Source organism: Anolis carolinensis, chromosome 2, assembly GCF_035594765.1.
Source record: "Anolis carolinensis isolate JA03-04 chromosome 2, rAnoCar3.1.pri, whole genome shotgun sequence".
NCBI classification, from domain to species: domain Eukaryota; kingdom Metazoa; phylum Chordata; class Lepidosauria; order Squamata; family Dactyloidae; genus Anolis; species Anolis carolinensis.
In genome coordinates, this window is record NC_085842.1 from 260,097,377 (window position 1) to 260,336,888 (window position 239,512).

The 239,512-nt window shown below is 40.0% G+C and overlaps 2 protein-coding genes across 3 annotated transcripts; one reads left to right on the forward strand and one right to left on the reverse strand.

Annotated features, from left to right (window-relative positions):
- Window positions 1–7,264: 7,264 nt before the first annotated feature.
- marchf3 (membrane associated ring-CH-type finger 3) lies at window positions 7,265–170,837 on the forward strand. 2 transcript variants are annotated; one of them, XM_062972135.1, is made up of 7 exons: window positions 7,265–7,431; window positions 17,351–17,501; window positions 32,172–32,249; window positions 126,743–126,992; window positions 134,584–134,788; window positions 156,759–156,968; window positions 170,385–170,837. In XM_062972135.1, exons 4-7 carry the CDS (start codon window positions 126,799–126,801, stop codon window positions 170,541–170,543), a joined length of 768 nt encoding a protein of 255 aa, XP_062828205.1. In that variant the 5' UTR covers window positions 7,265–7,431; window positions 17,351–17,501; window positions 32,172–32,249; window positions 126,743–126,798; the 3' UTR covers window positions 170,544–170,837. The 2 variants fall into 2 exon arrangements, with proteins under 2 accessions (XP_062828205.1, XP_003216454.1); XM_003216406.4 differs by lacking the exon at window positions 17,351–17,501.
- Window positions 170,838–186,328: 15,491 nt separating this feature from the next.
- lmnb1 (lamin B1) lies at window positions 186,329–213,412 on the reverse strand. The gene is made up of 11 exons (XM_003216405.3): window positions 212,334–213,412; window positions 199,091–199,247; window positions 198,359–198,484; window positions 197,137–197,307; window positions 194,596–194,721; window positions 192,584–192,804; window positions 191,290–191,515; window positions 189,456–189,560; window positions 188,855–188,974; window positions 188,518–188,634; window positions 186,329–187,008 (listed from the first exon to the last, which is right to left on the reverse strand). The coding sequence occupies exons 1-11, from the start codon at window positions 212,696–212,698 to the stop codon at window positions 186,967–186,969; spliced, it is 1,776 nt and encodes a 591-aa protein (XP_003216453.3). The 5' UTR covers window positions 212,699–213,412; the 3' UTR covers window positions 186,329–186,966.
- Window positions 213,413–239,512: the final 26,100 nt, after the last annotated feature.

Consider the following 239,512-nt stretch of genomic DNA (forward strand, 5'->3'; position numbering starts at 1 on the left):
TTTCTTCACCACAGTCTCTAATTTGATTAACGAGTAAGCCAAGATATAGAAATTCATCATCTACGGTTGTCCCTCCACATTTCCGGATATGATTATTCATGGATTTGATTAAAATGTTATCTCTAGCAATCTCTAGGGACCTCTAGGACCTCCAATCATCATCATCATCATCATCATCATCATCATCCCCCCATTGGGTGCCGCCTTGTCGTTGGCGGGGGGCTTAACTGCTTCTAGGATGTTGAGAGGTGTGCTGGCAGTAGTGTAAACTACCAGCAGGTTCAACCAAGCCAGAGTGGTCTCAACTGAGAAGTAGAACTAAGTGCATCCAACCCATTTAAATATGGTGAAACAAACTCTAAAGAATTCTATACTGGCTCGGTCATCACCCAGGATAATAAGGACCATGGCGAGTGCTACTCCTGGGCACCCATCGACAAGTGGGCTACAGGAACCAGGACCCATTGCTGAGCAACCAGGGCATGGGCCTGTAGGGCAACTGGAAGCAAAACAACTACAGAAGCGGCAGAAATTCTCAATGCCACAGAACCGAACTGTCATGAATTGCTATTATAGATCAGAACCACAAAAACGTGGATACCAAATTGGAGCACAATACTCCTGACCTCACGATCGTGTTAAAAAATAAAGTATGGATTGTCAATGTTGCAATCCCAGGGGACAGCAGGCTTGAAGAAAAACAACTGGAAAAGCTGACACGGTGTCACACCTCAGGTTAGCTTCACCTTGCTAAAGACACCAGGCTGCACACAGATCATAGTCTTTTGTAGTTTATTAGGAAATAGGGAAATTATAGTTCATAAAAGGTAAAAGTTCAGTTCCAAAAGATAGTTACAAAAACAAGGCTGAAAGAACAAATCCATGGAAACATTAGGCATGAAACAAGGTCCTTAAATCGAAGCCAAAGTCCCAAAAACGAGGATACATCCAGGCTACAAGATAATACCGGAAAGCAGACTTGGTTCTTGATTCAAGCGAGGAAATTGCTTTGACGAAGATTTCCCTCTCAGCAGACTGTTTTAATAGCATAACATGAAGGCATTTCTTTACCCTTTGACCTCCCTCTTATTTGCTATTCAGAGACTTCTGCACAACCCCCGAAATTCCAAAGGACTAGCCCAATCTAGAGAAGCGGCCTCATCGCTTTCAAGGCCACAGGGTTAATTAGTGTTATCAGGCTGAGACTGGGAGCTACTCTCCATTTCTGCTTCTTGCACCTGAAAACCATCATCAGTAACAACATCATTTCTTCCCGTGGGAAAGCCTCCCTGCTCCTCATCTCTTACAGAAGGAACACTCTGCACCTGAATCCCATAATTCCCATCAGAGTCATCTTGAAACTCATCCTGAACCTGAATCCCATCATCTCGAAACTGCATCCCAGAATCCTCATCAGAGTCACACAAAGGCTTAAAGATCAAATTGCAAAGACTCTGGGACATGCCAGTCAAGGTGGTCCCAGTGGTGATCGGCACACTGGGTGCAGTGCCTAAAGACCTAGGCCTGCACTTAAACACAATCGGCGCTGACAAAATTACCACCTGCCAGCTGCAGAAGGCCACCTTACTGGGATCTGCACGCATTATTCGCCAATTTCAAATAACAACAACAACAACAATAATAATAATAATAATAATAATAATAATAATAATAATAATAATAATAATAATTTTATTAATATAATAATAACAAAACTTTATTTATATACCGTTCTATCTCCCCAAAAGGACTCAGGAAAATGAATATGACTTTATGGCCAGCTTTGAGCAGAGGTCAAACATAGGGTCATGCTGGAAGACCTAGAAATTTGCAGAAAGGGGTTTTCTCAGGTTGGAAAACAGCAATGTCTTTTATTCACAGTTTTCCATGGGTGTCCTATGTCCCTGAACCCAATGAATGTGGAGGATTGAGTGTATTTATGTGTCTTCATCACCCAATTTAGGGCCCTTGGTGGCGCAGTGTGTTAAAGCGCTGAGCTCCTGAACTTGTGGACCAAAAGGTTGCAGGTTCGAATCCGGGGAGCGGAATGAGCGCCTGCTGTTAGCCCCAGCTTCTGCCAACCTAGCAGTTCGAAAACATATAAATGTGAGTAGATCAATAGCTACTGCTCTGGCAGGAAGGTAACGGCGCTCCATGCAGTCATGCCAGTCACATTACTTTGGAGGTATCTACAGACAACGTTGGCTCTTCGGCTAAGAAATGGAGATGAGCACCAACCCCCAGACTCGGACACAATTGGACTTAATGTCAGGGGAAACCTGTACCTTTACTATTACCCACTTTAAAGTTATGTAAATCATCTGTGGTCATTATTTTGGTTTGTTGCGACAATTCTGTGCCACAGAGGAAATACTAAAGGAAGTTATGAGTCATGTTGACTCCATTAGCATCCTGTAAAGTAACCGTCCCTTCCTGCCTATAGTTAATGTAGTATTTGAGAGAAAAGATACTGGGGAGCCCACTGAGTGGTGGAGTTTACCTAAGTGGGGCAGTGAATCTGCTCTAATTTTAGTTCTAACTTTAAATAACTTCAAAGCCATGAAAGGTGCCAAATCTATTTGGGGCATAGGTTTAAACACCTGGAAATGTCAGACTGAAATGTGGAATAGACTCTTCTCACTGAAATGGAAGCTACTTGGAGCCATTACATAAATGGGCCATGTGGTTCTGACAATCCAGTGTCAGGGGAGATGAGCCCCCTTGGAAAGCCAGAGGGGCTTCAAATCTCCTCTGATATTTGTGTTTTGTTTCTCTCAAGCAGTGGGCAGCCAAGTTGCTGTGAAAATGTATTAACCTAAGGCAAAAACCAGGCTAAGAAATGTGTACACTGATGTTTCAGAAAACACCATTAAAAAGTAATCAAAGTCAAAATCTTTTCCTCAGATCAAACTCAGGCTGGATCTGCACTATCATATGATGCAGTTTCAGAATGCAGATCAGCTGTGTTAAACAGAAGTACAATATATGAGTCTCCATTGCTATATAATCCAGTTCAATGCATTCTGAAACTGCATTATAAAACAATGCAGATCATTGCAGAACATTCTCCTCTCACCATAACCCTTTCAGTTTTTTCCCCTTTCACCTTTAAAATGAAAACTTCAAATTTCCTGCAGGAGAAGAATCCCATTATCTTTCTTCTGTCAATTTTTTAATTATTCCCTTCTAGTTCTGATGCAAAGAACCTCTCTTATCCCTGAGTCAAGACATCCAGTTCTAATTCAAAGCAGTTCATTTATTTAAAACTATTTATGGCACACATTTCTCCGGCATGTAGATTGTCCATTAAAGACCTTGGAAAACTTACCATTTTGGACTGTAACTCTCAGAACCTTTCCAGCAGTATGGGCCTTACCATGCTGGTTGGAGGGATTCTGGGAGCTGTAAGTGCCCCCCCCCCCCCACGCCTCCCAAATAAAGAGAAAATTGAACGTCTCTTTGTCTGTCTGGACAGATAGAGACGTCTGTATAAACAGATGTGCAGAAGCAGAACATTTAGGCACTATACTCCCCATACTCCTAAGGGAAAAAGCCAAAACTTCATTAAGCATGAAAGACAGGGAAGTTACAGTAATTTAAAATTGCATTAATTCTACAGTGTAGATGCACTCTGAGGCTGACATACTCTGGGCACTAACACTTTGTAAGGTAGAAGGCAGGAGGAAAAGAGGAAGGCCACATTCCATATAGACAGATTCAATGCTGAGCAGGATGTTGATGACAGAATGAGTGTCAATGTTTTCTGACTATGCTCTTCCTACATGGCAGGAGGTTGGACTAGATGGCCAATATGGTCTCTTCCAACTCTATGAGTTTACAAATCTAACACCCAGTATTAAATAGCTGTTAAAGTGCTGTCAAACTGCTTTCATTCTACAACATAGATCAGCTGTTCCCAAACACGAATCCTCCAGTTGTTATTTTTCATGGATGTCAACTCCCAGTAGCCTCGGATACTAATTACACTATGTTACAAAAAAATCATGTTCCTGGTTTGAAAGTGTCATTTCCTGTTTAAATGTGAGGCATTTATTTTGAAAGTAGTTTTTATATGGGGAAGTGATAGGGAGGAGGGAGAAAGCTTGTTTTCTGCTTCCCTGGAGACTAGGATGTAGAATAATGGCTTCAAATTACAGGAAAGGAGATTCCACCTGAACGTTAGGAAGAACTTCCTCAATGTAAGAGCTTTCAGCAGTGGAACTCTCTGCCCCGGAGTGTGGTGGAGGCTCCTTCTTTGGAGGCTTCTAAGCAGAGGCTGGATGGCCATCTGTCGGGGATGCTTTGAATGTGATTTCCTGCTTCTTGGCAGCTGGTTGGACTGGATGGCCCATGATTCTACTCTAGAAGCTTTGTGTTTTGTGGCCATAACAAACTATTAATTGATTGAGGCTCTATGAGATGTTGATTGAAAAAACTACAGCAAAATGTGCTGTATTGTTGACTGTATGTTGAAGGTAAGTCAAAAAAGAGGTATAATTAAAGCCCTGACCGTGCAAAAAGAATCTGAATTCCAAGGTGAACTAAACCACCTAAACTGGGCTCTACGGGCCAATGGATGCTCCACCACAGACATCAGAAGAGCTGCAAGGCCAAGAACAAGCCAGGAGAGTCATGACAAAGATCGACCCTGAAGAAAAGTGTTCTTACGATACATCAAGGGAACCAAGCTTTGAAGCTGCAAAGCCATTAAATGCTAATCAAGGTGATCAATTGCAACATTCACACTTGCCTCAAACAGACAAGAGTTCCTTCTCCAAACCTGGACTTTCCACAGATACAGTAGAGTCTCACTTATCCAAGCTAAATGGGCTGGCAGAACCTTGGATAAGCAAATATCTTGGATAATAAGGAGGGATTAAGGAAAAGCCTATTAAACATCAAATTAGGTTATGATTTTACAAATTAAGCACCAAAAAACATCATGTTATACAACAAATTTGACAGAAAAGGTAGTTCAATACGCAGTAATGTATGTAGTACTTACTGTATTTACGAATTTAGCACCAAAATATCACGATATATTGAAAACATTGACAACAAAAATGCATTGGATAATCCAGAACCTTGGATAAGCGAGTCTTGGATAAGTGAGACTCTATTGTATATAAACCCCACTTGCCTAGTTTCCAACAGACCTCACAACTGTCATGGTTTGCAAAGGCACTGTGCTGTGCGTGTTAACTGGAAAATGAAGTGCATGAAGCCAATTGGCTGAGCCTACGAAAGACCTCGGATTGATTTGATACTGTTTCTGTTCTGATACTCCGGAACCAGTTTGGACAAGTTTTCAGTGCTGACAGTACTGCTGGTGAAAGGAGCAGTGTACTCAGAGAGAGACCTTGCTATTTTTGAGGCCTGTTTGCTGCTGACAAAAGAGGGAGAAGAACCAGGACTGTATTCTTCTCTGAAGCAGACTTGTGGACTGAGAAAGGACTATTTATGACTGTGGACTTCTGTAAGTGATCAGAGGGACCACTGTAAATACTCCTGTTTTTGAACTCTTGGAATCAGTAAAGTTCCTGTATTTTTGTTCTGCAAACCTGAGTGGCATGTTATTGTTCTGCGGGTGACGCTGGATCGCGGGCACATGTAAGAGCTTCCATTTATCACCATCAATCCACCAACCGCAACCTCTGAGGATGCCTGCCATAGATGTGGGTGAAACGTCAGGAGGGAATTTATATATTTATTTACAGCATTTTTACCCTGCCTTTCTCACTCGAGGTGACTCAAGGCGGCTTACATAAATTGGCAAAATTCAATGCCCAAAAACAGTGCACTAAAACAGCTTATACAGATCGAAATAACAATACAAAATAAAAACATATAATACAAAATTCAAAAACATGTATATATTTGAGTCCATTCATCCGAGATCCTCGTGCGTAAATCTTAGTCCAGACCATGTCAGTCATTATGAAGGAGCAAAGATGTAAAAGATGTAAAAAAAAAAAAATACTCCTTTTAATCCAAAGTCAAAAGCAGGAGGCCCCTTTTCTGTGGAGAGGGCGAGGAAAGACACCACAAGAAGTTGGATCTTCAAACTGCAAAAGAACTATTTATTGCGTGGCCATAGCAATGTGACAAATACATGCATACATGCAATCAAAGGATTTGTCCGAATTTTCAAAATGGTTGCAAGGGTTTTTATCACCTCCACAGAAATTAGCAAGCATATCCTTATTGGCTTACAAAGATCATTTACCCCATTTGTCTAATGTTGGCTACGTCACAAGCATCTTAACCACCATGCAATCCCATTGGTTTTCTATGCTGTAACAACATGGGACTCCTTAGACAATGGTGCTTTCATGTTATTGACCCTGATCTCAGTACCTCCTTATTTATTTATTTATTTATTTATTTACAGCATTTATATTCCGCCCTTCTCACCCCGAAGGGGACTCAGGGCGGATCACATTACACATATAGGCAAACATTCAATGCCTTTTAACATAGAACAAAGACAAGACAAACATAGGCTCCGAGCGGGCCTCGAACTCATGACCTCCTGGTCAGAGTGATTCGTTGCAGCTGGTTGCAGCTGGCTTGCTCTCCCGCCTGCGCCACAGCAAGTTACAAGTATAAGCTCGAGATCGCATGGGAACCGGTTCTGACTTGATGTATTGTTATTATCTGAAAGTAGCTTCTTTTCTCTGGAACAACTCTTTTCCCAAACATCAGCATTTTCTCCCAAGCACAGGCTTTCCTCAAACATAGGCCTTTTGCAACTTAGGTCAATCAAAACATATGGGACTTGTAGTATCTTTGAAAATTCTCTTTTTAAACCCACGTCCCTCTCAATTATACTTATTCATTCAATGCTTGCGCACTTAACCGTGTCTTTAAGGTTTTCCTAAAGCCCAGGAGAGTTGGGGCCTGTCGAATGTTGCCGAGGAGCCACCACTGCTTCTGAAACATGGCCATACAGCCCGGAAGACTCACAGCAACACAGCCTACCTGCTGTTAGGAATTGTGGGAGTTGAAGTCCAAAACACCTGGAGGGCCAAAGTTTGCCCATGCCTGGTGGAAACTCATGGCTCTCCACTTGGAGAACAACACATCGCCACCTTGTGCTAGTCGGATGCGCCTCCGCCCTCTCTCCAGCAGGGGCCGCCCTTTCCCCCGGCCGCTATTTGTCCCTTTGGCCGCCCTTTCGCCGCTGGCTCCGCCTCTTGTGCATTCCTGCAGGGCTGCCTCCATCCGCGGCTGTTGCGGAGCGCAAGAGGGCACTGGGCTGCTGCCTGTCATTAGGAGGCGGGCGGGCGGGCGGGCGGCGCGGCTGTGTGTTAGTAGCGGCTCTCGCTCGGGCAACTATGTCTGCGCTGCTGCTGCTCTGGCTGCCCTTCTCCTTTGCGCCTGGGGAAGCTGCGCCTTGAATCGCGAGGGATCCCAGGGGCACAGAGGAAGGTGAGTCCCTCTCTTTTCCCGCTCTGTTGTCTTCCTTTAGCTTGCCAAGAAGACCTTGCCCTTGCTGCCCGCCTTTCCTCCCAACTCTCTCCTTCCAACTCTTCCCAAACAACAGCAGCATCAGCAGCACCCATTCTGATGCCAGCGGGCCATTTGAAACAAAGTCTTTGCGAACTTCTTCCCGGCTTTTCCACCTCTGTGCAAGGACATGTTTATTTGTATTGCATGGTTTTGGTGACTATCTTTTCACCCAAACACTTTAAGACCAATTTTGGGGTTTTTTTGGCTCGGATTTTGGGATACAGTAGAGTCTCACTTATCCAAGCCTCACTTATCCAAGCTTCTGGATTATCCAAGCCATTTTTGTAGTCAATGTTTTCAATATATCGTGATATTTTGGTGCTAAATTCATAAATACAGTAATTACAACATAACATTACTGCATATTGAACTACTTTTTCTGTCAATTTTGTTGTATAACATGATGTTTTGGTGCTTAATTTGTAAAATCATAGCCTAATTTGATGTTTAATAGGCTTTTCCATAATGCCTCCTTATTATCCAACATATTCGCTTATCCAAGCTTCTGCCGCCCCGTTTAGCTTGGATAAGTGAGACTCTACTGTACTTGCAGACATACATCATGAGATCTCTTGGAGATGGGACTCAAGTCTGAACATTGTAATGTTTCACTTGAGCCTTATACAAGTTGGCTCCCCTTTCTCCAAAATGCTTGGGAACAGAAGTACAGTAGAGTTTCACTTATCCAAGACTCGCTTATCCAACGTTCTGGATTATCCAATGCATTTTTGTAGTCAATGTTTTCAATACATCATGATATTTTGGTGCTAAATTCATAAATACAGTAATTACTACATAGCATTACTGCGTATTGAACTAATTTTTCTGTCGAATTTGTTGTTAAACATGTTTTGGTGCTTAATTTGTAAAATCATAACCTAATTTGATGTGTAATAGGCTTTGCCTTAATCCTTCCTTATTATCCAACATATTCCCTTATCCAACGTTCTGCCGGCTGTTTATGTTGGATAAGTGAGACTCTGCTGTATTTAGGATTGTTGTCTCTCCAGATTTGGGGATACTTGCATATACATCAGGCATGGGCAAACTTGGGCCCTCCAAGTGTTTTGGACTTCAACTCCCAGAATCCCACAATTTGGACTTCAACTCCCACAATGCAGTGAATTTTCCAGGCTGTCTGGCCATGTTCCAGGAGCATTCTCTTCTGACATTTCGCAGGCATCATCAGAGGTTGTGAGGTCTGTTGGAAACTAGGCAATTGGGATTTATATATCTGTGGAAAGTCCAGGGTGGGAGAAAGAACTTTTGTCTGTTTGAGATAAGTGTGAATGTTGCAATTGGCCACCTTGATTAGCATTAAATGGCCTTGCAGCATCAAAGTCTGGCTGTTTCCTGCATGGGGAAATCCATTGTTTGGAAGTGTTAGCTGGCCCTGATTGATTCATGTCTGGAATTCCTCTGTTTATTGAGTATTGTTCTTTCTTTACTGTCCTGATTTTAGAGTTTTTAAAATACTGATAGCCAGATTTTGTTCCTTTTCATGGTTTCCTCCATTCTGATGAAATTGTCCACATGCTTGTGGATTTCAGTGGCTTCTTTATGTAGTCTGACATGGTGGGGTTGTGAGAGTGGTCCAGCATTTCTGTGTTCTCAAATAATATGCTGTGGACTTTCCACAGATATATAAACTTCAATTCCCTGGTTTCCAATATATTTCACAATCTCTGAGGACGCCTGCCATAGATGTGGGCGAGACGTCAGGAGAGAATGCTTCTGGAACATGGCCCCATATAGCCCAGAAAACTCACAGCAACCCAGTGATTCTGACCATGAAAGCCTTCGACAACACTTATACAGGTTGATGACTATCTCATTCCCAATGCTTGGGACCAGAAATGTTTAGGACTTAGGATTTTTCTTGGATTTTGGAATACTTGCATATATACTTAATGAGATATCTTAGAGATGAGACCCAGGTCTAAACATATTTATGTTTTATATAAACCATATACAAGTTGACTGTCTCTTCTAAAAATGCTTGGGATCAGAAGGGTTTATGATTTAGGATTTTTTCTTGGAGTTTTGAATATTTGCATACGTACATAATGAGATCTCTTCAAGATACGACCCAAGTCTAAATATCGCATGTCTTGATGCATCATATTAGCCATATAGGAGCCACGGTGGCACCATGGTTTAAACCCTTGTGCTGGTTGGACTGCTGACCTGAAGGTTTGGTTGCTGACCTGAAGGTTGCTGATTTGAATCCTCGAGATTGGATGAGCTCCCGTCTGTCAGCTATAGCTTGGGGGGACATGAGCAAAGCCTCCCAGCAGGATGGTAACACATCTGGGCGTCCCCTGGGCAATGTCTCTGTAGATGGCCAATTTTCTCACACCAGAAGCGACTTGCAGTATGTTCTCAAGTTGCTTTTGACACAATCAAAAAGAATTAACCATATACAGGTTGACTATCCCTTTTCCAAAATGATTGGGACTGGAAGTGTTTAGGATTTTTGTCCCAAATTTTGGAGTACTTGCATACATACATAATGAGATCTCTTGGTGTTCCTATAAATAAGAAAGGTGATGTTTCCTATCAGCCTTATGCACATAGCCTGAAGGTAACATTATACACAATATTTTAAATAATTTTGGATATGGAACAAAGTTAGTGTACTATCAGGAAGCAAAGGAGTGACTGTCTCAATAACCCATGCAGACAATTTTTGGATTTTGGTATTCGTGACCTGTATTTCACCTATTCCTATTTGTCTAGCTGTCAGATTATGTGGTTTTTTTTCAGTAAAAATACTGCTGATAGTTTATTTATCCTGGCTTTTAGGATACTGGTTATAATTAAAATTGGTGAGAAGTGTGTAGAATCGAGGTCTTCCAACTTTTGGTCTTTAAAGAAGGTGTCATGCATGCCAATACTGTTCATAAGCCACATTTTCCTCCTGTGGCTGAAAGGGTATTATCAGAAGGAAGCTTTACACACTGCGAAACTATCATAGACTAATTATCCAGTGTAAACATGAAATAAAGTCATTTGGTGAACACGCAGAATGCTCACCAAACCGGGCAGATGTGTAATGCGGATCCCATGCTCGAAATAAACATGGGTGCCAACCCATCTATCATCCAGGATGCAGTTGCTATATCTTACAAGTATGTGCCTGTGTGCATATACAAATATAACACATATCATGGCAACAATTTGGTGGTCAACAAACACAAACTAACCAAAGCTGGATCTAAAATACCAAGCCATCTTGGTCTCTGTTTCCTTCTTGTTCCAAAACAGGGAGAGCTAAGAATAGCCTTTCGTATGAAAAATAGATAACCTGGAGCAATTTTTGCATTTCTTTCCATAGCCTGTTGTGACTCCCTTGGAAAATAATGCTTGCGTGTCATGGCATATCTGTGTGGTTTTTATTTCTTTTTTTAAAAACCAAACCATATCATAATTATTGTTGTCAGATATATAAATACCATGTGTCTCTTCTTGCTGCTTGTTTCCACACATGTTCATTTTTTGAAGGATATGGTTTTGTGTTTTGTCTTGTTTCCTTTTCCCTTCCTTTGTTTTTTTTTTCCCAGATGAGGAGGGGCTGTAATGTGTGTGTGAAGAATGTCATTCCGAATGCCAAGTCTTGAACTTCCCCCTGGATGTCTGGGGGATGGGGCGGCAGAGACTGATGTGTGCTCTGTGTTGTTTTTGTTCCTCCTCCTCCTCCTCCCCTCTGTGCGATAGCATACAAGTCTGAGTCTGCCTGTGTCCGTGAACTTTACGAGCATCCAGTGCAATATCACTTGGTGCAGATTCCACACGGCTTGCTGGTTTATAGCCCCCACAGTCTGCCACCGACCCATCTGTTAAAACATGCTCCAGCCAAAGCTGAGGAATCCAGGCATGGGGAGCAAGGGAGAGCTTTTCTCCCTCCAAGCCTAAATGTAGATAGCTGGAACTCACACAAAGGCACATCACCAAATCATTTCTGTGTTTTTCCACCCGAGGAACTTGCTTCCCAGTAAGTGAGCTTCAGAGTCAGGCTTGGAAACCGATGGATTTAAAGCACTGGGATTGAGCTGAAAACATCCTGGCGAATCAAGACTTTTTGGGCTCTTGCCAAATTGATTTTAATGATGGGCTTCTGCAAGCGGTTGGTTTGTTTAGGCTATTTTGAGGCTCAGAGGCAATTAGGAGTTATCTAATTAATGGGAGTCTTACACGTCAGCTTCTCTACCAAATCGGGGCTGATTAATGAAATGCTGCTCAGAGTTTTCCCTGATCAAACCATTAAATCTGAATCTGTGCGGCTAAGCGGCGTCTACATCAGGAAGGATTCATATGGTGCATCTACACTGTAGAATGAATGCAGTTTGACACCACTTTAACTGCCGTGGTCCAGTGCTATGGAATCCTGGGGTTTGTAGTTTGGTGGGGCACCAACTCTCTTTCACAGAGGAGGTGAAAGGTCTTGTAAAAGCACAGCTCCCATGATTCCATAGCACTGAACCCTGGCAGTTAAAGTGGAATCAAACTGCATTCCTTATACAGTGTATGCACCCAAAGTTTTTGTTGTTTTGTTCAGTCGCTTCCAACTCTTTGTGACCTTATGGACCAGCCCACGCCAGAGCTCCCTGTCGGCCGTCGCCACCCTCAGCTCCTTCAAGGTCAAGCCAGTCACTTCAAGGATACCGTCCATCCATCTTGCCCTTGGTCGGCCCCTCTTCCGTTTTCTTCAATTTTCCCCAGCATCATTGTCTTCTCCAAGCTATCCTGTCTTCTCATGATGTGGCCAGTGTCCTTCATCTTTGCTTCTAATATCCTTCCCTCCAGTGAGCAGTTGGGCATTATTTCCTGCAGAATGGACTGGTTGGATCTTCTTGCGGTCCAAGGCACTCTCAGAATTTTCCTCCAACCCAAAGTTAGGAGAATTAAAAACATGGAGGCCTTGCCTTATTTACCAAAATTCAGTACTGTGGTGCTAAAGCAACAAGACTCCCCCCCCATCCCTCAGGTTGAGAATGAAGATATTACTGTGTGCATTTGGTAGTCCATATACTTCCACTAGTCACAAAAGCCACATCCTTATATTCATGTAGATCATGAGCAACTGTGGAAGGGATGGAGGCCATTTTTCATCCCTGCAGTCCCCATACTGGCCATATGGGTGTTTCTGATCCTGGTGCAATGCTACTTCTGGTTTTGTTTTTGTCCAATTTCCTTCTATTTATTTATTTTCTGCCTTCAGTGCAGATTATGAAGAATAAAATCAATGCAACCACATACAAAAATCATACTCTCCCAATGTTAAAAATATTGTTAAGCTTCCAGTAGAATTGAAAACAATTAAAAGTGTGTTTTTTGACCGTGTTGGGATTTCATGCATTGTGGGGGGTATGAGGAGGGGGAAGTGACCCCCCATATGAAGTGAAGCTGTGCCATTCCTTTGTACAACAGATAATTGGTCTTATCGATCATCGGGGGAAGCCCTTCACTCGCTCCCACCACCATCACAATGTGTAATGTTAAATGTCGATGATGTCTGTTTTATTGTGAATGTAATTTTACTTTGCTCATTGTGGAATTTGGGCTTGGCCCCATGTTAGCCACCCCGAGTCCCTGTGGGGAGATGGAGGCGAGGTATAAAAATAAAGTTGTTGTTGTTGTTATTATGTCCCACTTTCCTCCCAATATGAGACCCATAGTAGGTTACACTGTAGGCTAAAACAAAATTGCTGACCTAATCCATAGTATTGTTGACTTTGTTAACCAGCAACCACGGGGATTTGTAGGTGCTGGATAAATGTAGTTTCTGGTTGCTTGAGATTAAAAATAACCCAACCAGTACTGTGCCATACCATTAATTTTGTATTGACCTGGCATTATTATTGAAGTACAATGATTTAAAATAAAATAAGGACCAGTTTAACTTCATGTAACACAGTTTTATTGTATTATACAAACATGTGAATGCACTATTATTTCTTCAGGGTTTTTGCCGGTTGCTTGTGAGCACCTGTTGCTTCTGTTTCTGTTAACTGAGGCCCCTTCCACACAGCTGTATAAAATCCACATTGACCTGAATTATATGGCAGATGTAGTGGATTATCTGCCTTGATATTCTGGGTTATATGGCTATGTGGAAGGGCACTGGGGCCCTTTCCACACATCTTAATAAAATCTGCTTTGAACTTGAATATATGGCAATGTAGACTCAAAAAACTCAGATCAAAGCAGAAATTGTGGGATTTTCTGCCTTGATAGTCTGGGTTATACTGTATGGCTGTGTGGAAGGGCCCTGGGAGTCTTCTGAACTTTAAAAAAGGTCGTAATACCAATCAGATTAAAATATAAATTTAAAACTGTTGAAACGTATATGAAAATATTTTTTCCGATTGAAACTTCCGAGTGATCTATGGTTTAAAAAATGGATGTAGTTGATCACTCTTCTACATGTTTCTTTTCTTTAAAACGCAGCTAGCCTTATAGATGCAGTAATTCCATTTATTGAAAGACTTGCAAACCTAAACTACCTAAATACAGAACAAAACTTAAAGTTAACAAGACAAAGCAGGAAAATCCATGCCTTCCTGAAAGACCTGATTCTAATGGGCTATGGGTCCTGTGGGTCCTGGGACTGCTTCCGCAATCCCAGTAGTCTGTCCACACAGCCCAATTCACTTCTTGAAGCCTCCTCTAGTAATGTGTTAGTCTATGATTCTGTTTGCTTACTGTTTTGTATGTATATTCTGTTATGCAGCTTATTTTGCTCTATGTTTTTGAGAGTTTGTGGGAGGGGCTGCAGACCACATGGTCTGATCTGAGACTGCTCAGACCTCAGACTCCGTTTTAATTTCTTCTTAAGACTTTTGACTGCTAAGACTAACACATGCTTGCTTGAGGTTTGTAAGAAAGATGCTCTGTGCCATCTGCACAGATATTATCCCAAACATATCTGAAACTGGACTGATAAGCTATGTACTTACATTATACTGAACACATGAAGGTTGTGAGTAAACCAAATATGTTATTTTACCAAAGCCTACTTTATTTTTGTCTCTTGAGTGCATGACATAAAACAAGTGGTTTTATGGGAGAGTAGATATATTTTTGGGTAACTGAAAAAAACTTCTGAAACTCTGCTGTTTTTATGCACCAGCAAATCTCTGTTTTCCTAACAGGTCAGAGACAATAGGTTCAGTCTAACAACTGAAGACATTTCCTTGCATATTACATTTGGTTGGATACCATATGAGAAGATTATACTCAAACAGGTTTTGGCTCTTCTCTGAAAGATCAAACTTTTCCAAAAGGTTATGATTTCCAAGTGGTTATGAATGCAATTTCCCAAAAGGCACACCCCCCCCCCCCCAATGTCTTAAAATACAGAGAAATACCCCCCCCCCCACACACACACACACTTCCTGGCATGTCATCAAAAAAATTGGGATGGCATGTGGACAGCCAATGAGCAAAGCCTGTTTTTTCCTGGCTGTGCAGATTTAAATCAGCTCTGTAGTGGTTTTAATGTATGTCTGGAAGGAGGCATCCTTGTTCTTCTGTAACCTTAGGCAAATCCTGTTTATATTGTTCCAATTTGTCTTTTGGATTTTCTTATTAATAAACATAGGATTAAAACAAACAAAACTTTCTGCATTTTCTCATTATCAATACTGTATATATTCTCCTGTAATTTCAGTATTATTTTCTTTTCATTGCAGTTTGTAGTCTAGGGGTTTTTGTAACTTATTTGCAAATCCACAATTCTTTGATTTTGAATATCTTAACTTTTGCTCAATTTCGTCCACCAATAACATTGATAATAGCCTTTGTAACAATTTAGTCTGTCCATCAACTAAAATCTTCAAAGGATACCTTTCAGTACTCATTCTTCTTTATCTTATACAAAATCAGTTGAATCTTTCCTCTTTCTTCTAAAGTCGCTACTACATTGAATAAAACATCCTCTCATGAATGCTGTACTTGCATCTCAGAACATTATAAAATAAGTTCCTTTTTCCAAAGAATGTTTGAAGAATTTTCTTTTTTTTTCTTCCACTTCTCCACAGTGCTTTCATTTTATAAACTCTTCGTACTCAATCTCCATCTAAAGTTTCCCATTGTTCTTTTAAGAACTAACAACACCGGTTTGTGGTTTGAAAAAGGTTTTCGTAATATCTCAATCTCTTTTGCCCCAGTAACTAAAGATTTTGAGATCCAAATCATATTTATTCTTGAAAGGGACCTATGTCTTTCAGAAAAATAAGTATGGACCTTTATCTCCATTTTTATATTTCCATGAACCAGCTATTTCCATATTGTCCTTTAAATCAAACCATATCTCTGATAATGCACCTTGAAAAATCTTAATCTTTTCATCTGAAGTCCTGCTTTTTTTCAGAAGATATCACCGCATTAAAGTCTTCCAGGACACCAAATGGCATATCCAACAGTTTATTCCTAAGGTTAATTTAAAAAGTTACGCTGTCTTCACTCGGTCCTTTGCGAATCTGGTCTGAATTCCCTGCATAGTGAACTTTCTCATTGGACAAAACCAATCTTGGGTCCAGATTTACAATACTACACCTTTTTCTGTCCTGCAGAGATAAAATCTTGTCCTATTTTTTAATGCTTCAAATGTTTTATACCCTTCTTTCTAATATGTGACCTTTTAAGCAAATTACATCTCTATTAAGTTTCCTCAAATAATGAATCATTTTTTTCTTATGAAGTGTTAGCACTAGTGGCAGCACTGTCACCAAATCCTTTTCACTATACAATCTTTTTGGTACGATCTTTGGTCCCCCTCATCTGATGAAGTCTGTTCCTTTTGATCTTTTCTCTGTCTCTGTTCTTTAAGTGTAATCTATTCCTTTTTGTCGTCTTCTTTGCCTCTTTCTACATACTTTCTATAGTTTCTTACAAAATCCCTTGTTTTCTAGACCAATCTCTTGCGTTCTGAACCAAGTCCAATCTTTGATATCTAAAAGCTCGGCCCTTCCAGATTTTCCTATGTAAACAATATCTCCTTTTGTTTCATTTTGTCTGCCAAAACATTCATAATTTTTTCTCTTACATTGATTTCTTAAAATCTCCTTGACTACTATTATCAAAGTGTTTCTGTAGGATTGAATTCCTCATAGTTTTCTTGAGGAAATGGACAATTATATCTCTTAGCGAATGTTCCGCCCTCACCAACATATTCAATAAAGACTGTCTATATCAAAATTGTCTTTCCTCTTCTATTTTGTCTAAAACCTTCCAAGGTGTTAATAAATTCTGTTATTACATTTTCTGAGTTTTAAACAATATTGTTTCTCACGCATCTCTGTTAGGGCCAAATTGTACAATTGTTGTTTTTTCTATCTGTCCATTTTTTCAGTCTTCAGTTTCACCACTTTCTCTTTTTCATCTTTACTTGTTGTCTTAATTGTCCAATTGAATCCTTAATCTTTCACTTCTCTCCTAATCACATATATCTCCTGTTTCAGTTCTTGATTGCTTTTCTTGTTTCTCAAATTGTTTCATCATATCTTTCCTGATCTGTCTTAATTCCTTTATCATTTGAGCCATTTCTGATCAAGTAGTCTTTTCACATGAAATATTCACTGATGATCACCAAATTTCAATTGTTCCCTTAGGGCCCTTCCACACAGCCATGTAACTCAGAATGTCGAAGCAGAAAATCCACAATATCTGCTTTGAATTGGGTTATCTGAGACCACACTGCCATATATCCCAGTTCAAATCAGATAATGTGGGATTTTATTCAGCTGTGTGGAAGGGGCCTTAGTCTTTATAGCTCTGGTAATCCTAGCAGTCACTTAAAATACTTTTAATCATTTAATATTTATTTGTCTACTAGGTCGTAGAATTTCCCAGAAAAAATCTTTTGGCTGCTGATATTCTGCTGAACTTCCGGACCAAAAGGGGCCAGGTTCAAATCCCGGGAGCGGAATGAGCGCCCGCTGTTAGCCCCAGCTCCTGCCAACCTAGCAGTTCGAAAACATGCAAATGTGAGTAGATCAATAGGTACCACTCCGGCGGGAAGGTAACGGTGCTCCATGCAGTCATGCCGGCCACATGACCTTGGAGGTCACGACTGGACTGATCGTCAGGGGAAACCTTTACCTATTCTTATATCACTTCACAAACTCAAGGTTCTCCCAGGATAGATTATGCTCTTGCCTTTTGCTACTCTACTCAGAGAAGGGGATACGGTCCTCACGTTGATCCTTAGAAGGTGACAGGGTTTTTGGTTGATTTTTGACAAAAAAAATTCTTACACATTCATGTGTATATAGGGTAATCCTTTGAACTTCAGCTCAACTGGTTTCTCGCAGTAAAAACATTTACTTATTTGTTTAACCTTCTGTTGAGTTAATTTCTCCTTCAACATATAAATATTTTTGTAAAGGCCTTTTTTATTTTAAACCACATATTTCTCTCCCTCTCCTTACTCTCTTCTCTGGTATGCTTCGCCTTGTTGAATAGAGACGGCACTTACTGAGGTTTCTTGTCACCCCACATAATAGATAAACCCTTTGGTTAATCCAAATTTATATAACAAAGAAATTTAAGGAAGTGAGATAGATGTACATATTGTCTGTTTAGAAAACAATGAATTGGATTCCGGTGATAGGGGGAACTGGGGTTTTTGGTGGCTGCTATGGTTAATCCCACATTCATCCTTTATTTGGAGCAAATTTTCTTCAAGTGGGGCTTCCCCCTCAGTTGGTGATTGGCACCAAATCTGTCGTTGGGAGACTGGTCACTCTCAGAAATCCCCCCAAATTATCTTTCTCTCTCAGCAGTCAGAGGGGGAAAAAATCATCTTTCAGAAATTGCATTTTTTAAGGATATGAGAAACAAGTGTATGGAAGTGCATTCTGAGATGTGAATCTCTTGGTTAATTCGGACTTGGCTATAAAACCCTCTGGGAAAATTCCAATATTCGAAAATTTTCTGCATGTTTAAAGGTGGTGTATGGCATGCCCATCACTCTACAAATCAAATTCCTGGCTTATTTCTGTGTACGTTCATATTTCTGTGTACGTTCGAAGCATTTGCACTAAGGTCAGGCTGAAAATACTTCCTTTGGCTTTGGAACTAGGAGCAGATGGAAGAGGATATTTGTTCCATGTATCTCCCAGTGGAAGCCCCTGAGATCCTGCTCAGCTTATTTAACCTCAGCTGTTGGCACTACCATAGGACAGTTGGGACTGGCCATTAATTTGGGGCATCACAAAAAGTTGTAATTTGTTAACTATTTAATTTGTTGCAGTTGTATTTTACTTCCAGAATGGGAGATTTGGATTTTCTGCCTCTTTTAACAATATATAACAATAAAGGCCTATATTTCATTGAAAATATACACCTGGGCATGGTACATTTGGAGTGCCATTTCTTATTCCACCTTAGGCGGAAAAATAGATTAAGCCGGTCTTGCTTATTTTAAGTGAAATGTGTTTACAATAGCAAATTGTGCATTACAGTAGATGGATTGCCAGGATGGATTGCCAGACTGGTTTTCAGAGTGGATTGCAAAATTGCCTTAAAATACAAACCATGCCTTCTCCTTGAAATCTTTTGGTGTGTGGACACATTTGGCAATCTAAAAAAGCCTATGGACCCTTTCTCATAATAATGTATCTATGTGCATAACATGCTAAGTTTCAGCTGGAGAGGCTAGTGAAAATAAAGTTTTTGCCATCCAGATTTACAGGACCCCTGAAATTGATCATGAAGTCCTTGGAGCCTGGGTTGAGAGCCCCTATTCTAAGAGATGTTTGGAAAGAAAAAAAATGCTGGGCCCATTTATTCTCTAATACTTTGAAAACGTGATATCTTGTTCCCACGTATCACATTTCATTGGGACTTATTTTGAAACAGTTATTGAAAAGAGCTGTTGCAAAACTTTCCACTATTGATTTTTAAACCTGAAAGTAATGGATTGCCAAAAACAAGGTTGACGTCAATTTAGCTTAATTTTAGCAATAATTCCTTTTTATCAACTGTCAGGGCATAAAGTATCAGAATGAACAAAATCCTCAAGATAGAAATTCTTTCAATAACTAAAGCTGATATATATATTGCAGCATTGTTTGGTTCTCTGCTGCTCCCTAAACACCTATTTATAAAGTGTCATAACGGTGGGTTATAATGCACTGCTGGCAAGACCTTCCTATGGCTTCATCTGAAGAAATGAGAGCTATGTCCTTCAGAAGCATGGATATGAATCCTTTGTTGAATTATAGGTGTTTAATTCTGGGTGACTTCTGACGGTTTTATGCTGCTGAGTGTCTCAATCTCACTTCTCATTTGAAAAGTGTGACTAATGGCCTCTCTTGATGAGCTAATACACAAAGAACAGCTTTCTCATGAGTTAGTGCAATGGTCCAGCTAGGATAGTCATCAGTCAGAGCTTGGAAACGTCATCTTGGCCTCGGGATTGAGAGAGTCATAGTCCTAAAAGTAATTTTCCAAGTTCTTGCCTCAGCTCTGGTAGCAACAACCTAGATATGGCAGTTCCATCCAAAGATGTATTGATCCGATAACTGCTGTGCCAAATCAGTGTACTGCTGGCTGGCTCGGTGGAAATGACCATTATATTTATGCACTGTTACATTAGTATATTGTTGTTTGTTTAATATATTGACATACTATTATAATGTAGTAATAATGCCTAAATAATGTGGAGATATGAGATGAATTACTTATTATAAGAATGCATGGTAAAAAGGTGTCCCTATTAACAGCATTTTATAACATAATTATGGATAAAGAAGTACCCTAGGATGGAGATAAGACAGGGATGGGAAGTCTCTGGCTCTCCATTTTGTTGAATTGCAGTTCCCATTGCTATGATTGTTATAATGATGGGAGTTGTAGGAAATAACACTTGGAGGTCCAGATGTTTACTGTTGGAAGGCTTACCTCTGGACAGGTAATGGTTCCTGAGACATTGGGGTGGCATGTCTCCAGAAAACAGAAAACATTGAAGCCAATGGGCATAAATATGGTGCCAGTCCCTGGCACACTGGGAAAAATCGCCAATTCTCTACTTCAGTTAATGTGGAAAGCACTATTTTGAATGACAGGTTACACTTTCAGAAATTGTCTGCCAGTCTTACCCGCTATTCTACATTTTCTGAAGGCAGCTCAGTTGGGTTTGACCAGGGAATGCTAGTGCTGTTATACTGCTTTTAGCAAAGAGAGCTGGGCCTTTAAAACAGAAATGCTGGCTGCTTGCTAGTTCTTCATGGGTGCTCTGGTGACAGCTGAGGCAGAAGCCATCCGCCTCATCTGTCATCTGACATAGAAATGATGAGGCTATAATGCCGACCTTGAATAATCTTATGCCAAGTGAAGCATGTAGAAGAGCGGGCACAGGACTGGATTCCCAAATTAATTCAGCGGAAGCCCATGGCTTTATCGCACTGCTGCAAAGAATGGGGTCTCTTCTAATCAACTTTGAATAGTTTCATCATCTTTAACAAATAGGTTTAAACTTGCACCTTGGCTAACACTGACCTGGTTTGGAAAACCGCAGCTTCAGCAACTAAAGTGCTAGAGCAGTGGTGCACACTGTAATTTTATGGCAGTGTTATCCCTGGAAATAAACAATCTCAAAAGAGTCCTCATCTGATATATGGTAGTATTCATTCAGAATTGGGATGAGTACAGACACGCACAAACAAAAATCAACAGTCCATATAATTATATATATATACAAGCCAGGGTTTATATATAAAAACCAGTAATTAATTCAGAATCTGACTAGTTCAGTGATTTTAGCACTTTAATCCCAGTCAAATATTTTTAAATATCAGAAGTACTAAACTCATAGCAGCTTGAGGCAAACATTTATGTGTATGCAACTTCATAGATATACCTTTGTCAGTATAGATGAGATGTGTATATGGTATGCAAGTTAACAACTTTAAAGCAATATTTTAGGTGTATGATTATATATATAAGTTATCACAATTCTGTCTTGACTTACCATGGATTAAAAACAAAAACATTGTTACTTGCATCTCACATTGAAAGCCAACAATGTGGTTTACTAAAATATGACTGGTTGGGTTGTGTGGACCTCCCTCTGCTAACAAACCATGATTTGTTATCTAACCATAAACAACAATACAATTTATTTCTTCTGTGCGGTCAATTTAAATCATGGCTTGTGACACTATTAACTGTAACAGAGGCTTGTCCCCTGGCTTGTTTCCCTAACTTCTCAACCTGGAACATGAACAGAGAAATGGGACAGTACAACAGAAAAACCATGGGCTAAAATAAAAGATTATGACATGTGAAAGCATCCATTGTGTTCCTTGTACTTGTACAATAAATTCCAGGGATGAAACCATAAATTCAGATAGCTTCAGGAATTTTTCTGTTGACATAGCTAGATTTTGTGATATATAGTAACTGGTTGAAGTGGTCTCAGACATATACTGCAGTGTCACCTCATCTTAATTTGTACAAATGCTTATATTAATTTTATAATTACTAAGTTGATGCAGTATTATCAAGAACGTGGTTGGTAATACCATTATTGGATGACGAAAATATCACAGTTGTGTTATATGTTTACTCGTTAGTTATTACTGGTTAATGAATGCCTTGAGTAATCCTCAAAAAGTATTGCTGATTTTGAAATCTGATTTGTCAAATTGACATTTCTGATGTTTATATCCTGACCATTCTCCTGTTCTGCATGGTATTTTGTCTCTATATTTAGCTCCTGGAAGGAATGGACTTTTCTAAAGCACAGGAAGGCCCATCCAATTTCACACTGGGACAAATAGGCTTCCTGCAGTGACTGATGTTGACTGTCTTTTTGTGAAATTTTCGAGAACCATATGGTCACAGCACAGGTCTTTTTACACCTTCAGCTCAACATATGAGATTCAAAACTACATTTTTTAACCTATTGATGGATGAACATTTTCATCGTGTGTTGTGTTTTGGATGCTTGTGGAGATATGGGAGAGATAAGTCTGTAATCCCATTGCATCCCTTGTCTCATATCGCAGGATAAACTCCAAAGATCAGAACAGGTCAATAACTTTGTTAGGCTATCTCAAGGTCAAACAAATATTGCACAAGCTGTGAAGTCTACAGAACTTTTAATCAGACAAGCAGTAAATGTGTGTTTGTGTATAGGGCTGAAAATTAGATTCATAGAGTTGGAAGGGACACCATGAGTCTGATTCCAACCTAACAATTCAGTGCAGGAATGCCAGCTAGAACATAGCCATCAGGTAGCTATATAGCCTCTTTATGAAGATCTTCAAAGAAAGAAACATCATCCATCATCTCTGTAAGTAATTGATTTAGGTGAGGTTCTAGGAGTAGAATCTGCATTTAAGATGATCGTTAGAATTGGGTTTCCAAACACCGAAAGCTAGGGACAGCCCTTGGCAATGTCATTAAGCATTATGCATTAAGCACCAGCCACAGTTGTTCAAAGCTAGTCATTCAAACACATACACAGAGATCACAATATACTATACTCTTTGAAAATTTAAAAAGAAATCAGCTAAAGGATTTATTTCCAGATCAAAGTGAATCAAAGGGATTATTTATTCTCACTTACTTAGGGAGATTGGATAAGGAACATTTGCACATGTTTACCTGTATTTACCCAGAAGGTGGATGCTGAAAAAAGTGCAGAGAGTGAGCCTGATACTACAGGGATTCAGAGGGAGAAAGCTAACTCAGTAAATAGGGAGACTATCTGGAGAGTCTATGCAGGTTGCAGCAAGTAAATAATTAAGCTTTTCAAATTGTAGCAAGCTGCTTCTTTAATAGCTGAGCTGGAGATTTGTTCTTTCTTCATGCCTGGACCTGAATCTCCCAAAAGTGGGGAATTTGCACACTTATTTCCCATCTGGATATAACCCACAAGAACTGGGGACTCAGAGTCAGGTTATAAGATCTAACAATCCAAGTTTGGGAACCTCCTAAATTATACTGAGTGTGATGGCATGCCCAAGCCTTTTGGAAAACTATAGTGTCTCGCTTTACTCGGGGCTATCTGTATACCTTCTATTAAGATCATGTGATGTCTCATGGGCCTTGTAGTCCCGTTCCTAGTACTATTGTGGCAGACGAAGAGGAAAACATGGGATTTACACCGTTTCAGCCAGAAACGGAGCCCTTGCACCTGGAGGATGTTTGCCCTCAAGAAGTCAGCCAAACAAGCCTTGGGCAGAATTCTCCCCCGTTTTCTCGTAAAAATAATTATAATAAAGATAGAGGCGCTAGGGAGGCGAATCGCCGAAGCGCCAGAATCGCAGCCAAACAATTAGCTGATTAGGTCTGCTTCCCTTGGGAAATTCTAAGGAGTTTTGCATCTGGACTAAGTTGAGTTTCACTTCTAGTTCTCCAGGGAAAGTGTTCTTCTGGCGGGAAACGAGACCCTATTTAGGTGTTTGCCGCAAAGGAAACTTTGCGGAGTCAATTCGTCAGCTGGAGGAGTGAGATCGTGTGTAGACTTCGTACTCCAGTTCCCTGTTTCCCGGATCAAGTTTCCAGCCTTGCCTTGTCCCGCGTTTTACCACGGACCTTGTTTTTGCTCTTGTTGCCTTGTTTCGAGTCTTGTTCTAGCCAAGTATCAAGTTTGCTTTCCAGCCTAATTGCCAAGTTTCTATGGACTTAAGGACCTTGTCTTCTCCCCACACTTTACTTGGCAAAGTGTGTGTTTCGGTTATTGGATTATAACTTTGGACTTTAATATCACATATTGGACATTATTTTCCTGGACTATATTTGACCTTTCCTGAAAGGTCTACTTCTGAACTATATTCTACACTTGTTTTATATTTCCTTAATAAAGATATTAGATAGATTCTGGTCTCTGCACATGGTTATTGGTGCTCTGCAGCCTGGGTCCTGACAGATCAAGACCCTTAATAATAATAATAATAATAATAATAATAATAATAATAATAATAATAATAAAACTTTATTTATACCCCACCACCATCTCCCCAGCGGGGACTCGGGGCGGCTTACATGGGGCCATGCCCAGAACAATACAATATAAACAGCATATAAAAGAACAACACATCACAACACAGTAAACAATACAATAAATAATAATATCCATTACAATGCAAATCAGGAAAACAGTAAAAACAAGGGCAGACCACATGAACATTAAGTTAAAACTCGGGGTGAGAAAGACATAAGAATAAAAAACCACAGCGACCAGGGTCATAAGAAAGTGGTGTAGTCCAGAGGATAGATATTAGAGGGAGCAACGGAAAAAATATATAAAGTAGTTACTCTCCAAAAGCACAACGGAAGAGCCATGTTTTCAAGTCCTTCCTGAAGGCTACCAATGTGGGGGCTTGCCTAATCTCAATGGGCAGTGAGTTCCAGAATCGGGGGGGCTACAGCAGAAAAGGCCCTCTCCCTTGTTCCCACAAGGCAGGTCTGGGATATCGGCAGTGGCGACAGGAGAGCTTCCCCTGAAGATCGAAGGGATGGGTAGGCTTATGATAGGAGATACGGTCACGGAGGTAGGTGGGTCCCAAACCGTTTAGGGCTTTATATGTGATGGTATACACCTTGAATTGGGACCGGAAAATAAACGGCAGCCAGTGGAGCTCCTTGAACAAGGGAGTAGATCTCTCCCTGTAACTTAACATACAGAGGCACTTTAGGCAAGGTGAAAATATAACCAAAAGGAGTTTACTGAAAACAAGATGAATAAAGGGTTAACTCCACCTGGGGCTATTATAAGATAACTTAGGACAATACATTACAAAAGGAGGTTTTGCTGGTTGCAGTCATCTCTTTGGAGTCTTTGAAAGTCTTCTGCCTCTGATGATAAGTAATGGTTTACAAGCTGGTGCTCATAAGCTGTGTCAATTTTCTTGCTTGTGAAGCTTAGGCTGGTCAAAAGCTTATGTTGTCTATGGGACTGGTGGTATATGAATACTGGCTGAATGCAGGTGCTAAGGATGCCTGTTTTGGATTGCTTGGGTTTAAGATTACCAGACAATGCCCACATTTCTGGTCACTGTAGCTCTGCTGCAGAAAAAGGAGGAGTCTAGCTCTGAGAGGAAAAGGCAGCCAAACTTCACACTGAGAAAAAGGAACAGACAAACAAGGAAAGACTTTTGGATAGCCAGATTTTTGAAAACAGAAAATCTGGCTATCCCTCAGAATTATCTCTATTCATAGACAAAGCATAACTTAAGCTTCATAAATATTCAGAACATTTGAAATTGAATGAGAACCTTATTTGATCACCCAGCTAAGTAATAAAAGCCCTTTCCAAAAGACATTTCAGAGTAGGTACTTCATTATGTCCTTCTGCTTACTTGCGTAGTAACCATGATATAAAATAAGCACTAATAGGCAATCTCCTTTGTAGCTATAGGAGGTAATAGTCCTTTACTAGGTTTACTTTTTGTCACTTGTTAACCATAAATGGCTTTCAAGTAATATTTGATAGCTAAAACCAACATCTTCAGGTAAATTACTCTAGCTCACAATTTGGACAGGCAAACTACTATAACTGCTATATCCTGTACTGTTAGGATACAACTAGATAATGCATGGGAAGCCCTTTGAACTCTTGAAAGCATTATATATTTCTACCCACTAGATGCCGGGAGAAATTAATCCATCATTTAGCAAAGTAAGGGTTATACTGGTACTGCTGTTAACATTGATATAATAGCCAAGTGTTGTTACGTGTTTCACAAACACAGTCTAGTTGTACTCCTTAGGATAATTCTGTATTGAATCTGTAATTACAAATTATTATTCTCTCCCCTACTAAGATACAAGAACCAAGGCAAAAAGGAGAGCATCTTGTTATCTCTCTCTCTCTCTCTCTCTCTCTCTCTCTCTCTCTCTCTCTCTCTCTCTTGTGGATTTATGGTATATTTACGGTTCATTCTTTCTGAACTCATTTGCTGATGCAACATTTCTGCTTTTAATACTTCTGTCTAGTGAAAGAAGGCAGGTACCCTTTGAACATGTTCAAAGTTTGCTTCCTCACACTACTAAGTAACTCACACACAGACATAACTCTGTGATCTGGTTTAAAGGTAGATTCCTGGCCAGAGAGTATGCATTCCAATTAGGATAAAACCTGGCGCTTTTTAATATTTCTAAGACATATCGTCAGTGTTGTGTAGTATTTAAGTGCTGGACTCAAGGTGCATCTACACTGTAGGATTAATGCACTTTAGTGAGGCACCAGCACTCTTTAGCAGAGAAGGCTAAAGGTCGTGTAAAAATGCACCTTTCGTAATTTCACAGCATTGAGCCATGCCAGTTAATCGATCTTAGAGGAAGACAATGGAAGAAATCTTGTTGGGAAAGACGTCTGATAGTATTTTCATTACTAAGAGTCAGTTTGAATGAACATACCAATAAGGGCTTGTATAAATGAACACAATGGTTTATGTGAACATTTATAGTAAAGGTGAAGAGAAAGTAAAGTAAAGTATTATAGTAAAGGTGACCATCATGAGAAGGTCAAGGAAGAAGTGATGAAAAAAACAGTGTTCTCTCTTGGGGAACAAGATATAAAATCCCCCCCCCCCCACACACACACACACATATTTACGTCTACCATAATTACAAGTCCTGCCAAATTATGGGGCATTAAAAAGGACAGTTTGAAAGGAAAATGAATATTCTCTTGAAAAGCCAATTATATGTCTTAAACTACATTAGCTGTCCTGTACCAGTTTTCAGACATGGACTTTCATATAAATCTTATGTTTACTGGTTCTTGAAATTTTTCCCTCCTCTTGCTACTCAAATCTCACCTTGGGAGTACTGCTGTTTGCTATTTTATATGGCAACCATAACAGGAGATACTGAGCAATAAACAAATCATTTTTATTTTATTTTAAGGCTCGACAGCCGTTAGTCCAAGCAGGGTTGTGTTTATCTCATAGTAAAGCAGGTCTTTCTCCTATTATAATCTTATGAAATCCCACCCCATGGATACCTGAAAGACCAACGTGTCCTGCATATCTGGAGTTGTCTTATTTTATAAGACAATTGCCTTTTTCCCACAGTAGTTTGACTTATCAGTAAACCCACTGCGGATATTTTATTTTGCATCCCCATGTCAAAAGGACTTAGATTCTGCATCCTCCTATTTACATATGCTGCTTTAGATATGGGAATTATTTCAATTTATGGCAACCCCAAGGAAAGCCATTCTTGGCAAGGTTTGTTCAGAGTTCCTTTATCTTCCTCTGAGGACAAGAGAATGTGACTAATTGGGTTTCTATTGCTCCAGAGTTGTAGTCCAAGTCGCACCTTGCTGGCTCCAGACATGCAAATATTTAACGTGAATTCTATTCTAACTTTCATTGATGGTGGCATATACACAAGAGGTTTTTGCTAGCCAATGCCATCTTGTTGGGTGTTACTTAAATCTATTTGAATTTAGAAAAGAAGTTTTATTTGGAAGCTGGAACCAAAGATCACTGTAGTTATTCAAGATAAGCAATCTGTTGTATAAATGTCCTGTACTTTCGTAATCTTAACAAAGGAGCCTGTTACATTACAACAGCTTCCTTCCCATTTCTTAACCCACAGTCAAGAAAGATTACTAAAAAAATGGTGTGGTCAATCTACTCTTGGGTGACTGTTAGTAAAGGAAACACAACTACAATAAAATGTTAGTAGGAAGAGAAACAAGAGGTTGCTTCATAGGCATAGCTTATTAAGTCAAACTTATCCGTGGATACCACACTTATAGTCCTTCACATAATCCTGCCCCCCAACTATAGTGTGCCTGACCAGGAAACTGTTGCCCTTTGCTCTGTCCATTGCAGTATTCATGTAAATTCTTCTTATCAACTTCAGAAAGGGTAAACCTATGCTTCCCTTTGTGCCTTTACACCTGTCTCTGAAAAAATGGTATTGCTTATATGACAATGTCATTTGCAAGTTGGACTTATATGTTCACAGTGTGGTTATTGACTCAGAGTATTGTCTGGATTCTAAATTCTATACTAGAGCCATTGCATTTTTTTTGTCTTTTTAGATAAGGTCTGCTTATGAGATATGTGTGTGATATAAAGTGTGTTCCAGAATTTTACAAAATTGCAGGCAATGCCTCAAGGGAGATAATGGTATTATTGAAAGAGCAGCTCAGTAAGTCTTCTTTATTTGGGACTAAAGTCTTGACCAGTGACCCCTTCAACTCAGGATAAGTGATGTCCAGAACTACAGTCGGGACTGAAGAAGCAATTTGTTTTCCTTCGCATGGTTTCTCTTGATCCAAATTCTATCTACTACATAGATAGCATCCATGAAAAGCCAGGTCTCCCATAATTTGGACATGAATAGCGAGGGAATGTAGAGGAGAGGAAAATGGATATCACAGTTGAAATATATATCCTTTGACCTCAATAAAAACTCTAGCTAGATGAACCTTGTTGAATGTAAGTGCATAGATGTAGCTAACCCAGGGTGTTGGACTGGATGGTCCTTATGATCTTTTCCAATTCTATGATTCATGTCTCGTATATATCATACATGTGATCTGGTCTGATTAGTTTTTATCCATGCAATTTTTCCACTGACTATTCCCAGGGTGAATGAATTGTATTCATATGTGGTCATATTTAGAGAGAGCTCATTGAAATTGATAGGAATTGAATTGTCTTAACTTACTTGTTCCCAATAGTTTTAGTGTATCTTCTTTAGGTCCTACTCAAAATAACCTTGACTATGTTATGGCATTTTTCAATTCACAAATAACCAGGAGGTAAAGGCCTCTTGCATATCATTATCTGTTTAGAATTTGCATATAATATCTGTTGGAGAAAGAAGATAATGTTCCCAAAACAAAATAAAACACACGTACACAATTACCCATTTACTGTTAGATCTAAGTTTGTTGTCAAACAAATGTACTCTACTAGATGTTAGACTAGTAGTATTTGATAATGTGTGTTATCAACTACAAGTAAACCATTTTTGTATCATCAATCAGTCTTATCTTCTGAATTATGATTGTTGGATAGTGAGAATTTGAAGTTATTGGATGAATCTTAAATTGGAGATACCATAGCTTGGAATAGTTCCTTTTTTCGACTGTAACTTCCAGAAACCCTCTGGAAACACTGCATATATTAACTCCCAGTGATTCTGGGAGATTAAGTAATTTTGTCCAAGGTCTATGAAAAACAAAACTAAAAGTTCAATTCGTGCAAAGGCATTGCTATCAAAAGTATTGCCAGCATGGTATAGCTATTTGTGTGTTGGATTGGGATGTTGGGAGTCCAGGGTTCAAACCCCTGCTCAGCCATAGAAACCACTCTATGACTGTGGGCAAGTCAAGGCAATAGGAAATTTCATCTGAATAAATTTGGCCAAGAAAAACTATGATTGATGGCCATAGTTCGGAGTCGATATACAGCCACAGCAACCAGGATTACTGGGCTAATATCACTTTGTTACTCCTTTGTAAAAAATAATGAGAATCTCTGTTTAACCAGTTAAACCTGTGCTGAATTCAGTAGAAATAACAACAACAACAACAGCAACAGCAACAGCAACAACAACAACTACTACTACTACTACTACTACTACAACTTTATTCTTGTATCTCGCCACTATCTCCCTGAAGGGGCTCGGGGAGGCTTACACAAGGCACAAAGTGCCTAAAAACAGGACATGAAATAAAACACAATATAAAATACAATTGAATAAAACACATAAGCATGTAACAACAGCATAAAACTCAAAATAAAACAGCGCTCATCCATCAATAGTGATAGCTAATGTACGCATGGCCAGGCTGTAAACGATAGGGCCAGGGAATGGGAATAAGTACAGAGCTGTAACCACGGGACGAGGACATGGGATAAAGTGCAAGGCTGCATAATAAATTCATAGATTAACTAGGGACTAGGCGTTCTCAAAAGCTTGTTTGAATAGTCAGGTCTTCAGGCCCCTACGGAAGGAGGACAGTGTAAGGGCTTGTCTAATCTCCCTGAGGAGGGCATTCCAAAGCTGGGGTGGGGGGCACCACTGAGAAGCCCATTCTCTCATCCCCACCAATCGTTGGTGGGGAGATGTTGACAGAACCAAAAGGAGGACCTCCCCAGCTGATCTTAGAGCCTTGCCAGTTCATGGAGGGGGGGGGAGGTGCGATTACAAAAATAGCCAGGACCCGAACCGTTTCGGGCTTTGTAGGTAATAACCTGCACTTTGAATTGGGACCGGAAACTTATCGGGAACGAATGGAGCTGATTTTAAAATTCTACTGCAAATATTCCCACACAAAAAAAACAGTTGATCGTAAATCAAGTTTATTGTGGGGACACTTGTTTGTGCTCTGCTTAACTCTGAATGCTTTGAGAAAGAAAAATTTTACCCTGTTTCCCCTAAAATAAGACATCCTCAGAAAATAAGACCTAGTAGAGGTTTTGCTGAATTGCTAAATATAAGGCCTCCCCTGAAAGTAAGACCTAGCAAAGGTTTTATTTGGAAGCATGCCCACCAAACAGAACACCAGAGCATGCAGGATTGGTAAATGTACATACCATAGAGTGTTGTACATGGAAATAATGGTAGTAACAAGAAATTCTTGATAGGATTCACAGTTTGTCTGGCTATGCTGGTTTGTGATGACAACTACTGTACAGTATATAATAAATGTTCTTTCTTTTTTTGTTCAACAATAAATGTGAATTCTTCTTCATGGAAAAATAAGACATCCCCTGAAAATAAGACCTACAGCATCTTTGGGAGCAAAAATTAATATAAGACACTGTCTTATTTTCAGGGAAACACGGTAGTTCTCCAGCATTGAAGCAGTTTCATTAAAAAGCTATAGAATGAAACGCAGAACCTTATCTTTGTTGGACCCCACTGCTGTCTATATATGTTCCATTGGAAAACTTAACTGTATTGTATAAAATGAATAAAACTACAACGGAGGGAGGGAGGGAGGGAGGGAGGGAGGGAGGGAGGGAGGTTGCTTGCTAGTAAAGTACAGATTTAAGTGGCATGTGCATTAAGCTTCACTTGCTAATTTCTCTGGATGGTGAAAGAGCATGAGTTCATGGATAATGTATAGCAGAAGCCTTACTTTTAAAAGAGTCTGGAATGGGCACACATACATGCATAGCTGGAATATTTCTCAAGTAATCTGAGCAACTCTCCTTCAGTAAAACCAGAGACGGGCATGTGCCCCCCCCCCCTTGCACACATGTGCACACTGTACTTTGAAACTTTCTTCTGATTCACAAAAACAGCTGCCTTGGAGTTGAAATTGCACCAGTATTTTTAAAAGCCATTTTAACTAGGTGAGCACCAGACCACTTCCATCTGTGTTTGTCCATTTGGTAACAATGAGTGTTGGAAATGGTGTTCAGTCACTATTTTCAAAATACAAGCAAGCTTCAGTAGAATGTTTAGGGTTGCACCTGGCTGTATTTAAATAGGCCTATTCATTGTACTGTAGCTTTTAGTACCATTAATAAAAAGGGGAAAATATTTATTTTAAAACACACTTATAATGAGGATTAAGAAATTCCTAATTACAGTGTAGTGTGGGAGGCTAAAAGTACATTTTAAAAATCCTGGTGATTTAAAGTAGAAAAGCTCTTAGCTTTGCTTTCTTTTCTAAACTTAATAAACATCCTTACACCTTCTGTTTCCTCATTATGTTTCAGGTCTTGGTTCACTCCTGACATACTCACCATTGCTGCTGATCAAAAACCAAGGAGCAGCTATGTCAAAATACTTCAGAGGTATGTGTTTTCCAACATATATTATGTAGACCTTTTCTTGAGGCCAAGTAAAAACTCCTGTGTGTATGTGGTGTGTGGCTGCCTCTCTAGGTTCCCTAATTGCGGAAATGCTTTGGTAAAAAATACAGAAAATTGCACTCTAGATCCTTAGATGTTCCATTTCATGGCTATTTTGGTGGGACTGATTTTTGGGACCTTGAAATAGCCTCACCACCAGAACTGGAAGTAACCATGAAGACCGTTGATCACTCCCCGGTGAAAATTGGGATGCACACAGTCCATGGACCTTCCATAGTTGCCCACTTTGACTTTTTTTGTATTCATCTGGTTGCTGAGTTTGAATGAGCATGTTTACTCAAATGGTGGATGATGTGAGTTTTCCTTCCTTGTTCACAGAAGAGGAATTTGGTGCCCCTATCTGTAGTACCAAGTTGGGGGTGACTGCCCCTTGTCATCAGAAATTGCTACAATATGGGTGTCCCCAGTTTTCATCTGTACATCTGTACATTGGGAGACATAGTTAATACATGTAGGCAAAGTCTATGCTACCTACATATTGGTAAAATGAATGTTCTGTTCAGGTTTCCTATAAACAATCACTTGTACATGAAGGCTGTTAGCACTGGGACATTAAGTGCATTCTTGGAGTACCAAATTCCATATTTAGTGTTTATTTGATACTAATTTTTATTTTACTTCAGCTAAGTACAGTGAAAGAAAAATCTTCCATTTCTGAATAGCCATGTTTAAATATTTGTGAGAATGTTATATCAAAAATGGAGTCAACTTGTTTGATCCTCCAGAGACTAGGGGTACATCTACAGCAGTGGTTCTCAACCTGTGGGTCCCCAGATGTTTTGGCCTTCAACTCCCAGAAATCCTAACAACTGGTAAACTGGCTGGGATTTCTGGTAGTTGTAGGCCAAAACACCAGAGGACCCACAGGTTAGGAACCACTGATCTACAGTGTAGAACTAATGCAGTTTGACACCACTTTGACTGCTATGGCTCATTGCTACGGGATCATGGATGTTGCAGTTTTACAAGATCTTTAGCCTTCTCTGCCTCAAAGTGCTGGTTCCTCACCAAAGTCCCATGTCTCCATAGCATTACTTCATGACAGTTAAAGCATCAAACTACATCCGTTCTATAGTGTACATGCATCTTAGGTCAAGTTCGACATATCTATCAAAATATTAGGAAGAACTTTAGATGGTAAGAGCCGTTTGGCAGTGGAATATGTTACCTTGGAATATATAATGATGAAGTAGATTTATAGTACTTTAATTGTGTAGTGTGAAAAAGTCCCAGGCATAATATTAATAATGGTTTAGCATTATGTGAGAGAAGCTGTGGCATATTCATTAGAAGATTAGTAGAATATTTTCCTTCTGTTTTCAGATGATGGTTTCATGGTGCATTGAAATCTTAATTATATGAAAATCTTAAACAGTGGCTTAACTTAACTCTTAATTTATTGCAACACCTAAAATTCATAAGCCATGGTTTGAACTTGGATTGTTTCAATAAATCATAAATATTTAAATTTGTCTCAGTTCGAGTGCATAGCTGAACTGCACTAAGTTGAAAATAGATGGAAAAGAGCCGACCTCCTCTTTGCAACTGTGGTGAGTGAGATGGAAGCTGACAACCTCAAGACTAATTTACTTAATGCCAAACCAGAGTTAAATATTGTGTTAGTATGCAACTATTTTCTTTGGTTGCATAACAGCCATAAGTAATCTGATGCCCTCCAGATGTGCTGAATTGGGGTAGCCAACATTGTAGTATATTCATCTTAACAGACTGTTGTTTTAGAGGTGGATCTCATGCTCATCTTAAACAAAGTCTCACTGGCCTCGAATGACTTTTTTTAGTTAGTTGCAGCTGATCCCTTGAGCATGATAAGTTACTCAGTTCTTTGGTGATGCTGGTTTTTTTTTTGGACTTGCTTCATTCTGGCTGACTAAATTATTAGCTACAGAAAAGTTACAAAGGGGTGCATGTCTACCTATATTCCTGGACTTCGTTTTTGCACTCAATACAACAGCCATAGTAGACTTCTGGATCAACTAAATTTGCTAAATTTGCCAAGTGGCAGGGGAAGCCATATCATATATTATCTGTGCATTCATGATGGTTCACATTGCTGCTAGCTGTACTATTTTGCTCTTTTGTGTTGTTGTTTTTTAAATAGTATTTTATATAACCCCATCCTGTGGCTATCTTTTGATGAAAGGAAGGCATGCAAAGTTGACTGTCATCCACAAAAGGTTGTGTTCATCTTTAAAAGTAGCACAGTTCTCCCTTTGCAAACCGTGCCTTAGGGCTTATTATATAAACTTAAGATTTTAGCATTCATTTAGAGAAACCTTTTTCATCCTGCTGCATGGCCATACAGCCCGAAAGACTCACAGCAACCCACAGCTCCGTAGGTGTGTTAGATTACAGCATTTGCCATTTTCCTGCCAATGTGGTTAGCCAGGATGATAGAGGTTGTTGGCAGGTAGTTTGGTTTGAGCATGGATTATTGTTTACTATTACATCTTGTGTAATATTGAGGATTGAATAGGTAAGGAATGGAAAAGGTTGTTTTAGGTATTTGTGAGCATTTATTTTGGTCTTGTAAATATACATCCAGTTGGTTTATATGGCATTTCACAATGTAATGTTTAGTAAAAAGAGAGATTCTTTATCCTAAGGAGCATGTAGACTGTTTTGTACATTTTGATAGAGGACATGGAAAAATGGATTAGTAGATAACTAAGAAATTCAGTTTTGAAAGACAGTATATTAAATGCTTATATTTCAGGGCATGGATTTATAAACAAAATATATGTATTTGTGGCACTTATATTATTATGTCATGATCTAAATGCTTTGTTATTGTAATTAACTTTATACCCTGCCTTTACCCATAAATTGGGACAATCTCATTGCTAAATCAGCTGTTTGTATAAAGTTGATAGTCTAAGGGTGCATCTATGCTGTAAAAATAATGCAGTTTGACACTGCTTTAATTGTCATGGTTCAGTGCTATGGAATCCTGGTATTTGTAGCTTGGTGAAGCATCACAACTCTTTGATGGAGAAGGCTGAAGACCTTGTAAAACTACAGCTGATACAATTCCATAGCACTAAGTCATGGCAGTCAAAGTGGTGTCAAACTGCATCAATTATGCAGTTGCATCCTGAGATGCATGCTCCCACAAAATTATTGCTAGCTATACCCATAGTGCTAGGAAATATTTTGCATATGTAGCAAAATATAATTTAATCCATGAAGTCTTGGGCCGTAGTAAATGTGTTAGTTTGCAACCAAAATAGCAGTGTCATACCCGTCCCATCTCCCCCCACCTTCGTCCTTTGAACAAACAAAAATGGCACCTATAATGGGGGCAATGTTCTCCTGTGCCTGTGGCAAACAAGTATAAAATAAAGACCTCATATTTCAGATTTGGGACTATAAAGCCCTGGTAATTTTAGAAAACCGAACAAGGAAGCTACTCAAATAGAACATGAGACAGGAAATGTCATGCTTAAGATTAAATGCTGAACTGATGCATTTTCACCCAGCCCAGTGCTCTGTTTGTACATTGAGAGAGAAATATCTGCATTCATACCAGTCAGGGAGAATTAGCAGAACCCCTCTCCTCCCAATTCAGATAATACCCTTATTCAGAAATGGTGACTGGGTTCTTTGGGCTTGTTTACTGCTGTGATCTTAAAAGTGTACATGACATTAATATCTCTGTGCTGTAATAAGCAAGTGGAATGGAAATGAAATAAGCTAGGAGCCAGTGTGATGGGGGTGGAGAAAAAAGGCTGAAAATACAGAGAACAGTGATCTCCCTGTTTATGGACTTAGAACTACAAAGGGAAAAATGAGAAAGGACATTGAATAACATAATGTTGAAGCCAGCTCCATAACATTCAACTCTAGTATTGGAGTTGCCACCGCACCCCAAAATAGATTTCCCAATAACAGTTTCAATGTGCTTCTGAATGTACCAGATGTTCTTGCCTGGCTCATGTGCTATTTACCCCTTTGGGTATTGCCTATATATATTAATGAGCAATTAATTTAAACGGCATAAAATGGCTATTTGCCCACGGCTGACTGGGTGGAGCTAGAATGGTGTGTCTTTGAAGATGTATTTACTGTATTTTAGTTCTGTTTTTACCACGCTGTTACTATTTAATTGGGGTTTTTTTAGTTTTGTGTTGCTCTTTTAAAACTCGTCTAGTGTTGATTGTTAGCTGCCTTGAGTCCCCATGGGGAGAAAGGTGGGGTAAAAATAAAAAGGATGATGATGATCATCATAATAATGATATAGATTGTACTGAATGTATTGGGTTATGAAATCCATTGTGTGACCTTGAGGAAGTCACTGTCTGTCATCCTGACCTACAGGATTGTTGTGGGGATTGATGGCCCCTCTACCCTGACCACATATGGCAGAGCTGATCCGGAGTGAAGTACTCCAGATCAGCACTGAGCTTTCAATGGGTGAAAAACTCGGGGCTATGTCTGTTTTTATTGTTGCTTTTATTGTTGTTTTTATTATTTTTATTGTTATTTTAAAGCTAAGTGTATTGTTTTAATCTATTTCTGTAAACTGCTCCGAGCCAAACTGGGAGTAGCAGTATACAAGTCAAATAAATAAATAAATAAATAAATATTCATTGAGTGGTACTGAGCCAGTCAGGTGGTGAAAAAGAGTCTGCACGGTCAGTCAGTTACTCAGTTTGACACCACTGGACAGCCACTCTTATTATCCCCACTACACCACATCATCACATGGGGTAGTTTCGGCAGCATTGGCTGGTTCCTCAATAGTTTTATGACGGAGCCCACCGGCTCCCATCCGACGACATAAAACTACTTCCAGCGGGGCTCAGTCAAAAAACAACTAAGGAACCAGAGCATGCTGCTGCAGTGGCAACACAGGGAGCTTCCTGGCTTCAATAGGCGTCAACGGGGGGGGGGGGGGTTGACAGACAGCCGATTCTTCCTCCCATGGGATGAAATAGGGGAGAAGGTGGGTGATGCAGGGCGTGAGGCAATGGGTTCCCCCTACCGGGCACCACCGAATTCGCCATGATGAATGGTGATTCCAGTGGCAAATCTGATGTAATCGGTTATGTCCTCAACTTAGTGATGATCACCAAGTACGATATTGCTGGTAGTTGTTGCTTGTTGCATGTTCTGACACTGGCCAGAGGGCCACAACAATGCAAGAGAGGGGAGGGGAGAAAGGAGAAATCGCCCATCCTCCCCAATTGCTCTGGCACTTTCGCTAGCATCAGAATATGTGACGAGCAATTAATGGCATCAATTTCATAACCATCAACTTAGGTAATCACTAAGTTGAAGAAATATAGTAGATTGTAAGTGCAATTTCCAGTCCTTGGGCGGCCCGAGCCTGGGGAAAGCAGGATGGCTGTGTATAGCTGCATTCTGTTCCAAATCAGAACTGCTTACACATGCCCAAAGTTCAGATGAGGTTTGGACCTTCGAGGATGCTTCAGGGCCTTCCCTGACTTTGTTTTATATTGAACAATGCCTCATTAGGTGCATAAGTTTCAAGTGTCATGTGGACTCCATGGAGTCCATTCACCCCCGCCCCGTTTCATTTGGCCTGTGTAGATGAACCCAAAGTACAAAAAAAGAGAGACTTTGATACCACTCTCGAGTTTATGGAAAAAAATGTTTTATTCTGTACATGTACATTATGTGTAGGAAGGAATCAGTGTTGTATTTACTGGCTACGTATATGTAATTGTGAACGTTTGGATCATAGACAATTGGATGAAAGCTCTTGTATCCAGATATAAGAGCTTCCAAATCAGTTTCTACTTGCTCAAATCATCAAGCACAGCATGGATTTATTTTACAAGTATGAGCATTTGTGGTTTAAATTGTTTTCCAGCTTTTGCTGTGGCCTTGTAAATGACAAAGTTCTTCAAGAAGAGCTCAGTGTTTTCTCATTTCAGAATACTATAGCTGCTCGGTATGTACAGTTTTTATAACAGTGATCTTCATTGTGCAAAATACAGTCTTAAACCTTCATTGCCAAAGTACATAGAAATGAATTTGCAAAACAACATTTATTTCATTGTAAAGTTTCTCTATAAGTTCTTGGCAAACATAATACCTCATGATGCAGGCTGTGGCAGTCTAATATAATGAGGCATCTAAATTATTTTTAAGTATAATGATATCATTACTAGTGTATGTTTCTAAGAATTGAGATGCTGGAAGTAGGGCTTAACATTCATGCAGCATTTCAGTATATGTAGAGTGAATATAAGTTTTATTTTTTATTTTCATTCTGAAAACAAAGCCACGAGGCATGTCTTAAGGTTGTCATTAATTATAATTTGTATTTAAATGGAAATTAAAGCTGCGAGAGAGTGATATCACTCACAGCCACCTCTTCTGGTGACTCAGTGATTGAATTTGGATTGGGTGGGCAGGGTGAAGATGTTGCCCTCTCCAAATAAGAATTCTGCTCCTTCATTACAATCCCCATATTTTTAACACTGTTTTTCAACCTATCAATCATTTCATCCAAAGAAAGGGGGCAGGCAAAATTACTGATGGAATACAAACAAGAATTCTAAATATGAGTGATTTTCAGGGTCTTTTTCTGCAATGGTTAGTAATTTGAAGATAAGTGGAAAAGGAGGATAAAGGAGGGATGTCTGAATTTTTTTCAGGAGAAGAGTTTCAAATATATCCTGATTTTTCTCCCCCAAAGTCCAGGAACAAGTCAAACAGTTCTGTGTTTTTATAAAACACATGCTATGCAAAGCTAAATGAAATGCTTTGCCTAAAAGTAGCAGAATGTTCATGAACCCCTTGGAACGGTAATGCTCCAAAGTGATTCCAGGAACATATCCTATAATTATGTAGGATTTTTTTTGGTCCTGTTGTGGCCCACCAACATTCTCTCCAAGAGCCAAGAATCTCTTTCATGCTGAGAACTAGATTCCATTTCAGAACGGTTCTCCAGCATGTGTGTGTGTGTGTGTGTAGAGGAAACAACTACAGCATATTTTAGTTTAAAGGTCTTACTATCAGTAACTAAGCCTAAGGAGAACCTTTTAGAATAAAGAAGCAACTGTAGAAAAGTCTTAATTTAAAGTGAAATGAAGCAATCACAAAATGATATTCTCATTCCGAGGAGTAGGAGATTACCACCCCCTAATTGTCAGGATTTGTCTCCCCAAAAGGACAGGGAGCATATGGAAGAGATCTCCTTTTCGTCACTGAGGTTCCTCATTTCCCCGTGATTTTGGGAATTCCCTGGCTAACACTCCATGACCCAAACATTTCTTGGTCCAGTAGAGAACTCCAGTTTGCTTCAAAATACTGCCAGAACCACTGCCTAGTAGCCAAGGTCTGCCATGCCACAGATACAGAGCCCATCATCACCTTGCCTAAGAAATATTCGGACTTCTGGGATGTATTCAATGAGAAGGAAGCCGAAAAACTACCCCCGCATAGACCCTATGATTGCACCATTGACCTGGTTGAGGGGGCCCCAATTCCTTGAGGACACCTCTACTCCCTGACCGAACCAGAGCAAGAAGCTCTCAGGGAGTTCTTAGAGACAAACCTCCGTAAGGGGTTCATCAGACCCTCTCAATCCCCAGCTGCTTCACCTGTGCTGTTTGTGAAAAAGAAGTCAGGGGACCTACGCCTTTGTGTGGACTATCGGGCTCTGAACAACATCACAAAGCCGAACCGTTACCCATTGCCATTGATCTCGGACTTATTAGACCGACTCCGAGGAGCAAAAGTTTACACCAAACTGGATCTTCGTGGGGCATATAATTTGATTCGTGTGAGGGAAGGGGACGAATGGAAAACCGCTTTTCAGACCAAATTCGGATTATTCGAGTCCTTAGTTATGAATTTCCGTTTGTCCAACGCCCCCGCCACATTTCAACATTTTGTCAATGATATCTTCCAGGATTATCTAGACCGGTTCTTGGTTATATATTTAGACGATTTTTTGGTGTTCTCGAAATCGCAAACAGAACATGACCAGCACGTCAGACAGGTGCTACAACGATTGCGGGACCATGGACTATATGCTAAGCTGGAAAAATGCGCTTTCGATTTGCAAGAAGTAGACTTCCTGGGGTACCGCGTCTCGCCACTGGGGCTATCCATGGACCCGGCAAAAGTATCAGCCGTACTAGAATGGCGAGCGCCAACCAACAAAAAGGAAGTACAACGCTTCTTGGGGTTTGTGAACTACTATCGCAAGTTCATTCCAGATTTTGCCTGCTGGACTGATCCAATCACCAGCTGCATCTGGGGAAAACAACCTTTCTGCTGGACTGAGCAAGCTGAGAAAGGATTCCAAAAACTGAAACAGTTATTCACGACCCAGTCAATCCTGCCACATCCTGACCCCAAGACCCCCTTTGTAGTCCAGGCGGATGCCTCGGACGTGGCGGTGGGAGCTGTACTAATGCAACCAGTGGGAGAACATCTCCATCCATGTGCTTATTATTGACGTCAGCTAACAGCTCCGGAGAGAAATTATACCATCTGGGAAAAGGAACTCTTAGCCATAAAGACAGCCTTCGAAACTTGGAGGCATTGGCTAGAAGGAGCTAACTTCCCTATAGAGGTTCATGCCGACCATCGAAATCTGGAGCACTTAAGGACCGCACGGAAGTTAAACCAAAGGCAACAGCGCTGGGCTTTGTTCTTTGAGCGTTTTGATTTCCGGATCCACTATGTGACTCCTGCCCAGACCAAACAAGCAGACGCCCTATCACGGAAGCCAGAGTATGCAGCAGGGCGTAAAGACATCTCAGAGACCCATTTGTTACAACCGGAAAACTTTGCCACACTCACGGTGGGAAATATCAAATCTACTCCAGTTGAGCCAGCTTCACCTATTCCGGAATCCACAACCACAGACTCTCTTTTTACCCAGGAAATCAGGGCCAGTCAGCAGGCAGATGCTTGGGCCCAAGAACAGATTCGACAGGGACTACGTTTCCCATTTTCGCTAAAAAATGGGTTATTGTGTTACAGGAATCATGTTTATATTCCTCCGGGGCCTGAGAGGGGAAAGCTCTCAAGTTGTGTCACGACAGCAAGCCTGCTGGACATTTCGGACTGTTTAAAACTATACATTTGATCTTGCGAGATTTCTGGTGGCCCAGAATTCGTAAAAATGTGGAGAACTATGTCGCCACCTGTCCTACATGTCAGCGTTCCAAGACACGCAGGGAAAAGCCGACAGGACTTTTGTACCCCCTTCCCACACCATCTCGCTCGTGGGAGATAATCTCCGCAGATTTCATCACGGACCTGCCGCCGTCTCTTGGATTTACCACGATCCTAGTAGTGGTGGACCTGTTCACCAAGATGGCCCATTTTATCCCCTGTGAGGGGCTTCCTACAGCCAAGGAGACCGCAGACCTATTCCTTCAGCATGTATTCCGATTACATGGCCTGCCCAAGAGTTTGGTCACTGACCGGGGAACTCAATTCACCTCTCGCTTTTGGAAAGCTCTTCAAAAACTATTGGGCATTGACTCACGTTTATCCTCAGCTCACCACCCTCAAACGGATGGACAGACTGAGCGCACCAATGCCACTCTAGAACAATATCTTCGCTGTTATGTCAACTACCAACAGGACAATTGGGCGGCCCTGTTACCTCTTTCGGAGTTTGCTTTTAACAATGGTGTCCAGAATTCAACCAAGGAAGCCCCATTCTTTGCAAACTACGGTTTCCACCCCCGTTTCTTTCCTCCCGTCGTAGAGACTTCGGAAGTTCCTGCAGCGGAGAATTGGCTCCAGGAACTCACAGTGGTGCAGGAGCTATTACACCAGCAACTCGATCAAGCCAAAAAGGACTACAAACGTCATGCTGACAGCCATTGCCAGCTTGGCCCTGAGATCAAGGTAGGAGAACGGGTATGGTTGTCCACTCGCTTTCTGCCCTCCCAACGTCCCTGCCGGAAGTTAGATGCCCGTTTCATTGGTCCCTACCCAGTAGTGGCTCAACTTAACCCCGTGACTTTCAAACTCCAACTTCCGCGTTCCATGCACATTCATCCGGTGTTCCATCGTTCCCTCCTCCTTCCGGCGGATGGTGTTCGTCCAGATGTGGGCCGGCCACCTCCGGCCCCTGCTTTGGTAGACGGAGAGGAGGAATTCGAGGTCCAGGACATTTTGGATTCTCGCCTACATCGCCGCCGTCTCCAATATTTGATTGATTGGGTGGGCTACGGCCCTGAAGAACGCTCCTGGGAAGATGCTTCCACAGTCCATGCCCCTGACTTAGTCCGTCGCTTTCACCGGACTTACCCTTCCAAGCCGCGTCCCCGCGGATCTCGAGGGGGGGCCCTGGATGAGGGGGGCCTTGGGAGGAGGGATAGTGTGATGTCCCATGGGCCTTGGAGTTCTGATCCCAGCGCCATCGTGGTTGATGATGATGAAAACATGGGGTTTTTGCCGGTTCAGCAAGAGACGGAATTTTTCCAGATGCCTGTTGTTGATGATTCTACCCAAGAGCCCATTATAAAAGACCTTGAGCAGGCCTTTCCTAGTGCCTCCCCCCCTTTTGCTAGGAAACAGTCCTATGCTGCGAGTCGGGGAGAAAAAGAGCAGTTTCGGAGAAGCTTGAGATTAGCAGCTAAACAAGACGTTAATTAGCTATGTTCCCCTGGGAAATTCTAGGGAGGAACGCATCTGGAGGGAGATGTGTTTCGCTTCTCTTTCCCTTGGGAAAGGAAGCTCTAGACACCTGCTTTGCAGGAAGATGAGACTTAGTTAAAAGTGCCCGAGTCAACAGATCAGCTTCAGGAGTGATTTCGTGTTCCCAGCCAAGTGTAGACTTCGTAAAGTCTGCAACTCCAGTTCCCTTGCCTTGCCTCACCTAGCCAAGTATTCAAGAACTATCTTGCCGTGTTTCCAGCCTTGGACCTTGTTTCTAGTATCAAGCCTTGTTCCCTGTTCTTGCCGTGGACTTACTTTAAACTTTGGAAAGATCGTTGGACGCTTCCCCACTCTATTGTTTGTAAATATTGTTTGTTTCGGTGTGGATTTATAACTTTGGACTCTAATATAAAATATTGGACAATATAGATTTGGACTATAATTGACCTTCCCTGAAAGGTCTTTCACTGGACTACATTTCCTACTTGTTTTTATTATTCTTATATATTTCCTTAATAAAGATATTAGATAGTTTTTGGCCTCCGTGTGTCGGTTCTTAGTGCTCCGTTGCCTTGGGCGTGACAAATAAGTTGTTGCTTCCTCCCTTGATGCTCATGAGCAGCTGAAATGAACCCAGGTACTCCTCTGCAGCCAATACGCGGTAAGAAAAATGAACTGCTCCCGGCAACCCCAGGATGTTGTTGTGCCCCAGGATGGGGCCTATAAGTAGGAGGTACTAGATAATCTTGCACCATGACACCCTCCAAAGTGTGTGCGCAAATGTTACTCCAATCATGCCCAAATACATTGCCATCTGGACACCAGCCTGAGTCTGTCTTCTTTTCCCAAAAAAGTGCAGCTTCTAATGTAGTGGACCAACAAATTCTGGCCATAGCTTAAGCTTCCCAAAGTGGCTGACATCTCCTACTGAGTTATTAAAAAAAATAATACAATTTTCAGTACCTCATTATGGATTAGTGAAAAACTCTAATTATTTGGATGAAATGATTCTTTTGTTTCAGGGTGTTCTTGAGAAAGAACATCTGTCTTCTTGGGATACTTCCCATGCTCTTGTTTGCCCAGTGAACCCCTCTCATGGGAAGCTGCCATGTGGCTATGCTGGGAGTAATCATATGCCATTTTTAAAACAAATTAAAAGGATGTGAGTTTTTGACAGTATGAACACTGGTTGACAGGGTTTGAGTCCTCTTGGCTGCTACTGTGAACTACATAGCATACAACTGTGCTCTTGTTGAGTTTCCCACTCCCCTCTGCTGAAGGCTGCCATACACAGACAAAAGTGTTTGAGTAATTCACTGGGCCAATTCTAATTTCCTTGGATCTGAAGGATTGCATTTGGTAAGAAGAAATCTGTACAGCCATTTTAACCCCACTTTTTGGACTGGACCAGGGCGGGTGCGGGTGGGGAATAACAACTTGGAACATATGTGAGTCGAATGTAAGAGTAAGCTTTCACTGACTTGAGGTTTTGCAATAAACCAAAGAGAGGTTGGGGGATGGGGGAGCTCAAATCCAGTTAACTGTGCCTTGGTTGAAGTATTCCTAATTTAACTACTATTTTTAAATTTGGCCTAATTATCCAAAGAACATCCTGGAATCAAAGATAATGTGTGGTCCTGTTCAGTCTCTAGAGCTGTATTTGTTTGTGCCAGTATGAATCTTAGCTTTGGGTGCTGATAGAAGCCATTCTCCCCCTTCCCATTCCCCGCTAGATTAAGCAGTTGAATCTGTGCCTAAAATGCCTGAGGTTATTTGGATGCATTGATAGAGGCATGCAGTGATGATTGAATTTGAATCTGTTATGAGAGCAAGTATTCGTGCATTTGCCAAAGAGCAGAAATAACTTAAACCTTCTGAATGTGTGGTACTTTGCACACATGGTGATGGAGCTGTTGCTCTTAAAAGAGAAATTTCAAGTCTCCTGTTGTTTTTTTTCTTGCAAATGCAGTTGTATGGAACATGTGTGTTACCCTCAAACAGGCTTTGAAAAGCATTCTCTCTCTGTTTCTGCCCTGTCCACCTTCAAAGAAGATTTTAGGGCACATTAAACTTGAAGGAAAAGCATCCTAGGGCAAGTGACCTTTTTAGTTTAAATTTAAAATCCACAGTCTCACTCCAGACTGGTCAGATGACCTAGAATAGCCTGCTCTTTCTGAAAGCACTTTGGGAAATGGAAACGTATTGCTACAGAAAAAAGCAGGGCATCACACCTGTTCCACTGAAGGATGTCACAGGCCTCGTGTATAGGAACATCTTTCTTTAAATGAAAGAAGAACAGATTGACTTAGGAGTGATTGACCATGAGTGCTTTTCTCTTTGCCACCATGATAAAACCAAAGTACACATCTGTCTTGCTTTATTCTTTCTGGGAAACTATAGAGTTGAAGCCTGTTACGGGGTAACATTCAGATCCCCCTGGGAAAACGTCAATTTCGCAACCCTCTAGCTCTACTTTTTTTTTTCTAGATAATGTAGAGAGCAGCATCAGTGTAAGTTTTCTTATGGAATGATGTGAAGATAAAATTCAGTGACCTAATAAAATAGAAATAAAAAATCCATTGGAGTTTGAAACTGAAAAAAGAGAAAGAAAATAAAACTTGAGTTAGTTATCAAAAGCTCTTGGGAACTGGAAGTTAGAATCCCTTCTGATCCTGTTTTTGTTCTAATCTTGATCCAAGTGAACCAGTATCATTTTTCAACGTTAGACTAAGATTGGAGAGACCCAGATTCTGGTCCCCATCTGCACAGGATTCTGACTCATTGCCTTGAAACCACTTGGTATCTTTTAGCATAACAGTCTTTTGTGGCATGTTGTGACGATAGAAACGGAGAAGAGGGTTGTCTGTTGTCTTGAGCTCCTTGTAGGAAAAGTGGGATATTTATATAAGCGAATATATTTGCCATTGGAAAAATAAAATTAGTTGTATCAATTCTTCCATGACCTTTACTCATATAATGGAGTACTTTATGTTCTTGGGTTCTCTTTCTTTCACCTGGGCCCTTGAATGCCATTTTATAGACCTAAAGGATTTTTGATTATAGCTTGGTAAATGATGAAGAGGATTGGAAGAAGGAGGAGACCCAAGGTGACTATGTGTCCAACCTGATTGACAATAGCCCTTGGGGACTCTATTATTCAACTCTGATGTAAAGATAAAGAGTTTTAAGAAAGGGAGAGTAGAAGAGAATCTGAAGTTTTGTGTTGACATTAGTATCTTGGCACAGCCTAAAGACACCAGATCTCTTCTGATTTTGGAAGGTAAGCAGGTTCAGCTCTGGTTAGTACTTGGATGTGAAGAAACCAATAAATACTGGTTGCTATAGACTCTACTTTAGAGGAGAAAACTGGCAAAACCACCTCTGAGATTGTTTACCTAAGAAAATCTTATAAAATTCTTGAGATCACCATAAGTTGACAGTTTTACAGATTTACACATGCACACACACAACTGAACAACTGACTGAATAGCTACTCAAGTCAACTAGGCAGTATCTTTCCCTTCTTTGGAGAGTTGTATTGTATTTTCTGTTTAAATTATAGTGTCTATACATGTTAATCTTGATAAAAAATATCCAAATATCTCTCTTTTGTGCATCCTCTGTCTGTATTTGTTCACTTTTATGATGATATGTGAAAGGCTTTTCTTCATTTTTTGAAGCCTCTACTGGATCTTAATCCCCTTTGTCCATAGAAGATGTCCATGTAAGGACAGAAGTTACCTTTCATTCATGGAAGATAATCTTTTGGATACAACCCATTTTCCCTACTTTAGAATAGACATCTGAATTCTCCAGAATAGATTAGTAACATCCATGTATCTTTTTCATTCAAAACTAACAAACTGATAAAAAGTTTTGCTATCTCTTCTATGCAGTGGGAATATTGACTACTCTGTAAGGTGGGATAAAATTTGATTTAAAAAGTCTGCCCCCTTTCCTTGTGCTTTGGGAACAAGTTGGATTATGAATTGAAATAGATATTTTGCAGATAGACAAATGTACTTCCATACATGTAGCTGTTTATTTGCAGGGAAGAAAGTTTAATATTTTCATGATGATGACTGCAATAATATACTTTTTCCACTTGAAGTGTGAAAGAGAAATTATTGTTTTCAGAGTTGCAAATGACAGTAGCAGCTGGATTTATTGCTGCAGGTATGTCAAGATGATTACTTCATGAGTACACGTCTTCTAACCCAGACTTCTACATCGAGAAATGTCTCTGTAACCAATTAGTTGTTTTGACCTTTCCCGGGTTCTTGTATTGTCCTCGGTCATAAAAATAGACAGCTGCAGTCGTTGACTAGAGGCATGTATTGTTGAGGGGAAAACTCTGTGTCACAATAGATGAGGGTGACAAAGTAGGAAAAACTGTTCAATCAATTTAACAGGCTCTGCTCCCTTAGGGAAGGCAAAGGTTAGAAAGCTGGAAATGTCTGTGTCATTCATTTCAGATACAACTGTGGACAGCCTCTTACTTAATGATTTTATACTTGAGTATAGATTCACTAATATGAAGTACTTGGGGAAAGCAAAGGACTCTTTAACATGAAGAACTGTGCTTCCCTTGAAAATATATAGAGTTGACTGGGATTCTTTCTCAGTTACCACTTCTGGATATATTATTATCAAAAGTAAGATCATCACATGCACAGATTCTTTCTTCATCTGAATTCTTGAAAACAAAATGCAGATCTTTTTTGGGAAGGGAAATGTATTTCAATACATCCTTCAGAGTTGATGTAGATTGGGCCAAATACATTTGCACTGTTGTCTCTGCTGCATCAGTGTGGTGAAGTGGTTTGAATGTTGGACTACAGCTCTGGAGAACAGGTTTCAAATCTCCCCCTTCAGCCAGGGAAACGTAGTCAGTGACATTGGACAAGTCATATGCACTCAGGGGAACACAAATGCTAGTTCCCTATGAATAAATCTTACAAAGAAAACACTATGATAGGGTTGGAAATGTCTATGGAAATAATAACACTGAATTTTATATTGCACAATGGTCATATTCTCAGGAATGACAGAAAGGTATAGCTATATCATTGAGAGAATTGGGCAAGCAGAATTTGCAGCATGTTGCATAGCATGTTTTCATGCACATCTTCTCCCATTGCTCAATATGAGCCACTACTGCCCAATGACATCCCATAGTTACAAGAGGGCAACTTGTATGCTCACCAATTCTATAAAGTTCCTTGTAGGGTCACCAATAAATCAGAAAATACTTGAAAACATACAACAAGTAACTGTGACCATTACTTTGCCTCTCCATAAATTTTTAAATAATGGACAATGAGGAAATACTGGGTTGCGATCCTGGGATTACTTCTATTATGGTACCCCAGTCGGAATTACATCCCCAACAGAAACCTACTATTTGCAATGGTGAAAAGGTCCCATTGACATCAATGGGAAATTTCCTTCCATTGGGAATTGTAGGGTTAGAGTGAACCATTATGAAGGGGACCATGAGGCATGTTTAGGAAAGGCTTAAAGCTTCCCCTCATACTGCTGTCCTAATCCACCACAGTCCTATAAATATACAAATTATTTATTCCAAGTCAACTACAAAGGAAAAGCGACATGTCTAGTTTGGATCAGAGAGGCTAATTCCAGTGGGTCTCTCCTTCCTTCAGCTGTCATTTAGCAGCAGCCATTCCATCTGGCTACTGCTAAATGTCACCTCCAAATTACCTTTAAAATAACCTTCTGTTCTGGCCACTTCTGTTTTAACAGGGGATAGCTGATGCAGCTTGCAGTATATTGGAATGATGGAAATAAATCCCAGAGTAGTTTACAGAATGTTAATAACAAACAAGACAGGCTCTGCCCAGAATCATATAGCAGAAAAGACGCAATACAGAAGGAAAAATATATGCAGAGGAAAAGGGAGATAATGAGAAGTAGTAGCTGTTGTGCCCCATGTGTTGAAGAAGAGGAAGAGCTGAATTGAGCTAGTCTTTCGAAGAGTAACATTGCTATATTAGGCCCCTGGCAAAAAGACAGATGAGCCACCTGGAAGCTTCTGGAAGAATGGTTTTCCTTTTTTTTTGTCAGAAATAAGAAATAAGATACACATCAGCAGTTTTGTCTTCTTTTTTGCCCTTCAGTAAGAACTACCATATGATGCCAACCAGTTCACATATTATATTTCTACATACTGTCTCATAATTAGGCATGACCAGGAGAGACCTAAGAGAAAAACATAGAGGGCTCCTTTGATATATTCAATTTACCAAAGATTTATTCAATTAAAGAAAAATAATAAATATGGGGAAGAGAAGGAGGTGAAATCTCTAGAAGATTTCATTGAAGAATAATCTTAGATGAATTGTGGTGGTAAGTTTGGTTCTGGGACCATCAGGTTATCGGTATGGATACTGGAAGAAGAACACTAACCTTTCTATTGTATGGAATTCAGACATTTTCCGTTGTATGACAGCTGCCAGGTGCACATTGGCAATTCAGTGGCTGCAGACAGAGTGGAATTCAAGTTCCTGCATTTGTTATTTTTGTCACCCTATTGTCATGGGAAATTCCTTATGTAACTTGAAAAAGTTCTATTCACGGGGTCTTGAAATCTGAATAGTTGACAAATCAGGGAAGCTTTAAAAAAATGATATGCAGCCCTTGTACTAAGATAGCTTAAAATTAACTGGAGAACCTCCCTGGTTTTTTGTGTGTGCATGTGACATGAAGAATAATTGCTTTAATTATCCTAATACATAATCTATATACATTGAGTTATGACAACTGTCCGAGATGGCTCTGGTGATGATAAGGAGCTTAGGAAAAATAGCATTGGCTCTAAAAATAAAACGTTGCTGTACCATGTAAACAGTCATGATTGATTTCTGCTTCAGTCATTTCCTGCTCCGTGATGCCAAGAGGCTGGGACCACATGGCCAAATTTGCTTACTGTGATAAATCATAATTCAGAAGGAGGTCAGATAAATGTGTCCAGTTTTTTTTTTTTAAAAAAAATCTAAGTGCAATGGGTTTAAAAGTTTTCATTTTCAATTTGTTTACAATCAGCTCTCCACATTCACTGGGTTTAGGTGTGCAGGAGTCCTGCAAAAGTGGAAAAACTGAATTAGAAAACCTATGCTAAGACCTCTAGAAATATTTACGTTCTTTAGTGCAATTTTATGGTCAACTTCTGTTATAAATTGACCACATAATCTCATTGGAGAGCCTATGAATGCCTAGAGAAGTGTTCTATCTTGAATTCTCTAGATCCTCTATGGAACTCTATCTTGACATCCAACAGAAGTTGACCATATCAGGCATAGGGAAACTTCAGCCCTCAAGGTGTTTTCAACTTCAACCATTGGCAGTTAGGAATTGTGTGTGAAGTCCATAACATATGGATGGCCAAAGTTTGTCCATGCCTGATACAAATACACTAGACATTCCTACAGGGAACATTTTAATCAAATCTGCAAATAAAAAATCTGCAAAAATAAAACCTGCAAATGTGGATGGCTAACCTTATATAAAAATGAATGTTCCCTTTGTGACCAGAATTTTCAGGAGTCTCTGTGTCTTACGAATCCCAAACCTGATCTGTTTTGATCGCTGACTTATATGATGAGGTGGCCATATCCGTTCCAATGGTAGAAGCTGATTGGACAGGTCTGATAGCTGAATTTTACTTCAACAATGAGAATGGAACAACATCATGTATGATACCTGAGGTCATCAGGTGGTATGAAGACACACAGGCCAAACTATGTGGTACAAATACCCCCAAGAATTCCACTGCCCAGTAGCATTAGTCACATCTTCACCTGCTCCCAAAGTAGTCAATTCATTCATAGGGCTCAGTCCTAGTCCTATGACAACTGTTCATGACACTGGGAAAACTCATTAATGCGAGTGGAATTGCTCACTGTAGTGACCTCTGAAGTCATATTTCACAGAGCAGTAGCCTTAATGCGGATGAGGGCACTTCCACACAGCCATATAATCCAGAATATCAAGGCAGATAATGTGGGATTTTATAAAGCTGTGTGGAAGGGGCCTGTGTCTTCCTTTGTGAACAAGGGGCCGGGCTGTGGCGCAGCTGTTGAGCAGCTGCCTTAAATCACTCTGACCATGAGGTCATGAGTTCGAGGCCAGCCCGTGGCGGGGTGAGCACCCGTCAATTAAAAATAAAAAATAGCCCCTGCTTGTTGCTGACCTAGCAACCCGAAAGATAGTTGTATCTATCAAGTAGGAGATAAGGTACCACTTATAAGTGGGGAGGCAAGATTAACTAATTTACGACCAGGAATGAGGAAGTGCCGTCAGTGTGGATGATGAAGCAGCTGCTCCCCCCTGTGGCCAGAATCGAACATCCCCTCAGAAGAAGGTTAACTTGCCTCTGCGTGTGTCTCTCAGTCTCTGTTTGATGTGTTTATGGGCATTGAATGTTTGCCCTATGTGTGTTATAATGTGATCCGCCCTGAGTCCCCTTCGGGGTGAGAAGGGCGGAATAGAAATACTGTAAATAAATAAATAAATAAATAAGATCATGTTTTCTAGTCATGATTCTTGCTGAAGAAAAAGCATTTTGCATGAATAATTTTTCTCAATTTAAGTTTAAGATAGCACTTTCTAAGCTTTGTTGAGTATGGCGCTACTTAAACTTTGATAATAGTCCCACATTATGTGTCACCCTGCCTGTGCTCTACTCATCTTACCTATTGCTTACTGAATACCTTTAACAATGCAGTAAAAGGTGCAGCTGAAATATGCAAACAGCAGGAATTAATTTGCTGAATCTTTTAGTGCAGAGGTTGGCCTGCTGGAAATAGCTCTGCAGGCAAGGAAGTTGTGCTGCCCTAGTTCTGTTTTAGCAATTGATTCGATGAGCATGACAACACAGGGCTCTGCTGCCAGGTAGTCTTGTTGAAATGGAAGTACACTCCAATTAGCATTGTAGCTTTACACCTGCAGAAGGAGAATCATAGAAATGCTATACTCTCATAATACAGATCAATAATATTCCTGCACAGAGGCTTATTATATGTTGATTTCTCTTGGCATCGCAGGTGTGAAACGCATTGCACAGAAAGTCGACAATATGCACTGGCTCATTAAATAGTGGCTTGTGTTTTTATGTGATCCAGATGGCCTATAACAAGAATGGCTGTTCCCCCAGTCACTTTCCACTTCACCTCGACGCTCTCCCTTTATGGTTCAAGCAGATGCATAGAGAATATAGCGGTGGGGGAGGAGGTGGGAGAAACTTCCCTTGTGATAGCCTCTCATTTAAAGATACCATTAATTAATTTAAATGAATCAGAGAAAAATGCAGCCACTGCACCTGTCCACTGTCATCTTGATGATCTTTCAGTAGTGCTTCTGTTTCAGGGTGTCCCTATTTCCATAAATTAATTTTGTTTTTCTGAAGGGGTTTTCCCTTATGATGGACAGCCATGTTGAAACCGTTGTGTTTTTTTCCTGGGAGAAAGGTTTCTAACAGCAAGGCTTTTAGAAGGGAAGAAAAGCAAAGCTATTCCTCTCTGTCCATTATCATATGGATGCCATATCACACATTGAGCTGGCTTTGAGCTTTCCAAAGTACCCTGGGAGAGATAAAATGCAGGTGGGATGATAACCAGGCAGCTTTGTCTCATCATAACTGAATAGCCCTGTGCAGACATTTTTCCCATATAATTTTTATTGCAAAGTATATGAGAAGTTGGGAAGGGTACAAGAGTGGATATAGAACAGGGGCATTTTTAACATCTTACACCTTCATCTTCTTCCATTGTCATCCTATACAAAAATGTTTCTATGATATTAAAAAAAAAAGGGCGGGGGGGAGAAAACATTTTTTTTTCCTCATCTAAAACAGAAAGATTTTTTTGTGTGTGACAGGAGCAACTTAAGAAACTGCAAGTCTCTTCTGGTGTGAGAGAATTGGATGTTGCCCAGGGAACGCCCGGATGTTTAGATGTTTTACCATCCTTGTGGGAGGCTTCTCTCATGTCCCCACATGGAGTTGGAGCTGACAGAGGGAACTCATTTGCGCTCTCCCCGGGTTGGATTCGAACCGGCAACCTTCAGGTCAGCACCCCTACCTTCAAATCAGCAGTCTGCTGGCACAAGGGTTTAACCCATTGCACCACTGGGGATTCCGCAACAGAAAGATAGAAAAGTGGGTGCGGACTCACAGGTTGAAAACCACTGTATTAGTCCGTAGCATCATGTGAATTTAATCTTTGTCCACATCTCTTCCAATTTGTCCAGGTTGATATTATAGCCTACCTTCCTTGGCCATTGAATCATACAATCTTTGATTAGATATACTTCTGTGTCTAATTTTAATAACATTTTATAGGCTTTTGCAAGTTGTTTTTCCTTGGACTGGAAGAAAGTATTATCTATTTTATTGTCTTTCCAAGTGATGCCTATCTTTTTATTCATTCGGTGTCTTTCTTGTAGTTGTCTATATTGAAACCATGAAAATTCATGCCCTCTTGTTGTAGTTGGCTTGGATTTTTTAGATGAGCTTCATTTTTTTGTCCAATTAATACCTGTTTATTGGTGGGCCATTGGTCTCCCCCCATCTCTGTCCAATGAAAGGCTGTTTTAGTAGATGTCCACAAAGGTGTTTTTAAGTAGAGTCTTGATTTGCACTTTTTCCACTTTTAAAAAATACTTGTAGTAAATGTGGTTAATGGAGTGGATGAAAATGATTTAAAATTCAAACTGCTATACCGAGAAATGTGGGTATCAAATGTGGAATCTTCTTTTTGCACACATTTTCTCTGTTTCTCCTGACTTTCAGGGAAAAAAAACTTAAGATGTGACTTTGAGACCAAGCTTTTGACAAGTAATTGGAGCAGTGCAATAAGTAATCAAGAATCAAAGTGATTGACAAATGGAACGGCCCAGGATAATGATTTGGATGGTGTGATTTTAATTGTTGTTTTAATAATGTATGTTTTAATTGTTTGGTTTTAATTGTAACTGTTATTTTAATATATGTATGTATGATATCAAATTGCTGCCTTGTTGTAAGGCCACCTTGAGTCCCTTCTGGGGTGAGAAAGGTGGGATACAAATATGGCAAATAAATAATTAATGAATAAATTGGAACATTAAAAAATCTTATGTTTCACCTGTTTATGTCCACTAACACCAATGGAAAAAAAGTTTGCTTCTGTTCCAGAAAAGTAAAGATAGGATGATATGTCTAATAAATGTCATCTTGAATATTCAAGTGGCATCTAAAACAAATGCATGTAATGCATTCAATGTCTGGCAGGGTCCCAGCAAGCCAATCTCACTCTCCTGCCTACTATTTCATATTTTTGCTGTTGTCTACATATCACCTCACTGATCTGTGGTCTTGTTTGGGCTTAGTACTTGAGCTTGTTACTAGGAGGATTACTAAGCAGATCATGCACAATCTGGGTCACCAGGAAATCGCTGTAGAAAGAGATACAATAATTAAACTAATAAACTAAGCATTAATTGTGGGGTTGGCTCCAATCTTGGCATATTGACACTAGATGCTCTTCTTTTTGAATTTTTTTTCAAGTATTCAGTCACTAAAAAGTATAATACTTATGTATCTCAGATTTAAATAGCACATTTTGTAATGCCTATGAGTTAAGGAGGTTTAACTCATAGGTTTTCAAAAATATAACCCGTCTTAATTTTTCACCATGTTAGCTCAGTCATCACTCATGATTTTACTGGAATTGCCATGGAGGTTACATCCAAAATGTGCCAGATGAAGGAAAATCTTAGACAATGTGTTGTTGTTCTGCACACTTCATTCTTTGACAGGTCAGTTACTTCATTCTGCTCTTCTGCTTTCTTATTACTTTGTGCTGATTCAGTTGGCCAATTCATTTTCCAGTGTTTCTCCCTATCATAGATGTGTATGATCATATACTGGGCTTAGATGAAATAAGTTGAAGTTCTTAAACTGTTTTAGGTATATCTATATGCCTGTATCCCTGATATGTGAAGTCACATCATCTCTTTGTACTATATACAGGCTTTTTTCTCCATGTCATATAAATTATATTTCTTTCAAATAGGACAGGTTTCGACCATTTTCCTTCAAAATTGAGCTGCGTAAACTCACTTCCATCAGAGTGTTCTGATTAACATTTGACCCTTGGTTAGACTCTTCATTCCAGCAAAGTACAAAATCTAAAAGAATATTGAACACATGTAGTGTGATACCACAGCTCCCCTAATTATTAGAGGATTGTGAAGTCAGGCCAGGTAAGTCATAAATTGGCTCACCGTTCCTCCAATATTTCAAGCTTCTACCATCCCTTTAAGCTGCATAAGATGTAGCACAATGATGTACAAATCAGGGCACATCTAGAATTAATGCACTTTAACTGCTATGTCACAATGCTATGGAATCCTTGCACTTGTAGTATGGCAAGGCATGAGCAGAGAAGGTATTGTAAAACTACAACTCCCATGATTCCATAGCAGTGAGCCATGGAATTTAAAGTGCAGTTCTAGATTCCAGTTAAGTGTCAAACTGCATTAATTCTGCAGTGCAGATGCTCCTTTAGTTGTGTTGTTGTTGCACAGAATAGGAGTTGTGCAGTTTTAGAAGCACACGTATATTACTAAGTGTGCTGTGGCATTGCAGGGGATCTTATATCATCATCATTTGTACAAAAAGGGCCATAGTTTGGGGATAGCCAATACAGGTCTACATTAAATTGCTAGTCTGAATTAAATTAGCCCCGTTGGTGTGGTTTATATAGATGTTGATTTACTATTGAATGGTTTTGGTGCAATTGGAATTACTAATTGGATTTAGGTCCATATAATCTTGGTTCACTTCTTTAAAAAAAACAAAAATGGTGGTATTTCTGAGATAAACGCTAATGTTATTTTAAAATGTGTAAGTGATACCTAGAATGCTGCTGTGTATTTAATCTCTAGCTGCTGTGTTGGGTTGGAGATTCCGAGGCCCCATCTACATTGTCATATAATGCAGTTTCCTAATGCAGTTTAATTGCATTGAGCTGCATTATATGGCAGTATAAACTCATATAATGTAGTTCTATGCAGTTAAACTGCAATATGAAACTGCATAATATGGCAGTGTAGATGAGGCCTGGGAGTTACCATGATATCTTTTTTAAAGGAGGATTTTCAAGCTCTGTCTCAAACATGTAATGGTTAAGCTCCCATATCTATAAAGGTTGTTAGCTAGGAGTGGGTGAAAAATTACCACACTTTACAAAACAGCTCAGATGTAAGATAGAAACAAACTAAAGGTTATAAGAAATTGAATGTCCAAGAACCTAAGTGACAGGTCTGTCCGTTCAGTTCCAAAGTGTGAGGGAGCTTAATTTATCATCCAGGTTTTAATCCTCATGTATTCAAGCATGCTATTGCTGAATTAAGTGTCAGCTCTTTTTTTGGGTCTGTTTAGTATATTTAAAACCAACATGCCACATAGATAGAACCTCTCTAGGAGTTCTTTAGATCATCCAGTGGGACTGTATGTTAGCTGTCGGCAGTGGTTTCAGTAGGGTTCACAATTATCTACAGTTTCCTGTTTCCATGGTAAGTTCAGGAACATAACCTCTATGGATATGAGGGGTCACACTATATGCAAATGTACAATATGCCTTTCCAATATATGTGATCATTAATATCTACAAAGTATTATACTTTCTTATAAGGTAGGACAATATTATTATCCCTCATGCAGCAATTTCTCTTCCTTTATTTCTCTTGTAACTTAACATTGTCTACCATCACCCATGCCTTCTGCATGATTACTTTGGAGTGCCAGTACAGCATTTTTCATTAGCATGCTCAGGCCAGCATGCAACTATAAAATCAACTCCATGCTCCATAAATTATCTTAGATTACTATGACTGCAGCGTCCCAATATGTCATGCACCAGAAACTCTGACAATTCCTGCAACTCAGCTTGATGAATTATAAAGTTTTTATAGGCAAACCCCACTATGTTCAAATTCTGGCAGATAGACGAGAGCTCAAAGGTCATTTGGTCCAACCTTGTACTGATGCAGAAAATCCACTCAAGCTTCGTTATTCTTATACATTTGGAAAAGATTTGTAAAATGTCTAATAAAATGTAAATGTAAATAGGGGCCCCTGGTGGCACAGTGTGTTAAAGCGCTGAGCTGCTGAACTTGCAGACCGAAAGGTGCCAGGTTCAAATCCCAGGAGCGGAATGAGCGCCCGCTTTTAGCCCCAGCTCCTGCCAACCTAGCAGTTCGAAAACATGCAAATGTGAGTAGATCAATAGGTATGTACCGCTCCGGCGGGAAGGTAACGGCACTCCATGCAGTCATGCCGGCCACATAACCTTGGAGGCGTCTATGGACAATGCCAGCTCTTCGGCTTAGAAATGGAGATGAGCACCAACCCCCAGAGTTGGTCACGACTGGACTTACATCAGGGGAAACCTTTACCTTTTAATAAAATGTAAGCTTTGCAATGAAAATAATACAGCAGTGCCCTACGTTATATATATGAGTCTGGAGAACAAGCCCTATGAGGAGCGGCTTAAAGAGCTGGGCATGTTTAGCCTGCAGAAGAGAAGGCTGAGAGGAGACATGATAGCCATGTACAAATACGTGAAGGGAAGTCATAGGGAGGAGGGAGCAAGCTTGTTTTCTGTTGCCCTGCAGACTAGGACACGGAATAATGGCTTCAAACTACAGGAAAGGAGATTCCACCTGAACATCAGGAAGAACTTTCTCACTGTGAGGGCTGTTAGACAATGGAACTCTCTCCCCCGGGCTGTGGTGGAGGCTCCTTCTTTGGAGGCTTTTAAGCAGAGACTGGATGGCCATCTGTCGGGGGTGCTTTGAATGTGATTTCCTGCTTCTTAGCAGGGGGTTGGACTGGATGGCCCATGAGGTCTCTTCCAACTCTACTATTCTATGATTCTATGATTCTATGAGTTGATATGTTGAATAATTTTGAGTCAGGGCCACGTTTTCTTCTAACTGCAGTTATAGGATGTTTTAGCACTGATGTTTTCTAATTATATGAGTACATTAATATTACCTCTTGTGCCACATCCACAGTGGAGGACCTTCTTACAGCAACACCAGAGGCACTCAAAGTGGCCAGCTTCTGGTCAAAGGAAATTTAGTATAATACCAAGTTTTTAACTTTGTTTGTGGTTTTTCTGTACATTGTAATTGTATTCTCAATTTGCTTTTGACACGATAAATAAATAACCTCTTATTTTTGGTATCTGTATGAGCAATAGGAACAACCCAGGATGCTTCGTTGCCAATTAATGTGCGTAGTATCCAAGGTGGGTCAAATCATATTTGCATCTCAAACAGATAATCCCACAAGTGTATCTCACCTTCTCTGGAATTTAGATATGCATTTAATTAATTCATCTTTCTCCCAGTACAGGCACCAATGTGCCTTACAATAAAATAAATACAGCTGACACTCATTTGATACAAAGGTTAAACTCTATTAAATAAACAATTCTGGGGAAAAGAAAAAAAATTAAAGCATCAAAACATAGTAAAATATAGTAAAAATGATACAAGTATAAATGTTGTTTTTGTTATTGTATGCCCTCAAGTCATAGGGTCAATGAAAACTCTATGAAACAGTTTTCTTGGCAAAATTTTGTTCAGAAGAGGTTTGCCACAGCCTTCCTCTGAGGCTAAGAGAGGTTGACTTGCCCAGAATCACCCAGTGGGTTTTATGACCAAATGGAAATGTGACTCCTGGACTCCAGGGTCATAGTCCATCACTGAAACCATTACACCATACTGGCTTCTGAAAGTATAGTAGTAAAGGTAAAGGTTTCCCCTGACATTAAGTCCAGTCGTGTCCGACTCAGGGGGTTGGTGCTCATCTCCATTTCTAAGCCAAAGAGCCGGCGTTGTCCGTAGACACCTCCAAGGTCATGTGGCTGGCATGACTGCATGGAACGCCGTTACCTTCCCGCCGAAGTGGTACCTATTGATCTACTCACATTTGCATGTTTTCGAACTGCTAGGTTGGCAGAAGCTGGAGCTAACAGCGGGTGCTCACTCCGCTCCCCAGATTTGAACCTGGGACCTTTCGGTCTGCAAGTTCAGCAGCTCAGCGCTTTAACACACTTCACCACTGGAGACTCCATGAAAGTATAGTACATTTGACTTGTACTATGGCAGGAGTGTCTTTTATTGAGGTGAAAGTATAGTACACCTCACTAAAAGACACTCCTACCATAGTACGAGTCAAATGCTTGCCTAAATGAAAAAAGGTCTTTGCTTGCCAATAGAAAGAAAATTGATAGGGGGCTGAGCTGTCCCTGCTCCTATATAGGAGAAAATGTCAAAATCTGGGAGCAGTCACTTAGAAAACCCTTCCTTTTGTCCTCAGCAAATCCTCCTGTGTGGATAGAACCAAATGTTATTAATGAACAAATATTAACAAACAAATATCATTCCATGATTAACTTCCTAAAGTGTTGTCTAATGGTAGGCAGCATCCATAGTATGTTTTATTTTATGTCACAATTCATTATATTCCATTCTACATTTATCACAGACTTTGGGCTGGTTAATATGTCCGCTTTTAGAGATCACTTGTCTAGATAGAAAAGAGCAATTAAGAAATTATGTGTGCTTTTAAAGCAAAAATGTAGTAGCTTTTTTTCTTTCTGTCTCTACTGAAGGAAGACAGAGATATGAAGGTCACTGTCATCCACTACAGTACTGATTCAGGTTTTGAAGTACCATTCATTGCTACAAATACTAAAGAATAACTGTTGGCACTGGTGTGATAAATCAAATCTGGAGCCCGAATTGAGTCCTCAGATGGCTGCTTTTCTAGTTTAGTCTTCCATTTGTGACAATGGAAGAAAATATCCCCATGATAGATTCAGAGTTAAACTAGACTATAATGTTTTCTTTCTTCTCCCAAAAGTGATATTTGGAGTGCTATGACAGCATGATTTGTGGCATTACGAATGTAGGGTTTTGCATCTAGCTACCTTTCCCTTTCTGCAATTGCCCTGGTATCCAATAATATTTTCCTCTCTTTCTTCTCTCTCTTCCTTCCAGCTTTGCAGTCAAGTGAAATTGATTATAGGTAGCAGCCGGAGCTTTTTGTTGATTTCCATGTAGTCAATTTCACAAGTCCATTGACCTTTATGGGATTGTGGGAAGGCAGTGCAATTAGGAGTTATGAAAGGGAGAACATATTCTCTCTTGTCTTACCACCACTTCCCCCCAGCCTTATATTCCCCTCCCCTATTGCTTTTGTTCATTTATCAACCTGCTGATGCTGAATCTGGGTGAGTGCCATTGTCGAATTGCTCTTTTTGTTCTACATAATCATCTCTACAAGGCCAAAGGCATCATTTACTGGAGGAGGTGCAAATGGAAATAGAGGGGAATGCAAATAAGAACAGCAGTTTATAAATACCACAGAAAGTAAACTGAGAAGTTAGCTTGGAAACATGTCAAGGCAGGATAAAGAATGTGATCTTTTCCAAATGTAAAATACTATGCTACATTCATTTTCCAAAACGTTCTCTGCCTACCTACCCAAATGAGATCACACTGAGGTGTGCACTCTTTTTCAATCTGTCTCAGCTTTCTGTTATAGAAATTTATCTGATTGACTTAATATTAAAAAAAACAACACTAAAAGATCTTAGAACTAGATCTGTGAAACAAATAAAAAGTCATTCAGCATTAAAATGATAAATCTATTTTTTATTTGGAAGTTAAAGCAAGTACTGTATTACGGACTTAAAACCTGTCTGCACAGACTTTTAAAAACAGGCTTTCACCTTGTAGGCACTCTGATCCTGAGAAATGATGTCCATGATTATTTGTTTGTAATGTGTTTATTTGAGCTTAAATCTGTTTTTTTTTAATTAAAAAAAATCCCTTTTACTGTGAAATTGTACAGAAAATCCAGAAGAGGTTTTAGTGGTAGACGGAATTGCTTGGTAGGAAGTGAGCATTCCCATTGGGTTTTTTCCTGACTTCAATTTTAATGTGTCTTTTTAAGAATTGTGTGCACAGATACTCACATAACAGCATATTAGTATTAGTGCACCTCTGCTTAAATGAAAATGTGGTTATTTGCATGCCTGATGGAAAAACAAAGAAAAGTGGAGCATCCATAACCTTGTGGCCAAAAATAAGGTGAAGAATTGGTAATGATGACTGCTTCCTAAAAAATGAAATGAGTTCACGACGACTAAAAATATTTGGCTAGTTATGGCAATCTCACTACAGTGTGTGTGGCTTTAACAATGTCGTTGCAGATCAAAGTAGACTGGGAAAATGCGGGGCCAAACACATTTTCTTTTAATCTGTGTAAACAAACCCTTAGTCAGGTGCTTAGATGATGACACTGAGAATGGAGAATTCTCGTTAGGATGCCAACATAGAGCTGGAGAATCCCAGTCAGGATGCTAACATAGACTAGTCCCTCGCTTAACTTTGGAAGGCAGAGAACTTGAGGAAAAGCCTCCAAAACTACTTTAACTGTAAAGATAGCATATGTGGGGAAAGGTTCTACTTTACTGTCAGAACTTAAAATGCAATTGAAGACTCATCTCTTCCGTCAGGCCTACCCAGTCAATTTTCAATTATGCATTTTGATTTACATTCTATTGCTACTATATGTCAATTTTTTATCTATGTTTGGTGCAAGCTTTCTTTTATATTTTTGTATTTTTGTCTATGTAATTTATTGTATATATTTTATGTTCATGTATTTTTGACTTTGTTTTACCCTGCCTTGAGCCATATCTGCCATAGCTTCATTCACCATTCTCTTTTGAAGTTAAATTGTTGGATACAGTATATGCCTCCTACAGACCAAAGGCCTTCTTCTGACCTGAGGGAGAAATCTTGCTGATGAAATTGAGAAGGGGGGGGGGGGTATTTTGATAATTCCTCTCCATTCGCAAAGGGCCATGACACATAATCAAGAAATTACTGGTTTTAACAGATTTGAAAAAAAGGAATGGGAGTTTCTTGATAAGCATTTAAAAACTCCTTCCCATCTGAAACACATACTTTCCATCAGGTTATTAATGCCTGCAGAGCAAATATGTAATCATTATCTGAGATTCAGTGAAACTAATTTGGTGCAAAACATATTGTGTTCTGAAATGAAACTAATCAGTAAAAAAGAGCCAAAACACACTCTGGGCAGTCTGAACGCATGGCAAGGGTGGGATGGGGATCAAACAGAAATAATCCTTCCCAACACCATCTCGATTAGGGATGCGATTCAGGTGGATGAAAAGGAAGTTTAACCTTTTTCCCATGCTGTAATCTCCCTCCTCCCCATCTGATGTTTTCTGTTAGATGTGAGCTGCTGTGAGCATGTGTAAGGTTCTTTGAGGGCCCATCTACATGGCCATATAATCCATTTTCTGAATCCAGATTATCTGCTTTGAACAGGATTATATAGCAGTGTAGATACATATAATTCAGTTCAAAACAACTAATCTGTATTCAAAAACTGGATTATATGGCTGTGTAGATCCAGCCTGAATCTCAATTCTGGGAAGAAGGCAGAACACTAAAACTACTATTACTACAGTAGAGTCTCACTTATCCAAGCTAAACGGGCCAGCAGAAGCTTGGATAAGCGAATATCTTGAATAATAAGGAGGGATTAAGGAAACGCCTATTAAACATAAAATTAGGTTATGATTTTACAAATTAAGCACCAAAACATCATGTTATACAACAAATTTGACAGAAAAAGTAGTTCTATACGTAGTAATGTTATGTTGTAATTACTGTATTTACGAATTTAGCACCAAAAGATCACGATATATTGAAAACATTGACTACAAAAATGGCTTGGATAATCCAGAAACTTGGATAAGTGAGGCTTGGATAAGTGAGACTCTACTGTAATTATTTTCATCTATAAGGAAATTGTGGGGTGTGGGTTCCTGGTGTATCTATAGACTTGGGCCCTTCATTACTTCTCTATGCCTTTCTGTTTATGGAAAAGACTCAAGCCTACTGGAGCTTCCTGCTTGTGGAAGAAGAGGAAGATGCAATTTTTGCTATTGCCCTCTCTCTTTGCAACATCACTTCCATGTTGTTTTAGTATTCCTCAACATCCCACAGTAGACATTTAGAAGTTACAAGAGACTGGGGGACAGGAAACATCTGCAAAGTTCTCTTCATCTTTAGCTGGCGCTTCCTACGAACCAGGGATGGGAATAGCTGGTCCTCCAACAATTCTTGTGCATCAACTCCCCTCATTCTTTTTCATTGGCTTTCTGCAAAGGGCCACACATCCCCCTTGTCTCAGAAAAATGCTTTTAGATTCAAAGCATTTTACTTTATTTGCATGTAGTATAAGATATATGCAAATAAACATGATAATACTTGATTATATGTACTGTTTTTGTTTTATTATTATGTTTTTGGCATTAAATGTTGCCAACTGTTGTAAGCCGCCCTGAGTCCCCCCGGGTGAGAAGGGCGGGGTATAAATGCTGGAAATAAATAAATAAATAATACAAGAAAAGGAATGGCAGTCATAGAAGAGACTATCAGAACTGTTCTAGTTGCTGTTCAAAGCAAGCCATCTAATGCTAACACGTAATATGAAAAGCTTAACTGCCTGCACCGGGTAAATTTTGGAATTGCAGATAAAACCCTTGTACTCTTGCCAATGTGATTTACAGGCCAGTTCTATCACCTCCACCATCACCCTTTTCTGTTATGCTTTCTGGTTTCAGTTGCTTGATCAGTACTCTTGGTCTCCTGCCAGTCGTTTACACTGAAGCCAGAAGCCAAAGACAAGAGGACTTTCTGCCAAACCAAGGCTAATGCCGTGTTGGTTTATCCTGTTTTTACAATTTACAAGCTTTATCTGGCACTCATTTGTGGACATTTGACACATCTGCTCTATTACTTGATGTGCATTTTAAAATATATTTTCAAAGAACTATGGTAATGAAAATGTAGACATCTGGGTACCCATGTTTCTTATTCTAAAAGAAAAGCCACAACTTTGATCCAATCTGCTTATCTAGGACCCTAACTTACCTTCTGGTTAAGGAAGGGTAAGCATTAGTCAGTAGCTTTGTATCCTATTTGTATCCATCTTGGTTCTCAGCCAAGATAGTTGCAATTCCAGCTGTATGGTAGTAGGCTGCACTATGTGGTCATGTCAATCACAGGACAAAGATGTGTGCACAAGAGGGATTTCTAAATATCATCTCTCCACTCCCAACTCATGAAGCCCCAAGTCTCTCTTGAGCAGTGGTTCTCAACCTGTGGGCCCCCAGATGTTTTGGCCTTTAACTCCCAGAAATCCTAACAGCTGGAAAACTGGCTGGGATTTCTGGGAAATGAAGGCCAAAACACCTGGGGACCCACAGGTTGAGAACGATTGCTCTTAAGGATCAGAAGCGTTGGCAGATAAGACCTGGAGGAGGTTCCAGTAAGTGGCAAATGGGATGGAAATTTGCAAGGCTTGGAAATTTTACTTTTGGGACTACTACTTTCACGGTTATGATCCAAAAAAAGAAACATTTCCAAATTCCTGGAAATTGTGTAGAGGCATCTTGTTTAAGTGAATGTAAAAAGGGTGGTGACTGAAATCAAAGAAGCTTTGTTATATAAACTGTTGTATAACCAAGATTTAAAAAAAAGCTATAAAAGATAATCTCCACAAAGGACAATAAAGACTCAAAATATTGAGTAAAATAGCTGGAAGATTGAAAAAGGTGACAGTGAAACAAGATGGGACAGAAAGGCCAAGGCAGAAAATAAATAAACTCAAGCAGGCTGACACTAGCTGATTCGGATTTTATCCAGTGTTTTGATGCAGTGGCGAGAATATTGAAAACCAGAGTTCAAACTCCTTCTCAGACATTCAGCTTTCTGGAGCAGTTTTCAGCCATTATGCACTCTCTCATCCTCGCCCTGAAGTATCCCAAAAGGTTGTAAAGAAAAAGCAGGTTAACCAACCTCATTTGATGTTGTACTAAGCATAAAAAACATAATGGGATATGAATGTGAAATAAAGAAGACCTCACAATAGCGTGTTAAGTGTTATACAGATAATAAGTAAGCCAAAAGAACCACCATTAAAAGAACACCATTTGTTACATTTATGCCCTTTTTATGAGAAGGAAGGAACAAAAAGGAAACAGTTACCTTGAAATGTTTTGATAGCTGAGATATAACATGTAAACAGATATACCACACAGAAATGCAACTTGTAGAAAATCAAACACTAACAACTCACTTTAGCCTTTTACACTCTTTAGTCAGTAATTAAAAGGGCATCAATTAGGTCAGTTCTCTGCCCTCCTCTATACATTTGTGGCCCAAAATTAGACACAAGGTTGATCACAGTAATCAGAAAACCAAAAGAAAAAAATCAATATATAGAACATGGAAATGTTTCTTTCTTCAGTTGTCAGTGGTCTAGCTGGCTGTGAATTCTTCAAGTTGTAGATTTTAAGAGTAATGTTTCAAAACATGGACAATACAGCCCATGGAATAGCAATTAAAAGTATGGCAAATAGTGACAAATAATTGTATTTATCTAGGCCAGGGGTCCCCAAACTAAGGCCCGGGGGCCGGATGCGGCCCTCCAAGGTCATTTACCTGGCCCCCGCCCTCAGTTTTATAATATAATATTTTATATCATTTTAAATAATATAATATATTGTATATACATATAATATTGATAATAATATAATGTTATACAATATAATACTAATAATACCATATAATAATATTAATTATATGATATATATTACATATAATATTACAGTATAGTGGTATAGTTCAATATAGTAATATATAATGCTAATATTGTGCTATGCTAATAATATAATATATTGTATGTACATACAGCTGCTCTGAGTCCCCTTTGGGGTGAGAAGGGCGGGATATAAATGTAATAAATAAATGTAGTAAATGAATAAATAAATAAATAATTTTAGACTTAGGCTCGCCCAAAGTCTGAGATGACTTGAAGGCACACAACAACAACAATCCTAATTAACTTGACTATCTCATTGGCCAGAAGCAGGCCCACACTTCCCATTGAAATCCTGATAGGTTTAGGTTGGTTACAATTGTTTTCATTGTTGTTGTTGTTTTGTACTACAAATAAGACATGTGTAGTGTGCATAGGAATTTGTTCGTCTTTTTTCCTCCAAATGATAATTCGGCCCCTCCACAGTCTGAAGGATTGTGGACCGGCCCTCTGCTTTAAAAGTTTGAGGACCCCTGATCTAGGCCAATCCGATATTTGTTTCTGATCATGGCTCTTTAAAGACTCCTTCCATTCTGCTTTCTGAGAGTCTCAGTCTAAACCTGCTTAAGATACCAAACTCTTGCACTGGGATAAGACACATTTGGTCATCCTGACTTTCTTCTGAGTAGATGTGTTTTAGATCACATTTTGTCCAGCTAACTCTGAGTTAGGAGATTGTATTCAGTGTGTTTTTAAAGGTATTCTTCATTCTTGACTGCTTATTTTTTTAACAAAATCTTAAAATATTTTCATCAAAGAAACCTCTGCTGGCCTTTTGTGTTGGAAACACAGTTATTGGCCTTGGCTGATGAGCTTTTTGTTCCACAGCATGTCCTGGAAAAAGAGTTAGTCAAGAACATTAAGGGCAGCAATTGAAATCAAAGCAAGAAGGTGACACAAACAGTTGTATAACCAAGAATCAGCACGAACAAAGAAAGCAGAAAAAGGAGAGTAATGAAAATATATTTCTTTAAAACTTGAGTTTTCAAAAGGAATTCTAGGTTCTGATTCTAGGTATCCTTAATGTGACTTACTTCAGAGTAGACATGCAGAAGATTCTGCTAAAGCTATAGCTTTACAGTACATTCGGTTCTTCTAAACCAGTGGTTCTCAGCCTGTGGGTCCCCAGATGTTTTGGCCTTCAACTCCCAGAAATCCTAACAGCTGGTAAACTGACTGGGATTTCTGGGAGTTGTAGGCTAAACCACTGGGGACTCACCGGTTGAGAACCACTGCTCTAAACCATGAATTGCAAAATTAGCCTGCTGTCCTCTTAAGGTTGTTAGACTCCAGCTCCCATCATCTCCAGGTGTCATAACCCATAACTACAGATTATACAAATTGTCACTCAACAATATCTTGATATTCCCTGCCTATGTTTAATTTCTTCCAAAAAAAAACCCACACAAATTGCTCTACCTCTTTCATACTCCATCTGTTTAATTTATCACTTATGGAATATTGTAACTTCTTATAAATCCCATATTTATCCAGTGTGAGATACTAATATTTTTGCTATTGGCTTCAAAACTCCTTTGTTGCACACACAGTTCTGCAATAAATCTGCCAATTCTCCTCCTCCTCTTCCTCCTCTAGTTCATGATTTTCTATTTAACACAGAAATGGGGGAACTGTGGCCCACAAAGAAAGAAGGAAGGTCAGATGGGTGAACTAATTATGGATGGAATCCTGTGGCAAAGCTATGACTTGAAGGCATCCAATAGCAACAACAACTCAAAATTCTTGTTTAAAGATTGACAAGAGTAGCCTTCCAACCTGTTGTTGGACTCCAACACCACCTACCCCAGATACCCTGCCAATGATGAGTGTTGTCAGCTACCAATTAGAGGATCCCAGATCCCTTTCTCTCATGGTCACCATTGTATATCCTGGCTAGAGCTGCTGGAAAATTCAATTCAGTAACAACTGGATTCCTCCCTTTGTTCTGTAGGCATAGAAGAGCTCTGTCTTCTTTTGTCCATCCCTGGAAAAATTCCACTGTCTTTCTTTCATCCTAATTATATGTGAATACTTTGCAGAGGTAAAACAGCGAACAGCATCTGAACCCTGCTGACTGCTCAGGGCTTGGGGCAGCTTCCCTTTTGAAAATCCTTCCAGCTAGATCTGTCTGTCTTCATTATGCTCTTTGGGATCATTTGGGTGGTACTCATACTGAATCAGGTCAGTATAGCTTTGCTCTTCTGAAGATCTGTGGCTGGCAGAGGCTGAGGTTGTTCATAGGAAAAGTGACACCAATAAAGGGGAGCTGTGATGGATGAATATGGCAGATTTTCATGAGTTGCAAGATTGGAAAAATTGTTTTAGGTATGGTGAATGGATCCTGCAGATCTTCTGATGTTAATGTGAGCCCACTCACTCCTCTGGAAGAGTCTTGGGCCCTTTTGTGAGGCATTTAAGGATGAGCTTCTGCTCTTTTGCATATTGAAAGTCAATTTAGGTTAATTTGAGAACAGAAGGTCTGCGCAGACTAGGCACTTCGTTATCACAATGACATTTCAGGATCTTCTTGGGCAGTCACAATGGATTAGCTGAAATACCAGCTCAGCAGAGATCCATTCTGCTGCATGAGGATACACTTCAGAGCATGGCATTTGGGTCATGCAGCTGGATGTACTTCATAAAAGTCACTACCATATGTGCTGGCTCAGCGGCTAAAGTGTAAAAACTGTGAGCTTAAAAGGAAAGCAGGGAAATGGGAAAGAACCTGTACCTTCTGTCCAAAAGCTAATTCTAAAAGCAGTTTACCTGGCTAATAAAATGTATTAGTGCATGATGATGAAATAGGTAACCCAAAGTTGACTGTGTTAGTTGATATCACCTCTTACTAATTGTATGTACTCATAGACACCTTAGGTAAAGAATCAACTCAAAAAGACACGTGCATCCAATAACTCTTATAAAAAAGGAACTATCCCTTTCTTTGAGTACAGTGATGAAAGATGAGATCTTAGTTCATCCCATGAGAACCTTAAAGAAGCATTGGAGGCTTTCGTACCTCCCCTCATAGGAGCGTAGAGAGAGTAGATAGGGTTGAAACTTCTTTTAGGTTTTCCTGAGACAGACTAAGCTTTTGCATTTCGCCATCCAGAGAAGAGATTGGTTCCTTTACAAAATAATGCTGTACCTTATCTCTTATAGAAAAAGAACCACCTGCTTCTCTGAGTAGAGTGAGGAAAGGCCTTTCTGAAGCTGGGCCTTAAAGCGGGAGCTCACCCTGCCCCCGTATTCGAACCACCAACTTTTCGGTCAGCAAATTCAGCAGCTCAGTGGTTTAACCCTCTGTACCACCGGGGGATCAGACTTATCAGTAGGTCATATAAAAATCCATAATTTGACCCCAAAACCTGCCCTCAACTTATACATGGCATTGACTACAGTACTTATTGAATACACATTTAAATCCATTTAAATCTTTAATGCAAACCTACGTCATTTCACTACTATTTCTAATGAATACCAAGGGTCTGAAGCAAATGCTTTTGGACTCTCTTCTGATGTTAAGCATTCTAGTTGAGATAACAAGTCCAAGTCCTCCCTTTGCATGTTTGGAGCTACCTCCCTCCTATCTGCCCCAATCAGTGTGTGTGTGTGTGTGTGTGTCACATAGATTGGGGCAGATAGATAGATCGATCGATCAATATCATGTCAGCAGTAGTGAGAGGAGTACTCCAAACAGCTGGAGGATGTCAGTTCAGGAGCGGCAATAAATGTAATGCTGGCTTTTTTCTGCACTTATAGATTAACAAGTCATTCTAGACTTCTACATTCCAGAAGATGCTCTCCTATATTTCGCCAGGATAATCCAGAGAACATCCAGCTTTATGCCCTCTAACTACGTTAGCTCTGGAAAGTGTTCATTTCTCAAATTATGAATATTTATGACTCTGCCAACCAAGCACTGTGCACATTTGCTTTCCATCTAATTAAGAAAGAGTATTTTTCTCGCTAGATATGGAATATCTTAATAGCTGGATCCTATGCATGTTTATTCAGATTTAAGTCCCACTTTGTTCAGTAGTGCGCAGTTAGTGTGCACAAGACTGTTAGTTTAGCTTTAATATATGAACAGATATGTATAGGGAAAGCCAAAGAGGAAGATTTGGCTATGCAGATGTCATCCCGCAATGGAACCAAATCATTTGAAGGTTCTGTTGAGTTTTAAATTTGATTTGATTGTTACAGCAATGAAATTAGAATCTTTTTTTCTAAATTCCAGGGATGGTAGCAATTTTAAAATGGAAAATTTTGCAAATTGCTTGTATCGCCTTCAGTGAGCCTATGCCGTGGAGAGCAGTTCATTATATTGGGCTTTGAGAACCAGCTGCTTCATCAGTTATTTTGAAGAACTTGTAAAAATAGTTTCTTGGACTTCAGATCACAAAATGCTAGTAACCTAACCATATTGGCTGGGGAATTTTAGTTCAAAAGATAATATCTCCCATATTGCATTTTTATGTTATACACAGTTGCTTACAGCTTTCTCACAGTTTTAAATGCATAGAACACATTGATAGCAATGGAGGGAGGATGGAATATTGATTACCTCCAAGTCGTTTCTGACCAATGCATTTTCTTGTCAGTAATTGTTCAGTGTGGTTTCTTTTGCCTTCCTCTGAGGCTGAAAGTGTGTGAATTGCCCAGGGTAATGTAGCGGGTTTCTATGACTGAGGATTCAAACCCTGGTCTCTGGTCATAATCCAGCGCTCAAACCGCTATACCATAATAGCTCTTATAACAGAGATAGAAATTGCTTAATTCTTTCACCACTCTCATTGCCCTGCCCAAGCTGCTGTGTTGTTTGTCGTTGTCAGTATAGCCTCACCTTCTAAGGGTGATACTGAGCAGAAACCATGATAAAAATGGTGGTAAATCAATAAAACAGTAAAAGAAAATTTACCTTCTCCTTACTCTCTCCAATTTTGTAGGAAGCCTTTCCTAGTCATTATGAACTCAAGATACTTCCGACCACTGCACTGTTTTTTGGTTCCTACTTTTCAGCTCCTCCCTCTCTTCATTTGTTGCCAGTTTCTAATTTATTTCCCAACAATCTACCTTCCACCCTCCCCCCTTCTGCTGCTCTCCATCTGGCTTTTTGTGCCTTGCCAATAATTTTTATTCACACCCTAATCTTTTCTTTAATTTTGGAGTCTTTCAAAATAAAATCATTCATTTCCCAAGCTTTCCTTTCCCATCATCCCCCCATTTAGCTTTAACACTGGATAATGATCAGAGAACAAGCTCGGTAATATTACCACCTTTTCAGTATTTATAACCAGCCCTTTTGTTATGAAGATATAATCAATTCTGGATGAAGTCCCATATCTGTGCGAATAAATATGTACTCTCTTCTGTCTAAATTGCATAACTTCCAGATATCATAAAGCTCCCATTGTTGTAACTCTCCTTTCAGTGCCCCTGGAAGTGTCCCTTCTTTTATATCTTTGTTCTTTTTAGAGTTCCTATCCATTTTTGGGTCCCTTACCCCATTAAAATCTCCCAACCAGAAAACAACTTTTTTGACCCCATTTTCTTAAATGTCTTCCCCTTATGGAGAGTCAAAAAGACATTTATTTTCCCAAGCTCTGGGAAAGTGAGGTTAAACGGCCACATCTTGTTGCAGATTCCACTTCTAAAGTTCAGATCCTAAAATGGCTTGGCAATTTGCAAAGGGCGCTGGCTTGATTTTTTTTCAGGTGAGTTCTTTTCTTGCACAGCTTATCTCAGTGGCTGATAACATACTGTTGAGCAAATACACAAGTTCAGGCATTTGGGATTAAAGGAAGAGTCTCACAGAAGAAACTGTTAAAATGTTTGGATTCAAAGATCACCCTGATAGGATTACAAGGCAGCAACCCTGAAATTGATGCTGTGCCATGGCATTCTCTTTTGTGCCCTGTGCAGACCTGAGAGGTTCCTTGTTCCCTGTTTTCCCCCTCCCTTTCCGGCTCTTCCTTGCATCGATCTAATTTCTGCTTGCTTCATTGAGGTAGAATCCAGATGCGTATTCAAACAAATGGGATCTCTGGTGGGAGGAAATGGAAGGGAGAAATAAGAATGCCTCACCTCTCACTCCACTGGGGAACTTCTTGGAGTGATGGCTGCAATTTTGCAATGCTTCTACTGCTCAAGAAAGTGGCAGACACAGAAATCAGCACCAAGGAAGATGAAGAGCTATTGCTTTGCTTTGACACACTTGCTGACTAAGGAACTCCAAAGCAGAGCCCATCATGTTACTTTTTAAAAGTAAATAGTTACAGGAAGAGCTTGAGGTCCCAAAAGGAGTTAGTTGTTTTTTGAGGATTTTTTAAAGGACCACTTTTTGTTTACTAAAATAAATAAATCAAGATAACACAAAATGATGACCTAAAACACGCTAAACTACTGAAGTCACACATTCTTGGAGCTGTAAAATAGTTGCAAGGACACCAAAACAGAATGACGTTATCTTTTGTTAATTACAGTCATGCTGTGATTTAGTTGTGCTTTACTCATTGCAAAAAAGAATAAATTACAAATGGTGTTTCATATTTATTCTGTGTGATAGATTTGCTAATATATTGTCCATCCACTCATGTTTCCCCCATCCCCCTTCTCCTGTGACCCATGAATGCTGGTCATGGCATCTTCCTGTATTAATAATGCAAATTTTTGCTTCTTCTGGTCAGCCTGATGCTTAATCAGTCTTTGGTAGTAATTGGTGGTGGGAGTTATGTTGCAATGGAGGCATTAATTTTCTAGGGCTGTGAGAATCTTTCTCCTTTTACAGCTTCTTTGCCAGCTGTGCCATCAAGTAGTTCCTTTAATGGATGTTGCACATCTAACCCTTAACAGCTGGAAGAAAAATGGCTTTGTTAATGGCCAATGCAAGATTAGGCATTGCATTTGAAGTAGATCTGAAAAATTAAGTGGTGGATAAGGTGCCAGCTCTTTGCATGATATCAAGACTACAATACCAAGCCTACCACTCGCAAGTGGATCTTAAAGGTGGATTAAGATAGATGTTAACCTATGTTCCGTTAATCAAGATGTTTTCAAAAATTGGTAGCTAACAGGCATGAATTCCTTTTCCCCTCAAAAGGTGTTTGTATATTTTTCCTAAGGGAGCATATGCTTAAAGTTTAATAAAGGGAACCCTGTCATGCAGTGAGCCTGTGACATCCACTGGGGGTTGGTTCTGGAAATACTTGTGGATACCAAAATCCATGAATGCTGAAGTCCCATTATATGCAGTGACATAGTAAAACAGCACCCCTTTGATGAAATGGCAGACAAATGAGTGCTCGAGGATCTGTGAAATGGTGGAAGGTTACAGTACATGACAAAATAAAATTTAAATTTTTGAATTTTTTTCCAAATATTTTTTTAATTTAGTTGAATCTGTGGATGCCATATCCATGGATGTGGGGTGTATCTACACTGTAGAGTTAATGCTGTTTGACACCACTTTAACTGCCATGACTCAGTGCTATGGAATCCTGGAATTCGGTGCCTGGCAAGGCGAAAGATCTTGTAACACTGTAGTTCCCATGATTCCATGACACTGAGCCATGACAGTTAAAGTTATATCAGACTGCATTAATTCTACAGTATAGTTACGCCCATGGAGGGCCAAATGTATTCTTGCTAGTGTTTAACTTGCATATAATCCTTAAATTTCCCTTAAAACTATGGTGTTGGGAATAAATTCTGTCAGAGGGATGCTCTCCGTTACCTGGAAACTGACAATGAAAACCACACAGTTACAGAGAAAGGTTTTATCTTGCCTTCTCACCATATCGATATCACTGAATAAAAGTTAAATGCAGCTTCATCAAGGTTGAGTCAAGGGCATTGAAAGCTACTTCTGAGAGTAATTCATTTCTGTTATTTGTTAAAGTATCTGAAGAACAGCTCATTGTAATGTGACACTTCCTTTTAGAGACAGAGTGTCCAAACTGGGGGAGGGGGCTGGGCCAGTGGGAGGGTAAGTGGGCAGGCCAGTGGGCAAGTAAGCAGGGGGTAAACGAGCAGGAGGAGTGGGTGAACAAGCAAGGGTAGGCGAGCAAGTGGGGGCGGGCAGGGCCAGGCAAACAAACAGGGGCAAGCGAACAGGCAGGCGAATGGGGGAGTGAGCAAGGGAGACGAACAAGTAGGTAAGCAATTGGGAAGTGTGCGAGCAGGCAACCGGGCAGCAAGCCAGCGGTTGGGTGATGGGCGAGCAAGTGCGTGGAAAGTGGGAGGGCAGGGCGAAGCAAGCAAGCAAGCAGGGGGCAGGCAGGCAGCAAGTGAGCAAGGGGGCGGGCAAACAGGCACACAAGCAAATGGGTAAGTGGGGGCAGGATGGTGAGCAGGGGCGGGTGATGGTGCACGTGCCAGGAGAGAGCGCAATGTGCGCCCCTTCTGACACACATGACATAGGTTTGCCACCACTGACCTAAAGCAATCCTATTACTGGGTTTTCTTGGCACAATTTTTTTCAGAGTGGAGTTGTCCTTGCCTTTTTCTCCAAGAGAGTGACTTGAACAAGGTTATTCATCGGGTTTTCATGACCAAGCAAGGCTTCAAACCTTGCTGTCCCACAGTCGTAATCCAATGTTCAAAGCACTATACCATGCTGGCTCTTACACTTTGCTGGCTTGTACAATTTTTCTAAAACTCATTTTTTATTCCTTCTCATATTGTTTTTCACTTTCTTGCTAACTTTATATTATGGGGCCGGGGGGGGGGGGGGGGGTTGGGGATCACTTAGGAGTGATAATAAAGAGATAATATTTGACAGTCCCATTAGAAATGATTCTAAAATGGCCAAATATACTATAATAAATAACGAAAAAGCCTTCCTTTGTACATCAATACATTCTTTAGCTGTTACTTTTGGAACGTTACTTATTTTGAACCCATTACATAAAATTAACACCTTACAGTTTATAACTCATTTCCCAGTTCTGGTCTGATCTGAATGCAAAGTGTAGGCAAGAGTAAACTTCATATGAACATTTGCAGAATAGAAATCTGGGGAACCAAAATTTACCTTTTTAGGAATATTTTAATTAGTTGCTTCATTTTACACTTCTACAAGAGTATTGTGATCAGAATCCCCTCGCAAATCTACCCTTAATGGGAAAAAAACTTGCTGTGCAAACAGCTAAGTAACTCTGTGATGCAGTGGAGCAGTTCAAGAAGTAATTGGACACTTCCTTAAAAGATTCAGTTATTAGAAGAATAACCATAATTGCCTGTCATTAAATTCATTCCATTTCAAAAGGGTTATATGCAGTAAAATTTTATGAATACAATGAGCTCAAATATCCGATAGTTATGGAGATCAGGGAAGAAAAGAGCATAGTTGGCTCTCAACATGCAGTTGTGAGTTTTCCAGATTCTTTGTTTGTAAAAAGCATCAAACATAATTTTAGTTTGGTATATACACTTAGAAGAAAGTGTGTATATAAGAAAAATCATCTTCATGTTTCTGTAGGACACTAATAGAACAGGTTTCTGGTTTATTTGAGGAATAAGAGAAAGAACAAAACAAGGATGCAGTTTGCTTTTATTTTTTCAACAGGAAAACAGCAATGTAAAATTTTTGGATTATGCCACTAGAGAGAGAGAGGACTAGTCTTGATTTATTTTGAATGCCAATAATCTTCAAATTCATAGTATGACTGCAGGAATAGCAAACACAACCTCAGTAACCTGTTGTCTGTCCTAATGTGTTTTTGGTAACCAGAAACTGAAAAATAGAAAGAAAGATAATGCTATACTAACTTAAAGAGTGAAGCATATTTCTGTGACAAGTATGGCAAATGTGGGGGAATCACTCTCCACAAGAGCTTCAATGTGGAATTGCTGTGACTAGCTGAAAAAATATTCAAGCGAATTGATCTGAAAAATCATCTGCTATCCTAAATTATACAACAAAGTGAAACTTCAGAAGGGAAAAGTTGAATAACACTTTTTATATAGAACTGTTCCATTTCCAGGAGGGAAAAAACAGTGTCTGGAACTTGGTATTTTTCCTCCTTGAGGTTAGTGGACTATTACAAGTTTTAAGCTTTTCGAACCTCATTATTTAAGTATTCAATTTCATCAAGTGCTTAGTCAGTTAAGGAAAGTTGAAAGCAGATCAGATACATGTAATCTGTTGCTGATGAAGTGAAGTTTTTAAAATTCAGTTTAAATAACAGGGGTGGTCCTGGGAAGTACATTTGCTTTCCTAATTTTATACATTTTCTTGTGACTATGTAATCAAATTTTGGAAGCAGGAGATGTAAGGTTTTTCTCTAACCAGTTAAAAATACTCTTCATATCTCCTTCCTTTCCCAGTGCCATGAAATTAACTCCTTCCCCTGGAAAGACCCCTGCCCCACTAATATTGGTGCTGTTACTCTCTTCTTCTTTTTTTTTTTTTTTTACATTTTAGCAGGAACATTAATATTTGTAAAAGGGGATAGAATAGCATAATTTGGGGCAAGGAAGTAACAAGAAAAATAACAAGTAAATGTTACTTGTTACATGAAGAAATAAAGATGTTTTAATTCATTATGATATTTTGCAAACATATATATGCCTTCATTAGCCCAGAAATTAATGCATTAACCATAACCATTGCTACCAAACTCTAGCAAAGATTTCCCTTAAGTTTCTATTGAGTGCTGTGTACATTAAGTTCATATTGAGTGCTGTGAAATCTTCCAACATTATTTTCATCTATGACCAATTTCTCCCTTCCTCTTCTTAAGCCTTCCAATTTTTCCACATACCTCTGGCATTGTGAGGATTGGTCTTTTCACCACAGGGCTATGGGTTGAGTGTGACCATGCTTCAACTTCATTGCATTTTGAAGTTCCTTTCCTGCTGAGTTTGAAATTGGATCACTGTGTCTCTTTGGGAATGTTATATGGTTCCGAAGACTATTTGTTAATTTTGTTATATTTGTTATCCCATGTTTACAGAGCTCAAAAGAACTTGCATGGTTTTCTCTCCATCTCCTTTACCTTTACAACCAACAACTGTGAAAGGAAGACAAGGAGAGGGGGAGAATAAGAGAGAAAAACTGTGAGGCAGAAATGTGTCTAAAATCTATCCCAGACCAGCCCCAGATCTGGCATGTTTATGCCGAATTCAGGGCTGTTGTCCATCCTTTCCACTGGCCTTCAACTCCCAGAAATCCCAATAGCTGGTAAACTGGCTGGGATTTCTGGGAGTTGTAGGCCAAAAACATCTGGGGACCCCACGTTGAGAACCACTGCACTGGAGCAACCTGCATCTCATCTTTTCTGTGCTGCCAACTGCTTCTAGTTAGCCATGACTCTTTGCCCAAGCTCCTGATTGTCATGGGTACCTCTGCTGATGTTAGAATGGGGCACCCTTGCTGCCTGGAAGAAGGGGAGATTGCTCCTTCTTACTGTTTGTGCAGGCGCCCAGTGCCAGATTTACTATTGTGCTTAGGTGTGCTTAAGCGTAGGGCCCTGTTGGCCAGGGGAGCCCATCTTCCTGATAGAGTTGATAGACTATGGGAGTGTGCCACAAAGCAGGCAGAGTAGGCCTATTAGGCCTATCTCCATCAGGGTCCAAGTGAGGGGCCTCATTTGTCCTAAATCCAGCACTGCAGGTTCCCCATTCCAACATCAGTAGAATTCAAACGATCTTGACAGACTAGAGAAATGGGCCGAAACTAACAAAATGAAGTTCAACAGGGACAAATGCAAGATACTTCATTTCGGCAGAAAAAATGGAAATCAAAGATACAGAATGGGGGACGCCTGGCTTGACAGCAGTGTGCGAAAAAGACCTTGGAGTCCTCGTGGACAACAAGTTAAACATGAGCCAACAATGTGATGCAGCAGCTAAAAAAGCCAACGGGATTCTGGCCTGCATAAATAGGGGAATAGCGTCTAGATCCAGGGAAGTCATGCTCCCCCTCTATTCTGCCTTGGTCAGACCACACCTGGAATACTGCGTCCAATTCTGGGCACCACAGTTGAAGGGAGATGTTGACAAGCTGGAAAGCATCCAGAGGAGGGCGACTAAAATGATTAAGGGTCTGGAGAACAAGCCCTATGAGGAGCGGCTTAAAGAGCTTGGCATGTTTAGCCTGCAGAAGAGAAGGCTGAGAGGAGACATGATAGCCATGTACAAATACGTGAGGGGAAGTCATAGGGAGGAGGGAGCAAGCTTGTTTTCTGCTGCCTGCAGACTAGGACACGGAACAATGGCTTCAAACTACAGGAAAGGAGATTCCACCTGAACATCAGGAAGAACTTCCTCACTGTGAGGGCTGTTCGACAGTGGAACTCTCTCCCCCGGACTGTGGTGGAGGCTCCTTCCTTGGAGGCTTTTAAGCAGAGGCTGGATGGCCATCTGTCAGGGGTGCTTTGAATGCGATTTCCTGCTTCTTGGCAGGGGGTTGGACTGGATGGCCCATGAGGTCTCTTCCAACTCTACTATTCTATGATTCTATGATTCTAAGTGCCCACAATGGCTAGGATGGAGTTCCAAAGCCAATTAGAAGTGGCGGCAACAGCAGCAAAATCCATTTTCCTTCTCAGCAGATCTCTGCATTAATGAGCACAGGAAAAGGATGATAGTGCAGTGTCCAGTTTGAACAGTAGATCAGACCAAATTAAACCCGATCATCTTTTCCAGATTGTTCTGAAATCCAAGAATTTCCACCAACTTTGCTAAAAGACTATTTAAACTGTTAAGATACCATGATACTTACCGGAAGTAGCTGCTCATCAAGAAGTCAATCAATGATCCGTTCAGGGTTTGGGGCTTGTGTAGAAGCCTGGAGAATAACAGATTGACTGATTAACTTACCAAATATCCTAAAGCCCTATCTGCACTGACAACGAACACCAAGGAAAGCATGATTAAAAAATCCTGAATGCGCATTAGTGCTCTGTGGTTTGTGTAATCACTATCCAGGCCTCAAACTGTGCAGTGAAACCACTTTCTTCAACATTGGTTTGAGACTGCATTAGATGGTCAGTGTTGATGAGGGCCAAGTAAGTATCACAGTTCAATCAGTGTTTGAACCAGGATCTCCTTAGTCCACCAAGTCCAGCACTCTATTCACCGTACTGCACTGACTTTTCTTCTTCCATTCATCCTCGTTCTATGAGAGGATGCAGTATTTTCATTTGGGGAAGAGGGAGTACTTGAGGTTGCTCTCAATTGAATCTCATTTCCACAATTTTATTTACAGTTGAGCTGGGAATCATATGATCCAACAGATGTTATAGCTCTACCATAACCATACAAAACCATCACTTTCTGCATCCTTCACCACAGGCTTTGCTGGCTAGAGCTGCTGGAGCTTTCAGTCCAACACAACACCATCATTCCTATCCCTGCTTTATTGTACTGGTTATAGAAATAGATATATTTTTATCTAGTAGACATTGTGATTGAATGACACTCTGTTTCTCATGAGTAATCTGTCAAATGTGGGTTGTTCTTTCTTCCGTGTTTCTATCCTATTCATGCTTGTGTGTTATACATGTATAATACCAAAAGATAACAAAACGGGCAGGGAGCCAGCCTGTTTTTACATAAATATTGGATTTCTTTCAAAAGGGTCAATGTGATACCTACTATAAATGTTCCATTCATCTACACTTAATAGGTCACATTCATTTAAATCATTCAGCCCTGAGGCTAGTGGGTACTTCAGGGTTTTGGGAGGTGAGGGGAGCTTTTCTCCATCCATCTTTTTTCTGTGCTTCTCTTCAGAAATAGAGAAAAAGACACAAGTATTTGACAGGGTAGTTTAAAAATGTTCTATTTCATCAGGTAATGGAAAAGTTAGGGGAAGAAATAAAAATATACTGGTCCATAGAGTAATCTGGTACCAAGTTCCCAGGAGTGTTCCTTTGGTGTCAAACTGGATTAATCCTACAATGTAAACAAACCTTCAGCCTACTTAGTCTGGGAGCCCATTTACATGAGCACTTACTCTGGAATCAGTCCCTAGTGGCATTACTCTAGACCAGCCCTGGGGTTGGCTACACTGCCATAGCAGTTTAATTGATACCGAACTGCATTAATTCTACAGTGTAGATGCACCCCGTGTTGCCTTCTGAGATAATCACCTGTTTTCTTTCTGCCTCTACAACCAAACGATCTCTGAGAAGGGATATAATCCCATAGACCCAGTTCTAATTTGTTCTCTATTTGGACTGTAAATATAACATCTCAGTTGTTTATCAAGTTTAAATTTGAGTTGTCAAAGTGAATCATAATCATTTCCCCATTTCTGTCTCGCTTGGGGTAGGGTTTCTATTCATGCACTGTTAGCACTGTTTCAAATCTGTTTGAAATGTTCCTATCTGCAGCAGGTTCGAAATGTAAAGCCATCTCAGCTTACGTGGGTTTTCTTTTTTCTTTAAGAAATCTAAATTCCCCTTTTATCGTTATTTAAATTATAGAACTGTTGCAGTAATAAATGCTGACTTCCTGTCTGTTGGTGTGTTTTCTGGTATCTGGCTATGCGATAGCAGGTTGAAAGAATAAATTTGAAAGGAAAGGAAGTGCTGTTTCCACATCAACCCAACCATATCTATGTCGTTTGTTATTTGTTTCCTTCCCCCTCAAAGAAATGATTTGCAGTTTCTCTTTGCTCACATGGGGGAACAGAGCAAGCAAGAGTACATAAGTATATTTTTTAAAAACCTATAAAAATAAATACACGAGTTAATATGTGATTTTTCACTATTTTTCATGAACAAGCAAGTGTATTCCTAAGAAGAATCAAAGCATGCATCAACACCAGTGGTTCCCAACCTTCTTTGACCAGAGACTACTTGATCAGGGACCAGTCTCCAACATTAGTACGAAAAGGGTTACAAATCAGTTTTGGGTCAACTTTAGATTCAGTTTAGTTATGTTGGGGTGCTGATTCAGAAGATTGTATTGGATAGACCACATCAGCTCTAGTTTCTGATACAGAACATATGCCACCCAGTAGTCTCCATCTGCTCACCCACAGAAAACCATATTTAATAATCTAGAGCTGATGTGGTCTATCCATTGCAATGGTCATCTCTGTGGAAAGGAGCGGAAATAAAATTAATAAAATAAATAAATAAAGAGGAAGGAGGTCCGTGGACCAGATTTTCGTTCTTGTGACCCACTGCTGGGCTGTGGCCCACTGGTTAGGAACCACTGGTCTACACTAAGGATTAAATGAAGTTTGACTTTACTTTCACTGCTATGGCTCAATACTATGGAATCCTGGGATTTGTAGTTTGGAGAGGCACTAGCACTCTTTGGCAGAGATGGCTAAAAATACAACTGCTGTGAATTCATAGCATTGAGCCATGGCAGTTAAAGTGGTGTCTAGCTTCATTAATTCTACAGTTTAGGTCAGTCATGGGCAAACTTTGGCCTTCCAGATGTTTTGGACTTCAACCCCACAATTCTTAACAGCCTTCCTGCTATTAGGAATGGTGGGAGTTGAAGTGCAATACATCTGGAAGGTGGAAGTTTTCCCATGCCTGGTCTAGATGCACCTTTAGATAGCCTTCATTCTATATCATTGGTATCTTGGTTATAATTTTAAACCCACAATCTGAAGTGCCCAATGGAGCATTTTGAGTCCCTATATCAGGAGAAAGGTGGGATAAAAGTAAAGTAAGTCAATTGTGAATAATACATCTTCTCTGGAGCACTGTGGGTTTTTTTTAATAGTGGATGGATTCTAGACTCGCCTACCTGTCACTGTGAACTCAGGACCAGAATCGATAGTGAGCTTGGCCATGACATTTGAGCCCTAGCAAAAATTTGTATCCCAGAGATTTTATCCTATATAAACTATTGCAGTTGAATCCTAGTTCCTAAAAGTGCAATAATCTGGAAATATGACTTTAACCTTCTTCAGATGTTCACAAGAAAAATTGAAGTGAAAACGGGAGAAAGGAATCATTCTATCCCCACTTCTGCAATTATTACTGTTCAAGTGTGAAGAGAAACTGTGAAGAAGACAGGGCTTTCTATGGCCCCATTTACACTGCCACATGATCCAGTTTCTGAATCCAGATTATCTGCTTTGAACTTGATTATATGGCAGTGTAGACTCATATAATCCAGTTCAAAGCATATAATCTGAATTCAGAAACTGGATTATATGGCAGTGTAGACCCAGCCTATGTGGAGTCTCTCTGTGTGTTGCTTTTCCATTCATCTGTGTGCTTTCATATTTATAACACAGTGAGAGAGAGGAAGAAAGATAATTTCACTGCTTTGAGTCTCTTTAAAAGAGAAAAAGCAGTACATAAATAATATCAATCAAATAGTCATTGATGGAAGATCACAAACCAGGCCTGTCAATAGAAACAGCAGGGAGCATTATCTCTTTTCTAGATGAGCAGAACCTAAGGCAGTTGTGAAACAGGTCGATTCCAAACTTGCTAGAGGGAGGGACCTGAGCCCTATTTTGCCAACTATCTGTATGAATCAGGAGATATGTTATATAGTACAAACTCAAATTCAGTGCTGTGACTAGTAATTAAATTTAGAATGTAAGGGTTTATTGTGGGTGAGTGTGTTGATTTATTAAGATTATACAATCCTAGACCAAAAATAGGAAGAAAATGTCAAGCAGCTGGAAATTACAAAACACAGCTGATGCTTTGGTTTTGATGGGTCACAAGTCACACACGGTTGCTCTATAAGGTGTTGTTATGTGTCTTCCAGTTGTTACTGATTAATGGCCACCCAAAGGCAAACATATCACAGGGTTTCTTTGCCTTTCTATGAAGATTTGCCCAAGGTCACCCAGTGGGTTTCCATGGCTGAGTGAGGATTTGAACCATGGCCTCCCATAGTCCCAACATTATATCATGCTGGCTATGTATAAATATTGAACCAGAATAAGAATGCTGGGGGTTATGATGAGCAAGGACCCATTGCTTTCATAGCACTGAAGCATACTTTGAAGAGGATTATAACCTCTGCAACGCTGCTGTCATATGGGCACAGCATGTGAAACTGTTAGTTATGCTAAACTGCAGTAGTGCTACAGAGACAATTAGGATCTTAATAAATTTAAAGTGCAATTATAGTATTACCAGCTCTAGACTTTGCATTATATTGTAATAGGGAGCGCCTTGGGATGCAATTATTCAGAAGTCTAAAATTCTGTAATAAAAAAGTCATATTTGTGCAATGTTGCCCGAGGGGAGCGAATCATGAAAGGTAAATATTGAAATATATAAACAGCTCAAAAAAGGTTTCATAAAGCATTTGTGAGTGTGAGAATAGTAAGTCAGATAAATCCCAACAGGGGACTGGTTCGAGGACACACACAAAAGTGAATGTTAAAATCCTTATTTAAAATGATGGTGGGGAGCAGCACAGGTGACAAAAAGATAGATACAACATAAAGCACACATTCTTTGGGGTTCCCCACCTCAAGGGAACACACCATCTGCCTGCTTCTACCTTCATTGGACAAAACATACCATGTCCAATGAATTTTCTGGGTGATTTTATCTATACTATGCTTCTAACAAAAGTTGCCCTTGAAGAACTAGCAAATTCCTAAAATTGAAAACTGGGGAAATCTGGTGGGAGTAGTTCATTTAGTTATCTATGGTTTCCTGTTTCTGCAATAATTTTAGGAATGTATTCCCTAGGTCAGGCACAAAATAATAAGAGGTGGAAAGGAAGGCAGTAGGAAAAGAGGAAGGTCACAGCATAGGTGGGTAGATTCAAATGAACTAAGCAATAGCTCTTAGTTCAAAGGCTGAAGTGGTCAGTTATGGGTGCCCTGGAGGACTCTGATAGTCTTGTCATAAGATTAAGTTGACTTGATCATGATTATGGGAATGATGCCTTGTATCCTGACTTGGTTGTATTCAAATGAAATCATTGTAACATGACATTTACCTGTATTTAAACCAAACCTTTAAAAAGCAGAATTCAAATACAAATGCAATGGAGTTAGTAAGAATTAACCCACTTCTTACTAACTTGTCCCATTTATTTCAATGGGTCTACTCAGAACACTCACAGTGCTGCCTGTGCTTTCTTAGGTTGATGGGAGTTGCAGTCCACATATTCTCCATTCCTGCAGGAGGCCATCAGTAATGTGTAAGTTCTGACTATAACATGCGTCCAGTGTCTGTTCTCAGTATTGGTTCTGGAATACCCAGAAACAGTGATAATGGCACCTTCAAAACTATAACATGGAAATACTGTGTTTACACATTGATTTCTTTTAAAGTAACAAGTGGTAACATTAGTATATTTTAACACCTTAAAAACTGAGAGAACATAGGTGGTAGTATAAGTTTTCGTAGACTAGTCTACTTACTCAGATGACTCAGGATGCATCGACACTATGGAATTAAGGCATTTTGATAGCTCTTTAATGCCATGGCTCAATGCTATGGAATCATGGGAGTTGTCATTTGGTGGGGCACCAGAACTCTTTGGCTGAGAAGGCTAAAGGCCTTGATTCTATGATTCCATAGCATTGTGCCAAAACAGTTGAAGTGGTGTCAAGTCCCTAGTGGCATTACTCTGGACCAGCCCAGTGGGTGGCTACACTGCTTACCTCTGGACCAGCCCTGGGGGTGGCCACACTGCCTACTTCTGTCACAAAACCAATTCTCAACTGCTTCGGGATATATTTCCCATGTAGATATGCCCTATCTATTTTATGCTACCAACTTGGATTTCTCCGTTAGGACCTCATCACATTGACAAATTTCCCAGTCCTAGAACAGTTTGCTGATGCAGCCAGCACAAAGCTGGCCAGATCCTATCACATGACACACAGCTTCTTCCGGTGGGGCTCCATACTGACTGCATAAGCGAACTGTTCTAGGACAGGGAACTCTAAACATGGGAGACTACCCATGTTCAGATTGAAAATGCTGGGGACAGCGTGGGAGCAAGTCGGAAAAGTACACTTTCTGGCATGTGATAGGCAAGTGTGTGATGGGGTGATGCGGGACACTGGGCAACATATTTGATCCACTGCCCCACGATTTGCCCCATGCCCTACGGATTCCCTGCACCAAGGACCTCCATGTGATGAGGTCCTTAGTCTCTAAGGTGCTATTAGATCCTGGTGCATATTGATGTACCAGACCAACATAGCTATGTAATTGAATTCTATTAGTTAAATTCTTACTTTGTAACACTATAAGAACAGCATAAACATTACAGGTTTTGTGTTATTTGTACTTGTTTACTTTTTGCAGGATTACTTTTGTGTTAGGAGTGATCTGAGAAACTGCAATGATAGAATGATATAGGAACATTTTAGTGATTTTTGAATTAGTTCTTTTCTTTAAAAAATGACAGTAAAACACTAATAATTCATTATGTTACTTGTAATAGGTTTTTTACTTGTAAAATAAAAATTAAAGGAAAAAGAGTAATTCGAATAACAAGGAGCAATGTGCTCAGTCTCTTTGATTTTTGTAAAGTCTCCAACTTCTTAACAGCACCCCAAAATATATTTTGGTTTTGCCTTTCCCCACACTGAGGAACTACCATTTTCCAGACAGACCACATTTCCTTTTTCTGTGAGAAAAATGGATGTGGCTTGCGCAAACCTCTCTCATGTCTGAGCTATGGGCAGCAGTCAAAGGGCAGCCAGAAATTGTGCCAAGGAGACAGAACTAGGCATGTAAATCCTCAACTATTTCACCCTTGTATATGGGCACAGATAATTATAGCTGTTTTCTCTCTGCAGCAAGAGAAAATGAATATTCTTCTGCAGTATTCCTCCTGCATTTGAATGACCTAAAATGTTGTGGGGGAATTATGCGGTGAAGAACGAGACTGCATGAAAGCCCTACTGTCTTTGTGTGCACAAAACAGATTTCCTGTGCAGGAAAGTGTTTTTTGCACAGGAAAGAAGGTATTTGTGCTAGAACTCCCTGTATTATTCTCTGCTGATGAACTTTCACCATCAAATCCCAGAAGGAAATTGCACAAAGTTACACTGGATTATTATCTTTCCCTAGGGGTTTTTCTGTGAACAAATATTGTTTTCAACCTTGAAATAAGTACTTATGAATATTTGCTCCATCCCTAGGCAAAACCAATTATTGTGCCACAAGCTGGAGCCATGCAAGACACTAAAACAAGACAGAAGAGCTTGGGAGGCTATGTTTGCTCTAGCAAAAGTCTGCCCAAGTAAGTAGCCTGTTGGGTGAGGAAAGTCAGTGTAGCCCTCACAAATTATTCAGTAGCCCAGAAGGACACCTGAGATTGACGTGTCCTTCTCATTATAAAAAGAAGGTCTATTTATTTCCCTAAATTCCTGGTTCTAGACCTTGATGGCTGATGAGAACTTTGCAATTTTCAATGTCAAAAAATCTCATTTTTATGAGATGTTGAGGCTGAATTGATTTAGATTACAGTACATTGTCTACATCTGTGGGACCCACAGTTTCAATTATCTACTTCTGACACAATATGGCCTCTCTGGGCATTTTCTAGGTCCTCTACTGCAACTCCATGGTATTTTTGGGCCAAAAGTCCTTAATTTTGATAGGGTTCATTCATTATTAATCACAATTTCATGTATTTCATGCAGAGTCCAGGAATGTTTCCTCTACAGATACTGAGGTTGTACTGGATGTGTTTGTAAATTGCTTGTGTTTTTCAACCCCAACTAAAATCCACTCTTTGGTATATTTAAAAGATACATTTAAAAACAGTATGTTCCATATTTTGTTTTTGTTATTATATTTTGCTGTTTTTAGTAGTCAGTTTCAAAACCCAGTAACTGAATAGCTGAGAGAAGTATTATTATATCCTTGGCACACAAAAAGCACTTTATGCACCTGACAGAATTAGTGAGGATAGAGAAAGGGAGGGAAAGGTGGATTACCATCTCAGTCACATTATTGCCAGAGATATTAAAAAGAGAAGGGAACCACAGACAGCTTTTCTTAATGCTTTTAGAGAACCAGTTTTAAGTTCATACTTTTTCTCAGGGCTGTGTAGAGATGTAAAATCCTTATTAACTCATAGCTATTGTTTCTGAAAGTTCTGTGTTAGCAATCAGAATTTGCTGTACAATGGAACAAACCTTGGTTGGGGTCAGTGGAGAGGATAATAGTAGTAATAAATAGAAGACCTGGAAAAAGAAGGTGCTGCAGCAACTGGTGTTACTTTCATATGTGAGATGAGCCAAGCTAGCCTAAATCACTTTGTCCTCTGAGACAAAGGAAGAGAACGTCTCCTTAGATTCAATTCCACATACAGGAGCCAACTCAGCTTCCTTCAACACTGATAGCTAGACAACATCCTGTGCTATATTTGAGAATGGGAGAGGCAGATCCATGAGGCAAAGGACAAGATCCACATACCAACTGAATTGGCAGTTGAATCTAATGTCCACATTGACATCCAAATAACACACTCTACTATGTTTAAGAGTAAAAGACTACCTTAATGGGCAAAGACAAGCAGATCCTGTGGCACATATGTCTTTGTCCTCCAGACTGTCAGTATCTTCTCTTTGAGATGGCTGCTTCACTTTGCCCGATGGTACAGTTGGCACTAAAAAATATCTGTCCCTTTCTTCTGCCACATAATATCATTTTTGTATTATCATCTGACAATTTGCATTTTACTCCTACAGACAATAGGTGATGGATAGATTTGTCATCACAATCATTTGCTGTAACTCTCATTATTCAGATAGTGATAAAGAACGCCACCCAGTAATTCTTTATTGTGATGTTCACATGTGGATGAATGTTTACATGTGGATGAAATAGTTTGGGGCAGCAATTATCAACTATCATCCAGCAAAAAAAGAAGAAGAAAAGGATGATGCCACTACAACATGAGTGCTTTTCTGTCACTTCCCTGTAAAGCAAATGTAATGTAATGTCAAAAGACAATCTACAGACTTTGGGAGTTGAAATAAAGGTTTGTAGGGGGGTTGTCTTGGCTCATATCCAATAAACTGGTTCATTTCAGAGACAGGACATGAAGTCCAGTTATCTAATTGCCTATCTGATGTTCTTGTGACTCTATACAATGCCTTTCAAATAGCTCTTCCTCCATAAATAATTCATGATTGAACTTTGTATTGCACAGAAATATTGTAGATACTAAAGGCACTAAAGACAAAAGCTTGTGTGACTTGGACACAGACTTTTTTGTGAAGATCAGGCACCAGGAAAAATCACGTGTCTCAATAGGTTTGAGAAAGCCAGGGTGCTTGAAATCAAGTTTTGGGGGAAATGAATGTAAAGAGTTTTGCCATTTTTGTGATAAGATCATACATAAGGGTCTCTTTTCTTCTTCTTTTTTCACATCAGCAGCCTGTATAAACTGCAGTATATGGCTTAGATCTCTAACCAAGGATGTTATTGATAGGCTTGGGTTATGTGTTATGATGTCTGTTGAGATTTGTTTGTTCAATGAAAGATTTTGTAACCAAACAGTAGTCCAAAATTTATACATAGTTTGCTTTCGCCGCTCTGAGTCCTTCAGTGAGGGAGAGATGGCAGAATATAAAATGAAGTAAATAAATAAATCTCAGTGGTACTTACTTGTGAAAAGATATGCAAAAATGTGAATGAAGGCATTAAAGCCCACAAGAAATGCTTTCACTACTAAAGGGGTTGGTGTCATGTGTCAGGATCAAGGCAACTATGAAGTGAGCATGATTTTTTTTGTCCTTCTGTAGATGGAGCTTAAGACAAACCAGTCTGGGTTTTTTTAATTGAGCTGATGGGGAAAGAATTTTTTCACAATGATTCTCTCATCCTGTGACCTGACACTGAGGTAGTTAGAGATAGGCTGCCATAATTGCACCTTATTTATATAAGAGTTTAGTGACTTAGCAGTGAATGGAATAAAACAACAGAATTCGCACCTAGAAATATAATGAGTAGAAGGCAGACCACCTCATGTACCTGAGCTATAGAGATTTAGCAGGTTAGACCTCCAAGAATTCCTTGAGCACTGCAGAGAGGCTACTTGAATTATTTGAGAACTTTCAGCCATTAGGGTCCTTGCTCTTTATAGTAATTGGTAGTTTATTAAACTGTGTGACCACCAATAATGCTTCTGCTTAAGAAGGACAAAAAAGCAAAGTTGATAAAAGTTCCCATTTAATTTCATATAATGCAGTCATAGGCTATATTAGAGGAAAGAGGAAGCTGAATGGAAATGTGCTATATTGACCTCTTCTAACTTATAAGATGTCATTTTAACATTGTACCTGCTGAGGACAAAATTGCTGAGATAACTATTTTCAGGGTTTTTTAAAAAAAAAAAATTAAGATCACTTTGAACTGAAAGCCTCAAGCCACAGTGTCTTTTAGCAATTTCATAAAGTTTCCAAGCAAAAGAGCATGTTAATGAAGTCTTAACTCATTTGTTTTAGTGTGTGTGTGTGTGTGTGCGTGCGGGGGGGGGGGGGATCTAGCTAGCAAAAAGTGCTTTTAGATTAACTCTGAATGTTAAGCATTAACCTGATTTTAATTACGGAAGCCTACATCCAGTTGCAAGAGAGAAAAGCCACTGAAGTGATGGGATTCGTATGAGTTTTTCAGCTCTACTCTCATTGGGCCTATCAATTGGATTTAGGCTTGAGTAGTCTCAAAAAACATTAATCTTGGCTGGAATTTACAAAGAGAACACAACATTTAGTCAAGGAACTTCTTTAGCAATCTATATTAACTTTTTTTTAAAGCAGCCCTTTCTCTCCTATTGTTTTCTGACATTAGCTCCAAGTTAGGATTAAGGCTTTTCCTGAAATTATAGTTTATCTGATTGTGCAGATTTCCTTGAATCAGACTTTTGGCATTGCTTCAGGAAGCATTTTTGTTCTGAAGTTACTGCCTGTTTTAAGGATGATGAAAACTCCACATTCCATTTTCTAATTGACTGTGATTTTTATTTAGTCATGTTGCATCTTTTGTTGACCTGATTGATGTAAAGCACTATGCTGGATCTGAGAGATCTATATACAGTAGAGTCTCACTTATCCAAGCCCCGTTTATCCAAGTTTCTGGATTATCCAAGCCATTTTTGTAGGCAATGTTTTCAATATATAGTGATATTTTGGTGCTAAATTTGTAAATACAGTAATTACAACATAACATTACTGCACATTGAACTGCTTTTTCTGTCAAATTTGTTGTAAAACATGATGTTTTGGTGCTTAATTTGTAAAATCATAACCTAATTTGATGTGTGATAGGTTTTTCTTTAATCCCTCTTTATTATCCAAGATACTCGCTTATCCAAGCTTCTGCCGGCCCGTTTAGCTTGGATAAGTGAGACTCTACTGTAGTTCTGTTCTGACATGGTCAGCCAAATGCCTCTGGGAAGCGTAAGTGTAACAGCAGTATATTCTCACCAGCATTCCTTCACAAGTGGTGTACAAAGATCATGTATATTTTACAATTTATTTATTTTGTGTCAAAAGCATTGCATAATAAATAAGTTTAAAAGTGATAAAATAAAGGAATCACAAGCAGCTAATTAGTTTTAGACCAAAACCGGGTAACAGCGACCTCATTGTCTGTAGCTTTAAACAACTCCTCCTCCGTACATGAGGCAATGTACAATGCCTTCATACCTCAGCCATTTTGAGTCTTCATTCCACGCTTCTCCATTCCCTAGACATTAAAATCACATACTACTATGGGGCAAATCTTTCCTTTGGGCAACTCTTAGGAGTTGATCTGAACAAAGTAGGTCCTGAAAACTTCCATGATCATTGCTGTGAATCAGTTAGGTAGAGTACAAAGCACTTTCCCATCAAGGCAGTGTCAAGTAGAACACAAGTGTAAAGTGACAGGGTCAGAAGAGGTAAAATGTTATTTAAATTCCTGCTGTTCCAAAAGATAGTGCCACAAGACTACTACTTGGCCACTTAGCAATTACACAATGCACACTGCAGGGGATATATACTTTTAAACCATTACATCCTAGCTGGAGATCTCTTTTCCTATTAAGAACCTTTTGATTCACACAAAAAGTCAGGGGTTGCAGCCAGTTGTCTAATGGCATCAGACCTGATTATAGATGGAGCAAGAGCAAAATGTGGATGAAGGATCACAAAGTACTGCCTTCTTGGCCTGATAGATTTTTCAGAGTGCTATTATGTTATTAATTGTTCTCAAGTTTTCTTTGACTTATGTCTACACTATGAATGAAAGACCTCTAAGACATCTTGCCATCAATAGCCCTGATCAGGACCTGCATATTCAGTGCTCTTGTTTCCTTGACTGAGTTGTCTTTGTCGTCATTGTCGTCGTCATCATCATCATCATCATCATCATCATCATCATGAACAACAATAAAACACTAAGACAAAGGTTTTCCATTATTTGTTTCATTATCATATATCTTATTGCATAGTCTTTGTAGAGAAAATAGATACTGGTTCAGACTTCTTTTGCATTTTGTTTGCTTTAATGAAGCTTTCCAAAACCTTGCCTTTGGGCAATCTTATGTATAATCCCTGAGAGTAGATCAATATTTGTTTTGCTCATGACAAAGTGAAGCTCTGGAAGTCCTTCCAATAAAAGTCAGAGAGAAAGACTGGCACAAAGCTTCTTTCTCATTTCACATGCAAAACACTTTGTCTTCATACATCACCAGGGCAGATATCTGGCATCCCAGCTCAATGGGATGTCTGCTCCAAAATATGTATGTATGTCTGTATCTGAAAGGAGTGAAGGTAATGACTACATTCCTGTAATGTGAGTTTTATTTCCCTTTTACAGTCCTTTTCGGAGAGGACCCAAATGTAATTTTGAGGAAGCCCTGAGGTTAAGGACTGTCCTTCCGTTACAGACTGTATGCGTCACAGGATTCCTTTAAGTCATCAAAACTTGGTGGAGGTTATTCTACAGTTGTACTGACTCTCATGTTATGGAGAAGTGATATAATTAGGAGATTAGTAGACACTTTTATCTTCTGAACTTGTCCATGTTGTTACAATACTAGCCCTCATCTTGCTTGCAAGGAGGTGGTGGATTTTGTGGCAAAATGTTTTGGTGGAATATCTGCAGATAGTTCCAGTTCTTATGATATTCTGCTTTATGTCTAAGGGTGGCTGGAAGACAGTTACTCAAAAATGGTAAGTTCTCCAGTAGGTAGGCATGGAAGAAAAATGAAGCCAAAGCTCTAAATAAAAAGCAAATGATACACTGCAGCATTTTGATTTTTTAAAAATGTACCATAACTTCCAGAATTGTTCAGCTGGTCAAAAGAGGAACCTTTTCAACCCCTGCTCCAGGGCAAATCTTATTGTGAATAAAATAAGGCATAGTAGCTATATGGTTGCTGGCAATCTAACTCCTTTCCTAACCGCTGGACAATCCCATTGGTCGGGCATCAGAATTTGGGATGGGGTTCAGCCATGCTTCTCACTTGAGAAGCATGCCAGATGACTTGTGAGACTGTTTTCATAACTGCATAGTGGACATAGATACACTATGAAGCTGCATAAACCAGGGACTGTGCAGTAATATAATTAATATGGTAGGGCCCACAAATATTAGATATGCTAATTTTTAGGCACATGGTGAAGACATACTTATTATTGCTACAAGGCATTTGTAAACGTCACCTAGTGTAGTTCAACTTACCATAAACTTTATGGATAATTATGATAATGTCTGTTGTATGATTTCTGTACACTGCTTTGAAATATATACCCTTGTATCCATGGGAGACACATTCCAAGACCCCATCCCATGGATACCTGAAATCATGGACAACAGAGAATCCTACATATAAACTATACTTGGGCCATAAGTATACCATAGAATTGCACTGGAGAATCTAGGGAGGACCACAAACACTTCTGGGGCAGGGAGATTTTTTTGTAGCATGGATAAGTGGAAATGTGGGTATCTAATCTGTGGATAAGAGTGTTGTATTGTACTCACGGCACAAAAAGTAGGTGATGGTTACATCATCATATGGCATAGGATTGCTAGTCAAGTGTGGCAAATTCTAAACATGAAGACCTATTCCAGATGGAGTGGATCCATTGAACTGATTACCGACTAGTACAAAAACACTTAGGTATACCCTATTCATCCATTGGGTATATTCTAGTTGGATTGCACATTTGGGTTTAGACCTATTACCTTGCTAAGAAGAGTAAGTATGGTGAATGTATGGTAAGCATGACGAATGTATGTATAGAATTACCAAGGCAGTTAGAACTGGTGTTACCCTAACAAATGATAATGAACAACAAGTTAGACAGTTATTATGGCAGTATTTTATTCTGTTAGTTTCTCAAGGTCAAATTATTGTGCCACAGTACCCTCCTACGGTCAAGCTACCATAGCAGAAACCCATCTGCAAAAGTGATTATTGTTCCATCAGTCATTCATTTATGCCACTATGACAACAGAGGCAATGCAGCATGTCAGAGGAATATTGTATAATAAAGTGCTTTGCCCTTTTATTTAACACTGATATAAGGCCGACACTGACATGGATTCAACCATGGCAAATGCACTTTTCTTAATCTTTATCTTTTTCACCTGTATGATAACAGAAGTACCCTTTAAAGCTGGGGGGTGGGATGCTGGTTCTTCAGGTGTGTTGATGTCATCTCCCAAAATCCGCAACCAACACGGTCACTGAAGGAGCTTTGTGGAACATGGAGTCCAGGACATCTGGTGGGCCAAAAGTTCTCCAACCTATTTTTATGTGATTAGTCAGTGTCAACTAAGCATCCGTTTGAGTTATTGGCAATGCACTTGCTGGGTGGCCTTTGGTATGCAACTGCTTCTCAGTCCCTGGAGGCTTCTTGCAATAATGATTACAAAGTTCTTTGAGCATTTTAAATATATGCTGTAGAAGTGCCAAGCTGCATTCAAAAGGGAAAGCATGCTGATTTCAAAGGAGCACTTTTCTGATGTTTTGATCTTCTGTTATAATTGTATGCTTTTACAAATTAATAGCCTGCATACAGAACACTGGTTCTGTCATTTTCACTTGAAATCCACCAGCCGCTTACATCAGAGTAGACCTGTTCTTGTCTTCTGAATTGCCCTGGGATGAATAGCGGTGCCCTCTTTTGTTCAAGTAACTCTGATTGACAGAGGTGTTTATGTCTGGAGGCTTTCCTGCCAGTGGTAGCACACACACACAAGATTGCAAACATGCTCTAAATTTTGTCACATTAAAAATGTTGGAAGGCAGATTTGTTTACTCATGCCAGATGCTTTGCAAATCTGAGGGAGCTGATAACTGGCAGAGCATCACTGTCACAAATCGGGAGGGAGGAGGCAAGCTAGGCATTTCGTTTTCTAAGTGCAGAAGAAAGGCATAACAATGCCATAAGGTCAGCCTGTCTTGTCATTTTAGCAGCTAACAATATGTGTGACTGGTTCCAGTTTGCATGCCTCAATCTAGAAAGCTAGACAGTTTAAAAAAATGGAAACACAAACCCTTTGGTTATTAGGTTTAGGATTACATTTCTGTGCATGTAAAGTTATTAAATTTACGGAGACTGACAGTTTTCAAATTTCTTATTTGTTTTCATCGTGATCTGAAGAAAATAATAAAGAATTCTTTTTTCAAACATTCAGAGTATTACACATATCTTTCCATCCTGAAAAAAGACCCCTGCGTGAATATGTTATATTAGAAGTTAGCCTTAGAGATTTTGGTCTGCATAAGACCTAGAGTGCATCTACATCCTATAATTAATGCAGTTTGACACCACTTTAACTGCCATGGCTTAGTGCTGTGGAATCCTGAACTTGGTGAGACACCAATGCTCCTTGGCAGAGAAGGCTAAAACTACAACTTCTAGGATTCAATAGCATTGAGCCATGGCAGTTGAAGTGGTGTCAAATTGCATTAATTCCAAGTGTAGATGCATCCTTAGTGACTTTGCAGCAGAGGTGCAATTTCAAGCTGAAACATCATCTTGAGATCAGGGTCTTAGCCAATGTACAATACAAAATAATGTTACAGGTTTATCCATCAGAGTGGTATAAATATGTGATTCTCCTGAATGCTGATGTCTGCATAATGAAGAATAGACCAAATGCTGATGCATCCGCTATGCAATTCTTTAGTTTATGACAGAACTGAGAACATCACCTGCTGTTGCCCTCTGTAACTTAGCCAACCTGCACCTGGATTTTAAGGTCAAGGCAATGGTATTAACAGAAATCATTGGGGATTAAGTCAAAGTATTAAAAAGTGAGCAGCAGTTTTCAGATGTAATTTTCACAAAACCATCCTGATCCATGCACACCCTACATCAGCATTTCTCAACCTGGGGGTCAGGACTCCTGGGGGGATTGTGAAGGGGGTATCAGAAGGGGTCTTAGGAACCCCTTTGACAGAGAAAGCTGAAGATCTCTCCACCTGTCATGGGGGTTCTGTGTGGGAAGTTTGGTCCAGTTCTATTGTTGGTGAGGTTCAGAATGCTCTGTAGGTGAACTATAAATCCCAGCAACTACAACTCCCAAATATCAAGGTCTATTTCCCCCAAATTCCACCAGTGTTCACATTTGGGCGTATTGAGTATTCATACCAAGTCTGGTCCAGATCCATCATTGCTTGAGTCCACAGTTCTCTCTGGATGTAGGTAATCTACAACTCCAAAACTCAAGGTCACTGCCCACCAAACCCTTCCAGTATTTTCCGTTGGTCATGGAAGTTCTGTGTTCCAAGTTTGGTTAATTCCATCATTGGTGGAGTTCAGAATGCTCTTTGATTGTAGGTTAACTATAAATCCCAGAAACTACAACTCCCAAATGACAAAATCAATCTCCCCTCCAACTCCACCAGTAATCAAATTTGGGCGTATCAGATATTTGTGCCAAATTTGGTCCAGCAAATGAAAATACACTTTGCATGTCAGATATTTACATTACAATTCATAACAGTAGCAAAATTACAGTTATGGAGTAGCAACGAAAATAATTTTATGGTTGGGGGGTCACCACAACATGAGGAACCGTATTAAGGGGTCGCGGCATTAGGAAGGTTGAGAACCATTGCCCTACATTATTTCCCAATAGTAGATAAGTTGAGAAGCATAGAGATAATAATTTATGTTATACATTACTTGTCTCTCTATCGCACATATGGTGAAAACACTGCCAATTTTAATATTCCTTGTGTTTACCTTTTATTACAACTGTGACTCTTAACAGATTTCTGAAAATGGTGCATTTCAAGGGGATTATAAAACCAAAGTGCACTTCAAGCCAAGGGCAGCCTGCAAGTGTATTGACTATCCAAGCACTCATGTGTAGCAGAAAATTCCTCTTTTCAGAGCTGCAAAGTAAAATGCCTGGTTAGCCTTGAATTGCCACGGGCCTTTTATTGCATAAGTATTTGTATCTTAATAGGTGTCGTGGTTGCATAACAAAACAGTCTTGTCTCTGGGCAAGAGAATCAGCAACAGAAGCAAGCTGTAGAAAGGCTGCTATGTTTTAACAGGTGTATCAAGTTTAACATTTTTCCTGCATTTCATTCTTGTTAGGTCACTTACTGCCCTGGTAAGAATGCCATAATGCTTTCTATGCATGCACACTTTTTTTCTCTCCCTGAAGTGCAAGGTCATGCTTTATTGTTAGTTGTTTCTTAATTGAGAAAAACTGCAGTAGGGATTTACCACAACTGCAGTAAGTATCTTTATTAATAGTAAATGTCATGCTCGCTCTCCGGTTGTGTGTGTGTGTGAGAGAGAGAGAGGGGGGGGATGAGCCTAGAAACAGGGAAATAAAAAGGAGTGCAATAACAGATTTAGGAATCATGAACCAAGAAGGTTTAGCTTCTACTAAAGGATATCAACAAATAGATGTTAATAGAAGATGACAGGAGGAAACTATTGTGATAGTTTGATGCAGTAACAAGGAGAAGAAACCAACACTGGGAAATTTGAAATCAACCAAAGAGCAAATGAAGATATGGGCATAATTGCACACTTGCCGTTATCTCATGTCATTCCTGCAGTATTGGATAGAAGCAACGTACTGTCACAATGATGGGAGGGTTCACACAACTGCTGATATTGCATGATTGTGATGCCAGGATATCACAAACTTCTGAGCGGGCAACATAACTCTGCCTTCTTTCTGTACCGCTTTCCCTCCCTGCTTTGAACCTTGAGAAGAGGCGGGTAAGAAATCAAATTTGTCGTCGCTGTTGTGCATTGCCGCTATCCCACATTGTAGGAACAGCAAGCACTTCACAATTGTAAAAAACTGCAAACCTAGTGGGTTGAGAAAATTTTAAAATGTTTTTCCAGTGGAGACCATGGAGATGAAGCATCAGACTCACCATACCAAGTAAATATTGAGACTGTGGTGCAATCAGGAGCCTTTGACAGGCTTTGCTCATCACTTTTCTCTGGCGGCTTCATTTAGGGGAGATAGCAGACTTACAATGAGTATCACATGACACCTTACAACAGAGACAGTCACCAAAGGTGGTGGTCTTGCTACTATCCCTGTTCTCCATCTCTGTGTGATAAAATCCTCAATACCTTTAATTCCTCATTGCAGAACTAAGGGTGCATTGAAACAAACATATTCTTAATGTTTCAGAAGCCCTGAAGAGCTTCCATACTGTTTTGCCTGCCCACACTGATGAGACTGATGGTACAGTTGCATTTCATCACCAAAGAATACCACCAATCAAGGCTTAAAACCTGGAAGGTTGCTTGAAAAATACTGAAATGGAACAGGTTAATAACAATATATGGTGATATTCTCATTCAGTAAAACCATGAGTGAACTGTGGTTGGTTATTCAAGAAAAGAAGGGCTAGTGAGAATCCATCTTGAGAGTCCTCTCCAAACTAGATATGATAAGATGTACTTCTTTGGTTTGATCCAGGATTTGTGGGTGAGGATTAGACGTAGACTGCTGAACATTTACAGAGATCATACCATATAGATCGGCATTACTTCCTTGTATGGAAAAGCAATAGCAGATGGTGTCAAAAAGTGCCAGATTGGATGTACACACTTAGCCTACCATCCTGCTAGCACTGTACACATGTGTAAGTGTAGCTTAGACATACAGAAGTACTTTTGTGGGTGGGATACAGAGGGCTACTTATTTTTCCTATTCAAACACCTCCCATTGCCAACAGCTGTCAAACCCCAGGAGGGACCCCTGCAGCTGTTGCTTAGTGATGGAGAAGAGAGGGAGGAGGCAGCAATTCATGAAGATCTGAATCAGTCATAGTATGAGGGAACCATTGTGAAAAAAAATCATTTCAGAATACACCCTCTTGTCTTTCCTCCATGACTGAGCTGAGACCAGTTGCTGCTTTATGATCTGGATCATCTGCTTTTTCCCTTCCTCACCACCTGGTGGGCCATGGCTGGGGGAGAGAAGTGAACTTTTCTAGGAGAACGAAGGGATCCTGTCCAACATAGTCCATACTACCACAGATTGAAGGTTTCTGGAAGTGGTGGTGGTGGAGAATGCCAAGCGTGAACCTAAGAAGCAGGTTACACAGGAATTGTAAGAGATGTGCAATGGGCAATAGTCTGAAATGACCCAGAAACTAAGTTTTGTGGAAGAAGCTAAGAAGCAGGACTGAAACGCAGGATCCTGGATCAGGATAAGCGGCAAAACCAATTCAAAAGGCTCTAAAATGCAGGAAGACTCAGTTGTCAGAATCTGATGCAAACGTTTATGGTAGAAAATCTACAGATTTACAGAAGTTTTTGGACTCCCTTCAGCTCTTGTCAAAATAACCAGTGGGCAGCCTTTACTTCTAAAGGTTGCCCACACTACCTAACATTATATAGGTTTTGATTTTATGCACTTTTTAAACCACAATGTCACTGTTGTCAGAATACTTGGCTCCTTTTGTCTGTTCTGATAATATGCTGTGATTTAATTGTTACAGGCTATTAGAGTATGCTATCAGCCTTTGTGTATCGCATCTCTACAATTCACCATGAAAAAGTGACATCATATTTTGGATAATGTATTTGACTTTTAAACCATGGTGCTTTACTTCATGGCTTTCAACAGTGGTCGAGACTACTCATTCTATGTATGTCTTTTGAACACATTAAAACCACAGACAACCTCGTGTACTCATTATTTCCTTCTGGTTTGGGGGAGAGTTTAAGCCCCACAATAGTCTCCGTGCACCAAAGCTTCACCTCATGTTATGTTGCAGCTTTGCTATTGTGTCTGGAATTCAACATTTCCTCCCTTCGCTTTCCCCCACCCCTGTCCGCTTCCCCAGCTGCAGATATAACGAACCTAGAAGGAAGGAATTATTGGAAAGTATAAACTCTGGAGGAAACAATCTGCTCTACCAGAGCTGTTTTTGACAGACCATTAAACAAATTGACATCACATATGAATAACCCAGAACAATGCCCAGATGGTGTGGGAACTGTAATTAACCAAGAGCAATTCAGCCAATCTCAACTGTGTGAATAGCAAACTTGAAAGAATTAAACTGCATTGTGGGTGGTTGCGGTATGGAGGGGCGGAGAGTAAGATCCTGATAATCCTACATACATGGGATTGCTGCCATGAAATGAAGATCTTGTAGTGATGACAAGTCCTCAATTTATTAAAGGCCAGTTTATAATTATCTGTTTCTGCACCAGTGGTCTCATACCTCTGACATATTTGTACAGTTTGGTCTTTTCTCTTGTTGCCAACCTTTAAAAAGGTAGAGAAATATTGAGTGGTAAAAAGCTACTAAGAAGGGTTATTGGTTGATGTGTGGCTTTGGTATTTAGGCAGACCCACAGGCTCTGTTAAGCTCCTCTTGAAATGCTGTCACAATGTAATTTGCTTGCTGCCTCATTCCATTTCTAAGCTTGTTGGTTTATTCTATTTAGATTGTTCTGTGTTAGAGTTATTACTAGCAATATCCCTGAAGATTCAAGGTAGATATCACTTTTTATAAGATGCCACTTTGTAACTTTTTAAAAAGACACATTTATGATGGGTATAAACTTAAAATATTAATGTTTCAACTTTACATTTCATAGTAGTATTTTGCTTATTCTTGATCCACAAAGGCCTGTCAAAATAGTTCTTTTAAAAAAAGGTTTGCATGTTAACTAAAATGGTGGTTCCCAAGTTTAATCCTCTAGCCTTTTAGACTCCCAGAAGCACTAGTAGCCGGTGATTAGTGGTCATAAACTGGGAGCTGAATTTCTAAATGTATTATTTGCAAAGATCCATTGCTTCGTCCAGGCTGGGCTTGTAAGATGTCTTGGACTAAATATAGATAATCCTAAATATAGATGGGAAAGAAACTACAGAACAATAAGGCCTGTATCTTTTAAGTATCTGAATAGCCTACAGTCTTACATCTGAGAACTCAGGACTTGAAATGTAACACAAAACATCTTCATGGTTAAAAGCTGAGAACCTCTGATATAGAGCAGCCTACCCCAGCTTGATGCCCATCAGATCTGCAACTCTCATCATCTCCCAGGATTGGAGGATTGTGGGAATTGTGTTTCAACATATCTGGAGGAGACCACATTGGGGACAGTTGCTCTACAAGTTCAGCGGTACAAGAATTCCAAGTTTAGAAAATGATGTGTGACTTATCCTACCTGAAATACATGGGTCACAATGAAGAGTTTGTACATGCAGAGAGACTACCTTCAAACGAATTCAGGAAATGTGTCATAAGTTCTGTGATGTATATGTGTGTGTGAAAAAATTGTCTTCCAGTATAGCTTTTATGTTTCCTATTGCAATCCTTTATGCATCAAGGCTGCTGGTTAGCTTTGGAAATTTCTCTATTCTATATAGTATAACCATAGCCAATGAGTTCCTGCTTTGTGATTGCATAGGGTGCCAGTAGGGTTATAGTTTTGGACTGGGACTTGTGTAGGAAAGCCAGCCAGGTGCATCGTAGTTCAAACCATTGGCATTTCCTCGCCTGAGCTGCATGGTGAATGCCTTGTCACCTTCCCAATGTTTCTTTTGGAGTTATACGAATATGTAACTGCCCAGTTTTTCAATTCAGCCTGTAAATGTGAAAGTCAAACTGAGGTCAAACTTAGAGGAAAAGATGCACTATAGTAAATCAATGTGACATAGGATCGAATTAAGCCTTCCCTCTTTTGGAAAAGCATTGAAAGTGAAGGATCTTTCCTCTGTACAGAGACAGGTCACAGTTTCAGTAGACTGCAGATTCTCAAGACCTACTCCCTCACTGAAAAACAAAACAAAACAGGAAAGCAGCCTCCCAGACTCCTGGCTTAGCCACCCAGGCATTATATTATTCTGTGGCTTGTCCACTGATAACAGAGATACAGCAAGATTCATGATTCAGTGGTGGGTGCTGCTTCCGAAGCTGTGAGATAACAGTTCATTACAAAGTGGAATTGACTTATTGTCAGACACAAAGAACCTAGTGCGATTTATCCAAATATTACAGATCCCCTTGTAATTGACAGAAACTTCATCTGGAAAACAGCCAAAAGTTAAATCATGGATTGCTGAATGGTAGGGGTGTCTGCAGAACAACAAGCAGTGATATATTCATTTTTATATTAACAGCTACAGAAACAACAAGAGCTTGGGCGTGAAGGTAGTTTAAATAAGTTCACAGAAGGAAAGCCTTTCATCTCCCTCTTGCCTCTGTAGTTGCTTGTGTTACTCTCCAAAGCCTTTTTGGAGGAGGGAGGGGTCAAGAGCATCTACCAAACATTAGACCAATGGTTCTCAGCCTGCAGGACCCCAGGTGTTTTGGCTTACAACTCTCAGAAATCCCAACCAGTTTACCAGCTGTTAGGATTTCTGGGAGCTGAAGGCCAAAACATCCAGGAACCCACAGGTTGAGAACCACTGTATTAGACAATTTTTCTACTACTCCTCATATACACATACCACAGTAACCTCTTGCACCCCATGCTATGTTGATCAGAAGAGTCCTTGATCCTATGGGGAATAATTTTGGGAGGAGCAGATAGCTGCAGGAGGAACAGGGGCAAAGACGAGACTTGTTTGATCTGTAAATTCTTATCACAGCCCAGTCTTGGACATAGAAGCATGTCCTATTGTATTTAATAAATCTTGTTACTGGGGTGGGAGCCTACGTGGTATAGTGGTTTGAGTCTTGAACTTAGGACACTGTGGGACCTGGGTCCACATGTAAACCAACTAGGTGACCTTGAGCAAATCACTCTTGCAGCCTCAAAGGAAGGCAAAGGAGAGAAAAAACCCTCTGAACAAATTCTGCCCAGAAAATCTCATGATGGGTCCCTTTTTGGGTCACCATAGATCAGAAATGACTTGAAGGCACACAATGACCATTCATAAGTAGTTGCATATACAATTACATCCTGTAAATATAGTTTATACTTCACTTGTCCAAGCCACCCTATTTTTGCATGGGATCTCAATTGGATCCTATCGAAGGGATTGGCTAGAATGGCATTTGCTTCTCTTCAGCATTATGAGCACTGCAGTCTATCATTTGTGATAACGTGTTTAATAATCAACATAAAAATGACTAACTCTCTTTAAGTCTAAAAAAATAAGTAATCAATTTACTACCTTTAAAACCATGTTAGGGACCTTTTGGCTATCATTATTCTCTTTCTGTGTTATTGGGAATAGAGATGTTTTATTAGAAGTGCTTTTAACCAATCTTTCCACCATAAAATTTCAAAAATGCTCAGATAAAGCATTGTCAAACTTTGGTTTTCCTTTTTTAAGAAATTAAGCAAAGTACAGCAGAATTAGCAGCTCAGACTTCCACATATCTTTTCAGTACTCAAGTGAAGTAAATCTTCCTCACGCATAAGTGCACATTGATTTTTGACAGAACTTGGAAAAATGCTTTTAAAAATCTCTACCACTCCACGAATCCTCCTCAGTAATAACCCCCATTGTTTCTCAGGCTAGCTAAGGAATTGTCAGAGATGTTGGCCAAATAATCATATTTCCAAACTCTGGATTTTAGGGTAAAGCATGCATATCACTAAATGCTGTGAAATGGTTGATCTAAATCTATGGTTACTGCTGTCAAATTGACTTCAACTTATGGCAACCCTGTGAATAAGAGAGCCACAAGTCACCTTGTTACAAACAGCCCAATGCAGGTATTGCAAACTCAAAGCCGTGGCTTATTTCATTGAGTCATTTCACTGTGAAGTATTCTTCCTTTCCTTACCAATGAGTCACGCCTTCTCATGATATATCCAAAGTACAACAGTCTCAGTTCAGTCATCCTGACTTTTAGGAGGAGTTCAGGCTTGGTTTGCTGTAATTTAATAAAGAAACATAGCCTGTCATTTGACATCTGTATTTCAATGCTCCATTCATTAATGGAAAGTGGGGCACACTTTAGACACCAGAGGACTCCACTGCCCATTTTTAACTCTACGGGTTACACAGTGTACCATGAAAGTATTATTTCTGTTTATCTGAAGGACAAGTGCATTGCACCCTATGGCATGTAGCAATTCTCAGTGGGAGTGTTGTTTTGTTAAGAAAGACTGGTGTGGTAAGGTACAATATTTAATGAAGCAAAAGTGAAGAAGTGTATTATATTTTCTCAGTTCAGGTTTTTTTTTCTATTTTATATTGCTTGCCTTTTTAAAAAAAAACCTGGTATTCTTACTAAAGTGTTGAGATTCATATTTGTATATCTGCAGTATTTGCATTTGAAAGGAAGGGCATAGTAATTTAGAGGGCAATCTGGAATATAGGAAGGGTAACTAGCACGCAAAAGGATATATATATCTGCAGACTCCCCAAACAAATTGTCTTAGCAAGCAAAACAAAATTTAATTGAGGTGTCATTGCATATATACGCATGTAGCAAATAATTTTCTCACTCTGTGGTTTTAAATTGTTTAATAACCAAAAAACCACAGTGAGATACTGTGAGATTCAAAATTAATAGCATTTACAACTCCAAATACACATTTTTGTACTTATATTCTGCTTTTATTATCCTTTCCCATTTTCTGTTCCCCTTTGTAGTATAATCCTTCAATAAACTCTGCATGTAATGAAATGCTGTTGCTAGCAAATGGATTTCATTATTCAGTTTTACAAGGCAATAAATGGTCATTGGCAGAGAGTGGATTGAAAATGAAATTAAGACATATTGAGAAGTGTAGTGACTCGTGGATGTGCGCTGAAAGTTTTAAAAGTATGCAATAAATTGAGGAAGAGTCACAGTGCATTGCCTTACCCCTTTATCTAAAGTTCAGAGTGATTTTTTTATTTTAAGGAATAGGGTGTCTCCCCCAGCACCCACCCCACGGTTGTATAGGCAAGTTATTACCGTATATAGATAGGCTCAGAAGCTAGTCTTTTCAGTCACTTTCAGACCAACTGAGCTGAAAATGTTTTATGCTCCAGAAGCCAACTTTCCAGGAAACATAAGCAAAAAACAAATTGAATTCCTTTTCGTTAGTGATGAAAATGGACTATAGATGTGTGTATTAAAAGACTATCCAATAAATATCTGATGGCAAGCATAGCTAAACAGTAAAGAAATGACACTTTCTTTTCTTAAGGAAATATTGAAGTAAAACCAGCACTAGTGCTCAACTGCAAGAAAAGAACCATACTCTGTCTAAATTTGACAGGGGCAGTCCAAATTAATCTTCTGCTGTTCTGCATTTTGCGTAGTTTTTAAAATATCCCAGTTTTCTCTCCTCCTTCTTGTCCTTTCTTCCAGCTTATCTGAATTGCTTCAAACCCAGTTCATAGTGCAAAAGTAGTTTGCGCTCCATTAATTTGGCAGGAAGGAGAGGAAAAGCAGCAAAGCAAACTTCTGCGGACTCTCACAGCTTGTGTGTAGTGCCCTATTAATAACGTTTGTCATCTTGATATCACTCTGATGTTGCTGAGCCAAATGTGTTCTAGTTTTCATTTTTGAAATGTTGTAAAGTATGGAGAACCTATGCTGCAGCATTTGCTTTTTACTGTCCTGTTAGTTGGGAAAAGAGATGGGGGAACCAACTAAGTAACATCTATCCTCCTCCCCACAAATTAGGGCTCCTGCATAATGCAAATAATGAAATGAGTGGTTTTGTTTGGTTTGCTAAATTTGACTTGACATGGTCAGGGCTGTAGCCCGGGGGGAGGGGTGTTAAAAGTTCAACCCCCCCCCCCTCTAATGTGTCAAGTTAAAAAAAACCCTGGTTTACTTACCCTGTTTCCCTTAAAATAAGACATCCCCAGAAAATAAGACCTAGTAGAGGTTTTGCTGAATTACTAAATATAAGGCCTCCCCTGAAAGTACGACCTAGCAAAGTTTTTGTTTGGAAGCATGCCCATCGAACAGAACACCAGAGCTTGCAGGATTGTTAAATGTACGTACCATAAAGTGTTGTACATGGAAATTAATATAAGACACTGTCTTATTTTCGGGAAAACATGGTATAAATTGATTAACCAGCTAAAATTAAAGAGTAAACCAGGTTTTGGGGGAGGGGTTGAACCCTTAACTCCCCCCCCCCCCCCCCCCCGGCTACGATCCTTTCTCTACTGATACAGAGATTACTAGTATGTTAAAAATAATTGTGTTAATTCTAACATATTACCTTTGGGGGGGGTAGCAAGGATCAACATCAGTTTGTAACATCCTAAGGCAGTGGTTCCCAACCATTTTTTGAGCAGGGACCACTCTAACATTACTACCAAAAGGGTTACAAATCATTTTTTGGTCAACTTTCAATTCAGTTTGATTATTTGGGGTGTTGATTCAGAAAATTGCATTGGATAGACCACATCAGCTCTCGTTTCTGATACAGAACATATACCATTCAGTAGTCACCATCTGCTTGCACACAAAAAAACCATATTTAATCATTTAGAGCTGATGTGGTCTATCCAATGTAATTTTTTGTATCAGCACCCCAAATAACCCCAGGAACAGGCCTAAAAATGAACACCAAGGCGCCTCCCCTTCCAGGTGCCACATGGAATGGCTCCACTCAAGGGGAGGGAGGAGGAGGAGAAGCAGCAGTCAGGAGGCTTGTTGTCATGCCTTTCGTGGGTAGTCAGCCTCTCCCCTCCCGACATCCCCATTGCTCGGCACTCTAAGAGGGTTTCGCGAGACCAGTCGCTCTCATTGCAATGGTGTAGTAATGGCGAGGCTGCTGACCATATATTGGTTCTTGGAGTCCACTGGTGGTCCATAGACCACAAGGTGGAAACTGCTGTCCTAAGGTGATGTAGCCAAGGGTTTCAAATTTAACACCATGAAAACCATTTACATTTTCTTGTAAGAACTACTTATAGGTGGAATTAGAAGTTGTATATTTTGGACCATTCTTAGTGTTATTTTTCAAACTTAATAAAACTTAATAAAACAATAAAACTCAATATAACCCACCGTCCATATTCTCTGGGGTAAGGAGCACAGGATCCCCATGGAAGTGAGAAAGTCATAGTTATCATAAAACATGCACTCTAGTGACTTTTTTTGCCAGCAGCCCTAACCTATTTTTCCCTTTCCCACCTTCCTACCATGAAAGCTTCTCCACCTTCCCAGGTCCCTGAAGTCAATTTTAGCAGCCACTGGTTGATCCATCTCCTCACCTGACTCCTCCTCCATCCCCTCCATCTCTTGTCCTGCCAAGAGCACCAGCCTGTCACTTCCTTTCATGCATTGACACCACATGCCTCATTCAGATTTCCAAGACCATTCCTCTTGGTACCAAAGTGAGAAAGGGGATTATGGGCTTTCCCGTCTTGACAGGAAAGGAAATGGAGTGGAATACTGTGAAGAGAAGGAGGGGGTAAGAAAGTTGGTCTAATTATGCAGTCACTACAAAATCATGAATGAATAGTAAATTCATGAAAGAAAAATCCATGAATGCGGAGAGCCAAATGTGTATTACAGGTTTTATCTGGATTTCTCAAATCTAAAATACTTCAGCATCCAAAATAGTCTATAATGGATGGCTGAGATTGTGACACTTTTGTTTTCTGATGGTTCAGTGGACACAATCTTTGTTTCATGCACAGAATTAAAATATTGTAAATAAAATTACCTTTCAGCAAGACGTATCAGCTATATATGATAGCTGATAAATTATTTTTGTGTTTTAACTTGCGTCTCATCTCCAAGATACGCAATCAGGTATTCCAAAATCCTTTTGATCCCAATCATTTTGAATAAGGGATGTTTAACCTGTTCTTGCAAAAATTAAGAGCTAACAAGTAAAATACTAGTCTTGTTGTCATTGTAAAATGTATGTATTTTGACAAATTGGTCTTTGTTGCAGGCTGCTTTGGGCCCAGTGTGCTGTGAAAAATGACAAAGAAATGTCTAAGCAGTGAATGCAGAGGAAGTTTAATCTATGCACACATTTTTTTGGACAACATGAAGGAATCCAGTGGATGCTTTTAAAGTCTTAGCAGGAAATAAAAGTGAATGATTGGCTTCAGCTTTTTAACAAAGTAGATGATGTTGGTATTATTCTCCAAAAATATAGTCTTAACACACAAAATGTTGGAGTACATTGAACCCTACAGCACTTACTTAAATTCCACATTGGTTAGAAGGAAGACTAAGAGTCGCTTATAAGAAATTGCTGCATGCATCTTAGTCATCTGAATCTACCATTGTTTAAAATTGCTCGAGGTCCATTTCAAATGTATCTTGACCCTTTTGTCATGATTAATGACTGTGGTACTTTGTAATATTTTTATGTGCCTCTGTCTCCCTCTCCATGTAGAATCTGTGCCTTTACAGATACTGCTGAACTCCTGTTCTCATCATCCCTCATCACTGACTGGGCTAAGGGCTGATGGGAGCTATATCCTCCTGAGAGCAGTAGTCCAACTGGAGCAGTGGTTCTCAACCAGTGGGTTGCCAGATGTTTTGGCCTTCAACTCCCAGAAACCCTAACATCTAGTAAACTGGCTGAGATTAAAACACCTGGGGACCCACAGGTTGAAAACCCCTGCTCTAGAGACCTGATCTACAAATTAAGGGTTTTTTTTAGATAATCTTAAAAGGGATCTAGACTACTAGAAATATCTGCTTCTACATAGAGCATGTAATAAATTTACATTCCTGAAATTATTTAATAACATCATACTTGAGGAAGTTGTAGTGATGTTAAATATAGATGTACATATAATACTTCAAAGCCCTCTTCCATTTTATATGTCAATGTATGATGTGTTGATAAACTCTAAAATGTGCCTATTTGTTCCTATTATTACTTTGTGAGTTAGTATCTGGGCTAACAACCTTAGTTGTTAACCTTCACAATCTCTGAGGAAGCCTGCCATAGATGTGGGTGAAACATCAGGAGATAATACTTTTGGAACATGGCCATACAGCCCGAAAAACACACAACAACCCTAGGATTCCGGCCATGACAGCCTTCGTCAACACCCGAAAAGCACGAGATCTCATTGATCTTTGAATGTAAGCAGGGTCAGCCCTGATTTGGTACTTGGAGGGGAGATCATCAATGAATATCAGCTGCTGTAGGCCATATTTCAGAGGAAGGAATTGGCAAACCCTTGCCAAGAAAATCTTAGGGTCAACATAAGTCAACAGGTGACCTGAAGGTAGACACAGACAATGTAGTTCAAAGACAAAATGTAATATGATTGTGGAAATTTACTCTAAGCAATTCTACATAAGTTGTGGAGCAGATTACGCCTAAATTCTGTCATTGATTTGGGAATTTTTTTTTGCTATATCAGGAAAGAAAAATAAAATTCAGTTCAAGTTTGCATTTATATGCCCCAGAAGCTCACTGTGTGTTTTAATGTGTTCCTTCTTCTGCATGTTCAGAAACTTATGAGCAGAAAAAATGAAATTATGCAAGGTTATATCTCAGTATCAAAAGAGTCATAAATAGACAGTAAGCCCCAAGATTCATATTAAATGGGATAATGACTAACTGTAGATAATGATTGATTCCATAATTAATGAGATTTTAATAATTTAATATTTGAACATCAGCTAATAGATACTCTGGTTGGTCACAAAATTTTGGTAGTGTCAACAGATTCTTGCAAATAATCTAAAATATTAAAAATAATGGTTTGATTTCACAACACATTTTTAATTTAGGGATGCCTTTAAAATAGCTGGTCTACAAGCCCGTTTGGGAAGCTTTCCTTTTGGCAACAAGCTCCTTGTATTATTCTCCTGTTGATATTGGAAGTCTCAGAGCTGCTAGACACAACTTTTTTGACTTGTGTTTCTTGAAATGTAATACAAGCCTCCTGGGAATAATGTGAAGTCAGTATGGGCTTCCGAGTGCTTGGAAGTGTCTGAGCACCACAGATGCGTTGTGTGCTGTTTTTAATAAAGGTGCTGAAAGAGCACAAATGAGCAATTCACACAAGGACTGCACTTAAATATTTGTATAACTTCTGCCTCCTGCCGTTTACAGTGTAAGAGCTTTTTGTCTCATGTGAATCAGGAACCACTCAGGGGTTTCTTTGGAGGCTCTGAGGAAAACCTCTTGTTGAAACAGGGAAACCCTGAGTTCTGTAATTGAATTCATCAACGTGATAGCCCTTGATGCACTGGAGAAATGAGTGCAATTTATTCGCAGTAGTCAGAAGTGCAAGGAGGATTCCAACTTGGCTTTCTCTTGTAAATGCAAATGAGCTCTTGTTGAAATTTATCTCCAGCCTAGAAAGACTGCATTTTGACATCTCCATATGTTCAACTATAACTTTATAAGAATCTCAATCTCTTGCTAGTAGGCATTTGCCGAGTCCTGCTGTTTGTCAATTTCAGAATCACACATTTTCAGTTCCTTAGCAAAGTACAGTACTAGCATCCTTCTGTAGTGGAAAATGGCCAATCCATTGATGGGCCCATTTGTTGGAACTTCTTTGCACAGATGTTGGCAGACAAATGGTCCTGTCGTCATCGCCTAAGCCTGTAATCTTTTCTAAATTGTGTCACTGTGCTCAGGAGTGGGGGTTTAAAAATTTTTTTAATTTTTTTAACGAATCATGAAGAGTTGGTCCATAACACAAAATAATTTAAATTCTATATTTTATATAGATTTAATCAAATCAAATTTCTGTTTTAGGTACACAGTTTCAGGTCTAAATAAATGAAATTACTCAAGGTCATAAAAATACAAAACATACTTGATAGCTTAGGAAAAAATAAAGTATAAATTTTAAAGCAAGCACAAATTATCATAGTTCTATGGGTTGTTGTATGTTTTCTGGGCTGTATGGCCATGTTCCAGAAGTCTTCTCTCCTGACATTTCACCCACATCTATCTATCTATCTATCTATCTATCTATCTATCTATCTATCTATCTATCTAATTAATTAATTAATTAATTAGTATACCGCTCTTCTCCCCCAGGAGGACCCAGAGCAGTCTTACACAATGGCAGAATTAAATGCCACATATAATACAACATGTAGAAAAACCAAACATAAAACAAATAAAAGCCGGTATCCAAATCAAATTAAAACAATTAAAACCATGTGACCATTACAAAAGGGGAAGTTACAAGCCAAAGTCAGAGCCAGTCTGTGTTCGAATTAATATTAATCCATCAGGTCATATCAGCTCATATCTTAGGATGGGCCAAATGCTTGATCCCACAGCCAGGTCTTCAGCTGCTTCCTGAAAGACGTGAGTGAGGGGGCTTTCCTATCTCCCTTGGCAAGGAGTTCCACAAAGTTCAACTTCCTCAAAGGTTGATGCCTGCCATAGATGTGGGTGAAATGTCAGGAGAGAATACTTCTGGAACATGGCCATACAGCCTGGAAAACACACAACAGCCCTGTGATTCTGGCCATGAAAGCCTTTGACAAAACATAGTTGTTCTATACCTGGAAATGTCATAAATTGTATTTTAACTTAAGTTTTTCTCATGGAGTTTAACCTGGGGAGTCTGATTCTGATATCAGTTTTGGTGGATTACATCGTCTTCACATTGAAAATTTTGATTAAACATACGGGATGTAAACATTTGGTCGTTTCCACTATGTCAGCTATTGCAGCTATTACAATGTAAATCAGCGGAAAGGTAGATAATGCTAGTGTGAATAAATTATCAACATTTGGTTCAGATTGTGCTTGCATAGACAGCATGGGGATTTGGTTAGCCAGTTAAAATTCATGAGTAAACCAGGTTTTTTTTAAACTAGAAAAATTTGAGAGGGGGTTGCACCCATATACACACACGTGTGTGCACACACCCCTTGGCTATGGGCTTGACTGTACTCAACAGTGGCCCTTCTAATTGACTAGCAGAATAGTTAAAAAAAAACCCTCAACATTGGATTTCTGATTCTATGATTTCCATACTTGGATCTGTTTCAATGGAATCTCATGCACAAGGAAGACATTGTGACATTATAACACTGATTTGAAATTGATTAATGAGATAGAATAAGAAGAGATAAAGTATTCTGTTGGATGAATATTATTTCTTTTATCATACAGTATTTGTTCTAGATTTCATAGTCTGAAGGCTCAAAATGGGTTACAATACTTGGGGGAAAACGAGGAGATAAATTACAATTCAATACAATAAAATGAATTGTTCTGTCCTAGTAGATTAAAAGTCTTTCTTTCTTTCTTTCTTTCTTTCTTTCTTTCTTTCTTTCTTTCTTTCTTTCTTTCTTTCTTTCTTTCTTTCTTTCTTTCTTTCTTTCTTGGAGTATCTTTTTTTAAAAGCTTAAGAAAAGATGGCACACTTCCAAGGTGAACAAATTGTATAATTATAGTTCAAACAGACATCCCCTGGCTTTATCTCCCTGTCCTGATGTGAATTGGAAAGCAGTGCAGATTGATCTTAATGAATCACAAGGGAGAAGGTAGTTTCTTTTAATATATAACATTTAAGCCTATTCTGAATGTCTGGTCAAGCTAATATAATGGATGACAGAGAAAAATGGAAGTATTGGGTTATATATGTGGGGTGGAGATGTTATCACATCACATTTAGAGGATTTTCAGAACAGTTTTCAAGCAAAATTTGCCTGGGAATTGAGCTGTAATTTTAAGATATGGGGCGGGGGAGGGGGATTGGAGGGGAACTCAGGGGCTACATGCGGATCGTTAGGTGGACAATTCTTAAGTTGGGGAAGTTTCAAAGTGTTTTGTTTGGGTAGCATCTCCTCTGAAACATCATTGTGCAACTTTTTTGTCTTTGTAAACTGCTGGCAATTGATGAACATGAGTCCTTCACTGCAGGGGTGCTTTTTACCAATGTAAGTTGATACAACAGCTGTAATTTCTCCTAGACAGGGATTGTCTGACAACAGTGATCCATGTTCTGGGAATATCTGTTTTAGGCTGTAGATTGTTGTATCTGCTCTTAAATATAGTTCAGCAGATGCAACTAAGGGTTTTTCATCGTGTGATCTCCAAGCTTTGGAACATCCTCCCCCAAAATGTGCACCTGGTGCATACTTCATTCATTTTCAGGAGCCAGGGGAACACATTTTTATTCTGTCTGCCCATTCACTTTAAGCAATTACACTTCAAAAACTGGAAATGAAGACGCTAGCTCTGCTGTTTCTTTCTTGTGTTACGTTTTTGTTGTTTGTGTTAGTTTTGTTGTTTTGAATTTTTATGTCCATTATAAACCACCTGGGAATAAATATTTGCGAAGGGCACAAATATTTATTCCAGGATGGAATATAATGCCTCCAATAAACATAATGAGTGTTATGGTGCCTCTTAAACCTCTTTGTCTACATAGTTTTCTTCATTTCCCTTTGTTTTTCCATGAAGAGAGCTGTCATTGTCAGTATTTTTGTTCCTTTGTTTATCTCTGGAAAACTTGAACAATTCTAATTGTGCTTGGCTTATGGCCACTCTCAAGATGAAATTCAAGGATTTATTTCACAGGACCTGTTCTCCATCCCTTCCTCTTGGGAAGCTAGCATAGCGATCTGGACTCAACACTTGGAAGCTTCAAGAACTCCATTTAGAAGGTGCAAGAAGTGAAGGTTGTATCTTCTGACTTTGGAAGGCTAGCATTCCTAACTTTACACCTTGGGAAAAATTATCTCACCAGTTTCCAACACAGCTTTGTTGCACACAGCATTGCTTTTTTATTTCCCTCCCCACACAGGAGAGTTAATTCATTAGTTGAAAGATTTTTAGAAGTCCTCAGAGGAACTGTAGTGTTTGTTGCAGAGCAATCGTCATTCAGCAGCCACACAAAAGTAGGCAGTTGGGAACAGTCTGGCTCCTTGCGTTTTTTGCACCTGTCATTTAAATCAGCAATAGAGATGCAAAAGGGAAATATTTGTGTGGCTCTGTGATGCTCCCTTGAGTAGCAAATGGATGACACTGTGTCATGATGATAGTTTTCTGCAGAGCAGCAAAATACTTTCTTCAATCATGTCCTTCTGCAAAGTAGAATATCCCAACCTGTTCCTGCATTCTACAGTACCTTGCTATTACATTTCAAGGGGGGAAAATAGTAATATAAGAAATATATTTTAGGATAGTTCTTCTCAAGCTATCTGATGTGGTGGGCCAGTATTTTTCTCGACAGGCATCAGTACCATATTTGTGCAATATTATTATAGTTTTCTTTTCTTTTTTTCTTGAAAACTTGTCATGATGACATAGTTTCAAGCCAGATGTAGAGTCAACTTTAGAGGGCATCTTGAAATTTCCTCAAAACTTTTCATCCTGAGATTTATCTGATCAGGACTAAGGAGATGGCTTTGTTGATAACATCTCCTCTTTATTGACCTCTCAGAATCTGAAGACTTCTCTTTGTAGAAATAATATACTTTAATATACTTTATTTATATTCTGCTTTATCTCCCCGTGGGGACATCTTACACCACAAACCTAGGGTCTCATAGAACATTATTTGTGTGACTTCTTTCTTTCAAAGATCCAAGGGTCACACAGAGGGAGAGAATGATATTTGTTGTCAAAGGCTTTCATGGCCGGAATCACAGGGTTTTTATGTTTTTCCGGGCTGTATGGCCATGTTCCAGAAGTATTATCTCCTGACGTTTCACCCACATCTATGGCAGACATCCTCAGAGGTTGTGAGGTATATGGAAAAACTAAGAAAGGAATGTTTATATATATGTAGAAGATCCAAGGTGGGTGAAGAACTCTTTGTCAGTTGGAGGTCAGTGTGAATGTTGTAATTAATCACCTTAATTACACCTTAATTCTTCCTGCCTAGGGGAATTCTTTGTTCAGAGTCATTAGCTGCCCCTGATTGATTCATGTCTGTTTTTAGTGTTGTTCCTTATTTACTATTCTGATTTTAGATTTTTTTTAATACTGGTAGTCAGATTTTGTTCATTTCCGTGGTTTCCTCCTTTTGATTGAAATTGTCCACATGCTTGTGGATTTCAATGGCTTCTCTGTGTAGTCTGACATGATAGTTGTTATAGTGGTCCAGCATTTCTGTGTTCTCAAATAATATACTTTTTTCTTCGTGTACTCTGTGAATGCACACTAATGGAGAGGCTGCGCCTGCGCAGGTCCCAACGGAAAACTCTTCCCAAGCTGAAGTTTAAATTTTGGCGGTAGCCACGCCCCTCCGTCCCCGGAGGGCATATAAGGCAGCCCTCGGCGTCTCCTCCCCAGTTCCTTTTTTTCCGCCGCAAGGTTCACTTCGGATTCTCATGTCTACGACTCGCTTCAAGCGTTGCACTCAGTGTGCCGCTAAGATTCCTGATTCCGACGGCCACGCCAAGTGCCTCTACTGCCTCGGGGAGGCACATGTCGTCGGTACCTGCCGTTTCTGCCTGGCCCTAACGGCTCAGGCAAGGAAGAATAGAGCCGCGAGGCTTAGAGCGGCGCTCTACGAAAAATCGCTTGCCCCTGAACCCGCTCCGTCGACTTCGGGCACGAAGCCGCCGCTTAATCCGGGATCGATGTCGGCTCCAATACCTAAAGCTCCCTCGGTCTCGTCTAAGGCGTCCAGAGCCTCCAGATCGTCTAAGGCTGCTAAACCACCGTGCACACTCACCACGGCTACGGTGTCGACACGTTCTGGCCGGGTCGGCCCTTCCTCGACATCGAGCTCGGTGGCTTCCGTATCCTCGGCTCGATCCCATCTCGGAGCTCCTCCGTCGATCTCGGCGATGAAGATCGCCCTGAAAAGGGCTCACGAGGAAGCTCGTCGGACCCAATCCGACTCAGCAATGGTCCCTCCCACACCGGGTAAATCCTTGAGGGTTCCATCGAAGCAACCGCTCGCTAAGAAGAGGGCAACCCAACGCTCTTCCTCTTCTGCTTCCTCCAAGGTGGACGTCCTTTCTTCGGCGACTTCCTCTAGAAGATCCTCTCCGATCGCTCCCGCTCAGCGACCTCGCCAACCTTCCCCTCAGCAACTTTCTGATGGCGAGTTGCAGGACTCACCCCACCACTCCACCCAGACAGTGGTCAGGGTGCCATCTCCTCGACCTGTTGTCTCTCATCGTTCGTCTCGTCAACAGCTTTTTCCCCCGACCTCGACACCGGAACGGGGTAGACAGACCACTCGCCTGGCTCGAGCGGCCCAGGCTTCGGCCTCCAAAGAAACTCGGCCACAGATGGCTCCTGCTCTTGAGGTTTTGCCGCCACCAGAGACTGTGTTGTCATCTCCCCCCCAGTCCCCTCAAGGGGCTGGGGACGATGAGATCGATATAGATCGCCCTGACTCCGCTCTCTCGGCCTCGGTGGTATCCTTAGGCCTTGATCTCTCTCCTCCTCATGACGCCTACGAGGTGGACCCTCCTTCGCCTACCGACAACATTCGGGCCTTCTCCGAACAGATGATCAGAATGGCCGATGCCCTGGGTCTGGAAATCAAGCAGACTTCCAAAGCAGTGACTGACCCGGTCTTCAAACGGGTCCAAGCCCAGGCCCCTCCAGCCACGCTGTTGCCATTTTTGCCTTATCTCCTAGATGTCATCCAATCTTCGTGGAAGACTCCTTCCTCGATCCCTCCTACCTCGAAGAGAATCGAGTCTTGGTATCGTACAGATGACGACACTTTAGAATGGCTTAAACACCATCCCGACCCGAACTCCATGGTCGTTAAAGCTTCTCAGTCTTCCGGCCGTGAATCCACTACCCCTGCAGACAGAGAGGGTAAGAGGTTTGACGCGGTCGGTCGGAAGCTCTATTCCGGAGCCCTTCTACTCTGTAGAATGGCGAACTATGGGGCCTGTATGGGGGCATACCAGCAGATCCTTTGGGAGAAAGCTCAGCCCTTCTTCTCTAAATTGTCGGATGAAGACCGGTCCGTCATGTCCACCCTCCAACAAGAGGCCGACTCGCTAGCACATCATCAAATCCAGATGGCTAAGCATACGGGCGACACGGCCGGCAAAATGATCGCCCACGCCATTGCCATTCGTCGCCACGCCTGGCTGAGGTCGTCCGGCTTGTCTTCCTCCTCCAGGCAAGTCATCGAAGACCTCCCCTTCGACGCCATGGGCCTCTTTAATTCCGGTACGGACGACAAGCTCAAAACCAATCATGACTTTAAAGTTCTGGCCACTAAATGTGGTGACCAACCTCAAACACACCGCACCAAGTGGTTTCCTCAACGTTTTCGGCGCTTCCCGCCTCCCTCTTACCGCCAACAATCCTTCAGGCGTCCCTCGGTATCCAACAACCAGAACCGCCAACAGCCTCGTCGGGCTACTCAGCCGCAGAGACAACGTGGCCGTACAACCCCCACCGCTGGTCAACCTCACCGGCGCTCCTGACGCCATCTCTCCCTCCAGAGACTCTTTCTCCGGTACCGATGCGGTTCTCACTCCTCTGCGCCTCTCTCTCCCGCCAAATCAACCTCATGGTCTCTTTCTGGACCGCCTGGCTCCCTTCTTTCACCGTTGGAAATCTATTACTTCAGATGCCTGGGTTCTCAAAATTGTCCAAGAAGGCTATGCCTTAGAGTTCGAGGGACTCCCGCCCACGGGACAGGTCCTCCTCTCCAACCCTTCCCGAGAAATTCTTGCAGAGGTCGACGCCCTCCTCGCGAAAGGGGCTATTCGGCCCTCTCCATCGGTACGGGACCCTCAAAGCTTCTTCTCCAGATACTTCACGGTCCCGAAGAGAGGCGGGGGCCTCCGCCCCATTCTGGACTTACGTATGCTCAATACCTTCATACGCCCGACCAAGTTCAGGATGGTGTCCATCGCCTCCATCCTACCGATGCTTCAACGCGGAGACTACTTCGTGTCTATAGACCTACGAGACGCTTATTTCCACGTAGCGATTCGAGAAGCCCACAGGCGTTTCCTCTGCTTCAAAGTTCTCGACCAAACCTACCAGTTCACCGTTTTACCCTTTGGCCTCGTTACGGCCCCAAGGGTCTTTACCAAGGTCGTCGCCGTTGTGGCTGCCCACCTCCGACTCCAGGGGATCACAGTCTTTCCCTATCTGGACGACTGGCTTCTGGTCGGATCCGACCCTGCCCTCCTCCGACGTCACGTCGACTACACCCTCTCTCTTCTAGAATCTCTCGGTCTCCAGCTAAACCACGACAAATCTCACCTCACCCCGTCGAACAAAATTCGCTTCATCGGTGCCCTGTTCGACTCAATCGCTCGGACTGTCTCCCTCCCGCTCGACAGGTTTCTAGCCCTTCACCAACAAATCATCTTCTGCGAGACCCACCGGAGGGTTCGGGCTCGATCCATCCAAGTACTGCTCGGCCACATGGCCTCCACAGTCCTCACGACCCCGTTTGCCAGGCTCCATCTCCGGACCCTGCAGAGGTGGTTCATAGACGTTTTCAAGCCATTTCGCCACCCCAACTCGAGGTTTCTCTCGGTCCCGCCCCATGTTTGTCGGTCGCTTCTCTGGTGGAAATCCCTCTCCAACGTCTGCAGGGGTCTTCCGTTCCACCCGATTCCCCCCTCCACCACCATAACCACGGACTCATCCAATTTCGGCTGGGGAGCCCACATGAAGGGTCTCACTGTTCGAGGCCTCTGGTCTCCCTCCGAGAAGGCCAATCACATAAACTTTCTGGAACTCCTTGCTATCTTCAAGGCTCTGAAAGCCTTCTCCCGCCTGATCTCCCAAAGGTCTGTCCTCGTCCAATCAGACAACACGGTAGCAGTCTTCTACATCAACAAACAGGGCGGCACGGGTTCAAGGAAGCTGATGCTCCTCTCCTCCCAGCTGTGGTATTGGTGCATAGCCCGCAACATCCAAATCTCGGCGATTCACCTTCCCGGGATCCAGAACAACTTGGCAGACGCCCTCAGCAGGATGACGACTTCCTCCCACGAGTGGATGCTCGACCCCGAGACTCTTCTTTCTCTTTTTCACAAATGGGGCTTCCCCACTCTAGACCTTTTCGCTTCTCCCCAGAATGCTCAGCTGCCTCGATACGGGGCAAGACTTCCCCCGTCCTCCTCTCCAGGCTGCCTGGGAGACGCCTTCCTTCTGGACTGGTCTGCGGAACCGATCTACCTCTTTCCGCCCTTTCCTCTCATACCAAAGGTCCTACAGAAACTCCGGTCGGTACCGACGTCGGCAATCCTGATAGCTCCAGCCTGGCCCCGTCAACCTTGGTTCCCGGCTCTTCTTCATCTCTCCAGAGCGACCTTCTGCACTCTGCCCCTTCTACCTCACCTCTTGTCCAGGGAGAACGGCCAGATCCTGCACCCGGATCTCCCCTCTCTACATCTCACTGCTTGGAGGATTCTCGCCTGACCTCCCTCCCGCACAACCTACAGGAGGTCCTCCGCGCAGCTCACAAGCCGGCTACAACCAGGGCCTACACTTATAAAGTTTCTCGCTTTCGTTCTTTTCTTCGCTCCCGGGGAATTACTGCCTTCCCAACCTCGGTACCGATTGTCCTGGACTTCCTTATGTCTTTGGCAGACCAAAAACTTTCTCTTGCTTCTATGAAATCTTACTTGGCCGCTCTATCCTGGTGTTTTCAGCAACATGGTAGACCGTCGTTGTTCTCCGATCACCTTGTCAAAACCTTCTTGAAAGGATACAATAACATCTGCCCACCGTCTCAACCCCCTACTCCGGGGTGGAACCTCGAGCTCGTGCTTTCCCAGCTCACTGCCTCCCCTTTTGAACCATTGGCTTCGATCGACCTACGTCTCCTTTCTTGGAAAGTTGCCTTCCTGGTGGCCATAACCTCGGCGCGCAGACCCTCGGAGCTGGCGGCCCTTCGGGTTGATGAACCTTACCTCCGCTTTCATCATGACCGCGCCGTTCTCCGCCCGGACATCACCTTCCTTCCCAAGGTGGTCTCGGCCTTTCACCTTAACCAGGACATTGTCCTTCCCGCCTTCTTCCCAGACCCCTTGTCTCCCCTTGAGCGGAGACTGCACCTCCTCGATGTGCGTAGAGCACTTCTTTTCTACCGGGACCGTACTAAGGACATTCGAAAGTCCCCAAAACTTTTTGTGGCCCATGCTCCAGATAAACTGGGCAATCCTATTTCTTCACAAAGACTGTCCCATTGGATCGCTCAGGCCATTGAACTGGCCTATGAACTAGCCAAACGACCTCCCCCTCCGTCGGTCCGCCCGCGCTCGACGAGAGGTCTCTCCACGTCGACTGCCTTCCTAAGGGGCATCCCCCTGGACTCCATTTGCAGGGCAGCGATCTGGTCCAACCCCCTTACATTCGTGTCTCACTATAGGGTAGACCAAAAAACTTTAAAGGATTCAGCCTTTGCTAGGGCAGTTTTATCTTCATGCTTGTCCTAAACCTTATACATTTATGACTTCTCGGTGGATGTTTTCCTCATGCAACTTTTTTGTCGATTTTCCTGTTCGGTACATGTTTGCACTGTTCTCTTTGACAATTGTGCCTTATTTGCAACTGCCTTCCCCCTTTGGGGGAATGATGTTCCTACTTACACATGTGCTCTTAAATGGTTATATCATGCCTTACCGGGTTGCTCTCGGTGTTTGGCGTGTGTTAATGCAATACTTTAATGGGTCCTCGGACCATGTTTTGATGTTTAATAAACATATGTTTGGACATTTTCTCGTTGTCAGGGTTTGCTTAGCCCGCCTCCGAGACCCAAGCTTGCTAGTCTCCATTAGTGTGCATTCACAGAGTACACGAAGAAAAAGGACAGGTTGCTTACCTGTAACCATGTTTCTTCGAGTGTACTCTGTGAATTCACACAAGCCCGCCCTTCCTTCCCCTCTGGCAAACCCTCTTCCTTTCTCGTTGCCTTAGCGGCGTAGGAACTGGGGAGGAGACGCCGAGGGCTGCCTTATATGCCCTCCGGGGACGGAGGGGCGTGGCTACCGCCAAAATTTAAACTTCAGCTTGGGAAGAGTTTTCCGTTGGGACCTGCGCAGGCGCAGCCTCTCCATTAGTGTGAATTCACAGAGTACACTCGAAGAAACATGGTTACAGGTAAGCAACCTGTCCGTATCTGGGTTGGTTCATCAAGTGCTCTGCTATGGCTGACTTCTCTGGTTGAGTTAAACTGCAGTGCCTTTCATGTTCCTTGATTCGTGTTAGGGTGCTGCATTTGGTGGTCCCTATGTAGAGTTGCCCACAGCTGCATGGTAGACTCCTGCAGAGGTGAGAGGATCCCTCTTGTCCTTGGCTGAACGTAGCATTTGTTGGATTTTCTTTGTAGGTCTGTAGATAGTATGTAGGTTGTGTTTCTTCAGCAGCTTGTCTATTTGGTCAGTGGTTCCCTTGATGTATGGTAAGAACACTTTTCCTCTGGGTGGATCTTTGTCTATCCTTTCATGCCTTGGCTTTACAGCTCTTCTGATGTCTGTGGTGGAGTATCCATTGGCCTGTAGAGCCCAGTTTAGGTGATTTAGTTCACCTTGGAGGAGGTGAGGTTCACAGATTCTTTGTGCACGGTCTGTCAGGGCTTTGATTGTGCTTCTTTTTTGACTTGGGTGATGGTTGGATTTTTTGTGAAGGTATCTATCCATATGTGTAGGTTTTCTGTAGACTGTGTGGCCCAATTGTTGATTGGCTTTGCGGATGACTAGAACATCTAGAAATTACACTTTTCCTTCCTTTTCTTTTTCCATGGTGAATTGGATGTTTGGGTGGATGCTGTTGAGGTGGTCCAGGAATTTGCTGAGTTCTTCTTCTTCATGGCTCCAAATAGTGAAGGTGTCATCAACATATCCGAACCATATAGTTAGCTTTTTTGGTGCTGTTTATAGGGCTTGTTTTTTAATGTGTTCCATGTAAAAAATTTCTACTAATGGACTGAGATGGTTTCCCATGGCAACTCCAGCTTTCTGTTCATAGAATTCATTGTCCCACTGAAAGTACCTTGTGGTGAGGCAATGGTGAAACAGGGCTGTGATGTCTTCTGGGAAGTTTTGTTTGATTAGTGCAAGCGAAACTTCCCTTCCTTTCTTAGTTTTCCCATATACCTCACAACCTCTGAAGATGCCTGCCATAGATGTGGGTGAAAAGTCAGGAGAGAATACTTCTGGAACATGGCCATACAGCCCGGAAAACACACCTGTTCTTGTAGAAGGGGATTTAACCTTGAATCTTCACCCCTTTGGAATCCTATGCATATCGACTTTCCACTATGACAGAACTCTGGCATTGGAGAGGAAGTAAAGAAGGTATGCCAGAAGTGTTGCAGAAGAAAGGCTGTAGATCCAAAGGATACACAGCTCTTCTAGGGTGCATCTGCACTGTGGAAATAATGCAATTTGACACCACTTTAACTGTCATAGCGCAAAGCTGTGGAATCCTGGAAATTTGGTGAGTCACCAGAACTCCTTATCAGAGAAGGCTGAAGACTTTTTAAAATGACAACTTCTATAATTCCATAGCATTGAGTCATGGCAGTTAAAGTGGTATTATGTCTGCAGTGTAGATTCACCTCCTAGTCCCTAGCTAAATCCCTTACTCACATGATGCTCTGTCCAATCCTAGAGCTTTTCCAGATTCATTCTCTTTCATTCTTATTAATATAAGAGTATGAGTGAATGAGAAAGAAGGAAGAAAGGGAAAAAATAGCAGAAATTGTACTCCCTCCTTTGGGTTCATTTTTAGGGCTTTAAGTGCTTTGCAGCACTAATGTCAGGTTTTTCCTTAATTGATAATTGTAAAAGACGGAGTAGGCAGCCTCAAGCATTGTGACAAAATACTGCATATATGCCAAGACATGAATAAATATATAAAGGATTAGTAAACACTATATTAGGCTTTCCCTTGCCCTCCCTTGAGGTAGACCTGATGGCTAACATGACAACCATCTGTCCTGAAAATATATAGGTGAGTAATGTTCATTTTTACAACCCTTGAATATGTAAATATAGGCAGTAGTCCAGAAGGCTGCACAGACAAACGTTTTCTTATTGCTCTCATTGTTGCACATGCTGTGCTTCAAGCTTTAAAAAAATCAGGAACATTTCAAAATGGTTTGTGTTTCTCTTAAAGGGAAAAGAGATATATTATACTCTGAGTACACACACCCATTCTTTGTGTGCGCCTGAAAGGCACTTCTTGAATTATAACCACCATTTGCTACAGAAGCATTCTCTAATTGGGCATCTTCCACTTATGTTGGGCTCCAGTTCCCAAACAACTAGTGCATCCATACTGGCTGTGGATGGTGAAGTTACAGCCCAATTCTTTTGGAGGGATATTGATCAATAAATAGACTGTCTTTCAATTTTCTGTCTCCTCCCCCCCCCCCCCCCCAGGATCATTAATATATGATCATTAACATATGGCTTATTTAAGGATGGGACATATCTAAAATGTGAAGTGAATTTTAAATGCAAACTCCTTTTGGGTAAGGAAATCTTACTGAATTCAGTAGGATTTACTGCAAAGTAAACATGCCTAACATGATTTTATCACATTAAACCTTCTTGAATGGCATATAGAAGGAACTTTATGGCTCACACAAAGTCCTTATTTAATCAAACATAATGTTTCTCCTAATGATCAAGTCATTGGCAGGTAAATATCAATTCTACTTTACAGGTCTGATAGCTGAAATGCATATTTCTGAGGAAAAACTAGTTCATTATACAGAATTAACATCTAGTTTGACCCTAAGCTAATGGCCATCAAAATCTATGTGTTTCTTTTTTGAGACTATAAAACCTATGCTAACAATATGGATGATTGTTAGAAAATCCACTTGGTTAATGCAAACTTTAGTCTCATAAAACTTTAGAAAGACTGGTCGTGGTTTCTCTGGTTTGAAAGATTTTTTGTTCATCCAATAGATTACTTTGTCTAGTTCCGAAAATGAACCTCGTAGTCACAACCCATTTCTACATGTTTCATACAAAAAGCAATTAAAAAGCTGCAACAACCACTACACGGATAAGATTTTATGAAGTAGCAGTCCTCCTATGCATTGACATTGCATTAGTCAACATTCCTTCTGGGAATATGCATTCATGATTTTTTTTTCTTCAAAGTTCAATATGTGCTAATTATTTGCACTAAAAACATGTTACATGGTCTCTTTTGTGATGTAGTATGTTTGGGTGGGATATTGAAAATGAACTCAACAGTTGGAAGTAGACAGGTTGAATTTCAGAGTTTCTACCAGAGTTGGCTGTTTTTGTTTAGTTTTTCATATGCATGTTTCGATATCTACTGTTCATTCACATGTCTCATTTCATTGACAGAAGGTTTCCAGAAATCAAACTAATTTGAAATCAGGGTGTGACAGATATAGTGCTGGGATGTGACCTCTTTTCAAGTGTCATGTCAGCCATGAACTTGCTCAATGGACTCAACTAAGCAGCTTCCCAACACTACTCTACTGCGTTGTACATTTTTGGGGGACTGATAGTGACTTGCTTTACTTTTCTAAACATCCTGAACGGCAAAGTGTTTTATCAGTTAAAAGTAGTACTTCTTCAATTTTTAAAAAGAAGCAGTTGTGTGGAGGGGTGTAAAAACACTGTGTGCCATACTGCCCACACATCACCATAGGCTCTCCTTTCTCGTTCAATCGTTCAGTCTTTCTCTCCTTTTTAATTAGTAGCCACAACAGCAAAGAGTTTGGTGCACTTTGATATTTGGCCCTTCGTGCATTATGTGATAGTAAAGAAACACTCCCTTAAACTCCTCAACTGGATGATGGATGCTTTTGTAAAGGGATGGATGGTCACTTTATGCAGAATGATAATCTTTCTGCTGTACATAATGAGGTCAGTGAAGCAGCGAGCAAGGAAATGTATAATTCTGTAGCCCGAGTCTGTAAGCACAGCACTGTCTAGGCTATTTAAGTTTAATGAGGCAGCTATTGTGCTGCTGCATACTCTCGTTGAACAGTCTCAGCATGTATTTCAAAACTAAAATGTAGCTTATAATCCATGTCCCTCTGCGCACTCCTTTGAGAGGCTGTGGCTCCTATTCTCATAAGTCTGCATTCTTCTCCTTCCCTTTGTGTGCTAATGGCATTGGAATTAGTCCATTTGCTTCGTTTTCATTGTACATGTAGATCACAACAGTATTGCATTTCTTTCTTGTTCTTTGAGCATTGGTACTACTCTGAAGTAGTCCTTACACAGCCTCCATGTTCCTTAGGGAATCTATTCTCCTCCGTTGAGTTCGCCCTCAAGCATTCTTTTTTTCTTCTTCTTCTTCTTTTAACTATTTTCTAAGAGTGCAAACATATGTCCTGTGCATGGTGCAAATAGTTTTCTTCTCATAGCTTTTTGGCCACTTTTGGGAAATGTCACATTATGACCAGTTTAATTAAACAAAAACAAAAAAGCAGAATTAAATCATTAAGTTATTAATAACCTGTTAATTGGGAAGCAGTGCTAAGAAGCTAAAATGTTTTGCATTCATCAACTGTTTCTTTTCCCACAGTCTAGTTCTCTTGAATTTGCAGAGGGAGGATACTTTTTGCTTTTCATTCGTCCCTTAGGGTTGAGGGCACAATGTCCAAAGCACTTAGTTCATATATAGAGTATGATAGTTTAACTTGGAATGAAATTTACTAACAGCTAGTAAGTGTGTGTTAGAAGTGGATAACCTTTACCAAATCTTAACGATTATCTTGTTTTCTATGTAAGCTCCACATCTATCCAGAAAATTACTCTTAACATGTGTCTTTTTAGGATTCATGTGGAAATCAGCGAGATAAAGAAAGCATGCATGTGGGAATGAGATTGTAAGGGGGAGAGAAAGGGAAACAAGAGAAGATTCGTTGGTGGGATGGGTGAGAAATTGGGTTTTTGGAAACTTGTATCACTTTTCTTTTCTCTAGAACTCAAGACTGGAAGGGGTGAGGAATGACAGTAAAATTCAGGATGGTACTTCCCAGCTTCATTCTAGTTAGACTTGTAGCTCAGATGTGTAATATACATTTAAATGACAATTTAACTGAATGATTAAAGTTTTTAATTTTCAAACAGAAATGCAATCAAATACACTGATGGGACTGAACAGCCAGTTTCCATAAATAAATGAATGAATTTGTGAATAAAACTGGACCCATCTAATCTAGACAATCTAGACTGGCTTTTATGTTATTATTTGGTTTTACACTGACTAATAAATATGATGCTTCCTTTATGCTTAGTTGCTCCATGGCACCATTCCTCGACCTGATACTCATCAGGTGTCTGGGACTGCAATCCCTATGTTAGTTATTGTGGTGGGATTTTTAATCCAAAATGTGGGAGGCAACAGGTTGGAAAAGGCCCAGGGATGTTAACAATTTCCCCACTAGTTCTGTGACTGAGAAGATGCCTAAGACAATGGATTAGTTCACATTTTCTAATACAGTAGAGTCTCGCTTATCCAACATAAACGGGCCAGCAGAAGATTGGATAAGTGAAAATGTTGGATAATAAGGAGGAATTAAGGAAAAGCCTATTAAACGTCAAATTACATTATGATTTTACAAATTAAGCACGAAATTAAGCATCACGTTTTACAACAAACTGACAGAAAAAGCAGTTCAATACATGGTTTAATAGATGGTAATGTTATGTAGTAATTACTGTATTTACGAATTTTGCACCAAAACATGTATTGAAAACATTGACTACACAACCATTGCCCTCTAAAAAATTGACTACAAATAAAGATAGAATTGCATAATGTGAACTTGCAGTAACAACATTATTGGAAGTTAAACCCATAAAAAGTTAAGTCCTGTGAAGGCAGACTGAGTTGAATAATGCAGAACGTTAGATAAGTGAAGGTTGGATAAGCAAGACTCTACTGTACCATGTATTTCTTCTGTATGTGTGTGCATACATGGATAAAGTCAGGCCCCCCAAATAGTCTGCAAATAAAATACACCCGATGCAGCAATTACACTCATATTTCTGTGGAGTGTCTAGAGAAAGGCGGCATGACATATGCAAAGATCATAAAGTGTAATTTCTTTTTTTCACCCTCTCCTTTAACTTCATCATGCAATGAAGATTATTAACACACACCAAATAGCACTAAGGGTTGGGGGGAAACCCTCTCTCGATAACTGTTGGATTTGGCGTTATGCTCTATGCTTGATGATGTAATGCACTTAGCAATAATGGATTATTTTCTCTCAGGGATTTCAAGTTGATTGTCTACTTTCTCATGTAAAACTCAACTTACTTTATGGCAAGAGGCTGATACGGAATCACAAAGTGATCGCAAACTCACTATCTTTTGCATTGTGTGACTAGCAAAAAGGGATGTGAAGGGAGAGGCATGGATAAAAGATTTCTCTGTTTTCATTTTTCTTTTAAAGTCTGTAGAAAGGAGGAATACAGCTAGAAAAATTGCTTTAATATGTGTGTGTGTGTGTGTATGTATGTACATGTATATATCTATTTCACAGAGATGCAATCTCAATACCCCATAGGATTTGTAAGGCTGCCCATCCCTTGCCAATATCTGTATTCCTTGAAAGGTGGGGAAAATCAAAGAGAATCAATAAGACAGTGTTGTATATCAAGAGGCTGGCTGCATTGTTAATAACAACCCCTGCTTTCCTTCCCACCCGCTTTCTGTGTCTTTATTATTATTATTATTATTATTATTATTATAACAAGAAATGGTCCTGCTCATATTGTACTGAATTTTAATGATTAAGATGTTGGTGGGAATGTATATATACACATATATATATAGCCTGCATTCTCTCTCTCTCCGAGCAGCACTGCCTTCAATAAATTGTTTTCTAATCTTTTTTTTTCCTAGATGGAAATCCTGTATGAATGTGGAAGCCATTAGCAGAGTAATTGCTGTCTGTTACCATGACAACCAGCCGCTGCAGTCACCTGCCCGAAGTCTTACCAGACTGCACCAGCTCCTCCGCGGCTCCGGCAACAGTGAAGACCGTGGAGGACTGTAGCAGCCTTGTGAATGGACAGCCGCAGTATGTCATGCAAGTTTCGGCCAAGGACGGGCAGCTGCTGTCAACGGTAGTGCGGACCCTGGCCACACAGAGGTACAGTAGCCCCGAGCCGGAGCAGCAGACCCATATGCTCCTTGAGCCGTATCAGGGAAGAAAGTGCTGAGAAGGAAGCGGGGCTGGATTTATAGAACTATACCGAGCCTCTGTTGTTGCGTTTCAGTCTCTGTTCATGAAGCCGGGCAAAATCCTCTCTCTGATTCGATTCAAGTGTCCGTTCTGCATGTTCCCCTTCTCCGGATGGGAAGTCTCACTCACCAGCTTCATCCTTGCAGCTTCGTGCCTTCCTCCTTCAGAGTTTGTGTTTCAATTCTTAGTCTCGTTTCTAACTTTCCATACAATGAAACTTGTCCAACCTCCTGCAAGGAAGGCAGGTGAGGGAGGAAAGCGGATGAGCCATGCAGGTGGCCAAGTGAGTGCGACGTATCAAATCCTTTTGGATTCGGAAAAAGAAAACTTTGGGAGCGATACTTCTCTGCTTGTTAGTTCTCAGTGAGAATAATTGTTCCAGTGAGATACATTAAGTGTGTGTGTGTGTGTGTGTGCGTACAGAAGTAAGTGCATTGATAGAAAAAGGGAGAGAGAAAGAGACAGAACTGCTGTCATGTTGTGGACTGAATATTGTGAACCTTGTTTTCCCCCAATTTGCAAAGCATGGGTACCGAGTCTCCCTTTCCAATGCGCATACAAAGAGTGGGTCTTGGGTGTTCACTGTAGTGTTGCAAGCAGTTTTTCCATGGATGACAGGCACCTGTTCATCCTCCTGCAATTAAGCAATGCTTTCTGTGTGTGTTTGTCTGGTGCTTTCTTTGTTTGTGGTTCATTTAAATAATCTCTAAAGGGCTTAGCAGTGGTATAATCAAAATTAACCAGGCAGACAGGCAGCCAATGAATGTCCACAGCAGTGATATAAAGAGATATCATTGCACTGAGGAAAGAGGTAGTCCGTACAACCAAGGTGTGAATTTGTGTCTCTGTGTGTGTACGTTTGTGTTTAACTGTTGTTTGTTTTTGATATAAGACTAGATGGCTGATTGAGAAACTACTGCAGAGAGTTGGTACCTAAAGTTAGGTATATCAAGATGTATACTGCAGCAGTCATATTTTTAAATTCATGGATTTGACTTGTGATGCTTTCCCCTCCCTAATTGGCTGGGTGTGGTTTTTAAAAATGCATTCGTTCATTAATTTGTATGTTTTGTTTGCATCTACATTGGCTCCCAAGTTAATGAGAGCGGCATCAGTCTTCAGTGTTGCAACAGCAACCTAAGGCACGGATGGGTACAGCAAAGCCCTGGGAATATCTGGGGACTCTAGTTGCACTTCTTTGACCCTTGGCTCCTCTAAACTGTTCAATTTATCCTATTCTCTCTCCCCACAGAGAATTAATTCACCTTTTAAATAAGTTTCAGCCCCCTACAAAAGCTCAAGGGGTAGGTTAGGCTGAGAGAGAATGCATGAACAAAAGCTGCTGCCAGGGGTATGTGACTGAGAGTATATCTGGACCACCAAGCCAGCATTCAAGTTTCCCAGTCAGGCATTCCACAGTACAACTGGCTCCAAAGGAAGTAAAGATGAATTTGCTAAGGTATTGTTGATACAATAGGTAGGTAGGTAGGTAGGTAGGTAGATTCCTTGAATCCAGTGGGGGATATATATGCAATAAATAAATAAATAAAATGTTGTGAATGATTTGCTTGATTTTATATAAATTGTGAGTTAAATGGTATGTCTAACGAAGAAAATAAGTGTACATGCTGGGTAAAAACGTAAAAAGATAAAAAGATGGTGTCTCTATCTTATCATGTCTAAGGATTAATAAATTGATGCATAATCAAGAGAAGACAGAGGTGCTCCTGGTCAGCCAAAAAGCAGATCTGGGAATAGGGAAAAGCCTGTGTTAGATGGGGTCGCCCCTCCCCCCCCCCCCCCCCCCCGAAAACACAGATTCATAGTATGGGGATACTCCTGGATTCAGCTCTGAATCTGGAGGTCCAGATATCAGGGACCAGGAGTGCTTTTGCACAGTTAAAGCAAGTGCACCAACTGCGCCCGTTCCTAGAGGAGTCAGATCATCGAAAATGCGCTCTACGTGGGGCTGCCTTGAAAAGTGCTCAGAAACATCAGTTGGTTCAAATACCAGCAGCCAGACTGCTAACTGGAGCTGGCTATAGGGAGCATATATCTGTTGCAACAGCTCCACTGACTGCCAACATGTTTCTGGGCACAATTCAAAGTGCTGGTTTTGATCTACAAATCCTTATATTGCTCTAGTCCAGGTTATCTGAATGACCGTATCTCCTTCTATAAACTTGTTAGACATCTACGATCAATTGGGGAGGGCCTTCTCTTTGTCCCGCCACCCATTCAAGTGTGTTTGGTGGGAGAGGGCCTTTTAGGTGGCTGCTCCCAGGCTGTGGAACTCCCTCCCAAGATAGACCAGGATGGTCCCATCCCTGTGGGTCTTCCTTAAGCTGGTCAAGACATTCCTGTGCCAGCAGGCATTTGGAGAAGGATAAAGAGCACACTGCTGGGGAGGTTGTGAGGTGGGGTGGGATTTAGTGGTGGTTGTGTGTTTTAAAGTGCATTTTAATTGAATTCATCGTAGTTTAATTGCATTTTAACCTAACCCACACAGCATTATTTTTTTAATGTTGTATTTGCTTTGTTTTAAATGGAAATCAAACTGTGTGGTTGTTAGCTGCCCTGAGTCCCCCATGGGGAGAAAGATGGGGTATAAATAAAGTAAATTCAGGTGTTTTCTGGGTGTTCTTGGAAGACACGGCTTATCTAGATCTGGCGCAGCCTGGCTTTAGATCGGGACACAGAACTGAAACAGCCTTGGTCGCCTTAGTAGATTAGCCAGGAACTGGACAGGGGGAATGTGTCTCTGTTGGTTCTGCTGAACCTTTTAGCAGCCTTTGATACTGTTGCCACGGTATCCTTCTGGGATGCCTCGCGGGTATGGGGCTTGGAGGTACTGCTTTGCAGTGGCTCTGGTCCTTCCTGGGGGGCTGTTCCCAGAAGGTATTGTTGGGGGACACCTCCTCGGCCCCACAACCATTGTCTTGTGGGCTCCTGCAGGGGTCAGTACTGTCCCCCATGCTGTTTAACATCTACATGAAGCCATTGGGAGAGATCATCCGGGGTTTCGGAGTATGGAGTCACCTGTACACAGATGATGTCCAACTCTGTCACTCCTTCCCACCTGTCATTAAGGGGGCTGTTCAGATCCTGAACCGATACTTGGCAGCTGTGTCAGACTGGATGCGGGTGAACAAATTGAAATTGAATCCAGACAAGACAGAGGTCCTCGTGGTCAGTTGTAAGGCTGAACAGGGCATAGGGTTACAGCCTGTGTTAGATGGGGTCACACGCCCCTTGAAGACGCAGGTTCGCAGCTTGGGGATTCTCTTAGATTCATTGTTGAGCCTGGAACCTCAGGTCTCGGCAGTTGCCAGGTGAGCTTTTGCACAATTAAAACTTGTGCACTAGTTGTGCATAACAGGGGAGTTGTGTGCTCCCTGTACACTACTTGGGAAGTCTGACTTGGCCACGGTGGTTCATGCTCTGATTACATCCTGAATAGATTACTGCAATACGCTCTACGTGGGGCTGCCTTTGAAGACTGTTCGGAAGCTCCAATGGGTCCAACGGGTGGCAGCCAGGTTGGTCACCGGAGTAGTGTACAGGGAGCACACAACTCCCCTGTTATGCCAACTCCACTGGCTGCCAGTTTGCTACCGAGCACAATTCAAAGTGCTGGCTTTAACCTACAAAGCCCTAAACAGTTCTGGCCCAGCTTACCTGTCCAAACATATCTCCCCTTATGTACCACCTCATAGATTAAGCTCATCTGAAGAGGCCCTGCTCTCAGTCCCACCTGCTTCGCAAGCTCGGCTGGCGGGGACGAGAGACGGCCTTCTCGGTGGTGACCCTTCGGCTGTGGAACTCGCTCCCCAGGATCAGCACCCTCCCTTTTGGCCTTCAGAAGGAAAGTGAAGACCTGGCTCTGGGATCAAGCTTTTGGATAACTGTGCAGTGCAATAATGAATGTCTGATATGTATAATGACCTCGGAATGGCTTTAGACCATGTTTTTTTGGATGGCGTGATTTTCAACTGTTTGTAATGTTTTAAATTTTTATGTTTTATATATTTAATATTTCAAGCTTTAATTTTATATGTGATTTGGGGCATCAAATTGTGCCATGTGCAAGCTGCCTTGAGTCCCCTTCGGGGTGAGAAAGGCAGGTTATAAATAGGGCAAATAAATAAATAAATAAGAAATAATGACTACAATGACTATAATTATGTTATGATGGCGTGAAAAGAAGGAGAATTCTAAAAGGACAATTCTCGCTAGTCACACATTTGCATTAGTTAAAGATGTGGATTGTACTAGGAAAGGGGGTTTCAAATACATATTGAGTATTCCTTACCTGAAATGCATGGGACCAGAAGTAATTTGGATTTTGGGGGAAAACATTCCCCAGGGAGGTTGGGGTGGATTTCATTTGTATATACATACATACATAAGAGATCTTGGAGATGGGACCCAAATCTAAACATAAAATTCATATGTGTTTCATATATACTTTATACCCGTAGCCTGAATGTAATTTTGTACACTACTTTCAATAAAGTTATGCATGAAATAAAGTTTGTGTACATTAAACCATCAGAAAGCAAAGATGTCACTCACTTTCTCAGACACCAGTGGACAGTTTTGAATCGGGGAATATTTGGAATTCAGGATAAGGGATGCTTAACTTGTATACTAAAAAAATAATAATTCCAAGGGTAGACAACTATATAAATGATGTGTGGGCAATTTTCACACACACCCCTGCCTATGAGCCATACTATTCTGGTGCACCAGTGAAGCTGTGGCACTTCTAGCTGAAGAAACCGGAAATATATCTCAAGGTGGTCAATGGATATAAGTTGTTTTCGCCAGTATATGCTTTCTACATCTTCTTCTGGGACTTCATAAACTCATCTGTTGAGCACATGAAGACTTATCTATAGTACCTTTTGTGGACCTTATTGGTTTCTCCTTGATTTCCACTTCTAGATTTTTTAAAGGCAATTTATTGGCGTTTTAGAGGTTCTGTGAGCTCTAAGGGATGGAAAAGTGAACTACCACACTTTCAGATTGTTTTATGTTGTTTAAACTAGTTGTCTGGCCAAATTTGGCTAGAAAAAAATTAAAACATTTTTAAAGATTTGGGAGATGTGGGGGGGTCACAAAAGTGAGGGCCCAGTGGCACCATGCTAAAGAGTAGCAGTTTCAGGTTTCCATTCTGGACAATGAAGCTTTTTCTGATCCAAACTATCTGGATCTCAATTGGAAGAACTGGGACAGATCTTATGCTTGAGACCATGGGAAGCCATTGCATGAGAGAGAAAGCAGCAGGGGATTTGATGAGATTATTGGATTTTGTTGTCTATGTAACTTTGTAAATAAAATTACTTTAAAAAGAAGAAGATTCAGAGTGGCAGTGTGGTTGAGCTGAATCCCATTGTATCCTGCAGACCCACTGATTATCCCCTTTCCTAAGAAGGGCGGGAAGCAATCTCTTAAAAGGCAGACACCCTTCTCCTGGCTAATTATTGGATAAGAATTTGCTTGATCTCAGCAAAGCTGAGCCCATGGAGAAAATCAAATAAAACTTAAAGAAGAGATTGAACCATTTGATACAGTTGGAAGAGAATATTACAGACAAAAATGATGCAACATTCAAGAGGACAGTGGACAGTTGTGACATAATGAAGAAATAAGAACATATGGAAATATACGGAACCATTACATATGTTAACCACAAAAGTCATGTCAGGAAATAGATTTGTAATCTCAACAGGATGCAGACATTTTCTTTACAACAACAGACTTTGTGCTTTTGTCTACAGCTGACATCTACATAGCATTCTTCTCTAGAGCATATATAACAGAAACATTGTTCCCAACAGCTGTGAAATGGATAAGGTTCTGTCTTATATCAGAGAAGAAATATCTAATACAGAGTTCTGCTTCTCTTAATAAAGTTTTGGTTATGTCTGGTGTGGTTTTGAATTTATCCTTCATGAATAATCATGTAGTAATTAATATGGAAATCAAGCTGAAAATACTTGGTCTGATTAACCTAGCAGAAAAGAGGCAGAGGATTCATATAAACATATACTACAAATATCCTGGAGAAGGGGAAATTATTGGTCATGGAAGGGGACCTTTACCAGCTTCAGCAAGTGTGTACCAATGAGCTCTATTTGGAGAGGCCATTGATCCACTTCACATTAAATTATCTTAGTCCAACAAATCATGGCTTCTTGGGACCAAGAGTAAATGTTGTGGCACATACAGCTTCCTCCCCTTTTCTCTTTGTCTGAATACAATACTTTCAGAATTTGTTCAGTCACTATTTCCTGTTACGTACACACCAAGCAACTTAAGGTTTGATTACAAATCAGGATGGCAAACTATGATTTGATCCTAATTTCTAAACTCAGTTTCTACTCTGTTTTCGCTTCATATTGTATACATTTCACACATACATATGCACACACAATCCTGATTAGAGCTTAAATCAGACATTTAGAATTAACATGAAAGCAAATGCAGAAAAAAGAGGGAGACTTGGACAGAAAAGCTGCAGAAGGTCCCAGAACTCTTGCTTCTACAGTCATAGAACTATGATTGCCATGGTTCTATCCAATAGATTCCTGGGTTTTGCATTTTAGGGAGGTTTTTTGGAATACTGTACTAAACAGAACTATACCTTTCTGCAGGATACTATTTTCTGTAGGTTATAAAAAGATGGTCATGAACTTGAGGATGTAAAAATACAGTAAATGTGATTACCCAAGGATTTCATAGATGGCAATCTTGGCATTGCAGTTAATGTGGAATCATAGTGCTATAAATATATGATATGAAAAGGCTCCTGGAAGTGCAGTCAGTATTAGATGCAGACATAAGATTCATGGAACAAGGGAAACAAGGATGCCATATCTAACAAACTAGAGCTGATAGGGTTTATCCAATGCAGTTTGCTGAATCAGCGCCCCGAAATGACCCCAGGTACAGACCTAAAAAACAAGACACCAAGAATTTTTTTGTCAGGCTGTGATAGAAATCTGGAACCTTTACCAGCCTGATGGGAAATAAAACAAAAGTTTGGAAATGTTACGTGCTGGCTGGGAAGTGCCAAAAGTAAAATGTCCCCCAAGGCTCTGGAAAAGTTCCCTTCATCAGTTGCAGCGCTGGAGTTTCTGCCATACTGTAGAATATCCCATATCTTTGGATAGGCAGTGGTTCAGAATCTACAGTATAATTGATACCTGTTATCTATGTTTGGAAATAAGAAGAAATGTGTCCTTAAGGAAGATCAATCACTAAGATTTGTGTTATATGGTATGAGCATGACTAGCTTGGCTGGCTGACTGATAGTACTTTTCTGCTAATTCTTCTTAATCCAGTAGTTTGTCTGTTGTGGTAAGCGTGGAAGGGCACTATGAAATGGAAATTAGTTAGGCTGTATGGCAGTGAGTTTTATCAAAGGATCTTTAGGTTCCTTCCATCTTATGACTCCAGGCCTAACCCACAACCCTTCTTTCTTGTCTTGTAGTCCTTTCAATGACCGGCCCATGTGCAGGATTTGCCACGAAGGCAGCAGTCAAGAAGACTTGCTTTCTCCCTGTGAATGTACAGGAACCCTGGGGACTATTCATCGCAGCTGCCTGGAGCACTGGCTGTCGTCTTCAAATACCACTTACTGTGAACTCTGCCACTTCAGGTTTGCAGTAGAGCGCAAACCGAGGCCGTTGGTTGAGGTCAGTAAATGGGGCATGTCCTCAAAAGCTTAGCTTTAATGATGTATGTTTTTACACCAGGATCACAACAGTTTTGCAGCTTCGATGAAGCAAAAGAAAAGCACGGCATCTGGGGTGTTTAAAAGACATGGGGGGGGGGGGGAGGGCAGCAGGAGGGCAGCAGTAATTAAAACTTCTATATTTCAGCAAAGAACCTGAGTGAGAAAAGTGGAACTGATGGTTTGGCTTCTTTGTGGGCTTCTGTACACTTTTTATTTGCCCTCTGCATTGATTGTTTAGCACACATATGGATGCTCTTTGATTTAATAATGATTTTGTGAAAAAGAAATTAACAAAACATGAAAATATTATTCATGTGGAATCAAAAGTATAGAACCATCTATTTTGAAAAGGCTTCCTGCAGAGATTGTCTGATGTTAATTTTTAAACATTTGTAATAATTGTTGGTGCATCTGTTCCTTCCCAAACACTAGACAGTTGTTTTCTTCTACTCATTTAGAAGTTCAGACATACTAACTTTTAAAAATGAATTTGACTTTTTATAAACTATCTCTTGGCTGCACCAATTTTTATTTCTTCTGAAATACATTATAGGTCACTTTTTATTTCATATTTGAAGAGTTTGAACATAGATCAGAGATTATGAGAGGCCAGATGAGAGCTATCTTTCTGCGAGTCATAAAAAGATGTCCGTGAACTTGATAACACAGAAATAAATGTGTTTAATTGCTGTGTGGACATTATGGTCAAAATCATTATACTGGTGAAGCATAGTCTCCTCCACTCTACTTTCGGAAGGCAGTGGAGATTGCATATTTTGCCCAATTGCTTCCTCCTTGCTGTATAAGTACTGTTGAATGGTTGGGTGTGTGTTCATTTCTTGCAGGAAGAAAAGTTTGGAAGAACAAATGATACTCCTCCTGTTTCTCTTCCTTACATGAGTAGTTTGCCCTAATAGTCATCTTGAGGGGTGAGGAGGGACCTAACCTAGCTAACAAAAACAGCAACAAAGCAGGATGACCGAAATTAAATTTCTAGCACCAGGAGAGAGGTAACTGCGTTGGTTTGTCACAAGAGAAAAGCAGCAGCGGCTCTAGTGGAATCTTTAAGACTGACATGTTTTATTGGACATAAGCTTCATTGCGCTCCAGCCCACTTCATCAGATGCATCAACATGCCTTGCTGTCTGCTGCTATTTCTCGTCCCCAGGCATTTTACTCTGATGCCATTTGACAAAATCTTTTGGCACCCTATGAAGTAAAACCCCATTGTGGCTACGGGTTTGGGATATGGATGAGCAGTTAGGTTTAGATAACAAAGCAGAAGTTCTGTTGTGATCTAGCCTTTATAAATCAAACCCCCCAAAAATCAACTAAACACTTGTATTTTTCAGTATATATAACACTTTCAGGAACAAAAATAACCCCAATAAATCTAGGGGCAACAATTGGATAGAATAAATAGGTTTTAGGACTCAGTTTATTTCATTTTTCCCTTTTAGGATTGGTTGCTCAGGAAAAGGTTCTTTGCACAAATGAGATGTGACATTTTTTGAGGACTGATAGTGACAGGGTGAGTTGAAATTGAAAGCTAGCCTCTCTAGATTTGGGGAAGCTTTGCTGTTTCATCATTCTGTTGTGAAATGAACATTTATTTTGCCAAAGACTGAGGGAGCAGAGGGTGGCTAGAAGGAAGTAAGACAGATATTTGTGTCTGTATGTTCACATGAGATAAAAATGAAAACAAGCTGGAAGTAAATCCAGGAACACAGCTCACATCACTAGTCGCTTTTTAAAAAATGCTGCCTTCCCAGCTGTCCTTTTTCTCTAATAAGTCTTTATCTGGTAGTTTAAGACTTGCCAAATCTTCCTTATCCTCATTTAAACCAGAAGAATATGTCAGATAAAACCAGTTGCTGTGAAGAAAGTCAGTAAAAGAAGACTTGAATATAAGATAATTATGTATAGAATTTTACAAAGCAAATATTTAAGAGACGTATTTTAAATAATTGTATCTCAAGCTATTTGAGGGGGGAATATGTTTTGTTCCCTAATGTGTCGGGAATTGGTACCATATTTGTGCCTATTGGTGACAGTTGTTTTATTATTTCTGGAAATGCATGAGAAACCTGAAGTCAATGGCTTGTGGACCTGTACAAGACCATTGAATGCTATTTTGAGTAGCATCACTTTGAAGTATATGAGCAAGAAATAAATAAGATAAATCTATTTTAATAGGAAAAAATATCCAATACATGTAGAAGACCTACTATTCTGTAGCACCAAACCTTTCATCAAATCAGACATCTCCTATTTGTAATTCTTCTTATAGAATCATTGAGTTGGAAGAGACCATAAGGGCCATCCAGGCCAACCCCCTGCCATGCAAGAAAATACAATCAAAGCATGCCAGCCTCTGCTTAAAAACCTCCAGAGAAGGAGACTCCACCGGACTCTGATATACCATATTACACTGTCAAACGATTCTTAATATCAGGAAATTCTTCCAAATGTTTAGGTGGCATCTCTTTTCCTGTAGTTTGAATCCATTGTTCCACTATGTCCTACTCTCTGGAGCAGCAGAAAACAAGCCTGGCTCCATCTTTAATATGACATCCTTTCAAATATTTAAACACGGTTATCATGTGTCCTCTTAAGCTTCTCTTCTTCATTCTAAACATACCCAGTTTCCTAAGCCCCCTTCATTAAGCATGTTTTCCAACATTTTTCCATTTTGGTCTCCTGAACATGTTGGTATTTATGTAAAAATTGAGGGTACATCAAACTACCTTCTAATTATGTGGTGGTGGTGGTGGTGGTGAGTTCTTCCTACCACTGCAGGTTGGAGCATTCAGATACCCTGGCTAGGCATGAGCCACCAGGGCCACTGGTACATAACTGTCTATAACATACCTCCATTTTTGTCTCAGCTGAATTAACTATGAATTGATGGGTTTTAATAAAGTTTATGACTTGATATAATGGGAAAGTAGACCTATTTTTCTAGACCTTTGTTATTATTATTATTATTATTATTTATTTTATTTATTTCATTTCATACATTTGTATCCCATCCTTCTCACCTCCCGGGGGGGAAGCTCAGGGCATCTTCACAACTGGCAGTCATTAGATGCCAAAAACAAACAGTTATAAAAACAATACAATTAAAAACAGATAATTAAAACATCAATTATAAAAACATAATTTAAAAATTGCACAAGTCTAAATCATAGTCCAGGGTTATTACTTCCTTTCAAATCATTGAAGACATATGGCGACCCTAAGGTAACATGAGCTTTTCTTGGCACAATTTGTACAGAGAAGGTTTGCCTTTGACATTCTTTAAGTCTGAGAGAATGGCCTGGCCAAGGTTACGCTGTGGGTTATCATGACCAAATGGCATCTCGGAGTCTTAGTACAACACTGAAACCACTACATTATACTGGCTCTCTTCTGTTGACTATAGCTTTTAGTTAATATAAAAGAGGACTGCTGTGACCCACTTACTGTCATGATCAGACCTGGACATAATACATTACAAGTAATTACATTATCAATAATTTGTTACTTTGCTGGATGGCAAGGGCATAACACTTCTCCTTTTTCAGAAACAAGAATGACTGGTATTCTTGTTATAACCAGGAAACACTATGAGGAGATCCACCCACCCATCCCCCTCAACCCCAAAAAAGGGGTTTATTTTTTACCTCTGATTTTGAAAAAGAAAAAGAAATGGGGGAAATGAAAAAGAAAACACAAGTATTCTAAGATATTACTACACTTCTTTTGCTACAGTAATAAGTCACTTGGAGGTCATTATCAAAGTAAATTCCCTTTTGAAAATAACTTTCCAAGTAGAATTTCAATTTTCTTTGTGAGAAGAGAGATTTGTTGCAATATGAGACCTGACTGTGCACTGCCATTATCTCATTCCGCAAAACAAGTGGGCTGCCAGCTTCAACCTGTAGCTTCATCCTCTCCATTTTTATGTTACAATAGAATATTCAGATCACATTTGTTGAAGCAAATGTTGAGCACAGCCTTTTAAACAGTGGGTCATTATTGTGGGTTCTTTTTCATAGTTCCACAGCCTAACCTTAGATCTTTTAAACTTGTGAAACAATAATCCTAGAGCAAAGTCATGAGGTCAGTGAAGTATTTCATAATTATGAGGAAATGGAAACCAGATAATGAAAATTCAGGTGCCAAGCGTTTCAAGATATTTTTATCTTCCCATTGATAAAGAGCTATATTTCTCTTCTCTCCCCCCCCCCTTTCCCCTTAGTGGGAGAGATTAGATTTTCTATTTTTTTTCTGTTAAAAGATCATGGTGCCATAGATGAAAATTGTGCAAGCAATAGAAAAGAAACTGAATTCTTCAGGCTGTAGTAGAAAGCATATCTCCACAGTGTCGTATCGGTTATAAAAATGTAAAGCGAGCGAGCATTTGGAAGGTATGCCTGACTTTATATTATTGCAACAACAGCAAGAATCCTTTTAAATGGGCAATAGAGGCTCTGCATGCTTTATCTAATGCTGTATCAGACTCATGCCGATTTTGGCTTTCTACGTTTTTCCCAGCTGGATTCTCCAGAAGGACTGTGGAATGAGTCCTCTCCCCTCCCCTCTCACACAACAGTGCTCCGCTTCCTTTTCTAGTTTAAGGAAAACCATAATCTACTGAACCAGCAAACTATGGTTTGCACTTGCCCTTGAAAACAGAATTAGAAGCCAGGATCAATTATGTTTGAATCACATGAGTAACATCAATAAACTCATGCCCTTTCTTGCTGTAAAATAATCAATCCCAAAATATCAGCACAAAAGAAAAAATTGGTAATTCAAGCACACCCCGACAGCCTAACAGTTAGAATGAGTCTATATTTGTGTGCTGAAGAATTACTGTACAATGCCAGTATAATGGAAATGTTAACTTAAAACAAAGACAATGGCCAGAATTGTGCCTGTGAAATGTTCCAGTATGACTGCATGCCACTTTAAAAGTGGAATGAGATGTTCACTGTCTCCTTTTGAGGTAGTTAACATCTGCATTGGGGAGGTGGCACCCCCCAATGTAGCGCAGTGGTTTAAATCCTTGTGCTGGCAGGACTGATGACTTAAAGATTGGTTTGATGACCTGAAGGTTGCTGGTTCGAATCCAATCCAGGGAAAGCATGGATGAGCTCCCTCTATCAGCTCCAGCTCCATGTAGGGACATGAGAGAAGGCTCCCACAAGGATGGCAAAACATCAAAACATCCAGGCGTCCCCTGGGCGATGTCCTTGCAAACAACCAATTCTCTCATACCAGAAGCGACTTGCAGTTTCGCTCCTGGCACAAAAAAAATCTCCACAGCCATTTAACCATCAAAACAGGGTGAGGGGAACACAAGTAAATTTATTTTTGCAACTAGGTGCTAAGAGATGTCAGTTTCCTGGCTTTCCACCAAATACAGGCATTCTCCATTGAGACCCAGGATAGCAACATCTCCCTTCATTGCCCAGCTGCAAAACTATAACTGGCTTCTGTTTAATGCCACTCCTCCAATTGCTGAATGGCCATGGGGCACATTCTTCTGCTATTGATACTGCCCTGTAGATTGAACATTATGTTCTGCCAGCTGCTACCGTGCTTTGAATGTGATTTTCCTGCATTGGGTTGGACTGGATGGCCCATGAGGTCTTTTCCAACTCTATGATTCTATGTGGGATCTTGGTCAAAGTGTGCCACGTTTTTGGATAACATGATCTTTGTTATCAGATATACATACACTAGTAGGGCATGGGCATCCAACTTGAATAGGGAGCCAGGAATTCAGGAATCCCAAGTTAGGCTTTCTCTATCAGAACCACCTTGTATGCTTTGTTTAGCTTCTGTAGGGTAGTGAGTAGAATATTTCAATCTCAGCTCACCATAAGGGTCCCATGGTGACAATGGGCCAGCTGCCAACTTATCTTATCGTAAGCTTATTGTAACATTTGGGAACCACAAATGTTGAGAGAGGAGAATGTGCATATCTGCTGAAAGGAACATTAAGGTCTATTCTTTCAACAAGTCCAATATAGTAAAGACTGTAACTTTGTTCTAGTGCTACTTATTGGCTTGTAGTCAAGGTACGGAGAGGGAAGCGCTTAGCTTTGGCCCTATCCAGTGTGGCTTTCCTCATGTGGAAAGCAACTAATTTAAAGAAGCAACTAATCCCTCCTCGTGGTTAGATTTCTCTTCCATCCTAGTCTCTAGTCCAGCATAATTCTGTTTTTACCTTGATTATGGACGGTTGTGACTATGAATGATAATGGACACTGCAGGCAAAATTGCATTCATATCTGTTATCTTGTATTTTTCTCACGTGAACAGATATATCTGAGAATTTATTAGCCAATACAGATGCCATGGCTTCCGTTCTTGCCCCTTTCTGTGGAAATGCATCCAAAATCCTGTTTGAAAAGTGAAATTAGATCCTGTTGCTACTCCTTACTGCAGAAAATCAATTGAATCAATTACTGAATGGTTATCCAACATGTATGTACATCCCAATAATTCATTGGCTTCTTCTACATGAGGCTAATAATTAGATTCAGAATTGTAGAGTTACATAAAAAATAGAATGATAGTATTTGTGATATGCATCCTCTGAATGAAAGGAAATGATATAGGAAACAGGATGCTATTCCTACTTTGCATTTTTGTGTGAGTAGTAGCATAATAAAACTTCTAGAAAATTCAGCACATTGATATGGATCGCAAGTCAAGAAATGGATTGTTTGGAGTATTTCTACAGACTTTATCAGATAGTACCCAGTGAGTGGTTTGTGGGTTATAATTTAGATGTTCTCATCAAACAAGGCATTTGGATATGAATTTGCTTGTAGAATTTTATTTCCAGTGCTCATTGGTGCCAAAATGAAAAGTATAACTGTGGATTACTGTAGAAGTTACTACTCTGTTCTTTCGACAAGGATTTATGTTAGCTTTTACTGGAGCACAGAAGGCTAGATGCTATTTTTAAAAATGGGAATGCTACTGCAGCCTGTAAAATACAAAGTTGCAATATAAAAATGCATGCCAATATTCCAGTATTCCCCACTAGATAGATAGATCTATCCATCCATAGAGTGCTCTAATGCATGTGTGTGTCAATCCTGTGTAGATTTGGACTGAGTCCATAATACTGCATTAGAAAGAATTTGTTACTATATTTTAACCAGTCACTCGACAGCTGTGATGTTGATTCAAGTGAGAAGAAAGCAACTTCAGGCATGATAGGATTAAGCTGAACTTGCTACGTAGCTTAAAGCTTTCTGAAGCCCCTTAGTGAAATATGAATATCATCTGACTGGTTCCCATACCATCCTGAGCTTTGAACCATCTTCCTTCTTGTCTTTTGAGATTCCTTTTGAACATCCGACTTTTCTATCATTCAGCAAAGCAGGAAGTTTGTATCCTGTTACTGCAACAGAAAGCCCAAATCACAAAGAGATCACTGTCAAGGCTAGGAGGGAAAGGATTTTAGGTGCGTAATCAACAAGATGAAATGGACCGTTGGCTTTAAGAGCTAAAGGAGACTAGAGCCTGTTGCAGCAAAGAAGGGGAAACTTCATTACACTCTCCTGAGGTGGCTGAAAGCACTACTGAAAGATTTATTTTATTTTATTTCTTTCTTTCAAAAGCTCATTCCAAAGATCAGAAATGAGAGCACTGAGAGACATTAGATCAATGGAAAAACTATGGTTCTCAGCTAGAACAAACAGTGTGAAAAAGCTGAACTTTCTGTACAGCTTGCTCTCTAAAGTAATCCGTGCATTTGTAGAGGTAGTCTTAAACAACCCAGTTTCTGGGTTTTACATTGTAGAGAAAAACCCAGGCATTTTAAAATATTGTTCTAACTTCCTCATCATACTTAACAAAACAAGCATCCTATGATGCTTTGAGCCTTCTCTGGAGACGGTGCCCCATGCCGGCCATCACACAACATTCAACAGAGGCCCTGCTTCTGAGGATGTTTCCACCCCAACACAGAGGCCTTCTGTGTTGTGCTGGCCATGCAGAGTCACCAGTGTGCACAAAATGGGAAACAAGTATAGAACTCTTTGAACTGCATCTCTCAGAAAGCATTCTTTATGACATATGTGTAAAAATAGAAAGCAAGGGTGTGTATTCAGGGGATAGACAAGAGGAATCCTTCAAAAGTCAGAGTGTTAGACGTCTCTTGATAACAAAGGCATATATTACTTTTAGCAAGACAACATGAAGTCTTAAAGATACTGAGGCATCTTGCCTAAGGGCATTTCCACTTCAGAGCATAAAAAAGATTTTGTGCACTCAGAAGGTATTTGAGGTTTACAAAAAGAAGACAACACAAATATAATTGTTGCTGAAGTGGCTGCCTTTCAGAATATGTGGACTTTCTTCACTGAATGGATCTGAACATCTTACACACCAGTAATGGATCAAACCATTGAGGTCCAAAGTATGTATTATTCTGGCAGTAAATGCTAGATAATTATGAAATTATGGTATAAATGTATGGTCATGCAGCAGTTTCTTAAATGTGCTATTTTCTGATGGAGACTCTAACTAACCAGGGCAGGCAGCCTGGTATACCAGAGGAAACCCAGCTTGTTTACATTGCAGTTAAAACACTACTTGAAATATATTTCCATGCAGGATGAAATGTGGTGGGAGACTTTTCATCAGCTTAGAACTTCATAGAAGGTCAGCTCACTAAAGATCTAACATATATTGCCATCATTAACAAGAATAAGCCATTGTATTTCCCATTCCAACATACGTTCACAGCATTTCCCACATATGCAGATTTGGATGCACATCAGCATACAAGTGGACTGTGCTGGCTGACTAATGAGTGTATAGATAATAGTGCTTTATAGGAGAATATTTCCCCCAGCCTTCTCAAATCTCAACTCCCTCAATTCTGTGTCATTATAAAAAGAATCCTTTTCCTTCAGGGATTATGGCCATTTCCTAATGTGATGGGTTTGCATTAGGTTTTTGTCCTCAGTTGGAATTAACGGAGGTAGCATTTTTGGGACACAGAAATTCTTGGTTAGATTTTTTACAGTAAAAGAGGCCAGTCATCTACTCAGGACAAATGCTCTGTCTCATGTGAGCAATTGTTTTCTTTCTCTAGATGTTTTGGACTGTTGTGAAATATCCTTCATTCTAAGCCTACAAACACTTCTGTGGATATGAGATATCTTTACCCTCTGAAGTACACTAGAGTCTCACTTATCCAACATAAATGGGCCAGCAGAACATTGGATAAGCGAATATGTTGGATAATAAGGAGGGATTAAGGAAAAGCCTATTAAACATCAAATTAGGTTATGATTTTATAAATTAAGCACCAAAACATCGTGTTATACAACAAATTTGACAGAAAAAGTAGTTTAATACGCAGTAATGCTAAGTAGTAATTACTGTATTTACGAATTTAGCACCAAAATATCACGATGTATTGAAAACATTGACTACAAAAATGTGTTGGATAATCCAGAAAGTTGGATAAGCGAGAGTTGGATAAGTGAGACTCTATTGTATACTGAAATTTCCATGGTGTTAGTAAATGCACCAAAAGTCCTGCAGTGTAAGCTTCATCAACCATGTCTATGAGAACTGTACAACTAAATAGATAGCCCCCCTTGTCTTGCAACAAGTCTTGTAAGTGTGAAAGAGCAAATTTAGTAAAAAAAATCTCAAAAACATTAGATTTTTCCATTTTTAGGTATAACTCACTCAACATTTCTTATATACCATTAAAAAGGAATTAACTAGATTGTTTAAAAGAGCCTCTGAAATGTGTTGCTCTAAAAAAATTTTCACTTATGTCCTCAAGAGAAAGAGAATTGGTATTTCCGTCATGCTTCTGAAGTATTCTGTTTATTAAAGTGTCATCTAATATTAAATAACTAGCAGGTGATGGGAAAACTGCCTAGAACACGTTTTTGGTAAAGCACACAAACCAATTTTTGCAAATTCGAAATGAAGAAAATTATCCGATCCTGTTTCCAAATCCAGATGATTGCATATGATTTTAAGCTGGGGAGGGAAACCAATTATAATATTTATTGAATTCTAATGTCTTGTATCAGTGGATGACTGGTATATAGCTTAGGAAACTGGGTATATTTACCCAGTTCCCTAAGGTTGGAGAAGGAAAGGTTAAGAGGGGACATAATAGCCATGTTTAAATATTTGTAAGGATGTCATATTGAGGAGGAGACAAGTTTGTTTTCTGCTGCTCCAGAGACTTAGACATTGAGCGACAAATTCAAACTACAGGAAAAGAGATTCAACTAAGCAATAGGAAAAATTTCCTGATTGTAAGAGCTGTTTGACAATGGAATATCCTGCCTGGGAGTGTGGTTGGGTCTCCTCTGGAGGTTTTTAAACAGAGGTTGTTTGGCCAGTTGTTGGCAGTGCTTTTTGTGTGTATTCCTACATGACACAGTGTTGCATTGATAGCTCTTGTGATGCCTTCCAAAGTGGCACATGTTTTCTCCATTTGTTCTGGAATAACAGGGTTAGATGAGTAATTCCAAAGGAAGATAATAATGCCTACTGCGAATGACTTCCATCTGGAATACAGGCAGATTGCTTCTTCAGAACCACGTTTGCTGCTCTAGTCATAACATTAGGTTGGTTAGTTGGATATAACCTTCATATCCACAGAGGATAGGTTCCTGGACTTTACATGGATATGTGAAGCTACAGATAATAGTGAGCCTTATTATATTCAATGACACAAACAATGGAAGTACTGAAGAAAAGTTGTGGCTTGTACAGGAAGCCTTAGGTGATTAAGTGACATCATGGATAAGTAAAACAATGTATCAGTTCTGTGGATAGATGGATCGTACCTCATCTCCACCTGGATTTTAGCTCAAAATCTACTACAAAGAGCTGAACAAGAGAAAGACAGTGAACAAGCCTTGGGATTCAAAGAGAAAGGGCCAGATAATAGAAACTGAAAGGATTTTTTTTTCATGCATCGAAGTATTGTTGTCAGATTATTCTTCCCTAACTCTCAAGAAACACTGCTCTCATTTTTAAAATTTTCCTCCCAGTCACAAAGACTAGATTTTTAAGTGGAGAGAATTCTTTTGACTACCATATTTGCAATTTTACAACCAGCACTGCTGTTATGTCACTGCTCCGTATGCCAAGAACGCTTATCTCTTTTCTGTCTGTTCCATTTCCCTGATACTTGGAAATAGCTTCTTATCCTTTATTCATATCCTTTTCTCTTTTAAAACACATTAAAAATTAACTAAATATAATGTCTGAGTATCTTCATTTTCATAGTCCATTATCTTCCCAAACAAGCCAAAATATGTTGTGCTCTTATTAGTAATACTGGGATGAATATAAATGTGGGATATGCATGGAGGCATCAAAACGCCTCATATCACGGAAGGTTTGTTATGGTCAGCAGTTTTTTCCTGATGAAGAAGCAATTAATTGTTAAAAATAAAGTATAGCAACAAATAGGGCTGACATGCTCTTGTTTCCCACAGGCATGCTGTATATTTAGAACATAGTAGTTTCCTTTTCTTCATAAACAATATTTTTGATATTCCAAGCATGGCGAAATAGCATGTTCAGAAGAGATCTATGGCTTAATTAGAGGTGACCCAGCACAAAATGGTGTTGAAGACTAAATGCTTTTGGAGAATGTGCAAAACATTGAATGCGGAAAGCCACATTTGTCAGCAGTCATGAGTCTTAACATAGTAGTGGTTCTCCATGGCTGGACCTGGTACATAAGTATTTTATGTTATCTGTCTTTCTTCCAAAATCATTTAAAAACTTTAAAACCCTACAATGAGATTTTTATGGAGTAGGTTATAAAATTGCGAGGTTGGATCAATGGAAGATATCAACAGTCCAGCAGTATATTATGGCAAAGCATAATGTTATGCTAATATGAACTGATTGATACATTAGTGTGACTGGTAGTTATACTATCACAAGTGTTGAGGATTTAGTTTTTAATGGACTGCATTTGCCGAGACTTGGAACAGGTACCACGGGAAAATGCTCTGTTATATGAGCAGGACTAAATGTCCTTGAAAACAAAGCCAAATTCACACAGCTAAATTCAATCTTGTAAGCTAACCAAGCTTTCCAAGATTAAATGAACCAAGAGAGTATCTACATGCAGTGTGTGCCAGTCCCAATGCCACTTAAATCAAGTTGTTTTGTTTTTAGGTCTGCTTGCAAAATGAATGAAATCTACCTGAATTTTTAAGTTTTAACAGGTTGAACTGTCAAAGCTGTTACTTATTATCCCCATTATTAGGAATAGGTGAAAACCCGTTTTGTTTTGTAGATTTGTTTGATAATTGGTTCAAAGAGCTTGTGCCGAGTCTAGAGATCCATCATAGAAATTGGTAGTGAAATATATAGCATCAGTAAGCAACACATTTCTAGATAGAAAGATGTCTGCAGAATTGTGAATTATAATTATGAAGTTATCTAAGTATTTAGAGAGGAAGTGATAAGAGACCCTTTCCTTATGTCTGCAGATGAATGGTAACAGAAGAAATACATGCTTGAACCAAAGTTTAATCCTAACTATCCAGCCATGAACAGTTATATCCATCTGTTAGGTTCTTAGCTTGCCTCACTGTTTCCTTCCCTTGCCCTCCCATGAATTCTAATATATGCCCATTAAACACTTTGGCTCCTTATCCTCATAAAAAAGCTTGACAGCCCAGATTAATAAGCACATACTTAACCAATTAACTACCATTTCAATTTTTCCAAAAATCCTCGGCTTTGTGTCCATATTTTTTCCTGGCAGCTGTCCTTGCTAGCTTCAGTCTTGCTTCACATTCACAAAAGCAGCTTTCCTCTTAAGGATCGTCTTGCATATGATGAAGTAAGCCAGTTTAAGATAAAGCCTGACTATTGATTAGGGGATGTGGATTTTTTCTTCTTCTTAACAGCAGCTGAATCTAATGCTGTGACCTTTTAGAACCCCAGTAGCGTACACTGCTGTTTTTGTTGCTGATGCTGCTTGCCCATGTCCTATATAACCTTCTCCTTATATAGACTGTTTATGTCTCCCATATGTTTCTTTACAATTGACTATATGTATTTTAGTTTGAGACTAACCAAATGTGGCAGAAGGGAGGTGTGGATTTGCTGACGGATCTCTGTGTGATTTACAGTGTCAATAAGATTTTTTAATCACAGATATTTTAACAATGAAAACAACACAATGACATCTCACATCAAATTGTACTTCTGAAATGAATACATTTGGGGATAACCAAAAGTGTGGAAATCCTGGGCTCAGAATTCTTTTCATCCTCTGTCTGTCCACTAATTTCCCATTGGTAATTAAAATATATATATATTACTTAAATCTTTTGCTGCCCTTTGCTTTAAACTTGGTTGAATTTTAAGAGGGATTGAAAACCAGAGTACAGGCAGTCCAGGATAGCTTCTATAAATTTGCTCTTAAGCTGAATTTGTATGTAAGTCGGAACAGGAACACTTTAAAGTGCAACTTCATCTGAGAGGGGGGGGGGAGAGAGAGAAAGAGGAGAGGGAGGGAGAGGGGGGGCTTTGGATAGGATAGGAAAGGGCTAACACCCCTATGGTGTTTGTTTTGCTGTCTGCTCCAGTTCAGAAGATTTCACCTCACTTTCTGTCTCTGTGATCATTGGATTTTGAAAATTTGACTTATGGAAACAAGGCTTGGTGATGTGATAAGTCTTACAGGCGTGAATTTCCCTCCCTAGGGGTAGATTTTTTTCACTTACTGTTGTCGCATCCCCAGTCTCAGCTAGGAGTCATTTGTAAGTCAGGTGTTTGTGACTAAGGGACTGCCTGTATATATTTTCTCAAGAAATTTCCTAAAGTTTAGTATCTTTTACTCCTTATGGAAGCATACATGCAACTGTCTCAAGAATGATATTGGGAGTTGTAATCCAAAAGGGAAGCTTTTTCAAACTCTGGGCTAGGGTCTCCCTGTTTTCGGGCCCTTCCACACAGCCATATAACCCAGAATATCAAGGTAGATAATCCACAATATCTACTTTGAACTGGATTATCTGAGCCCACTCTGCCATATAATCCAGTTCAATGTGAATTTTATACAGCTGTGTGGAAGGGGCCTTCATACGATTAAAGGCACAAAAATCCACTTAATTCTATGATAAGACTTATTTTCATTTGTTCAAATATTTGAATGCATACTTATTTGGAAAGAAAGTCTGGTTAAACTTAGTAATATTTCTGAATAAAATTCTTAGAACCAAGCCAGGTAAATCTGCAGGCCTCTGCATATATATCTGGAAGCAAGTCTCATTAAAAATGTTAGAATTTATGTTTGACTCTGTGTACTTCGTATTGGATTGATGATTGACTTCAGATCAAGTACTCCTGCTCTAATGGTGGATCCCGCCCATGCCTCCTTTAATACTTGATGAATTTAAAATCCTCTGGGGAATTTAATGATGGAGTGCTGGAAATTACAAGTTAGATCTTCAGGCTAACTTGAATATGTGCAGAGTCTTGTGAAATTGTTTGACTATATGCTAATTGCTCATCCAAAGAAGGTCAAGGGTGCCATTTAATCCACCTAAGGCAAATGATTGCTTGACATTTGGTTCTGCTTCTGAAGAGGGGTTGTATAAAAATAGTGGCCTTTCCTTTTAGAGGCATTCAGTGTTCATTTGTGTTGGCTTTGCAAAATTAAAACAATGAAAAAGGAAGAGATTGTTTCCAATTCTTTTTTGCACTAAACCAGAAAGGTACAAAACTATGCATTCAAACACGGCTGTATAAAATCCACATTGAATTGTGGATTATCTGCCTTGATATTCTGGGTTATATGGCTGTGTGGAAGGACCCAAAGGCAGGGAAACTCTTCCCAGGCCAGATTTTGAAAAGGCTTCCCTTTTGGACTATATCTCCCAGGATCCCCCAAAGAGCATGGTACGAGTGTGTGATTTTGGGATCTGTAATCCAGGACATCTGTATTCTGAGACAAGCATGTTTCTACCAGGTTACCCTGAGTGTATGCTCTGGATTATATGGCAGTGTAGAAGTGGCCCTAGATAGCTGTACCCAGAGAAATACCTGTATCCATATGTGGAGCCAAACTAAGTATTTTAATAACATGCTTCAAAAGCAATTAAACATGGAATCCTCTGGTTCAGACAGGGGAAAATAACCATGTCTGTTTTCATCTGATTTCATTAAACTAAGCAAGGATGGATGAGATTCTTTTACACCGTCTATTTGTATCACTTTAATACCACTTTAATTGCCAAAATTCTAAACTGTGGAATCCCAGAAAACTAACAAAGAGAGAGCTGACTAAGAAAACTAACAAAACCCAGGATTCCATAGGATGCAGCCATCATAGTTAAACTAGAATCAAAGTGCTACAATTGTATAATGTGAAAGGGCCTTGAAGAAGTACTTGGATGGAAGCCCACCAGAGAATACCAGCGTTAAGAAAGGGTAAGGTGAAGGGAAAGATCATGCTTGAAACTTTTGTAGAACCACTATCAGGGACCTTCTACACAGACCCAATAACTCATTATAGATAATGGGTTTACATGAGGTGTCCCAATGATGCCTCAGGTAAACTGGAATTTCCCAGTTTACTTTGCATTAATTTGACACCTGCAAAGATTGGTCCAGATCTTTGCAGGTTCTGGACCTGGAATATTGAATCCCAGGACTGCTTTCTTCCTCCCCCGCCCCAATCACTGCGGCATCAGGATTACTCTGAAGAGGGGACCCTCCAGTGAATAAAGGGGGGGGGGAAGCTGGATGCCATTCCAGGTCAACCTTTGGTTGACTCGGGATGGCATCTAGCCACCCCTCAAGGCAGTGGTTCTCAACCTGTGGGTCCCCAGATGTTTTTGTCTTCAATCCCAGAAATCCTAACAGCTGGTAAACTGGCTGGGATTTCTGGGAGTTGCAGGCCAAAACATCTGGGGACCCTGGGGACCCACAGGTTGAGAACCATTGTCTCAAGGGAAAGCCTGGGGTTTGGGTTGGGGGTGGGGACAGAAACCCAGAAGAAAGTGGGTTAAAATAATCCGCTTCCTCCCAGGTTTCTGTCCTATCTGGAAGGGCCCTCCATCATAGTTCAGTAATATGTAAGATTAGGATCATAAAAGGGACAGGGTTCTTGTACCTTTAATGGTTGCATAGATGCGGGAATTTCAACATGTATGGCTTGCATGACAAGTAACACCTGTTGAAATTGCCTCTTCTGTACAACCATTAAAGATAAAGGACAATTTTTCCTTTCTTCCTCTGGCATCTCTAGGTACGATGGATCAGTGATCTGATCAGTGTAATGCAGCTGCCTGTCTTCGTAGTGCCCAGGCTCAGAATGCATTTCTACCACAAATCTTTTTTATGCATAAAGGGATGGACTGAGCAAAGGCGATGTGTGGGACTTTATCTGAATAAAGGAGATTGAGAGCATATCTACATTGACCATCAGTGTGATGGACTGTTGAATCAGCTCCATGATAGCAAATCAACACATTGAGGTAATCTAAGTTAACATAGGCCAAAGCTGCTTAATGTAGCCTTGAACCATCTAACCAAAGGCACGGGTTGTTCTGAATTCTCCACCAGAATCCGGAGCAAACTGAGACTCTGGGCCCATGTAAGCAGTTGGGAGTGCTTCTGGCCACTGCAAGGATAAGAATGGAGGAGACAGAAGGATGGCTCTCTGGCAATGCTAAACCGAATTCAGTGCCACTGGACATCCAGGATTCCCTCCTGCTTCTGCGGTCCAAACCATCCCAGATTGTTCCCAGAGTCCCCACGATAAGTGATCAATGTAGACCCGCCCTTCAAAGCAAGGGGTCAAGGAAAGCAATGCCAACTTTGTTTTGTAGTGATAAAGGTTCCCCATGCCTTCAGCTCATACTATGCACCTTGCACTTCCCACAGCAATCAATGAAAATCCCAGATGCTTATTATTTAGTCCTGTGGGTCACCTTTTGAGCAAATACTTTTCCTCCAATTCTTTGACAGTCACCTTTGAAATAAGCATTTATTCCCCCCTTTTTTCCACAGTGCACTTTTACTTCCTCTCAGTTGTCTTACAGTTTCTCATTACAAGGATTCATGGAAATTGAACAAGGTGTAGGTTGCAATCAATCATGTCTTGAAGAAACACAATTGTAATTGGGGACTGCAACAACAGCCTCATCCAGCTGCTATCCTCAGCGGTATTTTCTAAGGAAATCAGATAAATCTCACAACAGAACCCTTCAACCTTGTATAAAATGCTTGAGGTCTGTATAAGAGTTCTAGTTGAATGTAATATAATAGGCTGCCCTGTTTTTGTTTTAAATGTCATCTTCTCAACTGGCTTGCCAAAATGTTTAACTAACCTTGCGGTGACAGGAACAAGTGATGTGCAAGGAAATTTAAACGTTTAGCCATTGTTTTTGTACTCTGACGTTAGTTTAAAAAGTGGCATTTTAAAGTACTTTTGCTGGTAATGTTAATACTTGAATTGATCTTCAAAAAATATACTCTAAATGTACACCCAGAATTATTCAGTGCCTGAAACATCCAGTCTTGAGCAAAGATGGGTGAGGGAACTCACCCTTATGGAACCCATACTGTATTTCTTGATTTTTTCAGATCTCTCAATTAATATTTTATGCCCACCCAGCCACCCATTTTCCTTCTTTTCCTCTGTCTATTTAGAGGTTTTTGAGCAGGATCAACATTGAGAAGATGGTGAAGAGGGGTTCTAGAAAAACAGTGGTGGGGTGCAATAAACAATGTAATAAAGTTTGAGGAGGGGAACGGATGGGATTTTGATCTAGTCTACCTCATAATAGGCAAGATAAGCTGCCTCCAGACTCTCTTAGGCCATGTTTTTATGACAGATGACACTTTAGGTTATTGGTGCTGTTCTGAATTCAAATGGTTGTTTTATATACTAGCGGTTTTAGTTTGTATTGTACTGTGTGCTTATTTTATGCGTTGTTTTAGGCACCTTGTGCCATATGCATTCCGCCCCGAGTCCCTTTGGGGAGATGGAGGCGGGGTACAAAAATAAAGTTTATTATTATTATTATTGTTGTTGTTGTTGTTGTTGTTGTTATCCCCATCTACATTGCCATATAATTCAGTATTTGATCCCAGATTATTTGCTTTGAACTGGGTTATATGGCAGTGTAGACTCATATAATCTAGTTCAAAGCAGACAATATGGGATCAGATACTGGATTATATGGCAGTGTAGATCCAGTCTTACTGAGCATATGTTGACAGCAGAACAGGGAGAATAGGGAAAACAGATTAGCTTACCTCACCAACTGTCCAGCATGTTAAAAGAAAAGGCATAGATCCATAAATCTGGCTGTGTGTTTATGTGTCTTCCCATGGCCAGCTGACTTGTGGAGACTGCAGGAATTTCATAGGTTATTTTTTACTTAGGCAAGAAATATTCAAAACTGGATTGCCAGTTCTTTCCTCTAAAATACAGTCAAGCAGCACCGGGTATTTCTTGGAAGTCTCCCATACAAGTACTACCCAGGGCTGATCCTGCTTTGCTTCTAATATCAGATAGGAACCTGGGTCTTTTATGGCAAGGTTTCTTAAACTTTTCCCACTTGCAACCCTACTCCATCTGAGAATTTTTTTGTGACCCCAGATATATAAGCATATAAAATAGGTATAAAACTAAAGAATCAACATTTGCGAGACTTGCTAAACATTGTATTTGATCATTCCTTTCTACTTCATACTTGGTTCATGAACCTATGTTTAATAACTCATTTCTCTTAGAAGTTGTGTTCATGTTAATAATCTGCATTAGAAAAAGGAAGTTGGGGGGGGGGAGAGAGAGAGAGAGAGAGAGAGAGAGAGAGAGAGAGAGAGAGAGAGTATAAAGCAGGCATGAGCAAACTTTGGCCCTCCAGGTGTTTTGGACTTCAATTTCCACAATTCATTCAGGAATTGTGGGAGTTGGAGTCCAAAACACCTGGAGGGCCAAAGTTTGCCCATGCCATATATAAAGTCAAAAAGGTCTGGAGAGTCCAACATTCCCTATATATTTTAGAATTACTGTATTGAATTTGAACCAAATCCAGCCATATGGGACATTTAGCCATCATGACTACCTTAGGTATGACTACCTTAGTTTCTGTGTCACTATTTTGGTTGTGTACATCCGAGTCATTTCTGACTACGGCAACTCTGGCAACCTTATTGCACAAGGCAGGTAAATCGCAATTACACCAGCATAACAATGGGACCTTACCAAATGACATTATTCCTCTCCTGTAACTCTCTCAGCAGGAGGTTATTGGAAAGTGTTTCTTTTACAAAAGGAGGTCTTTAACAGATATTTTGTGTGTGTAAAAAGAGCACTTTCCAAACAGCCTCCCACAGAAGAACATCAGAAGAGGAATGACGTCATGTGATAAGTACTAGCCCGAGAGAATATTATCCTGCTCTAATTATGATTTACCTGCCTTGTGTGATACCTCCCTAAGGTGCTGTTTTACAGAGATTTTCTTAGCAAGATTTGTTCAGAGGGAGCTTGCTGTTATCTTCCTTTGAGACTGAAAGAGTGACTTGGCCAAGATCACCCAGTGGATTTTCGTGGCCAGAGGTTTGAACTCAGGTCTCCCAAAGCCCTATTTAAACACTCAAACCACTATTCCCCACTGAATCAATACATAATGCGAGTCTACGGAGCATGGCTAAATCTGGATGCAAGCCTAGGTAAGAGAATGCCCTGCTTAGTACATTTCCAGGAGTTGAAGCCTTTATTTTCTGGCTCTTCTTTCTGATTTTGTTTGCACTTGGTGACATCCTCACTCTTCTTTTTTTTCTTACATTGTGCCCTTTCCTCTCCTAACTTCAACTTCTGTTAAAGCTGCTGTGATTTATTATTGGCTTCATATTATACTTTTAGCACTTCAGCCACCCAGGAAAAGTCCCTTGGGTTAGGAAACTAAATTGCAGCCTTGCCTTCTCTCATTTGTTGTGAACTATACTTTGAGATACCGAGTTGGCCTTTTGGCTGCAAATTACAATCTGGAAAAGATAGAAGGCAACTTTGTCCTACTCCTTTATAGTAAGGCAATGCTAGTTGCTGCTTCTCCATATATATCAACTGTGATGGCCAATTTAATATATCATTTAATACGACTACTAGCCAATTATAGCAGCATGATCCCACTTTATCTACTATGGCAACACTCAGTGGAACCATGGGTTTTGTAGTCAGTTGAAGCACTATAGCTCTCTCGCAGAAAATTTTAAGTACCCTCTCCTTAAACTTCAGATCCCATCATTCCATGGGATGGAATTATGATGATCAAAGCAGAATTATACTTATATAATTGTGACATGTGAAAGGTCCCTAAAAGACGGGGTGGCCAGCTCAAAGCTGTGGAATCCAGCAAACTGACGGTTGTTCAGACGCCAGTACTATTTGACAGAGAAGACTAAAGACCTTGTAAAGCTACAACTCCCGTAATTCCACAGCATTAAGTCACGATAATTAACATGGTGTCCAGTTGTATTAATTTTACAATGTAGTTGCACCCTAGGGCACATTCACATTACCAAATGATAGCACTGCTATTTCACATGAACTGCCATGGTTTCATGGTTATGTGAAATGGGCCCTGTCATTGTAAATTCAAACCTCCATTGTAATCTGGACTTTTCTAATATATTTTGGGTATGTCTTTTAAAGCTAGTACCAAATTTAACATCATCTCTAACAGCTTTGAGAGGTTTTTTTCTCATTCTCCTTCCTTTCTTTCTCAGATCTGTCAGATTGCAGAAATGTGAAAAAAATACCTAATCTGTACCTTTATTCAGCCTCTCACGGCTCTATACATTTTATAGATTTAATATTTTTATGTGTATTATGATTTGCTATGTTTATAACCTTTAGTTACAGTAACAAATCCATTTACCTACAAATTATTCCATTTTTCCTTGAATTTGCAAAAATTGCCAGTAAAAGGTATTTTACAAAATATGTACCAGTATGTTCAGATGGGGAACGACTGCAGACGACTTGTACAGTACTTTGCAGAACCTTCCCTACTTTCTCTTTGTAGGCAAGTAAAGACTTTTCTATTTCAACAGGCATTTGATGAGTGACTATGTAAGGCCTGTACTACACAATGCACTGAATATTGCCAATTGTTGTATTGATATGTGTATATTTTAATGATGCACGTTTTAATCTGGTTTAATTTTTTATTGTTAATTGTGTTTTAACTTTTGTATCTTATGGATTTTTTGGCAATGTTGTTTTAAATATACTGTATACTGGTTTCACTCCCAATCTGGGGGAAAGGCAGGATAGAAGAAATAATAATTATAAAAAATAAAAATAGTATTTTACATACTTTACCATATGTGCATTTTCTTATGTGCTTTGCATTTTATTTAATGCCATTTTTTAAATTTAAAAAAATTGCACTTGTTTGGAACTATTGCACTACAGATGCTGAGAAAAAACGAACTGGAGATACTTTCTGTTAATATGAATATCAAAGTCATGGAATGTGACATTTCAGATTAAGAAGCATCTAAAGTTATCTCTCTTTTTTTTACAATGACCTGGGATCCATTCATACAAAATAATTATTGTGCTATTATTCCACTTTAACTACAATGGTTCCTATATTGGGACTGATAATGTAGGGCTTGGCCTTTCTTGCTGAGAATTCCAAATGGAAATGGCCAGCCTAAGGATTTTGTAGGGCAAATCCATGGTAGTTAAAGTAGAATAATAGCACTATAATTCTATAGCGTGAATGGGCCCCTGATTTTTGCTCATTACATCATCCATTATACAAATCAGGCAATAGAAAACAAAGCATTGCAAATTTGGACTTTTAAGGAAATTAAAGTCAATTGAAATCCGCTTCTTCGACTGAGACTTAATTATGTGTTAATTCTTTCTGCAGTGGCTAAGAAATCCTGGACCGCAGCACGAGAAACGGACTCTGTTTGGGGACATGGTGTGCTTCTTGTTTATAACTCCATTGGCTACCATCTCTGGCTGGTTGTGTCTGCGGGGAGCAGTGGACCACCTGCACTTTAGTAGTAGGCTAGAAGCCGTCGGCCTCATTGCACTCACTGTCGCACTCTTCACAATTTACCTCTTTTGGACACTAGTAAGTACTCTTTTGCTTTAACTTTCCTTTAGCCTGGAGAGGGATGGTTTTTAATTTTGTCGTGAAGTATTTAGTGATCCCCTTGCAACTGTGTTCTAGCAAAAGACAATCGAACTTAAATGAGAAACCACTCCATCCTATATCTTGCACAAACAGGAAATATTGATTACACTGGCCAACACACATTTTTGTGCCTCAAATGTTAGACTTGTTTTTATTAGGCCTGCTGATTCCAAAAATGGCACCAGTTTCCCCCATCATAGGCATGGGCAAACTTTGGCCGTCCAGGTGGACTTTGGTCAGTCGGCTGTTGGAAATTGTGGGAGTTGGAGTCCAAAACACCTGGAGGGTCAAAGTTTGTCCATGCCTGCCCTATCAGCTCTAGTTTTTAAGATATAGAACATACGCTGTCTACCATTCTTCATCTACTCACTCATAGGAAATCCATATCTAAAAAACTAGAGCTGATGCAGTCTATGTGATACAATTTTCTGAATCAGTGCCTCAGATAACCCCAGGAAAAGGCCTAAAAAGCAAGACAACAACTGTGGATGGTGTAAATGAAGAGAAAGATGTGAAAAACTGACTCCAACACCTGGGGAAATGGGCAGATTTATGGCTGAGCAGAAGCACATGTCAATCTCTAATCTGTGCAACCAGATGAGAGCATGACAGTATGATCCTTTTTCATATCAATAGAATGCAGAGCAAAAATAAAAGCGCTAGAATCCTGCTCCAGCCTGGGATTCTTTTTTTGTCCCTCAGTTGGAGAGATACAGGAAAGCAACGTGCTCAAGTCAAGCCTGCTTTCTCATCCTGATGTGAATTGTTCATGAGAACTGAAATTGCCTCAGGACTCGAAGCTCTAAAGATTTTTTCATCATTTCTAAATAAGTCTTCTGTTGACATTATGCAGGAACAACCTGGAATGCTTCGTACAAACTACAGTGGGAGAGATCTGAACTGTTCTTTCCTTTGATATGAGGTGACAAAAAGATAACATTTTTCCAAGGCTCGATGTAGTTCAATAATAACAAGTCTGAAATGGTTAGTTTAACACAGTAGGAGGGGAAGATAGGTTAGACAAACATAATATTGTTACAGTGCTAAAACGAGTGTTTTGCTACGTACGCTTGTGTTTTAACACATTTTTGAATACAACCTGTTTTCCAAATCCAGACATCTGTTGCTTATGTCACTAGCTTTTAAATCCGAGAAAAGGGTTAGCAGCTTCTTAAAATACAATACTTGAATTTGTCTCATTGGCTTTCTTGATTTCCACTCTGCTGTGAAGGAATTGCACTGAATGCTGCATCTTACTTATGTGCCTTGGTTTGCAGAGAAGAGAGGGTCCTTCAGCAAATTGCTACAGGGATGCTTTCATGGAAAATTAAAAGCTGCATTTCAGTTACACATCTGCTACCTGTCTGTTATGTGAATGCTAATATTGAATCATAGCATTAGCATATATACTCGAGCCTATGTATAAGTCAAGATTTTTGAGCCAAAATTATGGATTTTGATATAACCTATGGATAAGTTGAGTGTCATCCACATAGAGAGCCACTCTGAACCACCACCATTTTCCCACCCAGGCATTCAAAAATGACCAGAAGTGTTATCGTGGAAAAAGCAGAGGAGGTTGGTGCATCTTTTAGGTTTTTCTTGGGCAGACTAAGCTTTTGCCTTTCATCACTCCACTCAGAAAGGGGAGGGCTCTAGTTTTGATGAGAGTTAACATAAAGTACTCACATTGACCCATGGATAAGTTGACCTAGGTTTTGTGGGTTGAAGTTTTGACTAATATTTTGAGACTAATATAGGAGTATATATAGTAAATTATATGTACACTTTCTCAGTCCATTTGTAGTTCACAGATAGGAAAGGAAAATAATACAGAAGACTTTATTGGACATCACACGAGTATACCGCCATTCACACTAACAATAGGACTTTTCCCTTTATGTCAGTCCCACTAAGGCATAAGACACACACACTTATACACACAATATGTTCTGAAGAATCTTACAATCCTCCAAAGCAAATGTGGAATGTGGGCTGCAAGAAGAAAAGGAATTGGTTCTTCCAGTGCTGTTGAAGGATGAGGATGACTAACTATGCAAATTATATGATTATTCATCCTTGAAGGATGGGGATAACTAACTATACAAATTATATGATTGCTCCTCCTCTTCCTTAAAAGACATTGCTATAGATACTAATGTTTTCTTGGAAATGCAACCTTTTGGGACCATCACTCTCAGAATTGTCCAGGCAGCCTTGCCAGTTTGGCTAGGCAAATAGAAAACAAACAGAATTGTTGTGATGCAAGCTTCCCAGCAAGAGTCCACTTCATCAGATGGGGACGGTGTTATCCTCAACTGACCAATATAAAGAGATGTTCCTGCAGTTGACATAATAAAAAGTGGGCGCAAAGTAACAGCGAGCCTCTTTCTTGCAGTGAAAGGAATCCAGTGCTACAGTCTGTAGCTGTGACACTTGCATTCTATTATCTTTAACACACATCAGTGTGATTTTGGTTCCTGACAAATGAGTTCACTTTATTTGCCTGCTGTAGTAGGTATCACTCTACAGTAAAAAAGATACTTTTAAGTTTCAAAAGAGAATTTGCTTGTTACTCCTCTGGAGTATGATCCAGCAAGGAATGGTGATCCATTTTTGTTTCCCTTTTATACATTTCTTATTTATTACTCCCTCTCAAATAATCTGCTATGTTATGTCACACACCAGACATAATTACCCTGCTAAATTCACTTATATAGGAGTAATCACTGTAAAGGTCAATGGGATTTACTTCTGAGTAGCTATGTATAAGGTTGTGTCATGAAGGCTGCTACTCCTGGTAGTCATTCTTGCAATATTGTCTTTGCACGCTGTCTCTTTACCCTTCCATAACTTTGCCTATGTTTTCTACTAATACTTGTCTGTTTCCTATTTAAATTGTTTTTGTATGTGCTAGCCTTTGAAGAAGCACACAGCCTTCTGATGAAACTTGCCATATGCAACCTCATCCAACTCAGCGAACAAAAATAGTTGAAGAAATGTTTTGCTTTTGTCCCAAATAATATTTTATCTGTCAGTATTTCACAAAGAGCCCATGGTAGCTTTTTTGCTGTCTCCAATTAAGAACTGAAATGAACAAAATTTCTCAAGTGCATATTTGTTCTTCTGTGCTCTCGCTTCTCTGCTTTTCAAAACTCTTGTTCTCTGGTTTTTCAAAAATGCATCTTTTTTTCCTTTGGCATTTACTGCAAGACCAAGTTAATAAAATCAATCTTCCAAACTAGCAAAAAGGAATCAGTGTCTGTCAGCTGTACAGTGTCTGCCTAGACTAAAGCATTTCATTTTAGGCTGACTGAGTACAGTTTCTTTGACTGGAATTCGTAATGCTCAGAATAAATTGTTGGGTGACTGATAATTTCCTTTCATGTCTCTGTAAGGAATCTGAAATTGCTTGATCTCTCTACCAATTTGTGCCAGTGTAGAAACCTTCATAGCCTTTTCTTTGAGCTGATTCAATATGCATCTACACTATTGAATTAATGCAGTTTGTCACCACTTCAATCACCATGACATAAATAGCATTGGTGCCTAACCAAATTACAACTCCCAGCACTCCTGGGAGTTGCAGTTTGGTGAGGAATTAGCACTATATGGCAGAGAGACTTCAGACCTTGTAAAATTACAAATCCAAGGATTCCATAGCATTGAGCCATGGCAGTTAAAGTGGTATTAAACTCCATAACAAGTTCCCTTTAGGGTCATCCTAAGATGGAAATAACTGGAAAGTACACAGTAACAGGAGCCCTCAGTGGCGCAGCGGATTAAACTGCTGAGCTGCTGAACTTGCTGACCGAAAGGTTGGTAGTTCGAATCTGGGTAGTGGGGTGAGTTCCCGCTGTTAGCCCCAGTTTCCGCCAATCTAGCAGCTTGAAAACATGTAAGTGTGAGTAGGTCAATAAGTACCTCTCCCGCAGGAAGGTAACAGTGCTCCATGCAGTCATGCCGGCCACCTGACCTTGGAGATGTCTACGGACAACGCTGGCTCCTTGGCTTAGAAATGGAGATGAGCACCTACTCCCCGAGTCAGGCATGACTAGACTTAATGTCAGGGGAAAACTTTCATCTACCTACCTACCTACACTGTAGCAACAAACTAAAATGGTTTTCAGAACTGATTTCAAGAGGAGGGCAAGGAGGAAGAGAAGGAGAAAGCTGTCAATTTGTGTAATGGTGCATTTCACCCATAGTCCATGATTGATTTGGCCTTGAGAATGTTACTCAAAACTAAGCTAGAAATGATCAAGTTGAACAATCTTCCTTCCTCATACTCATACTGTGGAGTTTTTCTTATTTTGCTTTTCACTATCACCCACAATGGCCTGCACTGATTACTATAGTGTAGATACATGGGGTTGCAGGTTGTTGTATTGTGAGTGAAAACAGATAGTATATCAAAAGCTTAGCTGCTCAGCTAGATTGCTGATAACTCCCAAACAGAAATGTATTCTCCTTGATTCTCTTTACTGATAAGCATTTCAACAGCATTTCTCCATATAGAATGGCAAGGGAGGTCACTAATTGCTCAGGCAATTCAAGAGATAAAGTTCTGGGGAGAAAGAGTCGGAAGAAAAACGATCTGTCCCATGAAATATACCTTTTGCCCGATAATTTGCCAATCTCATTTTGAAGGTTCATGGTCCAACCCAGAACGTGAGATTTCTGCATGCAGCTAATGCAAATACACATCAGCATTGTGCTCACTGTACTACATACAGGTGCACCATATAATTTATATGGAAATGTACATTCCCCCTCTTGAAGGGGACAGTAGTTGAGGGAAACAAACATGATTGAAGAAGTTCCAGGATACAGATTGGGGGGAGGGAACAGCCTTTTAACACAGGGTTTGGATGAAAGCCATTGCCTATAATCTCAATAAGCATCCACATGACCAGCATGGCATATTAGTTTCTTCTTTCCAGTCTGAATTATTTTAGTGTAAGCCTTTGCCGATTTCAATCTGCTTCCTCAGATGTACTGATGGAGTCAATATTAAAGGCAGTTAAACCTGTGGTTGTACAACTGAGTCCATCCGTGCTTATGAGTACACAAGTATCTGCTAAAATAAATCACGTTGCTCTACCTACCCTTAACTGAAACAGACCAACTAAGATATCTCCTTGAAATCTTTCTTCCAGAAAATAGCTTTTAAAAAAAAGAGGTATTTTGTCTTGAACAGCCATGGAGTATATTATTGTTTATACCATCCAGCCAGTGTTCCTTTGCTGCGTAGTTACATTTGATGGGTTGTAAATGTCAGCTTAGACTGATGCTGTCTCTATATGCTCTATCCAGTCTCTCTCAGGATTCAAGATGCTTCCCAATTTTCATCTTAATTATAATTCTCAAATGCCAGAAGGGAACTGAGGTGATGCAGGAGATTTTTTTTCCCTGTAAAGCAATGCTTAACTGTTATGAATTTCACCTTTATATACTTTTTATATTTGCTGCTCAATGAATTTGCATTCAGAATAACACATACTAACATCTATTCGCTGCTGTGGCTCCTTCTTAAAATAATTTCCAACTTTCAGAACTTTAAAAAAAAATGGGGGGGGGGGGGGGGACAAAGATCAACAAGCTGTATATTTTAAGCACTGTTTTACATTCCTGTACTGTGGTGGTAAGCCTAATATGAACACTAGATAAATCATTATACTAAAATCACAGTATCAGTTGCATTGTAGTCTGTAGCTTGTCTTGGCTGCCATGTGGGAGATCTACTTCCATTCTTTTTCTATTATTAAATCCAGCAGGAGGGGGCTACGTTAATGAGGCAGTGTCTCTCCAGCTCAGTAGTAGAACAGGTTTCATAATAATAATAATATAATAATAAAACTTTATTTATATCCCGCCACCATCTCCCCAACGGGGACTCGGGGCGGCTAACATGGGGCCATGCCCAGAGCAATACAATATAACAAAATATAAAACAACATAACATAGCACCATTAAAAATACAATAAATGATAATAGGCATTACATCAAGAAATCAAAAAACAGTAAAACAAGGGCAGGCCACGTGAACACAAAGATAAAACCTGGAGTGAGAGGTTTCACATTTTCATTGTGTAACAGCAGGGGATCCGTTTAATAGGGAACATGCATAATTGTTAGAACACAAAATGGGTGATGTCATAAGAGAACACGTTGTGGCTAAAAAGACCAATATACGGATTTAGTAGAAGTTTGGCTGGGAACTGTCCAACACATGGCCAATGGAAGTGTTTAGAATGAGGGGTGTCCATCTGCGCAGAGCTAAGAAAAAAGGGAGTGCACCATGAACAGGGAAACAAAAAAGAACACACATTTACATACAGCTTGTGTAGCCCCAGATACAAAATTTGGAAATATTTCTTAAATACAGGATACCTCGCCATAGGGGTAAAGGTTATGACCAAGTGTCTTTCAGGCCCTAATTCTTAATGTGCAGCTTCAATATCACCCCATTTTAGCTCTTAACTTAGAATCATAGAGTTTGAAGAGACCTCATGGGCCATCTAGTCCAGCCCCCTGCCAAGAAGTAGGAAAATTGCATTCAAAGCATTCCCGACAGATGGCCATCTAGCCTCTTCTTAAAAGCCTCCAAAGAAGGAGCCTCCACCACACTCCGCTGCAGAGAGTTCCACTGCCGAACAGCTCTCAGTGAGGAAGTTCTTCCTAATGTTCAGGTGGAATCTCCTTTCCTGTAGTTTAAAGCCATTTTCCGTGTCCTAGTCTCCAGGGGAGCAGAAAACAAGCTTCCCCCCATATATTTATACATGGCTATGACTTCCCCCCATATATTTATACATGGCTGTCATGTCTCCTCTCAGCCTTCTCTTCTGCAGGTGAAACATGCCCAGCTCTTTAAGCTGCTCTTCCTAGGACTTGTTCTCCAGACCCTTGATCATTTTAGTCGCCCCCCTCTGGACACATTCCAGCTTGTCAACATCTGCCTTAAATTGCAGTGGCCAGAATTGAACACAGTATTCCAGGTGTGGTCTGACCAAGGCGGAAGAGAGGAGTAGCATGACTTCCCTGGATCTAGACAGTATACTCCTATTGATGCAGGCCAAAATCCCATTGGTTTTTTTAGCTGCCGCATCACATTATTGGCTCATGTTTAACTTGTTGTCTACAAGGACTCCAAGATCTTTTTCTCACATACTGCTGTCAAGCCAGGCGTCCCCCATTCTGTATCTTTGTATTTCATTTTTTCTTCCTAAGTAGAGTATCTTGTATTTGTTCCTGTTGAGCTCCATTTTATTAGTTTCGAACTACACTCGAGGAGGACATACCTTCAGACAGGACATGTGGCTACCCTAGGTAGGATGTATTATCTTACAAGCATAGTAAAGAAGGGTCTGCTGGTTGGCTGAATATTCAAATCAACTATTTGAATATTGGCCAGAATTCAGATAGGGACATCCTTAAACATGCATTATTGCCACACATCTTTCCATGGAGGTTGAATCCTACAGAATAAACCCATAACAAAGGATGCACATATCCCGTGAACCGGGTCAGAGCATAAAGGAATTGATTTGCATGGAGGAAAGGTCCAGGTCCCCAGTTTACATACACACACTTGATCTGTAACTCAGGACACATGTAAGCAAGCCACCACATTCCTGTTTCAGGCTTGGAGTAGGAAATGTAGAGCCTGCAAGCTGCATGCAGTGTATAGGAGCCTCTGAATGCCCCCTGCCAGTTTAGATATGTTTTTCACTCCAAATTGCACAAAAATGGTTTAGGACTACTGAAAAATGTGTTTCTGCCCCAAGCCACCCAAGGTAGTGTGTGAAGTAGGAAAACCTCAAAACAGGCCAAAACAAAACTAGGAATGACTTGATGTCATTTCCAGCCACATCTAGACCTTTATTATTATTATTTTAAATTTTACAGTCTTTTAATTGCTGAGTGTTAGCTCCCATTTCAATCTACTAAAAAGCTATTCTTGGAGAAAGGAATGGGCTGCAGTATAAACAAATCTTCATCAATGTACAGGATCCCATCTCTCTCCCCTACCCCCACAGCAAACCCCAAATCCTTACATAAAGCAAATTTTCAATGATAATTGATACTGGAAAAGAGAGTACAAATTGATACTGGCCACAGGCTGTCTCTCCCATACAGAATGCCATCCATTACCAATAAAATCAGCAATGAAACACAAAAGTAAACAAATCAGGAACCAAGCAGTTGATCAGTAATACTTTATTCACCTTATAGCCAAAATCCTGTAAAGGGAGATGTATTTATGTCTCCACAGCAATGTCTTCTGATGCTATCTTTTCAGCAGCGAAGCCCCCAAGAAAGCTATTTCAATGTTGCCACAGCGTAGAAAAATAGCAGGGATGCATTCAGGTCTCTTCCTGTAGCTGGATGCATTGTGACAGATATCTGTTAAGTACCTTCCTGGGTGATAGATATCTCCCCATTCATCTTGCAGTTCTCCAACAACATCAGAAAGACTGTGTTTATGTGGGAGGATATGCCGCTGAAAAGGGAGGCTATGCTGCATTTGTAAGGAGTTTTGGCCATTGTTATGCAGTGGCCATAATGCTAAATTGCATTGTTGTAAGGCAGGATTCATTATTTTTGTGTGCTTTATTTCTGACTTACAGAAATCCTAAGATGACCCTATCATAGGGTTTTCTGGGGCTGAAAGTGTGAGACTCACCCAAGGCCATCCTGTAGGTTTCCATGGCTGAGTGAGACTGAGTTGTAGTCCAGAGTTCATAACACTGGTTCTAAGGCAGACTGAACTAGCCCCAGTGTAAATATTTTAAACACTGGCTGCCATCGTGTTCAGTAATTGTGATGTTAAGGCAGACTTACAACCTGATAATTACTGAATAGGATAGGAGCCAATGTTTGAAATATTTACACCAAGGATAGTCACACTTATGCTAGGAGAAATTGATACTAAACAAGGGTGGGGAGTGGTTCAGAGATGATACAAGTGATAATTTAGATGATATATCTGATATTATGTATCTCAGGGCAATTAATTAGTATTACACACACACCCAAAGATACAGTGCCTCTTATACTGATTGAGACATAAGATACTTTCCACAATCTGTGGCTTGGTAACAATTTGACGGAATCAACTATTTTCAGAACAGAGACTCCATACATTGGCAAAGAAGCTATTTTCCAACATTCCTAAATAGGAGCTGTCTGTGAAAGAGACCACATATTATCTTTTAGTATGAATTTCATGGTTGTTTCCATGTTCAGCACACAAACCTCATTTCTGTTCTGGGCAGGAAGGCTCCGGGATCCCAAGGTTCCAGTTTTTGTCATTTTATTTTAAGACAACTGTTGAAGGATAAATCCAGCCTCCGCATTTAAGTTAGGCTTCAATAAGGGTTTCGCAGAATATTTTATCCCAAGTTGGAGATCAACTTAACAAGTACATTTTCAACATATGAACTTGAGCAAGCCCAGAAGGGGATTTAGAAATCGTTGGGCCTCTATTTTTGCATTTTATTTGTGAACCATTTCCCTCACACTTTTAGCCATATCACAACTGCTGGGAGAAGACTTGTCTGGTGAAATTTAAGGCTGAGCTGCCCTGGCGGTTGTTGAAATTCAGTAGCTGACATCACTTGGAAATTGCCTGAAGGCAAGAACCCATTGTAAACAAGCTGTCAGGCTTAACTAGGATATCCTGTGAAAATGTCTTAAGCAAACAAACAGTCAGCTGGAGCATGGCTCAACAATGCAGCTATTCCTGGAAAAGCCTTGCTTTACGCCTGTCTAGAAGACTCACAACAGCCTGACCTTTCTAGAAGCATCTATATCTAGATTTCTGAATCATTACAGATGCTACTCTGAACTTGATCAAAACCTGGTTAAGGAATCACTAGAATATGTGCTATTCTGATAAAAGATGTTCACTGGTAAAATGGCACTCATATTAGTGCTTTCCAAGCTATCTGATGCGGATTAAATGTAATAATATTTTACAAATGTGCCAAAGACCAATACTATATTTTAGCCTATTACCTACAATTGTTTTGCTCCTTCCTGGAAACATACCAGGGAGCAGCACCCAATGGCTAACGGATCAGCACAAACCCATGAACCACAGCCATCTGTCAGGGGTGATTTGAATGTGATTTTCCTGCTTCTTGGCAGTGGGTTAGACAAGATGGCCCATGAGGTTGTTTCCAACTCTATGATTCTACCCATCACTGTGACTGACTTCTCTGAAGTCTCCTTCTCGCCTACTACTAACCTGCCTGTGGGATGCCCCATGGGAAGAAACATCTTATTACTGATACTTTAGCAGAGTAATGTTATGTTGACAGGTAAAACTGTGAGCTGTAGCCCCAAAAGTACATTTCGTGAGCTTGACTGCATCTACTTCCTCTGATATACTTCCAAAACGATCCCTCATTTATGGCGATGCTAAAATTGCCATAGTTAATCTTCATGCTGATCAGTGAGAAGTGATTGGGTGGTTTTAAAAGGTAAGAAAAAGCCCTTAGTTTTCTCTTATTACAATTTAGAAAGCTGCAATAACTCCACCACAGAATGTATTCTATACTAATATTGAGTTTTTCTTGTACCAAGATGATGTGTCACATTACTCCTTAATGCTTATGTTTAATGGATAATGATCAACATGGAAGCATTTTGCTGTTTGTGAGGTAGTATCTACCACCTTGAAGGACTCAGGTCTTTTTAAATGAAAAATCTTGTGAATGCAATCTAATGACAGATGAGCTGTCAGGCCATACCTTCTAGCTATTATGTTAATTTCATCACTGGACATTGTGCTGCCAGAGACCGAGCCCAAGTAGCAGTGCACTTAGTGCAGTGGACTTAATGGTGTGCATACACATGCGCAGCACTAAGCCCACTTCTTTAAGCAATCTTAAATTATGTCTGTTATACATGAAACTGGCAGATTACTATATGCTGGATGATTTGCATCTTCCTGATGCCAATACACAAATCAGTTTACTGGTAATCAGAAAACGGTCTTGGTGAACCTAAGCAGAATCTTTATTAAAGTTATTTACCGTTCCTCACTAGCTTCATATCTTTAGATCTGGAATATAAATGGAGTCATATAAATGTCTGTTGTAGGAGGTGACAATAAGTTTTCGTATATAGTCAGTTTCATCAGTCACCTCTATTGAATTCCATAAAGGCTGAGCAGGGATTTGAATGCCACATTTCAAAGGAATTACAGTAATTATCTCCCCTGATATCTAATGTTAGCAAAATATAGTTCTGTGTTTTAATTGAGGGTGGGTTTTTATTTAGTGGCATTTTTCTGGTCCTAGTTTTTCATGACTACTTTTTGTATTGATACATTGTATTTTATTTCTGTTGCACAATTGCTGGATAACATATTGATCCTCATGATATTTGATTACCTTCCTTTTAAAGGTGAAAAGGTTGGGTGTAAGTCCCTTTATTAAATAAATATAAACTTATCTGAGGCAAAGATAAGTTCTGCTTTGTCCCCAGTCTCCTACTATGGACATTTCTACACAGGCACAAAATGTGGGCCCGAACCAGCAGGAAACATGCCAGTTTGAAGCCACATTATGGCCAGACAGGGGTGCTGTCAACCACCTTTGTGGGCAGGACACTGGCCCCACGACCCAGTTGTGCCATTTTCTGATGAAACTGATTTGTGTATTGGCATCAGGAACATGCAAATCATCTGGCATATTGTAATATGCCAGTTTCATGCACAACAGACATTATTTAAGATTGTTTAAAGAAGTGGACCTAGCGGTGTGCACATCACTAAGTCCACTGCACTAAATGCACTGCTATTTGGCCTCCGTCTTTGGCAACACAATGTTTAAGTGATGGAATTAACATAATAGCTAGAAGTATGGCCTGACAGCTCATCTGCTATTAGATTGCATTCACAAGATTTTTCATTTAAAAAGACCTGAGTCCTTGAAGGTGGTGGATAATACCTCACAAATAGCAAAATGCTTCTATGTTGATCACTATCCATTAAACATAAGCATTAAAGAATAATGTGACACATCATCTTGGTACAAGAGAAACCCAACATTACTATAGAATACATTCTGTGGTGGAATTATTGTATATTTTTAAACTGTAATAACAGTGAAATAACATTTATTTGAGTTCTGGCATGCTTTCTTCCTGGTCCCTACCATGTGACTGAGCAAAGCAGCTTGGGAGGAGTGAGTTCCCCTCCTGCCCCTCCCAAGATGCCGTACAGGGACCACAAAATAAAACATGCTGTTGCTCAGGTAAGTACTGCTTTTCAGTGTTTGTAGATGTGGGAGTGAGCGTTGGAAACAGCAATGGCTGTGGACACTGATCCCGGATTCTGCATAGGAATCCAGGATGGCCAGCTGTACTTCCCAAAAACAGGAGGTAGTCTAAATCCTGCAGCAGGATTTGGACTTTCCCCTGTGTTTTTATTTAATACAGCTGCACCCTGGATTAACTCACATCAGTCTGTGTACATTGTGTGGACACACACAGACAGATGCAACTCTACACTGTATAAAAAGACTGTATAGAACCGGCCTATGTCACAAACTAATAATCCACCTAAAGCTTTTGGCTTCCCGACCATGAGCTTATACATTGCATAGCTCTGTTTTGCTTTTGTTTTTTTTAACAACTGCAGTATAGGAGCTGGTTTTCTACAGCTTTATTCATCTTGCTTCTGCTTGTTTAAAAGCTCTGGCACTATGTTGGCAGTCCCTTTCCACTTGATCATTGCTGAGCAATAATTAGATGAAATGGGCTCACCAATGCAGCGTCTGGCTTGTAAACATTACCACAATGGCATAGGAAGAAGTCACAAAAATCAGTTCTCACACCTCTTCTAGAGCCTGTAAAACAAGATCAGAATCATGCAACCCTCCAGGAGTTGTTGGGACTGTGATTCCCAATAACAGGGGTTGAAGAATGGTGGGGATTGCAATCAGGTACCATCTAGAGGGCTACAAGATTCCCATCCCTGGTGCAAAGTAAGGAGAATAGCATCTTTCAGCCCAAGGATGGGCTTTTAAGGGTTCTTGGAAGCAAAATCCCAGTGGTTAGCAAGGCAAATGGATTGAACCCAAAGATAGCAGCATATATTAGCTTCAAGAACTCACTGCCAGCAAGTAAGCCTTTGGAGCATTTTGATCTTCTAGGGGGGACAAACGGAATAAGCAAGATACTTGTACACAGTCTAGGAAATCATCTTAGAGTGTGGCCATTGGAAAAAATCAAGTAGGAAAAACAGGCTCCAGTTGATTTTGGCCCTGGGTTCAGAGATTTCCCACCTCTATTTTTGCCTCTTCAACTCAGTCCTCATCTTTGCCTTTTCTCTTTTTGCAGGTATCATTTAGGTACCACTGTAGATTATACAACGAATGGCGTCGGACCAATCAAAGAGTGATCCTCCTCATCCCAAAGTCTGTCAGCATCCCTTCAAACCAGCAATCCTTGCTGGGCCTCCATTCAGTCAAAAGGAACTCAAAAGAGACAATCGTTTAATGGTGATAATCCTGCCCTGTGGCCACGAACGGCATGTGGGTCCTGATTCCATCTCAAACCTGTTAGTGTCATATTTGGAAAGAGAGACTTTTTGCAGAGAAGATGTGACTGTTGCAATTGAAATCATGGATGCTGCAATCATATGATATTTGCTAAGCTGCCAAACATGTTTAAAAATTAGCAGATACTGTATGAAATCCTCTAATACCATGGTAATAGCTGCATCACCAGAGATGCAACCCTTTTTTATTGTTGTTTAAAAAGTATTAAACTATGATGACAAACAATGCAAAACACTTTTGTTGCCTTATTTCTTCGACAAGTCCAAAAACGAGTTCATTTTCGATTTCCCTGGGCCAGACCCCAAAAGATGGTTAATTAGGAACAATAGGGGAATGCATTGGTATACGGAATGATATTCAGAGAAGCGATGGGAGGACAGAAACTTAATTTAACAAAGAGACATGTGGGTTTCTGTAAAAACTGAGAGAACAATTCTCTGTGGAGACCTCAGGAAGACAGTTGCAAAGAGCGTTAGACAAATACTGTCTCAAGAATGAACTCCGATCAGTATGTTGTTTGACATGCTAACCACAACTCAAAACTAAATGGGTTTGGAGCACCCAGAGCTTGGAAACATTATTTCTTTGGACAACAGTTCCTAGAGTCCGCCTGCCAGCACTGTTACTCATCATGATTCTGAAATTAGGAAAGTTCCAAAACATGGAGTGTTCCTGAACTCTGTAACACATCCACACACACCTTGTTCTTTGTATATCCAAGGGATGCTCAAATGTGATCTGTGGCAGGGCAAACTACACCTGCATCTGTATTCTTTTGTAACTGGAAAAACAGGCCCATATCTGCTCGCAGGGAGATCTTTCTGTAAACCAGATGCCATTCATAACAAAGATTAGCATCCCTTATCAAGTTTCACATGTTGTCAAGGTTTAAAAGTTGGTTTCTTAACATTTTCTGCATCAAAAGTGGCATCTTGTGTAGAAATACGGAAAAGAAAATTGTGACTTTGAGGAAGTTAGCTATTTTGTGACTATTTTACAGAGTTGGATATTACATAGTTAATCATCAATTGCAAATGATGCAGGGAAAGAGCAAAGTACAGTGCAGTTAGCCTGCCAAATTTTTTGGCAGCCATTGACATTTTTTTCATAATTTGATCACTTTTCTGTCTCCTATTTCCAGAACATTTGAACAGATAAGGGTTAAAATAATGTGTGCAGCCCACCCTCCACAGCACAGCTGTCGTATCTTTCATACTGGAGACCTACCAAAAAAAAACCAAAGGACACCATTTCCAAAAGCCTGTTTCTCAGAGGAAGAGGACAGGGGGAGCGTCCACTGTTTTACAGTGAAAATAGTTAAGAAAATTGGAACTGAACTAAGATTTAGACCAGAAGAGTTTCTCCTGAATTCTCTATATTTATTTTGTAAGAGGGACTTCTGCATAGATAATAATGGACTGGCTCATTAGACATGTTCTAGGAAGGCTGTACCTGCCTCGCATAACAATGAGCAACACTATCGCTCTGCTGGATTTTCAGCTTGACAGGTAAATTTAGATGGGAATATAGAAGCCCTGATGCCTTTGTACCACTGAGACTAAGGATTCTTTGTTGGCGGGAGGGGGGAGTATTAAAAGAAAAGAAACATTTGCAACAGACTTATAGTGGAGCCCAATTGCAATTTGGATCTTGAACACTCACATTTTTATTCTGGAGGGCACACCATGCTTGTAAGTACCTCTTCCTGAAGAGAAGGGGTAGAAGCAAAAAAAACATCATTTCACTCCATTAATTTTAGAATTAAGCTATCAAATGGACATGCTTATATCAACAAATGCTGCCGGCTAGGCAATGACATGTAGCATACCTTCAATTTCCAATAGTTTTTCGCTACATTATGTCACAAGCACAAAGACAATTTCTACATATTCAGTTCGGTTTCCTGTACTGTGCATGTACATATAAGAATAAAGACCCCCCCCCCTCTCTCTCTCGCACACACACACACACGCACATAAATATATGAGAGACTTAGTTTTAAAATGGGCTGAGTAACTGTTCTTTGCCAACGAGTAACAGTAGCTTTTAGCCAATCATTACACCATCTTGTAATTACATTAAGGCCAGCTGCCTTTTTGAAGCAATTAATGTATTTAAATAATTTAGAATACTATCAAGACATGAATACAGTGGCTCTTTAGAGAGACTGAAAATATTGTAAGTACTGCCAATTCCTGGTAAAAGCTGCTATATTATTAGATGGAAAAGACAACTTTAGTCTTTCCTCTTTCATTTCTTAATTAAGCAATACACCAGAGTCCAAATTGCCTCTGCCACCCAAGTTATACCCTCTTGGTATATGAGTCAGGAATGCTGTGGCATGAACAGATGCCATGATTTTGTAGATGTTTATGGCAGAATGGAGTACATTTCTGTACCTTCTTTGTGGCGTGTTGGTGTCCCTTACACCAGTGCTTCCCAAAGTAGTGGTCTGTGGTCTGGTACTAGTCCGTACACAATCAACAACTGTCCAGGAAAGAAACAATTCTGGGTCCAAACATGATACCAGTCCCTAATACGTTAAGTGGGCATTTCTGATCCCCCACATCAAACAAACTTGAAATGCAGTATTTGAAACCACAGAGGTCAACAAATTCAGATAGGGCTGGAGAACCTGTATTCCCTTTAGATTGACTTGACTTCAGTTTTCATAAGTTCTTGATGCAGACTGGTAGGAGCAACAATCAGCATCTGAAGGCCTACAAATTTCCTCATCCTGATACAGATAGTTGTCAATCATCCTAATGAAGACATGGCATTAGAAGGCCTACGACTAGGCACTAGGGAGACCAGTGTGGTTCCATCCAGTAGCAAAGCAGCATTCAAAGAAGAGTCCTATCAGAACTGACCAATTCAGTCTCGTCCCTGGCTAGATAAAGAGTTGCAGCTCTTAAGCTTGTTTTCTCTCACCTCCTCATTCCTTCATCTTTTTGTCTATTAGATTGTGAACTTGTGGGCAGAGACCATTTTATCTTTTAATATCTATGGAGCGCTGAGAATCTCTTATGTACTCTTATGTGAGTTAATAATAATATGAAAAATATTAGTAACAACAACCACTTGCTTGACATGAAAACGGCCTTGTACTCCATGAACAACAACAAATAGTTTGAGCAGTATCTTTATTGAACTAGCAACACTTGAAAAGCCAGACTTCTAAATTCCTCAGGAATCATTTTCTTTGGGGTGAAACAAATAAGTCTGACAATAATTGTGGCTAATTGATAAAGTCACAGGACTTTATTTAGTATAATTATTATTTTCAATATATTTATTTATACCCCGCTTTATCTCCCCAAAGGGGATTCAAAGCAGCTTGATATAAATAAAATGCTACTTGTAATTACTTTTCCTAGTGATAAAGACTTCATTGTGATTTTGGTTCTTGCACGGTGGTTATTAACTGAATGAGGGATAATATTACTCTTTTTGTGATGTAATTTTTAATTATGAGAATAACTACCTATTTGCGTGGCTTTGACACTACAACTATAACTAACTGGGCTTGGAAAGTAGCTTCACATGGAGAAAAGGTTTAAGAGTCCTGAAATTTCTCCACTGTCCCAATATATACCCTCCAAATATCCTAGTCTCCTTCATTGTTGATGGGCTATAAGCACCATAAAGCCTTATGTGGTTGTAGTGGAAGTGCTTCTCACTGGAGTAGCCATCTCACTGGCATGCTTTCCTTTTAACAACCAATCAGTATCCTCAATGCTGAATCCGCTGGTTAGTCCTGACTAAACCCTGCTCACTGAATCTATTGTTGACAAATAAGTCAACAAAGGCATAAACCCCATTGTACCATAGTTGAGAATAGGAGCATGATTTGGGCCTTACCCTGTACACTAATACGCTAATCTAGGAATAAATGCTGCAAACAATGATGCTAAGGTTTAGGTAAACTCAGAAGATGAACTCAAGAAGAAAATATATTAATATCAAGTTGCTAGGTGGCTGGAATTTTGTCCCTTTACATTTTTTCCAGAAGTTTACTGTCACATTGATAGCAAACATTGACCAAGACCCAATAGTGCTTCAGCACAGCATAAATGCCCACAGGCAATATACAAAGAGAATGCACAGCAGCAACACACATTCATGTGCTGCTCTGAGTACCTTAATGTATTTCCACATGCACGAAAACCCCACATGTGTAACTCCACTGACACCACCTTCAGTTAGATGATTGTTGCAAAGTGCCCAAAAAAACTCACTCTGCCTATATATGTCACAGTAATTGAAAGTGAAGTAACCTGAGAAACCCTCACCTATTTCAAAGAAGTGAGGTTCCAGGTGGTTGTATGTATGACACTTGGTTTTGCAAAAGGTAGCAAATAACTCAAATTGTGTACATAAATGCAGCAAAAAAGGGACAGAATGACTGGGTTTGGGGAAAAGAGATGGGATCTCAGACATGCTCAACCTTTTTACCCTGGAGGAACTCTTGTAATTTTCTGTTCTTAAGAACCACATGCATAAAATTATTATGTTATATATATCTACAGCTTTAAAAATGCAGTCACTATCTCTAATAGGAACATAAGAGTGACTGAATGCATATCTATAATAAAGAAATTAGAATATGACAGGTTGTGCAATGCAGACATGCTGGAAATAGTATCTGATCATCGTAACTTAATATCAGAGCATAATTCAAGACAGATAACTCCTGAAGTGAGCAGGGAAGGTGTGGCCCTTTAAATGTTGCAGGACTGCAAACCCCATTATTAGCTATAATGGTAAACAAAGACAGAAGTTCCAGCATAAGAGCTACAGTTGCCACCTGTAGCATGAAAAAACCTAAACATTATATTTTAAATTGCAGGTGGAGTCGAACTGCAAACAAGTTGTACCTTCTCCTTATGCATAGTAAATTCTAGCAACATGAATATAAACTCAAATCTGACAACTTGGGGGAAAATGAGTGAAATTTCACATCTGAAGAAGCTCACAGCATGGTGAGAAAACATTGCTAATCAACTGGGAAAATAGGAAGAGAATGGAAAGTAAGCAAACATGGACCTCATTTGAAAGAAAACGATTGCTTTTGGTCTAGTCCAAACAAATCTAAAGCACTCTGAATCAAAAGGAGATAAATAATTTTAGAAAGCAATAAGGCTTCCCCTGGAGAACTGATTCTCTGTGTAAACATTACATTTCTATCTCCAGAACAAAACCTATAACGCTCTGTACTGCAAACATATCACAGAGAGCCATTACTGGTCTTTGGTTAAGACATGGGCTACAAATCATCATTATCCAGCAAAACACAGCCCTGGAGCCTGCTGTCTGTAAATATTGGTTGCTCAAGTCCATCTAAAATTGTTCCCAAATACAACAATGAAGACTCTTGGGAGTTGTGTTTCAGCAAACCGTAAGATGGCAGGGAGATAGCATATCATAGGAGTATATTAATTAATTATGTACAGAAATTGCCATGAGGAAGATTAGTTACATACCCACAGGCACGGAAGAGGATTACTAGCATTCATTACCAACAGAAATAGCTGGGAAGAAAGCACTCAGCTATTAAAATGGTTGTCAGAAAAGAATCCAGGACATGGAAAGATACAATCAGTTGGCAAAACTCTGGCTATTCAGCTTTGACTTATCATTTATTAGTCTAATATTATGTTATTCTGCTTATTGCTGTGTATCTTCAAGTCCAATTTCTCTCCAAGGGTAAGATTTATTCAGGAGCCTGCAACTGCCTTCCTCCTCAATTGGGAGTGACTCACTCAAGACCATACAATGAGCTTCCATGGCTAGGCAGAAATTCTAACCTTACTCTCCCAATACCCAAACCGCTATACCATACTGGCTTTCACTAACTATTTACAAACATTAATAATCTCAAACTATCAATCACCTATTATACTGTCAAAGTTCAACATGATGCAGTTTTGGATGTGGGAACAATGATATGGAGAATTGTCATTGCCTCTAGGTTTTGCCTCTTTGATACTAGATATTGAAACGTGGGCACAAATGCTATCTTGTTGTAACTTGTATCAAGGCTCTAATGGCAAATTGAGCCACCTTGTTTTGGCATACCTTCATCCATCCCATGTTTGTGAAATGATGCAATGCCCAGAATTAAACAGAAGGTTGCATTGATTTAAAATTTGGTTTCAAAAACCAGGACAAGGATGTTTACAAATTACCCATAGCATCAGTTAAACATTTAATGTCATTTTGAGTTGATACTTCATTATTTTATTGCTGCTATGATTAAATTTTTGTGTAGCAGTCATTCCCCCCCCCCTTTAAAAAAAGAAATAGTCTGTCCCCTATATAAAGGAGATTAATCTTATTAATTTCATTAAATGTTTGGATGCTTTAGGGGGATAGTGTATCACAGTATCATATTAATTAATCACAGAAATGGCTGTGGGGGACATTTCATAAAAGCACATGCAAAATGCAAGAGAAAAAATCACCAATATTTGCTAGAAACAAGAATTTCAGTACATTAGTAACATAATTTGTACAGCATAGAGCACTCCTAACTTTTTCTTGAAAAGACAAGAGACAATTGTGCTTTTCAAAAACAAAATTATTGCTAAGCTTCAGTTATTTATTATTATTAAAATGTTGCATTCTGAAACATCTTGATCTGAACAACTTCCAGCTGGTTTGCTGAAGTTTCACTACCAGAGAGATCATTAAAAATGATACAGGATTTAAAGATAAATCCAGTCTTGACACTTCTGACTAGCTATTTCTATGGAACAGACAAACAGAGCTTAACACAATTAAGGAGTTAGTTTGCTCCCTGGTTTTTCCAAGCTTTACCTATTAGAGAACAGCATGTTAAGGTATCTCTGAAGGGAGGAAACAGTTCCAACTCAAGCCTCCAGTTTTCACAACAATACAGCAGGGATGGGAACATTTTAGTCTTGTTGAGGCAAGAGCTAGGAGTTCAGAACTGAAAGTAGATTACACCGAAATATGGTCCAAAAATATACAAAATGCCACATTCTTTTGCCTTCATTTCCACAATCTAATCAAGGCATGTGCCATTTTATTGTTGCCTCCATTAACTGGGAGTAGATTGTATTTGTTGATCAACCTCAGGCATCTCCCATCTGTATGTTGTTGTTGCATGTCTTCAGTTAATTTCTCAGTTAAAGCAAAACACAGAGGAACCTATAATGGGATTTTCTTGGCAAAATTTGTTCAAAGGAAGTTGAACTGAGGCTGAAAGGGTGTCATTTGCCTGAGATCAGCCATGACTGAGTAAGCATTCAAACCCTGATCTCCTAGTGTCCTAGTCCAACACTCAAACCTCCACACATCACTGCAACTAAAAACAATAGATCAAAATGCTTGAGCTATAGGAAGCTGCAGCCCTTAGTATTTCAAATACTGTACTTATTAATTCAATCTGTTACTTCACATGCACATCTGAAGACTACCATATTTTACTACCAAAAGCAAACAAAAAGCCAAGTTTATCATATCTATTGAAATAACAGACCCACTTCTTTGGAACATCTAAATCTAGCAATCTTTTGTTTTCTAAGTAGCCATAATTGGAACTTTTCACAATGCACCAAGAAGAGTCCATCTTGGTATGATTCCATTTTTACTACTATGGCAATATCTTATGGCACCCCAGGAGTTTCCATTTGTATATGAATATGTGCCTTCAAGTTTCCTGTTGACATATGGCAACCTCATGTATTTAAAAGGGGTTTCTTAGGCAAGGAATACTCAGAGGTAGTTTTGTCATTCCTTTCTCTGAAATATAGCGTATTCGCTGATGGTTTCTCAACCAGGTACTAACTGGAACTGACTCTCCATAGCTTCCAAGATCAGAAAGGCATATAGGTATTAGTTTAGTGAGAGCTATTTTGTCTCACTCACAAAGCTCTAATGCTTCATCAAACTTCAAATCATAGGATTCCATAGGATGCATCTTGGCAATTAAAGTGGAATCATAGTGCTATCATTGTGTTGATATATGGCCTATTGTGATAAACTGCAGATAGCAAACTATTAGAATGTTATAATTCATTTTTATTATTTATTTCTATCCCACTTTTCTCCCAGATCGGGACTCAAAGCAATGAACACCTTGTTCCTTGCAACATACATCTTTCATTCTTAATCCAAGGAGTATGTGTATGCGTGTATACTGTTCTGTGGGTGAAATTGGGAGAGGGAGACAAAGCCTCTAGGCAGTTTGATACCACTTGTACTGTCTTTGCTTCATCCTATGGATTCCTGCAATTGTTATTTTGTAGTTCAAGGGAGATTAGTGGCACTCTCTAGCAGAGAATATTAAGTATCTCACCAAACTACAGGCACTAGGATGGAGCCATGGCAGTTCAAGTTGTAGAAATGTGTAGCACGAATACAGCCAGAGTCAAAGCACCTCTATCTTTCTAAGTGGTGTGTACACAAATTGCTTGTGGTTTCTCATTTTGTCTTTGACATGAAGGGTAATGTAATGGCCTGTACTCAAACGTGGTCAGCTGTCTAAAAATAATGGAACATTTTAGCAGGCATGGAATGAATCACATTGAAAATCTGAGAAGATTCCAGCCTGTAATAGTTCCGAAACTAGACTTAAATAAGTAGACAATATATGGCACATATGAAGAAATCAAAACATGTTTCCGTTCTCTCATTTCATGTACAAGAGGTGCACTAGTGAGTTTGCCTTCCTAGCATTTCCTGTTTTTCCCCCAAACAATTCCATAGGGATGGCAATTATATGATCCTACACTTTTTTTCTCTAGAATTGATAGGAACTGCAATCTAACAACTTCTGGAAAGGACATATTCTTTGGTCTTTCTCCCTTGTTCATTGTACTTATGGAACTGCCTCTTAGAATAAAACTAGGTGAAGCCATCCCTCTTACATCATTTTAATCTCACACTTTCAACACAATTATCTAGAGCAGCAATTCTCAAACAGTACAATCAGGGGCTCTGTGCCCACCCTGCCTAGGAAGCACATAGCCTGCGAAGCCCTGCAGCCACCGTGGCCCACAAGACATCCCCACTGCTGCTTTGACTGTGCTTTTCCTGCAAGGCCAAAGCAGGTTGAACTAGGTGGCCTCTGGGGTTGCTTCTATTATTTCAAAGACTGAATATCTGTTAGGGGTGCTTTGATTTGTGTTTTTACTGCATGGCAGAAACACGTTGGACGCAGTGGCCCCAAGGGTTGCTATTATTATTATTGGTGTTGCAGACTGGATGCCCCCCTAGGGTCTTCCACTGAAATACTGTTGTTTGTAGGCTAAAACCATTCATTTTAAATATTGTATTGTTCTTTCTTTGCACTACAAACAAGGTAGTCTCACTCATCCAACATTCTGCATCCCAAATTCACAGCTGTTTCTCTAGGCAGCAACGCACAGCAGGCCAACATGCCCAACAATACAAGTGCAGCCACACTCCCAAAGTGGCAGACTTATTGTAAAACATGATTTGATGATCAATTTGTAAAATCATAATGTAATTTGACATTTAATAGGCTTTTCCTTAATCCCTCATTATTATGCATTTTTGCTTATCCAACATTCTGCCAGCCCATTTATGTTGGATAAGCGACTCTACTGTATGTGCAGTGTGCATAGGAATTTGTTAATTTTTTTCAATTAGTTCATACATGTTTTGTTGCTCCATACAGTCCAAAAACAATAGAAAACTTTAGTATTTAGGACTAATTCAGGCCCTGCTAGGATTCATCATGGTCTTCCTGGCTTTCCCAGATGGCCGTTCCCTTCCGCAAGCTACCGTCACCAAGTGGTCTTCCTGGTTTGTGGGTAAGGTCTTTTCCTACGCTGAACAGTTGAAATGCCTCTTGTACGACCTAGTTATTGGCAAGAAAGGCATTACATTAAAATCTGCTGGTATTTTAGTCAGTCTTTGGTTTCACCTCACACAACATGGAAACATGGTCTCCAATCTTGAAATTACATCCAGTCCTCAGGCCAAAAGTTCACAATGCTGTGGTTCATGGGCCACCTACGCCCGCCCCCCCCCCCGATATCCTTTTTGTTGCTCCCACATTTACTTACCTTTACTTACCCAAAGCTTCCCCTAATTAATTGGATGTGGTTTAGCAAGAATACACATTTGCCAGAAGTGTCATTAAAATGTGTCTACTTGCTTTTATATACTTTTATTGACTCACCATCACAAGCACACAAATATAAAAACTGGCAGAAAATCAACCAGGAAATCTACAGAAGCAGAAACCTCAGACAGAGAATCTCATAAGTTAATTTAATGAATTTGCACTCTATTCTGTTTTTGTCAGATCCCATCTGGAATGATGTGTCCAGTTCTGGGCACAATTCAATAAACATATTGACAAGCTGGAACATGTCTAGAGAACAACCAAAATAGTGTTTGGAAGCCAAGCCCTACAAGGAACGGCTAAGGAAGCAGGGTATCTTGGAGAAGAAGTTGAGAATAGACATGAGAGCCAAGTTTAAATATTTGAAAGGATGTTATATTGAAGATGGAACACATGTGTTTTCTGCTGCTTCTGGAGTAACAGATTCAAATTACAGGAAAAGTGAATCTACCTACATATTAGGAAGAGCTGTTAAGACTGTTGAATACATTGCATTGGAGTGTAGTAGTCTTCTCCTTCAAAGGTTTTCAGAGCCTGGATCGTCATCATTCAAGAATGTTTTGTGTTCCTGCAAAGCAGGGGAATGGACTGGATGGCCTTTCTGGTGTCTTCCAACTCTATGATCTGATGGCTCATTTTGTTTTTTCTGAAAATGTGATGGCTAGTAGAGAAGGGACAAGTATTTGCTTCATGTTTCATTCGTGCTATTGTACCATACTGTTCATTCCTATTGCACAGCATGGAAGACCCCTCCTCACACAGGTGAAGCACTGAAACGAAAATGAAAGCAGCACAAGACTTTTTCGTTCCTCTGCCTTTCTGCCGCTTGTTGCCTCTTGCCCGCCTCAGTGCCTGCTTATTCTTTAACCTCAGGTCTCCTTGCAGATAGAGAGGGAGACGTCTCAGAATCAGTGTTGCATTAAGCCCCTGCCTTTAAGCTCAGGTTTCCTTGCATATCGAGGAAACTTCTCAGAATCAGTGGTATCTTACACCCTGCCTTTAACCTCAGGTCTCCTTTGCAGATCGAGTGTAAAACGTCTCAGAATCATTGGTATCTTAAGTCCTTAGGTTAGAGGCCGGGTCCAGCAAGGAAAGAAGGAATGTTTTAAAGGAGATTTTATTTATAGAAAGAAAAAAATTCTGTAATTCAGGGGATGACCCAAACCTTGTAAGAGTTGGTGGGGTAAAAGTGGTAGATATGCCTTCCATGTGTGATTTTCACCCCTCTAGCCTTAAAGCTGAGCTGAAGAGGAGCCTGGGCAGCCCACCCATTGCCACCAATGGGACGAATGCATTTGTATATTCGGATAGTGAAACAAAAGAGCTCATTCGGATGGGCGCTGGTTTTGGAAGCGGCAGACAGACACAGAAAAGGGGCCATATGAATGGAACAAACAGAAACGGGCAGCGATTTTATACAAATGCACAAGACTAGTGGCTAGTTGTGGCAGAAAAATTAGCCCTTGCCTCAAGGAAAATTAATAGTTTTCTTGAAACAGATGCAGCCTTCCATTTCCCTTGTGTATTCTTTCCCTTCCTTGTTTTCCTCCATAGTGAACTATAAATGACATGCTAAGAAGCACACTTGTTCTCCTACATAATAAACAGACACAGAACCATATTAGATAGTAAGGAATTTTGGCTATAACCAATTGGCATTGTCATGGTTAGAAAAGCTTACAATTTCTGCCTCTCACATGATTAATACAAATAGAATAATGTGTATTAAAATTCACTTTCCTTTTCTGATTCCCAGAGGTTGCAAAATTTAATGTTATAAGCACAAAAACACATACATCTCTTTCATTTGGGCAGGTACTGCCTAGCATTCTTCCTCAGTTAATTGTTCAATTGCTTCCACTGAACTATTGCAACTTTGAAATAATAACTTGTAGCATTATATTTGAATTGGCATGTTTGCCAATACACTTGGGCCTCAGCTTGATATTACAAAGCCCCAGGTTGCTCACATTTTGAAACCATTCTCCAACAAAACATAGCTATGTGATACCATTTTTATCTGCACACATACTAGTCACAAAGAAACAACCTACATGGTTTACTGTGAACATCTTTAGCTCCTTTTCCCCAAGTACATCTATTTTACCGTCTCTCACAAAGCTAACAGCTATGGCATCAATTAAAAGAAAAACTAAAAGCAACATATTTCAAAAGGCGTCTTACATTGTGAAGCACTTTACAACACAAGCCAATTGAATCTTGTTACTTTGAGAGTCCTTGCAGCAGAATGACTTATTTTATTAGGAAATAATCTCTACTGAATTTGTTAGGTTTTGTTTGTGAGTAAACATGCTTAAAACTGCACTATCAGTACTTTAAGATCTTAAAATGTCTATTCAGAAGTTAATGGAGTTAGTGCAGCCAACTCTTAGGAAACTGTAGATTTACTCCCTAAATTCATTCTTAAAGGATTCTACTTCTATCCCTACCGCTACCTTCCCATTTTTAGATGTAGCAAATGGTCTTCTGCTCTAATTTAAGTTCCACTTTGAAATGAGGTATAAGAGATTTAGCGATTTCAGTATTTTCCCCAAATGTCTTGTCAAACAATCAGTCAATAAATCCAGATAGCTGCTATTTGTCTAACAGATTTGAGTTGAAAGTGACATTGATGACAGCATATAATCTATAATGTTCCTGTGCTACAGAAATGAGAGGTGCAACTAACCTAGAAAATTCCGCATTCAGCATTACCACACTCTTGTGGGCCTCATTTACTTCATCATTCCCTTTCTTCCAGAATTAAATCTTCAAGTTATTTTGTATTGTTTCCTTATTCTGCATTTTAATAATAATAATCATCATCATCATCTTTTTACCTACTTCTCCCAAAGGATCGATGCAGGGAACAGATGAAAATACAGCAACAAATAGGCATGTAGAACATTTAAACTACAACCACTAAATAAAAATAATAAGTTAAAATGACACATCATTTTAAAAATCTACACATTCATATTTTAAAATGTTGTAATTTAAAAACTCTTTTAAGACATTATACAGACCACCTGATAATCCAAGGTATCTGTCCCCAAACGTAAGATCTGATGTTTTGTACAACTTCCATCATCCCTGACTACTGTCTATGCTGACACTCATGAGTTGTCCAAAATATGATGAAGACAGTTGGTTGTCTGTTTTTCCTAACTACATGTATATGAAATCCCAAATCCTTAATTTACCTTGGAGGTGTAGTAGCAATATAAACATGTAGGTGGCTAGCAAGGAAGATAAGCATGTATACCTAAGTCTCCACCCAAGGTCATCATATATGGCAAGAGAAAATGGTAACTAGCACACCTCAATTTAACTGCATAGAAATGCCACAAACAAAGCTCTGCTCTTCCTTTTGTCCTTGTTTTTTCCACTGCTCTGAAAGTGAGATCCAGTAGCCATTTGATCAACTCTTACATAAACAGAACACACATAATTAATCAATACAATAAAGGAAAAATGTTTCTCCATGATTTTATTGGTTTTTAATTCTCCTTCAATATTTTCCAGTACTGAAGGGAACCAATAATCTAAAAATTAAGCAGTTTTATGCAGCTAAAGCCATAAAGAAATTAAACCATCTTCACATCCCTTGACAAACTAACGCAATCCTATGACTTCAGGGGCAGAGGACATTTCCAGGCCCACAGGATAAAGCAATCTCTCCATTTGAGAATAGATCATTCAAAAAATCCCCTTTCATTATTTGCGAAGGCCTAACACCCAATGATTTTAAAGATGGTTTTGAGTGGGACCCGTTTAGGGAAAGGTTTGACTGTACTGGATCTGTCCCAGTGATATTACCCCTGCCCAAAATATAGGCAAACGGCTGTTAAAAATAGATTGATAAAGAAAGGTCATTTTCACTACGTCTTTGTACACGGCCCAGTACCCCTTTATATCTTAGTCCCCAATCAAGCTGGGTTTATTTCTGAGGAATCAGCATTGGGAGGAATTGTAGAGGGATGGACAGACTTTCAGTGTCAGGTTGCAGCTGTCTCTCTGCAGTAATCAATGCAACAAACCCTGATATGGCAGAAGAGTGGGATTCTGCTTTAGGCAATCATATTGTAGAATTGTGCTTCCTGCCAATAATAGGCAAGGTAAATAGCACCTGCCTCCTTACTGAGCATACATGAAAAACAACATAGAAAGGAGCATACTACTTGCTTTATCAGGTATGCCCAAGTAATGTAACCCACCCTAATATCATCATCATCATCATCATCATCATCATCATCATCATCATCATGCAAAAGCTGGTGAAAGAAAAAATAATTCTTGGATGCATTTTGGGAGGTTTCAAGTGTCAAAATGTTTTTGTTTACTTATGCTAGACTTACCTGAAATAGTTGTTTCATTTCATATGTACATACTGGAAGTTTTGAATAAGCATGCTGAAATATATTTTCTTCTTTTTCAGAGTGGGAATCCTTTTTTATTCTTTCCATGTTACTTCTGCCTCTAGTATCAAGCTTTCTGCTATACTTACGAACACATAATCTTTGTTTACTGTTGTATAAATGAACAATTATCTGGAGATTTTAGAGGCTTCGTAACTGACCTAATATTTACGGTTGTCCTTTCAGTTTACTATGATTCTCTTAGCTTTATTAGGATGGCCTGACAGATTCCCAGTGTATATAAAATTCTCAGAGCATTTTATCTAATGCTTTCACAATGTAAGCCAACATCAAAAATTTTGGGGCATTTTCCCAGAATACTGGGAACTCTTCAGAAGAACAGATGGAATGAACCAAAAGTCCTTCTAGGAAACAGGGCAGGCTGGGCTGGGGGCAATATGCTTTGACCATATTTCACAATTGTTTGGGCCTTCATTCACTGGAAATAATTCTAACTAGAATCTGAATACAATAAAAGAAATTGACAGAAGAGAGTCCAAAAATTTACTCTTCTTTCATTCGATCCCTCTGATATGCCTCCTTAGGGAATAACAAGAGGGACCAAACAAAAGAAAAGTCAATATTATGAGATTTTTTTTTATTTCTAAGACTTTTTAATGTCATTAGGCAACGGTCTAGTGTTGGGCAAAACAATGTGCTTTCCTTATCCACAAGAATGATTTTTTTTTATCAACGAAGTGCTTTTTCAAATCTTCAATGGACATTCAAATAGCAAGACTCCCATCTTGTGGTGGAATGCGTCACTGTAGCTCAGGGATCACCACAGAAAGCTTTTGGCCTTTCAAAATTCACACTATTTTTTTAAAAAAACATATTTCAAGCTGGCCTCTTCATACTAAACAACAAAAGTGGGGAGGTAGAACTGCACATTTTTTTCAAGATTGTAAGGCAAATAAATTCAGGTTGATTTTGTGATCTTAGCAACAGAACAATGTAACAGCCCTCCCCAGACAGAACACTGTGTGCCATCACTGAAAGCTAAACCAAGAAGAGAAATGACTACAAAATCTCAAATACCATTCAAGTACATCTTACATAATAAAAGTATGTTTTGTACTGATGATATTTAAAAACAATTCAAAACTTTACAAAGACAAGTGTTTTAACTATAGCAGGAAGAGGAATTGGTTCCTCTTTTTATTTCCAAAGTACCAACAAGCAAACTGTCTGAAGATAGCTTTTATTTGTTAATTTCACATGGAAAAAAGTATGCAAGTTATACTAGATTTAAAAACACACCTAACACATTAACATAAGCCCATATCCTGATTTAGTATCTAAATAAAGCAAAACTAGCAAAGGATTTTCCAAATCCTTTATCATTCTATTCATGATGCAACTGATAGAAAAGGTTCTTTACAAATATTCCAAGTAAAATTTACGTAACTTGATTGCTAAAATACAAAAGTTTTCAGTACAAAAGTTTCTTTGAATTCACCTTTCCCTCCCCTTCCAAAAAGCACCTAAGGATGTAAAAGGACAAGAGCAGATGGCTAGTCTAACAACCAAACCCTCACACAGTAGTTTACTTTTGAATGAGAATATTAAAAAAGGACCATCATAAAAGTGAGGGCTGCTTTGGGGGTGGGAAACCCAGAATATTCAGTGTCGATATTTCACATTTCAAAAAGCTATATATATGGTTTCACTTACAAAAATCCTCATCTCTGTGACAAAGGAAATTAAGGCCAGACACAGCTTTAAAATTCACAAAAGGAAATACAAAAATATGTTGTGCTTCCAAGGAGGCTCTCCTCTGCAGGAAGGGATTAACATAATTGAGAAATATAGATGACTGGAGTTTACATAATTGCACAGCTTTTGTTAGCCGCTCGTGGATCTCCCTGTTTTAAATAGAGGAAAACAGTTTCAATTAGGACTATATTAGATATATTTTAAATCTTTCATCAATTGTAATGCAGCATATGCACTGTGTAATAAAATTACTAATCTGCCTTTTTTGCCAAGCTATAGCACTGGGCAAGTGGGAGAACAAAGACAACTTGTTCCATTAACAATGTATTTTTGAAATAGGAGCCAGAACATGAACAAGTCATATGCACCTACAAGGTTCTAGATTCTTACTTGTTAGTACTATACAAGATTTTCTTCCCGTTTCTATAATGTATTGCTTCATGTACTAGCACAGTATAACAAACCTGAGTAAATTCTTGCTCAGCAAGAACTAGATCCAGCTGCTAGTTCCAACTAGACCACCAAATCCAGCAAAATCAGTTGATGTGTTAACTTAAGAGGCTTCCTGGAGATCTGGGACCTGGTGCCATCAGGATATAGATGACTCCAACCCTGTTAAGGTATGTCTTTCCATATCATTCCAGTGAAACTTTTCCAATCATAAATTTGTTCCTGCAGACTTTTGATTGACTCCTGATCAGTTAAAGATCAAGGAACATGGATTCGGCCAGATTGGGTTACACTGTCTGAAAACACAGTAAAGGTTTTCACCCTAGCTGCATTCATTCTTTGAGACATCAGATCCAGCCTTATTTACATCCCATTGTGATTTTTATAATATGCTATATGTGGAGCTCCTCGGAAACTCCAGCTGGTCCAAAAGGATGGAGACAGAGTAAAAACTGGGGCTGCTTATATGGAGCAAACAACTCAGTTGTTGGAAAAAATCCATTGGCTGTCCATGTGTTTGCACATATTATGCACACTATTCATGGAAGAGTGTAAAATATTTTAAGCCTTCTGCAGCTCTGTAAGACAACCATCTAACACAGAGTAGTCAACACTGCTTTGTCATCTCATTTTTTGTCAACACCTCCTTTACTATAGGAATGAAACATGCATCTCAGCTCATGCCTCATACTATCTTTCCAATGGAAAGTGTCTATAACTTTATAGATAAGGCAATTTATCTAACTAAGAAAAACGTACTCTTTAAGCACTAATAGTAATTTAAATACTCTGGAACTATGTAGTACAACAAAAGTGCTTTTACTTTCACAGTAATTTGAATGTTCACTGTTTTTACTGAATGTGAAACAAAAATCAAAATTTACATTTAGAAAGGCAGCAGTAATTTAACTCTGCCAGACAGACAAAACACCTGCAGAGTCACTGGGGCATTTTCTGTTTTCAATGAAAATCTGATGCATTGTGATGTATAAAGACACCCAATATGTCCACAGGAGTGTTTGCAGATAGGGAGCCAAGGTACTCCATTTACCCAAGCACTCAACAGCCAGCAATTATGGGTTCATTTTTTTGTCTGTGTATGGTACAACACAGCTTATCAATAAGCTGTAACATATACCCTATATTGTTAGTAGACAGTATTTCTGCTATCTATTAACCAAGTGACTATCACTCAAGAATTAAGGTACCTGCTGGTGGAACAGATCCTCCTCTTCAACAGCTTCAGCTGCTTCTTCTTCTGCTTCGTCTCCCTCCTCAGCTTCAAGTATGGTTGTTTTGAAGACTGTGCTTCTCTGAGCAACCTCCTGTTAACAGACACAAATATTTAATTAACAAATACTTCCAATTTCCAAAATAAGGAATCCTGCTGAACACTTGTACCTCTGCTGTCAATTTAAACCTTGACCAGACAGTGCAGGTATCATAGGTTAAGCACACTATTTCTTCAAGTGGAATTAGCAATTTAATTACAGAAACATTATTATATTGTTTCGAATCTAGTTGAGCCATTTTTTTCTACATTACCTCTCCCTGAGGGTTTTTCAAGAGAACTTTCACATCTTTTCCAGTGCCCCAAGAGTTCTGGTTCTTCCAGATGAGGTCTGAAGGAGGACTGGCCACTACTCCAGCATTAGCGGCCCATATCTGGGTAGGGTGAAAAAACATGCAAGTACATCTTCCAGAAAGGATTCACGCAACTTTTATTTATACCAGTGGCTACATACAGGACAGCTAGAATACAAACATATAATTTTGGAATGTTTGGTTTAAAGGTACCAATCCATAATAGTAAAGAATACTGGATATAGTGTGGCAAAAGAAGAAATAGCCCAAATGGATATTTAATGGAAAAGATAAGAAGATACTGGAAACTTAATACACACACCACCAGTCCTTTTAAAGCAGAGTCTCCTCTGTCACCATTTTCTTGTTATCACAGTAAACACTTTGGGAACAAGCATTTACAAAATTATACAGGTATGTTGGAACTATAAATATATAGCTTATCAGCAGACTATTGCAATTCCTTAATGAAATTAAAAATAAATTTCATGAATAATGGCAGAAACCACTTAACTACAATCTGCATGACATATGAATATTCAATAAAACAAATTTCACTTACGGTAACAGTCTGGCCTGCTTTCAGCACATATCGTGAGGTATACTTATAACTGACAGAAGTATCTCCAATTTTTCTGATCATCTCCCAACCTCCCATTGGTTGATCCTAAAGAAAGGCAGAGGTAATGTTTCCATATTAAGCCTCTATACTTCCGAATACTGCAATATGCAACATCTAAGCCATCTTTTACTGTGATACTATCATCTGATAATTTGAATTGTTTTTCCGCATTCAAAAAGGATAAACTGTCTCTTAATTACTTGCTTAAGGCTTTCTCATTGACAGTGAAAGCTTTTTAATTAATGTGTTTTTTGATAATTATACTTTTTCCTTTGACCCACCAATCACTGGAGTATACATTCCAATAATGTTTTTGAAACCAAAGTCAGCCCTTGTGTTGTGATGTAGTCTTCGAGTAGAGATCCTACTGGTTGTATTAGAAGAGGCAGGAAAACTGCTCATGAGAAAGACTCTGATAAGGAGCAACAAAGGAAGACAATCCGGGAAATACTTACGGAGCCCACTGATGATGATACCTTTGAGGGCTTTGAAGGGGATTATGGGGCTGGGAGTCAGGAGGATGGGATGTCAGACTCTGGGAGTGAAGTGATGGGAGTGGACTAAAGTTCTGGAGATCCGGGAGATTCTTGAGGAACCCACAAGCAGTGGTACATTTGAGGGATGGCACAGAGAAGATACAGATGGATCCCGGGGAGTTATGGGTTTGGATAGAAGGTGGACTGGCTGGAGAGATCGTAGAGGGGCAGCAGCTGGAGATGGGGCATTGGGCGGCTCCAGCTCTGATGAGGATTTGCAGCACCAAGGTTCAGCTGTGAATGGGGCGTTAGCTGGCTCAAGTTCTGAGGAGGACTTGTAAATAAAAGTAAGTTTGTTGCTAATGTGGCCTTGCAATCGGCAAGGTGTTTGTTGGGCACTTTCGGGATCTGTTTCAGAAGACGTGTTAGGAAGACTGCTTTGGGACGTGTTAACCTGGGTTTTTAGTGGCAACGGGGGCTGGCATTGTGTGGGTTTGCGCTGGATTGTCCTGTGTTGGTTTTATGCATTAGCTGCCAGCTTGCCTCCGTCGCTCTGGCTCTTTGTGTTTACCTTGGACTGGAATTCATTGACTGTGACTTCTCCCCGACGACTTGGACTGGAACTCTATGACCGTGACTTCTCCCTGAAGACTTAGACTAGAACCCGATGCCTGTGACTTCTTCCTAACGACGCGGACCAGATGTGGCAGCTGTGACTTCTCCTTTACGACGCGGTTTAGCTTTAACTACGTTTTGGGGCATTGTGTGGCCGTTGGTCACTGCTGGTAATTGCTGGTAGCTTTCCTGTGTTTGTTTAGCTCCAACCAGCAGGTGGAGCGAGTTCCCAGCCTTTTCAACTAATTTTTTTTTAATCTGGATTATTTCCCAGGATAATCCAGATTATATCCTGAGTTTGGGTTTTTCGAGTTCTTTTTGGAGATTGCTACTTCACACTGAAGAGAAAGTGTTTTGAGCCCTTTTTCGGTTGCTTCTTAGGCTCTTTTGTGTTGCTTTTTTCAATAAACTGAGTTATTTATATTGGCTGGCGTCTGACTCGTAACACCTTGTGTGACATTTTACTGCAAAACCATTCATTAGATTTACAATCTTCAAGTATTTTAAAGAAATTATTTTCATAGGACAAAATGCTTGCTTCAAGAACATTTTTACTGTATTGTATTCTGTTTCCTACTTCAAGCATCAAGAAGAAAATAAGCTGTATGTTTTATTGCCTCCAAAATTGGAACACGTTACCACTGCTTTATTTGAAAGAAAGAGCATGACCAACATTTATGTACCTGATCCGAAGTATTCTTCAAACGAATAAACTTCCCATCTACATCAATCTCCTCAATGCAGATATTTCCAGTAGCAGAAGCAGAATGGGAGATGCTGACACTGCTACTGGCCTCTGATTCTTCAACATCAACCCTCTTTCTTTTCCCCCTTGTGGTACGCACACTTCGGCTTGATGATGCCCGAGAGACTGTCACACGAGAAGATGGACTGGGAGTCAGTTTCAACCTAAAGAAGGAGAAAAACCATTAACACCATGAACACTTCAATCTCTTCCTTCTTTTCTCCCAGGAGAGGAACCAGTACAGGTAGTCTCCAAGTTACAAACATCCAATTACAAACAACTCAGTTAAGAATGGGGGTGAGACAACAGGAAGTGAGCGAAATCTACCTCTAGGAAGCGAGTCACTCTTGAAAAGAGTTATCATGGGGAAAGGGTGCTTCAATGAAGCTTCCTCACACACACACACAAGACTGGAGTTACACTCTAAAATGTACCTGTTTTGACTTACAAATTCAACTTAAAAACAAGCCAACAGAACCTATTTTGTTCGTAACATGGGTACTGCATGTATTAGGTTTTGTCAACATGGTTCTTTATTAACTGCCTCCAATGTTGACTTTCAAATGAATATATTCCACAAAGGTTAAGAACTTTCAAGACCAAAGCTCATCTTTGAATAAGAGATTTGTTATCAGCATATTATTTTATGCGGCAGGGAGAAAAGGTCACAATTTTTGGTCAAGATACAAAACAATTCTAAAGTGGGATTGTAGTGAAACAGAGAAGATCTACAGTTGCTTCCTAAGATTTGCCCCCTTGCATTAGCCCAGGCAGAAGATGGTGATGTGGTGCACTGACCTAAGACAGGTTTTATCTTATCACAGCTTCAGGGTGTCATAATTTTACAGCCCAAAGTCAGGGGAATAGAGTGGCTTTGGACCCTCAGGATCAAAAGCTGGCTAAGTCCAGCATTGAGACCATAGGATAGAGGGTTGATATTATCTTCCTGGCTGCCAAGTTCAACCACCAGTGGAACTTCCCTCTACTATGAAAGAACAGTGTAACCTGAATCCTACGCCATCAGCAAACAATCACTCAAGGCCAAAAAATGTTAAGGTTTGGAAAGAGGCAGGCCTTTCTATTTTTCAATTTCAACTGTCAAAACATGTTGTTACTCATATGAAATCGAAAATCAATGGGAGCTGTGTCAATTTGAACTGGGCAAGTAGTTATGCCTACACAATTTGTAAATTAATTTCTAGCCTCCTTCAAATGAGAAAAAAAGTTCTTACCTTTCTTCTTCACCTTCCAAAAGCTTCCTGTATGCATGGATTTCCATATCCAAAGCCAATTTTACATCTAGCAGTTGTTCATAATCATTTAACTGCTGTTGCATCTGATCTCTTATTTCTGCCATCTCCCTTTCTTTCTCAGAGAGTGTCCTGCGGAAGTTATCTCTTTCTTTAGCAAGGATTTCCTCCAGCTCTTGCATCCTCTCTAGCCATCCTCGAGACTAAAATGTTAACATAAACATAATAATAATAATAATAATAATAATAATAATAATAATAATAATAATAATAATAATAATAATTTTATCCTTGTATCCCGCCCCATCTCCCCGTAGGGACTCGGGGCGGCTCACATGGGGCCTTGCCCAACATCACAATATAAAAAATCAAAACACATAAATTTACAACAATAAATCAACAATGTCAGTAAAACCATCATAAAAACAATATTGCAAGAAAAACATAAAACAAAACAAACAAAAAATAACATAAACAAAAAATCCCAACAATTTTAACTTCTGAAACCCAATACTCAAAAAAGTCATCAATGAAAAATGCAATGCATTATTGTTTTTAATCTAAATTGCCTATTTTATAAGTGTCTGTTTCTACATACTGAAAATGGCAAAGCAACTCACTACAGCCATGAATTACACATTTCCTAGTTTGTGCAAGATTAAATCAAGGAAGTCACTGAAATTTTACAAAACCTGTTCATTACAGGAACAGAGATATCATTCATCCTATTCAAGATTTTGGCATTTTCTCATTTAATGATAGCTTCCCTGAGGCCAGAGCAGGCCTAAATACATGGGGGTAATCAAAATGCAATTAATTTAAAAGAGTGCTTGTACTCTGGGCAAAAAGTGGGATTTTGAGCTGAAATTGTTGGTTCAACCACCATTAGTTAATATGTTGGTAACCATAAGATTAAAATGCCAGACTTCATGTATTTGAACAAACAAGTTATAATTTTCAAGAGTTACAGTTTTAGACCCAGATGTATCTTCCCTAAATTAATCATGTAAAAATGAAATAAAACAGTAAAAATAACTTGAGGGAAGACAATTCTGTGTCTAAAGACCACAAAATTACAACTTGTTTGTACAAATATATGATGACATAATGCCATTCAGAGGACACTAATTCTGTTATCAATAGCAATGGCTATAAAGCTGGAACAAATATTCATGCTATCACTATATAACTAAAAATAAAAACAGTAGTTGAAACTGACCTTGGAATACTCAACTTGTCTGGTCTGTACTAAACAGGCATGGGCCTATCTTCATGAATACAACTATATATACTAATTTTTATTCAGTTAATCATACACTGGTGTACACAAAGGCAGAAAAGATCACCTACTTAAAAACGAACTCTCTTTGTTTTAGGGGTAACTCCTAATATATATGCATGGACATAGATGAAATTTAGAGAAAAGGCAATCTCCTGCCCCAAATTAAAGTGCTAAAACAAATTAACTCACATTACACACACTCATGCTAAGAGTGGATGGGAGGAAAGAACATATTACTTCTTTTGGATTAAAGGATCAAGTTACCCACTGATGCAGAACCTTACTGAAACTTTCCTCAAAGCAAATACTCTCTTCTATATTTTAGGAAATAGAAAGTGAAGACTTAGAAGAACTTGACCGTTCAATCACTATCTTCTTGGGCTCTAGAGACATCTTTTCCCTCAACATCTGTCTACCCCCAAAGTAAGACCTTGAGAAATGTAGTTAAGAGAAGGCACAGAAACCGCATACATCAATACATTAAAGAGATACAATTATCTCTTGACTTGCAAAGTGGTAGAAATTCAGTCATTGCTTCAGAGCTATTCCTCCTCCCTAGTTAGCCTAGTCAGTGCTACCCCCTTCTTCAACAGGTAAGATTCATAAACCAGACAGAAACACATGGAACATTGTGGGATGTTCCTTATGCAATTCATACAGATCTCAGAAATACATATCTTTTAATGAAATGACTAGATATTTCACTCCTTACCTCTTTCTGCAAATTAGCAAGTTGGGAAGAAAGGCTGTCAATGCGCATGCGACTTTCCATTAGTTCTTCTCTTACTGTGCTGGCTGCAGAACTACTCATTTCAGAGGAGAGTCTTGCATTCTCAAGCTGAAAAAAGGCAAGCAGAAAATATTCACATTTGATCTGTAAACCAATACAGAACAAGCACTAGAACTCAAAAATCAACATTATGAAGTGAAGTGTAACACTTGTGAAATACAGGAAATGTATCAATCAGGCTGTTCTTCAGTACATGTGCAATACTTCCTGGGAGACTGTCCCTTCAACCACAGAAAATATGAAATTATTCTTTCCAATTATACTCTGTTATTTGTTCAACAACTGTGTTTGGAGGCAATAAGATATATTTTTTTACCTTGTTACATGAGGTAATTGACTCTTGCAAGTGTCTAATTAATACAGCTACATAAGCAGCTCAAGACATGTTTTCATTGTAGCACTTGTCTAACACAACCTCTAAATGTTTTTTTTTACCTGACAAGAGACTGTCAGCTTGACTTCACTGTGCATATATAATAGAAAGGAGGCATGTGGTCTACTGATCTGTTCCCTCTTGTGGCAGGAGTCACTAGCCAGTATACACCAGTATGCTTACTTGTTGCCTCTGAATTATCCAATATGGGAACATTTAATAAGAAAAAACAGCAATAATCTTCACGTGAGTGTGAGATTCATTAGAAATGACATCCAAGCAAGTGTGTTTTAAGAATTATCCAAATGACCAGTTAATTAACTCAATTAAGCTGAAGTTATTTCTGCTTGTGACAGCCAGCATGGTGTAGTGGTTACAGAATTGATTTATGGCATTGAAGACCAGGATTCACCTCTCTGCTCAGCATGGAAACCCACTAGATGACCTCAGACAATTCATATACTCTCAATCTCAGTAGAAGGCAGAGGCAAACACCTCTCTGCCAAGAAATCTTGCCAAGAAAACCCCATGATATGTTCACCTCAGGATTGTCATAACTCAGAAATAACTTGAGGCACACAATAGAAACAAACTATTTCTTGTTCTTAGAGGTTTTTTAAAGGTTCTGTTACAGCTCGCTCTCTGTATTATTAAAGTCACTTGTTGACTTATGGTGACCCCAAAAATTTCACATGGTTTTCTTAGGAAATGGATAGTCAAATGTTTTCCCAGACCTCACCACTGAAATTAGGCCTACAGTATCAGATAGTCATTGATGGCATGCCATCCAAGTACTAATAATGGCTGGCTCTACTTGGCATCCAAAATCAGGCAGGATATGATGCCTTTAGGATATTTAGGCCCTAATTTTAGTTAATGCTGAAGTGAATTTTGCAATGTGTTTAAAGGCAGCTTCATAAGATAGCCTACAGAAGAAGCATATGCTGTTTTAATACCTTATATGGTTAGCTAAACTTTAATATTAGTGCTAGTTTAAAGGGGCCCTTGGTGGCAAAGTGTGTTAAAGCACTGAGCTGCTGAACTTGCGGACCAAAAGGTCCCAGGTTCAAATCCCAGGAGCGGAATGAGAGCCCGCTGTTAGCCCCAGCTCCTGCCAACCTAGCAGTTCGAAAACATGCAAATGTGAGTAGATCAATAGGTACTGCTCCAGCGGGAAGGTAATGGGGCTCCATGCAGTCATGCCGGCCACATGACCTTGGAGATGTCTGTGGACAACGCCGGCTCTTCGGCTTAGAAATGGAGATGTCACCAACCCCCAGAGTCGAACACGACTGGACTTAACGTCAAGGGAAAACCTTTACCTTTAACTTACTAGTTTAAAATTTTAATTTAATACCAGTTAAAAGCAGTAATTTCAGAATCTTCCAAGTTGGGACATGATGTGCATTGTAACCCAACACATATTGAGGGTATTAGGTTGAGGAAGGCTACTTCAGAAGACAAATGTTTCTTTTTGGAGACTTCCAAAATCTCCATAATAGCATCATTTTATGTATTCAAATGTAAAATTAAGATATAACTTTACAGCAATATCAAGTTTACCTCAACTTTATAAAGCAGAAAGAAGTGAGCAGAACAGATTTGCTGGCTAGATATGTAGCACCCAGAGCAACTACTCTGACTGCAGTGATAATTTTTAAATTGGGATCTGCCTTGTCCAACACAAGGAGTGAACCATTTGTTCTGCCAATGACTAATAGAAATCAGAATCACAAACTGATTGTAGAATAAGATCAGTTCTTCCATTTATGTACATATGCTCAATTTGAACACTAGCCAAAATTTTCTGCACTCTATTAATACTAGTATTTATTTTCCATTTTTCTTTCACCTAAATAAAAAAGATTGCACACCAAGTTTTATTGGTTGAGGTTAAATCATCTGGATATACTTTAAAGATCTGTTAATATTCTAAACTTAGTATTTTTTAGGCCATGGCTACCTACCCCAAAAGCTAAGTAGACTAAAATCTAAATTAAAATTTGCATCCAGAAACAATGTTCACTAATTGCACTGCAAAGTCTTTCAACACAATTATTAGAATGCGAAGATATGCGAGAGCAAGTTACCTTGGCATGGTAAGTCTCTTCAAGTTCCTCCTTGTACAATTTCACTTGTGCATCATGCTCCTCTCTCATTTCCTGAAGGGCTTGGGCCAATCTGTGTTCATATTCTATTTGTCGCCCAGAATCCACCTCAACAAGACGCGTTTCGTGCTTTCTTCTTGTTTCATTGATTTCCTACAAATAAACAATAAAAATACATGTGGCTTAGAAATGCTGTCATATGAAATCATTTTAATAAGACAACTTGTCAGATCATTATGCAAAGTAAAGTTTAACACCACTGACTATATCCCAATATTTTTTTTTCCTGATAAACAGAAAACCCTCACTAGAGAATGCTGTGTGATCATGTTAAAGAACACCGATAAATATGCATACCCAGCAAACAAAATCCCTCCTTTAAGAATGAGAAAAAACATTCGGAACACGTGTTTGGAATCTACTTCCAAGAAAATATCATAAAACCTTCTTCTGTTGCTCCAAGATAATATCTCAGAGCAAGAATAGACAACAGTAAAGGGCTTGGAGGGATACACTGGCAATCTAGGGATAGCTATACCTACATTTTTTACAGCATTGTATTAAAAAGGTATTTTAGGGAGGAATAGGTCCCCTCATTTCCACAGAGGGTATCAGGTGCAATTTTACCATTTTCAACACCTATCCAGCCCCAACTTGTTGTAGGCCTAGGAAATGATTTTTTCTGCAAAGAGAAATAATTAAAAAATCTTTCTAGTTCAGTTTTTTAATTAGGCTTCTTCTGGGCCAATCACTGTTTTGTTACTGTGTTTTCAGGTCATTTCTGATTCATGGCAACCCTATGATGGGTTTTCTTCATATAATTTGTTCAGCGGGTGTATGCTTTTGTCTTCTTCTGAGGCTGAAAGAATGTGACCTGCCCAAGGTCGTCACCCAGTGGGTTTCTATGGCCAAGTGGGAAACCCTGGTCTCCAGAGCATTAGTCCAACACTCAAACCATTACGGTACACTGAATCTTAAAAGCTGAGGGGAGGCGGAGAAAATATGACAAAAGTTCCTCCCTGTGGTATGCAATGCCATTTGCGACCTTTTTTAAAAAAACAAAACAAAAAAACAACAAAAACCCAACATCATTCTGAATTGGTTTGCACGTGTTTGTAACCACACACACAAAAAAAGATGTGGTCATGTGTGTCCAGCATGTCGTATTCTTCCCACTCTTACTTTAAGTATTAAACAGTATTACCTCTTCGTATATATTTTTTCGAAATTCCAAATCTTCAATCAAACTTTGACAACGATTTTCAAGATCCACCTTCAGTAATGTTTCATCAACCAGCTGTTTTTTAGCAGCTGCTAAAGTAGCTTCAAGCTTAAAAAGAAATATTAAAAGCATATTACTAAACAAACTGACAAATAAAATAAAACAGTACCTAACAAGTATTCAAAGAATTGGCCAACTGTACAACATAAAAAGTACAGTCAATGCTTTCATAATCCACCCTTGTAATTGAGTGTATAATCCAAACAAAATCAGAAGACACTGATTTTGTTTGGATACAACAATACTGACTTAACTACTTAAAGTCTTTAATGCAAAATCCTTTTTACAGTATCTTAAAAAGGATCAATAGCTTCCTATACATAAATTCATTTAAATTTATACCAAAGAGAAATATTACATGTACAAGATTATTTGCAGCACAGTTCACTTATTCAAGTACAAATCCCTAAAGATATTCTGCCACTTGATTCATCTTAATGTAACTATCTCAAAAGTGAACTCAACCATCATGTCCTGTCCAGTCTCAATCCACATCTATCTTTGGAAAATTTGCAACCTAGGATGTGAAACTTTGTTCTGGTGACTGAAAAATGGAGATCTGACCAGAATCTGGTATGATTTAAGCCAGTGCTTTTCATGTTACAAAATAAGACAAAAGAAGATTCTGTGTTAGTAAAACTAATTGTGTCTTACCTGACCAATTTGATCTTTCAGGTCTTCAAGGTCTCCCTCTAGACTCTTCTTATCACTAAGGGCTGTGGCAAGTGCTGCTTCTTTAGCATTCAGAGCTGCTTCAAACTCTCGAAGTCTAGCCACGGCTCCATTAAGCTCAGATTCTTTCTTTGTATAACTAAAATTCAAACCAGAGTAATTCAGTTCAATTTGTTATTATTGTTATCTGCTGTCAAGATGATTTCAAGTTATGGTGACTCTTATAAATGAGACCGACCCAATCTAGTCATCAGTTGTCATAAACTTAAGTTGTGGCTTCCTTGACTGAGCCAATATACCTGTACTGAGGTCTTCCTCTAATCATACTGCCTCCCAATTTATCAAGCATAATCATCTTTACCAATGACTAACACCACTTCTTGATGTCCCAAGTACAACAGTTTCCATTTAGTTAACTTGGCTTCTAGTGAGGGTTCAGGCCTAATTTGCTCTTGAGTCTATTCAGTTCAGTAAGATTAATTAAATAGTGATAAAAACACAAAATATTTTTCTTGCTTAATGACAAAAGCATGCAATACCTATACAGTATATAGCTATTTAAATTTCACAAATTTAGTGTCTTAGATCATTCTAAAAGACCTCAACTAATTAATTTTGAAACAATTTACTTAATGTTTATTGTCAAAAGAACCATTTTCTATTATTTCTACACTAATTTGCAAAAGCGACTACAGCATTTAATTCTCATTTTAAATTAATTTGTGTTTTCTTTAATTTTATCATAGTTAATTTTAAAGTACTTAAATTTTTGTTGCATAACATCAGCATATAAACCTGTGATGAACACTTTCATGTGAACAGGTTTTTGCAACATGAACATTTTTAGCCCAAACACAATAGAAGTTGTAATTAAGATCACAGAGATGCTATGATTAAGAATAGCTTACATTTTACAGAGAAAGATTAAAGAGCTAAAGAGTTTTTGGCAAGCATAGAACCTCAAATACAAGATATTCAACAGTCTCAAAGATTTTTATCAAAATGAACTAGTTACTATAAAGTATGAATCAGAGATGTGAAGGCATAGGGGAAAATTAAAAGCTAGCATCTTTACTATAAATAGAAGACAGAAGCAGCTCCACGAAGGACTTACCCATTTGTGAAATCATATAGGTGCTCTCCACTTTACAACAGTCCATTTCAATTATAACTTATTTTATCACATAATACCAGCAGTTGCAACCTTTATTTTTTGGGTGCCAAAATTGGTATTTAATATTCCTTGTATAACAGTTGCATCTTTGATTTTGACAACATTCCTACTAGTGTTCCATTTCCTTTCACGTCTCTTGCTGCCCTGCCCTAAACAGCTTTACCTGCTCGCCCACCCTCTTTCAGCAAGGGCGTTTCACTTGGTCACTGTGATATGGATGGTGTGATGGATGATGTGAAAGGGAGGAATCCTTTCGATCCCACTGCTGCCACCAATTTGTGATAGAGGAATGATTGAATGATGATTGTGATGGTGATGTGATGTTATGATAGCCAATTTGTGATTGCTGTTTCCTTCCTGCTGAGGGGATTTTTGAGTCTTTTAATCCCTCTAGATTATATATATATCACCTTTATATGAGGGGAAGGATTACAGGGGGTGATCTTTATTTCAAGATCCCAGCCTCTGTCTCTGTAGTCAGGGACTTCTGTGTTGTGGTTCCCTTTCTGAGGTAAATGTGACTATTACTCTTCCCCAATTAGGTGATTTATTAAGGTAACTGCCACCAACGTGAGGCTTTTGAATTATCACCGATGAAATTTGGCTCCACAGACGCAGATGAGATGAAATGAGTCAGTTGTTAAGAACAACAAGTTTATTGCATACAAAGCTTATGGTTGCAGGTTGATTGATTTACTTATGGAACTTTAGATAAACAAGTGGTTTAATAACTCTTATAACCACCACAACAGTAGTCTTTGGTGTAAATCCACTCTCACTCTCCTACTGATGATATAAATTGTAGCGAACTCTAACCTCAGCTGAGCTCCTTAGTGAACAATGTCCCAACTACAATAAAACTTATAATTTGATCTACTACCGACCAAATCCCTGATCACTAGTCTTTTCTCAACTAGAGATCTTAACTAGGCTCCCTTTAGTCTGCCTTGACTAAAGATTTTTGGCCAGGCCTGTCTCCTCAGCCCTTCTTGACTGAAAAGCCTCCAGCCACGCACACACACACTCTCACTCTCGCTTCTCTTTTTAAAAACTCCCTTTTTTCCTTTTCTTGGCTCCGCCCACTTCTCCCTCTGATGAGCTAGACAGCTCCGTCTCCTTGGTAACCGCACTACTGTGGATTGAAACAAGATGGCTTATGTTTCAGCTACTGTTAACTAAACACAAATACATACTCAAACAGTCAAAATTAAACACAATAACTATGACTTCTCCACAGTCACCTATCTATCTGCCCACCCATCTGCCGGCATTTCACTCATTCATTCCTCTCCTCGCCCACTCACTCACACCTTCATCCACTCACCTATCCATCTACTCACCCATCCATCCGATTACCCACCAGTCATCCCTTCACTCACTCACTCACTCACTCACCCATCCATCTGCCCACCGCTTCACTCACTCACTCACTTAGTCGCTTGCCTGTCCATTCACCCACTTCACTCACTTACTCACATGTCCATCTGCTCACCCACCTCCTTTCAGACGTGGGTGAGTTGATGGATGGACATGCAAATGAAGTGGTGGGCAGATGGGTGGGCAAGCAAGTTAGTGAATGAAGTGCTGGCCGGTGAGCAGGAGGATGGAGGGGTGAACAAGAGAACAAAGCACCCTTTTGCTGAAAGGGGACAGGCAAGCAGGTAAAGCTGTTTAGAGAAGCAGTTTCATCAGTGATTTAATAAAAAGTTATTGTATTGGTACATAAAACTCCCACATTTTTCCTTGAGTAAAAGTCACACACCCCTTTCTCTCAAAAAAGGGATAAATGTTGACTCTTAAAACGGTGAAATATGGCAATTAGAACCAATACATGTGTTGCATGCCCCACTCTTTTGACCTGTTTCATGTTTCCATGGTCTTCTATGTGTTGCTTTCTCTCTCCATTCATACCTATAAACCTTTTAAAAATAAGACTGGGTTCAATGACCTCGTTTTCATTCATGATTTGGCAGATAAGTGGATGACATCTGTATTCATTATTCAGCTACCAGCTATTTAGCTAGGAATGTGTGCCTGAGTTTTCCCTAGCATGGTAAGTTTGTTGTAAATCAGGCTTGATGTTGGTTTGAACTTCTAGTTGTAGGGAAAATTCAAACTAGTTTCAATGCATCAATAGGTAACATAGCTCAACCAAAAAAATTCTTGGTGTCTTCGGTTGTAAGTCTGCTCCCATTGTTATTTGGGCCACTGATTCTGAAAATTGCATTGGATAGACCACATCAGCATTTTTTAAAAATGGTTGTCATGATGGGCAATCAGATGAAGACTGGTATTTGGCATATGTTCTGTATCTCAAAACCTAGAGCTGATAGGGGGGAAACTGGTGCCATTTTTGGAATCAGTAGGTCAAATATATCCAAGAAACAAGTCTATTATCTGATGCACCAAAATGTGTATTGGCCAGTGTAATGGGAGGGTAAATAACGATTGAGTCTGATCCACAGAATTAAGAAATGCTTGGCACTTATATTTTACACGCAAAAATATTTTCTGTAAGATGTACCTGTAGCCTGCCACTCCACTTTCAGTAAACATTTATCTTCTAGCAAACATTTGAGTGGAAAATCTCTGCAGGACAATATTTCTGAAAATGGGGAAACTTATATTGTGGCAGGTGACTGAGCAGTGTCTCGGGCCCTTTCGAACAAAGATCTGTAAGCATCCAGGTGCCTATTAGGTAGAAACTCTTTTTAAAATGGTACATTCAAGACAAGTGCTGGGAACTATACTACATGATGTACCAGCAGTCCCTGAGTTACAAACGTGGGGGGAGGGGGAGCAATAGGTGGGCCCAGGGGTGTTAACCCTCCCCTATGCTATCCAAAACATTTTTAAAAATTGGCTGGAGTTACACATAAAAAGTGTACCCATTCCAACTTGCATATAAATTCAACTTAATAGCAAATCTTGTTTGTAACCTAGGGACTGCCTGTATAGGTGCCCCCTAGACACTTCTTACTTGAAAGGGTATGCAGAATTGCAAAGGGATGTGCAGCCTGGTTTGGATACTCTTTGGCAGGTGAAAACATGAAAGCAGGCATGCACTACAGGCTCCCCTCTAATTGCTCTATATACAAGTGTTGATGCACCTTCACTTCCAACGCTTTCTTTCTCACCCCACTTTTATTCTCTCCCCTTTTCTGTGAGCGCCTAGTAGACGAATAGAGATGTGCATGGTATTTGTTTCATCTGTTTCATTCGTCTATTTGTTTAGTATCATCCATTCAGATGCACTAAACGAAAAATGCCATTTTTGGACGAAACAAAGGCAACATGAAAGAAAAAGCGGTCATCGTGCTTGTTTTTGTTTTCCTTTTATTTGGGCTGCATAACAAGCAGGTACTGACAGAGGGCTGCTTTCCCATTACAGCTGATGTGTACAAATGGGTGTTAATAATATTAATATTAATAACAATAGTTATTCTGGGAACCTAAGCTGAGTCTGAGAGAGGACTGCTTCCCCATGACAGCTAATGTGTGCCAATGGGTGTTAATAATAATATCAGTAACAATAGTATTGTGGGGAAGAACCAAACGTTTTAAAATTTGCTGGGCTAAAAGGGGCCTAAATGCCCCCCTTGTGTGGCGATTTTCAACCCTCTACCCAAAAACCGAGCCGGGGGGGGGGGGGAAGCCTTGGAAGCCCTCCCATTGCAGCGAATGGTCTGAAAAATTTTGTTTTTTCATAAGCCAGACGAAAATTCTATTCGTACAGGTGCCCCGTTTTCGGAAATGAGGACAAATACAAAACTGATACAAAATGAATGAATCTAAACAAAATGAACAGTGATTCCATACAAATGCACACCACACTATAGACAAAGCCAGGACACCCTGCTTGCTCTTTTAAGGCACTTCTCCAAACTTTCCAAAGTGCTTCTGAGTGTGGCTGAATGTGTAGTGTAACCTGTTCATTAGAGAGGATAGGCGTCAGAGCACTATAGGTTCTGCATTTCAGTAATTTCCACTTTAACTGTAAATAATGAATGAAATAAAGAGAAGAGCTGCACCAAATCAGATAGTTAAGGAAAAATCAGTTCAAAATCACAAATGTACTAGTTGAAAGCAAGATTTCTGCTAAAACAGGACAGGCTACAAGCACAACAGATGCAGGAACTTGTCAATATAACTGCACCGCAACTAAAGGAGAATGATTCCTTTAAAGCCTATTAACTCTCCAAGCAAGTACTCCCCTTCAATCTACCATACAAGTATGAAATTCAGAACAGCTGTTTTAACTTCACTTATTTTGAACAGTTGGACTGTGCACCAGCTGAACCACAGATAGTCTGCTCAATCAATCAAGTGATTGTTTTAGCAACAGAGCTACAATGAACATGCCTTTTCACTATGATTTTCCTTTTCTAAAAAAAATGAAGTGCTAATCTAGAAAAGAGAAATCTTAATGCTCTTAAAATTGATTGATAATTATTTTTAAAAGCCCACATAGGTATGTATAAAAATAGCAGCTAGCAATCCTACTGCGAAATCTAAAGCCCTGTCAATTAACAGATGCATATTTTCATATTTGCACCTGTGTACTTTGTGAAGGAGGCTCTTTAGCTACAACAAATAACAGTTGTACAACAGCACTTTGAGAGATATTTATGTTGCCCTTATATGTAGTATTACTTCTAAGCAAACTGTTTATTTTTCATTTAGCTGTGTTTTAACTGAAGGTTTAAAATACATGAAAATAATTATTCAAACCATGTGGGGAAAATTGTAAAAGATTATAAATATGTACAGTTACTGAAGCACATTTTGTTTCTGCTAAATAGTTTTTAAATGCATGATTGTGATGTCTGGTTTTAGGCAAACGTGAACAATTTGACAAGGAACTTACAAAATAAGTTTATACACCAAGTTGAAAAGTATTTGATAGAGTAAATTTAGAAGCAAGCAGTAGATGAAGGAATAAAGCAAAAGTGTAAAGGAAGTAATCAACCTGCCTTATCCACAGCACTGCAACACACTCCAAGGGGAAGAAATAAAAGATTTACAAAGAATGATAAGCTGCCTAACCTATTGTTTTGCCTTTTCCATGCATATGTCTCTTCTAAGGAGCTGTCTGCTTTGTTTTTACTATCAAAACAACTGTCTAAAAAAATCAAGGTAAAATAGTGGCTCCTGTGCAACAAGATCCAAAGAACCTCATAAACAGGGATCATGTACAATCCAATACTATTTGTTAGGGACTGCAATAGTTCGGTCACTTCAAAGCCTTGTATAACAGCTAAGGATCTGCCACTGACGCATCAAGAGGGTACATTTTTGTGGCAGGGAAACTTTAAAGATAAGTTAGGATAGCGAAAATGAATGCATCAGTATTCTACACATAAAAACAGAGGAATAATTTCTCTTGTTTGAAAACCAAGAATTGAGAGATCTCAAAGAATTATTAAAATGTGTTCTTCAGTTACAAGATCACACACATATATTTGCTAAGTGGGACAGAAGACAGGAAAGATAACACAAAGTCTTCCCTGTGTCCTATGGAAAAGACCTATGTACCGTCTCTGTTATGTAACTCGGGGACTGTGTATTTTCCTGGTCATGGCAGCTAAGCAAAGTCAAGCCTGGCTAGATGGGAGACTGCCAAGGAATATCTGGTGCTGTGAGCTGTATTTCAGAGGAAGGCAATAGCGAATCACTTCATTACCCAAGAAATCCTGTGAAATTTATGGGTCAGCCATAAGTCAATAAAGTGAAGGCACATATACACACAGCAGGTCGTGTCCTTTCAAGAAAGTTAGGAATTAACTATGCTACACACAAACACAAGCAATAATACCAAGATAATTGATCTCATGCCTAAAAGAAGAGAAGCAAAGGAGAGGGCAAAGACTAAAGAAAGACACTTCGCATCTTAATTCTGGTAAAGATTTAACATAGCTTTTGTTTCAGAACCAATTTATCGATTAATCCATTCATATTTCAACAATCACATCTGCTACTTTTCCAATCGGATCAGTCCAAAATATTTTAACAGTTACCAAAGAGAAATATACTGATGAAATGTAGGATATCAAAAGTTTGTAAAATTTTTCACAAATGCAAAAACCAAAAACCCAAACTTCCAATGTTGCTCCCCCCCCCCCCCCGCCTTTCCCTGGCAATTACTATTCTTCTATTTACTTGCCAAGACATATAAATAATCTTAGTATTTATTTTGTTTCATCAGATTAGAAATTTCTGTACTAAAAGATATTTTATATTATACTGTCCATGTATCACTAAGTACATTTCAAGGGACTTAAGAGATCAATGTCAGACATTTATTAATACCAGAGACACATACCTGGCTCTGTGAGGACATAACTTCAGCTTACCAAAACTCCTAAACTGCAGCAGGCACACAAGTTATATTCTAACACTGCAGTTCACAAAAGCTAGAGGTATTATTTGAGGTAATTAGTAATGTTTAGAAGCAGTTTTCCCAAGCTTTAATGTCTGCCCACCTGATATTATACCATTAAAAGCTTTGCTGACAAAGCAATGTTAATAAAAGACTTTTGAACATGGCAGCAACAAAGCTTTTAACTCTAATTTATGCTGTAGAAAAACCAGTTCATGATTCAAATACCCGAGTTGAATCCAAGAAAAATATGAACAATATCACAAGCAAAATATCAAATGCACAGGATTTTCTCACTACACATGCATCCATAGTGCATGGGGTTATATGATGGTTTATTCTGGAATTATCAAATGTTTGCTAACAAGAAATTTTACCTCAGCTTGCATTAAATTTCTTTAGATTTGAGTTAGCAAGATCTGAGGTCTATCTAATGCATGAAATATTTCCATGTACATCTAAAGGTAGAACCAGAATACAGTTTGCTAATTCCTGACATAACACATCTGTCTCCATCTGTCAAAAGTATTTCTGGGATCCCTTGAGAAAACAGACACTGGTCAACCTCAAATTTGATGAGAAAGATATATCTGGGGTTGAAAAATAGATGCTGTGGGCCATGTCACACATTTTTGCTCTTAATGGGCATATATGCCTCTAGGACAGTGATTCTCAATCTGTGGGTCCCCAGGTGTTTTGGCCTACAACTCCCAGAAATCCCAGCCAGTTTACCAGCTGTTAGTATTTCTGGTAGTTGAAGGCCAAAACATCTGGGGATCCACAGGTTGATAACCACTGCTGTAGGAGGAATGTCATCTATATTAGGCATGGGGGATCATTTCCACTCCCCAAGTGGAAATGTCTGAAGCAGTTTCCCATCCACAGAGGCCTAAAACAGGCCTGGAGGAATGCAACAACAAAATGGTGTATGCTTTCCCATTTATATTGGACAACTGGAGCAGGATATGGCTATACAAGGCCCCAGGCATTACATCTGGATATTACCCTATTCTGTACTAAGTCATGATATAAAAGAAAAACATCAACATGATAGAAGGAAGTTTTTTTGTAAGAAAGGTTCACATTATGAAAAAGAATCAACACCTGAGCAGTTTTCACAAGTTCCAAAATGATAAAAGATATACCACAGCATTCCAGTTGCTTCCATTTGACAATGGTGTCTGTCTAGAGGTGATGAGAAGTACAGTTCAATGGTGCCTGGTGGATGACACACCCACCACCCCCATACTAGATAAGTGTAATGAAGTTAAAGGTTTATAGAACTGATTGACATTTTGTAGCATTCACTGGACTATATAGTGGTCCCACGGTATGCACTGTTCATTCTGTTGTACAGCCCTTAACGGTTTGGGACCCACCTACCTTCGAGACCGCATTTCCCCCTATGAACCCGCACGACCTCTTCGCTCGTCGGGGGAGGCCCTCCTCTCGCTTCCACCAACTTCGCAGTTGTGGTTGTTTGGGACGAGGGAGAGGGCCTTCTCCGCTGTGGCCCCCCGGCTGTGGAACTCGCTCCCCAGGGAGATTAGGCAGACCCCTACCCTACTTTCTTTCAGGAAGAGCCTGAAAACTTGGCTATTCCAGAAGGCCTTCGTTGACTGATCCTTGTGGGATCATGTTATTTACCTATTAAGCAGTAGACCCTCTGGATTGTTTTTAGGATTCATTCAGCACTTTAATTATACACCTGCTGTATAATTATCCCTCCCTGATAACTTGATATTGCTTTGCACCTTGGCCTGGATCTTTTGACCCAAATCGGGATTTAAATATTATTGTGTATATTGACTTTTATGACTGTTTTTAATCATGTTGAAGTTTTACTGCTCGGTTTAATGTTTTATCTGATTTGTGCTGTCGTGTCTGGGCATGGCCCCATGTAAGCCGCCCCGAGTCCCTCCGGGAAGATGGGGCGGGATATAAGAATAAAATTATTATTATTATTATTATTATTATTATTATTATTATTATTATTATTATTATTACAAGCTGCTTGATTGTGAACATGAGCAGCTGACAGCCCGCCCCCCACACACACACACACTGCTGTCCCACTGCATTTTAATAGGAATATCATGGGCCTGGAGCCCAGTGGCAAAGTGTGTTAAAGCACTGAGCTGCTGAACTTCCAGGTTCAAATCCCGGGAGCGGAGTGATCACCCGCTGTTGCTCCAGCTTCTGCCAATCTAGCAGTTCGAAAACATGCCAATGTGAGTAGATCAATAGGTACCGCTGTGGCGGGAAGGTAATGGCACTCCATGCAGTCATGCCAGGCACATGACCTTGGAGGTGTCTACGGACAACGTCGGCTCTTCGGCTTAGAAATGGAGATGAGCACCAACCCCCATAGTCAGACATGACTGGACTTAACGTCAGGTGAAACCTTTACCTTTACCTTACCTATCATGGGCCTGGATGCAATTCAGGAAAAATTCTCTATAGGAGGCAACTGGAAAGAACAACTGTACAAAGAATAAACAAGGATTTAATATCCAAATCCTCCTCAAAATGATACAAAGCAACGTTTCTCAAACTGTGCCCATCCAGATGTTTTGGACTTTGGCTCCCACGATTCCTACCAACTGCTAAACTGGCTGGGACTTCTGGAAGCTGAAGTGCAAAACACCTGGAGGAGCACAGCTTGAGAAACACTGATATAAAGCATTAAAGACCAATGAAAACAAGCACATTTCCAAATACTAAATTCAGAAGCATGTATATTTGGGATCTTTATAGATCTCATGAAAATTCAACCAATGAAGTACAAGCTTCTTCTTTAGTCAAGGTACAGTAACACACACTTGGAAAAATTATCAAAACCACTGAATTAACCATGCAATGCACTGTCCTAGTAAAAAGCACAGAAGCAACCCAAAGATCAGATTAAGACTTAAAACAGTTTTTAAAAAGTGCACAGTGCATCAACAGTAGTGTGGAATCTCATCTTACATGAAAAGGATAAATCACAACTGGAAGAGAGAACTAAAAGCGGAGGGCAGGAAGCTTTTAAGTTTCATGGTGTGTTTTTTTTTAATCCAAAAAAGCTATGATCTAATCCCCACTTTTTCACACAAGTATTTTTAAAAAGAGTACAGCCAACATTGTTTACAAAAAACTATTGCCAGAGTGCTGGCAGTAATAAGTATATAATGTTTTTAAAAGGAACATTAAAAGATATATAGAAAACTTGACTTATTTTCTTTTAATAGTTTAGAATATAAACTTTTCTACTATTCTTTTAATTTTAAGTCAGAGGTATGTGGTAAGTTTTTGAATTCTAACTGTATGACCAACATATCTTAGGAAAGCACCTCCAAACACAAAACAAAACAAGAACCTTGACAACGATAAACATCTGGATGTAAGTTGGTATGTTTCCAGTTATCAACCCAGGAAAAATAAGGAATCTTTCACAAACCTGTATTAAATACTGTATTTAATACTAATAATTAGTGGTAATTGTTGAAATATAAAACACATTTTGCTTAAATCAATGCAAGGAAATAAAGTTTCCTTTCTACTTCAACTAAAAATAAACATTTCATATTGACATAAAGTCAGGCATGCTGTTTAACTTCAATACAACTAATAGATGTTTCTGTAACTGTCAACAATACAACCAAGAAAGGACTATCACCCATAGAATTTAAGACACCACAAATACATAATACAATCAGAACACTGCTTGTCCCCTTAGAAGTATACGCCCACACTGTATATTTCTCCTGAAGTGGCCGGAAATTCATCATGAACACACGGGTTGCCAGAGGAAAGAGCAGGGGATCTTTTCATTCATTCAAAAGCTAAGACAACTAGCAATAGCACATGGCAGGAATTGGGAGGAGTCAAACTACTGTACTATTACTTTTATACAATGAACGGGAGAAAAGAACAATAACCTCTCAAAGCAGGCATGATCCTAATTTCTCAACAGTTCAAAAATATGCACACTGTGGACCTACTTGCTGTAATTATCACACTGGTTGTAGCTTCTCAGCAATAGTGCTTATACCATCAAGCACACAAAAGACATATAGGGATAGGTCTACTAATAGAAGTCACAAAAAGAATTCTAGAAAGTTAAGAATACTGACCAGCTTACACAGTCCTACAAAGTGGGGCAGTAGAGTGCTATTGAAGGTGGTGATATATTAATTGCAACCCCACCTCCACCCCCAGGAATGTCAGAAGCCAGACAATTCCCCACCCATACAAACACCAAACCATGCAACTGTGTCTCCCCATATTTGAAACTGGAGGAGAAATCTCTGTCCTTTCCTAGGAGCTGCATTTCGACCCTTTTTATAAACACCATTTGTTGGGTACATTAAGGCAGCCAGAACCTGTGGCAAAGTATGCACTGGGTAAAAAATATCTAGGTATTGAAAGGGGTAAAAGGGAGGAAAATGGCAAAATCTTGCGGGATTTTTAAATGTTGATGTCAAAACAGTCTTGCATTATAGTGGGTTTTTGGTATGTGTTAGGGTTTGGTTTCAGGACCCCTGCATCTACAAAATCCAATGGCAAAATCAAAGTTTGCTTTTGGTGAATATTTTCAAGTTGTGGATGGGTGAATCCGTGGATATGGAGGGTCACTATGGATATTCACAACCTTCTTCTATGTCTGTTCCTAGATACTTTGCTTCATGTGTCTGAGAAAGTATAATTATTCTAAAGAAGTTTGTGCTACCAACTCTTTTCTCTAAGTAAGTATTCAGGGTGATATTTCAGACTAACATGGCTATGTCTTTGGAATCAAAGTATATTAAGACTCAAGGTGCAACTACACTGTAGCATTAATACAGATAGACACCACTTTCACCACCACAACTCAATGCTATGAAATCATGGGAGCTTCTCTGCCAAAGGGTGCTGGTGCCTCACCAATCCACAACTTTCTATAGTATTGAGCTGTGGAAATTAAAGTGGTGTCAAACTGCATTAATTCTACAATGTAGGTGCACTCTTAAGAAAGCATATGCTACTGACTTCATTCTCTCAGTGTCTAAATTGCTACAGGACACTGATATTCTATGCCCCTTCCACACAGCTGAATAAAATCCCACATTATCTGCTTTGAACTGGAATATATGTCAGTGTGGACTCAGATAACCCGGTTCAAAGCAGATACTTCTAGGATATAGTGCTGTGTGGAAGGGCCCCCAGACTAACAGGGTTCTGTCTTGGGAATCAAAGCATAATAATGCACCTTCACCAGCTAATAGTGGCATACCCAAAATAAGGAACTATGGGCCCTTCCACACAGCCCTATATTCCAGAATATAAAGGCAGAAAATACCACAGTATCTGCTTTGAAATATCTGAGTCCATACTCAGATAACGTGGGATTTTCTACCTCGATATTCTGGGATATAGGGCTGCGTGGAAGGGCCCCTAGAGAAGGTGGAGGAGAGGTTCTCGGGGTCACACGTTCCCGCCATAATCCCTTCCCCCTTTTAGGCGAGTGGATTAGCAAGAGGGAGGCGGGTCAAACCTGCAATGGGAAAAGGGGGAGTCTCTTGTCACATGTGCTTGCCATGCCTCCCCCCGCCCGCCCCAAGGTGTCCCTTCCCCTTCAGGAGTGTGCCAAAGGCAGGGCAAGCCCCTCCATCCACCTGGGCCCCGGCGAGTCCAGTCCCTCCTGCGCTCACCTTCCGAGGAGCTGGTCGTGCTCGGCGCGGACCTTGCCCAGCTCGATCTGGAGCTTGGCCCTCTCGCGGGCCGTGTCGTCCAAGGCGCGGCGGGCGTCGGCTAGCTCGGCCTCGTAGAGGGTCTTGAGGCCGGTGAGCTCCCGCCCGCGCACCTCCTCGCGCTCGGTGACCTGGAGGTGGAGCGCGCTGTTCTCCAGCTCCAGGCTCCGCACCTTGTCGATGTAGACGGCCAGGCGGTCGTTGAGTTCGCGCAGCTCCTCTTTCTCCTGGAGGCGGGAGATGCGCGTGGGGCTCAAGGGGGTACTGGCCGCGCTGCTCCTGGTCCGCTGCCCCACCGGCGTCGAGGCCATGGTCATCGCCGCCATGGCGGGAAAAGCAAGGCAGGAGAGAGAGGAAAGGAAGGAAAGAAGGACTCGAGGAAAAACAAAGGCCGGGCCGGAAGGGGTTAAGAGCTGCCGCAGCCTACAAAGCTATCCCGTTAAAAAAAAACCCGATTAAAAAGAAGAATAAATCAATTAGGAGAACGCCAATCAATGCTGAAGGAAACTAATTGGAGTATGAGCAATGAATGGGCACAAATACTCCACAGAGAAGGCGGGAAACGAAGGAGAAGAATGAGAGGGAGGGGCGAAAACAAATGGGAGCAAAGGAGGAGAAAATACAAGAAATACAAGCACTTCTTGGCTCAGCCACAGCCAGAAGGGAAGGGACAAAAAAGAAGGGAGCACTAAATCAACGCCGAAGGTAAACAAAAGGAGAATTATCTATGAATGGAGACGCACAGAGAAGGCGGGAAACGAAGGGGGAAGAATAAGAGGGAGGAGCAAAAAGAGACCAAGACGGGGTTACAAAAGAAGCCCGAGAAGGAAGGAAGGAAGGAAAGGGGGAAGGGAAGAGGGAAGCAAAGAGAAGCCGAGCTCACAAGTGAAAAGCGCGACGGCGATGGCCGCCTCCCGCTTCTCCTCCTCCGCCTCCCGAAAGGCCCTCTGCTGCAAGGAGCACAAAACAGGCGGGCTCCGCGAGGAACCAATATGGCCGCCGCCGCGCGCTTCAAGCCAGCCAGCCGTCAGTCCCCTCGTCGTCGTCGTCGGCCTCACGTTCGCCCACGCTCACGTGACCGGGCCTCAGCCAATGGGAAGGCGAAGCGCCCTTGGCCTCGCTCTCGAGGGAGGTCTCGACGCTAAATTCAAAACCCGCCGCTTGCAACTGTCAGCGAAGGGTTGTGGCGCGCGCGCGCGCTTTCTATGGCTCCCCCTCCCACCCACCTAAGTGATCCGGCCCTTTTCTCAGCCCGCGTGAGCGCGCGCGCACGAGCACTAGCACGCGCTTTAACCGTCCCTTCTTGGCTTCTTTCTTCTCAGATGGTTGAAAGTGGGAGGAGGAGGAGGAAGAGGAAGGGGCTGCTTTCTGGCCCTGGCCTTTCTGAGGCAGTGGAAGGAGTGGCTGCTCTTTGTCTTTTCTAGCTTTCTTTTTTTTTTCCTTGTCATTTTTTTAAAGCGGGAATCCTTAGTTTGAATAGGCACTGCCTGGCTAAGCTACTCCAGGCCAACCTATTCTACACTGGAATTAGTGCATTTTGACAGCCCTTTTAACTGTCATGACTCAATGCTACGGTATGGGATTCTGGGATCTGTAGTTTTTGAGATTTTTACCCTTTCAGAGAGCTCTGCTAGGTAAAGGTAAAAGTTTTCCCCTGACATTTAGTGGTGTTCGACTCTGGGGATTGGTGCTCATTTCCATTTCTAAGCTGAAGATCTAGCGTTATCCGTAGACACCTCCATGGTCATGTGGCCGGCATGACTGCATGGAGCACCATTACCTTCCCGCCGGAGCGGTACCTATTGATCTACTCAAATTTGCATGTTTTCGAACTGCTAGGTTGGCAGAAGCTGGGGCTAACAGCGGGAGCTCACCCCGCTCTTCAGATCCAAACCGCTGACCTTTTGCTCAGCAAGTTCAGCAGCTCAGTGGTTTAATCTGCTGCGCCACCGGGGGCTCTGCTACAAGAAACAAAAAGTCTTTGGAAATCCATAGGATTGAGCTTTGACAGCTGACATGGTGTCAAACTGCTACAATTCTGCAGAGTGGATGGTGTCGGGTGCATCTCCACTGTAGAATTAATGCAGTTTGACACTAACTGCTGTGACTTAGGGCCCTTCCACAAGGCAGATAATGTGGGATTTTATTCAGCTGTGCGGAAGAGACATTATTCGTTCAGTCGCCTCCAACTCTTCATGGCCTCATGGACCAATAAAAACAACATAATAATAACTTTATTTTTGTACCTCACCTCCGTCTCCCCAAGAGGACTTGGAGTGGCTTACATGGGGATGAGGCCGGTCAACATTGTAAAATATAAGCACATTAAAATACATACACAATATCATAAAACAGAATAAAACAGCAACATTTATAACAGCATAGCAGTTGTGACAAAATAAAAACAAGCTCAAAACAACAGCCAGTGAGCCTGAAATAAAGTCCAACACATGCCAGAGCTCCCTGTTGGCTGTTGACACCCCCAGCTCCTTCAAGGCCTTAGTGCTATCAAATCATAGAAGTTGTTTAGCCTTCTGTGCCAAAAAGTGCTGGTCCCTCAAGAAACTACAAATCCCAGAATACAATCGTATTGAGCCATGGCAGTTAAAGTGGGGTCAAACTACACTAATTCTACAGTGTAAATGCACCCTAGGAGAAATAGTGGGGCTGAAGAAAAAGGACCGGTTGGTTCTTAGCCTGAAAGCTGGAATCCCTGCTGTGATCTTATATGAAAAAAAGATTACTTGAGAGAAATAAGTTGTAGCATAAGCTTTTGTAGACTGGGGATCCTGTCACACCACACTGTTGTAGTGCTCTTATGCCACTTTAACTGCCATGGCACCATAAATAGTATGGAATCCTGGGATTTGCAGTTTAGAGAAGGGCATTTAGAATTCATAGAGAGAAAGCTCTTGGCCTCACTAAGGGCCCTTCCACACAGCCCCGTATTCCAGAATATCAAGGCAGAAAATCCCACAATATCTGCTTTGAACTGCGCTGAGTCCACACTGCCATATATCCCAGTTCAAAACAGATAATGTGGGATTTTTTTCAGCTGTGTGGAAGGGGCCTAAGCAACAAGCCCTTAAATTCTAGATAACATTCTTGTGACAGTTAGAGTGGAGTGATAATAATACATTTTATTTGTTACCCACCTCTCATAACGGCTCGAGGCAGGGTATAACAGAGTCAAAACATATCAACATAAAATATACCAAAACACACCATTATTTTTAAAAAGCCCATACATCATACACTGGATACAAAGATCAAAGTTAATGGTGTGTTTTGATATATGTAATTTATGTTGAAATGCTTTGACTTTGTTGTACTCCACCTCAAACATAAAACACAAAGATTAAGAAGCCCCGTGTTTGGGATGAATTAGTAAAGCAAATGCCCCCTGAATTCAATCACAATCATTGTCAAGGAAAGTGCCAAAAGGGTTGCAGTCAATGGCCACATCTACACTGATAATTTAATGCAGTTTCAAAGACTGGTTTTGCTGTGCCGATGATTATGTTACCGAACCCAAAATGGACTCCCTCACTTTTATTTGGCACACCAACGTCACCGGGATCTGCAGCGGGGAGTTCCCCAGATCCCACCGGACTTCGTCAGGACTGAGGGCGGCTGTCCTCTTCCAAGCAGACACAGCAGCAGCCAGCAAACTCAGGGAATGCCCCATTGCTCATTCTACTACTTTAGCAATAAAACCAAACTAAAAAGAGCAAGTTTTATACCTGCTTTCTATATATCCCTTTTCCCACCATAAAATTCAAACCACTTCCAAGTTCTCGCAGCAGCTGGCGAGTACAGAAGAAGCCAGCACAGATCCACTGCAGGGTCTGTGCCCCTAATAATACTATACAAACCTAATCAACCATATAAAAACCGAATCCCAACTGTCCAGGGTACCAGTGGCTGCATCCCTTTAAATCGTGGATACGGGGACCCATTGTCTTCCCCTCCCCCCATATTCATGACCTTGGGTGCCAGGGATCCCCCTAGACCCTTCGACACCCCTCACCTCACTATTGACCCCCTGAGAGCTCTGGTTCCCCTGGTAGCTCCCTTATTGGCCCTTCAGCCTCTCTTTCCCATACTAATTACCTAACCCATAATCCCTTATCTAAGATGAAGGTCGTGATCGCTAATGTAATGTTTTACCCCAGGTTGGGCTTGGGGACCCTTGGGTCCCAACAAACTCACCGATTCCCTGTGTATGTTTCCCTCAAGCCCCAAGAACTCTTGGGACTCTTGTGTACATGTCCCCCCCCCAACAAGAGGGCTGAGGTGGTAGAAGCCCCTGAAGACCCTCGTGGATTTCGATCTGTGGGTAACCCCAAACCCAAGCTTCCAGTAGAGGATTCCCCTGTAACGGCCCCTTGTGTATATATATATGTATAATCTTGTTTATGCTTTTGTATCACTGTATAAAATTACCAGAGAAGTTGCCAGTTCAACCTTACAGTGACTTGCAGCCCACTTTTCCTCTCCTGGGAAGGTCTGCCAATGCCTTGCCAGGCTTCATTTACCTGATTGGATTAATCAGCTACATTGAATGGAACCCATACAAACCTGATGGCACAGGGGATAACAGGAGCCGGATGGACCACTCTTCCTTTGTGTCATCACTTGGACAATATGTGACATTCACCAACCTGGCATGGAGTTTCCAGTAACAGGATACCATGATACTGTCTTGGAAAGGCTAGTTTCCCCTTTTATTATTCCCAGTCACTGGACATTGACATGAACAATACTTTTCTGTTGGACTTGTTTGGGAGCCTGGTGTATGGGACACCGGGCTCAATCAGGAACTGCTTACACCAAGGACAATAAAAGGCTTCTACAAACCCATCAGGGTCATTATGTCACCCATCAGGGATATTTAATCTCATCATCAGCCACCACCATATCTATTGTCCTGGAGCTTGCCCAGCCCCTCTCCAACCATTGGACAGGGAAATTACATCTGAGGCGCCCGGCACCCTCATTGGACGAGGCGCTCCAATCTCCCACCTTTCCAGGGAGCCCCAGCTGACATCACACCAGCTCAGCCAATCACTGTAAAACCGGGTCCATCTGGGGGCGGCGGGAAGTTTGAATTTGACATGTATAAAGGTGCTTGTTTTTGCTGTGTAAGGTATCTCAGCTATCTTTGGTGGGCTACCGCTAGCTGTTATAACTTCAGCTGATTTTAATAAAATCTTCAGTGACTTCTCTCCATCTTGGTGAGCATTCTTTCATTGGATTGGGCTTCCTTCGCTCGCCAAGTACATGGATCCACAGCTGGCTGGGCACCAGGGCCACTCACTGCCTAATGGGCTTGCCTCTCATCCCGGGTTCTGGCTAACCATGGCACAGATCTCACTATCTGCGGCTGCTCCAAATCACCTGATTTCAGTTACACTGGAACTCCCGTAACCAGTTTGAGGTTTGGGCGGCGATTACATAAACCACAGAACACTCATGCTTATGAAGGGTTTTCTTTGGTGTGCTTTTGTGGAAGTCTGGCTGCTGCAGTTTGAAGCTGGCTTTGAACTGCATTAAATGGTCAGTCTAGATAGGGCAAATGACTCCAAAGAAATTAAGCAAACGTGCAGCCCAGCCTCTGGTGGCTTGGTCAAGGGACGCTTGCCAGAACAAATTGCTTGTCAGGGAAAAGGGGTGGTGGTAGGAGTGTTAAATCACTGTTTGCGCCCCAACAGCAAAGGCCTATGCTGCAGGTCATAAGCTTCAATCCTCAAACATGAACTGGACACATAAAGTATATCTTTTGCTGGTTATATGTCATGTTTGTTTGGTCCTTAGTATTTGTTCTCATTCCTGCTAAAATAGTAAAAATACAGTACATTCTTTATTGGAAAAGAATGCTTAAATAGTAAAAATACAGGAAATTCTTTCTTGAAAAAGTAATTGTTGGCAGCTTTACTTCATGCTAAAGCTCTGTACTAGGGAGTGCCTTCCTCTCCAGAAAGGGTTTCAAGTTCCCTGTTTATCCTATCTTTTACTGAAAGAGGGGTTAACCCTTTACTGCTTACTTCCTCCCTGCTGACTACAAGAAACCTCAAGGCAAATCCTACTTTCTCAATCTAACATTATACTTGCTGTTTCCTGTCAGACACCGATAGATGCTCCAAATTCTAGCAAGTCCCATTGCTACTATCAGAACTTTGAAAGCTGTTAGTGCCAGCTTTGACTTAACCGTAACCCTATGAATTAAGAGACCTTCAATAGATTAATTTGCAGCAGAGACTTTCTAGACTGTATTAATCCAGCAGTAAGAGAGGCTGCATCTACAGTAGAATGAACGCCGTTTGACCCTACTTTAACTGCCATGTTTCAATACTATGGAATCATGGGACTTGGAACTTGATGAAGCACTAACACTATTTCCAGATAAGGCTAAATACCTTGTAAAACTACAATTACTGTGCACTATTTGTGTGCTATGTTTTGAATAACATATTCAGAAAGTAAACAAAATTGCCAATATTTTTGGGGTGGAAACACTTCACAATTCCTCCTAGCATTTTACTGTCAAAGGTAATAAGAAAAAAATATTTTCAAGTAAAGAATTTGCTAGCTTATACATTGTTTTACAAAAAACAACACTTTTATCATATTTCCACTTCCTTAAATCTGGGCACTTAATTGGAACATCATGCAAATTACTCATAAGCAGATTAATTTGCATTCTAAATCAAGTCTATTAAAATTTGTTTTTGTTTTTTTCTCCCACTATAGTTCACATTTCATACAATTTCTTATAGTCAAGACTGACTGGAAAGGGCCAGTAATGTTTAAAGTACTGGACTCGTAACAGATAGGCCCAGATTAAAATTTCTTAGGCCCCTCCCAGCAGCATAAAGCTCAATCAAAACAATACTCAATAAACCAATTGCCAGTAGAACAATAGGCATGGCCAGGCTATAAAAGGGTCGGGCATGAGATTGTGCAAATAGTGTATCATGCACAGACATTTTCAATGCTATTCTCATAAAGACACTATTTTTAGATACTTCATCTTTTCTTCATACTTGCTTGGATCCATTTCCCAATAAATCTACAGATTCTCATTAAGCATCTACATCAATAATAATCTATCTACCATTTCTCGCTTTTCTCCAGTTCATTCTTTCCTTGGAGTACCATCATGAGTTGAGCATGGGAACAATGAATTGAACCTGTTCCTCTCTTCCTGGGAGACCTCTTGTGCTGTTGCTTTACTCCCACCACTTTACTGCTAACTGCTCTATCCTCTCTCTGGACACACACCATGTTTCCACTGTGTTCCCCTCTCTTCTTTGCAAGTCTGCTGCTGCATCCTCTATCCCTATCTCTTTATAACATCATATCTCTGATCTTTTACATCTTTCTCTCATAATGCATAACTATCTTGTTCCTTGCACCCTGCCACTCTCATGATCTTTTCTCTAATTTCTCTTCCTTCCCTTTTCTTTCTTTCTCCTTAGAGTGCACTCTTCCCTTGCTTCTTAAACTCTGACGCCATATTTCAATCTTCCATCTCTCATAATCCCTTTCTCACATCACCCTGCACTGTCACTAAAAGACCTCTGCTTGCTTCTTAGGCATTGATGTTTGTGTTACCCCCTTTTCTCCTACTCTTGCTTTGCCTCTCCTTTCCCCCTTGCTTGCTTTTTTGCACTTTAGCACTCTCACCTCACACCTGAAATTCCTGGATGGACATGTTTCTTCACAGAAAGGGCATCTCTACATTCTGTGCTATATCTTGGCTTCTGTAAGGGCTAGCAACTTATGTTTTGTTTAAAAATGTATGAAAACCTAGAATCTGGGCCAAATGATGGTCCAAGCAGGCACCAGATGGCATCTGGGCAACATGGCAATCCTATTGTGCCTTTGTGAACACAAAAATTAACACTATGAGAGTTAGTGTAATTTCTATTACAGGAAGGGGTGGTTCAACTGTGAGGCAAATTAGGCAGTTGCCTCTGGTGCCATCCTCTAGGGGGTGTAGTTGAGGTGCTCCCGCATGCACTCCTCCTCCCAGGGTCACTTCACTCGCCTTTGGGCCTGGGCCCGCCTTCGGGGCCTGTAACCGCCTTCAGGGCCTAGCCCAGGGCCAGGCCTGCCTCCGAGGCCAGGCCCGCCTCTGGGGCCAGGCCTGCCTTAACCCACATCTATGGCAGGCATCCTCAGGGGTTGTGAGGTCTGTTGGAAGCTAGGTAAGTGGGGTTTATATAGAGCTCTTGTCTGTTTGAGGCTAGTGTGAATGTTGCAACTGGCCAGCTTGATTAGCATTTAATGGCTTTGCAGATTCAAAGCCTGGCTGTTTCCTCCCTGGGGGCATCCTTGGTTGGGAGGTTTTAACTGGCCCTGATTGTTTCCTGTCTGGATTTCCCCTGTTTTCAGAGTGTTGTTCTTTATTTACTGTCCTGATTTTAGAGTTTTTTTAATACCGGGGGTAAGATTCTCTTTCGGTGGCCTTTTAATTATCTGCCTTGATATTCTGGGTTATATGGCTGTGTGGAAGGACCCTCACTGCTCTTCCACACAGCCATATAACCCAGAATATCAAAGCAGAATAACCCACAATATCTGCTTTGAACTGGGTTATCTGAGTCCACACTGCCCTATATCCCAGTTCAATGTTTGGTGCTAATTTCGCAAATATAGTAATTCCTACATAACATTACCATGTATTGAACTGCTTTTTCTGTTGTTCTTTTGTAAAACATGATGTTTTGGTGCTTAATTTGCAAAATCATAATGTAGGTTGATGTTTAATAGGCTTTTCCTTAATCCCTCCTTATTATCCAACATTTTTGCTTATCCAACGCTTTTATTTTTCAGCGATTGGTGGGGGGGGGGCTAAATTCTGTTAGCTTACACTTGAAAATTACCTAGGGCCGGCCCTGATTACAAGCAGTCCTCGGGTTACTCATAGTTAAGAATGGAGGTGAGACAACAGGAAGTGAGAGAAATCTATCCCTCAGAAAGGAAATTTGCTCCTGGAAGAGTTATCATGGGGAAAGTGTGTCTCAGTTGAGTCTTTCTCACTAATCCTTGTTTCTAAAATAAGCCAAATTTTTCAAAATCCAATTATCACAGGGGCAGAATGAGGGGTCTAAACCCTTCCTTATGCTATCCAAAGCTTAAAATAGATATATTTGGCTGGAGTTGCACTTAAAAAGGGAGCTGTTCTGTTTACAAACAAATTCAACCTAAGAACAACCTAAGAACAAATCTACAAAATGTATCTTATTCGTAACTTGGGGACTGCCTGTACATTGCTTCTAAGACTTGTTGACTCAGGCCTCTTCCACACAGCTGAATAAAATCCCACATTATCTGCTTTGAACTGGAATATATGGCAGTGTGGACTCAGATAACCCAGTTCAAAGCAGATATTGTGAGATTTTCTGCCTTGATAGTCTAGATTATAAGGCTGCGTGGGACGGCCCTCATTTTGAGATTCTAGCTTTAGTTACAATCTGATTGGTTTCAGGGCCCTTCCACACAGCCATATAACCCAGAATATCAAGGCAGATAATTTGCTTTGAACTGGATTATCTGAGTCCACACTGCCATATAATCCACTTCAATGGATTTTATACAGCTGTGTGGAAGGGGCCTCAGAACAGTTCAAACTTGCTGTTCCTAAAGTGGAAACGGCAAATGGCATCTTCCAGGCACACACACAAATTAAGCTACATGACCCATAGAGCCGGTAAAGATATTCTGTACACGAGGCAAAAATTCTCTTAAGCAGCTTGCCACATTCCTGGGAGGAATAATACAATAATATTAAATAACAGTTTACCCTTTTGTGATATCCAGAATGTTCCTGAATATGCTTGAGGTGACTGCTTCACTAATGAAAGACTTGCATGATTTGAATCTCAGGAAAAATAGTAGTCCTTGTCCTGGTCAATTCTATTTTTGCTTGAATACAGCTTCCATTATGTTGGAAAGACTTTAAAACTCTTTTCTCAGTGACTGTTTTCTTTAATATTAGTTTGATACGCTACACTACGACGGATAGAATTTGTAGATAAAGTAAGGGTTATAGAGAAAGGTTTCAGGAAATTATGCAAGAGTAGTTGGATGATCTCATATAGCAGAATAATAGAAATGGAATGCAGTTCATAAATGCATGCATCTGGGAACAAATTAGCTCATTTATCTGCAACTACAATCTGTTGAGAAAGGATCTGTTTGGTTATTGGATCCCAAGATGCCATGGACTCTGTCGATACTGCGTGAAAAGGACAACTAATGCTGAAGCAAGGAAATTCTAGTGGAGATACAGTACTAGCTATTATACAAGGCACAAGAAAGGCCCCATAAGGAATGCCATGCTTTGTTGTAGTTATCAATGTTGAAAACTGCTTAATTCAAGCTACAGAGTATGCAGCTAACAAAAATGTTTACAGGAATCAAAATATATGAGCAGATTTATCTGTGTGCTGGACTCTCAACTTAGCAAAATGTGATTAGAAGAAATAACTGCAGAAGCCTAATAGGTCTCAAAGTGTGAATTCTGAAACTTTGCATCTCCTTACATAAATAAAGTATATTTTAGGAGCTAAAGGCCAAAAACACATGATAAAATGCCTTTTAAAATCATGCTATGGTTGGGGGAACCATAGAATGATTTTAATGTGAAAATGGAAAAAACATACATAGATTCTACATCAATGGATTCAAAATATTTTTTAAAATCTGAAACGCCATCCTTGATTTTGCCATTTTTTCATAAGGAACATCATTTTACTACGACAATGTACATAATAGGATTTGAGTACTGTACATGCAGTCCCTGAGTTACAAACAACCGATTTACAAACGACTCATAGTTAAGAATGAAGGTAAGACAATAGGGAGTGAGAGAAATCTACACCTAGGAAGGGAAATTTTCTCCTAGAAGAGTTATCATGGGGAAAAGGTGTCCCCACTGAAGCTTTCTCACCAATGCTTGTTCCCACAACAAGCCACATTTTTCAAAATCCAATTGTCACAGGACAGAAGTGAGGTTGAATCTTCTGAACGTGCACAGATGGCAAAACCTTTCCCTATTTTATCCAAAACTCTCTATCTACATATATAAAAGGATAAAAAAATTTCGGCCTAGGACAAAACAACAAAACTACACATCCCAGAAACACTAAACTTGGCAACACAACCCCTCATCCATGCCTCTACGTTCATACAACAAAAAGAAAAGAAAAATAAAGTCCTAATTAGAGGGAGAGGAATAATGTTTTTTTAACAATTGCTGCCAATTAGAAGGCTAAACTCTGCCCACTTGGTCTCCTAGCAACCTACTCAGCCCAGGGGACAGGCACAGTTGGGCCTCAGGCCTCTTCCGCACTGCCTATAAGATACAGATTATCTGATTTTAACTGGATTATATGGCAGTGTAGATTCAAGGCCCTTCCACACAGCTATATTACCCATTTATAATCTTATATTATCTGCTTTGAACTGCATTATCTTGAGTCCACAGTGCCAGATAATTCACTTCTGTGTGCATTTTATTCAGCTGTGTAGAAGGGGCCTCATATAATCCAGTTCTAAGCAGATAATATAAGATTATAAATATACAGTAGAGTCTCACTTATCCAACGTAAACAGGCCGGCAGAACGTTGGATAAGTGAATATGTTGGATAATAAGAAAGGATTCAGGAAAAGTCAATTAAACATCAAATTAGGCAATGATTATACAAATTAAGCACCAAACATCATGTTATACAACAAATTTGACAGAAAAAGTAGTTCAATGCTCAGTAATGCTATGTTGTAATTACTGTATTTACAAATTTAGCACCAAAATAGCACAATGAATTTAAAACATTGACTACAAAAACATTGACTACTAAAAGGCAGACTGCGTTGGATAATCCAGAACACTGGATAAGCGAATGCTGGATAAGTGAGATTCTACTATAATATGAAATAATTACTGTGGCAATCCAGTCCAACCCAATTCTGCCATGGAGGACACAATCCAAGCACGCCCAACAGATGGCCACCCAGCCTCTCAATAATAATAATAATAATAATATCATACAATCATAAGGTTAGGAGACACCCCTAAGGATCATCCAGTTCAACTTCCTTCTACCATACAGGACGACACAAACCAAGCACTCCTGACAGATGGCCATCCAAGATCTGCACAGTAATAATACAAATCGAATCATAGAATCAGACAGTTAGGAGAGACCCCTAAAGGCCATCCAGTCCAACCCAACTCTGCAGTTGGACGATATAATCCAAGCACTCCCAACAGATGGCCAACTAGCCCCTCAATAATAATAATAATAATAATAATAATAATAATAATAATAATAATAATATAATACAATCCTAAGGTTAGCAGATACCCCTAAGGATCATCCAGTTCAACTTCCTTATATCATGCAGGAGGACACAATCCAACCACTTCTGACAGATGGCCATCCAATATCTGCACAATAATAATACACATCGAATCATAGCATCAGACAGTTAGGAAACACCCCTAAAGGCCATCCAGTCCAACCCAATTCTGCCATGCAGGACACAATCCAAGCACTCCCAACAGATGGCCACCCAGCCTCTCAATACTACTAATAATAATAACAACAACATCATCATACAGTCCTAAGGTTTGGAGTGACCCCTAAGGATCATCCAGATCAACTTCCTTCTACCATGCAGCAGGACACAATCCAAGCACTCCTGACAGATGGCCATCCAGCCTCTACATAATAATGATGATGAAGATGATGATGATAATGATAAGAATAAGAATAGAAGCATAGAATCCAAGAGGGCCATCTAGGCCAACCCTTTCTACTATGCAGCAGGACACAATCCAAGCATTTACAACACATGGACAATGTATAAATACTATACAATACTACGCAGGGACATAGACCCCCCTCTACCCTCACCACTTTTACAGTACACAAACAACTAAATGCATACTAAACATAAAGACAACCATACAACAGACTTTCAATACCACCACTACCTCAACAAGTTCTCACCAACACCACCAGACAACGCCACAGCAACGCGTGGCCGGGCACAGCTAGTATATCTATATATCTATATATATCTATAAATGTAATGTGCGTTTTACTATGGAGTAAACAACAAAACTACTGAACCCAATAACACCAAATTTGGCCACAAAAGACATAGTCATCCAATCTATGTCTTTCAAACAAAAAACCTAGAAAAATAAAGTCCAAATTAGAAGATGTGGAAAAGCCGTTTTCTTTCTGGCTGCTGGTCAGAAAGGTAGGCCCCGCCCCCTCTAGGCCCCGCCCCTTTTGTCTCCTTCCAATCCACTCAGCCACAATGGCGACAGGCAGAATTAGGCCTCACTTAGGCCTCTTCAACACTGCTGATAAAATACAGATTATCTGATTTGAACTGAATGATATGACAGTGTAGACTCAAGGCCCTTCCACACAGCTATATAACCCAGAATGCCAAGGCAGATATAATCCACAATATCTGCTTTGAACTGGGTTCTCTTGAATCCACACTGACATATAATCCGTTCAGTGTGGATTTTATACAGCCTTGTAGAAGGGGCCTCATACAGAACAATATAATCTCTATAATCAGGACAGTAAATAAAGAGCAACACTCTGAAAGCAGGGGAATTCCAGACAGGAAACTATCACCTCCAAACAAAGTATTTCCCCCAGCAAGAAAGCTGAGAAGGGAAAGAAGTATTGTTTAGGAGAGTAGTGTGTATTATCAGAGCCATTATTATTATTATTATTATTATTATTATTATTATTATTATTATTATGTATGCTATGAACCATGAAAATGAACACAATCAAGCTCCAAATATTAAAAAAACTGAAATCAGAACACTAAATAAAGAACAACATTCTAAAAACAGAGGAATTCCAGACAGGAAACAATCAGGGCCAGCTAACAATTCCCAACAAAAAATTCCCCCAGGCAGGAAGCAGCCAGGCTTCGAAGCTATATAACCCAGAAAGCCAAGGCAGATATAATCCACAGTATCTGCTTTGAACTGGGTTATCTTGAATCCACACTGACATATAATCCAATTCAGTGTGAATTTTATACAGTTGTGTAGAAGGGGCCTCATGTAATCCAGTTCAAAGCAAATAATATAAAATTATAAATATAATACGAGGGTTATCCACAAAGTTGATTATGTTTTGGAATTAAAAATGAACAAAGTATAGGAGAAAACATTTACCATATGCAGTTGAAAGCCACACCCAAATACCACATCTAGTCGCCATTCAAATCTAGGCACTTACCATAGTGATGAATGAGCTTTGCAAATCCTTCCCCACTAAATTCTGCTGCTTGCGCCCTCAACCACTTGTTTCCAGCAATGGAGGCATGGCTGGCAACGCAGCGTTTTGGTGATGCTGCGCAGCTACGGGAAGGGATGACCAGCTGGTTGAGGATGCAAGAGGCAGAATTTAGTGGGGAAGGATTTGCAAAGCTCATTCATTGCTATGGTAAGTGCCTAGATTTGAATGGTGACTACGTGAGATGTGGCATTTGGGTGTGGCTTTCAACTACATATGGTAAATGTTTTCTCCTATACTTTGTTCATTTTTAATTCCAAAACGTAATCTACTTTGTGGATAGCCCTCATATATAAAAATTACTGTGGTATAATAAAACAGAAAAATATAATCTCTAATATCAGGACAGTAAATAAAGAGCAACACTTGGAAAATGGGAATTCCAGACAGGAAACAATCAGGGCCAGCTAACACCTCCCAACAAAGGATCCCCCCAGGCAGGAAGCAGCCAGGCTTTGAAGTTGCAAGGCCATTAAATGCTAATCAAGATGACTAACTGCAGCATTCATACTTGTCACACTGAGACTATTCATTGCCATTCAACCTGGTCAACTAAGGATTCCACAAGGTAGAAAGCAGCCAGGTTTGTAAGCAGCAAGGCTATTCGGTGCTGTTCAACCTGGCCAACCAAGATTTTCCTAGGTAGAAAACCCCCCAGGCTTTGAAGCCACGAGGCTACTCCATCCCATTCAACCTGGCCTAGCAAGGATGCCCTATGTAGAAAGCGGCCAGGCTTTTAAGCTGCATGACTATTTAGTGCAATTCAAGCTGGCCAAACAAGGATTGCCCTACAAAGGAAGTAGCCAGGCTTCAAAGCGGTTCTTTGATTGAGGGTGCTACTCCAGTTTGCCAAACAAGGATTCCCCTAGGTATAACACAGCCAGGCATTGAAGCTGCAAGGCTATTCAGTGCAATTCAACCAGACCAAAAAAGGATTAATCTTGGTAGAAGGCAGCCAGGCTTTGAAGCAGCGATACTACTCTCTACTATTGAAGCTAACCAACCAAAGATTCCACTAGGTAGCAAGCAGCCAGCCTTTGAAGGAGTGAAACTATTCATTGCAATTCCAGCAGCCCGAAAAACCATTCCCTTAGAACGCAATTACCCAGCCTTCCAAGCAGCAACCCTATTCCGTTGCATTCCAGTTCATCAAACAAGGATTCCCGTAAGAAGAAAACGGCCAGGCTTTGAGGCTGCAAGGCTAATCACTGCTATTCTACTTGGCCAACAAATGATTCCCATAAGCCACAGCAACGCGTGGCTGGGCACAGCTAGTGTGTGTGTGCGTGTGTATATGCCTGGAGTTACACTTAACAAATGTACTTGTTCCAACTTACATACAAATTCAACTTAAGAACAAACCTACAGAAACTATCTTGTTCATAACTTCGGGATTGCCTGTATTCATGGGTTTTGGCACCCACAAGGGGCAGAAAAAAGGTGTTCCAAAAACAAACCCCAGCTCATACCAAGGGCTCACTGCACTGTTTTGCAACTTTTTAAAAAATGACACATTTCTACTAGTCACTGTGACTCAGAATTGTGTAGCTCTGGGGCAGAAAACGAGTCATATATAGAATACACACCAAATATATGTACTTCTTTATAACTGTTCTGCAGCCCTCCTTGTGTGATTCAAATTTCTCATAATGAGGACAGGAAATCAGCTAAGCATGTTTCATTTCAGCACAATCTAAAAGCACCTTATCTATTTTGAGGGTACAGTTCTCCCTCCCCTTTTGTAGAATTATTTACAAAATAAATCATTTCAGACTTTATTTGTGATTAGAATTTCATGGACTGTGTATACAAGGGCTGGGTGGACGGAGGAACTTTTGCTGTCTCTCTCTTATTAGCCTTGTTCTTGAGATTAACCATTTGGATCCTGGGTGCAAAAAATATGGAAGTTAGGGGTCAAGAATTTTGATCCCAAGGAGTTGGAAATGTTTGAGGACTAAAACTGAACAGACCTCAGTCTTTCACATATAAATTAATCTTTATTTGGTTATACAAGGCATTCCTCATATCAGCAGTATATTGTAGAGAAAGTGTTATTTTTGTAGTGGTTATTGTAAAAGAACTGGAAGCAGTCGTTGCCCATTTACTGCAATGATTTACCTCTCATTCCAGCATTGATTCAGTAGTCATTCTTTTGCCTGTCAACACCCATGCTTCTTCTGGATATCCCCCTCCCACTTCAACATGTACCTACCTACGGTATATTCATGCTGACATTCATTTATTCCCTCACACCATAATGTGTTTTGAAAATTATGTAAAATCTCTTTGAGGGTGGGGAGTAAGGGTGGAAAGGAGACATTCCTGTGATGCCAGACCCCCCCCCCCCCCCCCCCCCCCGCCCAGCTAGTCAGCGCCATGCACAGTTAGCTGTTTGGCTGCAAATCAGTTGAATCAAGTTTTCTGAGTATAGCCCAGGATAGGAATTGATACTTCTATCCAGAGAACAGTTCTAGAATGCACTTTATATGGTTTACTTGTAGTAATCCATAGCATACTACATTCTACAAATTAGAGAAGATGCTACCTCAGTTAGTATAGTATAGTGGTCAAAAGAGAGAACAGGAAAACACATCATCTCCTGGATCAATATCCACTTTAGCCAAGAATGTTGCCCTAATCTCTAGATTTTCTTTTGTAGTTATAAATAGCAGAAATGCTGAGCTCGAGGAAGATTAGAAACTATGCAGCTCAGTGCTCTTTTCCCTCTACTCTTCCTTAGAGGCCCTTCCACACAGACCTATAGCCCAGAATATCAAGGCATTAAATCCCACAATATCTGGTTTGAACTGGGTTATCTGAGTCCTCACTCTGATAATGTGGGATTTTCTGCCTTGATATTCTGGGATATAGGGCTGTGTGGAAGGGCCCTATATGTCAGTAATTCCAAACAGTGTACACACTCACCCCTCCTTTTAATCCCCTCTTCTGATATTTTTATTTGCTTTTATATTAACATATTATTATAGCATGTCATATGATTGAACCATCATGCTATCATAGTGAAATGGGGCTACTTTTTTTAAAAAAAAGTATGAACCAATAATGAAGCAAAGGGCAGAGTACAAAAGTCAGTAATGCCAGCATTAATGCAGACCAAAGAAAAAAAAAAGGTCAAATGATACGTCTAAAGCAAAAATGCAGCAATGGTGAGATAGGGCCCTTCCACAGAGCCATATAACTCAAATTATCAAGGCAGAAAATCCCACAATATCTGCTTTGAATTGGGTTATCTGAGTCCACACTGCCATATATTCCAGTTCAAAGCAGATATTGTGGGATTTCCTGACTTGATGTTGTGGGTTATATGGCTGTGTGGAAGGGCCCATAGAGAGCATCAATGATATTAGCTACCCTCACAAGCCTGGCAAGAGCAGATTACAAATGGATTAACATGTCATAAAAGTGTGGTGTGATTATATCCTTAGACTGCAATATTTCCACTTTGATTTCCTCAGATACTTTAGTTATATCATCTTTAGGCTTAGAAGAAACCTGCTTTTACCTATTCAGAAGACATCCTTACTTCTGTATGGACAACATACGCATACACACTTGGAATCAGGAGGCATCATGATTCATTAGATTGCTGGATTATATCACTTGTGCTGCTACAGCAATAGAAAGACCAGAACAAAATAGTTCTCAACCTCTCCCACCTGAAATCAGCTGCAAACATTTGGCCTGAATCTCAAGGCTTCCAGATCTTGTGGAGACCCCTACACTTGAAGATGTCTCTTTCTTCTAAAGAACTCTCTTACTCCCAAAGAGGCTTCTGCCTGCTACCTAGTAATCTGGCCTAGCACTTCAAGCTACCTACAAGTTTACATTGATGACAAATACTAATTTTAAAAGCCATATAACCCTAGAGTGCATGCATGTTAGGTTTCACAATTTAGGAGTTATTGGGGAGACAAGAGTCTCTCTGTCATTATTCCAGACTACTGAAAGTATGCAAATTCAACCAGATATAAAACATATTAGTCAGTCACCATTCCTGGATGTTTCTCTCTCCTCCTCCCTTCCTTTTTTTAATAAGCTGCTGGTCTTTTTCTTCCTGTATTGAATACTCATTCATCATGTGCCAGCTTTTCCGGGATCAAAGGTCCTTTACAATCTGCTTTAGGTGCATTTTCTCCTCTCTCTACACTTTCTCTTCTTCCTAATGGGAAAAAATATTGTTTCCTTTCTTTGACATATTCCTCTACCTCTCTTGAGCTACTTGTTCAGTCGTGGCCTGTTCTCCATGTTCTAATCAGACTGTAGACCCCCCTCCCCTCACTCAGTTGTTATATCTAGGCAGCAACTTGCAGATTATATAGGTAATTTCCCCACTAGGCAAAATAGGTGGTGCATTATAAAAGGACTGTGTGCACACATGCAAAATCACCTATGTGTTCTCTGAGGACTAAGGTTATCCTCTTCTTGCAATTTGTCATTGCTGATTAAAGGGAAAGAATGGACTCAATTATGTACAGTAGAGTCTCGCTTATCCAACGTAAACGGGCTGGCAGAACGTTGGATAAGCGAATATGTTGGATAATAAGGAGGGATTAAGGAAAAGCCTATTAAACATCAAATTAGGTTATGATTTTACAAATTAAGCACCAAAAACATCATGTTATACAACAAATTTGATGGAAAAAGTAGTTCAATACGCAGTAATGTTATGTTGTAATTACTGTATTTACATATTTAGCACCAAAATATCATGATGTATTGAAAATATTGACTACAATAATGCGTTGGATAATCCAGAACGTTGGATAAGCGAGTGTTGGATAAGTGAGACTCTACTGTAGTTCCAAATCACACAATCAGCATGGTTCTTGGTAGTTCTGCTTCTGTCGGTTACATTCTCTAAAATGTTTGTCCCCTGTATTTGAGAATTATCATCCTGCATCCCCACCCCATGTCTTCCTTGCTGCCAAGAGCATCTGCTCTGCTCCTCCTCCTCCTCCTCCTCCTCCTCCTCCTCTTCTTCTTCTTCTTCTTCTTCTTTTTTAAAAAACGCTTTGTCCTCCCTGATAAGCTGAAGAGTAGATCACACTATTGCACCTTCTGAAAGAAGCAAAGACCACCAACATTGAAACAATTATTCTCTGCCATCAATTTTGCTGGACTGGCCACATTGTCTGAATGCCCAATCATTGTCTCCTAAAGCAGTTGCTGTATTCTCAAGAATAGAAAATGCAATGTCAGTGGACAACAAAAGAGATTTAAAGATGGGTTTAGAGTTAACCTTAAAAACTTTGCTACAAAAGCCAAGAACTGCGATGTCCTGGAACTCAAGTGTTGTAACTGAAGACCAACTGTTATTAACAGTGCTATGGATTTTGAAGAGGGTGAAAGGAAGAAACATGTCAAAGGGAAGGCATGTCAAGCAAATCCTTGTTGTGACTGCCTTCCATCTGGAAATCTATGTTCTCAATGTGAAAGATCATGTGGATCCAGAATAGATCCTCACAGACATTTATGGACTCACTACCAAAACTGTATCTCTGGAAGACAATCATACTTGTCCATGAGTGGTCGCTTATGATGATGACTGCACCATTTCTTCTCTCAAAGCAAGCAACCCAGACCTGATACAGATGTAATCCTGCCACCACTACTGACCTCTGGCAAGAAAGCAAATATGGAGCAAAGATTACAGATCATTGTAATGGCTCTCTCAGGCCTTTTCCTCCAACTCCACTGCAAATTACCCCTGCAAAAATCTGTTTTTCACTTTCTGTTAGACAAGCTCCAGATACTGAAGCATCAACTGTATAGGGCTAATGGCTGCTAACTGTCACTCCAACCAAACTTATGAGTAACGTCCTCTCATCTGAAGCCTCATCCTTTTAGACTATGTGTTTAGGCAAAGCTCATGTGCTAGAACATACTAAATATACAAGCAACCACCAAACAGCTCAGCCAAATAATCAACCTTGACTTCAAAAACCCTAGCCCATACTTTGCTGTCCACGGGCTGTTGATTAACTGGCTGTTCAAGTTTTTCTCCCAGGAACCTGGTCTTACCTACATTAAGTTCAAGCATAAGATGGTCCTCATGGCAGATAGTCCTGAAGTGGCAGGCAGATTAGGGTAGAATAGATTTCGCCCCATAACTTTTTCTCTACATTGCCCATTTAGGGAAAAGGAATGAAACTACAGTGTTCCCTCACTTATCGCGGGGGTTACGTTCCAGAACCACTCACAATAAGTGAAATTCCACGAAGTAGGGGCACTATATTTATTTCAATATTTACACATTATATTAGTAGTTAGGTGGCCTTTCTCCCCTTTGCAAGACTTCTTCCTGCGCTTCTTCCTCTCAGGCGCCTGCCAGTTTCCCTTTTGTGCATGTGCCTCCCTCTCGTTGGCATCCAGAGTAGCTCGGCTGGATGCCAATGAGAGGGAGTGTGCATGCGCAAAAGGGAAACTGGCACCTTTTGCTCATGCGCACCTCTCAGAAAAAAAACTGCAAAGCAGTTAGGGAGCAAAACGTGAACCACAAAGTAGGGAGGGAACACTTTATAGGCTTTCAGAAGAATGCAGGATTGAAAATAATAACTAAAGCAATAGTGAACAATAGCCATAATAAAAATGTTACCCCAAAGAGAAAAGAACTTCACATTTTATTGCAGAGATAACATGCAAACCAAACATATGCCATACTTAAACAGTGGCTAGTACTGCCAAACAGGTAAAAAAAACCATATTCTTTGGAAAACCTTATCTGTGGCTTCCTGGTTAGTCTAATACCTAGATAGACACTTTCACATAGTATTGTGAGGTTAAATACCCTGTATATGTATTTTGATGTATAAAGGAAGCCATTTGCATGTGTACACATACAGGTGTTAATCTTAACATTGTTATAATATACTTGCATACAGTTGTTTTCTTCTAAACCTCACCCTGTAACTTTAACAGTGCACTGTAGTCTCATGACTATAATGTTTTAATTAAAATTGATATATTAATCCCTAGTATGTTCTTAATTTTGTCTTACAGATTATTAGCTCCCTGCTTCACATTACTGCTAGGCCTTTGAGTCTGATGATACACTTTTTCTAAAAGCCATTTGCTTTTTAATTAAGAGGGACATAAAGTTAATGCAGCCTTTTAACAGCCAGTGCAAAAGCAATCAAGCACATCTAACAAAGCAGCAGCACCTGTCCTTAATATGCCTTCTGCATATTTGGTTAAGGGCACTATCCAACTGGATAATTTCCTAGTAACAAATTGTAATTTTTCCAGAAATTTCGGAAGAGTTGCTGTTGCTTTTTCAATGATATTAAAAACATAGGGAAATCACCAGAGATAAAGATTGGACCTGTAGCCAGTCTGAAGTGCTTGTTCCAAGCACCTGGCAACCCTGTAAATAAGGGCCCTTCCAGACAGGCCCTATATCCCAGGATCTGATTCCAGGTTTTCTGCTTTAAACTGGATTATATGAGACTGCACTGCCAGATAAACTGGGATAAACTGAAAATCTGGGATCACATCCTAGGATACATGGCCTGTCTGGAAGGGCACTAAGAGATCTCCAAGTCACCTGAATATCAACAGCCCTGCTAAGATCTTGCAGACTTGGGGCCCTTCCACACAGGCCCAAATCCGGAAAGGAACTGGAATGTTATATCCCAATTTCTCTCAAGATTGAGACCTCACAACCATCCCAAATCCCAAGGTGTTTTAGGGGTGGTGGTGGCTACATGCCATCCCAGGTCAACCACAGGTTTACCTGGGTAGGGCATCTAGCCAGCTCCCAGTTTACTGGAGGGACCTGGTTGCATCTTCAGGCCCCTCAGATAAAACTTCTAATGCATCATTTTGATGTGACAGCTTTCTTCAAAAGGCCTAAAGATGCAGCCAGGCCCCTCCAGTAAGTTTGGAGGAAACACAGGAGGCTCGGATGGGAGAGTGGGGTGTCATCGTGCTCCCCAAAGCATTGGGGTGGTAATGGGAATTGACCCTCGAGACTGTGGAATGCAGTCCCAAGAGTCAATCGCCATAGGCCCAACCTGTGGAAAGATCTGGACCTTGCAGTAAAGTTTTGATCTTTCCAGGTATTTTATTAATCTGGATTAACCTGAGGCATCAATTGGATAATCCTCAAATTAATCCTCAATCTATCATGGGTTTTGGGCTTGTGTGGAAGGGCCCTATGGGATCCTGCTATCCCATATTGCTATGGGATCCTGGAAGTTGTAGTTTTACAAGTTCTTTATCACTTAAAAAATGTTAGTACCTCACCAAACTACAAACCCCAAGATTTTATAACATTGAGCCATGTCAGTCAAAGTAGTGCCAAACTGCATTAATCCTACAGATGCACCCTGAGTCTAATCATTTGGAATGCAGTCTTCCTCTTTTCCTACATTTTCTCCCCCCCCCCCCCCCCCGCCTATATTTTCAATGTTACCAGGAATTATTGTTTTTTGTTTTTTTTTAGTGAGTCATGTCTTCTCATGAAATGACCAAAGAGCGACTCTCAGTCTAGTTCTCTTGGCTTCTTAAGAGAGTTGACACCACTATGGTTGGTGTCACCCAGTGGGGAATTCATGATGTCACCCCCATGGATCCCCTCCCATATCAGCCCATAACACAATATTGTGGGTAAAATCCAGAACATCTGACAAAATCAAAAACTATAACAAAACACACAGCAGCAACAAAACCAACGGTATGCTTACATGTGCATACAAAACCACGTGAGGACAAACAGCCTATCACTGACAATAATGATATCTCTGACTGGAGTGCATGTGCTTCATAAAGTAAATTAGCATATAATTTTAACTTTGTGGGTATAATGATACAGTACATAAAAGCTTGGCTTCCAAAAATATTTTATGGTTATAATTAGTTTCAGAGATATTTTTGTGGGGAAAATAACATTTCTTCTGAAACACTCCACAAAAAATTATAGACAATAATTTTGTACTTAACCCAATAGATATACGTGACATGTCATTGCATTTTAAAAACCATCCAATGTGTCTACTGAGTTCCATTCCACTTCAGTGATACAACCGTCCTGACAATGACATGAGAGCATTTTTTTTCTATTTTAAAAACTTCAATTCGCTAATAGCACGCAGGAGACTAGAACCATTCATCATGTGGTACAAGGATAGACTGACAGGTTTTGACACACATAGATAACATTACTATGAAATTCAGTTAATTGGTGTTAACAAACATTTTGCTCATTTTGTATAATTATATGTGTCATAGCACAAGCTTGAAGGCTTCCTGTTCTCAACAAGACACCCACTATTTCCCATTTGCAAGATGGTCTTATTTAAGTGTTTAGGAAGTACAGCTCTAGAAGATCTAGTGCAGGATACTCAACTAACTTACAAAAAGTTGGTAAGACTCTCAAAGCAATAACAATAAATTGAACCACTGCTCTAGTTCGAAATGGATTAGCATGAAACATCATCTGGATGCCTCAGGCGAATCCGTTTTTTAGCTTGAGTTTTAGGGATGTGTAGAAGGGCCCTGAGAAAGTGTGACTCATTCAAGGTCATCAGAAAGGTTTTCAAGATTTCAATCTTGGTCTTCCATGTCTTAGCCCCCCTCCACATTGGCATATAATGACGTCTCAGAATTGATTATTTGAATCTACAGTACACTGCCATTTAATGAAGTTCTTGGCAGCCCCCATCTAGACTATCATATAATGCAGTTTCAGAATGCAGATGAACTGCATTGAACTGGATTATATGACAGTGGAGATGCATATAATCCAGTTCAATGCAGTTTAGTCTGTATCATATGAATCTACACCGACCATCATAATGTAATTCAAACTGCATTATATCGCAGTGTAGATGGGGCCTGTCCAGCATTCACTGATGATATAGATGTGTGGAGAGAGTTAGAATCCATCACAACTCAGTCCTGCCCTGTCTACATTGTCTTATAAAATCCAGATTATCTGCTTTGAACTAGATTATACGGCAGTCTAGACTCCTATAATCCAGTCAAGGTAGAGAATGTGGATTATCTGATTTGATAATCAGGATTATATGGCTGTGTAGAAGGGGCCTTAAAATATTGTTGCTGTTGCTGATGAATTCCTTGCTGAAAAGGATACATAAAGCAATGATAGCTTACAATGAAATCCACTTATTCTGCCACAACTGGTGGTTCTTCTGGTCTCTGGCAGCTCCCAATGCACTCCAGAAACCTGATCCACCTAATAGGAAACTGTTTGGCTCAGTTTTTGCCACTATGGAAGAGTGCAGCGGAAGGGAGACAGAAGGAAAATCCTAATTCTTCTGATATTAAATGCAAAAATAATCTATCGACTAGAGAGGTACACCATTAAATCTGAGCTACAGATAATTAACTGTAATTCTAACCTTTTAATGTCACAATTTTTTCATGTGTTTCAAATATTGATTTACTAAATTTCCCATTTTTCATTATTCTTTTAGAAAAAAATATAATTAAGAATGTCCATTGTTGTGGCTTATCTCTAATGAACCATTTTGAAGCTGCCTAGTTTTGCTTTCAGAATAGTATTGAAAAGATTAACTCCAATGATTTGGAGCTGATGGCAAATTCTTTCCCAAATTCACATTTATTGAAAAAAATAAAACACCATTCATTCTACTTTTCTTATAAATAAAGCAAACCATTTACATTAAAACAGAAATTATACTTTCCTTCAGCTCTTCAGAAATAAGATAGGAAATAATTGGTGCTGATCTTTTGTGCTATTCGGCTGCAGAATGGCACACATATACTTGAGAATATGTTGTATTGAGCTTAGTATAATACATTACTAAGTGGACATGTGCAGAACTGCACTGTTAAAATGTTACATTATTATTAGGTCCCCTTTGTACTCCTAATTAAGCTATTGCTTTCCTTAGGTTGCATCTGCACCACAGAATTAATGCAGTTTGACCATCACTTTAACAGCCATGGCTCAGTGCTGTTGAATCCTATGAGTTGTAGTTTCCTGAGATATATAATAAACACTGAGCCAAAAGTCAGGAACCCCTTCAGTGTCTACTCATTTTATGCTCTGTATGTCCAGTTATTATTATTGTTTAAGTTTTAATTGGTTGCGGTGTTGTTTTATGTTTTTATGTAGTTATTATGTTTTTAACTTTATTGATCTGTATTTTAATCTGTTGTTGTCTGGGCTTGTCCTCATGTGAGCCACCCCAAGTCCCTTTGGGGAGATGGAGGCGGGATACAAAAATAAAGTTATATTATAGTTTGGTGAGGCAATAGCATCCTTTGGCAAAGAACGCTAAAGAATATTAAAATAGTGTCCAACAGCATTCATTCTGCAGTGCAGATGTACTCTGAGGGCCCTTTCACACAGCCATATAACCCAGAATATGAAGGCAGTTAATTCACAATATCTGCTTTGAACTGGATTATTTGAGTCCACATTGCCATATATTCCAGTTCAAATTAGAAAATGTGGGATTTTGTTCAGCTGTGTGGAAGAGACCTCAGAGTGAAAAACACAGACCAATGAAATAATTGGATCATCATAGGAGAGAGGGAAAGGAAGGAAAATACTGTGAGTGCGTGAAATGTCACATTCTTTGCAACAGCCAATGCTCAAGGCTACTCTTGCATCTGTACAACTAACAGACAGAAAAAGAGGACCTTTTTTCTGGCTGTCTCATCAAAAAAATTTCGCCATTAGAGAACACAGTCACTTGTGATTTCAATACCCCATTGTGCTGGATTTCTGAAAACAAGGACTTTGCCACAGGTGCCATGTTTTTCAGCCTCCACAAATAAAGGGCAAGATTTTGGACCAGAAAGAGCCATTGCTTAAGAAGTCATTCCGCTTAATCTGGTACCTTCCAAACCAATGGCTCTGCTGGACTCCTTGGACACAGAAGACCTTCTACGCTCCCCATAATCCTGCGTGCAACAAGTGTCAGGTTTCTCAGAAGAGGCAGGGCTAATAATAGCAGAACCAGACTGGCGAACCTTCAGAAGGATCTTTCGCCATGTTGTGGAAACAGTTCTCTTTGGGAGAGGAAACTAAACTTTCAGCAGAGTGTTAGTCAAAGTCTTGCCTTGTGTTGTAGTTTTCCCTTGAATAGCCTTGCTTTACCTCATATGACTTGGTCCACCGGTGAATATCTTTTGCTTTATTCTCCTTCCTGTTAGGCCCCTTCCACACGGCTGTATAAAATCAACACTGAACTGGATTATAAGGCAGTGTGGACTCAGATAACCCAGTTCAAAGCAGATATTATGGATTATCTGCCTTGATATTCTGGATTAAATGGCTGTGTGGAAGGGCCCTAAGACTTGAGTTAGGACACAGAAACAGGAACCAATACAGACAGAAACAATATAATCTGGGAGTGCATCTACATTGCAGAATAAATGCAGTTTGACACTACTTTAACTGCCATGGCTCAATGCTATGAAATCATGGGAGCTGTTGTTTTAGAAGGTCTTCAGCTTTCTCTGCCAAAGAGTGCTGGTGTCTCACCAAACTACAACACCCATGATTCCATATCATTGAGCCATGGCAGCTGAAGTGATGTCAAACTGCATTCATTATGGGTCTCATTCTGCAAATTCTTCTTAAATTGTTTTGACACAATTTTCAAACTTCCAGTCTTGACTGCAGTGCAAAGCAATTATGCAAATGTTTCTGCCAGGGGTTCCAAAATTGGATGTAAAAATGAAATATAACTTCAGTATGTTTGCTTTTTACCATGGCACCGCTTAATTTCTGTTTTCATTGAATTATTAAAAGAGGTTCCACTCAGCGCTCA

Bases quoted from the DNA above. Each gene is read 5' to 3' on its own strand.
- lmnb1 (XM_003216405.3), bottom strand. From the start codon at position 212,698: ATGGCGGCGATGACCATGGCCTCGACGCCGGTGGGGCAGCGGACCAGG. The intron at 198,485-199,090 runs GTAAGACACAAT...TTTCTTTTTAAG, and splicing joins TGAAAGATCAAATTGGTCAG to CTTGAAGCTACTTTAGCAGC. The intron at 188,635-188,854 runs GTAATGTAGAAA...GTCTGTTAACAG, and splicing joins TGAAAAACCCTCAGGGAGAG to GAGGTTGCTCAGAGAAGCAC.
- marchf3 (XM_062972135.1), top strand. From the start codon at position 126,799: ATGACAACCAGCCGCTGCAGTCACCTGCCCGAAGTCTTACCAGACTGC. The intron at 126,993-134,583 runs GTACAGTAGCCC...CTTGTCTTGTAG, and splicing joins CGGACCCTGGCCACACAGAG to TCCTTTCAATGACCGGCCCA. The intron at 156,969-170,384 runs GTAAGTACTCTT...CTCTTTTTGCAG, and splicing joins TTTACCTCTTTTGGACACTA to GTATCATTTAGGTACCACTG.